This window comes from Scyliorhinus torazame, chromosome 21 (assembly GCF_047496885.1).
Source record: "Scyliorhinus torazame isolate Kashiwa2021f chromosome 21, sScyTor2.1, whole genome shotgun sequence".
Taxonomy (NCBI): Eukaryota; Metazoa; Chordata; class Chondrichthyes; order Carcharhiniformes; family Scyliorhinidae; genus Scyliorhinus; species Scyliorhinus torazame.
This window is the reverse complement of record NC_092727.1, coordinates 101737924-102026281: the sequence shown is the minus strand read 5'-3', so window position 1 is coordinate 102026281 and position 288358 is coordinate 101737924. Positions and strand designations below refer to the sequence as shown.

The 288358-nt window shown below is 47.1% G+C and overlaps 2 long non-coding RNA genes across 2 annotated transcripts; one reads left to right on the top strand and one right to left on the bottom strand.

Annotated features, from left to right (window-relative positions):
• Positions 1 to 80993: 80993 nt before the first annotated feature.
• On the top strand, positions 80994 to 277711 carry LOC140398022 (uncharacterized). Its single transcript, XR_011937386.1, has 4 exons — positions 80994 to 81052; positions 259458 to 259596; positions 266306 to 266520; positions 277195 to 277711. It is a non-coding gene; the product is annotated as an uncharacterized lncRNA (long non-coding RNA).
• On the bottom strand, positions 127596 to 200648 carry LOC140398021 (uncharacterized). The gene is made up of 5 exons (XR_011937385.1): positions 200589 to 200648; positions 154463 to 154603; positions 138025 to 138142; positions 131977 to 132229; positions 127596 to 127937 (listed from the first exon to the last, which is right to left on the bottom strand). It is a non-coding gene; the product is annotated as an uncharacterized lncRNA (long non-coding RNA).
• Positions 277712 to 288358: the final 10647 nt, after the last annotated feature.

Genomic DNA, 288358 nt, shown 5'->3' with positions numbered 1-288358 from the left:
TTCAGAGGGTTGAAAGGGCTGAATGGCCTCTTTTGCACTATCAGAATTCTATGGATTCTCCTCCTGCTGTCTACCTATTTACTTGTTGATTTGTGATAACTTCACTCTGTCACATTTGAGATATTGCTTCATCAATGATTTACTCAGCCTCTATCATCTACTTTTATCTTACAACACAATCACAGTGCACTTTGCCACTCAAAGTAACTTACCTACATTAGCATGAAAAATGGATAGCATGTGATATGCAAGATGTCACAATATTTTTTTTAATTCAGTTACGGGATGTGGGTGGCACTGGGTAGGCCGGAATTTATTGCCCATCCCTAGTTGCCCTTGAGAAGGTGGTGGTGAGCTGCCTTCTTGAACCACTGTAGCTCCTGAGATGTAGGTACACTCACAGTGTACCTACATCTCAGGATTTCCAGGATATCGAAAGGTGTCCAAAGATGTGCAGGTTAGGTGATTGGCCATGATCAATGCATGAGTTACGGGAATAGGGCAGGAGAGTGGGCCGAGGTAGACTGCTCTTTCAGAGGGTCAGTGCAGACGCGATGGCCCAAATGGCCTCCTTCTGCACTGTAGGGATTCTATCGATGCTATGTTCAACTGGGTGACCGGGCCTTTCATGGCACTGTGAACTCTTAACATATTTCAGGGAGTCTGTCGCTTTTGCACATGGTGACAACACCGATGTAGTTGAGTCGTAAATGGATCCAAGATTGTCAATTCCTTGTCTGCTGTTTTTGCCCTTTTGAAGGCCCCTAGCTGTATCTTTCTCCTGACAGGAGGGTGGGTGGATGGTCTGGACTACAGATGTCTCCAGAAACACTCCTAAAGCCACTACATGATAGAAGAGACAGATTTAAGCTGAAGGAGGTAGGTAGGTTTTCCAGTGTCCCCTTTTCATACATATCAAATTTAAGAAAGTATTTATGTGGGAACCTTTGAATTAACGTTCATGATGTAAAACCCAATTCAGTAAACAACATAAATTCTGCTGCTCATGTCCTTTTGATATACATTAAAAGTTTCAGCTTTTCAAGGTAGATTGCAAACTTACAGCTAGTCTCCTATCTTGGTTAGAAGTAGCTTTACCCCGGACTTCCGGGTGCGGCTATGCAGAGCTAGGTCGCATATTCGGCAGCTCCTGCTTGGAACGGACTTTTGGGCTCTTTTACAGGGCCCCCACGGCATTTGTTTGACATTTCCCGGTGTGGGAGGAAGGCTGCAATATTCCCTCGACAGTGTCCCCCAGGAAGGGTATGTCTCTGCGTTGCCAGACACGTCAGAAACAGTAAAAGATTTGGCTGCAACTGCAGGATAAACAGGGCCTCTTCCAGCATGCAGGCGGGGGAAGGGCAAGCTTAAAGCTGCAAGCTGACCTGAGGGCCTGTATCAAAGGTGAATTCTAGCAGCAGAGGGAACAACTGTGAAAAGACCTCATCAAGGCCACTGAAGGGACTTCCGGCTGCGGTGATGCCTAGCTAGCCGCACGCTTCGGCGGCTCCAGCTCCGACGGACCTTCGGGCTCTTTTAAGAGCCCCAACGGGGAATTTTTCGACGACGCAACCCGGTGTGGGGTGTGTGAGAAGGGAGTCCCCCCCAAACGAAGGAGGAAAAAACAGGCGGCGGCGGCTGCAGCGCGAGGAATCGTCGACCAAAGGGTCAGAAAGAGAGAAGTACAAGATGGCGGCGGAGAAAGCGCAGGCGACATGGGGGCCTGAGCAGGATGAAATTGTGAGAAGGTGCGTGGAGCTGCTGAAGAAGGAGGTGCTGACCCCGTTGCTACAGGCAATTGAGGGGCTCAAGGAGACATTAAAGACCCAGGAGACAGAGCTCCGCGTGGTGGAGCAGAAGGTGACAGATATTGAGGACGAGATCCTGGGCCTGGCGGTTAAGACACAGACGCACGAGGCACTTCATAAAAAGTGTACTGAAAGGATCGAAGCCCTAGAAAATGGAGCGCGAAGGAAGAACCTTCGGATACTGGGTCTCCCTGAGGGTGTGGAAGGAGTGGACTGTGGAGCATACGCAAGTACGATGCTGAGCTCACTGATGGGTGCTGAGGCCCCTACGGGCCCCTTGGAGGTGGAGTGGGCAAATCGGATTCCGGCGAGAAGACCAAAAGCGGGAGAACCACCCAGGGCGATAATCGTGCGATTTTACCGTCTTAAGGATAGAGAAGAGGTCCTGAGATGGGCTAAAAAGGTGCGGAGTAGCAGATGGGAGAATGCAGTGCTACGGGTATACCAGGATTGGAGTGCGGAGGTGGCGAGAAGGAGGGCGAGCTTCAACCGAGCCAAAGAGGTGCTGCATAAAAGGAAGGTGAAGTTCAGGATGCTGCAGCCGGCAAGACTATGGGTCACGTATCAGGAGAGACACCATTATTTCGAGACGGCGGAGGAAGCATGGACCTTCATCAAAGAAGAGAAATTGGATCGGAACTGAGGGACTGATGCTGCAGGAAATGTTATTGTTAATGTTATGGTTGAAGTTAATTGAGAAGTAAATTGGGAAGGGGGGAGACATTGGGGAAATGTGGGCGCTGGTGAGGGGGGAAAGACGGGACATAGTTGGAGAATGGGGAAGGGGAGGGGGAGGGGAAAGGGAACTGCGCCATAAGAGGCGGGTCAGGTAAAGGGATGTTCCCGCGCCAGAAAGAATAAGGCGGGAAGACAGGCGCAAGGCGGATGGGAGTTCCCCACACGGGGGGGGGGGGGGGGGGGGGGGGTCGAGGAGTGAGCAGGAGTAGCCGGGGTCAGTTGAAGTCAGCTGACTTACGGAAGTAATATGGGGGGAGCAATCATGCTAGAAAGAGATCTAGCGGGGAGGGGGGGAGGGAGGGGGAGGGGGTGGGGGGACAACTGGGTTGCTGCTGCGGAAATCCAAAAGGAAATGGCTAAAGACTGGGTGGGCGGGGATGGTGTGCGACGCTGGGAGAGCGAGCGGGAGCGCGGAGGCGGGATAATGGACTGGCCTAGAGAAGGTAATGGCTAGTCGACACGGGAGGGGGGCAGGTAGCCCCCTAGTGAGGCTGATCACGTGGAACGTGAGAGGCCTGAATGGACCGATAAAAAGGGCCCGAGTGCTCGCGCATTTGAAAGGACTAAGGGCAGACGTGGTTATGCTCCAAGAGATGCACCTAAAGGTGGCGGACCAAGTTAGGCTAAGGAAAGGATGGGTGGCACAGGTGTTCCACTCAGGACTGGACGCAAAGAATAGAGGGGTGGCCATTTTGGTGGGGAAACGGGTAGCATTTGAAGCAAAGAACATCGTAGCAGATAGCGGGGGTAGATATGTAATGGTGAGTGGCAGGCTGGAGGGAATGGAGGTCGTGTTGGTTAATGTGTATGCCCCAAACTGGGACGATGCGGGATTTATGAGACGGATGCTGGGGCGTATACCGGACCTGGAGGTAGGAAACTTGATTTTAGGAGGGGACTTTAATACGGTGCTGGACCCGGGGCTAGATAGATCCAGCTCAAGGACCGGAAGAAGGCCGGCAGCGGCCAAGGTACTTAAGGGGTTTATGGACCAAATGGGGGGAGTGGATCCATGGCGATTTCTTAGACCTAGGGCTAGGGAGTTTTCCTTCTTCTCCCATGTCCATAAAGTGTACTCCCGGATAGATTTTTTTGTTTTGGGAAGGTCGTTGATCTCTAGGGTGGAAGAAGCAGAGTACTCAGCCATAGCGGTTTCGGATCATGCCCCACATTGGGTGGACCTGGAATTAGGAGAGGAAAGGGAGCAGAGAACACTCTGGCGATTAGATGTGGGACTGATGGCGGATGAGGGAGTGTGTGCAAGAGTGCGGGGGTGTATTGAGAGATACCTGGAGGTCAATGACGACGGCGAGGTCCCTGTGGGAGTGGTATGGGAAGCACTAAAAGCGGTGGTCAGAGGAGAGCTGATCTCCATTGGGGCCCACAAAAGGAAAACAGAGGCCAAGGAAAGGGAAAGATTACTGGGGGAGATTTTAAGGGTGGATAGGGAATTTGCAGAGACCCCGGAGGAGGAATTGTACAGGGAGAGGAGGCAACTCCAGACGGAATTTGACCTTCTGACCACCAGAAAGGCGGCGGTACTGTGGAGGAAGGCACAGGGGAGGAGGTATGAATATGGGGAAAAGGCTAGTTGCCTGTTGGCTCATCAATTGCGAAAGAGGGCAGCAGCGAGGGAGATAGGAGGAATTAGAGACAAAATGGGAGACACGGTGCGAAGGGCAGGAAAGATAAATGAGGTGTTCAAGACCTTCTATGAGGAACTGTATAGGTCTCAACCCCCAGAGGGAGAGGAGGGGATGCGGCAGTTCCTGGACCAATTGAGGTTCCCGAAAGTGGAGGAGCGGGGGGTGGTAGGCCTGGGGGCACCGATTGGGGTGGACGAGGTTATTAAGGGACTGGGAAGCATGCAAGCAGGGAAGGCCCCAGGACCAGACGGGTTCCCGGTGGAGTATTACAGAAAATATGTGGACTTGTTGGCCCCGTTGATGGTGAGGACGTTCAATGAGGCCAGGAAAGGGGGGACTCTACCCCCGACGATGTCGGAGGCGACGATATCGTTAATTTTGAAGAGGGATAAAGATCCGTTGCAGTGCGGGTCCTATAGACCCATTTCATTATTGAACGTGGACGCCAAATTGTTGGCAAAGGTACTGGCATCGAGGATAGAGGACTGTGTCCCGGGGGTGGTGCACGAAGACCAGACAGGGTTCGTAAAAGGGAGACAACTGAATGTTAACGTGAGACGACTATTAGGGGTGATAATGATGCCCCCAGTGGAGGAGGAGGCAGAGATAGTGGCGGCAATGGACGCAGAGAAGGCATTTGATAGGGTGGAGTGGGAGTATTTATGGGAAGTGTTAAGGAGGTTTGGGTTTGGGAACAGGTTTATTAGCTGGGTTAGACTTCTTTATGGGGCTCCAACGGCAAGCGTAGTTACAGGTCGACATAGATCGGAGTATTTCCGACTATATAGGGGAACAAGACAGGGATGCCCGCTGTCTCCATTGTTGTTCGCGTTGGCAATTGAACCTCTGGCCATGGCGTTGAGAGACTCCAGGAAATGGAGAGGGGTGATTAGAGGGGGAGAAGAACACCGAGTCTCGTTATACGCGGATGACCTATTGTTATACGTGTCGGACCCAGCGGGGGGGATGATAGAGGTTATGCGAATTTTGAGGGGGTTCGGGGATTTCTCGGGGTATAGGCGAAACATGGGGAAGAGTGAATTATTTGTGATACATCCAGGGGACCAGAGTAGAGAGATAGAAGGCTTGCCTCTAAGGAAAGTGGAAAGAAACTTCCGATACCTGGGGATTCAGATCGCTAGGAGCTGGGGAACCTTGCACAGACTTAATCTGACACGGTTGGTAGAACAAATGGAGGAGGGCTTCAAGAGGTGGGACATGCAGCCTCTATCGCTGGCGGGCAGGGTGCAAGCAATTAAGATGATGGTCCTCCCGAGGTTCTTATTTGTATTTCAATGTCTCCCTATACTAATCACCAAGACCTTTTTTAATAAAATAGACAGGAGCATCACGAGCTTCGTGTGGGCAGGGAAAGTTCCGAGAGTAAGGAGGGGGTTCCTTCAGCGTAGTAGGGACAGAGGAGGATTGGCACTACCGAACTTGGGTGATTACTATTGGGCTGCCAATGTGGCAATGATACGTAAATGGATGATGGAGGGTGAGGGAGCGGCATGGAAAAGACTGGAGAGAAAGTCCTGTAAAGGGACGAGTTTAGAGGCGCTGGTGACGGCGCCGCTACCGATCTCACCTAAAAAGTTTACCACGAACCCGGTGGTGGCGGCAACATTGAATATCTGGGGACAGTGGAGGCGACAGAGAGGGGTGCGGGGAGCCCTGGTGGGGTCCCCAATCAGGAACAACCATAGGTTCGCCCCAGGAAGAATGGATGGAGGATTTCAGAGCTGGTACCAGTTGGGAATTAGGAGGGTGGGAGATGTATTTATAGATGGGACTTTTGCGAGCTTGGGAGCATTGGAGGAAAAGTATAAGTTGCCCCGGGGAAATTTCTTGAGATATATGCAGGTGAGGGCGTTTACTAGACAACAGGTGAGGGAATTTCCGCTGCTCCCGACACAGGGGATTCAGGACAGGGTGCTTTCAGGGGTGTGCGTCGGAGAGGGCAAGGTGTCAGAGATTTACCGAGAGATGAGGGAAGAGGGGGAGGAGTCGGTGGGCGAACTAAAAGGAAAGTGGGAAGAAGAACTAGGGGAGGAGATAGAGGAGGGTATGTGGGCTGATGCCCTAAGCAGGGTAAATTCCTCTTCCTCATGCGCCAGGCTTAGCCTGATTCAATTTAAGGTACTACATAGAGCACACATAACGGGAGCAAGATTGAGCAGGTTCTTTGGAGTGGAGGACAAATGTGGGAGGTGTGGCGGGAGCCCGGCAAACCACGCACATATGTTTTGGGCGTGTCCGGCACTGGAAGGGTATTGGAAGGGAGTGACGGGAGTGATTTCGCGGGTGGTGAAGGCCCGGGTCAAACCAGGCTGGGGGTTAGCTCTATTTGGAGTTGCGGAAGAGCCGGGAGTGCAGGAGGCGAAAGAGGCCGACGTTGTGGCCTTTGCGTCCCTAGTAGCCCGGCGCAGGATCCTACTCACGTGGAAGGAGGCGAAACCCCCCGGACTGGAGGCCTGGGTAAATGATATGGCGGGGTTCATTAAACTGGAGCAGATAAAGTTTGCCCTGAGAGGATCGGCTCAAGGGTTCACCAGGCGGTGGCAGCCATTTCTCGAATACCTAGGGGAATGTTAGAGGGAAGGCAGATGACCAGCAGCAGCAACCCAGGGGGAAGCGGGGGGGGGGGGGGGGGTGGTGGTTTAGTTTAGTTTAGGTCAAAGATAAAGGGGTTTTGTTACTTGTGTATTGTTAAAAATTTCTGTATTATTGTTGCGTTTGCTTTGTAAGAGGGGAAAAATTGTTGTTTGGGAAAAAAGTTTCAATAAAACATATTTAAAAAAAAAAAAAGAAGTAGCTTTACCCAAGTAAAAATGAACTGCATAATTGGATTTGTGGTGTTATATGGTGTGCTGCAATAAAAATGAAGTTTGATTGCAGTGGGAAGTAAGTATAGGTTACACTTACAGGTATTATATTTTACAAAGACAGTGGGCTAGTTCTCTGATTGTGAGGCTATGTCCTCACGCCGGCGTGGGAAAGGTGGCATTTTACGCCCGAACATTTGGAGCAAAACGGCCAACGATCTTCCATGTAGCTGGGGGCTAGCATGCCGGCAGTGTAGAGCATCCGGCTCAAGCTGCCGATATGGCAAGGAGAATTGCCTGGTCCGTGGCCGCGCATGGACATGGCGGTGGCCTGCAGCGGCCGCGCCGGACAACGTGGTGCCGGCTGCTCGCGGACCCGGCCTGCGAAATAGTGCCCCCCCCCCCTTTGGCCGGCTCACAATCCCCGGACCACCCCCCAACAGTGCCCCCAGTCCTTGATAAAGTTCCCCCTGCCCACGGATTGGCCCTCCCCCGACTGCGGCGGTGTTGGACTAAGTCCGCAGCTGCCACGCCGAGGTCCAGATGGGTGACACCATGAGAGACCCTCGCCATCGGGAATTCGACTGGTCAGCGGGAGGAGCTTCGGGGGGGTGGGCCTCAGGCAACGTCCTGAGACCGTCGGTACAGCGTGCGGCGTGCTCTCCGAGAACACTGCTTTGGAGGGGGTGGAGCATCTCGAAAGCGGCTGTCCCCGATTTGAGCGTGAACGGGGACTCTCCGGCCGATTGCCTAATGCGATTTTGGCGTTGGAGACCGGAGAACCCCACCCAGTATTCCTCATTTCTGAATGGGCTAATTTCTTTTAAAGTCTGAGAGTTGACTGGTAGCGGATTAACCTGAAGGTAACCACACCTCAGGCGAGGGGCAAGGTTGAGAAGGTGGGGCCTTCATTAATAACCTCAGATGGCACAGGAATTGAACCCATGCTGTTGCCGTTGCTTTGGATCACGCACCAGCCGTCCAACCAACTGAGCTAACCGACTCCGGTAAATTCAATGCGCACTCACTTAGCCTAAAATATTTTCAGCGTGTTTCATGAGTTTGAGAGGTTCAGTAATAATTCCTGTTTGGATCCATCCTCAGAAAAGTATTTCTGTTTTTTTGAGCAACTTAGTAAGGAAACCAAACGGCATGGACTTCTGCTGAATTCTGATTGGTTCGACAAAAGTAACAGATCAAGATAACTAAGTGGTGGAAATCTGCAACAATGCTGAAAATGTCCAAAAGGCCGATCAACAGAAAATGATATTTTGGAACTTGTTTACAACTTTGCTGGGAATATTACCATGACTAAAGCTTGATGAACGCATTTGTGATGTTGCTACATGTAGGAGCAGAATTAATTCTTCCTCCCACGTCAATACTCCCTTTATTCAGGGTTGGTATTGGACAATACAAAAGAGACAAATTATAGGAAGAAAACTTCACAGCAGAAGTGCAAGGTAAAAGCTTGTATGATAAAACGTAGCAGTGACATCAGAGGATATCAGTGAATGTAGCAGAAAATGGACAATTTTACATAGTTGGATACCTGAAAGTGATTATAAGGCTGTAATCTAATTGAGGGGTTCAAATGATATCATCAAACCATGAGAGAGAAGTTTGAGTAGTTTATAACTGTTATCTGAAACCCACCATTAGATGTCAGCCTTGAAATCTGTCCTGGGTATTTGTGTTTTTTAATAATATATATTGTTTGAATTGTACATGTGTGTGGGTGCCTGTGTGGGGGGTAGTATTCTGTCATTGTACAGCTGGCTGCACTGATGCTCACAGCGTGTTTCATTTTCTGGTATGATGATTTTTACCAAAGCCCTTTAACTATTTGTGAAGTCAGTCCAAAAGGTTTAGCAAAAGTTAATCTGCAGTTAACTAGCATTCATACATATAACTAACTAATTGTGTATTAGTATAGCAAACAAACTCAGCACTCTGTGAATCATTCAAGCAAGTTCTCTGTTTAAAACAATTACAAAATAATCAACTGTATTACAATTGTAGAGATATTTACATGTTTGTAAATATCTTCGGTCCCCCAGACACGTGTTTCTAAGCAGCGTGCGGTTCACTGGCGGCGAGATTCCCTCTTCCCACCGCTTGTCAATGGCATTTTCCATTGAAGCCCCCCCATGCCATTGAAAATAATAACGTTTACATTGAACAACCTGAACAAGGGGAAGTAGCTTAAGTAAGTGTTATTTAATACGCCAAATGATAAATTATGAATGTAGATGGGATTCCATGTTGGTCTTTGACTCGAATGATAATGAATAGCACATAAAGTTAACTCAGGAATACATACCCAAATGTAATTCAGCCATACCTCCATATGCAACATAATCCCAACAAATGAAAGATTTTTAAATACAGGTTGGAATGTATTTCAAAGGTTTTAAAAATAAATTTAGAGTACCCAATTCATTTTTTCCAATTAGGGGGCAATTTAGCGTGGCCAATCCACCTACCCTGCACATCTTTGTGTTGTGGGGGCGAAACCCACGCAAACACGGGGAGAATGTGCAAACTACACACGGACAGTGACCCAGAACCGGGATCGAAGCTGGGACCGAGGTGCCGTGAGACAGCAGTGCTAACCACTGCGCCACCGTGCTGCCCTATGTATTTCAAAGTTAAGATACATCTCAAGAACATAAATAAATCATTTGAATTTCTTGCAAAAGCTTCATGAAAACTTTACCTTTGAATTTTAATGCACTCTAACCTTGTTATTTTCTGTACATTTTCTTCTTTATAAATTCTCCCACCCACACATACACAGTACCCCTAACCAAGCCAACTCAAGTTGCCTCCCAATTGTCATAGACTCAATCACAGATAATGAGATCTAAATGCTTCTTTGCATGCATTACTCCATTCTCCCCTCCTTCTCAATCGTCTCTTTTTTTTTGTGTTCAACTGTGGAAAAAGCTCCCCTACCCAGTTAGCGAACAGCTGCCCTTTCAAATTCCCAACCTTTCTGCCTCTGCCCTTCCATTTGCTATATTTCTCTAGCTATTAATCTGCTCACCCACTCATTCACTGCTGCCTTTGATGACTTTAACCCCAGTAAAACCCTTACTCTCTCACCCTTGTTGTTCCCCCATCTTTTATACCTCAAGCTTGAATTTGAGTGATTATGACGCACAATTGGTTTAGCCATCTATCGCTAGGTTTGACTGGGCCACATCAAGCATGATCAGGCTTTGCTCATTTTCCCCCAAAAAATCTACCCACCACTCCAGGATCATTTTGGAAACTGGAGGTACTTCTGGCTTCTTCTCTACACCATGCCCATAAACGTCTGTCCCCAGCCTTCTCAATCTTCACCTCCAAACGGTTGTTTAACTTCGACATAACGAAGATGTGAGACCATCTGTTCAACAGTCTCTGCTGCATGCTCCATCTTCCCCATGCCCACCAAAATAAACCTAACCTGACCCTGAATCATCATGCCCTCTCTGAGTTATTCTGACCCATGAGGCACGCCTTCATGTGCTTCCTTGGCTGCATTTTTACTGACCTGCTGATCACCCAACTTTCCTCCATGTTACTCAAAAGAAAGGCAAATAAATATGAACTTTTTGGCCATTAATGTAAAACAAATCTACTTTACTGCATATGGGCGGGTGGCAGTGGTGCAGTGGCTTTGTCACTGGGCTAGACATCCCACCATGGAAAATGGTGACGTTTGAATTCAATACAAATCTGGAATTAAAAATCTAATGATGACCATGAAACCATTGCCGTTTGTCATAAAAACCCATCTGGGCCACTAATGTCCTTCAGGGAGGGATTATCCGGTATGGCCTAAATGTGACTCCAGGCCCACAGCAAAATGGTTGACTCTTAAATGCCCTCTGAGAAAGCCTAGAAAGCCACTCAGTTCAATGCTGGCCCTGCCAGTGACACCCACATCGCATAAATGAATTGAAAAAAACAGCAAGAGTACATCAAACAGCACAAAAAGGCAAGAGAAGGATCATTTGTTCCATTGAACTATTTTTCAACTAATTTATTCAATCTCCTGATGGAGGACAATAGCACTGGTATACTTGGTACAGAGTGGAAGCTCTCTCAGCTTTTCAATAACCCCAAAACTAACAAAGCAAAGGACAGAGACAGCATCCAAACATTGCAATTTATTCCTATTCTAACCTAAGCAGTTGCATTTGATACATTTCAGTACCCTCTGAAGACTAGATTGTTGCCACAACAGAAAGCCTCTCTGTCATGGCGAAAAGGGCAGAAATGGCCAAAACACATAAGTCCCGTTTCATACTCAAAACCTACCGCAATTCCATTTGACTGTATGCAGCTGATGGTTTAAATGGCCAGCTCCTCCATAAATCTTGCCTGGACAGATTGCACCTCACTGCCCAAAAAAGGGAATTGCTATGTTCAGGGTCCTGAAATGTGCAGATTAGATCTGGTAAAAGCATACCTGAACTTTGTGGATTTTCAGAATACCCCTTTGAAAAGGAAATATAGCCCATTTCAATCTTGCCCTGAGACGCCTTTGGGAGTGGTCAGGTGCTATTTGGTGGAGATCACAGGCGGGATTCTCTCAGTCCAGGCCGGGCCGCAGAATCGGCGGGTCGGGCGCGAATTGCGCGACGCCGGTCCACCGATTCTCCGGAGAGCGAAGAATCGGCAACAATGGCGCCGGCGTGGTCGGTGCGGCGCCGGTCGGGGGCTGCTCTACGCGGCCTTCCGGCGATTCTCTGCCCGGGATGGGTCAAGTGGCCATAAAAATAATCCGAGTCCCGCTGGCGCCATCCAAGTGTGGTCTTACCCGGCGGGACCTCGTCGTGCATCCATCTGGGGGTGGCCTGGTGCGGGAAGGAGGGGGGGCCCAACCCCGGGGGGGGCCCTCAGCTGTGGCCTGGCCCATGATCGGGGCCTACCGATCGGCGGGCTGGCCTCTCGGGCTGGGGGCCTCTTTTGTTCCGCGCCGGCCCCTGTAGCCCTACGCCATGTTGCATCGGGGCCGGGGTGGAGAAGGTAGCCAACGTGCATACGCGCAATCGCGCCGTCGCACTGAGCATACGTGCATTGCCGCCGGTCGCACTGCACTTGCGCAGACCCGCGCCGCCCATCTGATGCCAGTATCGGCAGCTGGAGTGGCCTGGGTCAGAATCGCTGCTCCTGAGGGCATGTTGACGCCGTCGAGAAACGCGACGTCATCTACGACAGCGTCAACACTTAGCCTCAGGATCAGAGAATTCCGCCCCAGGTGACTTTTAGGGGAGGTTAGATACCATTTGGAATTGTTAAAATTAGGTATGAATATTTCAAAATATGCACAAACTCATTAAATGTTAAGCTCATTGGAACTGTCAAAGGCCTGTCAAAATCAACTGTCAAAAGTGTCAATAGGAGCTGTCAAGAGGTCATGTCAACATGTGCTGTCAAAAATGTCAAGTGGTATCAAAAACAACTGCCAAAGGGAGCTGTCAAGCTGCAAAGGCATTTAAAAGTCCTGCCCTTTAAGTTTTTGCAAAAATATTTAAATTGTTCCCTCACTGGATTTATGCTGCATGGCGGATTTTACAACCATTCATTATCACAGTAATATGCCTGACATTTCACAGTTTGATTGAAAGCTACAAATGGTTATAGACTCTCTGATGTGGGACTATGAATTCCAATGCTTCTTATAAGGGATTGTGCACTTGCATGAAATGCTTGCTTTTTCAGGGCTCTAAGTCGTTGAAAGTATGTAAATGTAGTAAATGGGTTTGTATGAATTATATATTTTTTTCAATTTAGTGAAGTCTGCAACAGATGCTTAGGCCAAAATTTTTAGGGTGGGTAGGTTTTCCATCTCCTCTATCCAAAGGGTCTCTAGGGAATACATCCCTGCTCATAATTTTCCCGATGGTGATTTCACACTCCAACAAGCATTAATTGGCTGACGGTGGGAGTTACATCCCTTACTTAGGAGGAAGTCCCACCTCAGAGAACTGCCGGACAATCTGATTGTCTCGCAATTCTTTAGTCTCTGCAACAAAAAAGCTGCAGTGTACAGTGCAGGAGCTGTGTGCAGTCCCCAGGATTCCAGGAAGAAGTGAATTTTGAGGAATTCAGGGCAGTGAGGGTAGAGGAGGACCTGGTGGGATAGACAGTGGGGGATTGGTGTGCCGGCAGACAGGTTAGGTTGGGGGAGTGGAGGTGGGAACTCCTGTCATTACCGGACTAAGTGGGGAAGGCACCCCATGTTAAAAGATGTCTGCTGATGGAGACGCTCCCTCATCACTTCCTGTCTGAGGCCTGAACACAATTATTATTGGGCTACAGCCATTCCCTGGAACTCAGGCTAGCCACCTGACCCATGGATGAAGATCGGGATGACAGTGTTTTATGTCAATAATTGGCCACCTGAAGGTCTGAATTGGGGAAAGAGCAGGTAAATTGGCTCAGGTCTTTCCCATCCTGGCATGAAATTACAGAGAGGGCCAGCATGGGTGGGCACTCAGCAGAAAGCCCATCTGAGGAATTTCATGCTCACCCCCACCTACAAACTTGCCAGCAGGGAGCTTAAAATCCTACCTTTAGAATTTTCAATTGACAGAACTTTTATTTTATCTAATTTCTGTGTGGGTCCTGAGGCTTGCCCATTCCGGGTACTGGGTGAGTTGGCATGATGGGTGTAAAGGGAAAGGATGGTGGGTGGAGGTCATGGGCTGACATGAAGGTGCACTAAATTGACATAGAGACTATAAAGGGCTCTTGAGGTGGGTACAGGCCAGATGTTGGCATGGAGGGTACGAGAGGCCATGCGATTGGACATAGGAAATCGGTTGACTCAAGGACAAAAATCCAGACTTTTGTTCAATGTCATATTTTATCCTGTCTCCCAATATAGATCTTTGTAACCTCCAACTCCAGCTCTGCCATCAAACTCTTTGTGAAACAATCAATACAGCATTTATTACTTTTAATGGGATCCCACGCTCTACATTTGCGATCTTTCAGGAGAAAATTGGTTTTAATTCTGCTTGAGACTTTCCATTTATTTCTGATAAGAACATCTCTTCATCTTCGACTATTCAAAATATCCAAATCCATTCAATATAATTTCCTCCAAAAGTTCAACTCACTGAGCCTTTCTTAATTAGTTACCGCTTTGAGGACCGGAACAATATCGGTCAATTTTCTCTGAGCTCCCTCGAGCGTAAGCTATGATACTAACAGCTTCATATTATATTCACTACTTCCTCACCAAAAGTTAGAAAACCATCATATTCATCAAAATATCTAACTAACTTATTTTGCGAATGGGTTAATCAACATTCTAATCTATATTTCTCATGAATAAACAGTAGTGCTTATAAAATTGCAATGACAAAAATGTAAGAATCATGAAAGAAGAAAGAAGGTCATTAAAAGTTTTGAAGGGTTGTGGCATTTGAAAAAACAATCTTTCAATGTAATGTTGTTGCTACTTTGATAGGTGATGTTATGTAGGTGGATATAGGGGTTATTGTATTTTAAACATTATCCATCCCTGTGACCTGAATTTTTAGCTTGGTGTGTGAGCATGGTCGGCGGGCCTGTAAACGGATGTGGAAGCCGCTCCTGCCGATGATCGGTTGTCAAACACAGTTTCATGCTGGCTGGCCAATTAGCTGCTGGCCAGCATGAAATCCGTGCTGAGACAGGGGCGGGTGGTGGGGCAGGAAGAGGGCGGGAATCTGGAACCGGAAAGGTGCGGAGCCGGGGGTTGGCCATCTGCATTAAGGCCTCAGGGAACTTGTTTCCAGTGGCACGTTTTTGGGTCCCTGTTACCAAATTCAAATGCTGCTCCAAAATGTGCAAGGTGTCCAGATCCCATGCCAGATGGGAAGGGATTGCTCTGATCCAGCCTGCCTCCCTGTTTCACATTAATGTTGTAGATCTTGCTGGAGGCAATAAATGACCATCGTCACATCCTACAGTCAAAGGATGGCAAGAGGAGGCCACTGGAGGTCACCAAGAAGGCCTGGACAGAGGTGGTGGCACTGATTAGCGGCCATGACATTGTACACCAAACCTGAATCCATTGCCACTAAGATTCAATAGCCTTCTCTGCTCTGCCTAACCCTAACCCTAACCTTAATTGCTTCTAGTTGGAACCTTGGGTAGATGTCTTCATGGGTGGCAATATATATTGGTGTTCAGGATGTGAAGTGCAAAGCACAATGTGGACTATCATGTGCCTTGATAGACCATTGGTGGCATGTATGTCAGGGTGATGTTTGACATGACGGGCAAGTGATCCTGCGACTTCGAGGGTGTGGAGGTTCCAATGTGGTGGAATTTAAGGGGGCATTAATGGAAGCATTGTTCTCCTACAAGAGAAGCGGAGTCACAATTCATTGGAGCAAGGACAGACGGTGGCTGGGGAGGGGGTGGGGCGGAAACCTACTGAGCCTCCGTCATGGTTTAGCCAGGGGTTAGTTTAGCACACTAGGGGTTGGTTTAGCTCACTGGGCTAAATCGCTGGCTTTTAAAGCAGACCAAGGCAGGCCAGCAGCACGGTTCAATTCCCGTACCAGCCTCCCCGAACAGGCGCCAGAATTTGGCGACTAGGGGCTTTTCACAGTAACTTTGTTTGAAGCCTACTTGTGACAATAAGCGATTTTCATTTTCATTTCATTTTCATTTCATTTTCATGTGGAGGAGCAGACTTTGGAAATGATCTGCAGGCATGGAGCCAGGTCCATAGGTTGCAGAGAAGGAGGGATGTCAGATGAGGGTAAGAGCCCAATGGAAAGGGAAAAGATTGACATCGGGTCTCAGAGATGTGGATATGTCACTGTAAGAGTGACATCTGGGGCGTCATTCTCCGCCGGCGGGAGTCTCCGTTTTGCCCCACAATGGGAAACCCCATTGACCGGCCGGTGTAACGGAGCATCCCGCCGGCGGGTCGGGGCAGAAATGTTGCGGGGTGGGATGGAGAATTTCGCTCGTGAAATGCATTTATTCCCATTGCTCATACATTCAAAAGTATTTTCTCAACCAGATGTCATTTGTAATAAGAGAGCAGACTGTGTACACTCAGACTTATCATAGAATCATAGAATTTACAGTGTAGAAGGAGGCCATTCGGCCCATTGAGTCTGCACCGGCTCTTGGAAAGAGCACCCTACCCAAGCCCACACCTGCACCCGATCCCCGCAACCCAGTAACCCACCTAACCTTTTTTTTTGGACAGTAAGGACAATTTAGCATGGCTAATCCGCCTAACCTGCACATTTTTGGACTGCGGGAGGAAACCGGAGCACCCAGAGGAAACCCACGCACACACGGGGAGAAAGTGCAAACTCCGCACAGACAGTGACCCAAGCCGGGAATCGAACCTGGGACTTAGAGCTGTGAAGCAACAGTGCTAATCACTGTGCTACCGTGCTCCCCATAATGATTGTTGATGTTGATATTTTTGCTTGCTCCCTCAGATGCCTCATCAGGAGCTCAAAGGAACAATCAGGCCACCTCCCCTTTGCACCCCGAGGAGAAACCTCTGCCGGATACACTCACGTCACATCCTCCCTCTGCACCATGCACCGGCGCAAGTATCGGTGCATCAGTGGGCATAAGCATATCAGAGCAGATGGCAGTGCAGAGTGGTGAAGGTGCATGACACTCACTTGAGATGCTGCTGAAGGCAGAGAGGCCACAGGACGCTGGCAGATGGAGGCATGTTTGCACCAGGACTCCATCCTGAGTCCGAGGCAGATTACGAGCCTCTGGAATCATCTGAGGCAAATGCTCGATGTCCAGCGGGATGTGTGGGTGCACCTGGCAGAATTCCATGAGGGCCTGCTTTCCGTGGTGTCTGTCTTGGAGAGGTCCATGCGGAGCACTGCTTTGGCCCAGAGCTCAGAACACACAGCCTCCTCCATAGCGAAAGTGGCAACTCAGATAGAGAGGAGGCTCCAGCAACTCAATCAAGGGTTTCTTGACTTGTGTTCACACCTACAGCCCACAAACTAGATGGATGAGGCTTCTGTATGTCCATCTATGGTGAGCAGGGAGGTTCAATCCAATCTTGGTGGACAAACTGCAGGTCACATCTGCGGGTTCCTCTCAGGCTGCCTCCAGTCCAGCTGCCAGCGAGTGGGAAGGGGTGAGGGGTCGCACCAAAACATAGCATTTGTAAATGGAAGTTGAAGTTATTATGATCACATACGTTGTCACTGGTGACTTATGTTTCCTTAGGAGGTGGTCACTGGTTAGTTTGCATATTTGCCTTCATTGTAAAAATGACTCATTAAGTGACCTTTATGTGTGATTCATGCATTTGATAGAGAAGAGAGCTGGGAGTCGCCGGTGACACACAAGAAGGGCTGTAAAGTTTATTTCAGAGGTCAAATCTTTACTTTTAAGTGTGTCAGGGTTGCTCATCAGGAGAGATCAGCAACGTGGCTCACAATTTTCATCACCTTGATTCCTTGCTTTCAATCTCTAGCTGAAAGTCCTCTGAATCAAGGCCTCCCCGGTCTCCCTGGCACCCACTATGGATCCTCACATTGGGATCTTGCTCTTCATCCTGGGGATTCTCATCCTGGGGCTCCTCCGGCTCACCCTCAAACCCAGCACTTGATTCGACATCAGTGGCCTGTGGAGCAGGATCGCTGGCTTCATCCTCCATTGGGTTCAGCCATGAAAGAGCCAGGTTGTTCAGTATGCAACAAACAACAACAATTAGGGAAACCTGTTCAGGAGGACATAGAACTGTTCCCCCTGGACAGTCCAGGCTCGGAACGTCATCTTGAGGAGGCCTATGGTCCCCTCAGTTACTGCAATGGTGTAGGAATGAATGCGATTGTAGTTCTCCCCGGTTTCTGTCCTCGGTTGTCTCAGTGGTGTCATGAGCCATCTTTACAGTGGGTAACCTTTGTCCCCTAGGACCATCCAAGCGAGCTGGAGCCATGGAAAGCCTTGGCACCTGGGAGAGACGGAGGATGTAGGCATCATGACAGCTTCCTGGATACCTGGTGAAAACCTCCTGTATCTGGCTCTTGTGACAATCTGGAAGTTAAGGCAGTGGAAGTCCTTTTTATTGATGGAAGCACCGGCTTCCCCGCTGGTGCCTTTATATGCACAGGTGTGCTGTCAATGGCTCCCCAGATACAGAGAAATCTTGCAATTGCAGCAATGCCTCTAGCTTGCTCTGCCTGGCTGAACTCATCAGTCTGGAAGTGAATGAAGGAACTGACCCTTTGGAGCAGCGCATCAGTGACTAGCTTGACGAGGCTGTGGGCAGCCAATAGGGAGACACTACATAGATCTCCCACTTATACCTGGAATGAACCAGAGGTGTAAATGTTCAGGGCCACTGCCACCTTTAGGCCCACTGGTCTAGGGTAGCCACATACATAGTTGGAGGCAATTTCAGGACTGATCATTTCACATAGGAATTGACAGCCTCCCTGCAGCCGTGGAGCTTTCTTTGGCACTGAACCTCAGACATGTCCAGGTGGCAGGAGCAGTGCCTGTAAACTCTGCCTGCTGGATAATGGTGCCTTCTCCTCACCCCTCTGCCTTGCACTTCCTGCACCCTTCTGCCTGCATCTCTTGGTCCATGGGACCGACTCTGGGCCACTGCTCAGAAACAACTGGCCACCTCTCCCTCATAACGAGGTCCCTTTTGCAGAGTACACAATCCCCATTTCTATGCTGATGTTTCCATAGGTTTCCACACTGGGGGCCTCTGAAAATGCTCACAAAGCATAGAGTTCTCCAAAACAACCCATAAATATCGGAAGCTATCTAAAAACCAGGTCCAAACCACTCACAGCCAAATTCCTAACTATTCACATGGCCGGTGTGTTGAGCATAATAGCGCATGGGCCACTCCAAATCATACTCAATTACTATATAAATACCATTTTACTGTCCTTTTACTGTCGGCCCTTTTACTGTCGGCGGGCAGGTGCATTTCTGACTTTTGCGCACATGCACTGAACGAAATATCGCAATTCCATTCTTCAAACACACATTACTGGCATCATGTTGAATGCACCTACCCGCACAGAATCTGAATAGTTTTGTGCTGTGAACATAAATTTCCCCAGAAACAGTAGTGGAAATTTCAGACAATTGCAAAGGGAGAAAGTAAAGGCTTCTACCCACTGCCAAAGATAATAATGAAAGTTGTAATGAACCGGGCGGCATGGTAGCACAATGGTTAGCACAGTTGCTTCACAGCTCCAGGGTCCCTGGTTCGATTCCCGGCTTGGGTCACTGTCTGTGCGGAGTCTGCACGCTCATTTCGTGTCTGCGTGGGTCGGGTGCTCCGGTTTAGTCCCACAGTCCAAAGCTGTGCGGGTTAGGTGAATTGGCCATGGTAAATTGCCCTTAGGTTAGGTGGGGTTGCTCTTTGCAAGAACTAGTGCAGACTCAATAGGCTGAATGGTCTCCTTCTGCATTGTAAATTCCACGATTCTATGATTCTATAATAATTAGGTCCTCTATGAATGAAAAGAGCGAAAAAAATTTGAAGAACAAATTATTGAAGATTGCATTTCTGAGCATATCGATTATGTGTCCCTCTTTGAACAAGTGCAGCAGTTCATTTAAGGAGACAAGATCATATGATAAAACGCCATATTTGATTTTTAATATTTAGACTAATTATACCAATTGATCTTTAGGTTCGTCTTACCTACTCATGAAAATGGACCAAATGACCACTACAAAAATATAATTTCTATTCACATATGTTGGAACATATTGGTGCAAAATTGAAAAAGGAATCAAAGAAAATAGTAGGAAAACAAATTAAATATTTCCCTTTTAAATGGAATGGCACAAAATGGGTGTGTTCAAGAAAAAGCTCACGGTCCCTGGATTGTACCCAAAGATCTCTGGAGTAAGGGCGCCTAGGCTTGTCTCCTGGGTGGAACTGTAACCACACTGAGCCCAAGGCAGTCTTGTCTGCATTCCATCAACCTGACTGACAGCACAGTAGCCTGCAATTTAGATCTCAAACTTCAGCTAAGTAATAATAACCCTTCGTGGGCCAATGAAAAAAAAAATCAAAGGGATTGGGAGTTTTCCTGCCTTTATTGTACTGTCAGAAAGAGGTTAATGAATGGCCTGGCATCTGTGATCACTGAACATCATTACAAAACTCAGCAGCCGGACGGTGTTGTTAAGCCCACAGCCCCATTTCTATATCCACTGTTTGCAAGGAAAGGGATCCCTTTTTTACTAACAGAGCCGTACCAAATGAACACTCTGGGGGTTTTCTAAATTAATTTATCCAACCCACGTATCTAAACCTTTCTACCTGATAGAAGGTTACTGATTTACATTCATTTGAAATATCAGGAAAGAACAACTGTGAATAAAATAAATGCTGTATCAAATACATAATTTGAAAGAAAAATAATTCCTACATTCCTTGATTCTTTTTTTCAACAAGTGCAAGAGCAACTCATCGGTTAATAATGGTTTACAGACAAATTACCCGCTCGTGACATCAACAGTACTAACTTATTCTGTGGTGCTTGTGGGCTGAAGCATCTGTTGTTACTTTGAAGGATATTAGCAATGTCCTTTAAGATTATCAACTAAATTGTTGTTCCTTTGTTATCTGCAGTATATCCTGTTGATTTCATTTGCTGATATGTCACCAACTACAGTATGTAGCGAAAGCAAATGTATGATACCTTCCATTAGAATAAGACTCACTGGTGTAGATCTATATGCAATTGTGTAAAAAGGGTCATCGTGAGTCACCAGCCATTATACATCTCTCCTGACTTTGATTTGCACTGATCTACCCTCAATAAGACCTCAATAAATTTAATAACAATTTTTAAAAGTGTTTTTGAAAACTGACCATTGAAAAACATACATACGAGTGTGCTGTTATTTGTTATTGCTATAATTGTGCCCTTACTACAAAGACGGGGATTATTGCCAATCTTGCTGTATAGCTGCGAAAATTGTAAATACCTTGTCTTGAAAATCTTTCCAATTTTCAACTGCACTGTTTTTTTTGGTAAGTTTTTCCCTTTTATTTTTCCCTTAGTTCTTCCTAACATTTGGTTCTCCCACTAAATTGTCACACCACCATCTTGCCTCCTTCAGCGGGGAGGCTGGACCAGTCAGTTTCTGTATGGAGATCTCCACTGCCACCATTAGTGGCACTCTGTGGGTGTTCCATTAAGATGGGTGGCTGAGTGCCTGCCTTTCTCCCCAGGAGATGATTATAGGTTCCAGTCCTAGGATGTCTATCTCTTATGCTTGCTTACTACTATAATTCTTAACCAGTTTGTCTGATGAAACACCTCACTATGGCAGCAGATTAAGTTTAAAGAAAAACAGAAACGACACACAGAGACAACATGGCAGGAAACCAATAGCAAATGTGGCACCAAGATATGTATTATGAGGATAAGAATGAAGGGAAAAGCAAAAACAAAGATGAATGAACAACGCAGTACATTAATACAGAGATGAGTAAGCTGGCCAAAGACCCACAGGTGAGTGAGACAAAAATAAAGTAGGGAACAAACATCAAGAACAACCAATATATTTTTTTAACATTACATTGGAGCACGCCTCTGGGATGGTGATCTACCATACCATTCAACTATAATAATAGAATAGAATAGAATCCCTGCACTGCAGAAGGAGGCCATTCGGTCTACATCGACCCTTCGAAAGACCACCCAACCTAGGTCCAATCATAGAATCATAGAATTTACAGTGCAGGAGGCCATTCAGCCCATCGAGTCTGAACCGGCCCTTACAAAGAGCATCCTACTGAAGTCCACGTATCTACCCTATCCCCGTAACCCCGTAACCCCCACTTAATATTTTTTGGACACTAAGGGCAATTTAGCATGGCCAATCCACCTAACCCGCATGTCTTTGGACTGTGAGAAGAAACCAAAGCACCCAGAGGTAATCCATGCAGACACGTGGCGAATGTGCAGACTCCGTACAGACAGTGACCCAGCTGTGAATCGAACCTGGGACCCTGGAGCTGTGAAGCAACTCTGCTAACCACTATGCTGCCAACCCTATCCCTGTAATCCCACCCAATTTTGGGATACTTAGGGGCAATTTAGCATGGCCAATCCCACCTAGCCTGCACTACTTTGGACTGTGTGAGGAAACCGGAGCACCCGGAGGAAATCCACGCAGACAGTAACCTGAGGTCAGAGTCGAACCCTGGGATCTGGTGCTAACCACTGTGCCACCCTGCAGCCCATTGTAATATTCATATTACATTCATTAATAATGAGAAGAAAGTGGACAAAATGAAAACAACTGAAAATTCAACGTAAACTTGAAGAAAAATTGCACAACTTTAATTGGTAGCATGTACGAAGACAAGATCTAAACAGATAGCATTGTGTGGCAAGAGACAGGTTTAAAACAATTGAGGCAGCTGCATGGATAAGACAGCAGACACCCAAAACACAGACTAAGTATTATTTAGCTCCCAAGTGAAAGCCTTGAAAGATGAACAAAGCAATTGAACAACATATGCACAAAAGCCAACAATTCTTGGCATGCCTGCTGTAGCGCCTGAATCAGTAGCTTCAATGAGGTAGCCCACGAAATCAACCAGAATTTGAGTGGTTGAACATTGGATTCCAAAAAGTAGTTGGATTCAAAAGAAACAGAAATAAATTAAGTGGTATTCACATTTATTTGTTTAACAGAGACGGGAAATGAAAGGCTCTTGAGCAGAAGTACGAAGAGAAAGTGCACAAATTCAGAAGCAGCAACAATGTAACAAAAAAAGCAAACTTCCATTTGTGCAGCACAATGTCAGAACATTAAAGTGCTTTTGAAGTATTGTCACTGTTCAAATGTAGGCAACATGACTGCCAGTTTGAGCACAGCTAAGTCCCACAACCAGCAATGAAATGAATGACATATTTTAGGTATTGGGATGACATCAGTTCCACTTATTGTTCCTGCTATTGTCACTTTCTGTTTAATTGCTTCTACTCGCTAAATCTCAAATTCGCTCAATAGATTCTCATTGCAGTTGAATTTATTTTTAAACTCATAATGCAAATGTTTCAGAGAGGAGAATTTGCAGGTAATATCGTAGCTTTCAAGAAGGTAAATGCCCCAAAACACTTGAAAGTAAAGAGAAATTTGATCATTGCGATTTAGGGAAATGGGCCCTACAATTTGCAGCAAGATCCCATTAACAGGAATGAGATAAATGATCATATTATCGGTTTTAATGATGTTGCTCGAGGGATCAATGTTGGCCAGACCTGCAAGAGAACTAGGAATTTTTTCACATTTACTCAAGAGGATTGTTGGATCTTGGTTTACCATCTCATCTGAAAAGTACAACATTTCTCAGTATGTCATTGAAGCATCAGCCAAGATAGGAAGCGGGATTCTCTCAGCCCACGCCGGGCCGGAGAATTGCTGGGCCGGGCGCGAATCGCGCAATGCCGCCCCGACGCCGGTCCGCCGATTCTCCGGTGAGCGGAGAATTGGCGCCATTAGCGCCAGTTGGGGGTCGCTCTACACGGCCCCCCACCCCCGGCGATTCCCCGCCTGGGATGGGCCGAGTGGCCGCAAAGGAAATCCGAGTTCCGCCGGCGGCGTCCACGTGTGGTCTTACCCGGCGAGACCTTGGCGTGCTTCCTTTCGGGGGCAGCCTGGTGGGGGGGAGGGGGCTCCGAGCCCGGGGGGGGGCCTCCGCTGTGGCCTGGCCCGCGATCGGGGCTTACCGATCGGCGGGCCGGCCTCTCGGGCTGGGGGCCTCCTTTGCTCCGCGCCGGCCCCTGTTGCCCTACGCCATGTTGCATCAGGGCCAGCACGGAGAAGGAAGCCACCGCGCATGCGCACAATCCTGCCAGTCACAGCGCGCATGTGCAGACGCGCGGCGCCCATTTGATGCCGGCATTAGCAGCTGGAGCAGCGTGGGTCGCTCCAGTGCCGTGCTGGCCTCCTGAAGGGCTCAGAATCGCTGCTCCTGGGGGCCTGTTGACACCGTCGTAAAACACAACGGTGTTTACGATGGCGGGAACTCTTAGCCTCAAGATCAGCGAATCCTGCCCAGGGTACGTAGGATTCTGGAGCAGAACTTGAAATCAGAGCTGTTTGATTTTGAGGAAAGAATGCCTTCACTGAGCCAAGATTGACACAGTCCTGGTTGTTTTTCATTACACAATTTGTATTTTATACACAAGTATACCGACACAACATCTTGATATAAAACAAAAACAGAATATGCTGGAAAATCTCTGCAGGCCTGAGAACAGAGCTAACGTTTCAAGTCTGGCTGACTTTGGCGAAGAGTCATCCAGACTCAAAACGTTAGCTCTGTTCTCTCTCCACAGATGCTGTCAGACCTGTTGAGATTTTTCCGCATTTTCTGTTTGTGTTTCAGAATCTAGCATCCACAGTAATTTATTTTTATCCCAATGTTTTGATATGTTATGCATGACATTCCAATTCTCTTCCACACCTTGTGGTGCACTAAGGCAGACTTTTGTCTGTTTCCACAGCTCGTTATTACTGGATCAGGTCGCTAATCTGTCACCAGAGGCTTATAGCTTGAGGGGCCACCATTGCACATCAAGCGTTGCTGAGATTCCCCTGCTCTTACCGCCAGCCATTGGCATGACTGGAAGAATTTGCAGAACGATACACTAATCCTACTTGACCACGTTATGAGCACACCTTCTTTGGCCATGAGATCCTGGGGTGGGATTCAAAGTCGGAGCTTCTTGCTCAGAGGCAGGGATGCTACCCACTGGTGCCACAAGAGCTCCCAATGCAATACACAGACAGATTTTAGATCACTTATAACACACACTTTTCTATCATACCAGCTTAAGGCTTTTGTCATGTATACTTGTCACCAAATGAGCAGCATAAGCAAATCAGTATATAATTATCGTTTTCGACTCTTAAAAACAATACATTTATATATTAGGACTTTTTTCTGGAATAATTTTTATAAAACTTTGTGGATAACGATACCACAATTGCTGACCATCGCTATTGACTTACAAATGCATAGACTGGAAACTGAAATTGCTAACTGGAAGCTGATACAATGTTTACAGAATACAATGTACAGTTGAACAACAAGGTGCAAAATCTTTTCAAGGTGAATCATTATTTTGTATGAAGTCAGCACATGGTCTGCTAGAACAGTTCAGTCGGAAAGATTACATTGTATAGCTACATTTTAAAATTAGCATTTCCTGATGCCTCTTTGTTCAGTACATGTGAAAATCTAACACAAGAGTTTATTCAGTTGAAAATTATCATCATGTGAATATGTATAATGAACAAGAATCTTTATGACATTGCAAACCCGAGTTAATTATACTTGGCAAGTTGGGCCAACAGAAAGTATCACATGAAATGGCTAGTGTAGATGCATGTTGAAATAATTTTTCAACATTTGGTAGGTCTGCAGCCAAGTTGACAATAAAAATTGACAGAATAATGAACTGCATGTTGCAAATAAGATGATTTTTATTTATATGTCTTACACTTACAAACTAAGTGGTACAGTAATTTGTTTTTCATTTCCTGTGCACTTCAACAAATTAATGCAATAGGATGGATTCTCGGGTACCACAGCCATGTGATTCTAGGCCGCGCGTCGTTCGCTGGTGGTGGGATTCTATCTTCCTGCGGTTTGTCAATGGGATTTCTCATTGCAACCGCGTCACCCATTGGGAAACCCTCTGGCGGGGGTGCGCTGCTGGTTCGAAAAGTGAATCGCAACGAGGGGAGAATTCTGGCCAATATTAAACACATTGAAAAGGAAGACTTTTTATAGCAGCATTAACTGCTACAGAATTTCGTAAGTGTTTCATAGTACCATACAATTTACAGTGCAGAAGGAGACCATTCAGCCCATCGAGTCTCCCTTGGAAGGAGCACCCCCGCTTAAGCCCACACCTCTTCCCTATCCCCGTAACCCAGTAACTCATCTAACTTTTTTGGACACTAAGGGCAATTTAGGGTGGCCAATCCACCTAACCTGCACATCTTTGGACTGTGGGAGGAAACCGAAGCACCCGGAGGAAACCCACGCAGACACGGGGAGAACGTGCAGGCTCCGCACAGGCAGTGACTCAGCAGGGAATCGAAGCTGGGACCCTGGCGCTGTGAAGCCACAGTGTTATCCACTTGTGCTACCGTGCTGCCATAGAAATTAATATTCTGTCCGTCAATGTGTTACTTGTTCCACATATCAGGCACCTCCCACGCGGCTCAATCTCACCGGAACCAAATCCTGGCATCCACATATTCCACTGGTCCTCAAGGTGCTGTTCAATCTCCAGAGCACCGCCGCACCCGCCATCCCCCCACCCCTGCCGAGCATAGGGGCAGCATCTCCATTGCCCTTGAGCTGGATGAATCGAACCTGGGACCCTGGAGTTGTGAAGCAACAGTGCTAACCACTGTGCTACTGTGCCGCCCTTCATTGGTAGAAATACCATGAAATACTTGAAAACCCCTCTGAATAATTATTTTCTTGTGGCCTCTTTTGATTCCAAAGCATACATGCCCCGACGCACTGTAATTCTTAACTTATGATATGACCTTCCTTAAAAGTACAACTTGTCCTTTTGTGACATTGGGCTGTGTTTGTTGTAGCATAACAGTATAATCATGATCAATTTTGCTCTGTACTGATGTTTCTTATACCAGTCCCCCGCTATGGTTATGAAGGGAACCACATTCATTTAATAAGCCCAACTGGCTGGTTCAGCCAAATCCACAACCAGCGTAAAAATGCATTGCTCAATTGATTGCCTCAGCATAAAAATCTCATATGGCAATGGACGAAAGAGTGTTGGAGTCAGAGAAGTACGTGCAATAAATGAGAAGTGAATGGAACTTGCGCTAAAGTTTAGTTTACATTGCACTGCAACAATTCCAGCCCAATCAAATTAGCAAAAACATTAAGTCAGACTAGGAAATTAGTTAATGGGAGGTGGGAATGTTTTCAATTATCATTATTCAAATCAGCTAACTTGTAAAGAATTCCAAGTTGGCTCTAGTTTTCATGTTATGACAAAGGCGAACATGGGAATGTTACATTGTGTAACATTTCTGGTTAGTCTGTGGATCACATTCAAAACTGTGGCTGACCACATTTTTTTCCTTCCCCTTGTATATTTTGACTTAAAATGTCATTATTGTGAGTGGCTTATCCAGTTATCCTTCATTACATATTAATATCGTTACTTAAAAAAAAAATCACTCGATCACAGAATAAATTCTCGTAAGCTCATTACGACCAATGTCAAGATGCATCGATCTATGGCTTCACAAACGTTCTCAACTTCCAGCTTGACTTACTCCAAAATGAAACTGGCAAGAGCAAACAAAGTGACGACCAAGGGCGCGATTCTCCGTTATCCGACGCAAAGTCGGGAAGTATGATCGGGCGGAGAATAGCTTCCGACGGCAAAATCACAGCAGGCGCCGGCTTGAAGCCAAATCGCGATTCTCCATCACCTTGAGAACGGCGTCAATGCATTGCAATCTGCACGTACTTGAAACACCATTTGCATACCATTAGTGGGCCCACCTGCCATTCTCCGCCATCGATGAGACGACAGTCATGCCGCAGGCCGGAGGGGCTTCTTCCAGGGCCAGGGGGAGTAGTGGGGGGTGGCCAGGAGATGGACTGTGGGGTCGGGGTGGATGGGTACGCAACACCATTACCGCAGTTGGCAAGGCTGTCATGAAGCTGTGCATGCTGCTGACAACCTGCGTTAAACCCCTGGGTGCCCTCTGGCCCCAGCCGACCCATTAGCTGTATGGGCGCTCCATCACAACCTGTCTCATTTTTTTAGCTTCAATAAGTGTGTGTATTGGGAGTGTAATGTTTATGTGCGGCTGCAGCTTGTCAGCCCTGCGAGTGTAGATCACGGACCCGGCGAATCGTGCACCGTTTTTCATGGGAATCGATGGTGTTCCACATGGCAACAGTGCCTGACCCTCACTGGTAGGGGAACCGGTGCAGGTGCGGCGCTGATTTTTCTACCGTAAAAGTCCACAGATTCTCCGTTGGCGTCAACACATAGGGCGGGATTCTCCGATTGCCGACGTTGAAATCGCGTTTGGCGATTGGTCGGAGAATCCGTTTCCAGGCCGAAATCGTGGACGGCGCCGTTTTTCTGGATGCCCCGCCCCTCAAAAATGACATAATCGCTGAGTACACCACACGCCATGGGGACAGCCTCAGGATGTCACCTGAGGCCCTCCCATTATGCTCCGCCCCCGACAGGTCGACTTCCCAACGGCGTCGGTTGCGTACCCTCTCAGTTTTCGGGGACCTCGCGTGGTGGTTGCGGACTGTGTCCAGCGCCACCACAGACGTGGGTGGGGGGGGGGGGGGGGGGGGGAGGTCATTCCGCTGGCAGGGTGGCATCGACAGGGGCTGGGGGGACTGGTGGTGGGTAGTTCAGGGGTGGCGAGGAGGATGACAGAGGGCACTATCTGGCAGGCCGGGTCCGCATGTGGCCGGCGCCATGTTGTACGGTGCGGTCACCGCATGTCGCCGCCTTGCGCATGCGTGGACACGGACCCGCCCATTCTCCGTCCGTGTCAGCAGGTAATGCCTGGGGCTTTATGTGGTGTGGTTACTAGCCCCTCACTGGTCAGAGCATCGGTATGGGGGCGCCGCAAATGTTTTGGTCGTAAGACCAGGCACTTCCTCCGACATAGCTGCAAAATCGGAGAATGCAGCCCTTAGTGTCAGAAACGAAGAATCCAGCCCCATATTTAAAGGGTTACTCTCTTGTAAAAGTAGCATTCTCTCCAACCTGCAATTATTATCTTCTGATGTGTGGCATAGTGCCAGATGGCAAATGTGCAAATGAAGATTAGAGTTCTTCGTGGCTCACTGTCTCTGACTCTTTAATGCAAATTCCCACTGTATTGTGCTCAGGTTTATTGAGTTGCATGATTCTACCTATTTACCCAATCTTACATTGTGGTCGATGATGATAGAGAGAGCCTTGTCTTAGTTCATAGTAATAGAACATTGGGGCAGGGATGATTTGTGGAACAGGGTACATACAATCTATTTGTCGTGCACCATCATGTATATGTTAATCCAAGTCTAGATATGGGAAAAATAATTGTATGGACATCTTTTTATAGCTAACTACATAGGTAAAACTGATTATAAAGAAGAATCCTTTTAATGGGGACGATCAGGAGGATTTTATATACTTTGGGATGATTTGTTTGCTGGCTCATTGGAGTCAAGATCACCAAATGATACATGTATTAAGTGCATAATTATTAGGTACAGAACCTTTTAAGGCCAACAATGGGTCTGAACAGCATAAAATGGTCTTATGTCTGTGTCCGCAGATGAAAACATGGTGAGAAGGTGGTTGGTATGGTTAAGCTTGATCAAATAAGGACAAGCCTTTAGGGTCAATTGGCCTTTGGTATCAAGTGAATAGAAGTAACAATAACTTTATCCCTAAAATTTTTCATTGTTAGATGTTTGTGTTTTCAGTCCATGTACTACAAGATAACAGAATATCTGTATTATTAAACCTGTAAATATTAATTATTATTTTATTCATCTACCTACTTACATTTGATCTTTTCACAAATAAAAAATGAATTGAGCAATATATATAATTATCACAAAATGTTTGATTCATGGTAATGATTTCAAATGAGTTTATGTTAAATTCATAATTTGATAAACGCCCTATTGAGTGGGATACAGTTAGTGAGTAGTTCATTCATAAAATATCAAGTCTGGAAGTTCATTGTATAATAAATTTACTATATAAATATCCTACCGTATTAAGATTGTTAGAGCATGCATCAAGAAGTTATGACTGATCTATCAGGATCGCTGAAGTGCCTGATCCTATTCCCTGCACTTGGCTAAGTGCGACTACTTGCTGTCACATCCCCTCTGAAATGGCATCATCACATCGCGTGTCGCACGCCATTGGAACGGCTTTGGCACGTCATCGGAAGGCCCTCCCTTGATGGGCTGAGTTCCCGACTGCACGGTTGATGCATGGTCTGAGCGGTCGGGAGCCCGGCATGGTAGCCGCTGACTGTGTCGAGCGCAACCACAGTCAGTCGGGAACCGTGCTGCTGGCCAGGGGGATTGGTGGGCGTTGGCCAGGAGGTGGTCTGGGGTTGTCCTGTGGGACCGTATTTGGCAGGTCGGGTCCACGCATGGAAGGTGCGACCACTGCAGGTCCTCGTCGTGCGCATGCACGGCCACGGACCCGGACATTCTCTGGCTGTATTAGGCGTGGGAGACAGGGGTTTTACCCGGTGCCGCTGCTAGCCCCTCAGCGGTCTCAGAATCGGTGAGGGTTCGTTGCCGATTTTGGCGTTGTAAAATGCCACAGTTCTCACGCCGGCGTCGGCTCTTGGCCGCAAAATTGGAGAACCCAGCCCATTGTATTTTATAGACGATAAATTATTATTTGAATTGGAGGCAATTATGTTATCATATAGGCAAATAGACCAACCAATTTGCACTCTGGCTGGCCCAAAACGTGGTAGTGGTTGAGGAGTAAATATTCCCAACACACCACAATTATTCCCGACTCTTTTGCAACTAGGGCGGCAAGGTAACACAGTGGGTAGTACTGTTGCTTCACAGCTCCAGGATCCCAGGTTCGATTCCAGCCTCGGGTCACTGTCTGTGCGGAGTCTGCACATTCTCCTTGTGTCTGCGTGGGTTTCCTCCAGGTGCTCCGGTTTCCTCCCACAGTCCAAAGATGTGCAGGTTAGGTAGATTGGCCATGATAAATTGCCCCTAAGTGTCCAAAAGGTTAGGTGGGGTTACTGGGTTACGGGGATAGAGTGGAGGTGTGGGCTTGGGTGGGGTGCTCTTTCCAAGGGCCGGTGCGGACATGATGGACCAAATGGCCTCCTTCTGCACTGTAAATTCTATGACGTGTATTCTATGAACTAAGATGACAGAATCTTGCATGTCCACTTGGGCATTTTGGAAAGCTGCCTCATTTTAACATCTCATCCAAAATATAGCACACCCATCAGTGCCAAGCAACTTCACTACTTCACTGAAGAGGTGGCTGGATTATGGGGTAGAATTTAGAGTCACAACCCTCTGACTCACAACCCTCTGGCTCAGGGAGGGAGAATGCTATCATGCTGACAGTTAACTTACTACACAATATTTCTTGGGTTTTTTTTCTGCAAAGGAATTGAAACTTTGGAACGGCTCATACATCTCCGGAAGATTAGAAGCTATGTCCAAGCCAAATTTTCTTTGGGTTTTTAGTAGACTTATTTCCTTTTTTCTTTGGAAATTGTCGTTGTCCTTATGTAAATTTTGAGGTCACGAGAACTTTCCACTGAACACCAAGACTGCCTATAGGTTCTCCTTTCTTCCCATCGCAGCCAGATATGATAATTTGCCATAATCTTTGAGGAACTATTGGTGTCTTTCTCTGTGAGAAACAAGAGATTATATAGCTTGAGGGGAACCATTCTGCATTAAACATGGGGCAAGGCAAGGAGGTAGTCCTCCATGAACTATTACAGCCAATACAGGAACTGAACCCATGCCACTGACACCATTTTGCAAATATTATCACAATCAGGTCATGGTATAAGAAATTGAGGCAGAACTAGGCCTCCTGGCCCGATGTGCCTTATTTATTTATTTATTCATTCATTTACAGGATGTGGGCTTCACAGCTTAGGCCAGCATTTATTGACTATCCCTCGTTGCCCTTCAGAAGGTGGTGATGAATTGCCTTTTTTAACCCTGAGGGTACACCCACAGATTTGCTAGGGACAGATGTCCAGGATTTTGACCCAATGACAGTGAAGGAACAGTGATATATTTTCAAGTCAGGGTGGTGAGTGGCTTGGAAGGGAACCTCCAGGTGGTGGGGTTCTCAGGTATCTGCTGCTCTTGTTCTTCTAGATGGTAGTGGTCATGGGTTTGGTAGGTGCTGCGAAGGAACCTTGGTGAGTTACTGCAGTGCATCCTGTAGATGGTACACACGGCTTCCACTGTGCGTCAGTGATGGAGTGATTGAATATTTGAGAAAGGGGGAGCAATCAAGCGGGTTGCTTTGTCCTGGATTGTGTCAAGCCTCTTGATGTTGTTGGAGCTGCACTCATCCAGACAGATGGAGAGTATTCCATTACACTTCTGACTTGTGAACAGGCTTTGGAGAGTCAGGAGGTGAATTACTCGCTGTAGGATTCCTAGCCTTTGATCTGGTCTGGTAGCTACAGTATTAATATTGCTAGTCCAGTTCAGTTTCTGATCAATGATAACCCCCAGGATGTTGATTGTGGGGGATTCAGCGATGGTAATGGCATTGAATCATAGAATCCCTACAGTACAGAAGGAGGCCTTTCGGCCCATCAAGTCTGCTGCTCCGATAGAGCACCCCACCATCTACCAATCCCTTGTCTCATCCTCACAACCCCACCCAACCTTGGGACACTAAAGGGCAATTTAGCCTGGCCAATTCACTTACCCTGCACAGCTTTGGACTGTGGGAAGAAACCGGAGCACCCGGAGGAAAATCACGTAGACATGGGGAGAATGTACAAACTCTACATAGACAGTCACCCGAGGTCAGAATCAATTGCGGGTCCCCGAAGCTGTGAGGCAGCAGTGCTAACCACTGTGTCACTGCGCTGCCCTATGTCAAAGGGTGTTGGATAGATCTCCTCTTGTAGGAAATGGTCAGTGCCTGGCACATGTGTGGCATGAATGTAACTTGCCACTTGTCAGCCCAAGCCTGGATATTGTCCAGGAATTGCTGCATTTGGACATGGACTGCTTCATTATCTGAGGAGTCGTGAATGGTGCTGAACATTGTGCAGTCATCCGCAAACATCACCACTTCTGACCTTATGATGGAAAGGAGGTCATTGCTGAAGCAGCTTAAGATGGTTGGGCCTTTGGTACTACCATCAGGAACTCATGCAAGATGCCCTGGAGCTGAGATGATTGATGTCCAACCACTACTACCATCTTCCTTTGTGCCAGATATGACTCCAACCAGCGGAGAGTTTTCCTCCTGATTCCCATTGACTCCAGTTTAGCCAAGGCCATACTCGGTCAAAAGATGTCTTAATGTCAAGGATAGTCATTCTCACCTCACCTCTGGCACTCAACCTTTTTGTCCATGTTTGAAGCAAAGCTCTAATGATGTCAGGAGCTGAGTAATCCTGGCGGAACCCAAACTAAGCAATTGTGAGCAGGTTATTGCTGAGTAAGTGCCGCTTGATAGCACTGTTGATGACTCCTTCCATCTCTTTGCTGATGATGGAAACTAGATTGATAGGGCGGTAATTGGCTGGGTTGAATTTGTCCTGTTCCTTATGTACAGAACACACCTGGGCAATTTTCCACATTGTCGGGTAGATGCCAGTGTTGTAGCTGTACTGGAACTGCTTTGCTACGGGTGCGGCAAGTTCGGGAGCACAAGTCTTCAGTACTATTGCCGGAATATTGTCAGGCCGCAAAGCCTTTTCAGTATCCAATGCTTTCAGCCATTTCTTGATATCATGTGGAGTGAATCATATTGGCTGAAGACTGACATCTGCGAGGCTGGGACCTGCAGAGGAGGCCAAGATGGATCATCAACTCGGCACTTCTGACTGAAGATTTTTGTGAATGCTTCAGCCATGTCTTTTGCATAGATGTGCTGGGCTCCTCCATCATTGGGGATGGGGATACTTATGAAACCTCCTCCTCCAGTGAGTAGCTTAATAGTCCACCACCATTCATGACTGAATGAGGCAGGACTATGGAGTTTAGATCTGATGTGTTGGTTGTGGAATCGCTTAGCTCTGTGTATTATTTGCTGCCTCTGCTGTTTGGCACTCAAGCAGGCCTGTGTTGTAGCTTCACCAGGTTGACACTTCATTTTTAAGTGTGCCTGGTGTTGTTCCTGGCATGTTCTCCTGCACTCTTCATTGAACCAGGGTTGATCCCTTGGCTTGGTGGTAATAGTAGAGTGAGGGATATGCCGGGCCATGAGGTTGCCGATTGCGATTGAGTACAATTCTGCTGAGGGACCACTGAGTCTCATGGCCCAGTCATGAGTTTCTAGATTTATGCGAAGTCTATCCCATTTAACACGCTGTTGTGCCACACAACACAATGGAGCGTATCTTCAATATGAAGGGGAATTTTTCTCCACAACGACTGTGTGGTGATCACTTCTATTGATACTGTCATGGACAGATACATCTGCAGCAGGCAGGTTGGTGAGGATGCAGTCAAGTGTGTTTCTCCCTCTTGTTGGTTCCCTCACCATCGGCTGCAGTCCTAGTCTAGCAGTTATGTCCTTTAGGACCCGGCCAGCTCGGTCTGTGGTGGTACTACTGAGCCACTCTTGATGATGGTGTAGCCATCTGGGATGTGCCACCATCTCTGCTAGTGAGACTGGACATACCCAGGAATGGTAATAGTGGTATCTGGAAATTGTCTGTAATTTATGATTCTGTGAGTATGACTATGTCAGGCTGTTCCTTGACTAGTCTGTGAGACAGCTTTCCCAACTTTGGCACAAGCCCCAGATGTTAGTAAGGAGGACTATGCAGGGTTGGCAGGGCTGGGTTTGCCGTCGTTGTTTCTGGTGCCTGAGTCGACGCCGGGTAGTCCGTCCGGTTTTGTTTCTTTTTTGTGTTTCCGTAGCAGTTGAATACAACTGAGTGGCTCGCTAGACCATTTCAAAGGGCATTTAAGAGTTAACCACATTGCTGTGGGGCTGGAGACAGATGTAGGCCAGACTAGGTAACGATGGCAGATTTCCTTCTGCAAAGGACATTCGTGAACCAGATGGGTTTTTACGGCAGTCAACAATGGTTTCATAGTCATCATTTGACTTTTAATTCCAGATATTTTCATTGAGTTTAAATTCAAACACAGGTCCCCAGATCATTACCCTGGGTCTCTGGATTACTAGTCCACTGGCAATAACACTATGCCACCACCTCTCCCTGCTATGCCACCTCAGCTTCACTCTCCTACCCTACCCCTGAATGTCTTGATTGTCTTCGTGCCTGAAAAACTTACAATACCATTTTTAGCACCTTTCTCTGAAAGGTTACCAAGCACATTCTTTGCTGCTTGGCAGTGGCCTTTCACTGGGAATTGCATCATTGTAGTTTGTGCTACAAGAAAAACAGAAAATGCTGGATAGACTCAGCAAGTCTGGCAACATTTGCGGGGAGAGAGTAACATAGTTAACATTTTGAGTTCATATGCTTCACCTACAGAACTTTGTGCCTTTGGCAGGCAGTGAAATTCTCTTACAGGTATTGTAGGCTTGTGTTTCTCTAGAGTCTTTTTTCTTCATTTCTGTGGCTGAGGAGTTTATTCACAATCAAGCTTTGGGTCAACACTCTAAATGTTCCCTTCTCGGATTCATTTTTGACTTTCATCTGCAATGCAGCAACCAGGATATTTTTCTGAATTATGTATTAATGTATATATGCAAGTTTTTGCTGTTTTTGTTATGATTTCACTCCATATTCAATCTGATAATGTATTATGAAATGAAATGAAAATCGCTTATTGTCACCAGTAGGCTTCAAATGAAGTTACTGTGAAAAGCCCCTCGTCGTCAGCGCCTTTTCGGGGAGGCTGGTATGTGGGCAGCAGGGTGGCTCAGTGGTCAGCAATGCTGCCTCACAGCGCCAGGGACCCGGGCTCGGATCTGACCTTGGGTGACTGCCTATGGAGAATTTGCACGTTCTCCCCTTGGGGTTCCTCCAGGTGCTCCGGTTTCTATCCACAGCTCAATATGTACAGGTTAGGTGGAGGAGCCATGTTTTTTTAAAAATATATATTTTATTCAAGTTTTTTGGCCAAACATAACAATGCGTAGTGTTTCTTTTACACAACAATAAAGCAATATAAATAACCGTGGCCAGTTTTAAACAAATAAATAAGTAATATATAAACAAAAACAAAAAACAAAACTAAATGGCAACTGCTTTGTCCAAAATAAATACTCTCCAAAAATACAATCCAACAATCCAATATACAATTACATATACCAAATACCTATACATATACAATAACATCCCTGAGAGTCCGTCCGATTCCTCCCCCCTGCCCTCCCCCCCCCCCCCCCACCACCCCCTCCCCCCTGGGTTGCTGCTGTTGTCTACTTCTTTTCCATTCCCTCTATCTTTCTGTGAGGTAGTCGACGAACGGTTGTCACCGCCTGGTGAACCCCTGAGCCGAACCCCTTAACACGAACTTAATCCGTTCTAACTTTATAAACCCTGCCATATCGTTCATCCAGGCCTCCACACCCGGGGGTTTGGCTTCCTTCCACATTAACAATATCCTGTGCCAGGCTACAAGGGACGCAAAGGCCAAAACATCAGCCTCTCTCGCCTCCTGCACTCCCGGCTCTTCTGCAATCCCAAATATAGCCAACCCCCAGCTTGGTTCGACCCGGACCCCCACCACCTTCGAAAGCACCTTTGCCACCCCCACCCAGAACTCCTGTAGTGCCGGGCATGACCAGAACATGTGAGTGTGATTCGCTTGGCCTCTCGAGCATCTCGCACACCTATCCTCTACCCCCAAAAATTTACTAAGCCGTGCTCCAGTCATATGCGCCCTGTGTAGCACCTTAAATTGTATCAGGCTTAGCCTGGCACACGAGGACGATGAGTTTACCCTACGTAGGGCATCAGCCCACAGCCCCTCCTCAATCTCCTCCCCCAGTTCTTCTTCCCATTTCCCTTTCAGCTCATCTACCATGATCTCCCCCTCGTCCCTCATCTCCCTGTATATGTCCGCTACCTTACCGTCCCCCACCCATGTCTCTGAGATCACTCTATCCTGCACTTCCTGCATCGGGAACTGCGGGAATTCCCTCACCTGTTGCCTCGCAAAAGCCCTCAATTGCATATACCGAAATGCATTCCCTTGGGGCAACCCATATTTCTCCGTCAGCGCTCCCAGACTCGCAAACGTCCCATCTACAAATAGATCTCATGGTTGTACTACCCCAGCTCTTTGCCATGCTCCAAATCCCCCATCCATTCTCCCCGGAACAAACCTTTGATTGTTTCTTATTGGGGACCGCAACGAAGCTCCCGTCCCTCCTCTATGCCGTCTCCACTGCCCCCAAATTTTCAATGTAGCCACCACCACCGGGCTTGTGGTGTATTTCTTTGGTGAGAACGGCAACGGCGCCGTCACCATTGCTTGCAGGCTAGCCCCCCTGCAGGACGCCCTCTCCAATCTCTTCCACGCCGCTCCCTCCCCTTCTCCCATCCACTTACACACCATTGAAACATTGGCGGCCCAGTAGTACTCACTTAGGCTCGGTAGTGCCAGCCACCCCCCGGTCCCTACTACGCTGCAAGAATCCCCGCCTCACTCTCGGGGTCTTCCAAGCCCACACAAAACTCATAATGCTCTTCTCAATTCTTTTGAAAAAAGCCTTCGTGATCACCACCGGGAGGCACTGGAACACAAAAAGGAATCTCGGGAGGACCACCATTTTAACCGCCTGCACCCTACCTGCCAATGACAGGGACACAATGTCCCATCTCTTGAAATCCTCCTCCATCTGTTCCACCAACCGTGTTAAATTAAGCCTATGTAATGTACTCCAATTCTTGGCTGTGGTGGTATGTATTAGGGGTCATGAGGGACTGTGAAGCCGTGATGCTATTGGCTGACAGATCCCGGGTCCTGGTTGGCTGCTGACTCCTGGCTCCGCCCTGAAGGCGGAGTATAAGAACCCGAGCTTCTCCCCGCCGCTTCATTCTGTTGCTGAATTGCTGGGGACAAGTCTCGCTTAATAAAGCCTGAATCGACTTCATCGCTCCTCGTCTCTCTCGTAAGTCATTGTGCGCTACAATTTATTAAGCGAGCTTAAAAGACTATGGAGCTCCTGATCGCCCCGGAATGCCTGCGGATCAGCCCCCATGCAGCGAACTCGGCAGCAGTATTTAAACACTGGCAAGCATGTTTTGAAGGCTACCTCCGAACGGCCCCCGGCCGGATCACAGAAGACCAGAAAATGCAGGTCCTGCATTCGAGGGTAAGCCCGGAAATTTACCCTCTCATAGAAGACGCAGAGGATTTCCCGACGGCGCTCGCATTACTGAAGGGCATCTACGTTCGGCCCGTGAACCAGGTCTACGCGCGCCACCAACTCGCAACGAGACGGCAAAGTCCCGGAGAATCGCTAGAAGAATTCTACGCCGCGCTGCTAATTTTGGGACGGGGCTGCAGCTGCCTGCCGGTGAACGCGATGGAACACACGGACATGCTAATTCGCGATGCTTTTGTGGCAGGTATGAACTCTCCCCAAATCCGCCAAAGACTTTTAGAAAGAGAGTTGCTAGGACTCTCAGAGGCACGGGCCATTGCAGCTTCCCTAGATGTGGCCTCGCAAAACGCCCGCGCCTACGGCCCCGGCCGCGCGGCAGCCCCTTGGGCTCCGTGGACCCCTCGTCGCGACAAACCCCCACCCCCCCTTGCAAGCTTGCGCGGTTAGAGCGCGAGACCAGCCCGGGGGGGCCCGCTGCTATTTCTGCGGGCAAGCGAAAGACCCCTGGCAGCGCTGCCCGGCCCGCGCAGCTATTTGTAAAAGCTGCGGCAAGAAGGGCCATTATGCGGCAGTGTGCCGGTCCCGGGGGGGGTCGCCGCAATCCCCGGAGAAGAAAGAGCCCAGCATAGCCCAAACGCTCCCCAACCCCCCCAGCGCCCCATGTGCGACCCACGGGTGCCGCCATTTTGGGTCCCGGGCACCACGAGGGGAGGATGGGCGCCGCCATCTTGTGACCCCCCAGCCACGTGCGATTCATGGGGCGGCCATTTTGTCCACCCCGACCACATGCGATCCATGGGGGCGGTCATTTTATCCACCCCCGGCCGCGTGCGATTCATGGACGCCACCATCTTGGTTGACAACAAAGGACCCCAGCATCGACGGCTCCACGGGGTCCGAAGAAGATGCCGCGACACTACTACCACGACTGGCTTCGGGGACTCTGGATCAATCACTGCCCCGGACGCTCCAGACGACGACAACAACGGTGCTGATCAACGGACACGAGACATCATGCTTGATCGACTCCGGAAGCACTGAAAGTTTTATTCACCCAGACACGGTAAGACGCTGTTTTCTGACCATCCATCCAAGTACGCAAAAGATTTCCCTAGCTGCAGGATCCCACCATAGAGATCAAAGGGTTCTGCATCGAGAACCTAATGGTGCAAGGGAGGGAGTTTAAAAACTACAGGCTCTACGTCCTTCCCCAACTCTGCGCGCCCACATTACTGGGATTAGATTTCCAGTGTAACTTGCAGAGCCTAACATTTCAATTTGGCGGCCCAATACCCCACTCACTATCTGCGGCCTCGCAACTCTCAAGGTTGAACCGCCGTCCTTGTTTGCAAACCTCACCCCGGATTGCAAACCCGTCGCCACTAGGAGCAGACGGTACAGCGCCCAGGACCGGATATTTATTCGGTCTGAAGTCCAGCGGTTGCTGAAGGAAGGCATAATCCAGGCCAGCAATAGTCCCTGGAGAGCCCAGGTGGTAGTAGTAAAGACCGGGGAGAAGCAAAGGATGGTCATAGACTATAGCCAGACCATCAACAGGTACACACAGCTAGATGTGTACCCTCTCCCCCGCATATCCGACATGGTAAATCGGATTGCCCAGTATAAGGTTTTCTCCACCGTGGACCTCAAGTCTGCCTACCACCAGCTCCCCATCCGCCCAGGTGACCGCAAGTACACAGCCTTCGAGGCAGACGGGCGTCTATACCACTTCCTAAGGGTCCCATTTGGTGTCACAAACGGGGTCTCGGTCTTCCAACGGGAGATGGACCGAATGGTTGACCAGCACGGGTTGCAGGCCACGTTCCCGTATCTCGACAACGTAACCATCTGCGGCCACGATCAGCAGGATCACAACGCCAACCTCCAAAAATTCCTCCAGACCGCTAACGCCCTGAACCTCACATACAACGAGGAAAAGTGCGTTTTTAGCACAAACCGGTTGGCCATCCTGGGATACGTAGTGCGCAATGGGATAATAGGCCCTGACCCCAAACGCATGCGCCCCCTTATGGAATTCCCCCTCCCCCACTGCTCCAAAGCCCTGAAACGTTGCCTGGGTTTCTTTTCATAGTACGCCCAGTGGGTCCCCCAGTATGCAGACAAGGCCCGCCCGCTAATACAGACCACTACCCTCCCCCTGGCGACAGAGGCTCGCCAGGCCTTCAGCCGCATCAAAGCGGATATCGCAAAGGCCACGATGTGCGCCATCGACGAGTCCCTCCCCTTCCAGGTCGAGAGCGACGCAACCAACGCAGCTCTGGCGGCCACCCTTAACCAAGCGGGCAGACCCGTGGCCTTTTTCTCCCGGACCCTCCACGCCTCAGAAATCCGCCACTCCTCAGTGGAAAAGGAAGCCCAAGCCATAGTGGAAGCTGTGCGACATTGGAGGCATTACCTGGCCGGCAGGAGATTCACTCTCCTCACCGACCAACGGTCGGTAGCCTTCATGTTCGATAATGCACAGCGGGGCAAAATTAAAAATGACAAGATCTTAAGGTGGAGGATCGAGCTCTCCACCTTCAAGTATGAGATCTTGTACCGTCCCGGTAAGCTGAACGAGCCGTCCGATGCCCTATCCCGCAGCAAATGTGCCAACGCACAAATAGACCGTCTCCAAGCCCTCCACGAGGACCTCTGCCACCCGGGGGTCACTCGATTCTACCATTTCATAAAGTCCCGCAACCTCCCCTACTCTGTGGAGGAGGTCCGTACAGTCACCAGGAACTGCCACATCTGCGCAGAGTGCAAACCGCACTTTTTCAGGCCGGATAGAGCGCACCTGATCAAGGCTTCCCGCCCCTTTGAACGCCTCAGTTTGGATTTCAAAGGGCCCCTCCCCTCCACTGACCGCAACGCATACTTCCTGAATGTGGTGGACGAGTACTCTCGTTTCCCCTTCGCCATCCCCTGCCCGACATGACAGCGGCCACAGTCATTAAAGCCCTTGGCACCATATTCACACTGTTCGGTTGCCCCGCGTATATCCATAGCGACAGGGGGTCCTCCTTCATGAGTGACGAGCTGCGTCAGTTCCTGCTCAGTAAGGGCATAGCCTCGAGCAGGACGACCAGCTACAACCCCCGGGGGAACGGGCAAGTAGAGAGGGAGAACGGCACGGTCTGGAAGACCGTCCTGCTGGCCCTACGGTCCAGGGATCTCCCAGCTTCCAGGTGGCAGGAGGTACTCCCGGATGCTCTCCACTCCATCCGGTCGCTGCTGTGTACCACCACTAACCAAATGCCTCATGAGCGCCTCCTTGTCTTCCCCAGGAAGTCCTCCTCCGGAACGTCGCTGCCTACCTGGCTGGCGGACCCAGGACCCATCTTGCTCCGGAAACATGTGCGGGCGCACAAATCGGACCCGTTGGTTGAGAGGGTTCACCTTCTCCACGCGAACCCGTAGTACGCCTACGTGACGTACCCCGACGGCCGACAGGACACGGTCTCGCTGCGGGACCTGGCGCCCGCCGGCAACACACCCACCCCCCCGACACCGATCATCCCCTCCCTACCACCGGCGCACCCCGCGACCGCCCCCTTCCCGGGAGGATCGGTCCTCCTCCTGTGCCCGCCCAGGAGTGAAACAGGAACAAACACCGAAACGCTCCCGGAGACGACAACGCCTGAACAAGCACCTGCACCACCACCGGGGCTGAGGCGATCAACGAGGAAGACCAGACCGCCCGCTCGACTCGTGGCATCCGCGTGACACCAAGAATGTTGTTGTATTGTAACAAAGAACATTTCTTTTCTCTTGCTAATATTGTAAATAGTTTCGCAAACTTTGTACATAGCCCAGTGTAGGGCTAAAACTGCAGTAATATGTCCGAAATTTTCCTTCCAGGGCCAGCCTTGTAAACCCCGACCACCATGCGAACCACCACCCCGCCGGGTTCCTTTTTAACAAGGGGCGAATGTGGTGGTATGTATTAGGGGTCATGTGGGACTGTGAAGCCGTGATGCTATTGGCTGACAGATCCCGGGTCCTGGTTGGCTGCTGACGCCTGGCTCCGCCCTGAAGGCGGAGTATAAGAACCCGAGCTTCTCCCCGCCACTTCATTCTGTTGCTGAACTGCTGGGGACAAGTCTCGCTTAATAAAACCTGAATCGACTTCATCACTCCTCGTCTCTCTCGTAAGTCATTGTGCGCTACATTGGCTATCTGGATCCCCAGGTACCGGAAGTCCCTTGTTACCTTCCTCAACGGTAAATCCTCTATCTTTCTGCTCTGCTCCCCCGGATGCACCACAAATAACTCACTTTTCCCCATGTTCAGTTTATACCCTGAAAGTCCCCAAACTCCCCAAGTATCCGCATTATCTCTGGCATCCCCTCCGCCGGGTCCGCCACATATAGCAACAAATCATCCGCATACAGAGATACCCGGTGTTCTTCTCCCCCCCCCCTAAGTACTCCCCTCCACTTCCTGGAACCCCTCAGTGCTATGGCCAGGGTTTCAATCGCCAATGCAAACAACAACGGGGACAGAGGACATCCCTGCCTTGTCCCTCTATGGAGCCAAAAATAGTCAGACCCCCGTCCATTTGTGACCACGCTCGCCATCGGGGCCCTATACAGCAACTGTACCCACCTAATATACCCGTCCCAAAAGCCAAATCTCCTCAACACCTCCCACAAATAATCCCACTCCACTCTATCAAATGCTTTCTCGGCATCCATCGCCACCACTATCTCCGCTTCCCCCTCTGGTGGGGGCATCATCATTACCCCTAGCAGCCTCCGTATATTTGTATTTAGCTGTCTCCCCTTCACAAACCCAGTTTGGTACTCATGAACCACCCCCGGGACACAATCCTCTATCCTCGTTGCCATTACCTTGGCCAGAATCTTAGCATCCACATTCAGGAGGGAAATGGGCCTGTATGACCCGCATTGCAGGGGGTCTTTTTCCTTCTTTAGGAGGAGCGATATCGTTGCCTCTGACATAGTCGGGGGCAGCTGCCCCCTTTCCCTCGCCTCATTAAAGGTTCTCATCAGTAGCGGGGCCAGCAAGTCCAAATATTTCTTATAGAATTCAACTGGGAATCCGTCTGGTCCCAGGGCCTTCCCCGCCTGCATGCTCCCAATCCCTTTCACTACTTCCTCCGTCTCAATCTGTGCTCCCAGCCCCACTCTCTCCTGCTCCTCCATCTTAGGAAATTCCAGCTGATCCAGAAAGCACATCATTCTCTCCTTCCCGTCCGGGGGCTGCGCTTCATATAATCTTTCATAAAATGCCTTGAACACTCCATTCACTCTCTCCGCTCCCCGCTCCATCTCTCCCTCCTCATCTCTCACCCCCCTATCTCCCTCGCTGCTCCCCATTTCCTCAGTTGGTGGGCCAACAACCTACTCGCCTTCTCCCCATATTCATACTGTACACCCTGTGCCTTCCTCCATTGTGCCTCTGCATTACCCGTAGTCAACAAGTCAAATTCTACATGTAGCCTTTGCCGTTCCCTGTACAGTCCCTCCTCCGGTGCCTCCGCATATTGTCTGTCCACCCTCTGAAGTTCTTTCAACAACCGCTCTCTTTCCCTCCCCTCCTGCTTTCCTTTATGTGCCCTAATAGATATCAGCTCCCCTCTAACCACTGCCTTCAGTGCCTCCCAGACCACTCCCACCTGTACCTCCCCACTATCATTAAGTTCCAAGTACCTTTCAATACACCCCCTCACCCTTAAACACAACACCTCATCTGCCAATAATCCCAAGTCCATTCTCCAGGGTGGACGCTGTTGTTTTTCTTCCCCTATCTCCAGGTCCACCCAGTATGGAGCATGATCCGAGATAGCTATAGCCGTGTACTCCGTCCCCGTCACCTTTGGGATCAGTGCCCTTCCCAAAACAAAAAAATCTACTCGTGAAAATACTTTGTGTACATAGGAGAAAAACGAAAACTCCTTACTCCTAGGTCTACTAAATCTCCAGGGATCTACTCCTCCTATCTGCTCCATAAAATCCTTAGGCACCCGAGCTGCAGCCGGCCTCCTTCCGGTCCTGGACCTCGATCTGTCCAGCCCTGGGTCCAGCACCGTATTAAAGTCTCCACCCATTACCAACTTCCCCACTTCTAGGTCCGGGATTCGTCCTAACATACGCCTCATAAAATTGGCATCATCCCAGTTTGGGGCATACACATTCACTAATACCACCGCCTCCCCTTGCAGTTTGCCACTCACCATCACGTATCTGCCCCCACTATCCGCCACTATAGTCTTTGCCTCAAACATTACCCGCTTCCCCACTAGTATGGCCACCCCCCTGTTTTTTGCGTCTAGCCCCGAATGAAACAGCTGCCCCACCCATCCTTTGCGAAGTCTGACCTGGTCTATCAGCTTCAGATGCGTCTCCTGAAGCATAACCACATCTGCCTTAAGTTTCTTTAGGTGTGCGAGTACCCGTGCCCTCTTAATCGGCCCGTTCAGCCCTCTCACATTCCACGTGATCAACCGGGTTGGGGGGCTCTTTACCCCCCCCCCTTGATGACTAGCCATTTCCTTTTTCAATCCAGCTCCTCACCCGGTTCCCACGTAGCTGTATACCCCCCAGGCGGCGCCCCCCCGCCCCGACCCCCCCCCCCCCCATGCCAGCTCCCCCTTCTCCCCAGCAGCAGCAACCCAGTTAACCGCCCCCCCCCCCCGCTAGATCCCAAGCTAGCGTAATTGCACCCCCCATGTTGCTCCCAGAAGTCAGCAAACTCTGGCTGACCTCGGCTTCCCCCCGTGACCTCGGCTCACACTGTGCGAGGCCCCCTCCTTCCTGCTTCCCTGTTCCTGCCATGATTACCATAGCGCGGGAACAAAGCCCGCGCTTCCCTTTTGGCCCCGCCCCCAATGGCCGGCGCCCTCAGCTCCTCATCCTCCCTCACCCCCTCCCCCATGACATGGGGAAGAGAGAGAAGTTACAGGGTCGCAGGTTTAACAACTTGGGAAGTCCTCTCTTCCCCCTTTCCCCCCCTTCATCCCACAAATTCACCCCCTCACTTTTGTCCCAAACGTTCTTTTTCTGGCCCGCTCACTCCAGCTTCTCCTCGACAATAAATGTCCACGCCTCATCTGCCGTTTCGAAGTAGTGGTGTTTCCCTAGATGTGTGACCCACAGTCTTGCCGGTTGCAGCATTCCGAATTTGACCTTCCTTTTATGCAACACCGCCTTGGCCCGATTAAAGCTTGCCCTCCTTCTCGCCACCTCCGCACTCCAATCTTGATATACGCGTATCACCGCATTCTCCCACCTACTGCTCCGAGTTTTCTTTGCCCATCTGAGGACCATCTCTCTGTCCTTATATCGGAGAAATCTCACCACTATTGCTCGAGGAATTTCTCCAGCCCTCGTTCTTCGCGCTATAACCCGATAGGCTCCCTCCACCTCCAGCGGACCCGTCGGGGCCTCCGATCCCATTAACGAGTGCAGCATCGTGCTCACATATGCCCCGATGTCCGCCCCTTCTGCACCTTCGGGAAGACCAAGAATCCTTAGGTTCTTCCTCCTCGCATTATTCTCCAGCACCTCCAGCCTTTCCACACATCTTTTGTGTTGTGCCTCGTGGATCTCCGTTTTCACCACCAGGCCCTGTATGTCGTCCTCATTCCCAGCAGCCTTTGCCTTCACGACCCGAAGCTCCTGTTCCTGGGTCTTTTGCTCCTCCTTTAGCCCCTCAATCGCTTGTAATATCGGGGCCAACAGCTCCTTCTTCATCTCCTTTTTGAGTTCATCTACGCAACGCCGCAGGAACTCTTGTTGGTCAGGGCCCCATATTAAACTGCCTCCTTCCGACGCCATCTTGCTTTGTGCCTGCCTTCCTGGCCACTGCTCTAGAGGATCCACCACAATCCGGCTACTTTCCTCTCTTTTTTCCATCCGTGTCCAGGGGGGATTCCCTTCTGGATTACCGCACAGTGTTATTTGCCGTTAAAATTGCCGATGGGGCTCCTCTTAAGAGCCCAAAAGTCCGTTCCACCGGGAGCTGCCGAAACGTGCGACTCAGCTGGTCATCGCCGCACCCGGAAGTCTGGAGTAGCCATGTTAAGTTGCCCCTTAGAATACAAAGATGTGCAGGTTAGGTAGATTGGCCATGACCAATGTGCAGAGTTACGGGGATAGGGCAAAGGAGTGGGCTTAGGTAGTGTGCTCTTCGGAGGATCGGTGCAGACTCAGTGGGGCAAATGGGTTGAAGGATGAGTGCTGGGACAGAGTGTGGCAGCACTTCTAACCAGCCCACTTTTTGCATCAGGGGCTGATGGATTTTCCCAGGTCAGCTGACTAACTGCAGCCTTCACCCACCACCATGCCTCCCTAACAAATGAAAATCCCACCTTTCCAAAGGAAAATCCTGGCACTTCCTCCACAAATGGGCAGGTGTAGTTGGGAATTTTCTTGAACTCCTGCTACCTGCCTTGAAGATGGAAATCCAGCTCCATGTATGTCTGAAATCCTGTAAGTTCTCAGATGTTTTAAAGTGATGTAAGTAAACCTGTTTGGATTTCGAACTAGAGTCATCTCTGCATTGTTCTTAAAAAAATAAGATATGTAAGATACAGGAAGCTGATGAATATGGAACTATAATGAATGCAAAGGTTCATACACTTTCAAGCTGTTACTCTACTCTTTTGTAGTTCATACTACAGTACTCAGTCCTTTTATACCCTTCTGGCTGACAGAAAATTCAATTTCTTTTGTTTTTCTCTGATCAACAGGAACTCACCAAGGCTCCTTCAGACAGCTCCTTCCACACCCATGACCACTACCACCTAGGACAATGACAGAAAATAAATGGGAATACTACCACCTGGAAGCTCCTCCTCAAGCCACTCACCATCCTGACTTGGAAATATATCGCCCTTCCTTCATTGTCACTGGGTGTACATACACCATGTGGACGGCAGCGGTTCAAGAATGCCGCTCCCACCACCTTCTCAAGGGCAATTAGGGATGAGCAATAAATGCTGCCCTAGCCAGCGATGCCCACATCCCTTGGATGAATAAAGAAAAGCACATGCACATACTGAACGTCATTATCATTACTTTGTGTTGTATTAGGGCAGCACGGTAACATTGTGGATAGCAAAATTGCTTCACAGCTCCAGGGTCCAAGTTTCGATTCCGGCTTGGGTCACTGTCTGTGTGGATTCCGCACATCCTCCCCGTGTGTGCGTGGGTTTCCTCCGGGTGCTCCGGTTTCCTCCCACAGTCCAAAGATGTGCAGGTTAGGTGGATTGGCCGCAATAAATTGCCCTTAGTGTCCAAAATTGCGCTTAGTGTTGGGTGGGGTTACTGGGTTATGGGGACAGGGTGGAGGTGTTGACCTTGGGTAGGGTGCTCTTTCCAAGAGCCAGTGCAGACTCGATGGGCCGAATGGCCTCCTTCTGCACTGTAAATTCTATGATTAGCATTCCATTAGAATTGACTTAAACACAGATATTCATCGCCCCTTTACCTCTTAATTCCAAAATTCCTCTTTTACGGTTTTCAATTGTCACTCCTGCCAGGTATGTTCTTTCCTCTCAGTCAATCTGCACTTGCTCCGCGTCCAAGATCCCTCACTCCATATTTATCCCTCCCAAGTACACCCCATTTCCTCACCCTTACAGGGCACATTACTTTATATCAATACTAGGGAAACCTACAGCACCCTATGATCATATAATATAATAATTACAACAGTACATACAGAAAGTATACCTTAATGGAGGTTTGGGCGGTTATTGCAATCTTAAATATAGGTTTGAACTGTTGTAAAGGTTAATAGGCACCAGTTCACTAAATATTGGAGTCCTACAAACATAAGCATTACTCTGCACACATCATCTTTCCAGTCTTCAAAGTTTCCTGATCTGCGTTGCCATTGTAAATAATCATTCACCTGAGGAAGGAGCAGCGCTCCGAAAGCTAGTGACATCGAAACAAACCTGTTGGACTTTAACCTGGTGTTGTAAAACTTCTTACTGTGCTCACCCCAGTCCAACGCCGGCATCTCCACATCATGGCTACCAACGACACCGCAAACTGCCGGCTCAAAGTGGAGAGGATCTCCAAGAAGATCGCGCATATGGACACTGACATTAAGTTTCTACAAAGATGCAAGAATGCAGACAAGATCCCGAAAGGGCTACAGATCACAAACCCACTCAAGTCGATCTACAACACAGACTACGCTGAAAGACTCTGCCGTCGCACCTCTCTCACACTCCTCAACCACCTCGTACGCCAGCTCTACAGCAGACGACGCAACCTGGAAACCAAGATAGAGGCCATATTCTCAACTTGCACTCAGGACGCAGCAGACCAGCTGTGGAACACCGCCAAACAGATGAGACAACAATACTATGCCACCTATATGCATACTAAGAACAGGAAGCTTGAGAAACTCGGCATCACCACCAGCAGCAACCAAGCCACCCCCGGTACCACAGTAGAAAACAATACAGGGAAATCTATTGTCAACTTGTCAGACTACACCCTTCAACCAGATGAAATCGAAGTCCTCAGCAGAGGGCTCAATTTCTGCACCACCACCAAAATGGACCCCATCAGTCTCGCGGCAGACACGGAGAATTCATCAGGCGAATGAGGCTCCGGGAATTCTTCCACAGACCCCAAGAGGCCAACAGCGAACCCCAGCAGGCTATCAATGAACCAGAACAGCAGACCGAGAGATCTGCGGTGTGGCAACCAAAGAGGAAAGAGTAGAATTGGACCCCTCCGGAAGGCCGCTGCCCTAGACTCGGCATGTATGCTCAAGCCGTCAGGAGTCGCGTCAATGCCAGATTCATCAGTCGCATTCACAAGACAGCCCCGAACGTCACCCAAGCACAACGCAATGCCATCCACGCTCTCAAGACCAACCGCAGCATCGTCATCAAACCAGCAGACAAAGGAGGGGCCACTGTCATACTGAATAGAACGGACTACTGCAAAGAAGTATACCGACAACTGAACAACCAAGAACACTACAGACAGTTACCCGCAGATCCGACCAAGGAACACATACGCCAACTTAACAGACTGATCAAGACCTTGGATCCAGATCTTCAGAGCAACCTATGTGCTCTAATCCCACGTACTCCCCGCATTGGAGATCTCTACTGCCTACCGAAAATGCACAAGGCCAACACACCAGGCTGTCCTATCATTTCAGGCAATGGGACCCTGTGTGAGAACCTCTCTGGCTACATCGAGGGCATCTTGAAACCCATCGTACAAGGTACGCCCAGCTTCTGTCGCGACACAACGGACTTCCTACAGAAACTCAGCACCCATGGACCAATTGAACTAGGAACATTCCTCGTCACAATGGATGTATCGGCACTCTATACCAGCATCCCCCATGACGACGGCATTGCTGCAACAGCCTCAGTACTCAACACCGACAACTGCCAATCTCCAGACGCAATTCTGCAACTCATCCGCTTCATTCTGGATCACAACGTCTTCACCTTCGACAACAAGTTCTTTATCCAGACACACGGAACAGCCATGGGGACCAAATTCGCACCCCAATACGCCAACATCTTCATGCACAAGTTTGAACAAGACCTACTCACCGCACAGGACCTTCAACCAACGTTATACACCAGATATATCGATGACATTTTTTTCCTTTGGACCCACAGCGAAGAATCACTGAAACGACTACACGATGACATCAATAAGTTCCATCCAACCATCAGACTCACCATGGACTACTCTCCAAAATCAGTTGCATTCTTGGACACACTCGTCTCCATCAAGGATGGTCACCTCAGCACTTCGCTTTACCGCAAACCCACGGATACAAAACAAAGAACAAAGAAATGTACAGCACAGGAACAGGCCCTTGGGCCCTCCAAGCCCGTGCCGACCATGCTGCCCGACTAAACTACAATCTTCTACACTTCCTGGGTCCGTATCCTTCTATTCCCATCCTATTCATATATTTGTCAAGATGCCCCTTAAATGTCCCTATCGTCCCTGCTTCCACTATCTCCTCCGGTAGCGAGTTCCAGGAACCCACTACCCTCTGCGTAAAAAACTTGCCTCGTACATCTACTCTAAACCTTGCCCCTCTCACCTTAAACCTATGCCCCCTAGTAATTGACCCCTCTACCCTGGGGAAAAGCCTCTGACTATCCACTCTGTCTATGCCCCTCATAATTTTGTATACCTCTATCAGGTCTCCCCTCAACCTCCTTCGTTCCAGTGAGAACAAACCGAGTTTATTCAATCGCTCCTCATAGCTAATGCCCTCCATACCAGGCAACATTCTGGTAAATCTCTTCTGCACCCTCTCTAAAGCCTCCACATCCTTCTGGTAGTGTGGCGACCAGAATTGAACACTATACTCCAAGTGTGGCCTAACTAAGGTTCTATACAGCTGCAACATGACTTGCCAATTCTTATACTCAATGCCCCAGCCAATGAAGGCAAGCATGCCGTATGCCTTCTTGACTACCTTCTCCACCTGTGTTGCCCCTTTCAATGACCTGTGGACCTGTACTCCTAGATCTCTTTGACTTTCAATACTCTTGAGGGTTCTACCATTCACTGTATATTCCCTACCTGCATTAGACCTTCCAAAATGCATTACCTCACATTTGTCCGGATTAAACTCCATCTGCCATCTCTCCGCCCAAGTCTCCAGACAATCTAAATCCTGCTGTATCCTCTGACAGTCCTCATCGCTATCCGCAATTCCACCAACCTTTGTGTCGTCTGCAAACTTACTAATCAGACCAGTTACATTTTCCTCCAAATCATTTATATATACTACAAAGAGCAAAGGTCCCAGCACTGATCCCTGTGGAACACCACTGGTCACAGCCCTCCAATTAGAAAAGCATTCCTCCATTGCTACTCTCTGCCTTCTATGGCCTAGCCAGTTCTGTATCCACCTTGCCAGCTCACCCCTGATCCCGTGTGACTTCACCTTTTGTACTAGTCTACCATGAGGGACCTTGTCAAAGGCCTTACTGAAGTCCATATAGACAACATCTACTGCCCTACCTGCATCAATCATCTTAGTGACCTCCTCGAAAAACTCTATCAAGTTAGTGAGACACGACCTCCCCTTCACAAAACCGTGCTGCCTCTCACTAATACGTCCATTTGCTTCCAAATGGGAGTAGATCCTGTCTCGAAGAATTCTCTCCAGTAATTTCCTACCACTGAAGTAAGGCTCACCGGCCTGTAGTTCCCGGGATTATCCTTGCTACTCTTCTTAAACAGAGGAACAACATTGGCTATTCTCCAGTCCTCCGGGGCATCCCCTGAAGACAGCGAGGATCCAAAGATTTCTGTCAAGGCCTCAGCAATTTCCTCTCCAGCCTCCTTCAGTATTCTGGGGTAGATCCCATCAGGCCCTGGGGACTTATCTACCTTAATATTTTTTAAGACACCCAACACCTCGTCTTTTTGGATCACAATGTGACCCAGGCTATCTACACCCCCTTCTCCAGACTCAACATCTACCAATTCCTTCTCTTTGGTGAATACTGATGCAAAGTATTCATTTAGTACCTCCCCCATTTCCTCTGGCTCCACACATAGATTCCCTTGCCTATCCTTCAGTGGGTCAACCCTTTCCCTGGCTACCCTCTTGCTTTTTATGTACGTGTAAAAAGCCTTGGGATTTTCCTTAACCCTATTTGCCAATGACTTTTCGTGACCCCTTCTAGCCCTCCTGACTCCTTGCTTAAGTTCCTTCCTACTTTCCTTATATTCCACGCAGGCTTCGTCTGTTCCCAGCCTTTTAGCCCTGACAAATGCCTCCTTTTTCTTTTTGACGAGGCCTACAATATCACTCGTCATCCAAGGTTCCCGAAAATTGCCGTATTTATCTTTCTTCCTCACAGGAACATGCCGGTCCTGTATTCCTTTCAACTGCCACTTGAAAGCCTCCCACATGTCAGATGTTGATTTGCCCTCAAACATCCGCCCCCAATCTATGTTCTTCAGTCCCCGCCTAATATTGTTATAATTAGCCTTCCCCCAATTTAGCACATTCATCCTCGGACCACTCTTATCCTTGTCCACCAGTACTTTAAAACTTACTGAATTGTGGTCACTGTTACCGAAATGCTCCCCTACTGAAACATCTACCACCTGGCCGGGCTCATTCCCCAATACCAGGTCCAGTACCGCCCCTTCCCTAGTTGGACTGTCTACATCGAGATAACCTCACGATGCTCCACTTCTCCAGCTTCCACCCTAAACACATTAAAGAAGCCATCTCCTATGGACAAGCTCTCCGTATACACAGGATCTGCTCAGACGAGGAGGAGCGTAACAGATATCTACAGACATTGAAAGATCCCCTCGTACGAACGGGATATGGCGCTCGACTCATCGATCGACAGTTCCAATGCGCCACAGCAAAAAACCGCACCGACCTCCTCAGAAGACAAACATGGGACACAACCGACAGAATACCCTTCGTCGTCCAGTACTTTCCCGGAGCGGAGAAACTACGACATCTTCTTCACAGCCTTCAACACGTCATCGATGAAGATGACCATCTTGCCAAGGTCATCCCCACACCCCCACTACTTGCCTTCAAACAACCGCGCAACCTCAAACAAACAATTGTTTGCAGCAAACTACTCAGCCTTCAGAACAGTGACCACGACACCACACAACCCTGCCATGGCAATCTCTGCAAGACGTGCCAGATCATCGACATGGATACCACCATTACACGTGAGAACACCACCCACCAGGTACGCGGTACATACTCGTGCGACTCGGCCAATGTTGTCCCGAAGTGTGGTACATTGGCGAGACCATGCAGACGCTGCGACAACGAATGAACGGACATCGTGCGACAATCACCAGGCAGGAATGTTCCCTTCCAGTCGGGGAACACTTCAGCAGTCAAGGGCATTCAGCCTCTGATCTCCGGGTAAGCGTTCTCCAAGGCGGCCTTCAGGACACGCGACAACGCAGAATCGCCGAGCAGAAGCTTATAGCCAAGTTCCGCACACATGAGTGCGGCCTCAACCGGGACCTGGGATTCATGTCGCATTACATTCATCCCCCACCATCTGGCCTGCAAAATCCTACCAACTGTCCTGGCTTGACACAATTCACACCTCTTTAACCTGGGGTTACCCCATCTCTGGATCTGTAAAGATTTAATCACCCGCTAATGCTCACATTCCAAGCATTGTCTGGCGTCTTTGAATTTGTCTATATATATATTTCTGGAGCATACCTCTTCATTCACCTGAGGAAGGAGCAGCGCTCCGAAAGCTAGTGACATCGAAACAAACCTGTTGGACTTTAACCTGGTGTTGTAAAACTTCTTATTGTAAATAAACAACAGCTTTTAAATACATTTGCCCAAAGAATTTTGTTTACTGATTGAAACGAGGGATAATGAAACTGGAGAAAACTTAGGCTGATTCCTCAGCGATGATGTTATGTCTTTGAGCGCTGTGGTCTAATCCTACCGCATGGTTTACACAGACTCCTGGTAATTGCCTACTCTGCATAACTGTACAAAAGAAAATTGTGCCCTATTGTAAGTTAAAGAATTACACAGACTGAACCCATCACACAGCACTGTTTATATTTGAACCACTAGGGGTGACTTTAAACTCTCTACTTCAGGTTCAAAGGAGGCGCAAATCCAGAAATGGTTTGCGCTATCTGACGAGAGCTTAAGGCAACTATGGTGCAGTCAATCCTCTATCTTCAGTCCATAATCAGATGAAAGTCGAAAATTGCCCACATTGTTTCAGCAGTAGCCTGGTGTCTGCACCTGAAGTGTAGTCATTTGTAAAATTGGCTTTGTGTTGGCACCGGATTTAAAGGACCAGCTACTCAATAAAAATTAGCCCAAAGTATCTAATTTAGTAACAATGCTGGTAATCTGAACCTAACTCACTGGGAGGGAAATCCATGAGATCAGTGGGACATTAGTTTTATACCCTTCCAATATCACTCTCTCCGACATCACTGCAGAATAAAATTGGCCAGGGTGTAAAACCAATGTTGCACTTGATCCAGCCAGTTGTCTAGTGGGCAGGGTGGGTTCAAATTTTCTCTAATACCTTGGTGAACAGTTATTTGATTATTAGCACCATATGAGCGAGATTTAACATTTTCAACCTCAATAATTAAAAAGCAATCCATTCACCAATCAAAGAAAATGTGACAACTTTAAATGAAAAGTCTGCAAGAAACATTACTTTTATTGTGGCCAATTTTACTGGGATGTGAGTGTCACTGGCAGAACCAGCATTTGTTGTCCATCTCTAATTGCCCTTGAACTGAGTGGCTTGCAAGGCCACTTCAGGGGGCAGTTCAGATTCAACCACATTGCTTTGGGTCTGGAGTCATATACAGGCCAAACCGGGTAAAGATGGTAGATTTCCTTCCCTAAACGGCATTAGTGAACCAGATAGTGAGTTATCACAATGCCGCTGGTGGCGGGATCGGGGTTGGTGCCCACGTGCCAGTTGAAGGTGCTAATGGATGCAAATTGGTCCTAATGACCCATCTGCATCCACTTAATGGGCCCGGCACCAGATTCTCGAGGCCTTCATGTTTCTCCGGTCCTCTGTGCCGGGAATCATGTGGGCGGGGATTACAACAGATATCATCAAACATAAACCTGACATGGTGGCCCTTACGGTGGACCAAGGGGGGTAACTCCTGAAGGGAGTTGCCCCAAACATCCATCTTCAGGCCACCACAATGCATGACCTGCCCACCACCCTCCCACCAGAGCCCCCAACCCTCACCATCCCCCCCACACAAGGCCCCCAAAATGGGAGACCCCCTCACTCGGGAACCCCCCATCCCCCTGGGACCCTCTAGCAAGGAGCACTCCACAGAGACTCCCTAACTAGCGGAAGCACCCACAGGGACCCCCTAACTAAAGTGATGTCTCACAGAGACCCCTAACTAGGGGGACCCCCCACTGGAACGCCCTAACTAAAGGGACCCCCCCCACAGAGACTTCCTAATTAAACGGACACCCCACGGAGACCCCCTAACAAGAGAGAGAGACCCCCTAACTAGAGGGAGCCCCCCTCAGACCCCACAAAAAAGATGGCAGCCTGATAACAGGACTCTCTTGAGGAACGCTCGTATTCCTCCCGGTGCATTAATCTGCCTGGCGAGGGTCACTGAATTGCTCCGTGATTTGCGTCACCTCTCATGCAATTCACCTCCAGTGGGCAAATAGTCTCCCACATGGAGAATATCACGCTGCACCCATGGCTGATCTAGATTGCAAAGCGCTCCAATCCCCAAGTAAGCACTGCTTCAAGATCCAATTATTTGCTCAACGGTTGTGCGTCATCTCTTTGTCTTGTTCTGGTGTCTGCGCATTAACCAATGAGGTCGTGAACCACATTTTTAGGCTGTAGTCCAAAGTCCCTGATAATCAACCTTGCAACCTATCATTATGGTGAAATGCTGCAACAAGAGATGATTGACTCGGGATGAAGGAGTAATGTGTTGATTCCTGAAGATATGCATTGACATGTTGGATCTTTGTTTTGTGGAATGAGAGCTTTTGCGGTGGGTATAAACCATGGGATTGACTACAGGCACCCTAATCACTATGTTTGTGCAGTGAATAACACCCAAGGCTTAAAGAAGAATAGTGTTCAATTGTTTCAGTTTCTACTGCTGTTGCCATGCACCTCTGTAGAAATGGGCCTACTTCTGCTGCGAATCAGTGTAACACACATTTTTTACAGAGAGGCGGACTTGGCTGCTAATGAAACGATCAAATAGCAAAAGTGTTGAGGGCAATTGCAAACTTTCTCGCCACTGGTTGAACAGTTGCCGGTGCAGACCCGATGGGCCGAATGGCCTCCTCCTGCACTGTAAATTCTATGATTCTATTCAGAACAGATCCACAGGTTCATCAGCTAATATTTGAAACAATTCAGCAACTACACCTGCAGAAAACCTCAGCCTCAACCTCTCAAGCACTATTCCCTATCTGTTCATGTGGACCATTTGGCCAAGTTGATCCATTCCGTTTGATACAATGATCAAGGGCCTCTCTTGAGAGCCTTGCAACCGTGCACATTATTGACCTGCCATTTATCCTGCCCATTTGAAAAGATGATTACCGGTATTGCAGACAAAGCTATGTTGCTGGACTTTCAGGAGATTTTTTTACTCTCCTTTTAATTTCAATTACATTTGTAAGTGACTGGTCCACAGACTCTTTAAGTATGCATCAATTGTAATATGGTTAATTAAATTGGATTAAACGTCAGCCCAGCTCCCGTCACGTTAACCAGTTTAATTGCTGTTTATCTGATAGCTCCAGTAACCCTATCCTGATGCTGGAAATGCGAGTTGGAAATGTTGCTCCCGAGAAATAAAGTTTTGACCCATACAGTGCAGTAGTGTGTCTTAGCAAAATTCCGAACATGTAACTTTATCCTATATTCACTTTAGTCAATGCTCACAAATATGCAGAATCATGGAGGCCCATTGTTACATTGGGAGACAAGAGTAGAAATAATCACCTCTGGAAGAAGGCTAGAATAGTTTTGCAGTTAACTAATGATCCGTGTGTGAGCACAGTAGGCAAAGTAAAAAGATCTGAAAATTGCAAAATAAATGGTGAAATTTGAAATAGGAATTTTTATCATGGGATGCGATTTAGCGGGCTTGAGTTAATGTCCGCTGAGTGCCTGCAGCACCAAGAAACATCCCGCTATTCAACGGCAATTTGCTGGGGGGTTTTTAGCCTTGGGGAATTTCTTCCCGTCGAGGCCACACTTAGAGGGATTTCCTGCAGGAAATTTCTTCCAGACCTAATCTCACCAGCAAGAAAGGCCCCTCGCAGTTAGGGGTGCCATTTTGTCTGGCAGCCCCGATCCTCTTCCCACCTTTCAAGCCCCTCTGTTTTTGATCCCCCTTTCCTCTCCCCAACCTTGGGGAGGCCCCTGGGAACCCCCCCCCCCCCTGGGAACCCCCCCCCCCACACCCCGAAGCCCCTCTACCTGGCAAGGTCCCCCATGCCCGACCCTTTGGCAGTGCCAACCTGGCAACAGGGACCCTGGTATTGCCAGCTTAGCACCCTGGCAATACCCCTGGTACATCGGAAGCACCACCTGGCAACTGGCCATTCCAAGATGGCACTGGCAGGGTGCCCCATTGGTACTGCCAGTGTGCCAGGTTGGCAGTGCCAATGTGCCCGGGTGCCGGAAAGTGCCAGGGAGTCACCCTGCCTTGCCACCAGGGTTTACAATGACCTGGGGGACACCGTCATGTGCTGTTTTGCGTGGACCACATTTGTGTAAACTAGTACTCAACGGTGCCCTGGCGAGATCTCCCATGGCCTGTGGCATGGGGCACTCCTTCCGCGCCGGCCCCTGTAGGTCTCCGCCATGGCCGGCGCGGAAACGAGAACCCCCACCGCATGCAGCAAAACACGGCGGCGGCTCCGCGCATATGCGAGATCACGCCGACCCTTTGGCGCATGCGCAAACTCACGCAGTCCCTTCGCCGCCGGCTGGAGCGGCGCCAACCCCTCTGGCATCCACCTAGCCCCCGAGACAGGTGCCAATTCCTCACCTTGGGGGCCCATTGATGCCGGAGTCTTTGGCGCTGGTTTCCCGCCGGCATGGGGACTTAGTCCCCGGAAAAGAGAATCCCGGCCCTGATCTGTCGGCTTTCATCCTTGGTAACCGTGTAGCAAATCTCTTCTGTACTATCCAGCTGACTACGAATGTTTTGGGCAGCACGCTAGCATTGTGGATAGCACAATTGCTTCACAGCTCCAGGGACCCAGGTTCGATTCCGGCTTGGATCTCTGTCTGTGCGGAGTCTGCACATCCTCCCCGTGTGTGCGTGGGTTTCCTCCGGGTGCTCCGGTTTCCTCCCACAGTCCAAAGATGTGCAGGTTAGGTGGATTGGCCATGATAAATTGCCCTCAGTGTCCAAAATTGCCCTTAGTGTTGGGTGGCGTTGCTGGGTTATGGGGATAGGGTGGAGGTGTGGACCTTGGGTACGGCGCTCTTTCCAAGAGCCGGTGCAGACTTGACGGACCAAATGGCCTCCTTCTGCGCTGTAAATTCTATGATCTCCCAGCTCTTTACAACCTTGCCAAAGTCCAGTGCCCAAAAATAAACACAACACTCCAGCTGAGGTCTGGGCTCTGTTCTCTAAAGGTTAACCATAACTTCCTTGTTTTTGTGCTCTATCTCTCTATGAATAAAGTCAAGGATCCCAGATGCCATTCAGCTTCGACTCACTACAAGTTGAACGGTTTGAAAGCCGTAAGTTTCAACAGTCGAGCAAATTGAGTTAATATTGTACCCACTGAAAACAAGGGGCGGCAAGGTGGCACAGTGGTGGGCAGTGCTGCCTTACATCACCAGGGGCTCGGGTTCAATTACGGCCTTAGGTGACTGCCTGTGTGGAGTTTAAACTTTCTAAGTGTGTTTGCGTGGGTTTCCTCCGGGTGCTGTGGTTTTGCCCCACAGTCCAATGGTGTGCAGGTTTGCAGAATTGCCCTTCAGTATCCAAGGATTTGTAGGTTAGGTGGGGTTACGGGGATAGGGCGGGGAATGGGCCGAGGCAGGGTGTTCTTTCAGAGGGTCAGTGCAGACTCGACGGGTGAAATGGCCCCGTTGAGCGCTGTAGGAATTCAATGGTTCTAAGTGTGGTTGGGGAAGGGGGGGATCTTATTGGAAAATTAAATATAGGAGACATTATTGAAACCAGGCAATGGGAAATGTGGGGGGGTGTTTAATTGGAAGCAGGGAGGTGGTGAAGCACATTCCCAAGTCATTTTGTAATTCGTTCACCCCCAGGTTGACTGAAAACATTCTACAAACATTACAAACTGTTAATGTGCTTCAACTTTGAGCAACCTGACAGAAAATTGGTTCGACCATTGTCTTGCTATGCTCTTCCCCACACGCACACCTCAGTGATGTTGCAAGCAAGGGGACGGCTGACAGAAAGCAGCTTGAAATTAAGAAGCAAGCTCAGGCTGGAGTCCCTCACAACTCTGATGCAACAGAGCACGTGCTCCAAATTCTAACCTCTACCCACGACTCCACACCAAGCAGGCATCAGCATGAGAAACAAGACAGGAAAGTAATGTGCCTGATAACATGAGGGAAAATAATAAACGATTTATTGTGCTGTAAATATAATTCAGTGTTTAAAGTTACTTTTACATCACTCTAGATCGGCTTAATTTTCTTTTCAGTTTCTGTGTACAACACATGGGGTAAATTATAGTGGACTTCAGCTTTTTACAGATTAAAAGCTGTGGGATGTTACATGGTCACCGGTCATTACCATTTGGCTTTAAAAGGTGTGCACTTGTGTACTTTTTCAGTTATTGCTTCATGTCTTCATCTCAGCTAAGTGGTATTCTATGTCACAAATACAAATCCCCTTTTATAAAAAGCACAGCTCCATCTACATGCTTTGAGAAAGTAAGGAGGAGGTTAGTCAAAGGAGTACCAGTGGACATGATCTTTTGGGATTTCCAGGAGGCTTTTGACAAGGTGCCATACATGAGACTGCGAAGTAAGATAAGAGCCCATGGTGTTAGTGGCAAGGTATTGACATGGATCGAGGATTGGCTGACTGCCAGAAGGCAGAGAATGGGGATAAAGGGGTCCTATTCAGGATGGCAGCCAGGCATTAGTAGTGTTTCACAGGGGTCAGTGTTGAGACCACACCTATTCATGATATCTATTAATTATCTGGAAGTTAGAACTGAAGGCATTGTTGCTAAGTTTGCAGATGATACAAAAATATGTAGAGCAGCAGGCTGTGTTGAGGAAGCAGAGAGGCTGCAGAAGGGCCCATTCTGGCTAGGAGAGTGGGCAAAGAAGTGGCAGATGGAATATAATGAAGAAAAGTGTGAGGTTATGCATTTTGGTAGGAAGAATAGAGGCATAGACTATTTTCTAAATGGGAAATGGCTTCAGAAATCACAAAGGGGCTCAGGACTCCTAGTTGAGGATTCTCTTAGGGTTAACATGCATGTCAGTTGGCAGTTAGGAAGGCAAAGGCAACGTTAGCATTCATGCCGAGAGGGCTAGAATACAAGAGCAGGGATGTATTGTTGAGGAGGTATAAGGCTCTGGTCAGACCCCATTTGGAATATTGTGAGCAGTTTTGGGCCCTGTATCTAAGGAAGGTTGTGCTGGCCTTGGAGAGGGTCCAGAGGAGGTTCACACGAATAGTCCCGGAATGAAGGACAGTTGAGGACTCTGGGTCTGTACTCGATGAAGTTTAGAAGGATGAGCGGGATTTCATTGAAACTTACAGAATACCGAGGCCTAGTGTCATGTAAGAGTACCTTTAAGAAATGGGTGTTTATAAATTGGTGTGTATATAAATATCTGTAGTGAGAGTACCTTTAAGAAATGGGTGTTTACTACTGCAGTGATGTCAGAGAGTGGGTGGAGCTGGGCTGTCTGTCAGATTTTTACTTTCGTTTTTGAGCAGGCTGCAGGGTGTGTTTTAGTATTGTTTTCAGTGTTGGAGCTGAAGCCAGACCAAGCAGGTGTACTGCTGTTCTCTCTGCCATCAAAAGACTATCTCTTGATCATTTGGTGAATTCAGAATTATAAATATTCTCAGTAGTGAATGTGAACTTAATGTGCTTCTGGTCGGAGGCGTTTTAAGTCTTATGGATGTTAAAAGGAAAGCTTAAAGCATTATAGAATTTCATAGAATTTACAGTGCAGAAGGAGGCCATTCGGCCCATCGAGTCTGCACTGGCTCTTGGAAAGAGCACCCTACCCAAGGTTAACACCTCCACCCTATCTCCATAACCCAGTAACCCTACCCAACACTAAGGGCAATTTTGGACACTAAGGGCAATTTATCATGGCCAATCCACCTAACCTGCACATCTTTGGACTGTGGGAGGAAACCCACGCACACACGGGGAGGATATGCAGACTCCGCACAGACAGTGACCCAAGCCGGAATCGAACCTGGGACCCTGGAGCTGTGAAGCAATTGTGCTATCCACAATTCTACCGTCCTGCTGGTTGAGAGGGTTGTTAAGAAGGCGGACGGTGTGTTAGCTTTTATTGATAGAGGGATTGAGTATCGGAGCCATGAGGCCATGTTGCAGCTGTACAAAACTCTGGTGCGGCTGCATTTGGAGTATTGCGTGCAATTCTGGTCGCCGCATTATAGGAAGGATGTGGACGCATTGGAAAGGGTGCAGAGGAGATTTACCAGAATGTTGCCTGGTATGGAGGGAAGATCTTATGAGGAAATGCTGAGGGACATGAGGCTGTTTTCGTTAGAGAGAAGAAGGTTAAGAGGTGACTTAATTGAGGCATACAAGATGATCAGAGGATTGGATAGGGTGGACAGTGAGAGCCTTATTCCTCGGCTGGTGATGGCTAGCACGAGGGGACATAGCTTTAAATTGAGGGGAGATAGATATAAGACAGATGTCAGAGGTAGGTTCTTTACTCAGAGAGTAGTAATGGTGTGGAATGCCTGCCAGCAGCAGTTGTGGACTCGCCAACACTAAGGGCATTGAAATGGTCATTGGATAGACATATGGACGATAAGGGAATAGTGTAGATGGGCTTTAGAGTGTTTTCACAGGTTGGCGCAACAGCGAGAGCCGAAGGGCCTGTACTGCGCTGTAATGTTCTATGTTCTATATTCTATGAGGAGTTATGTAGTTTGGGAAGAATGTTGCCAGAAAAGGTGGTAATATGTGGAATTCAGGGTGAGAGGAGTTGCGTTCCATTATATAAGGTAAGGTTGGAAAGTCCAGTGAAGAGTGGTGAAGTGGTAGTAGGAGTAATAGGGAAACTATCTTGTCCAGGAATACAGTTTATCTTGAGTAATGATATCACTGGATTGCAGGTGGGAGCGATGCCTACTGTGGTTGATAAGCCAGTGGAAAATAAGACAACTGAAGTGTTGAAGGACAAATATCCTGGGATTTTTCTGGATTGTGTAGTAACAAGGTCGCAAAGTCACAGGTTAAGACAAGAGGAGAAATCAAAGAGTGAAGATGAAGTTGAAGTGCAATTATCAGAAACGAATTTTGATCAGATGGTTGAAAAAGAACAAGAACAGGTGGAGGATGAGGCGGATATTTTTAGTTCAAGAAAATTAGTGGAGTTACAACAGAAAGATATAGAAATATAATGGATATATCAGAAAGCATACACGGAAGAGGAATCTGATGTATACCAGAGTGTTATTACCGTAAAAGTTATGTCTTGATGAGAAAATGGAGACCGTTACATATGGAGGCGAATGAAATGTGGGCAGAAGTTCATCAAGTAGTATTGCCAGTAGGGTATAAAAAGGAGGTGCTGCGAGTTGCACATGAGGTACCAGTGGGAGGTCATTTGGGAATAAGGAAAACTCAAGCTAAAATCCAGAAACATTTTTATTGGGCTGGACTACATAAAGATGTAGTTCAATTTTGTCAATCATGTCACACATGTCAAGTGATAGAGAAACCTCAAGCAGTGATAAAACCAGCACCCTTAATACCCATTCCAGCATTTGAGGAACCTTTTACAAGGGTCCTAATTGATTGCGTAGGACCGCATCCTAAAACAAAAAGTGGGAATCAATATCTTTTGACTATAATGGATGTGTCTACTAGGTTTCCAGAGGCCATTCCAGTATGTAATATCACAGCTAAAAAGATTGTAGAGGAGTTACTTAAATGTTTTACTAGATATGGACTACCTATAGAAACACAATCGGATCAGAGATCAAATTTTACCTCAAGGTTATTCAAAGAAGTTGTGGATAGCTTAGGAATGAAACAATTTAAATCAACTGCGTACCATCCAGAATCGCAGGAGTGTTAGAAAGGTGGCATCAGACATTAAAGACAATGTTGAGGGCTTATTGTCAAGATTATCCAGAGGATTGGGATAAAGGGATTCCATTCGGACTGTTTGCAATTAGAGATGCACCTAAATTTAGGTCAACCGAATTTAGTCCTTTTGACCTAATTTTTGGTCATGAGGTAGGAGGATCACTTAAATTGATGAAGGAAAAATTGGCGAGTGAGAAATCAGAAATAACAGTATTGGATTACGTGTCAAATTTTAGGGAACAATTAAATAGAGCAGGTGAATTGGCTAGACAACATTTAAAAGTTGCACAAAATGTGATGAAACGTGTAGCGGCAAGAACTCCAAAGTTGGTAGTTTTGCCAGTGGAAATAAAGGTTTAGTGTTGTTACCAGTGGTAGGTGAACCTTTAAAAACAAGGTTTTGTGGACCCTATCAGATTGAAAGGAAATTAAGTGAGGTGAATTATGTGGTAAAAACACCAGATAGGAGGAAGACTCACTGAGTGTGTCATGTGAATATGCTTAAAAGGTACTTTGAAAGGGAAGGAGAGAAAAAGGAGGAGGTTTTAATGATTCTAACTCAAAGTGACGATCCAAATCCAGATGGCTGTGAATTTGACATACCTCAAATTAAATTGGAAAACGAGGATGTTCTTAAAAATTGGGATAAATTCTTGACTTAACTTCGAGAGGAAAAACGGACTGACCTGAAAGCGTTATTGATATCACATGGGCATATTTGTGGAGGTCAATTGGGAAGTACTAAAATGGCTATACATGATGTAGTTGTGGGAAATGCTGTTCCAATCAAACAACATCCATATAGACTTAATCCTTTAAAATTGGCACAGGTTAACAAAGAGATTGAGAGTATGCTTAAAAATGGCATAATGTAAGTGGGTTTCAGCCAATGGAGCTCACCCATAGTGATGGTACCGAAACCAGACGGTACCCAGCGGTTGTGTGTGGACTATAGAAAGGTTAATGCAGTTACAAGAACGGACTCTTATCCTATCCCACGTTTGGAGGATTGCATTGAGAAAGTGGGACATTCAGCTTTTATTTCCAAACTGGTTGACTTAAAGGTTACTGGCAGGTACCCTTATCCGAAAGTGCGAAGGAGATTTCAGCTTTTGTGACTCCAGATGGTATAACCAATTCAAAATAATGCCATTTGGCATGAAAAACGCCCCAGCCACATTTCAAGGGTTAACTAACAAAGTTGTTTCAGGATTACCCAATTGTGCCGTCTACATCGACGATCTGGTAATTTTCAGCCAGACATGAAAAGAACATTTAAAACATCTGATGAACTTATTCGATCGACTTCAGGAGGCGGGTTTGGTGATAAAACTAGCCAAAAGTGAATTTGGAAAAGCCCAAGTCACTTTCCTTGGCCATACAATTGGACCAGGGTCGAATGGTCACACGGGATGTGAAACCAACAGTTATTGAGGAGTTTTCAATACCCTCGAGACAAAGGGAAATAATGCGATTTCTTGGCATGAGTGGATTTGATCGAACATTTGTGCAAAAGTTTGTAGCGTGATTGCTCCACTGATGGACTTGCTGATGAAACGTCGAAAATTTCAATGGACAGTGGACTTTCAGCAGGCATTCAACTGCCTGAAAACTGTGATAACCAATGCTCCTGTGTTGGAGAATTACAAGGGACTCTGTGATCAGATTGAACTAAAGTATCTGACTTTAAAGAGAAATGCCGAGGCGTAGAGAAATGGACGGATCATGCAGAGACCTTCTTGTTCAAAGAGACTATCAATCGAGAAGGATTTCAGTTGGAGGAAGAAAGAAAAATGGACTATATTATTATACATGTTTGTGTTATTTTTTGAAACGAAAAAGTATATTTACTGTGTGCATTTGTTAAAGGATAGTGGAATGGTTCACGCCACTCCTTGGGGCCGGTACGGCCCGCCCCGCTGGGTAGAGGAGAATCCCGCCCCGGTCTTGTGCAAATGTTCACAAAGATGCAATTTATATACATACCAAGTTTTGCTGTTGGTTGGTTACTCAATCTTGCTCTTTTCAGGTTTACCACCTTAATATTGTGTGACATTACCATGGCATGACAAGAAGGGACACAGTTACTTCCTCCCCACCAGAAGTCAAATACAACACCACTATTATGGATCAATTGCTAAACTCAATATCACACGAGCATATACCTCCCCAAAGGCCAGAGGCAGCCGTCGTCACTCCAGCAGCTTAACTGAGGCAATAACAAAAGGGATCGGACAGCAGCCATCAATACCTCTCAGATATTTGCACTGAAATCACACTAAGAACTATTAATAATTAATAATAATCTTTATTGTCACAAGTAGGCTTACATTAACACTGCAATGAAGTTACTGTGAAAAGCCACTAGTCGCCACATTCCGGCGTAAGGGCAGGCCCGCTAATGATATGCAAATGTCGTTACTGCACGTGCGCTCCAGATCGCATTGACGCCGCCTGTCGAGGTGACGGAGAATTGTGATTTAGTGTCAAATCGGAGCGAAATGCGATTTTGGCATCAGAACCTATTCACTGTCCAATCGCATTTCCCGATTTCAGCGTCATCCAACAGAGAATCCCGCCCAATGTTGGCTCCATAACACAGTATGTTAGATTCATTTTGGACATATTCGAACCATCCTAAGGGGGACCCATAATTGTCTACCGGTCATGGAATTCTTTCCCAAACCAAACCAGCCAGTGCTGACCCATCACAAGAGTCATTGTGTACAAACCTCAATGGTGTGGACATCCTTCCTCAGGGATTGCATTGCGAGACTTTTAAAAAATCCACTCTTTGTGTTGTCTGATCTTCATGAACAGAACAAATCCATTTCCATAAAGGAGCATGGTACAACTGGAAAGGATTTGCAGGGAAGCATTCTTAATGTCTTAACGGTCTGTCAGAACTGTCGACAATTGGTCCAGATGCTGCATTAAAACCTTTTCTGCAGGAATTAAAGTGAGACAAGACAAAGAGGTTTTGTTTTCAAAAAGAGTGACATGTTACAAGGTCTGAAGGGGAAACTTTAGTCTTTTGAATGTTTTCCATCACCGATTATTTTCTTTGATGCTTCTTAATTATGTTAATTGTCACAAGCCAATTTTCTCGGAACAAAAGCGAGTGCTTGATAATTTTCAGTTTCGGATTCAAAAACCCTCCATTTTGGTTAATTGCAAACCAAAAAGCTGAAGATTGGCATTTACCTGCCACATTGTGTGATACTTGTGATGCTACATTGATTTGAGATCGGCCTGGAAAGCTTTTAAAATGCCTATGCCAATGTGCTAATTTCCATTTTTTCTGGCTCCATTTATGAAGAGACCTTACAATGGATAATTCTCCAATAATGTGAACAAAGCCAATGAAATTATCCTAACACCTAATTTCGCAAAAGTGTGCGCTTCACCCAGAGATACAAATTAATTATGTTCAACGCCAATGTGCTCAAACTTTAGCTGAGAACACTTTGTACGTGATGTTTATTATTTTACTCCACCTCACCTTTCCACAATTATCTCTCCCACATACCACACCCAGTGCACCCACCCCACTCATCCATTCCAACTAAGTGACCTGTGCACATTTGGAGAACAGGACTACTTTTCCTGCGGACTGCAGATGTTGGTGGATCGAGTGAGGATAAATGCTGAGTCAAAGGATGAAGAATGATCTTACAGTTCTATATTTCCTTATCACATCGTCAGGATGTCCCAAAGTGCTCCGCAGGTATCAAAGAATCACACAATGTGGCAGGAAAAGCCAATGTTCAGCTTTTTGGCTCGCAATTAACCAAAATGGAGGGTTTTTGAATCCGAGATTGAAAGTTATCAAGCAATCGCACCTATTCAGAGAAAATTGGCTTGGGACAATTAATAGAATTAAGAAGCATCAAAGAAAATAATTGGTGATGGAAAACATTCAAAAGACGAAAGTTTCAGGGCAGCACGGAGGTGCAGTGGTTAGTACTGCTGCCTCACGGTGCCGAGATCCCGGCTCTGGGTCACTGCCTGTGTGCAGTTTGCACATTCTCCCCCTGTTTGTGTGGTTTCGGCCCAAACCCCCAAAATTGGCCACGCTAAATTGCCCCTTAATTGGAAAAAATGAATTGGGTACTCTAAATTATTTTTTTAAAAGACTGAAGTTTCCCCTTCAGACCTGGTAAGTGTCACTCCTTCTGAAAATACAGGGAAGTGAATTTTAATGAAGGCAAATGCAGCCGCTAATTTAGAGCCCGACAAACAGTCTAATAAGTTAAATTTAATGAGTTAAATGACCAGCTAATCCCTTTTTAATGTTGTTGGTTGAGGGAGGAATGTTGGTTTGGACACTCTGATTAATGCCTGATGGATTTTTGCATGCACCTGAATAAAAGGACATCAGGAGCTGTGCATTACTCCCTGAGCACGAATAGTGGCTGATCAGAAAACCTGAATAACCAGTTTTTCTTCAAAGACACCTACTGCCAGACTTTCCTTTTAGGGTCACCTTGAATGAAAAATGTGCACCCTAACATTTGCAATGAGAGTTCACTCCAATATTTTAATGATGTAGCTACTTATATGGAATAACTCTATGTTCATTGTTGAATAATTTTCTGGAAATTATGAGGAATTAATTGTGTCAGTCAGCTTTCTGATGTAATATAAGAAATAAAAACTGAAATGCTGGCACGTCAGGAAGTATCTGTGGACAGGGAAACAGGGTTAAGTTTTCAGGTCTGTGAATTTTCATCAGAACGGTGCTGTCCAGTTGTATTTGTTTACTTAAGTTGAGTTAACATCAAGTGCCAAATTACTCATGGACTTGGCCCTTGGTTCTTATAAACCAGTGCCACATCTCAATCCTCATTTGACTTTCTAAATGTTAGAACATGTTTTTGCTATGTTCTTTGTCATAGCCACAAAGAGAAAGAATCAGAGGTGGCACACGGCACGTTTGTCTCTCTTTGCTCTCCTGGGCAGGCCCTGAGCATCGAGGATGACTTGCGTCCACTCCGGGGTGGTGGGTTTTGTGGTGGCTGAATAGTCCAGTCTTCGTGTTTGATGATGTAGGTGAGTGGGATGCTCTGGATTCTGCGCTCTCCTTCCGCTGTTTATGCTTGGCCTCTGCATGCTCCACCCGATGATGCTCGAGGTGATTGGAGCCTTCATGGATGCTTCTTCTCCAGTTTGTGCGTTCTAAGGCAAGCGATTGCCACATGTTGATGGGGATGTTGCATTTATTTCGGGAGGTTTTCAGAGTGTCCTTGTAGCATTTCCGCTGCCCCCCTCGTGATCGCTTGCCTTTGCAGAGCTCGAAGAGAAGCACTTGTTCTGGGAGTCTTGTGTCGGGCATGGGGGCAATGCATCCCACCCATAGCAGCTGGTTGAGTGTGACCAGTGCCTCGATACTGGGAATATTGGCCCAGGATTGGACACTTATGTTGGTACGCCTAGCTTGCCAGTGGATTTGCAGGCTTGTGCAGAGGTGACAGATGCCGCATTTGTATAAAATAGTGCAAGGGTTTATTATTTTAAATAAATTTGGAACACTCAATTAATTGTTTCCAATAAAGGAGCAATTTAGTGTGGCCAATCCACCTAGCCTGCACATCTTTGGGTTGTGAGGCCGAAACCCACGCAAACACGGGGAGAATGTGCAAACTCCACACCGACAGTGACCCAGAGCCGGGATCGAACCTGGGACCTCAGGCTGTGAGGCAGCAGTGCTAACCACTGTGCCACCGTGCTGCCCTTGTGCAGGGGTTTTATTTACAATATGCTGCTTAAACAGGGCACAATGGTGAACTAACATCTAAAGCCTGCAAAATGCTCCAATGGTGACATTGGGCAACGTGTGACATTACACCAGCCAATGGTGTTATTCTGATACATAACACACCTCCCTCTTTACTCCTTTAGTTTCCATGGCATTTTTGCTCAATCAAACACTTTAACACAATTCCAACGCATTATGCCATAACTAATACTGTTATGTTACGGATACATATGTACATTAGTAAGACAGTCTCTTGGGTGGTCGTCTGTCTCGTTTTGGCAAAAAACATGCCATTCAGGAACTTGGCTCTTGGAGGTACTAGGAGGTTTACCAGGCTGATTCCAGGGATGGTGGGGCTGACGTATGAGGAGAGATTGACTAGGTTAGGATTGTTTTCGCTGGAGTTCAGACGAATGAAGGGGGATCTCATAGAGACTTATGAAATTCGAACAGGACTAGAGAGGGTGGATTCAGGGAGGATGTTCCTGATGGTGGGTGTGTCCAGAACCAGGGTCCACAGTCTGAGGATTCGGGGTAGACCATTTCGGACAGAGATGAGGAGACATTTCTTCACCCAAAGAGTGGTGAGCCTGTGGAATTCATTACCACAGGAAGCAGTTGGGGATAAGACATTAAATACATTCAAGAGGCGGCTAGATATGGCCTCCTCCTGCTTATATCTTCTATGTTTCTATGTTTCTGTGCCTTCCTGTACACTGGTCGGTGTTACATCTGGCGGAGCAAACTCAGGAACTGTCTCTGTCAGTGTGGATCACTCTTTCGTAACAGGTTCCATAATCTTGGTAGTTGTAGTCCTCAAGTCGGGTAGATCACTGTCCATACTCTCTGTGGTGTAAACATCTGGTACAGATTCTGTACTCTCACTATGTACAGGCAATAATTGGTGAGAGTGCTGATGCCAAATTCAGTCATCATCAGTTGGCTTAGTATAGGGGCTGATTTAACACAGTGGGCTAAACAGCTGGCTTGTAAAGCAGAACAAGGCCAGCAGCGCGGGTTCAATTCCCATATCAGCCTCCACGAACAGGCGCCGGAATGAGGCGACTGGGGGCTTTTCACAGTAACTTCATTTGAAGCCTACTTGTGACAATAAGCGATTTTCATTTCATTTTGTTTCATATGAAATCGTACCTATTTTGGCTAGTACAATTGCTTCAGTCCATTTTTAACCTGAGGTGTAGTTTCTCACAAGAACATATTGCCCACGGTCAAAGACTCTGTTTTTGGAATGTCGTTCCCTTCTAGTCACTGATGTTGTTGCCTGACTATTTCTGAAATTGAAGGGGGAGTTAAAAGATTGATCTGTGTTTGTAGTTTATTTTTTATCGTCAGTATAGCCGGTGAGCTTTGTGTTGTAGAATGCAGTGTTTCTGTATGTCATTAGAAAGCCATTATCACATTAGGCAGAGAGCCTTTATGAAAAATGAAAATCTGAAAATCGCTTATTGTCACGAGTAGGCTTCAATGAAGTTACTGTGAAAAGCTCCTAGTCGCCACATTCTGGCGCCTGTTCGGGGAGGCTGGTACGGGAATTGAACCGTGCTGCTGGCCTGCCTTGGTCTGCTTTAAAAGCCAGCGATTTAGCCCAGTGAGCTAAACCACGACACCATCACTGCAGGCTTGCGTGATTATATGAAATGTTCAGCTAAGCTGTTAGTAGCGGAATGGTAGGTAACAGATATGATATGGCACATGCCACACCCTTTCAGGTAACCCTCGAATTCAACAGGTGTGAACTGCATACCATTATCACTCATGAATTGTTCAGTTTGCCTGGACTAGGTCGTGATTAAATCCAGCCCCCCTTGACTTGGAGTTGTGATGCAGCTGAATTGACAATAATTCTTCAAAAAATACACAAAGTCTTTGGCCCTTGGCTACCCAATAATTGCAATCACAAGGTTTGTAATTTTAAACGCAATTACTTTTTATTAATAACAAGAATTATAATGAAATATGCAGCAAATACAATTGGTTAACTAACATCTAATTCCTAATCCTCCATGTTAACTTGCCCCCACCACCCTCTACACACAAACATACACAAGACAAATAAGCACAGAGGGGAAGAGAGGGTTAAAAATAATAAGTAAAAGAAAAAAGAGATTTTGTTTCATATGGTTGCCTTTAAGCAAACCTTTCTTCAATGTAAGCTTTCAGATCCAGGGGCGGGATTCTCCAACACCCCGCCGGGTCGGAGAATTGGCGGGGGTCAGCGTGAATCCTGCCCCCGCCAGCTGCCGAATTCTCCGGCGCCGGGGCTTTGACGGGGGCGGGAATCGCGGCATGCTGGTCGGCGGCTGCTGGCAGTGGCCCCCCCCCGGCGATTCTCCAGCCCGTGATGGGCCAAGTGGCCGCCCGTTTTCGGCGGGTCCCGCCGACGTAAATCACAACAGGTCCATACCGGCAGGACCTGGCTCCACAGGCAGCCTGCAGAGTCCTTAGGGGGGGCGCATGGGGATCTGGCCCCGAGGGGTGCCCCACGCTGGCCTGGCCCACGATCAGGGCCCACCGATCCGCAGGCGGGCCTGTGCCGTGGGGGCACTCTTTCCCTCCGCACCGGCCGCTGTCAACCTCCGCCATGGCCGGTGCGGAGAAGAACCCCCCTGCGCATGTGCTGGGATGACGGCAGCACACGCTGGTGCTCACGCGCATGCACCAACTCGTGCCGGGCGGCGGAGGCCCTTCGGCGCCGGTTGGCATGGCGCCAAACACTCCGGCACCGGCCTAGCCCCTGAAGGTGCGGAGGATTCTGCCCCTTCGGGGCGGCCCGACGCCGGAGTGGCCCGCCGCGCCGGTTCGCGGAGATTCCCGCCCCAGGTCTCTGTTTGCAGTCTGTAATGGTTTCACTGTTGATTCATTCATTCAGATTCTCTGTAGGTTCAGCAGGACAGCAGCTCACCACATTTCTGGAGAGAGAGAGATATATATCAAGAGCAAACATTCACAGCTCCCTCTTCTTCAGCATCCCGGACCCAACTCTGCTTTCTTTAGGTCTCTGAAAATCATTCCACTCAGGCAGGGTCCAATCATAACTTGTTACCAGGCAGTTCCATTGTTCCTCTGAGAAAGGCCCTTCAGTCATTCCAGTCAATGGCTAGCAATACATTCTCAGTCTTCTTCAAGGCCTGCGTCCTTTTAAAAAATATAAAACTCAGGCCTATTTATAGTCAAATATTTCCATGTATAATTCCAGGGTTTATTCACCATCTTGGTGCTTTTTCAAAGGGTCGGTGCAGACTCAATGGGCCGGTGACCTCCTTTTGCACTGTAGGGATTCTATGATCATCATAACAAGTAGTGCTGGCACCAGAAAGTGGAAATTAAAAGATAGGGAGTGCACTTTCATTGTTATCCCCAGCCCAGTATTGTAGCCCCACTGAAATTATACCAATAAAAATCAAAAGATGAATAGGACGTAATTTTTATTTTGATCAGTTACGGAACAGGGATTGATTCTATAGGGAATCCATGGGCATCAAGGCATCCAACTTATTGGGAAATAAATGGACTGAGAGAGAATTTGGGAGAGAAGGATAATAAGTCTGAAGACTTTTTATTTAGTTCAGAAGGCGCTCATTGACACCTTTTGTCATGAAGACTAACTCCACCCAACTTCTTCTGCTGCTTCTTCATCTTCCCCTCGCTCTCAAGACAAACCGCTCCTACTCCTCCACTGTCCATGCTCCCCTCCATGCAAGCCCTGATCCCATCTTTCTCACTGGATGCTCCTCCAACTCCCTTTATCTTCTCCAAGCTTATTCTGTCCATGAGGCCCACTCTTTATTCCCTGTACCTCATTCCCACTAAACTACTGACTGCCAGCCTTTCATGGAAACCATGTTTGACAAATTTATTAGAGTTATTTGAGGATATAACAGACAAGGTTGATATAGGGGAATTAGTAGATGTAATGTAGTTTGATTGCCAAATGGCATTCAAAGAGGTAGCACATAAAAAAGATAACTGCACAGTATACGAGTGCATGGTTTTGGGGGTGTGATATTAGCATAGGTAGAGGATTTATTAATGAATAGAAAATAGAGTGCTATCCACGGGTGCAAATCCTGTAATGGGCACTAAATATCGCAAGGGGCTTAAAATGGGATATCTGTCAACGAGAACCCCCACTCTCTGCTGATGATGTAATGAGGTTCACATCCATGAAGGCCACAAACCTGATTATCATAGATTATAATAAATGTAACTATGATTAGTAGGCCTAATGCAACTACTTCCGCCATCTCTGTATGTTCCCACCTACCTGGCGTGACTTCCCGACGGTGTGAATCATTACCGGTTTTCAAAAACGTAAACCAGCCATGATGACTATGCCAGGAGCGCACAGTGAGGTACAGACTCTGGGTGGTGTGAGACTGGAGCGGTTTTCCTTATGTATGGGGGAGGCGGTTCCTTTGAAAGTGGGTGGGTGTTGAGTGCATTGAGGTGGGGGGGGTGCCTATGAAGAGGGGGCGGCGCTCGGAACTGGAGAGGGGTGGGTGGGTGGGCTCACCCTGATATTTGTGGGGGCGGGGACATGTTGGGGCAGAACCCGTGAGGTGGGGTGGAATTGGTACCAGTGATGAGGAGGGCGGCTGAAGCCTGTGGTGTGGAGAGGTCCCGCCTCGATGCCTATGAAGGGGTAGAAGTGCCACGATGCCTGAGTGGTGGAGATCAGATGGATCACCCCAATGTTTGTGTGTGGTAGGGGGAGGGGGTTGGGTGAGGTGGAGGGGTGCCCCGATGCTTGGGGATGGAAGGCCTTTAATTTAACTTTGAGATTGGGGCACCGATCAGGTGAGAAAAGGTGTCTGTGAGGCTGGAAAGTGTCACATAGCTTTTCCCGCCCGATCCAACACTCTGGGTGCAATCGGGAAGATTGCATCGGAGAATCTCGATTAATGGAACATTGGAAAACTGTAACCAATGGTATGGACTCACACTTAAGACAGAAATGAGGGAGAATTTCTTCTCTCAGAGGGCCTTAGTTTTTGTAACTCTCTTCCACAGAGAGCAGAGCAGGCTGTGTCACTGAACATATTTAAGGCTGGTTGAGACAGATTTTTGACCTGTGAAGGAGTCAAGGGTCAGAGGCAGGAAAGTGGACTTAAGACCACAATTAGATCAGACATCAGTTATTGAATGGTGGAGCAGGATCAATGGGCCAAATGGCCTTCATCTGCTCTGATGTCTTGTGATCTTATCACCCAGTTTTGCTTCCTGTCTCCTATACCAGCTAATATTGTCACTAGTTCTGCTTCTCTTCCTTTGGGGACAGTTCTCTTCTTTTTCAAAACTGGTGTCAGCAGCCCAAGTTTCATAGCCTTGACCTTTGGTTCTTGCAAACTAGTGCCACATCTCCAATTTCATTTGACTTTCCAAAGTCCTTGGACATGTTTGCATTTCCAAATCCACACCAACCACTCTGGAAATTCCTTGTTTATATCTCACCGCCCAGGATTCTGTCCCTGACGAGCACCAATACAGGCCCAACCAAATCATAATGTTGCATTCTATGTGACTGTGACATTACTCTTTCTTCTCCTCCTTGATCTCTCTATAGCCTTTGATATGGTTAACCGCACCTTCCTCGTCTAATACGTCTCCTCCCTTGGTCAGCTTTGTGGGTCTGCCCACACCTGATTCCACTCTTACCAATCTGACCGTAGCCATCAATCCACCAAGGATTAATCCTTGGCCTCCTCCTCTTGCCAATTACATATTGCCCCTTGGTTACATCATCCACAGATATGTTCTCAGCTTCCGCATATACTCCAATGGCACCTTCCCTCACTCAGTCTCTTCATTTTTGACCTTCCCTACAAAATCCACATTCTTGCCCTTGATCCCATTGTTGTTCTATGCTGAACCAGACATTTTGAAAACTGTGTCTGCCTCGTGTGTGGATTCCGCAGTGATTCAAAAATCAAAAATGGATCCTGGATGCAAAAGACGTTAACTGAAATAATTCTGCATTTTAAGCGCTTCCGCCATGCATCCGGTTGCCAACAAAGCTGCTTTATCCAAAGTGACCGGCAGGGTGCCCATTCTTGTGGAAATGTGTCATTCCTGCCTTCCATATTGGGAGCGTTGTAGACCTGTTAGCACCCAGGAAATGTGTACTGCAGAGCTGATTTTCTAGGCCAGATTGTCTGTCTGTACAAGTGTTGAGGTGCTGTAGTTTGATTAAGTATCATTTTATGCTTCATCCTGAGATGCTATTCTGCTCCTGCACCCCCATGCACTCAGAAATAAACACATCTGAATTCCAAAGCCTCTGTGTCACATAGCAACTTAAATTTTGGTTAAAAATTCAGAAGTGCGGGCAGCACGGCGGCGCAGTGGGTTAGCCCTGCTGCCTCACGGCACCGAGATCCCAGGTTCGATCCCGGCTCTGGGTCACTGTCCGTGTGGAGTTTGCACATTCTCCCTGTGTTTGCGCCCCCACAACCCAAAATGATGTGCAGGGTAGGTGGCTTGGCCACACTAAATTGCCCCTTAATTGGAAAAAATTAATTGGGTACTCTAAATTTAAAAAAAAATTCAGAAGTGCTTACCAAACGAACTATCAAATAAAAAAGTCTTCGACTTCCTCTAATTACTGAGATCGAGTACATTTTCATCATACACTGTATTTATTTAACTTTAGAACTACCAGTCAACAACATGGCCATTGCTAAGACCACAGACTGCTATCAACTGGGAGCCTGTGGTTCAAGTCTAAGCCACAGGTTAGTACTGTGGAATAAAACTGACTGCCTGTTTCATCAAAAGCTTACGATCTTAAAGCAATTTCCTGTTGCTGAGCTGGAATTAAATGCCTTTAAATGTGTAATTAAGAGATTCATCCAATGTACAGTCAGAGATTTAATGTACTATAAATAACAAACCAGTTTCTCTCAATCTTTGAGATCGATGCTCTGCCACTTTATTGGCTAAACAATTAAAATTATTACTCATTTACTCTAATCAGGCAATCATTTCATTATAACAGAAGTATTATTTACTAATGTGACAACTGAGCTGCAACATGGAATTCTTGGGTTCAAACTGAGCATTCCGAGAATGTGTTACAACACATATCTGCAGGGTTGTTAGTGCAATACCAGGTATTAGGCTAGTAAAAGTGGATAAGTAGGCATTTGGACATATTGCTAGAAAGCAGACATTTCTGCAAATGTGGGATAACTCCAATAATGGAACACTTTCACATGAGCAAGGTGCTGTGGCCTTGGAAAACAATGCGAGTTGTTGTTATGGATTATGGCCCTAAGTCCTGGCTAGATTGCATGGATAATTAGCAGAATCTGGCTAAAACGAATGCAAAGGATCGTGGAATTGTAACCGCAAGTGATGTTATTTGTAACTCAAGCTTCCGCAATCTTTAACGCTAGTTTAAAAAACTGCATTGCAAACCAGCCCAGCCTACAAAACTGGCCATGCCCCCTACTTGAATAATGAGCATGTTGAATTTCTGCTCATTTGTGATCATTGGGAGGAGGATCTTCAAATTAAAATGGATTTTTCACGCGCACAGGCCTTAAAAGGTCCATTTTAAAAGCTTTTTAAGTATTAAAAGATCTTTAATTTAAGAAACTGACTACAGCATATTAATAAAACCAGTAAATGGTACAGTACATTTTACTTCCTGTCATTTCCATTTATTCAAAGGCAGGCAGCGAATCCTTATTAAAAAAAATCGATCGTTTTTGTAACAAACATATTTGAGCTGAATCAGGTTTATTTGCATAATCCTTCTGCACTGTAAAATTCTATGATATTCTATGATAATCACGCAAAATCTTCCCTGAATTAGCAACTCAGGCAACATTATAGAGCGTAACAATAACTTTGAGGTTTTTTTTATAATGCAAGGAATAAAAGATAAACAATTATGCTCTATAATGTTGCCTGAGTTGCTAATTCAGGGAAGATTTTACGTGATTATGCAAATAAACCTGATCCACCATTTCATTCTGGCAAACCAACACAATTTCAACCACAACTTGTACCCCATTTTCCCAATGCCCCCAAAGTGAAAAGTTTACCACAACAAACTTTGAGGTTCTGATACTATTAGGGACAATTATATGCTCAAGAATGTTTCCATAGTGGACCTGAATTCAGCATGTTGGCACAGCAGAATGAAGTTTCACTGTATTGCACAAAAAGGTGGTTGGGCATGGATCTATAAACAGAGGTAGATAGAGAATTCTGATCTTAAAATGGTTGAGTGGAGAAAGCAATGACAAAAACCAGATGCTGCTGATCTTGATGGAAGACAAATAACAGGGCAAGCCCTTCCAGTTTTCCACATCTTGCACATCTACCCTTGACCATGTTAACATACAGGATTGCTTGAAATGATCTTAATCATACTCTGAACAGGAAATGGTATTTATGTCAAGGGGATCTTAAGAAATGGGAACACAGCCGTGTTGGATCATTTGTGCCTCGGAACACCCAACACGACAGGGAGGTGGTGGCGTAGTGTTATTGTCACTGGACTTGTAAATCCAGAATAATGCTCTGGGGATCCAGATACGAATCTCACAACTGCAGATGGTGAAATTTGAATTCATTAACAATCTGGAATTAAAAGTCTAATGAAAACCATGAAACCATTGTCGATTGTCGTAAAAACCCATCTGGTTCACTAATGTCCTGTAGGGAAGGAAATCTGCTATCCTTACCTGGTCTGGCCTACATTTGACTCCAGACCAACAGCAATGTGGCTGACTCTTAACTGTCCCTGCAAGGACAATTAAGGATAGACAATAAATGCTGGCACAGCCTGCGACGCCCACGTCTCAGGAACAAATTAAAGACATTTTGATTAGACTACAATCAGTAAAGTCTGCTCAGTCTGTAGAAGACCAATGTTCAATTTCCAGAAGCTCTATTTTAGTTCATCTTCACAGAAAGGAAACCTTAAAATGAAATGATACTTTCACTGTTACATCAATGTGAAGTACTTTTGGATGGTCAGCATTAAGCAGCTGAGTGTGATTGGACTCTCAAGGCCTGTTAGAACCCAATTGAACATCAGTATGGTCCAGTGGCAGCACTCTCTTCTCTTAATCAAAGGTCCATGAGTTTATCCCCATTCCAGGATTTGGGCATATAATCTACAGTGACATTCCAATGCAGTATTGAAAGAATGCTGTCTGGACTTAAGGGCAATCATTTAGATGAGACATTAAACCAAAGGGCGACTGTCTTTTTTAATCAGATGAGCGTGATAGATGCCATGATACAAGCTAAAGAGAAACATGTAATCCAGTATTATATCATTAATTCTTCAATCAATATTACCGATTTAGCTGCTGTGTATGCCTACAAAACAACAATGACTTGTTATGACCAGCCCCAGGTGAGGTTCCCCAATCGTTGCTGATCCAGGCAACACCCCACAATCTGTCACCATCAGGCTGGGACACCCCCATATTGTACAAACCCGGGTGTGGAGGGCTGACTGACTCCATACCTTTATTCAATTCACCCTCTGTTGGTTTAATCTAACAATATCTGCCTTTCCTTGGATACCTTTTCCAGACCCAATAATTAAGTTTAAATAGGAACCAATTTAACTAGGCTTTCTTCAGTTAAGATGGATTGACTGGCTGATCGACTTTCACAGTCAGAGAGAGAGAGTTTAGATGTTCCTGCAAAAGCTGGCTATTTTTGCAGGGGCCCTGCCTCGGTTACTGTATGACTTTCAGTGTGGCAAACTTCCAGTTGCTTTTCTCCCAGCGCATACGCATGAACCAACAGACAGACAATGGGCAGCTCTCTCAACGAGAACCAGGGGCTTTGAATGAAATCACCATTATGTTCCTTTGTCTTCCCAGAGTTGGTAATCAGTCTTTAAGATCAGATTATTTGAGAATTACCTGAGCTGGAACCACAGGAAGGGGTTCCATTGTTCCTTGGAGAAAGACCTTGCAACCATTCCTTTCAGTGTCTAACTGTACATTCTCAGTCTCCTTCGGGACCAGTGTCCATTTTAAAGAATAAAATTCAAGTCTTTTGAAGTCTAATATTTGTATAATTCCAAGGTTATATTCTCCATCATCACAACTGACTATTCTGTAACAGTGAATCATTGGTTATGAAGCACTTTGGGATAAACTGAGTTATTATGAAAGTTCTCTGGAGTTCCTATTCTTCACATAGTGTTTATCTCATTGCTTGAAATTTTATTTTTCTCTGATTTTAACATTAGTGAAGAATAGCTCACCCTTTCCTAACATTTTAAAAAAACATTTGGAGTACCCAATTATTTTTTCCAATTAAGGGGCAATTTAGCATGGCCAATCCACCTACCCTGCACATCTTTTGGGTTGTGGGGGCGAAACCCACGCAAACACGGGGAGAATGTGCAAACTCCACACAGACAGTGACCCAGAGCCGGGATCGAACCTTGGACCTCGGTGCCGTGAGGCAGCAATGCTAACCACTGTGCCACCGTGCTTCCCTTGCCTAACATTAAAGATCTTAGAACGTTATATGCAGTCATGTGTGCGCTTTGTGGCTGATCTTTGTACAACTTGCAGCGATGAACACTTGAGGGTAACTCCAATGTGTCAGCTACATATTGCACTCCAGCATCTGAGATTTTTAACTGCAGTTTTACAGACACTGGATTTTACTTCTCTATTCACTGGGTGGTATTTAATGGAGGCAATGGAGGTTTCCCCTTTGGTTGGAGGGTCAACGAGATCCCCACATTGTCTCCTTTTGGGAAACTTTGCCAAATTAAGAGCCATTCAGGAAATCCACACATCCTGAGAGCTGCCAGCCAATTGGAGGCTGGCAACTATTCTTTTTGATCTGTAACACCAGTGGGAGCAGTGGCTGCTGCTGGTAATGCCCAGGCCCAGGATCGCTGAGGACCGAGGCTAATAGTGGGATGGGGAGCATGGGGGAAGGGAAGGGTTTACAGGGGGAGTGGGGTGGTGGTGGGGGATCAGCAGCATGAGCAGGGGGTGTCTCTTGGCGCGTCCCCCCTCACCCCCTTTCCTGAGGCCAGATACCACGATCATGCATTGAGTGCCTTTCAACAACTCATCACCTTCGCAAGGGCAATTCGGGATGACAATAAATGGCTGCATGTTATGAATGAAGAAATAAAACACCGCTAGAAGTCTACCAGCAACTCAAGCAGAGTTTGCTTTTCAGGCTTCCCACATAGCAAGTCCTATCGGCGGAGGGAAGAGGACTTTAAGTGGTCATTAACTGCCCACTTAAGAGCCTTAATTGGCAGCAGAGTGGGAAGGCAGTTGTCATAATATACACCAGTATATCATGGTGCAGACACACACTGATGGACACACAGTGGGACCAATCAACACACACAACACTGCAGCCAATCACCAGTTAGAGCACACGCACTATAAAGACAGGGGGCATCAGAGTTCCCGCTCATTTGAGCTGCAGCTAGCTAGGAGGACAGAGCTCACAGCCTGCAGCACAGACATTCACCATGTGCTGAGTGCATCGACTGGTTAGGACAAGGCAAAGGTCTTTAGTTAAAGCTAGTATCGTGTTAACTATGGCAGCATGGGCAGCACGGTAGCATTGTGGATAGCGCAATTGCTTCACAGCTCCAAGGTCCCAGGTTCGATTCCGGCTTGGGTCACTGTCTGTGCGGAGTCTGCACATCCTCCCCGTGTGTGCGTGGGTTTCCTCCGGGTGCTCCGGTTTCCTCCCACAGTCCAAAGATGTGCAGGTTAGGTGGATTCGTCATGATAAATTGCCCTTAGTGTCCAAAATTGCCCTTAGTGTTGGGTGGGGTTACTGGGTTATGGGGATAGGGTGGATGTGTTGACCTTGGGTAGGGTGCTCTTTCCAAGAGCTGGTGCAGACTCGATGGGCCGAATAGCCTCCTTCTGCACTGTAAATTCTATGATTAACCCACAGTCAGAGTATGTTAAACAGTTAATGATTCAATAAAATAGTGTTGCACTATTTCAAGTGTTGGTGACCTGTATGTGTTCCACGGATCCAGAACACCCAACACAACAGCAGTCACAAGCATTTTCACCTTGGGCTTAATTGGGGCGGGAGCAGGAAGATGTGGGGTCTCAACCCACCACCCCCCTGCCTATTTGAATGCTCCCCTGCCACCAAAGGCACCTCGGGAGAGCATTAAGATCCGCTCACTGAGAACAGCTATTTTCAGATAGGTGCTTGGCAACCTTTTATAATCAAATAGTGATATAGCCCTTGTAAATAATACTCATGGATCACATCAAGAAGCTAGCATGAAGTTGATTTAAAATTTGTTTTTATTTGAAAAATAGATTTTACCAGTACTAAAAAGAGAGTTCCTCTGTGTCGGTGACTATCCTGCATCTTGGGATGAAGACATTTGGTAAGTATAAATGCAAGACTACAGCTAATTAAGTTAAAGACATACCGAGCGGACACCTTCATTTCATGTTTGCTTTTACTGTGTAGATCATATCTTAATGTATTACTGGGACGAGATGTGCTCAGTGTGTTAAAGCAATCTCATTTGAAGCTGAGCGATTTCCTTTAGCTCAATTCCCTGAAGGTTGTAATTTTTGAAGGGACTGCTTGTCACAAATACACCACACAAGGTCAGTGCAACCAAAGTGGGTTAGATCGTAAGAGATATATAATCTGGCTCACAGTTTGAGTATCTAGAGAAATTATCTGATATCTTTCAATTTTGCAGCTAAAAACTGTGATTTTGCCCAGGGATTCTGTTGATATGGTGACGAACAGAAGCAATGCAACCTCTAAGGTACTTAGAGAATTGAAGTTCCTCAAGTATAAAAAACATTCAGAGATATATTGTGCAATTTTCATTTTGCTACAGCAGCCCATCTGTTGGTTCGTCCTCCTTCAGCAAAGTATTAAGTGATTGGCTTGAGTCCCAGAATTGTCAATGTAAACCCAACATCTTCCAAATCACTTCCCCTTCGAAGAACAACTAGGGCAGTAAACACATGGGAACACCACCATCAGCAAGTTTCCCTCCAAACCATACACCATCCTGACCTGGAACTATATCACCGTTCATTTACTGTCGCTGGGTCAAAGTCCTGGAACTCCATCCCTAACAGCACTGTGGGTGTACCTGCACCACATGGACTGCAGCAGTTCAAGATGGCGGCGCACCACCAACTCAAAGGGCAACTAGGCGTGAGCAATAAATGCTGGCCTAGTCAGTGACTCCCACATCCCAAGAATGAATAGAGAATTAAAAAAACAATGCATTCACGTGATATTACTGCAAGTGCTATTTTAAAATAAGCAAATCTGTTTAGTTCAGTTCAATAAAATAGCAGGAGGAAAATATCAAGTGGCATCGACAATAACCACTAAGCTTATGCTTGGAGTTTTATAGCCAAATTCACGTCAGCATGAAGAGACACCAAAAATATTTTTTCAATCACAGCCTCATGTTGTCCCAAAATGTTTCACATCAAATGAAGAAAAGAACTTCTAAAATGCGTATGATGTCATGTAACTGGAGCAGCCAATTTGCAAGTGACAATGAGGTAAGTGACCCGATAAGCCTTTTGGTGATGTGTGAGGGAATAAAATCCTTTCTGCAGAACTCACTGAACTCATGCAGTCTGGAAACCCCATGGAAAGATCAGCTCACAATCCTTGGAGCTTTGATATTGTACGCAATATCAGCCCAACGCAATGGGCAACCAGGTTTAAGAGTGCTCACATGGTACGTTGGACCCTCGAGCATTTCAGGCGCTTACCGCAGAATCTAACTAATGTTTGGAGAGAGAGCGCAGACTCTTCTGATAATTCTTTTAAAGAATTACAGATCTCCTGGTCAGGATTGTAGCAGGTAAGCAGGCGTATACTTTCCAGGTATCAGGGTATGATTCCTACTCAGACAACATAATGTCAGGCAACAGGGCAGCATGGTAGCAGTGGGTAGCACTGTTGCTTCACAGCTCCAGGGTCCCAGTTTCGATTCCCGACTTGGGTCACTGTCTGTGTAGAGTCTGCACGTTCTCCCTGTGCCTGTGCGGGTTTCCTCTTGGTGCTCCGGTTTCCTTCCACAAGTCCAGAAAGGCGTGCTGTTAGGTGAATTGGACATTCTGAATTCTCCTTCAGTGTATCCAAACAGGCACCGGAATGCGGCGACTAGGGGCGTTTCACAGTAATTTCATTGTATTGTTAATGTAAGTCTACTTGTGACAATAAAGATTATTATTATTGTTATTATTAACAGTGAGGCAGCTGGCTGCATCTTTTGCAGGCTACTCTGATGTATAATGGCCCTGTCGAAATCCTTACTAAAAGTTCCAGGTATATTGTATCGACTTATGAATTGGGAGAGTGGGGAATGAATCTCACACAATGTATGCGGTTGGTGAATGAAATGTTGTGAAAATGAATCGGCTCTCTATCATTTTGTGCAAAAAATTAAACTTTGCAACTTTCTATCGGCATTACAGTGTAGTACAATATGCAAGTGAACGTTCTTCGTTTACAGCTACAGCGTATGATTTAATCAGACATCTGGGGTACCTCATGCAAGCTTTCTAATTCAAAGCTTCCACTGACCTGCCATGGGTTCCTCAGCAGAAAACAACCTGCGTTACCTCATGAAAATTATTCACCCCACCAAACTCCCCCAACCAGTCGATCTGACATCAATGACTTGCCTCCTTTTACTTACTGCTCACAGTCACTCTCACAGTCAATCAAACACACCATTGAAAGCAATTGATGAAGTCAAAATATTCCGGACACTAAAAGTACAGCAGGAATGCCCTGCAGTGCTAATTACATCATCTACATTAACTATGCTGGTTTGTAAAGTTGCACAAATTCAAAGGAGTGAGAATAATTCATAATGATAGTAAATTGTTGTATCAAAGTAACTGATGGCAAATTGGCATGAATTTTGACCATGTTTTGTATAATTATGGAAACATAGAAGAGCAACAGGGACAGGATTTTACTGAGGTAGAAAATGTGTAGCATTAGGTTATGCAGGACAGTTTTTGTTGTAAAACAAAGGGCGCATGATTCGGCATGAAGTGCAGAGGTGTAATAGTGCAATTAAAATCGTACATTAAAACGATGTTGAAATTTAGGACAAAAACTTTCAATGTTTATACCTGAAATACTGCAGTTAGACAAATTTAAACCAAAAAACAATACATTAAAGGAAGTTTATGCCATTTTGCCTGAGAAAAATAGCTGCAGATGCTGCATTCTGCTCGGTTGGGGGTTATGGCGATGTATCTGCATTGTTCTGTAGGAACACAATTCTATGGAGGTGATGGAGGTCTTGGCCATTGGCTGGAGAGGTGGAAAAGAGACTCACTGTGCTTCCTTTGAGGAAAGCCTGTCAAATTAGGAATGAATCAGGCAATTACAGGCCATCGGTGGGCCTTGCATGAAATCAGGACCCTGGGTGGGCGGGAGGTCCCGCCTGCCGAAATTGGCTGGGCGCTCTTTTGCTCAGCAGTGTCACCGGGAGGCAGTGGTTGCTGCTGGAATGACACCCACTGGAGGCCCAGGATCGCAGAGCAACCCAGGCCAGAGATAGTTGATGGCAGACAGAGTTTCACAGTGTGGGGATCGTGGGAGACATTGATTTAGTGGGAGTTCGGCAGAAAGGGAAGAGAGTGGTTCTCAACATGCCCCTCCTTTGCCCTTCATGATGCTGGGTCCCTCGATCAGGCACTGAGAACCTTTAAACGATGCCCCGCATCACACTGGGAAACTAAAAGCAACTTGCACTAGTTTGCTTATCACACTCCCCTCAGGGCAACAGATCTGCCCACAACTGGGTTAATAACAGTGGCGACAGGATGAGGCCCTTAAATGGACATTAATTGCCCCTCAAGGCCCTCAAGCGGCTGCCCATGAGCCTTCCCACCACGGATTTAATTGGGGTGGAGCTGGAAGGGTAGTGGGGTCCCCACCACCACCAAGCCCACCAGATTAAATGTCTTCACCATCTCCAAAATCTCAGCATGATCAGCGCAGGCTTGGAGGGCTGAAGGGCCTGTTCCTGTGCTGTACCTTTTTTAATTCTTTGTTATTTGCACCACCAGGGAGAGCACCAAATATATTCCCTAATACACCAGAGGTGATATTTCATGCTCTTCTCAGAGGAAGTTACTAGCTAGATGACAACTGTAAGCTTGCGGGCCTCAGTGGGAAGGGGGTTTGTATAACTTGCAACATATTGCAGTTTGAAAGAGGGAAAGAAATGACATTTATTTGGCACTTAGCTCAGACCAGCCGAATCAGATTATATCTTCGGTGCTGTAGGCTGGGATTACCCATTTAAGTTTACCTTTTACTAAGCACATGTTGATTTAATTGCTTTACCATCATCTAGCCAAGTACATAAGAACATAAGAAATAGGAACAGGAATAGTCCATTTGTCCCCACGAGCCTGATCTGCTATTTAAGAAGATCATTGTTGACTGTGGTCAACTCTACTTTCCTGCCCGTCACCCATAACTCTTTAAAAAAAATTTAGATTGTCCAATTCTTTTTTCCAATTAAGAGGCAATTTTTGCATGGCCAATTCACTTACCCTGCACATCTTTTTGAGTTGTGGGGTGAGACATGATGAGAATGGGCAAACTCCGCAGGGACAATGATCCGGGGCCGTGATCGAACCGGGATCCTCGGTGCCGTGAGGCCGCAGTGCTAACCACTGTACCGCTGTGCTGCCTCTTCTATAAGTCTTGACTCCCTTGGCGATCAAAAAACTATCTAACTCAGTCTTGAATATATTCAGGGAACCAGCCTCCACTACTCCCCGTGGAAGAGAATTCCAAAGACTAACAACTTCCTGAGAGAAGAAATTTCTCCTCATCTCCCTCTTAAATGGGAGAACCCCATTGTTAAACGGTGCCTCCTAACTCAAGAGTACCCCACAAGGGGAAACATCCTCTCAGCATCGACCCATTCAAGCTCCCTCAGATCTTCCATGTTTCAATAAGATCACCTCTCCTCCTTCTAGACTTCAATTTGTATAGTCCCAAACTACTCAACCTTTCTCTTTAAAACAATCCTTTCAACTTAGGAATCAGCCGAGTGAATCAATCCACCTCCACGTTAATATATTACCCCCACCACCATGAGCTTTTGTGTTCTTTTATGAAGTAAACTTTTATGTGGTGCCTCACTGCTTGCCTTTGGGAAGTTCAAATACATTACGGGCAGGATTCTCCATTCCTCGCTGTTAAGATCAGGAATCCTGATCTGTCAGAGAATCCTGCATTGGGCCAAAAACGGGATCAACGCTGGGCAGCAGACCCATCCCCAGTCCTACTCCCTCTGGCCGACGGTACCAAGTGGAAACTTGCAAACTGCTGATTTGCATTGAATTGAATGCAATTAACGGGTTGGAGGCTCAACCCCCCTTGATCCTCTGGCATGCTCAATCCCCCACAGTGGGAACTCTATTTGGTGGGATTTGGGACTGGCAAGCGCAGTCCTGGTGTGATGGACTACCGCAATACCAGGGCCTACTTTTCAGGCATGACTAAAATTGGGCATTTTAAATTAAAGAATTAGCACTTTAAAACAAACCACAGTCACTCAAGCACACAGTCCAATAGGGATTTGAGCTGGATACGTTTGAATACACAGCCAATAGACTAACTGTCAGAACATGTCTGGACCTGCTCTGTCAACCACACATCACACGCTATTGATATGCACCAGTCTATTGTCAGTAGCCCAGATCAAACCTGACACCCGGGCACCCAGAGTTTCTGCTGTTACCTTATATGGGAACAGATTATGTGCAGCCCACACCACCAGAGATGGGACACCTGGGGCGGGGTCAGGTGGATGGTCAAACGGTCATCAACCGGGCCATTAGGCGCTGAGACCCCACTCCTGAGGCATCATTGGCAGAAAACCAGAGGAAATGGCAAAAGGGCACGAAGGCAGGGGGGATAAAAACAGGCATCCAAGCACATTGGGAGTGAAGACTAGACATGGGAGGTGACCTTGACCAGACATGACCAGACCAGAGAAAGAAGGAAGGAAGGAAGAGACTGCCAGCGAGAACCACCATCGTGTGATTGTGATTTGTTCTCCTCATTATTAAAGACACCTAGGTAAAACCTTTGAGAAACTGAACTGGTCGAATGTATCTGAGATTTCACAGATACTACAGGATGCTCCCCATTTCAGAGGGGGGAAGTCAACATTTGCTTTGTGGGGGGGAAGGAGGGCATGTCCCTGGACACTGAGATCGGAGCACCCGTTCAAAATGGCGACACGATCCCAGTAACTGTAGGGAAACCAGTGTGTATTTTTGCATAGTCAAGCCGTGAGAATCTTACCCCGGCAATGCTCCTCATGACAGCAGGACACAGTCTCTGCAAGCGGGAGCACTTAGGGCTGGATTCTCGGATTTTGCGGCTATGTCCGGAGGAGGCGTCTGGTCTTACAACCAAAAAGTCGGCGCCAGCACCAATGCTCCGCCCGATGGGGGGGCTAGCACCCCCCCCCCCAGCTTTACCTGCAGATACGGCCAGAGAATGGGCGGGTCCGTGGTCGCGCATGCGCACCGCGGCGACTTGCGGCGGCCGCGCCGTAAAACATGGCGCCGGCCATGCACGGACCCATCCTGCCAGATAGTGCCCTCCTGTAACTCCCATCGCCACCACTGGACCACTTCCTCCCAGTCCCCCCAGCCCCCACAGAAGCCCCCCTGCCATCGGGACAGATCCCCCCCTTCCCCGACTGTGGCGGTGCTTGATACTGTCCAGCCTTGAGATGTCGTCTGTACATAGTCCATGTTTCTGAGCAGTATAGAAGAGTTGGGAGGACAATTGCCTTGTACACAAGGCCCTTGCTGCCAGCTCAGATATCACGATCATCAAACACTCTCATTCTTCGGCATCCGAAGGAGGCTCTCACGGATTGGATATGATGTTGGATCTCCGCATCAATGCCAGCCTTAGATGAGAAGTGGCTCCTCAGGTAGAGGAAATGTGCCACGATTGGGAGGGTTTCTCCATTGATCTTGATGGAGGGAGAGACCAGATCTAATATAGATCAGCTGTCATGTGAGAGTACCTTTAAGAAATGGGTGTTTATAAAGAGGTGTGAATATAAATATCTGTAGTGAGAGTACCTTTAAGAAATGGATGTTTATTACTGCAGTGATGTCAGAGGGTGGGTGGAGCTGGGCTGTATGTCAGCTTTTTACTTTCGTTTTAGGCTGTTTACTGCAGGAAGTGTTTTAGTTTAGTTTTCAGAGCTGGATAGCTGCAGTCACAACCAGAAGGTGTATTAGAGTCTCCCTCTATAGTCTAAAGAATGTAAATCGATCCTTTGGTGATTTAAAACTAATAACTGCTCGCAGTAGTGACTTTAACCTGATGTGCTTCTGTTTTAAAGGTTTTTTAAAAAGTCTTCTGATGTTAAAAGGACAGCTTACGGATAACTTAGTGTTGTATTCTTTGGGGGTTGTATTTGAATTAATGGTTGCTACGATGTTCACTGATTGTTTCAAAAAGGTTAACTTTAATTCATAGAATAAACATTGTTTTGCTTAAAAAAAATACTTTTCCATTTCAGCTGTACTACACCTGTAGAGTGGGCCGTGTGCTCCCCATACCACAATCTATTAAAAGTTGTGTGTCAGGTGAACTCCATGATACACTTTGGGGTTCTCTAAACCCCGGCCCATAATACATCTAAAATTACATTTATCAATATGGTACCGAAGCTGTGAACATATTGAATGATATTAAACAGTGGAGTAAGAATTCAGTCGCCATATTTGACGAGATAGCAAGCAGCTTTGTGAAAATTGCCTCTGATAACTTGAGTGGAACTGTGAACATGATTTTAATGAAATACAATTATGATTTTTCAGAAAATGTTGAGTAGAAACCCTTTACGGACACACGGTCCCAGTTGTTCCTTTACTCTCATTCCATGCATTCTGTCAGCTAAGGTTCACTATATTCAGTACGCTTCAGAAATTAAGAGATAGAAATTCAACTTGGGTGATTGAGTTTGTGAAATGGCCTGCATGATATTCAGTTCCATTGAAGTAGTCCGCTTTGCGTGACCACCCAAGAGCAGTTTCTACTTCTTCATTTTCAATTGCAGTTCTTTACTAAATAACCATTAAACCAAACTTCTGACCACATCATGAAGACAGTTCAGTTCCTTACAAAGAAATGCATATTCCCTATGATACGAGCAGATGTAAGCACTTAAGGGTAAAAATAATGGCTTCATCCGTGGTTAGTTAAAGCGCAAGTATCACTGTTTTGAGTGCCTGGGGGAACTGAATTAACATGTATTCAAATTAAGCTGAATGATGTTGGGTCAGTAACTATACCTTTGGTTTATTTTTATTCACACTGCCAAGTTCAGTGTTCTCCAAGTTCATTGCCAGAAAAATGTTTTGAAATATTTTATAAAATTAAGCAGAGGAATGCTGTACTTGATTCTCATTTTTTGATATAGAATGGTGAATTCTGTGTTGAAGCACCTAAAGGACAGAGGGTGAGATTGTCCCAGAAATTAGCAAAGGCCAATGTCAGGCGGGAAAAACGGCATTGAAGCCGCCAACAAGTTTCCTCCGCCGAATAGTCCCAGTGGCGGGATTCTCCATTCCTGCGACTAAGCGTTGACGATGGGGCAGGATTTGTGGACTTCCACGACAGCAAAAGTGGCGCTGCACCTGGGCCGATTCAGCGACTGGTAAGTGGCTAGCACCAGCTTCACGTGGGACACAATAGATTCAAATGAGAAATGGTGCCGGATTCGTTGGGTCCTGATTGACACGCAGGAGCCTAACAAGCTGCAGCTGCACATACACATTACACTCCCCACACACACTCATCCCAGCCAACAAGATGGCACTGGTTGCACTGGAGCGCACCCATACAGCTGATGGGTCAGCTGGGACCAGAGGGCACCTGGGAGGGGGGTCTGGGGGGACATCCATACAACCTGTGGCCCTACGACTGCAGCAATGATGTTCTGTGCCCATACACCCCGTTCCCACAGCCCACCTCCTGGCTATCCACCGCTACTCCCCATGGCCCTGGCAGAAGCCCCCCGGCCAGCGGCAGGATTGTCAGCAAATTATGGCGGTGTTGGACTCTTTCCGTACCCCGCTGACCAGCCACGGCGCCTGTTTCACGCTTTTTAAAACCACAAGTGAACCTCGCCGTCGGGAATTCGTCCCGGGGGTGGCAGAGAATCACAGAGGCTCCGGAGAATACGGGGTCAAGCCCGTTCATGATATGCTGAGGGTGTTTACTGTCATGCAGCGTCGAATGCATTGACGTCGCTGTCGAGGCACCGGAGAATTGCGATTTGGTGTGAAACTGGCGGCCACCACGATTTTGTGTCAAAACCGATTCTCCTCCCAATCGCGTTTCCCAATTCAGCCAACAGAGAATCCCACCCCAGTACTTTGAAAATAAATTCAAGGGGTGGGTCCCACAACGTAGCACTGGTGGGGCAACTCAGTCAGCCGAGAATTGGGGTGCCGTTTTAAAAGGTTGTCCAGCACAGGGAGAGCAAAGGAGTTCACCGTGATACCACCTTGAACGTCCTGGAACTGTCTCTGACACTACCTCTGCCTGGGCACTACCCAGGCACTGCCCCTGGCACCACCAAGGCGCTGCTCTGTCTGGGGAAGTGCACAGTGCTGGAGGGCAGTGCCTGGATAGTTCCAGGGGATAGTACCCACGTCATGCCGGGGGCAGTTCCTAGGGATGACTCTCTTCACCTCTGGACGCTGCACTCAGCTGAGCTCCCCTGGGAGGTCTGCTCCGCAGGTGCATGCCTTGGGAGATCTGTTGGGATTCACCCTGTTCTGCCGTCACGCCGATGTGGATGGATTGTCTGAGCAGTGGGATGATTTAGGCATAGGGTATGATAATGATATGTTAAAATATTCAAGTGGTGTTCCCAGCACTGAATGTCAGGAGATTGGCTCTGTCAATGATGGGAGAGGGAACAACCGATGTAAAATGCGACTTTACAATTCTCACAATATTTTCCACTCCTGTCGCAAACCCGTCCAACGTGACCACCAGTGGAAAATACCAATCAGAGTGCACATGCCAAGGAGAACATCTTGTGGCACAATGGCTGAATCATTAGCTATGTAAATCCCCGCTACCTTCCATTGAAGGTTTTAACTCGTCCTCGGCTAAATCCAGTACTGAATCTAAATGTCCATTCCTTATGCAGTGAGTATTTGTTGGCCTTTTGGGAGTAGTACTGTTGACCTCATGCACTTGAAGCTGCCAACCTCACTCTGTGCCTTTATTGTGTACATAATACTAAGCAGTGAGAAGACTGAGGTGTAGCCCCAAAGCCAATGCCCTCGCAAATAAAATGTTTACATTTGGAAATTTAAGCCATGGCTTCTCCCCCTTCTATAAAATAAGGTATAAAATCCACAATTGATTTTAAAAAGGGAGTACTCATGGTGGCATTCATTGCGTAACCAAATATCAGCGTCTCTCACGATGAGTACAATGTTTATCATGAAATACAGCGAGCGGGATTACACAGTTGTACACAGTCTCCTGCTTAGTTATATAATACGCCACATCCTGAGGTGATTCATGGCCCAGATTTATATCATAGTATCGTGTACAGCAATGGAAATATTTTTAGAGATAGGATTAATGGAAGTGGGCATTTAACAGAAAACATTTCTGCAGAGACTGGAATTGGTAAACACAACTGGAATGTTCACTGAATTGGAATGTTTGGGCAGTGAGAGCACTTTATTTCCCACAAGGCATTTCTGTCATGATTTCAACCATACCTCTGAATGCTGAACCAGGCTCGATCATCAGTCTCTGCAGAGTTCACTGTGCTTTGCCTGGGTTACCCCACAGATGCTACTAGTATAACCTCAGTGTTTCCCCTTTTAGGGAGGGAAAAATATACGTACATCACTGGTGGTCAGGAGTCCATTCAGGAAGTCAGTAGATTGCTGTTATAACCTCCACAAGATCCATGGGGACCACACAATTAATCCCCCGTGAGCCTCATGGAGTACAAGTTTCCCTGTTATGGGGCGGAGTCCCATCAGCGGGATAGTTGACTGAGGACATTAAAAGCTGGCCCAGGTAGATGCCGAGCTGCAGGGTGGTCCCGGATGGGACTGTTACTTGTATATACTTTACTTTGGTAATGAACCATTCGTTTTGGATCTCCTTTCAAGACTCCTCTGTGAATACTAAATTGGCGACAAGAATAAAGCGGACCTACAGTCGGCGCTGCCAATCATTTGGAGCACAGCCACCTCTTTTCATGAAGGAAAAAGATTTGCACCATTTTGAAAATGCTGCTCTTTGGCTGACTCGACGCATTTGATGCGGGTGTGGAGGACTGGACTGGCTACATTGTCTCCGGTTGGATTGGCAACAGATCTTCCGGATTGGCACCGGAGGACTCTATGAAGTAATGGGAAATTATTCTGAAGTCTTCCAGGAAGACTTGGACAATATTAAGGAAGCTGGGCCAAAATATATGTAGACCCTGAGGCCCAGCCTAAGTAGTTCTGGGCCAGCCCGGCCCCCTACGCGCATTACATAATTATCAACACCCACAGGGGCCTCTACGAATACATGAGACTGCCGTTTTCAGTGCCATCGACTTGTGTAATTTTTCAGCATGTTATGAAGAACATTCTGGAGAGGGCTACCATGTGTGGCGGACGACTTGGACAACGTCCTGGACCTGGTCACATGAGCAACCTGGAGGCGCTCATTGAGGAAGTGTTACCTTACTCGCTATACTCCCCTGCACCCCCCCTTCCCCCTTCCCCCCCCCCCCCCCCCCCCCCCCCGCCCCCGCCCCCCGACTCAGCCCTGCAGCCACTGGAAGTGCCGTTGTGGGTGGAGAAGAGCAGGCATCCTCCTGCTCTACCTTCTTCAGAGACACTTACAGCTTCGGGCCGGGATGGATGTTATAACCCCCAGGAGACACATTGGGACAACCGGATAAACCTCCCTGTGAGCTTCATGGAGGCAGAGCTCCCCCACTGAGGGGCAGAGGCCCATCAGCAGGATAGTTTGCTCAGGATATTAAAAGCCAGCCCAGCCAAGCTGCAGAGTAGTCCGACTGGGACTAGGCCTGTACTTCGGTAATAAACCATTTGTTTTGACTCTATTTTGCCAGATTCCTCTCTGACTGCTAAAATTGTCGACTCACACCCCTGTTTTAGAAAGACATCCAATAAGCTTTGGGCAATGGTGGGTAGTGCACCTGTGACATTATGTGAAATGTTCAGAATACAAAGGGTTAATGTCATATCATAATTAACCACCAGATGCAGGACTATATAAAGCACTGACTCACAGGCTTCTGGGAGAGAAGGCTGGAGAGGAGCAGTGAGAGAGTGTACAGTACAGTTATAGATAGGGCGTAGAGACTAGTGTTAGGAGAGTGTAGATTGTAGATGACTAGATTATTGTTTACTATAGAAGTAAGTGGTCGAGCTTTAATAAGTAGTGTAAATAAATGTTAGCTTTTTTAATGAACTTAACTTCTGTGGTCTTTGTGAAAAGTACAACATCCATCCTGAAACCAGCATCACAAAGAACACACCAGCACCCAATTGGCAAATATAAACGGGGCATCCAGGCAGAGAGGTACGGGGCAGACCGTGACCTGGAAGGAGTTTATGATGATATCAGGTGCACCAGAAAACATAAAAGTTGGAATTTTCTGGTCCCGTCAAGTGACCTTTGACCACTCTCCAAACCTTCCTGTCCCCCACAACGATGATGCTGGTCACTAATGGGACGAGAAAATCCTGCACATAGCTTGGGCATATCAGAACATTGTGTTGATGAGCTCAAATTTATTAAAACCATTCCAGAAGACAAGTGATTATTTATGAATGTCTATGACTTCTCTTACAACTGGGAAACATTTATACCCTTGGCAGGGAAGGAATAACATTGGGATATAGCCGACACATCACCCTGATGAATTTCAGGTCTTCAGGGCGATATTGAACAGCAGGTTGTTAACTCTCTGTGTCTCTCCACACATGGCCGAGAGAAGTGAGCCCGGTGATGGGGAAGGCTCCAAGGTTTGATGATGCCCTCGTGTGAGGTCTCCTCCAGGCTGCAAGTGGTAGGAAAGAGGTCCTCAGGTTTGCTGTTAAGAAGAGGAAACCTTCCAGTCTGGCCAAAGCAGGCTGGATGGATGCCACATCAGAGCTGAGCTGCATTCAGTGCTGCAAACACCTCAATGGCCTTCTGAGATTCGCAAAGATGAGTGTATCAACATTTGAGGGGTTGGGCATTCATGGAAAGCTATATGCCGGCTCCATTATGGGATTGTCTTTTGTGATACCCTAGTGTAAAGGCAACTTGATGCATACCTGCCACTCTGCATGGCAACGAGCATTATGTAGGGGTAGAGGGGGCAGCGGGGAATGGGGGTGTGGGGTGTGGATGTCACTTCTGTTAGCTGGCAGTGAACATTGAGAAAAGTGTGCTGCTGCTAATGTTCATATTAGCCACATTATGCAGCACAAAATCACCATCATTGCAATGCTTCTCTTTAATTGCTGGAGAAGAGGGCACCCAATGCCAGGGAGAGAAACAGAACCGGAGGTGGAGTGCCAAACTTGGTGCTGCAGTTGGCTGCAAATGACTGGAGCTGGCCTATTGGTCAAGGTGAGATTGGAAAAAGGCCTGGTGGTGGTGATATTGTAAGGGAGCATTTTTATAATTCCAACAAGTGTGTTTTATGTGGGCTGGGGAAGGGAGGGTGCATGAAGTTTGCAAAAGCTGTCAGCAATGAGTCATTGGTGATTAGTGACTTGGAAGCCTCTTCAGCTTCAGGAAGGAACCTGCCAATGCATGTTGAAAGATGGACGGTTCAAACACTGAGTTTCATCTCACAATGATTCCAGTGGTTTAAATGAGGCAGTGTGACTCGCTGCACTCACCTGGAAGGATGAAGATGCCCTTGACTCTCCTTACTTGTGTTTCCATTCCAGATGCAACATTAGCAGCTGGTGGTGCTAGCCCTGAGGGTCCCATAAACCTCTGAGGAGAAAGAGGAATCCTTGGAGGGTGCATGCCCTTGCTCCCCACTCAGTAGCAGCATGGATACAGGAACCTCAGGCCACATGGGCAGCTCGGAAGAAAGAGAATCACAAACTGGTGACAGCACATTACAGTCACACATATTCCTGCCAGAGTTTGAAAAGGAAAAGGCCTTTGGCAGCTGGAGGAGTGCTGGAGGTGACCAAGATGCTGAGCCTCAGTCGGATGATGAGCCTCTTGAGTCATTCAGAAGATGCAGGACGAGCAATACAAGGTGCGTGGAGATGTGACAAGGTACCAGATGGGTTAAAAGTTCAGGCGTGGACTTTGGAGGAGTTCATCCAGACAAGGAGAACTGTATGGAATGACAGACTGGTGACTGTCATGGAGGGCCAAACCCAGCAGATAACTGATGAGATTGTGAATTTGTGTTTTGACCTGCATTTCATCACCTTCAAAAGCGCGATTCTCCACTCCCGCGTCGGCCTGGGCCGCCAAAATTTCCCGGGACGCCGGTCCGACGCCCTCCAGGGAAGAAATAACATTGGGATATAGCCGACACATCACCCTGATGAATTTCAGGTCTTCAGGGCGATATTGAACAGCAGGTTGTTAACTCACTGTGTCTCTCCACACATGGCCGAGAGAAGTGAGCCCGGTGATGGGGAAGGCTCCAAGGTTTGATGATGCCCTCGTGTGAGGTCTCCTCCAGGCTGCAAGTGGTAGGAAAGAGGTCCTCAGGTTTGCTGTTAAGAAGAGGAAACCTTCCAGTCTGGCCAAAGCAGGCTGGATGGATGCCACATCAGAGCTGAGCTGCATTCAGTGCTGCAAACACTTCAATGGCCTTCTGAGATTCTCCCAGGTGGCGGGAACGGCCCGGTCGAGTTTCGCGGGCCGCAGGCCGAAGAATCGCCGGAGACACCGAGGATGGCGATTCTCCGGCACCCCCGCTATTCTCAGGCCCGGATGGGCCGAGCGGCCAGGCCAAAACGGCGGGTTCCACCCGGCGCCATCCACACCTGGTCGCTGCCGTCGTGAGCGGTGCGTGAATGCTGGGGGGGCGGCCTGTGGGGGGGGGGGGGGGACCCTGCACTGGGGGGTACCTGAAATGTGGGTTGGCCCACGATCGGTGCCCACCGATCGTCGGGCCGCCCTCTCTGAAGGAGGACCTCCTTCCTTCCGCGGCCCCGCAAGATCCGTCCGCCATCTTCTTGCGGGGCGGACTTAGAGAGGACGGCAACCACGCATGCGTGGGTTGGCGCCGGCCAACCCGCGCATGCGTGGATGACGCCCGTTATGCGGCGCCAGCTGCGTCATCTATGCGGCGCCACCTTTACGCGGGCGACAAGGCCTGGCGCGTGTAGATGACGCGGCCCCGATCCTGGCCCATTGTCAGGGCCTGAATCGGTAGGGACCGGGGCTGTTCCGCGCAGTCGTGAACCTCGACGGCGTTCACGACGGTGCGGCCACTTTGGCGCGGGAGTGGAGAATCCCGCCTTGTCTTTGACCTGTGGGATCCAGAGTCAGGGCGAGAGGGGGCAAGAAGCCTGGAGTCACATACAACTCCTGGTCCCTCTCAATTTCAAAATGGTGTGCCGATTTCAGAGCCCACATACCCACAATAATATTGCAGACTGGCATGGTGATGCTTCCTTGGGACTATGACAGTCCCGCTTTAGCAATGTAAAATTAATACCAGAGTTTCTGATCCTGGCCACAAATTGGTCTCGTAGAGATAGATAGGTTCTTGATCAAGAACAAAGAACAATACAGCACAGGAACAGGCCCTTCAGCCCTCCAAGCCTGTACCGGTCATTATTCCAATCTGCCAAAACGCTCAGCACTTCTTTGTGCCATATCCCTCTATACCCATCCTATCCATGTGTTTGTCAAGATGCCTTTTGAACGCCAGTAATGTATCTGCTTCCACAACCTCTCCTGGAAACGCGTTCCAGGCACTCACCACCCTCTGCGTAAAAAACCTGCCTCACACATCTCCTCTAAACTTTGCCCCACGGACCTTAAACCTATGCCCCCTGTTGACTGACCCTTCCATTCTGGGAAAGAGTGCCCGCCCATCGACTCTATCCATGCCCCTCATAATCTTAGAGACAATAAAGAGATCATGGGTTTCAGGGAGAAGGCAGGAGAATGGGGATGAGAAACATATCAGCCATGATCAAATGGCGGAGCAGACTCGATGGGTCGAATTGCCTAATTCTGCTCCTGCATCCTATGCTTGTATGGTCTAATGGAATATAAATGTGATCACGGTCAATTCTGTTCTCCCATGGTCACATAGTTTGCTGGCAATAACTAAATAAAGAATAAATATTTCCCAAGTTAGGGCCTTCAGCAGGGGTGGTAAGGAGCTTATTTTAATGTTAAGCTTGAAATGCACATTTCTCAAACAAGAATACTAAAAACTGAATTAACACGAGCTCTCGGTTGAGACCCATATGACCAGTAGCTTCAGAATAGAAAGTCAACCCAATGTGACATTATCTTTTGAGCTTATAACAGTTCTCTGATCGCTCTAAAGTTGAATAAAGCCTTATGAAACTTAAGTTGCATGTAGTACGGATTTTAAGAATTGCACGACCTACGTTGGTCAGGAATGCCTGAGAAAGTAATGGACACACAGGCACAAAAGAGGAGGGATATGTGAAACAGAGCTTCCATACATCTGGAATGAAGTAGTCAGAAATAAAGAGGGACAAGCAGCAGATAGGAGAAATGGGCCTTGTTCGCATGTGGCTGCAATTGCCAAGGAAAAGCTTTCCAGGGCTGTTGTAATTATCATTCTATTTGCTGTTTCTTTAAATAGTTTTGATTGCCCTGACTAAAATAAATTGCCGAACAGAATTAACTCTACAATATGCACTGTGATTCCAAGTTTGAACTTTGACCTGACCAGAACCCAGTATACAAAAAAAGTTGAAGTAAAGTTTCCATCCACACGGACCAGAGAAACTGATATGCAAATATGTAAGAACTGCAATACAAAACTGTATCACATTGTAGATGCAGGCATATCAATAATTACAGCACAGTTATAGGCCTAACTGATGGAATTAAAATGCTCTAAATGAAATACGGTAATTTTTCAGTTTAATCAGATAATAATGGTGTAGGCTTTCAGCTAGTGGAATTGCTTTTGTCAGGTTGCCCACTAATCAGTATATTGAATGAAGCGATACAGCATGTAATTGGGATCTAATAAATAATTGTCTGTAAATTAATTAACACATCTCAGCTAATATTTGGGTGTGACAAACAGATTTTGATATTCAAGGTGTATTCTAACAGCAGCTGGCATACGTGCAACTTCAATTCTGCAAACAAATTTTGGTATGGAAAGAGTTAAAATGTGGTCAGATTTCACTTAAACATACACTTACTAAGTGTATAATTGTGGCAACTATGTACAATGTTAAAGAATTAATAGTTTCGTATTGGTGTACCGTATCCGTGGCATTTTTGATATGTTTCAAATAGAAAATTTGCCTGATTACAGAAACTATTACAAATGCACACAATTGCCATGTGTTTTGGGCAAGCACGTTACCATCCATTTTTTTCATTGAAATATTTATTCTTTCGTCCAGTTTCATTCTTCCCATGGGTGATGGGAATGTCCAATCAGCCTTCTTAGTTCGGGGGTGACAAGAAAGATCGCTTACCCATGAGTCCCGGTGACAGCCAGATTCATGTCTATGTCCCATTTGAGTTCCTGAGAAGGGAGAACCTTCTATATCCGAAAGTTGTATCCAGACTTCTCGGTGTCCAGAAATCGTAAGAACAAATAAACTGATCAAAACAGAGGTTATTCATTATAGGTCTTCATAGAGAATCATAGAATCATAGAATTTACAGTGCAGAAGGAGGCCATTCGGCCCATCGAGTCTGCAGTGGCTCTTGGAAAGAGCACCCTACCCAAGGTCAACACCTCCACCCTATCCCCATAACCCAGTAACCCCACACAACACTAAGGGCAATTGTGGACACTAAGGGCAATTTATCATGGCCAATCCACCTAACCTGCACATCTTTGGACTGTGGGAGGAAACCGTAGCACCCGGAGGAAACCCACGCACACACGGAGAGGATGTGCAGACTCCGCACAGACAGTGACCCAAGCCGGAATCGAACCTGGGACCCTGGAGCTGTGAAGCAATTGTGCCATCCACAATGCTACCGTGCTACTCTTGGTTTGGACTCAGTCCTTGTTTAGTGTCACGCACCCATAAATAAGTGATGTAAGGAGCACTGCCAGGTAGGCTTTGTACTGAGACAAACTCATGCCCTTTTCAAAGTCTGCGAGCCCACCTGCCAAATGCTGAGGTTGCTTTTGCCAGATGATCGTTGATTTTGTCAACCAGCGGAGTGGTATTAGAACATAGAACATAGAACATAGAACATTACAGCGCAGTACAGGCCCTTCGGCCCTCGATGTTGCTCCGATCTGTGAAAACAATCTAAAGCCCATCTGCACTATTTCCTTATTGTCCATATGTCTATCCAATGACCATTTGAATGTCCTTAGTGTTGGCGAGTCCACTACTGTTGCTGACAGGGCATTCCACGCCCTTACTACTCTCTGAGTAAAGAACCTACCTCTGACAGCTGTCTTATATCTATCTCCCCTCAATTTAAAGGTATGTCCCCTCGTGCTAGACATCACCATCCGAGGAAAAAGGCTATCACTGTCCACCCTATCCAATCCTCTGATCATCTTGTATGCCTCAATTAAGTCACCTCTTAACCTTCTTCTCTCTAACGAAAACAGCCTCAAGTCCCTCAGCCTTTCCTCAAAAGATCTTCCCTCCATACCAGGCAACATTCTGGTAAATCTCCTCTGCACCCTTTCCAATGCTTCCACATCCTTCCTATAATGCGGCGACCAGAATTGCACGCAATACTCCAAATGCGGCCGCACCAGAGTGTTGTACAGCTGCAACATGACCTCATGGCTCCTAAACTCAATCCCTCTACCAATAAAAGCTAACACACCGTACGCCTTCTTAACAACCCTCTCAACCTAGGTGGCAACTTTCAGGGATCTATGTACATGGACACCGAGATCTCTCTGCTCATCCACACTGCCAAGAATCTTACCATTAGCCCAGTTCTCAGTCTTCCTGTTATTCCCTCCAAAATGAATCACCTCACACTTTTCTGCATTAAACTCCATTTGCCACCTCTCAGCCCAGCGCTGCAGCTTATCTATGTCCCTCTGTAACTTGTCACATCCTTCCGCACTGTCCACAACTCCACCGACTTTCGTGTCATCTGCAAATTTACTCACCCATCCTTCTACACCCTCCTCCAGGTCATTTATAAAAATGACAAACAGCAGTGGCCCCAAAACAGATCCTTGTAGTACACCACTAGTAACTGGACTCCAGTCTGAACATTTCCCATCAACCACCACCCATTGTCTTCTTCCAGCTAGCCAATTTCTGATCCAAACTGCTAAATCACCCTGAATCCCATGCCTCCGTATTTTGTGCAGTAGCCTACCATGGGGAACCTTATCAAACGCTTTACTGAAATCCATATACACCACATCAACTGCTTTACCCTCATCCACCTGTTTGGTCACCTTCTCAAAGAACTCAATAAGGTTTGTGAGGCACGACCTACCCTTCACAAAATCGTGTTGACTATCTCAAATCAAATTATTCCTTTCCAGATGATTATACATCCTATCTCTTATAAACCTTTCCAAGATTTTTCCCACAACAGAAGTAAGGCTCACTGGTCTATAGTTACCGGGGTTATCTCTACTCTCCTTCTTGAACAAGGGGACAACATTTGCTATCCTCCAGTCTTCTGGCACTATTTCTGTAGACAAAGATGACTTAAAGATCAAGGCCAAAGGCTCAGCAATCTCCTCTCTAGCTTCCCAGAGAATCCTAGGATAAATCCCATCCGGCCCAGGTGACTTATCTATTTTCACACTTTCCAGAATTGCTAACACCTCCTCCTTATGAACCTCAAGCCCTTCTAGTCTAGTCGCCTGAATCTCAGTATTCTCCTCGACAACATTGTATTTTTCCTGTGTGAATACTGACGAAAAATATTCATTTAGCACCTCTCCTATCTCCTCGGACTCCAAGCACAACTTCCCACTACTGTCCTTGACTGGCCCTACTCTTACCCTAGTCATTCTTTTATTCCTGACATATCTATAGAAAGCTTTAGGGTTATCCTTGATCCTACCTGCCAAAGACTTATCATGTCTCCTTCTGGCTCTTCTTAGCTCTCTCTTTAGGTCCTTACTAGCTAACTTGTAACTCTCGAGCGCCCTAACTGAACCTTCATGTCTCCTCTTTACATAAGTCTCCTTCTTCCTCTTGACAAGTGTTTCGACTGCTTTAGTAAACCACGGTTCCCTCACTCGACCACTTCCTCCCTGCCTGACAGGTACATATTTATCAAGGACACGCAGTAGCTGTTCCTTGAACAAGCTCCACATTTCCATTGTGCCCATCCCCTGCAGTTTTCCTCTCCACCCGATGTAGCCTAAGTCTTGCCTCATCGCATCATAATTGCCTTTCCCCCAGATATAACTCTTGCCCTGCGGTATAAACCTATCCCTTTCCATCACTAAAGTAAACGTAATCGAATTGTGGTCACTATCACCAAAGTGCTCATCTACCTCCAAATCTAACACCTGTCCTGGTTCATTACCCAGTACCAAATCCAATATGGCCTCGCCTCTCGTTGGCCTATCTCCATACTGTGTCAGGAAACCCTCCTGCACACATTGGACAAAAACGGACACATCTAATGTACTTGAACTATAGCGTTTCCAGTCAATATTTGGAAAGTTAAAGTCCCCCATAACAACTACCCTGTTGCTTTCGCTCCTTTCCAGAATCATCTTTGCAATCCTCTCCTCTACATCTCTGGAACTTTTCGGAGGCCTATAAAAAACCCCTAACAGGTTGACCTCTCCTTTCCTGTTTCTAACCTCAGCCCATACTACCTCAGTAGACGAGTCCTCATCAAATGTCCTTTCTGCCACCGTAATACTGTCCTTGACTAACAATGCCACCCCTCCCCCTCTTTTACCACCTTCCCTGAGCTTACTGAAATATCTAAATCCCGGCACCTGCAACAACCATTCCTGTCCCTGCTCTATCCATGTCTCCGAAATGGCCACAACATCGAAGTCCCAGGTACCAACCCACCTTATTCCGGATGCTCCTGGCATTGAAGAAGACACACTTTAAACCACCTTCCTGCCTGCCGGTACACTCCTGCAACTTTGAAACCTTACTCATGACCTCACTACTCTCAACCTCCTGTATACTGGAGCTACAATTCAGGTTCCCAAGCCCCTGCTGAACTAGTTTAAACCCTCCCGAAGAGCATTAGCAAATTTCCCTTCCAGAATATTGGTACCCCTCTGGTCCAGGTGCAGACCATCCCGTTTGTAGAGGTCCCACCGACCCCAGAATGAGCCCCAATTATCCAGAAATCTGAAATCCTCCCTCCTGCACCATCCCTGTAGCCACGTGTTCAACTCCTCTCTCTCCCTATTCCGCGTCTCGTTATCATATGGCACGGGTAACAACCCAGAGATAATAACTCTGTTTGTCCTAGATCTAAGTTTCCACCCTAGCTTCCTGAATTCCTGCCTTACATCCCCATCCCTTTTCCTACCTATGTCGTTGGTACCTATGTGGACCACGACTTGGGGCTGCTCCCCCTCCCCCTTAAGGATCCCGAAAACACGATCCGAGACATCACGCACCCTGGCACCTGGGAGGCAACACACCAACCGTGTGTCTCTTTCGTTCCCACAGAATCTCCTATCTATCCCCCTAACTATGGAGTCTCCAATGACTAATGCTCTACTCCTCTCCCCCCTTCCCTTCTGAGCAACAGGGACAGACTCTGTGCCAGAGACCTGTACCCCTTGGCTTAACCCTGGTAAGTCCCCCCCCCAACAGTATCCAAAGCAGTATACTTGTTACTAAGGGGAACGGCCACAGGGAATCCCTGTACTGACTGCTTCCTCCCAGCCCCTCTCACCGTCACCCATCTATCTTTATTCTTCGGAGTAACTACATCCCTGAAGCTTCTATCTATGACCAACTCTGCCTCCTGAATGATCCGAAGTTCATCCAACTCCAGCTCCAGTTCCCTAACGCGGTTTCTGAGGAGCTGGAGATGGGTGCACTTCCCACAGATGAAATCAGCAGGGACACTGACGGCGTCCCTCACCTCAAACATTCTGCAGGAGGAACATTGCACTACCTTCCGTCATCCCCTCTAGATAAAAAAAATGAAAGAAAGAGCTTACCTGTTATTCACTCCCCTTCTCAGCAAGCACTCACTCAGCAACCTCTGCGCCCTGCACGATAACACCTGAGGGAAAATAAATAAAAACTACTTACCACTCACCAGCCAATCCCTTACCTGCAGGCTGTGACATCACGGTTCACCTTTCCACTTCTACCTGCCCTCGAGCCTTCCTCTTGATCCTTACAGCGGTTAGGGAGGGAAACACTGAAGAAGTGTTTCGGGTTTAAGTGTCACTTGAGAAGAGCTCCTCCACAAACCACCTCCAAGTTAGAGTGAGCACACGGACCTATGCAAATTTCCACTGCAACGGCCAATCAGCAGTTCCGCTCTATTGGAAAGGTATCCCAAATTCGCAAAACCTCTGTACTGAATGGGGATTGGGGGAGGGGGGTGGTTGATAGCGGCTGTGGAGTCTTGAAGTAGGTGACCAGGGATGGACTGCTATATGATCTCTGTCTTCTTCAGACTTATTGTCAGGCCAAATTGCTCTGAGGTTTGGGAAAAGTGATGAAGAAGCAGCCGTGAGGGGGCCAGCGCTGAACGGCGCTCACCCAATGTCCCAAGACGAAGGGGATAGATCCCAACGCCTCTGGTACCTCAGGAATCTGCACATTAAAGTGAGACTAGCTATCTCGTTTTAATATGCAGATTTGCTAAAAGGTGATCCCGCCCATTTACATCAGAACATCTCGCGAGATCGCGTTAGATCTCACGAGGCATTGCAAGCCGGGTAGATCCCGGGAGCTGGGTCTCCCAGCTTTTATCGGCCATGGGTGCAGTGAGGCTGTTGGATCACACCCATTATGTAATTGTTGAATTTAAACACTTTGCATGTTTAATGTCAGGAACTGTGGAGAATTTAAAATAACAGTTCAATATGTAACTACTGAGGTTCTGAATCTGTTTGATTTGTATTGTACAGAGTTCAATGGCACCATATTGATATGAGTTCTTGCTTACGAGGGGAACATATGCGGCATCTTGTCCAGTTTTATTTATAAATGAAAACATTTTCACTAAAATTAAAAAACTCATTTGGATAATATTGGCCAAAGCCTACAAGCCTATGGACCAAGTTCTGGAAAATGGGTTGAGAATAGACAAGTGTTTGATGGTCGGCACCAGCACAATGGGCTGAAGGGCCTCTTTCTGAGCTGTAAAACTCTATGAGTCTATGCCTAGGACTGAAAATCCTGGACTCTTCCCACAGGTATGTGATATATCAGAGTCGACATGTAATGGGAGTTTCCATGGGTTCTTAAAAGGAATGGTTGGTGACTCCCCATACCTTTAGAAGGACAGTGACACACAGGGAGAGATGCCTTCTTACATTCACTCACTTACCTTCAGAAAGTGGGCCAATATATCCAGAAATATGAGGGGTTCCAGTCTCCTTTTTCTTGTCTGTGGGGCACACCTTTAGGATCCAGATGGTCCCTATGGTCTGGCTATCAAAATGTTATGGTCAAGTGATTTTCTTTTATTTAACCTGGCTCCCTTACACAGGGGACTGAGTCGGGATTCTCCGCTTCGCCGGCAGCACACACTCACGCCCGTGGGATTCCCGGCGGCGTGAGATGGCCAAAATGAGAAGCCCCATTGGTCGGCAGCCGGAACGGCAGCGGGATCCCACTGCGCCTGAAAACGGAGCTGACGGGACGGAGAATCCCGCCTCAGGGTGTTTCTAAATGGAAAGGGGGAGGGGGATAGCTGCCAAAATCCCTTATGAAAGCCACGTTTTGCAAAGTCTCGGGGAGGTGGTGGTCCAGGATTTGCAAGTATCACTTGCCACTCGTTGCCAGAATTTAAATAAAGTGATATCCCACTCACCATACAGACTCCGGCAGGACCAACTGTGGTGGTCATTGGCAGGTGTATTCCTAGATTAATTGCTGGGATCGCTGTTCAGTAAATTTCAGGACCCCTTTGTTCTTTCCTGCCTCAATTAAGGAATTACTTTAAACGTATTAAATAAGTTGTTGTTCCTTCTAGTTTACAAAACGAAACGTCTGTCAGAGATTGCCTGTTAGTGAAGGAAAATGACAATATTCAAGCCCTAGTTAATCTGTAAATTGAAGAATCTGAGGTCCGTTTTTGCTTCTTAATTTGATAGCAGGGAGTACCAGAATGTTAAGGTAGAGCCTCATTTCTGGCCACTGAGAAGTATGAATCGCAACAGATCCAGTATCGCGTTGTTTGAAAGATGATTGTTAGAGTGGAATAGTTTCTCATTGCTGTGGAGCCACACAAGCCTCAATACTCTTACTGTGCACCTCCCTGGAGACTGTGGCTAATACAATGTCTGGTATTTATTTATGTGTGATAATTGTCTATAATTTATGATTGACATGATATTAATACTTCAATCACATTTTGTGTGTCATGATCAATCTACCTCTATGACACATGGCAGTTTGTTGGGTAACAATAGATGTTTCACACACAGCTTAAGGTGTGTCTTGTATCTTTTTTTTAATGGTGTATAAAATTATTTAACATGCACTTGTCTGAATTTTCACATTTTGAAGTATGCAAGCTACAAGGGGAGGAATGTTTATGTCTGCGGCTGCAGACAAGCCAGTGGCTGAGGGTGTTGGACCCAGGAACTAGTACTTAAAGGTGACGCCAAGTGTTTTAGGGTGGAGGAACCTCTCCTCCGTCTGATTCACCATCTTTCGCAGGTCGAACAGCCAAATAGATGCATATCTTTCATGTGCAATAGGGCAAGTTGTTAGCACTGCTAAATATCTCAGTACCCACAGTAATGTGAGCAGGTATGTTGGCATCACTGTTCTGTTTGCTTGTATAGAAGCAAATTGACAGGCAATTTAGAAAGATGTCTGAATGCCACTTTTCTTTTTAAATTTAAAAACAAAGTTTCCAATTAAGGGACAATTTTGCATGGCCAATCCACCTACCCTGCACATCTTTTGGGTTGTGGGGTGAGACCCACGCAGACACGTGGAAAATGTGCAAACTCCACACGACCAGTGACCTGGGGCCGGGATCGAACCCAAGTACTCAGTGGCATGAAGATGCAGTGCTAACCACTGCATCACCATGCTGCCTTTGAATGCCACTGTTCTGGTGATTGACAAGATATAGTGAGTCGGAGCAGCCACATTTTGCATTGTAGCACCAGCTGGGCTGATTATTTGTGGGATAGAAAGTTCGGTCAAGATTCCTAATAGTTTCATTATTTAAGAAGGAAACTATAGCATAGTATTGTTGCAGCTCTACATCAGCACATCATTATCAACACGGTTCATATAAAACAACCCTGAAACTCTTGCCACAGTACATTCAAAGAAACTAACTGGAAAAAACTTTATCCATAATGATACAGTGCAGAACCCCGGTTAATTACATTAATGTGATGTACAGAAGAATTTCATAACAAGTAGATTAATGTAATTGAAACTCATCTTGTTCAGGAAGCTTTCACTTTCTTCCTGCCCTGATTTAAATACAATAGTAATTCACTATAATAAGAATGCGCAACATACATAGGGTGGGATACTCTGCCCGATGACATTGGAATCGGGAAACACAATCTGGCGGAAAATCGCACGCCTGCTGAAAACCGTGGCCGTGCTGGGCGACAAATGGAATGCCATGTTCCAGTCCCTTGACAGTGGCGTGAATGCATTCTACACCGCATGTCGGAGCGAGCATGCAAATGGTACAGTAAACGCCATTGGCATATCATTAACAGGCCCGCCCCGGTATTTTCCGGGCCTACCAATGATGCTCCGCCTCTGCCAGGAGGCAAGGGTCACTTGTGGTATTTAAAGTCGGGAAACATGCGCCGTGACTGCTGAGGGTGCGGGAAGGGGGATAAACAATGTCCAACAGTGCTAGAGTCTGCTAACAGTTGTGCTGCTGGCTGCAGGCATCTGCCAGGGCCAGGGATGGCAACGAGGTGGGCCGTGGGATTGGGGGATGAGAGGGTTGGGGTAACTGGACACGGACCACCATTGCCACAGCCATGCTGCTGACTGTCCAATGTGAGCCTTGGTTCATATGGGTGCCCCGCCAGGCCACCCCCCTAGGTACCTTCTGGCCTCAGCTTACCCATCAATGGGGTGGGTGTGCTCCAGTGCAGCCAGTGCCATCTTCTTGGCTGGCTCGAGGGTGTGCGCGGATCAGAGTGCTTATATGCAGCTCCTGCTTGTCCAGCTCTCCAGTGCCGATCCCGGTCCTGTCGTATCATACGCCGGCATGCTTCGGAATTGCACCAGTGCTAGCCCCTTAATGGTTCCTGATTCGCCCTGGGACCGGTACCGATTTCGTCAATGTATACCTCCCGCGATTCTGTTCCGGCGTCAGCACTTAGTCTCTCAGACTAGAAATTTCTACTTGCCCCTCCAATCCGGGAGGCCCACGAGTGCTGTTCCACCTGGTCACCGTTTGTCGAGACCAGCACTGAACAGCGCTCGCCACAGGTCTCCCAGGCGAAGGGGTTAGATCCCAACGCCTTGGTTATCTCAGGGAACTGCATATTAAAGTGAGACTAGCTGCCTCATTGTAATATGCAGATTTGCCAAAAACGATCCCGCCATGATGGGCAGGCTTCATATCGTGACATCTCACAAAATCACATTAGTACTCGCAAGGCGTGGTAAGTCGTGTAGATCGTGGAAGCGGGGTTTCCCGTCATTTACCAGCCACGTTGTGTCGCGCACGAGCTGCTTTTTGGGCGCAGTGTGGCTGGTAGATCGCGGCCATACCCTCAGAATGCAGAACTTGTAATTTTGCATGCTTCTGTGTATCTGTTTTGTGGTTTGGGACATGGGTTTACTTTGCAAATATCTTTATATCTATACCCGGGATGGGTTTTTAGCTCAATAAAAACTAACCCCTTTGTGTTTGAAAGTCAAGAGAGTCCATCAGATTGGTTCCTTTGCAATCTGCTATGGTCAGACCTGGTGTGGTAAAATAGGGAATCATTTCACCCCACCTCACATGATGGCAGCCTAGTTCTAGAGTCATATGACTACCTACATAACAAGCAAACAAGAGTGTTAAAAATCAACAACAGCTGCATCTAAAAGGAAACTAGTGCATCATGAAAATGGCGAGATTTAGGGTTATATATTATAATCAGCACAATTATTGCATGAGTATTTATACCACGTTCATATTTGCAAAGTTCGAGTACAGTAGTCACCCATGATATCATAGAACCTAGAATCGTACCAATTGTGCTTACTATCGTCTTATCTCAATCTGATTCTGGCAGTGTCTAATGTACTCCATTGCAGCCATTCCCTTCAGTGAAGCCACTACCTCTACAAGTTTATTGCTCTCCCCACTCTTCTCGCCTATCTTTTCTCCTTTAAGATGCTCCTTAAAATCTCTCTCTTTGGTCAAGCTTTCAGTCATCTGCCCTAATGTTCCTTCAGTGGTTCTGTGTCACATTTTGTTTGGTAATGCTTCTGTGAAACATCTTAGGAACGGTTTGCAACTTTCAAGTACGATCAAATAAAAACTTGTTGTTGCTCTTGTTATTAAATACTATTAAATATTCAGAACTATTGATAATTTTTCATATCCTTAAATCATTGATTGGTAAATTACTAATCTTACTGGGCTTGCACGCCACATTATGAATGTCATTGTGGGTTTTAATGGACTTTAGAGCAACAACTATCATTGGCTAAAGAAGAGTATGTGAACTACTGCTTAATGTATTTATATGGGGTGGAAGTTAATGGAAAAATTTCGAAGTTCATTCATGGCGGGTTTTTCAGGGAGTTTCCTGCCAGCTCTCCCGTGGAGTTCCTCACCGCTATCAAACGGCACTTCGGGCTCGATTCAACTAATTGGGAACAAAGTCCCAGAGCGAGCATGTTTAGCCGTGTGTTTTCCGTACTTACAGTGCCAAGAAACACATGGCTATTCAACGTGGCTCGTGTTGTATAAATAGCCTAAGTGGGGAATGCGGGGCCCCGTTTTGCACACTGAAGGGCTCTGCTCCCCGCAACTCCCCAGTGTAGCGAGAGATCGGGGACACCATTTTTAAATGGCGTCCCGATCTCTGAGGCTCCCAAAACAATCCCTGACCTCCCCCCCGCCCCTGGCAGACAAGAAAGCAGTGCTATGCTTCCTAGGCATGGTCAACTTCCTGGGGAAGTTCATTCCCAACCGCACGACGGCTCTGCGCCACCTAGTCAAGAAGTCCACGGAGTTCCAGTGGCTGCCCACACACCAGAAGGAATGGGAGGAGCTCAAAATTAAGCTCAACACAGCCCCGGTATTGGCGTTTTTCGACACATCTCGTGACACTAAAATTTCATCTGATGCCAGCCAGTCCGGCATTGGGGCGGTACTCCTACAGCGGGATGGCACTGCGTCATGGGCCCCAGTCGCCTATGCCTAGGAAGCGTAGCACTGCTTTCTTGTCTGCCGGCTGCTGCATGGCTGTAATGGCGTTCACCTTGTCTGCATCTGGACGGACCCCTGACCGGGATATGTGGTCCCTCAGAAACATCAGCTCGGTTTGGCCGAAAGAACACTTGGCTCGGTTGAGGCGCAGGCCGTTTTCCCGTCTGCGCGCAAAGACGCGCTGGAGACGATTGATGTGCTCCTGTGGTGTGGTGGACCAGATGATGACGTTGTCCACGTAGACGCGCACCCCTTCGATGCCCTCCATCATCTGCTCCATGATCCTGTGAAAGACCTCGGATGCCGAGATGATGCAAAATGGCATTCTGTTATAGCAGAACCTGCCGAAAGGGGTGTTGAAGGTGCACAGCTTTCGGCTGGACTGATCCAGTTGGATCTGCCAAAAACCCTTTGAGGCATCCAGTTTTGTGAAGATTTTAGCCCGGGCCATTTTGCTTGTGATCTCTTCCCGTTTGGGTATGGGGTAGTGTTCCCTCATTATGTTGTTGTTGAGGTCTTTTGGATCAATGAAGATCCGGAGCTCGCCGGAGGGCTTCTTAACACACACCATGGAACTGACCCATGGCGTGGGCTCCGTGACCCGGGATAGCACCCGTCAGTCGTGGAGATCCTGCAGCTGCTGCTTGAGGCGGTCTTTGAGTGGCGCTGGGACCCTGCGAGGTGCGTGAGTGACTGGGATGGCGTCCGGTTTGAGCCGAATTCTGTAGGTGTAGGGCAGTGTTCCCATGCCCTCGAATGCCTCCTGGTTGTGGGCGAGGAGTGATTGTAGCTGTGCCCTGAATTCTGCATCCGGGAAGTCAGATGTGCCTTCTGGAGAAGAACTTGGACTCGTTGCACGAGGTGGAGAACCTTGCATGCCTGTGCACCTAGCAGGGAGTCCTTTGATGATCCGACTATTTCGAATGAGAGTGTGGCCGTGTGTGTGTTGTGTGTCACCTGGAGCTGGCAGGATCCCATAGCCGGGATAACGTTCCCATTGTAGTCGACTATCTTGCAACGGGATGGCCGAATTGGTGGTCTGACCTTCATGGCGTAGAAGGCTGACCATGCTATGAGGTTGGCGGAGGCGCCAGTGTCCAGATGGAATGTTATCGGTGATCGGTTGACCGTTAGGGTGGCACACCATTCATCACCCGGATTGACAGTGTTCACTTGCAACGGCTGGCGGGTCCTGGCTTGAGACATCCGGTTCCCATCTATGACCACAACACGGAAGGCGTCCTGGTCGTCTGTGTCACTGGTCTGGATATCGTCTGGGCACGACTCGTAGTAAGGAGGCTGAATGGTCCACACGTCCCTGCGAGGTTGTCGGAATTGGGGAACATTGGCAGGTTGAGCTGCTCGACAGCAGGCAGCGTAGTGGCCCACCTTGCCACAGCGGAGGCATTGTCGGTTTCTTGCCGGTTATTGCCGCTTTAAATGTGCGGCTTCGCAGTTGCAGCACGGCGTGACATCATGGCGTTCGTTGCACCACCGCGCATGTGCAGTTCGGTCTTGCATCGAGCGCGCCTGCGCATCACGTCCCACTGTGTCGATGTCTTTTTTGGCGTGCACAAACGCGGGAGGCCCCGGAAAGCGTGCAAACTGGCCACCCTCGTCCGGGCCGCGGGCCTGGAGGAACTTGATCGCTTGGACCCGTTCGGCCTCGTAGGACGCCTGCCTCGCCGATCCGGCCGCGTAGGACCCCTGCCGCGCCTATTCGGCCGCTTGAAATTGGGAGTTGTGGCTAGTCGTGTTTTCATGCAGGACACAGGCTTCAATTGCGGAGGCTAGGGTGAGGTCTTTAATTTTTAACAGCTGCTGGCGTAGGGTGCCCGAGGTGACCCCAAAAATAATCTGGTCCCGAATCATTGAATCGGAGGTGGTGTCGTAACCGCAGGACTGCACGAGGATACGGATGTGCGTAAGGAAGGATTGAAAGGGCTCATCCTTACCTTGCAGGCGCTGCTGGAAGAGATAACTCTCGAAACTCTCGTTGACCTCGACGCTGAAGTGTTAGTCGAGTTTGAGAAGGACCGTATTGTACTTGGCCTTGTCCTTACCTTCCGCGAACACCAAGGAGTTGTAGACATGGATGGCGTGTTGACCTGCCGTGGAGAGGAGGATGGCGATCTTTCTGGTGTCTGAAGCGCTCTCCTTTTCGTTGGCTTCCAGGAAGAGCTGGAAGCGCTGTTTGAATAGCTTCCAATTGACGCCGAGGTTTCCAGCGGCTGCGGCGTGCTGACGGTGTCCATAGCGCAGGATGGCAGATTCCGTAGGATTTGTCGATTGGTCCCACAGTTACTCCTGGTACCATGATGTGTTGGGTACTCTGCCACACAGACAAACCAACACGGTTGCAAATGGTACAACTCAGTTTTATTACTAACATTTATTTACAGTGGTAAACTGGTTACTGAGGTTCGATCATAACCCTAGAATCTGTGGACCTATTCCTAATACTATCTTGGAGTGACACTCAGCACTGGTGGATGTCTGAGTGGCTTGCTGTGAGCTCTGTACCCTGAGCGGTCTCCTGCTGGAATGCCCGAGTGTGTCTGCTCTTGCCTGTGATTGGCTGCGGCGTTGTGTGTGTGTTGATTGGTCCGTTGATCTGTCCATCAGTATGTATGTATGTTTGTACCATGATGTTTACCTGAATATCATGACAACCTCCACCACTACACACGTCTAGTGTCTCATGCCCATTGGTAGAAAATGTCCGCTTGCCTCTACATCACTGGAGCTTCCTAATCAAAAGGAATGGAAAGATAGCGAAGAGAAGCAGACAATAAAGAATGAAAAGAGAAACAGGAGATGAGAAAGGGAGTTAGAAAATAGGTGAATAAGTTGAAACGATGGCAGGAAGAAAGAAGAAGAGAAAACAGTGAAGCAGCAAACAAACTAGACAGAGATTAAAAAAAAGAATGAGAGGTGGCAAGGTAGCACAGTGGATAGCACTGTTGCTTCATAGCGTCAGGGTCCCAGGTTCGATTCCCGGCTTGGGTCACTGTCTGTGCGGAGTCTGCACTTTCTCCCTGTGTCTGCATGGGTTTCCTCTGGGTGTTCCGGTTTCCCCCCACAAAGAAGTGCTTTTAGGTAACTTGGACATTATGAATTCTCCCTCTGTGTACCCGAACACGCACCGGAATGTGGCGACGAGGGGCTTTTCACAGGAACTTCATTGCAGCATTAATGTAAGCCTACTTGTGACAATAAAGATTATTATTATTATTATGAATGGGACTGGGTTTGATTTTATGATCACTGGCATAACACTGGCTGTTGACTTAAAAGAAAGCTACCCATAAAAATCTAAGAGATCTCTGCGGTGCCCTTTCCAAATGGCAGTTTAAATCTGGCATCTAATCAAGGGGATCTCTTGGTATCCAGCAGCAGTGATGTCAGCAAGCAGGGGAAGTAGCCAATCACATTAAAGCATCCTCCAACAGCAAACAAGGACGTTGAAAGCATTGAATCTCTTCACACTTCTCACTTAAATTTTCAGGTGGCAAAACAAATGATTACGATTGGACGAAGATAGAAGCAAAACAAAGATAAACAAACTTGAAAATATATGGATTTATTATCATAATGGAAAAATTTGACATACTACAAAATAATATAACATTTTCAGGGCTAGAGATGGTGTTTTATGAATTTTGCTACCTAAAATTCGGTCTTATCTCATTCAACAAGGGGTAATTCTTTTTCAAGGAATTTTATGTGAGACTTTTTGTCAATTCATTGATTATTTAGTGTTTGCAGTCTGGGGTAGTGGAGGCAGGGAACCATCAACAGCCTTTCCTCACAAGCAGCGGAGAACCACTGACAACAATGACTGGGTTTCCGCCTTATTCACCACAGGTGCAGATTCCTGAAGTTGCTGTCAGTTTCAGTGGAGTAATGACAGCCAAAGTTGATCATTTCACCATCATTACCACCGCAAGATCTGGGCCACTGTGTCCCACAACTCACCGTGAGCAATATCACGGGGGCTCCAATCATGTTAAAATTTAACAAAAAATAAAATTGTGCTTCAACATGCCTATCTAGACATGGACAGTAAGCAGAAGGTGGCAGTTGGTCGTATCTTCCGCTCACTGTCAAGACATCAAGAGCATTGTTACCTTGGAACCTTGCTCATGAACGATGCCGTACAACCACTTATCCAGCCCATAACCAAAAGAACAACCCTTGGCTTTCCCAGTACGAACAATGAATGACAAATGATGCTATCAAAATAAATGGTTTGCTATGGCATGCTGAGGAGGAAAATTGTGTAACTAGCTGTGCACCATATGTGGCCAGTTCACTTAATAACTCTAAATTGTTGCAATTTGTTATAAAGTTGTGAATAAAACATCAGTTTTTGACAGTAATTCTGTCTGGTTAATAAATTACCACTGCAAAGAGGTTGCTTTGTGCATAGTAATTTGTCTAAAGTTTGTTTACCAATAATAATTTATGAATTGCAAGTGCATCAACCTCCTTTGCTTTCTCCAGGTGAACTGGCTCTGCCATATCTTGTAGAATGTGGCAAACTTAAAAGATCCACATTGCACCAAATAGTCCCACTCGCTCAAAATCTTCTACTGCGCCTGCACGATATTTCATCCTGATCTTTCTTTCTTGTTTTTTTGTCTTCCTTTATTCCCCATCCAAACTGTGCAAAGATGCAACTTCACAAGTGTTATCTGACTCCCAGTATCTCATATAGGGGGCCATCCACTAGGTCTAAGTGACGGTGAATGAAAAGGAAAGAACTTTAATTTGTATAGAACCTTACACAACCCCAGGATATCCCAAAGTACTTACATCCAAGGAAGTATAGACACCGTTGTAATGCCAGCCAATTTGTACACAGTAAGATCCCACAAACCACAATGTGATAACAACCAGAAATAAAACTAACGGCTGCAAAAACTCAGCCGGTCTGGCAGCATCTGTGGAGGAACAGAGTTAATGGGCATGATTGAAGGACATCATTGTGCCCAACTCAGTGACGCGCTGAGGCCATTAAATCTCGTGAGAGGTCCACATAAACATGGACCAGGTGTAAAGGCACCTAGAGGAGGATCTCCCAAGCCACTGCCAAGGTGCTCGGGTGGCAATGCTAGGCTGGCAACAGCACTGCCAGGGTGCTAGGGTGGCAGTACCAGGGTGCCCAGGTGCCAGGGTGGCCGACAGGCGGGCCATACCCATGAAAGAGGAGATAAGGAGGGTATGAAGGGGCCTCCAAAAGGTTTGGGAAGTGAAGGGTGGAGGCCCTGAGAAGGCAGGCCGAAAGTGGGGTAGAGAGGCCTGCAAAAGGGGGCCCTCAGTCATCCTATAGAGGGGTGTCCTCACTTGGGGGGGGGGGTATTGCACATGTGTTCAGGGAGTGACATTGCCCATGGGTGGGGGTGTGGGGTCCCTCAAGCTCACTTAGAGTCAGCTGATGAAGGAGCTGCGCTCCGAAAGCTAGTGATTCCAAACAAACATGTTGGACTTTAACCTGGTGTTGTAAGACTTCTTACTGTGCCCACCCCAGTCCAATGCCGGCATCTCCATACCATGGGCGAGATTCTCCGACCCCCCGCCGGGTCGGAGAATCGGCGGGGGCTGGCGTGAATCCCGCCCCCGCCGGTTGCCGAATTCTCTGGCACCGGATATTCGGCGGGGGCGGGAATCGCGCCGCGCCGATTGGCGCCCACCCCCGCGCGATTCTCTGGCCCGGATGGGCCGAAGTCCCGCTGCTAGAATGCCTGTCCCACCGGCGTAGATTAAACCACCTACCTTACTGGCATGGCAAGGCGGCGCGGGCGGGCTCCGGGGTCCTGGGGGGGGGGCGCGGGGCGATCTGGCCCCGGGGGGTAACCTCACGGTGGCCTGGCCCGCGATCAGGGCCCACCGATCCGCGGGCGGGCCTGTGCCATGGGGGCACTCTTTTCCGTCCGCCTTCGCCACGGTCTTCACCATGGCGGAGGCGGAAGAGACTCCCTCCACAGCGCATGTGCGGGGATGATGTGAGCGGCCGCTAACGCTCCCGCGCATGCGCCGCCCGTAGATGTCATTTCCGCGCCAGCTGGTGGGGTACCAAAGACCTTTTCCGCCAGCTGGCGGGGTGGAAATTACTCCGGCGCGGGCCTAGCCCCTTAAGCTTGGGGCTCGGCCCCCCAAGATGCGGAGGATTCCTCATCTTTGGGGCGGCGCGATGCCCGACTGATTTGCGCCGTTTTGGGTGCCGGTCGGCGGACATCGCGCCGATACCGGAGAATTTCGCCCCATATTTCAAAGGCCAGTGGCAGGCTGGAAGGTCGCAAAACTTTGAAAGATCAACAAAAGGTTACTAAAAAAGTAATAAAAAGAGCAAAGGTGAATTACAAAAACTAGCACAAAATATAAAATAGGATAGCAAGGGGCTGCATGGTGGTGCAGTGGTTAGCACCGCTGCCTCATGGTGTCGAGTACCCGGGTTCGATCCCAGCGCCGGGTCACTGTCTGTGTGGAGTTTGCACATTCTCCCCGTGTATGCGTGGCTCTCTTCCCCACAATTCAAAGATGTGTAGGGAACGTGGATTGGCCACGCTAAATTGCCCTTTAATTGGAAAAGAATTGGACACTTTAAATTTAAAAAAAATAGCAAAAGCTTCTGTAAGTATATAAAAGGGAACCAGGGAGTTAATAGTGGGGAGCACATAAATGGAGCAGATGCTAAATCAATATTTTGTCTCAGTTTTCATGGTTTTCACTGGTACCATTCCAATGGTAACAGGTAATGCAGAGGTAATAGAAAGGGAGGAATCCAGAACAATCATCATCAATAGGGAGAAAGTATTAAACAAACTATTGAGATTGAAGGGAGATTGATGGCCTACATCCTAGTGTCTTAAAGGAAGTGGCAGTGGAGATAGTGGATCCGTTGGTTATAATATTCCACAATTTCTTCGATGCGGGAAAGGTTTCAGTGTGTTGGAAAAATACTAATGTATTCAAAAAGGGAGGGAGGCAGAAAGTAGGAAAGGATAGACCAGTTAGTTTAACATCTGTCACTGGGAAATTGTTAGAAACCATTATTAAGGAAATATGAATGACACATGCACATTGTTTTGTAATAACAACAACAACTTAAATTAAGCGGCACAAAATTGCAAATGTCCGAAAGGAAGATTTTGTAACATGAAAAAAACGCTTGTGTATGAAATTTCTCTGGCCGATAAATGTTTGGAAAAAATCTCCATGGACATAAAACAAAAAATTGCTGTTTAAAAGCTTTGCATTTTGATCACCAGTGAATCAACAGATGTGATTGACTATAATTCAAAAGAAGACAATATAATTAAAAATGAGGAAGGCCACTCAACTTATCTTTGTTTATCTGCCTGTCCGTCGTACATGATTGTAGCATCCAACTATTGCTGGGACTTTACCTCCATTACACTATCCAAGAGGCTATTCCATGCGTTGCCAATCCTTTGTGTGAAGAATAACTTCCTGGTACCAGTTCAAAATTTGTCTTTCGTTACCAATTTTTGTCCCACTCTTACATCTGAAGTAATTTTCTGGATATACCTTCCCCCATACCATTTCCTTGTATCTCCCAGAATTGTATAAAATCAACTCTCAGCTCTCAGGTGCACCCATTCAATGCTGAAAAGCTAAAGCCACACCAGCCTTTCTGCCTTACCTTGACCTCTCACATTAAAACCAGAATTTTCACAATGACAGAGAACCACTCCATTATTGTGATAATGGCAGAAGAGGCTGAAACACGAAAGTTCCGCATGTACACGACAGCTCCTATTTTTGCACGGGCGGGAATGGGGTTGTGTCGGGATTTTCGCATGCGTCTTTTGCAGATGCAGCCGTCCATATAAAACAGCTGCTGCCTCCAGTCACGTCTGATTTTTGTTCACCAAAAGTGGGAAATACAATGTGGTACAAGCAGGTCGAAACTTGGCGGAGTCCTTTTAAGAGCTCTGAAGAAGAATCATGTGGACTTGTTAACTCTGTTTTAGATGTTGCCAAACCTGTTGAATTTTTACAGCATTTTCAGTTTGATTGATAGCTCCAAGTGGTTATAGACTCTTTGAAGTGGGACTATGAATTCTAATGCTTTTTTTTATAAGGGATTAAACATTTGAATTAAATCTTTGTATTTATAATGGATTATGCTGCTGAAGGAATGCAAATGTACTGAATGGGTTTTTATGAATGCATGGATTTTAAAAGTCTGCAACATATACCTTGAACTTTATTTAATTTTACCATGAATCCTGAAGTCTGCCCATGGGGGGTACTGGATGAGTTGGCATAGTCGGTCTAAGTGAAAAGGGTGGGAATTGGGGAGCCTGGGGTTGGCATGAGTTGACATTTAGATGGCATAGTGTCTATAAAGCGCCATGGTTGGCATGAAGGGTGTGAGGCATCATGGGGTGGGTAGAGGGGCAGAGGTTGGCATGGAGAGTATGACGCTGAACAGAAATCCCAGCTACATGGACACTTTCTCCCGCGTCGGATTTTCAGAGTGGGGAAATGTCCCGATCTGAGGGCGAAAATACCTGCTTAAATATCAGTCTTGTAACTCTTTTCTGTTCCACTTTCAACATGTGACTGTCTTCTTTTTGGTGCAATGATCAGGACCAGACACAGTACACACACATGACCAGAACAATTCGATTCTGATTCCCTCTGACTTATATCCTATTAATTTGGCTGCTTCAACCAACACTGTATTGACATTATGGATTGCTGTTTTGCATTCATTGGATGTGTTGAAGTCCCCAATGCACAGACTCAGTATTGATCTCCATGTGGCTGCACTATTGATAAGCCTATCACTACAATGTTTAACTGTGATGCAGCTTTGCACTGATTTTATTCCAAAACAGTAATTAATTTTTCCAAACATAAGTCAATGGAACAAACTTGATGACATCAACTACTAATAATGATATAGGTATATAAGGGAATTTTATCATGCTGATCGATTTACAGCAAAAAAGACTTACTGTTATATTAGGCCTTTAACTTGGTAAAACTGGCCAAGGCACTTCGCAAGAGCATAATGAGTAAAACATTGACAAAGAGTCACATATGGGGATATTAGGAGAGGTGACCAAAAGCTTGGTCAGAGAGGTAGGTTTTAAGGAGCATCTTAAAGGAAAAGAGAAAGATAAAGAGACAGACAGTTTTAGGGAATGAATTCCATAACCTAGCCACCAGGGTTGCAGGAATGAAGAGATATTGGAAGGTTCTAGGGTTATCAAAGTTTACAGAGATAAGGAAGGGTGAGGCCAGAGAGGAATCTGGCAAAAGGTTGAGGATTTTAAATTTGGAGCATTTCTGGACTAGGAAACTATGTAGGTCAGCAGAGGGGTGATGGGTGAATGAGACAGCGCGAGTTAGAATGGAAGCTTTGAATGAGCTGACGTTTATAGAACATGGAAGGCGTGAAGTAGCCAAAGGGTTATGGAATTAATGGAGTCTGAAGGTAATAACAACATGGATGAGGATTTCAGAAGCTCATGGGCTAAGGCAGGAAGAAAAATGGGCAGGATTGTGGTTGGAGGGAGGAAGGGAGGGAGGAAGAGAGGTTGTAATTTTGGAAGCTTAGCTCAGGCTCAAAGAGGATGCAAATGTTTTGAGCAGTCTAAACCAGGGTTTCCCATACTTTTCCAGCCACAGAATCCTTTTGACCTCCCAAGACTACTGACGGAACCACTGAGAAACATTCTAATTATGTTGAACCACAGAAAATTGGTTGTTTTGGGGCAATGGGTGCAAACATACCAAATCAATTTTATAAAAGTTTGTTCTATTTTGTATATATACATTTCTTATAATTTAAAAGTTCTCTTATTGAATAAAGTACTTAAGTGTTACCTTTTTAAATATTTAACGGGAATAGTGATGGTGCTTCTTTTGCATACAAATCTGTTTAAAATTAGGAGTGCTGCTGTAGTGTTGGATTCTCATATCAGACACACACACACACTTTCACCTCACCCTCCTTCACACACCCACTCTCTCTCACCTATCTTTCACACCCACTCTCTCTCACCTATCTTTCACACACCCACTTTCTCTCACCTATCTTTCACACCCACTCTCTCTCACCTATCTTTCACACACCCACTCTCTCTCACCTATCTTTCACACCCACTCTCTCTCACCTATCTTTCACACACCCACTCTCTCTCACCTATCTTTCACACACACACACACACTCTCTCTCACCTCTCTTTCTCACACACACACTTTCACCTCACTCTCCTTCACACACCCACTCTCTCTCACCTCTCTTTCACACACACACACACTCTCTCTCACCTCTCTTTCTCACACACACACTTTCACCTCACTCTCCTTCACACACTCACTCTCTCTCACCTGTCTTTCACACACACACTCTCTCACCTCTCTTTCTCACACACACTTTCACCTCACTCTCCTTCACACACCCACTCTCTCTCACCTCTCTTTCACACACGCACACACTCTCACCTCTTTCTCACTCACACACTTTCACCTCTCTCTCTTTCACACACAAAGTCTCTCACCTCTCTTTCACAAACACGCACACACACTCTCTCCCACCTCTTTCTCACATGCACACACTCTCACCTCTCTTTCACACACACACACTCTCACCTCTTTTTCACATGCACACACTCTCTCACCTCTTTCTCACACACACTCTCACTTCTCTTTCTCACACACACTCTCACTTCTCTTTCTCACACACTCTTCTCTCCTCTCTTTCACACACACTCTCTGACCTCTCTTTCACACACACACTCTCACCTCTCTTTTACACACACACTCTCACCTCTCTTTCACACACATACTCTCTCACCTCTCTTTCATACACACCCACTCACCTCTCTTTCTCATATACACACTCTCTCACCTCTCTTTCTCACACACACACTCTCACCTGTCTCACACACACACTCTCTGACCTCCCTTTCTCACACACACTCTCTGACCTCTCTTTCACACACACTCTTGTCGTGTTAGGTATACTGGTATAACACTGGCTGCAACTGGATGCAGCATAGATCAAAAAGATACTCCAAACCTTGAAGTTAGTTCAATCAGGTTTATTAAACCAATAGCACAGTTAGCACAGTTCTCTATGAGTTTGACTCTCTGCTAACTTAAGTGTGGTTACTCTGTCTGACTGAACCAGACTAGCTCTCAGCCACGTGGTGGGGGGGGGGGGGGGGGGGTGAGATTGTAACAACACCCTTGACTGACTCTCTAGATGTTCATCAGTGGAAAGTGGCGGAGTGTGAGTGCCTCGTGTCTTTTAAAGTCAGATCCCACCCCTGAGTGTCCTGCCTGCTTATTGGTCATGTCCTGTTCTCTGTGTCCATTAGATGCTTGTCTGTATATCATTATGTGTGTGTGTGCATATCATGTCAACCATCACTTCTCTTTCTCACACACACACTCTCACCTCTCTTTCACATACACACTCTCACCTCTCTTGCTCACACACACACTCTCACCTCTCTTTTTCACACACACAATTTCACCTCTCTTTCTCATGTACACAATCTCTCACCTCTCTTTCTCACACACACACACTCTCACCTCTCTTTCACACACACACTCACCTCCCTTTCTCACACACACACTCTCACCTTTCTTTCACACACACACACACACTCACCTTTCTTTCCCACACACACACACACTTTCTCACCTCTTTCTCACACACACACACTCTCTCACCTCTCTTTCACACACACACACTCTCACCTTTCTTTCTCATTCTCACACTCTCACCTTTCTGTCTCGCACACACACCCACACTCTCCTCTCTTTCACACACACACACTCTCCTCTATTTCACACACACACATACTCTCGCCTTTCTTTCTCAGGCACACACACTCTCTCTCTAACTCCAAGGCTGCTGCTTCCCTTGCTCCATGGTTGCTTCCCCTTACACCTTATGGCCACTTCCCCTCCCACCCTCTGGCCACTTGCCCTCTCACCCTATGGTCACTTCCCCTCCCATCTATGGTCATTTCCCCTCCTACCCTATGGCCACTTCCCCTCCCACCCTATGGCCACTTCCCCTCCCACCCTATGGCCATCCCCCCCCCCCTCCGCCCCATGGCTGCTGCCTACCTTACTATGTCATCCACTCGCCTTCACTCCATTGCCCGCTCACCTTCACACCACCATTTTCTCCATTTCATTCTTCTGCTCGCTCTCCTTCACTCTCACCCTTGGCTGGGAATTTGAATATTCACTAATTACCGCTAATCCGAGGCTGGATTCTCAGTGCATTGGCTGCTGATAGGCTTACTATTGTGCCCACCAGTAGCCAATTCAGGGTGAAAACTGCCTTCAACTGGACAAACTAGAAGGACAGCCTTTTTCAAATTTACAATGGTCAGACCTACCATGGAACCCCTGGATGTCTCCAATGGAATCACAGGGTTCTGCCGAACCAGTTTCAGAAAACCTGGTCTTAAACAACCTCAAACAGTGGTCAGGGAGTAATTGGAGGCAACAGTAAGGGAAGAGAGTTTTTGACAGGGACTAAAAACAATAGCTTCAGTCAGCCTAATATTTAATTGAATTTACACTATTTGACTATAGCTTGCTTCATAATAATACCTGCCATAAGGCATTAAAAATGTTCCTCTTTGAGTGTATTAAATAATTACTCATCTAACATTTTTTCTATTTTAATTTACTTCACTTCCTGTTTCCAGGACATTTCTTTAAACCTGTACTTTTATTTTTTGCCCCTCCTGAATAACCTGTTCATGGCCTTTGTGTTGACAACATGAATCCAACATGTGACAGCACCATGGCACCAAGGAGCGGAAAGATAAATGAGTGCACAGATTAGAAATGAGAGGATTTTCAGAAAGGAATAGTTTTTTTTAACAAAGGAGGGAAACAAAATACACATAGTAGTACTGCAACATGTGCCAACATAGACCAATAAATGGGCATATCCACCCATAAGGGAACAAATGTAGCCACCTAAAATGGCTGATTCCCTATTAATTTGGCCAAAACCTGATTTAAAATGGCTAACCGAAAAGGCTGATGGGAAAAGCAGCCAACAGGACACAAACGGACAGCTGCAGACAGAATAGCGTATTCGGCTCTGGGGAAGTCGGCCCAGATCGATACTCAAGACAGCACATCAACCCAGACATCTGCAGTTTAATCGGCTATCCCCGGGAACAATTGCAACATATTAGCAATTGAATGCCGGGCCAGACCTGTCGGCGCCTGCAGTGGCCGAAACAAAGACAGGTGAACGACCACCCCCCGATCAAGGAATCACCCCGTTATTGGACGTATCGAACCCAGTGATCGGGAACAAGTCCAATCATTTGGGACTCAGGGTCAAGGGCCGCCCCGAGAGGCGGGAAGCCCCTGGGCCCTATAAAGTGAGGGGCCAAGTTCAGATCTCTCTCTCTCTCCCTTCTTCTCCTGCTCGAGACCTTTGCAAGAACATCGACCAGAAACAGTAAGTTTGACTCCAGCGATCGCTACCCGATAAAGACTCCTAACCATCGGCCTGTATCAGCCTTTTTGACTCCCGCGGGCCAGATCCGATTCGATAAGCCATTCGTTTCCCTGACCTGGTGGGCCCTTCCTAAAGTTAAGTATTGGCCAGTAGTGGTAGGTTTCGATATAGATAGTAGGATTATTGTGTAAGCATTAATTGTTGTATATAATAAATGACCGTTGATTTGAATCTTACTAAGCGGTGTGCTGAGTTATTAATCATAACTCGAGCTTGAACCACGTGGCGGTTTCAGGAAGATACCTGGCGACTCGTGAGCAAAGGTGACATAATCAGAGCTAATAAACTAAAGCTAAAAAGAGCAACACAAATAGGTGTAAGACCATTCACACTTACCAGTACACTCTTGTGTGAGAGAATCATAGAATCATAGAAGTTTACAGCATGGAAACAGGCCCTTCTGCCCAACCAGTCCATGCCGCCCAGTTTTTACCATTAAGCTAGTCCCAGTTGCCCGCACTTGGCCCATAACCCTCTATACCCATCTTACCCATGAAACTATCTAAATGCTTTTTAAAAGACACAATTGTACCCGCCTCTACTACTACCTCTGGCAGCACATTCCAGACACTCACTACCCTCTGAGTGAACAAATTGCCCCTCTGGGCCCTTCTGAATCTCTCCCCTCTCACCTTAAACCTATGCCCTCTAGTTTTAGACTCCCGTACCTTTGGGAAAAGATGTTGACTATCTACCTTATCTATGCCTCTCATTATTTTATAGACCTCTATAAGATCACCCCTAAGCCTCCTATTCTCCAGGGAAAAAAGTCCCAGTCTATCCAGCCTCTCCTTATAACTCGAACCATCAAGTCCCGGTAACATCCAAGTAAATCTTTTTTGCACTCTTTCTAGTTTAATAATATCCTTTCTATAATAGGGTGATCAGAACTGCACACAGTATTCCAAGTATGGCCGTACCAATGTCTTGTACAACTTCAACAAGACGTCCCAACTCCTGTATTCAATGTTCTGACCAATGAAACCAAGCATGCCGAATGCCTTCTTCACCACCCTGTCCACCTGTGACTCCACCTTCAAGGAGCTATGAACCTGTACTCCTAGATCTCTTTGTTCTATAACTCTCCCCAACGCCATACCATTAACTGAGTAGGTCCTGGCCTGATTCGATCTGCCAAAATGCATCACCTCACATTTATCTAAATTAAACTCCATCTGCCATTCGTCGGCCCACTGGCCTAATTGATCAAGATCCCGTTTCAATCCTAGATAACCTTCTTCACTATCCACTGTGCCACCAATCTTGGTGTCATCTGCAAACTTACTAACCATGCCTCCTAAATTCTCATCCAAATCATTAATATAAATCACAAATAACAGTGGACCCAGCACCGATCCCTGAGGCACACCACTGGTCACAGGCCTCCAGTTTGAAAAACAACCCTCTACAACCACCCTCTGTCTTCTGTCGTCCAGCCAATTTTGAATCCAATTGGCAACCTCACCCTGGATCCCGTGAGCTTTAACCTTCTGCAACAACCTACCATGCGGTACCTTGTCAAAGGCTTTGCTAAAGTCCATGTAGACAACATCTACTGCACTGCCCTCATCTACCTTCTTGGTCACCCCCTCAAAAAACTCAATCAAATTTGTGAGACATGATTTTCCACGCACAAAGCCATGCTGAATGCCCCGAATCAGTCCTTGCCTCTCTAAATGCTTGTAGATCCTGTCTCTCAGAATACCTTCCAGCAACTTACCTACTACAGACGTTAGGCTCACCGGCCTGTAGTTCCCAGGCTTTTCCCTGCTGCCCTTCTTAAACAAGGGCACAACATTCGCCACTCTCCAATCTTCAGGCACCTCACCTGTGGCTGCCGATGATTCAAATATCTCTGTTAGGGGACCCGTAATTTCCTCCCTAGCCTCCCTCAACATCCTGGGATACATTTCATCAGGTCCCGGGGATTTATCTACCTTGATGTGCTTTAAGACTTCCAGCACCTCCTCCTCTGTAATATGCACACTTCTCAAGACATCACTATTTATTTCCCATAGTTTCCTAACATCCATGCCTTTCTCCACCGTGAATACCAATGAGAAATATCATTCAGGATCTCACCCAACTCTTGTGGCTCTGCACATAGATGTCCTTGTTGATCCTTAAGAGGCCCTACTCTGTCCCTAGTTACTCTTTTTCCCTTTATGTATCTGTAGAAGCTCTTTGGATTCTCCTTTGCATTATTTGCCAAAGCAATTTCGTGTCCCCTTTTTGCCCTCCTGATTTCCCTCTTAACTCTATTTCGACAATCTCTATACTCTTGAAGGGATCCACTTGATCCCAGTTGTTTATGTACATCATATGCCTCCTTCTTTTTTTTGACCAGAGTCTCAATATCTCGAGTCATCCAGGGTTCCCTACTTCTACCAGCCTTGCCCTTCACTCTAAAGGGAATGTGCTTACCCTGAACCCTGGTTAACACATTTTTAAAAGCCTCCCATTTACCAGCCGTCCCTTTGCCTGCCAACAGTCTCCCCCAATCTACCTCTGAAAGTTCCTGTCTGATACCATCAAAATTGGCCTTGCCCCAATTAAGAATTTTAACTCTTGGGCCAGACCTATCATTCTCCATAGCTATCTTAAAACTAATGGAGTTATGGTCACTTGTCCCAAAGTGATCCCTCACTAACACTTCTGTCACTTGCCCTTCCTTATTTCCCAAGACGAGGTCAAGTTTTGCCCCCTCTCTTGTCGGTCCATCCACATACTGAATGAGAATGAAAAGGTACAAATATTCACCACAGGACATGTTACAAAAGACTAGTTTTAGATCTTCATGAATGTATGCTGGCATTACCTTTGCAATGGCAGTATGTTGTGAATGAGTTAAATGTGGCTTTGAAAAGAGATCAAGATAATAACTTTTCTGTACATAAACTGGAAGTACTCAACTTACCTCGAAAGCTAGACCTGATATTAAATCACTTAAATGGTGCTGGTCCTTTCATTTCAATTACATTTTATTAACATTGTTTCTTGATCACTATCTTCTAAAGATTTTTTAAACTTTCTTGAAGCCTTGTATTCTCCACCTGACATTTAATTAACATTTGGCTTCAAGCCCATTATATGATGCATTTGAGATGTCACTCTGTGATCAGTGATTCATATCTATATCAGCTTTCATATTATGTTTTTAAAAAACTGAGAGTGTTAACCCTCTAAGTGCCTATTTCTTTCCACTCACATTATTAATAAGATACTAATCTTATTGTATTCTAAAGCTGGGAGCTCTGGGGTTACAGTTGCAAAATTGGTAATGGCTTTTAATATCTTATTCTGCATCGACTGCTAATTCAGGTAACACAGTACATTAGTTTGGTAATAAGAATCATACAACTTCAAACTTTGATTTCTAAAGTCAAAGGTTTTTGATTGTGGCTGGATCAAGGGAGATGCCAGTTCAAGCTGAGAGTCACTGCTTTGTTTCATCTCCTGCGGGGCAACTCTCGGGTGACATTGCCGGATCCTTGGCAATGGGTTTACAGGCTGCTCGTTTGAGCAAGAGACAGGGAAGTCAAACAGAAACAGAAAAATGTGTTTTTGATAACAAAAACAGCGCAGAAGGATCACCAAAGTTCCCTGGGAGCTCAGCTCTGGAATTCCCTCCTGAGACCTCTCTGTCTCTCTGCCACACCATCCTCCCTTAACACACCCCTTAAAACCTACCTTTTTGGCTAAACATTTGGTCATCTGATCTAATATCTCCTTGTCTGGCTCAGTATCGTATTTTGTTTTCTCATGCTCCTGTGAAGGACCCTGCTCTGTTTTATGATGTTAACTATGCTATATAAATTGTTTCCAAATTACGCTCATTTTCCTAGGCTACAGGCACTAGTCAACAAATTTGGAGGTTTGTTCACATCCAGAAGTATTTTGTTTACCAAGAAGCTTGATTTGTGTACACCAGTGAAACTATTAAATATTTTAGTAGTTTTCTGAGTCAGATTCAGTGATTTTAAATCCGGTTAGTCCCAGGTGGGACTAGAGTCCCAGAGGGGACCTAGTAGCATGTTTAATTTTGGAATAACCCCATTTTCAGCTGTATTAAGGAAATTGGACCAAGTAACCACTCAACTACATATATTTCCCAATATTAACCAAAGTGGTCACTCTGCCACTTCATATTTAACAATCAGTGTAAATAACTGCCAAGACTGGCATAGGCTATACACATATCTTCTGTGCATTTTCATTGGATGATTCCAGATTCTTCTATTTTACTTGGTCTAAGGCTGCATTTATTTATGTCAGCAAGTTGCTACCCTCTCTACCCTCTTCTACCCTCTCCGCCATTAAAACCACCATGAAAAATGCAGCAAACAGCGTGTTACTAGATTTACAGATGTGGATTAGACACCTTCATAAAGCACTGGCTTAAATGCTACCAATATTTTTATTTAAAAATCCTTGGAAGATAACTTTTTTCTGGGTAGTGTTACACAATATTTTGAGAGGATATGCTATGTGGGCAATTTGTGTTCTGGTTAAACCAATAAAGCTCAAAAATGGTTTTTACGCACCACTTTCTTGCATGAAAATTTTTGAAGTTGATATTTATTCATGAATCATAAAAAACTAAAACACGTACTTTGTGATATTCCATTACTGGCATGTTCTTGCCATGTAAATTCTGGCAGAAATGTGAGCAAAAAGAAAGCTGACTTTTCATGGCAGAAACAAAATGTAAGTTGACATGCTGATCCTACTCATCTCAGGTTGTAAGTTTGAGACGACCAAAATGCTAGTTCTCTGGCAGCTTCTTTGCCCAGTTTCTTTTGTCTTCCCATGTGTCTCCCCTATCCTTAGTATCCTCTTTGTTGAACACATTCAGCTCCCGTTCGTGCCTCTCCATTTATTTCTCCTTTCCCCATGCTAGTGTCAACCGAAATTCTTCCCTCCTCATTAGAAAGTTGTCCGAGATGTTTTTCTGCACATGAGGAGTACAAAAAATACGCATCTAAGAGCATTATTCAAAGAAGACCAAGGGAATTCTCTCAGTTTTCTGGCCAACATCATCCTTTAAGCAACACTGAATACAGATTATCTGGTCACTCATTTCATTTCTGTTTTTAAAAAAATTCTTTGATGGGATGTGGTCGTCACTGCGCCATCATTTCTTGCCCATCCCTCAGCCATTTTAGTTAACTACATAGGACTGACCAGGTAAAGACAGCAGATTCCCTTCCCTGAAGAACATCAGTGAACCGGATGGGTTTCTAATGACAATCAACAGTGGTTTCACAGTCATCATTAGACTTTAAACTCCAGACTTTTAAAATTGAATTCAAATTCCACCGTGGTGGGATAGGAACCCGGGTCCTCACAGCATTACCCTGGGAGAATTCAGAATGTCCAAATTACCTAACAGCACGTCTTTCGGGACTTGTGGGAGGAAACCAGGGGAAACCCATGCAGACACGGGGAAACATGTAGACTCCGCACAGACAATGACCCAAGCCGGGAATCGAACCTGGGATCCTGGTGCTGTGAAGCAACAGTGCTAACCAATGTGCTACCGTGCCACCCATTAAAACTGTCTTCTGTATTGCTTACATTACAACAAAGATATCGGGCGAGATTCTCCGACCCCCCCCGCTGGGTCGGAGAATCGCCGGGGGCTGGCGTGAATCCCGCCCCCGCCGGTTGCCGAATTCTCCGGCACCGGATATTCGGCGGGGGCGGGAATTGCGCCGCACCGGTTGGCCCCCCCCCCGCGATTCTCCGGCCCGGGTGGGCCGAACTCCCGCCGTTAAAATGCCTGTCTCGCCGGCGTAGATTAAACCACCTACCTTACCGGCGGGACAAGGCGGCACGGGCGGGCTCCGGGGTCCTGGGGGGGGCGCGGGGCGATCTGGCCCCGGGGGGTGCCCCCACGGTGGCCTGGCCTGCGAGTGGGGCCCACCGATCCGCGGGCGGGCCTGTGCCGCAGGGGCACTCTTTCCCTTCCGCCTTCGCCACGGTCTCCACCATGGCGGACGCAGAAGAGACTCCCTCCAATGCGCATGCGCGGGAATGCCGTCAGCAGCTGCTAACGCTCCCGCGCATGCACCACCCGGAGATGTCATTTCCACGCCAGCTGCCGGGGCACCAAAGGCCTTTTCCGCCAGCTGGCGGGGCGGAAATTCGTCCGGAGCCGGCCTAGCCCCTTAATGTTGGGGCTCGGCCCCCAAAGATGCGGAGCATTCCGCACCTTTGGGGCGGTGTGATGCCCGACTGATTTGCGCCGTTTTGGGCGCCAGTCGGCGGACATTGCGCTGGTACCGGAGAATTTCGCCCATCATCTCAAAGTAATTTAGCTATATAGTGGGCGGGATTTTCTGATCCTGAGGCTAAGTGTTGACGCTGTCATAAACACCGTCACGTTTCTCGACGGCATCAACATGTTGACCCCTACAGGGGGCCAGCGTGGCACTGGAGCGATCCACGCCGCTCCAGCTGCCGATTCCCGGCGTCAGATGGACGCCGCAGGTCTGTGCATGCGCAGTGGGGCCGGCGCCAACGCGCACGTGTGCAGTGGCTCCCTTCTCCGCGGCGGCCCCAACACAACATGGCGTAGGGCTACAGGGGCCAGAGCGGAACAAAAGAGGCCTCCAGCCCGAGAGGCCAACCCGCCGATCAGTAGGCCCCGATTGCGGGCCAGGCCACAGCGAAGCCCCCCCCCCCCCCCCCCGGGGTCGAACCCCCCTCCCCCCCACCAGGCCACCCTCAGATGTACCACGCCGAGGTCCCGCCGGGTAAGAGCAGGTGTGGAACGCGCCGGCGGGACTCGGCTTTTTTAGCGTGGCCGCTTGGCCCATCCCGGGCCGAGAATCGCCGGGGGGGGGGGGGCCCGCAGATATTCCCATCGCCAGTTAATGGCGCATAATCCCAGTGCCAGTGAAAAGGGCGCCATCGAGGAACACACGGTTGGGGGACCGGAAAATCCAGCCCAAAACATCAATTTTGGCAAAAATGAAATTCTCAGCTGAAATTCAATACATGGCATCAGAAGTGAATGGGAACGTCACTTGTAGCTTGTGAGCGTTGATATCGGCACAACAAGCTATCATTTGTGTTCTATTATGATTGAGCTGCACCTGGGGTTGTTGAGATAAAGGCCCAACTAAGATGGAAGACAAAGGCTCCACAGATGTGTTGAACAGCATTCAATAAAGGCAAACAATGAAATACTGTTTTTCTCCCCCAAGAGATCAGATACACAACATCTATACCTGGTCCAGAAATCGCAGTCTTCACAAACGATTATTATTATTATTATGCAGCAAACCGACTGATCTTTGCAACTTTTAAGCAGCACATTCTTCTTTCGGCACATTGGATGTAGAACATAGCTGCAGAGCCAACTTCGTAAAACGTAAGAGATTTTTTTTACACTGCAGGAGATATATGGCAAACAAAATGGACCATTCAGCCCAACAAGTCCATGCTGTTGTTTGTACTCCGCATGAACATCCTCCCCCCCCATCTTTCCTCATCTAGAAAGCTCAATGAATTTGCTGGTGAATAAAATAAACATATAAACAAATACCCTGAAGAGATCCCATTCTTATTTGTAACATTCCAAAGTATTCACCATCAATTAAATATTGGACTTCAATAATTGGAGAAGCAGTGCCCAGTGCCTACCCAAATTATTTTGCTTTCTGTATTATCCCCAATACTGGCATTAATCAATGCAATGTTAAAGAAGAATTTCTTGAAGTCAGTCATCTCTGAGAAAACCTCTTACCTGCTTTTTATGCATAACTGCATGCCTTATTTGCTATTGCCAATGCTTGTTTGCAGAAACTGCAGACATTATTAGCTGGTAAGTATTGCTTGGAACAAAGTAGGTTTGAGATACAAGATCATTAAATCTCAGGAAACCGGCCCACCTCTGTGGCTGTATAAGAAATGCTGAGACGCGCATTAAACTTCAAAACAATGTGAAGGGTCTTCATGGAGGTGAACCTTCTTGTCACCCAGTTTGGCAAAGTCTCCTTATGATCCACTCAAAAGTGCCAACAAATAATGAAAGATTAAGGCAGGTGTGATGAGTTTCTCAGCAGAATGGGAAGATGGTGTTAGATGCAGCCACAGGGAGACAGTGCTGTAACGGTATTGTCACAGGACCAGTAATCCAGAGACACAGCGTAATGCTTCGGGGACCTCGGTTGTAATCCCACCAGGGCAGTTGGTGGAATTTGAATTCAATAAAACGCTGGATTAAAAGTCTAACGACGACTTGAAACCAGAGTCAATTATCGTAAAACCCACCTGTTTCACTAATGTCCTTTAGGGAAGGAAACCTGCCACCCTTATCTGGTCTGGCCTAAATCTGACTCCAACTCCACAGCAATGCGATTGACTGTTAAGTGCCCTCAGGAATGGGCAATAAATGTTGCCTCAGCCAGCGACGCCCACAAGAAAAACGATATACTATCAAAGTACAGAATTAAAAATCTTCATTGCAAGAAATTAAAGACACAATTGAAACAACAGCAACACTAGAAACAGACTGGAAACTCATTGGGTGGAATCTTGTGCCCTCACCCGTGGCAGGTTTGGTGGTGGGGACATTTAAACAGGCAGGAGGGTAGTAGGTCGAGACCCTGCCATTTATCTGCCTCCGTCCACCCATGTCTCTGGCGGAAAAACCTATGGATGGCCTTCCTGCACTGCATTGAGGCCCTGAAGTGGACAATTGATGCTCACTTAAGGGCCTCATCCTGCCGCCATTGGTGTTATCCCAGTGGCAGACAGTGGCTCGCCATGCAGGCAGCATGACAAGCCAATCCTGGCTTGTTTGCTTGCGGGCTCCCTGAGTGTTCCCTTTGTCAAAGGCACTCGGTGCCTGATCGGGGGACCTAACTATTAGAAGGGTGAAGGAAGGGGTCCACTGAAAGTCATCCCCTGTCCTTACTGCTGAACCGCCTCATTCCTCCCTTGCTACCCGGTCCTAAAATCCCCTTCATGCCATCACTCACCTGTGCCTGGGTCCCTCCTCGATCTGAGACCTTGGGTGGATGTCTTACTGGCAGCAGCCACCACCTCCCCAGTGGCGCTACTGAATACAGAAGAGCTGCTTGCCTCTGATTTAACAACTCACAGTGGGGGGGATGTCTTCTCCAGGCTCTTTAACCCAGGGAAAGCTTTGGCACTGGCATGCGGCTCTTCCCTAAAATAGAAAATGTGGGTGTCTTGCCAGGTCTCCAAAAACTCTTAAACTCTTGCTGGAACCTGAAACAAAAACAGGGACACTTTCAGCAGGTCTGACAGCATCTGTGGAGAGAGGAGGGAGCTAATGTTTTGAGTCTGCTGAGCTTTGACAAAGTGTCATCCAGACTCGAAATGTTAGCTCCCTTCTCTCTCTAGACTGTCCACTATTTTTTGTTTTGTCTCTTTCTAGATTAGCTTAATGGGAAGCTTGAGTGGCTTAGGTCAACGTAAACCCCATATAAATCCAAGATTATCCTGGCTGATTAGTATTGCTTGTATGACTTTTGAATTGTGCTCTGCTTTTCAATTACATGGTCAGACTTAGTAAACCTGCTACTCAGCCATGTCAAGACTCCTGCAACGTCCCATAGCGAGTGCACTCGCAGTACTGACAAACACAATACTATTAAACATCACTCAGGTTAAGATAGGGACTTAGCGGGTAAATATGCGTGGCCTAGGCCACACATAGCCCCATTTTCTGTACTGAAGACACCCCCGCTCAACAGACCTGCTCAACGTAGTGGGAGATCGGGGCGGCATTTAAAAATGACGTCCCGATCTCTGGAGCCCCCTATGCAACCCCTGCCCTTCCCCAAACCCTAATGCACTATGAGGGTCCCAAGGCCCTCCTGCAGCCCCCAACACCCACACAGGGCACTCACGTCCCGATCACTGCCGTGTGAAAAATGCCAACTTGGCAGTGCCCCCACTAGCTTGCAGTGTCACCTGAGCACCTTGGCAGCACCAGGCTGTCACCTAAGTGGCACTACCAGGATGGCACCAGCAATGCCAGAGTACCACCCTGTCCAAAGGACATGAACCTGGGGCCTCCAATCCCCTCAGAGACTCCACAAGTGCAGTTCCTTCTGGTCCAGTACTGAACAGAGCTCATTCAAGGTCTCCGAGGCAAAGGGGAAAGATCCCAACTCCTCGGATGCCTTGGGAAACTACATATTAAAGTGAGACTAGCTGTCTCGCTCTAATATGCAGATTTGCCAAAACGTGATCCCACCCAAAATGGGCGGGATTTACATCGCAACGTTAGATCTTTCGGGCGCAGCGGCTGTTCGATTGCGCTATGACTCATGTGAAGGAGAAGAAATTCAGTTGGAAGGTGAAATTCTTGCTGGCACCTTTCACAAATGCAGGTGAAAGGGGAAATAAATGTGTGCAAGAGAGAAAGGCAAATGGATAAATTCTTGGAGACTCTCACTGTGTGTTAGATCCTGCTCCACCAATATCACTTCATATCTAGTTGGCGGGACCCTATCAGCTATAAAGACTCCACACCATGACTGGCACCTTGTATCCAGTTGATGGCAAACTCAACCGTGCTCGAGGGCTAAGCCAGAGACATGGAACCATCACAAAATATGAAACAGAAATTCCATCCCTCAAGCCTTTTTTTACCCTTCTGCAGTAGGAAGTAGTTTGTTTCAGGCCTCCATTAGTGTAAGAACTGAAAATCATTTTGAAATTCCAACAGTGTTTGTTTTGTTACCACTGGTTCCTTGAATTCTCTAGCCTGGCAAGCGACAGTCATAATCATGCCCAGCTCTAACCAAATGGGTCTCCCAGGTATTGCTCTGTACATTGGGCACCTATACTTTCCCCTCCTCCTCCCTTTATCGCCGGAAACTACAAAAGGTCGTAAATGTAGCCCAGTCCATCATGCAAACCGGCTGTTGTGTTATGCTGCTTCGGATAACACAGGCTGCTACTTGATGCAGTCTTAACTGCTCCAGATTCTGAAATGAGTTCAACGTGTTTATTGAACTATTAACACAGTTCTCAAATGAGTTCGACTCTCTGCTAATCTAACTGTAGTAACTCGGTCCAACTGTACCAGCTTGCTCTAAGCCACGTGCTGGGGTGTGATGCTGCTGATCAACCCTGTCTATCTCTCTAGAGGTCTGTCTGTGGAAAGAGGCAGGGTGTGAGTGCCTCATCCCTTTTATAGTGTTTATGTCATGCCCCCTTGTGGTGATGCCACCTCTGAGTGTCCTGACTGCCCATTGGTTGTGTCCTATTCTGAGTGTTCATTGGTTGCATGTTTGTATACCATGACACCAGCCTCCCATCCATTGACTCTGTCTATAATTCCCGCTGCCTCGTAAAGGCAACCAGCATAATTAAGGACCCCAGGCACCCCGGACATACTCTCTTCCACCTTCTTCCGTTCGGAAAAAGATACAAACGTTTGCGGTCACGTACCAACCGACCCAAGAACAGCTTCTTCCCTGGCTGCCATCAGACTTTTGAATGGACCTACCTTGTATTAAATAGATTTTTCCTCTACACCCTAGCTATGACATTACATTCTGTACTCTCTCCTTCCCTATGTACGGTACGCATTGCCTGTATAGCAAGCAAGAAACAACACTTTCACTGTATACTAATACATGTGACAATAATAAATCAAATAAAGTAGTCACAATTGTCCCAGGTGACTCCAGGCTGCTTTTCCCTTTGAGGGAGAGAGTGGACTGGTAGTGATTTACCTGAGGATCACCACTCTTGACAGGGGTGGGGGGGGAGCTAGGTTGAGAAGGCGGGGCCATCACAGTAACCTCAGCCGATACGGGAATTGAACCCACACTGGGGGCCTTGCTCTGCATCACGAACCAGCTGCCCAGCCAATTGAGTTAAACCAGCCCCTTTTGAGAAAGCAGGACCTTCATGGCAACCTCACCCGGTATGGGAATTGAACCCATGCTGTTGGCATTGATCCGCACCACAAGCCAGCCACCCAGCCAACTGAGCTAACCGGAACCCCCCCCCCCCCCAATCAAATATATGCATAAAGAAGTAACAGATGTTTCATAAAAGCTTGAAAGTTTTCTGCAGACATTTCAGAAATTGATATAAGAAATATATAGTAAGTGGACACACCCGACATTATACTTTGCTTGACAGCAAGTAAATCATCGTAACTTTCAAACTGGATGGTTTAATGTTGCAGTCTATTAAGAAGGGAACTAACTGGGGGCACTCTGATTATAAAAATTTGCAGCAGACTTATTGTGAACTCTAATCAGTTTTCTGAGGAAAATAATATGCGGCTCATTTTCCGATTCCAGTTCCCCTTTCCCTTTAAAGCTGCAGAATCCCGTTTAGGCCACTTACATAAACATTATCCAATCAATCAAGCCTAACCCACAGCTTCATTAACATGCCCTGGCCTCACCACAATGATTTGCAATGGTTTTCAACAACAAAAAATCAGTTTTATTCCTTTGTGTTTGATTTCAAAGCCTTTCACTGCTCGAAATCCCTATTTCCATTTTCAAATGCAAACTTATGTCGATTTGTGACTAAAATAATAGTGTTTCCTTCGTGAGCCTGAGAAACCGCTTGAATGCTCATTAAACTTTCTCTTTCTCCTGCTTGCTTGAACACTTCAACAATTTCTTCCCGTGTCCCAGCCTCCCCACCCTGCCCCCCCCCCCCCCCAAACCCTCCCACCAAATGAGAAACAAAAGCATTTGTTGGAGTTCCAGAATTATTAAAAACAAAATAGCATTAATTGTGCACGGAAATTTGGTTGCCAGCACATTGCTGTGGATCACGGGATAAACACAGCCGCTGCAGCCAAATGTTAGTTAGGGAGCTTTCAGAGGCACGATCCATGGCCTCAATTCTGTCAGAAGTAGAAGGCATTTTAAAAGAGGGTTGTGTTACAGAAAGGATGAATCAGTAATACAACTTGTAGATTTGATTTGAGTCAGCAAAATTAATTAGCCTTAAGAATGGGAGAGCCAATGGTTTCAGAAAGTGAGGCAAGGGGTTAGAAGCTGTGGAGGAAAAACAAATAGTCCAGGGGCTTTGGAGTAATTGATTTTCTTTGAACATAGGCTACTTTCAGGAAGAACTGGTTGAGAGGGCTTACTGCTCATCTGAAAGTATGATGGGGTGAAATTCCTTCTGTCAATAATTTCAGTGAAAATGTTGGTATCAGTACAAAAAGGAAATCCTGTTTAGTACTCAGATGTCTTCTTCAGTGAGATTATCTGACAGGAGGAATTTCACCCCCAAGATGTCTACACATTAGATTATCCTCGTTGCTTTGAAGTTATAGGAAACTTTTTTTTTTAACCATTCTATTCTATTCACGAAACTATGGTGAGTTCTATTTAAAATATTCAAATTTTGCTCTTTCCAAGATGGAAATGCAACGTGGTGGGATTTGCCAGCTGTTCACACCAGCGGGAAATTTTGGTCCCACACTGGCGCACAGGTTTCCTGGCGACGAAGGGTGCTTTCACCAGGAAATCCCGTTTACAATGGCGGGGTTGGTAGATTCTGCTGGCGGGCAGCCTCCGCTGCTGAAAAACACACGGTGGGGTGGTCGGTAAATCCGCCCCATGTCTTCCCACCTATCTTCGCCTTCACTGTGTGGAGATCAAGACCAATAATAACTTCTACCAGAACTAATTCTTTGCTGGGACTTAAAGACATATGGAGCTCTTCACCCCACCTCAGCCCAAGAGCTATGGACCACCGAACACTCTCCTCCGTTTCAAAATCACAATGGCCTCCGATTGCAAATGATAAAGATACTTTGTTGTCACAAGTAGGCTTACATTAACACTGCAATGAAGTTACTGTGAAAAGCCCCTAGTCGCCATATTCCGGCGTCTGTTCAGGTACACAGAGAGAGAATTCAGAATTCTCAGCTGGTACAGGAATTGAACCTGCACTGCTGGCCTTGTTGTGCATCACAAACCAGCTGTCTAGCCCACTGAGCTGAACCAGCTAAACTAAATGGAGTAGTAAAGTGAAACCTGTTGTACAAATAAACCAATACCCCGCTGTCAGAGGCAGCAGAATTGTCCTGAATTCGGAGAGGCTGAAAAGATTTAATACACAGTAGCTCCACTGGTCCTAATTGATGGGGTAAAGGAATATGAAAGTCAATCTAAAAATGCTCTGATCATTTTTAGCATTTCCTGAAGAGATCTAAAAGCAGTACCACTTTAATTCCAGCGAATATAATCCTAACCAATTCAATCTCTCCTCATACGTACATCAGTCCCGCCATCCCAGGAATCAGCCTGCTAAACCTTTGCTGCACTCCGTCTACAGCAAGAACATCCTTCCTCAGATAAGGAGACCACAACTGCACACCATATTCCAGGTGTGGCCTCATCAAAGCCCTGTGAAATTGCAGCAAGACATCCCAGCTTCTATGCTTGAATCCTCTCGCTATGAAGGCCAGCATACCATTAGCTTTCTTTACCGCCTGCTGCACCTGCATGCTTACCTTCAGCAACTGGTGTACGAGGACATGCAGGTCTCGTTGCACCTTCCCCTCTCCTAATTTATAGCCATTCAGACAATAATGTGCCTTCCTGTTTTTGTGACAAAGTGGATAACCTCACATTTATCCAAATTATACTGCTTCTGCCCCCATCGGGTTTCCTGATCCACAATGGCGGGCATCAGCAGAAGCTATTAGGAAATTCACACTGGCATGAAACCCATTTTTGCACTGCTATTAATTCCTCCCTGACCCCTGCCCGCCATTGAACATGCCGGCGGGGAAATGGGAAAATTCCGCCCAAATCTTTCACAATCTCTTTCCTTCCCATAAACTGAATGACAACTAGAATCAGTTCATACGAGGAAGGAGGAAGGAAAACTTCACATGAGTCACCTTTATCCCTGAGCGCCTCCCAAAAATGTATCAGGAGGTGTACAGGGCGAGGCCAGGAAGTGGCTTTCTGGCTGCTCAGCTGAGCGATGGCGCCTGACTTGGCGGGTAATTTCAATGCTGTCATCTAGATAGCAACCTGGCAGAATAGGTCACTCACCCCGTGACAGGATGCAACTCAGGCAGGTTTCATAACACACAATCCATTCCAGCAGGGTGCTGTCCAGGTGGTTAGGAAGGAAATTATACTTCATATGTTTGAAGCTGTGAGAATGAACCTAAAGAATGGGGATGAGGGGGAAACAATTAATTTAAGAAGGCAAAACCAGCCCATCAAACGTTAAACTTGCAATGCCCAATATGTGGCTGTTTGCTTCATATATACTTCAAAATATTCAGTGTTAGAGACATCTTTAACACTGGCAGATTTTAAGAAACGTTTGCTCCAAAATGAAGCACCATACACCCAAAACTGCACACCAGTTTAATGCATCTTTGACTTTGCATTATAACATGCACAGAAGGTTAGCCTAACAATTCATACTTAACAGGCTACTGTGTAACCGATTTAGAAACAGGACAATGAGAAGTCATGGCACAACAGCCCAAAAGATAGTACAGGTAGAGTATGCTTTATCCGTAATTCCGAAAATTGAACACATCCAAAATCCACACTTGTTTTTGAAGGCCGGCGAATTTAGCTGGAAAGTCTATGACCCGAGCGGACATGACCTGAGCAGGCACAAGCCTCGCTGACGACACACTGTATTTATTATTCACTGGTACATTACTTTTCTAACTATTTTATTGACTTTAGACTATGGTTAGGCTTGGCCTCGACCATTGTAATGTAAGTAGGCCTAAGCCTATAGTCATTATCCGAAAACCAAAATTGTTTGAAATGCAAAAGGCAATTGACCCCAAAGGTTTCAGATAAAGGATAGTTCATCTGTACAGTAAATGCAAAAATGTTGATATGTGCGCACGTTTCAGAACTTTGTGCATAGTTTTAGTATGACTGTCAGATTTTATTTGGTGTTTACTGGATTTATTAATCATGCCTTTAGAAAATAAATACTTCAAAGTTTGTGTAAAAAAAAAATCGGTGCAACTGTACCACCTCAGAACAGAAACAGCTAATACGCTCAAATAGATATGAATGGAAAGGTAACCTGGAGGCAGATGGTTCTGCTGCAACATGTTGTGACATAGGGATGTGAGCTAGAGCTCGTGATTCCACCCACGCAAATAGTTTTTCATCTCAATGGAGCCATATGGGGGAGGCACCAAATGGAAGTTAGATATTTCCCCAGCAGAGGATCATTAAGTGAGTTGATGAGTCAGTGTTGGAGCATTGCAGGACTGGGAGTTGAGAGCTTCTCATCTGGCCACGTTCCTCAGCCAGAGAAGTCAATCCCACACAGAGATTGGAGAATGAAGCAAACAAGTATTGCTCAAAATACCACATGCACCTAGAGAACCCATGAACTGGTTAACGATACAAAAGTTGTGGCCAAGATCTTCCGCCCCCTCCACGGTGGAGTCAGTCAAAAGTCCATTGACTTTGGCGTGACCAGAAGATCTGGTCAAAAGAGTGTAAAATGCCTGTGGTACCACCTCTGCTAGCCAGCGATGAAAATGCAAATTCATGCCAATTTAACTTTGAAAGTGCAATAAACTTTGTGATATCCGGCACGCTACCACCTGGAATTCCCTGTTAAACAGAATTTCCGACGTTGCCTATTTAGCATGGCCAATCCACCTACCCTGCACATCTTTGGGTTGTGGGGGTGAGACCCACGCAGACACGGGGAGAACGTAAAAACTCCACACGGACAGTGACCTGGGGCCAGGGTCGAACCCAGGTCTCGGTGCCTTGAGGCAACAGTGTTAATCACTGCGCCACTCCGCAGTTACAAAGTTATCTGGAACTCGTATTATATATTGTATTATGTTACATTTTGTTTTAGTGTACTGTTGATAATTAGAAGTAAAAAGAATACTTTTCCTTACTTCCTGAGTGCTTGCATATCCATCCATTCATACTACAAGTTTTGCGTTGTATTCCATTGTTACAACAGAACTCTCCGTTAGCCGGCAGTTTTGATTCCTGGCGCCACCCGTTCCCCGTGCATTCCAGATTATAAAGATTTTACTGCACTACAAAGCTCCGTAATAAAAAGGAGCTTTTTTTGACACTCTTCGCACTTGTAAAGTTGCAATATGGAGGAACTTTTTAGTACAGAAGAACTGGAAACTTGTCAGGATGGTTACCTACTTCACCACTGTGGCAACTCTATTAGCTCGAAATGATGTAATTTATCAATACACCACATAAATTCTTGTAAGAAATAATTTGTTATTTATAGAATCATAGAATTTACAGTGCATAAGGAGGCCATTCGGTCCATTGAGTCTGCACCACCCTTGAAAAGAGGCCCTCCACTCTATCCCCGTAACCCAGTAATCCCACCCAACATTTTTGGACACTAAGGGCAATTTATCATGGCCAATCCTGCATATCTTTGGCATGTGGGAGGAAACCGGAGCACCCGGAGGAAACCCACGCAGACACGGGGAGAATGTGCAGACTCCGCACAGACAGTGACCCAAGCCTGGAATCGAACTTGGGACCTTGAAGCTGTGAAACAATTGTGCTAACCACTGTGCTACCTTCCAGCTTGGGTTAATTCAGAAGCTACCATTCACCCTGTTTCTGGGTCTTTTTAAGCATAACTATGGTACTTGGACAGGACAGTATGTTGCATTTGGTAAGAGTATAAGTTTCTAGAATTTGTTGCAGAACATTGTGCTGCAACTGATCACATGGCCTAATCACCAAATGATTCCCTTAGTGTCACGTGATCTTTGAATCATTCTTTCCGAAGGTTTAACTGTTCTGTGCAAAAACAAAGGTTCATGTTTAATGCTGTTGGATTTGACCAATTTCTGGAATTTTATGGAAACATCTGTAATAAATCTTCCATCATCGCACAAGAATTAAAAATTAATAGAGAAAATCAAAAGTCAGAAGTGATAGAGCTCCACTCCATTTAACAAAAAACAGTTACCGCTTATAATGATGGAACTTTTACCTCATGCTGCACAGCATATTTTTGTCCATGTTTGGAGGCCATTTTACTGCCAAATCTACAGTAAGTAGCTCTTTGGATCATTTTCAATACATTTGAAAATATTTTGGTCCAACCACAAGACATCTTATAAAGCAGTACACCGCAGTCACTCCGTGAATATTGCAAATTCAAAAGTTCAGAGTAGTTCAGTTTTAAATTTAGAGAATATAAGTCTTCAATAATAAATGAAACTTTGTGATCTTAGTGTTTCCTTAAATATATAGGAACATAGGAGCAGGAATATGTCAGTAAGACAGGCTGCCTGTACATCCGTCAGTTGGCTGACCTACAACGTAACTCAATATAGCCATCTTCGTCGACCATCCATTCCAAAATTAACAATCCAGCAACAATTTCCATTTCAGAAAAGAGATCCAAAATTCTGCCGCCCATTGTATGTGAAAAATGTTTCCTACTTTCACTGCTCAAAGACCTGACTCTAAGTTTTAGACTATGGCCCCCAAGTCCTTGACTCCTCAAACAATGGAAATAGTTTCTCTCCCTCAATCCCATTTGCTCCCCTTAATATCATGAAAACTTTGACCAAATCATTCTTCCTCTTCTAAATTCCAGAGAATCCAATCTTAGTTTGTGTACTATTTCCTGGTAATTCAACCATTGAGCTCCAGGGGCTGGATTTCCTTCTGGGGTCGGGAACCTGACTCGAGAGATCTTCCAGGGTCCTGATCCTGCATCCCTTCAGAAGCAGATTTTTCAGTGTGAGGCTGATTAATGGCCAGAGGGGCATGCTTGCCATCTGGTTAAAGAGAGGCAAGGCAGGCTCCGGAGGCTGGAGAGTCAAAAGTAGGCCTTCGAGCAAGGCTGCTATTGTATGTAGGTGAGAGCGAGGCTGTTTCCATCTTGAGGTGGCCTCTGAAGACCGTTCAAATATATAAAATAGAAAGAGAGCACAACTGAAATGGTTGTCTTCTGGCTGTGTTTTGACCAAGGTAGATCTGCCTGCTAACTTAAACATTTCCAGAGAGATGCCTTACTCAACCACTTAATTATCTTTGTTGGCTACTTGCTGCTTATGTGCTGGTAGTCATTCAGTCCCCAACTCGACCATTTTGGAAAATGGTTCCAAGGCACAATTTATGTTGACACACTCGCAAGCTAGGCAGTGGTGGGAAATTCTGGGCCTGTCCGTTTGACCCCTGTCCCACTATACCAGGCTTTGAAAATCTGATATAATTCTGGTAGTTCTGCAGTGCACGCCTTCCAAGGCTGATATATCCTTCCTAAGGTGTGGTGCCCAGTGGTGCACTCGTGGTCTAACCAAGGCTACGCACATGACTTCTACACACTTCATCAGGAAGCAGGAGTGAGGGTGTGAGTGTCTGCTGAGAGCCACCATCCTATCCTTGCTGCTGATCCATCTCCTCCCTCCCTTGTGATCCCCATCTCCCCATCTGCCATCACTCACCTGCCACCTGGGCCTCAGGTGCGTGTCGTACCAATAGCAACCATTGCCACCCTGGTGGCACTGCAAAAACAGTTCAGACCTGTATTCTTATTTCCCTGTTTTTACTGTTTTTTCCCTCTGCGTAACTCTGATTGGCTGGTCGCTCTCATTGGGTGGCACTTCTGCCCCCAAGGTCTTTGAATCTGGAGTACGCACGTCACTGTCAGGTTAAGTGTCCAAATGGCCTCTCTAGCCAGCAGGCTAAACCCATATTGCCTCAATTAAATACTGCCCCTTGTGTGTCACCATTAGTCATATCCTGCCAATTAGAGAATCTGCCCATTATTGCTGCTGTGTGTCTCCTTCCCCTCAGCCAATTTTCTACCAGTTCAATAATTTGCCTTCAATTCCATGAGTTTCAATTTCCGCTAATGGTCTCTATGAGGGATTCCATCAAATGCCTCCTTGAAGACTACACAAATAACATCAATAGGCAATGACTACTTTAGTCACCTCTTCAAAAAATTAAATTATGCTTGTCAGACATGAACTACACTTTATAAATCTTCGCTCTCTGACTAGGTGTTCAGTCTTCTTCTCCTTAATTACAGTAATAATTTCCGAACAACCAATGTTGGGCTGGTGGATCTAGAATTCTTTAATTACCCTCCTTTACATTTCTTAAATATCAGAGTCACATGCACAAGTTACAAATCTAAAGAAATGGTTCCTGGACAGAGAGAGCTTTAGAAGATTATAGTCAGAGCACCTGTAAAGTTCATCTGTGGGATTCTCCGTCAGCGAGATCGTCCGCATTGCCGGCAGCACCCCTACGGGTTTCCCGACGGCGTAGGGTGGCCACAATGGGAAACCCCATTGGCCGGCTGCGGAAAAGGAGAATCCTGCTACCGGTGGGCAGCGCAAGGCCGGAAAACGGGGCTGGCAGGATGGAGAACCCATCCCATATCTACTTCCTTCAAAACCCATCTGGTCCTGGGGATTTGTCACAATTTAGTGTCATTATTCCTTCATTACTGTTATCTTGCTATGTTAATTCTGTAGAGTTCATGTCTCCGATTAAATGTTAGTTTCTTTGGGGTGTTCATCATGTTCACTGCCTCTTCTGTTGTAAACATTGACACAAAGTAATTATTCAACATGTCTGCCATTTCCTGTTTACATTGACAAAATCACTGTCACCAACTTTCAAACGACCAGCATTGTTTCTGACCCCAGCTGTTTTTTTCTGGCTATAACTGGAAAGTTTTTTAGTATAATCTTTGGAGTCATATGATTACTGATTTTGATATCTGTTATGTTTTAAGGGAATTTGCTTTTACTTCACAGTAGAAGATAAAGGATGACCAGATTGCCACACTCTTGGTTACTTAACCAGTTGTCAGAGTTTGTTGCAGCGGTGTTGCTTGCTCACAGGCTAAGATGGAAGAGAGGGAAATCTCCCAAGTGCCTCTGCTGTTGTCACTGCATATCACATGACATACAATACAGAAGAACATTGGTTACAGTATATAATATCCCTCCTCCTTTATTCCTATAATGCAACAACAAACTTTCAACAAATATTAACTTAAACTTTTGTTAACTTCAACTCATGATGAATAGTAATTATTTAGCAAAGTATTATTATTATACAAGTATATGCATAAATACATCAGTATGAGAGTCTTTTAGGTTGGTGTTGTTTCTATTAGGTAGAATCTGTCGTTCAGGAGTCTTTGTTTTAACACTCTCAGTAGTCTGTTCCACACTGGGCTCAGGCACTTCATCTAATAAATTTGGTACTTCTTCAGCTTCAACATCCATGGTTGGTTCGATTATTGTGGAATCCGCCTAGAGCTCAGTTGTATTTGTAGGTCCAGGAATTTCCCGACATTCAATGTCTGATGTTGGCCTTTCAGCTACCGACTCTGCAAATTCTCTTTTTGACCTGAGAGTGTGATCGGTGTGTCTTCTCCAAACTCTCTCACCATCAGTTTGCATCTTCTCAGAATCTTTGTGAGTATTGTGGCAGGTACCCACTTCTCACCTGAAGAGTAGTTTCTTGTTAAAACTCTTTCTCTTTGCTCAAAACCTCTTGGTTTCGAAGTCTGTTCACAGTGAGTAACTTGATTTTCTTGTTGTCGCTCTACAATGGGAGGAGTGTTAGGTGGTAAGAGCAAATCAAACTTTGTTCTCAGCTTCCATTTTAGGGATGATATTGTCTGTGTGGAGTTTGCACATTCTCACCATGTCTGCGTGGGATTCACCCCCACATCCCAAATATGTGCTGGCTAGGTGGATTGGCCGCACAAAATTGCCCCTTAATTGGAAGAGAAAAATAATTGGTTACTCTAAATTTTTTTAAAAAGGAATATTATCGACAAGTTTTGGGTTGTCGCAACGGCAGCATTTCTATAGGAAATGAGAACTTATTCACTCTTAAACAACGGTCCTTCGTCCAGACGTTCGATTGTCTTTTCAGAAGTCGTCGACTTCCTGATCATGATTTCAGGCCATTTGAAATGTGCATCCACTCGGACAAGAAACATGTATCCTTCAATTGGTCCCACAAAATCAATATGTACTCTTTGCCATGGTTGCTTTGGCCATTCCCAAAGGTTAAATGGTTGAAGAGGTGGAGTATTTCATATCCTAGCACAAGGCTGACATTTACCTGCTCTTTATTCGATCTGAGAGTCTAGTCCCAGCCACCAGAAGTAACTCCTTGCGAGCTTTTTCATACATAAAACTCCCACATGTTTTTCGTGGAGTTGATCCAGTACATGACTCCACAAGCATGGAGGAATGATGACTCAAATCCCTATATAAGTTCTCCATTTTTGAACCATTAATTCAAGTTCCTTTGTTTGGTTCAACTTGCATTCTGGATTCTTTATCTGTTTATCCAGTGATATACTTTTCAAGATCATATCCATCACCAGACCGGTTCTGACCTTGTGTTTCTTTGCACTTGAGATGCATTAATAGGTACACTATTCACCTGGAAAAAATACACATAGTTTATGTAGTTCTCCTGTGATTCAGCTTTGTCCCGCATTGCTAAATGTGATAGAGCATCAGCATTTAAGTCCGTAATTATGGGCTGATAAGATGAGGGGCCATCTCTGCAAACTACTCACAGCTAGGGACAGCTATTCCTTTGTATGGACCAAAAATCATTGTCAAAGGCTTGTGGTGTGTTAACAAGGTAAAATGTCTTCCATACAGGTAGTAATGAAATAGTATGACTCCAAAGATTATACTTAAGGCTTCTTTTTCCAATTAAGCATAATTCTGTTCAGCACTTGTCAACGTTCTTGAAGTGAAAGCTATTGTCTCCATTTGGAATTATATGAACGGCAACTGCATCTACCCATAAGGCGATGCATCACCTGCAAGTTGTATTTTCAACTTTGGGTCGAACTGAACTAAGACTTCTGGTTTCTTCAACACATTATTAACTTTAGTAAATTCCTCTTTGCAGTCTTTTGTCCAAGACCATTGTTGGTTCGCAGATAATAATGCACAGAGTGATTTTAATATGGTCACAAGATTTAGAATAAACTTTCCATAGTAATTGATGCGTTCCAAAAAAGATCTTAGTAGCAATACATTCTGTGGCCTTGGCACATTTAAAATCGCAGTCACCTTCTTAGGTTCCTTGTGGAGCTCGTCGTTATCAATTACATGGCCAACCTTATTTATGGTTGGAAAAATTTGCACTTCTCTCCCTTGATGGGATTTGTGGGCAGGATACGCCATTGCCTGACGCCGATATTGTAATCAGCGATCGGGCGAAGAATCCCTTCCGATGCCCAAATCGGGGGCAGCGCCGGTTTCGAGTCCCCACCCCCTCCAAAATGGCTACATTGTGTCGCATGTCGCACGCCGCACGCCGTTGCAACGGCGTTGATGCATCATCGGCAAACCCTCCGCGATGCTCCACCCCTGATGGGCTGAGCTTCCGACCGTGTGGTTGACCTGTGGTCTGAGCGGTCGAGAACCCGGCGTGGCGGCTGCAGACTGTGTCCAGCGGCGCCATACTCGTCCAGGATCCATGCCGCTGGCTGGGGAGGCTTCCGCACGGGATAGGGGGACTGGTGGGAGGTGGCCAGGGGGTGGCCCAAGGGGTTGTCAGGGGGTTGTCAGGGGGTGACCTGTGGGGTCGCATTTGGCAGATCGGGTCTGCGCACAGCCGGCGCCATTTTGTACGGCGCGATCGCTGCAGTTCCTCGCCATGCGCATGCATGGCCAGGGACCCGGCCATTCTCCGGCTGTTTTCGGCACTGGAGCCGGGAGTTGTACCCGGCGCCACTGCTAGCCCCTCACTGGTCCCGGATTTGGTGAGGGTTCGGCACTGATTTTGGAGTCGTAAAACGCCCTCGAATTTCCCGTTTCAGCCGGCACTTCGCCGCTGAAACGGAGAATCCAGCCCCGTGTCTTTCAAGATGCTCCAATGTGCTTTCTAAATTCTTTAGATGCTCCTGTTCAGTCCTGCTGACAATTAAAATTCATCCAATTAGCAGTTGAGGCAACTAAGTATTTGGTCCATGGACGTTTGGAATAGGCCAATGCAGACATTATTTTGAACCGGAGGCACTTGTATGCTACCTGAACAGTCCTTTGTGTGTTTACAATAGGTGGAGGATGTTGCACCTCAGCTGCCACCTGCATGTGGAAGTACACTTGGGACAAATCTATTTTATTGAACTGTTGTCAACTCGACAAAACAGCAAATAGGTCCTCTATTAATGGTAAAGGATACTGGTCAGCACACAACACTGGGTTTATCGTAATTTTAAAGTCACCACAGATTCTGACTGAGCCATCTGGCTTGATAACTGGAACAATTGGAGTTTCCCAATCATTCGTAATCACAGACTCAATCACTCCATCATTGATCAATTTGCCATGTTCCTCTTTGACCTTTGGTTTGATTGCATATGGCATAGTTCTTGCCTTTAAGCATTTAAGGGTGCTTCCTGGTTTTATCTTAAGCTGTATCTCAACTCAAATAATTTCCTCCAAAGTGTTTTTAAATATCTTCTTGTAATTTTCTAAGAGTTTCTGTAATTCTTTCCATCAACCGATTCGTTCACAGCTTGCCAATTTAGTTTGATTTTGTTCAAACAAGCTCTTCCAAAAAGTGCAGGAAAATTTCATTCTACGACCCAGAAGCATAGAGGGCGGGATTCTCTGATCCTGAGACTAAGTGTTGACGCCGTTGTAAACGCCGTCGCGTTTCACGAAGGCATCAACATGCCCTCAGGAGCAGCGATTCTGACCCCTACAGTGGCCAGCACAGCACTGGACTGGACCACGCCGCTCCAGCTGCCGATGCCGGCATCAAAATGGCACCATGCGTCTGCGCATGTGCAGTGCTACCGGCGCCAATGTGCGCATGCGCAGTGTCTTCCTTCTCTACGCCAGCCCGGACGCAACATGGCGTAGGGCTACAGGGGCCAGTGCGGAGCAAAAGAGGCCCCCAGCTGAGAGGCTGGCCCACCAATCGGTAGGCCCCGATTGTGGGCCAGGCCACAGCGGAGGCCCCCCGTGGGGTCGGAACCCCCTCCCCCTCACCAGGCCACCCCTGGATGCATGCACACCAAGGTCCCACCAGGTAAGACCACACGTGGATGGCGCCGGCGAGACTCGGATATTTTGCGCGACCCCTCGGCCCATCCCGGGTGGAGAATCGCCGGGGGTGAGGGCCGCATAGAGCGACCCCTGACCGGCGGCGCGCCGACTGCGCCGGCGCCAATTCTCCGCTCTCCAGAGAATCGGCGGACAGGCACGGGGCGGCGGCGCGCTATTCGCGCCCGTCCTGGCCTGGGCTGAGAGATTAATGTTTTAACTGAGAAGTGTTCTTCAAGGGTCTTCGCTATTTCCTCGCAAGTTATTGTACAAGGAGTTGCAGGAAGGACAAAACTTTGTAATACGGTGAAGGTTTTTGTTGTATTATACTTAAGAAGGTTGCTACTTAAATTCCATCTGCAAATCTATTTGCTGCGGGGTAGTACTGGAATCTCTTTTTACAGGAACTGCATGATTCCGCATTCTCATCGAATGGTTCCACAGCGTTACATATTTCCGCCATCGCAGTTACCAGTTCTTAATCTGTAGTACTTTTTTATAACATTTCCTCCCCTCTAATGACTTCCGTTTCCATTTTAATTTGTATTTTTTTTTAATGTTTCTTTAAAAATGTTTTCTTAGTTGAACTGTGGGTTTAAGAAATGATTTTTTTCTTTTTGCAAATACCTTTTTGCAAATACCAATCTGTTTTTTAATCAGACTACAACATTAATTTTGCTTAATCTTGGTTACTATCATGTTAATTTTCCTTTTGAGCCCTTTTCCCAAAAGCAGGCCCTTCTCTCCCTCATTGAGTTCGAGGATCCTATCGTGCGAAGGTACGCAGCTGGAAATGACTTCCCAGTTTTGATAAGCGAATTATTTTTTTGTTACATCCTACCTCTTTATTTCTTTATTTTGCTCATTTTCTCTGAGGATTTGTTTTAATCGACTTGTATTACCGTCAACAGGTTGGCTAAAAATACTTTTTTCATTTTCCACCTCTGAGCCCCCCCTGGCCATGGTCAATTTAAAGAATGGTCCTGAGTGCTTTCCATTAATTTTCAAATTAATGTACACCCTTAGCAAAGGCTGGAAAACACATTTCTAAAGGTCAGATTTACTGCACTTTAATCGATGGCAGAATGGTCTCCTAAAAATTGACCCTTGAATCGAGGTACAAGTCTGAGTTGTTTCTTTCAACTATTTTACTGGAAAAACATCCTCGTCGCCAGCTTTGTATTTTTACTGTGATATTTTAGGGGGTTTTGTTTTACTTCACAGTAGAAGATAAAGGATAACCAGGTTGCCACACCGTTAACCAGCCATCAGAGTTTATTGCAGAGGTGTTGCTTGCTCACAGTCTAAAATGGAAGAAAGGAAAATCTCCCAAATACCTCTGTCACCACATATCACATAACGTAGTGTATAGAAGGACATTGTTACAAAACCTAACAATGTTCCTTGAAAGTTCCTTTTTATATACCTTTTACTTAGTTCTTACTATTTGTTTTGTCACCATTTGTGCCCATTGCATCTTTCCTATTTGCCAGTATCTGTGCTGTTTTGCATTTGTCTGTGTTTTTGTCATTTTCGTTTTACGTTGTCACTTATCTTTTTAGTCAACCATGTGTGTTATTTTTGACAAGTAGTTCTTCACCTTATAGGGGTATAAACTGGGTCTGTTTCATGTTAAATTTATTTTTGAACACATCCCAATAATTTTCTGCTGTTTTGCCCATTAACGGAGTTGCCTAGATTACTCTGGGGAGTTTCCACATCATCATATGGAAGTTAGACGTACCTAAATCTAGAATCTAGAACAGAACTTTTGCCCTTATGGAGGCTCTATGTTCGAGGGTAGAAGCTAAAATTCACACTGTCACCCAGTTAACACCATCCTGCCTGTGGGACAGTTTCCCAGAGTCTTTGGTGGAAGGACCACCTGTCTGCAATTGGCAGGTATCTAATTAAGGAGAGTGAATGGCCCATTAAGGTCTGTTGTAGGAGACTGACTGGAACTTTACAATCTGGCCCACAAAGCATCGGTGATGAAATCATCTGCCTCAAGGTGGCCTCCCAGCAACCAGTGCTCCAGGCAGACTTTGAGACCCCCTTCTTGCCTGCTTGGTCCTGGATGCGGCTGAAGGCTGCCCTGTGGAAGTTCCCCCTCTACAATGGTGGCCTAGCTGCTGAGGTCATTTTTAAATTTAAAACTCTTAATGTCACAGAGAGGGCTCCTCAAGAGTCTCTCTCTCTCTCTCATGCAAGCTGCTGCTCCCTCTGAGCTGGTGGACATCCTATTGACCCTTCAGCCAAAGAGCCCACCGCCATCCTTAATTGGATGATGAACCTGCCCACAAGACCCTAGTTAACCTGCCCACAAGACCCTAGTTGGCCAATTTTGGGACTAATGGGTGACAGTATGAAACTGAGAAGCCCATTTACGAACAAGAGAATTAGCAACACGGGTGAGCCACCCTGCTCCTTGAGCCTGCTCCGCTACTCAATAAGATCATGACTGATCTAACTTCAACTTCAAATCCCATTCCTGCCGACTACCCAAATCCCATCACCCCTTTTCTTATCAAGAATCTATCCACCTCTGCCTTATATGTAAGAATCTATCCACCTCTGCCTCAACCACCTTTCGAGCAAAAGAATTCCAAAGACTCACAACCCTCTGAGGGTACATTTTTCCTCATCTCCCTCTTAAATAAGCGGCCCCAACATTGAGGTCTCCGCCCAAAACCTCAAATCCGGCCTATAATAACTGTTTCAGGTTTCACCATTTTAAACATATTATGGCCACGATTTTGCACCTGTGGTGGACGGCAATTTGGGCGGAAAATACCTCATGAGTCAGAAAACGATAACCTCACCGGCGTGATGTTGCTTTCTGATTTTCCCCACCCCTCGCCAGTGATGTAATGAAGTTCCCACCCAGAAAGTTCGGAAACCTCATTTCAGAAAGCTAACATCTCATTAAAAGGCTTCCCCACCGTGTCATTCCCCCCACGTTAGGATTTTCCACCATGCTGGTAAGGTTTACAACAGGTTTTGCAAAATGTGAACCAGGTGAAGGTATCCCACGTGGGGTGCGTAATTAAGTAAATTCCCCTGGGGGAGAGGGATATTCCCAGGCTGTACCATGGCACTGCCCATGGCACTGCCCCTGAGGGAGCAGTACCAAGATGCCAGGGGGCAGTGCCAAGGGGAGCCCTCTAAGAAGCTCCATTGGGTGGGGGTACCTTATATCCGTGTCAGGGAATTCCCCTTGTGCATGTGTGGGGGATTCCCTTGTGTATGTGTGGGGGGTTGCCTTGTGCATGTGTGGGGGTTTCCCTTGTGTATGTGTGCAGGTGGTTCCCCGTCAGAGGCAGTCAAAAAAAATTCACTACTTTAAAACTCGTGTGCAATATACCTGCCGTCTCAGGCAGAGGATGCAGCACCTGTCAATTCCGAGAAAGAGAAAACCAGTCATCTTTGATCTGAAAGGCACTCATTCATTTCTCTTTAATATTGATTTTACTAGGGGCAGCATGGTAGCGCAGTGGTTAGCATTGCCTCCTCACAGCACTGAGGACCCGGGTTCGATCCCGGTCCCGGGTCACTGTCCGTGTAAAATTTGCACATTCTCCCCTGTCTGTGTGTGTATCACCCTCACAACCCAAAGATGTGCAGGGTAGGTGATTTGGCCATTCTAAATTGCCCCTCAATTGGAAAAAAAAAGAATTGGATACTCTAAATTAAAGAAAAACCAAAAATATTGATTTTACTAGGTTGTGATTGACAGCTTCCACACACACCCAGGCGTCAGCATTGTTCCAGTCATCTCCCTTCACGCTTGAGTGACTTTGAAGTAGATAGCTGTGAAAGTGACCGCACTTGCTGTGAGTGCTGAATTGTTTTATCTCACTGAGACGAGGAAGTAATGGTAAGGTGAAAGAGCCTTGGAATACAAGAGAAGTGAAGCTTCTAGTCAAGAGGAAGAAGGAAACTTAGGTAAGGTTGAGGAAGCAAGAATCTGACTCGGCTCTAGAGGGTTACAAGGTAGCCAGGAAGGAATTCAAAAATGGACTGAGGAGAGCTAGAAGGAGGCATGAAAAAGCCCTGGCGGGAAGGATTAGGGGAAACCCCAAGGCGTTCTACACTTATGTGAGAAATAAGAGGATGATCAGAGTGAAAGTCGGGCCGATCAGGGATAGTGGAGGGAACTTGTGCCGAGAGTCTGAGGAGATGGGGGAGACCCTAGATGAATACTTTGCTTCAGTATTCACTAGAGAGAGGGACATTGTTGCTCATGAGAACAGTGTGAACCAGATTAATAGACTCAAACAGGTTGATATTAAGAAGGAGGATGTGCTGGAAATTTTGAAAAGCATCAGGATAGATAAGTCGCCTGGGCCTGACGGGATATACCCAAGGTTACTACGGGAAGTGAGGGAGGAGATTGCTGCGCCATTGACGATAATCTTTGCATCCTCACTCTCCACTGGAGTAGTACTGGATGATTGGAGGGAGGCGAATGTTGTTCCCCTGTTCAAGAAAGGGAATAGGGAAATCCCTGGGAATTACAGACCCATAAGTCTTACATCTGTGGTGAGCAAAATATTGGAAAGGATTCTGAGAGATAGGGTTTATGATTATTTAGAAAATCATAGTTTGATTAAATATAGTCAGCATGGCTTTGTGAGGGGCAGGTCATGCCTCACAAGTCTCAATGAATTCTTTGAGGATGTGACGAGACATATTGATGAAGGTCGGGCAGTGGATGTGGTGTATATGGATTTCAGTAAGGCATTTGACAAGGTTCCCCATGGTAGCTTCATTCAGAAGGTTAGGGGGCATGGGATACAGGAAAATTTGGCTGTCTGGATACAGAATTGGCTAGACGAAAGAAGACAGCGAGTGGTAGTGGATAGAAAGTATTCTACCTGGAGGTCGGTGACCAGTTGTGTCCCGCAAGGATCTGTTCTGGGACCTTTGCTCTTTGTGGTTTTTATAAATGACTTGGATGAGGAAATGGAAGGGTGGGTTAGTAAGTTTGCCGATGACACAAAAGTTAGGGGAGTTGTAGATAGTGTTGAGGGTTGTTGCAGGTTACAGCAGGATATTGACAGGATGCAGAGCTGGGCTGAGAAGTGGCAGATGGAGTTCAACCTTGATAAATGTGAAGTGATTCATTTTGGAAGGCCGAATTTGAATGCTGAATACAGGGTTAAAGGCAGGATTCTGGAAGTGTGGAGGAACAGAGGGATCTTGGGGTTCATGTATATAGATCCCTCAAAGTTGCCACCCAGTTGATTGGGGTGTTAAGAAGGCGTATGGTGTGTTGGCTTTCATTAACAGGGGGATTGAGTTTAAGAGCCACGAGGTTTTGCTGCAGCTTTATATAACTCTAGTCAGACCACACTTGGAATATTGTGTCCAGTTCTGGTTGCCTCATTGTAGGAAGGATGTGGATGCTTTGGAGAGGGTACAGAGGAGATTTACCAGGATGCTGCCTGGACTGGAGGGCATATCGTCTGAAGAAAGGTTGAGGGAGCTAGGGCTTTTCTCACTGGAGCGAAGAAGGCAGAGAGGTGACTTGATAGAGGTGTACAAGGTGATGAGAGGCATGGATAGAGTCACATATAGCCAGAGATTTTTCCCCAGGGTGGAAACGGCTGTTACGAGGGGTTTTAAGAGTTAACCTCATTGCTGTGGACCTGGCGTCACATATAGACCAGACAAGTAGATATCCTTCCCTAAAGGACATTGGTGAACCAGGTTTTTACAACAAACGACAATGGTTTCATGGTTATTATTCAACATTTATTTCCAGAATTATTTTTATTGAATTCAAATTCTACCATCAGCAGTGGTGGGATTCGAACCAGGGTCCCCAGAGCATTACTTTGGAGTCTCTGGATTAACACCCCAGTGACCACAGCCAGTCAGCCCATCGAATCTGCACTGGCCCTTGGAAAGAGCACCCCACTTAAGCCCATGCTTCCACCCTATCCCTGTAACCCAGTAACCCCACCTAACCTTTATGGACGTGAAGGGGCAATTTAGCATGGCCAATCCACCGAACCTGCATATCTTTGGATTGTGGGAAGAAACCGGAGCACCCGGAAGAAACCCACGCAGCCATGAGGAGAAAGTGCAAACTCTACACAGACAATCACCCGAGCCTGGAATTGAACCCGGGTCCCTCGTGCTGTGAGGCAGCAGTGCTAGCCACTGTGCCACCCTGCTCCCCATGGCCTCCTCCTGCTCCTATTTTCTATATTTCTATCCAATGCAAGTTATTTTTTTTATTTTTTCAGTTCCCCTCCCTTAATATTTACACAGGCAACTCATAATGACTAAACCTTATCTGGTCCAACTCTACATCAATTCAGCTATGAGCAGATTCTTTTTCCTGATGTTGCTCTCATTCCTTTTAGGTCAGTCAGCCAGCCATTTGGTAACAATTTTGGGAATCATTACTGACTCACCGTGTGAAATAATCGAATGCTGAAAATCAAATGTCGGCTTGCTGGTGTGCACTTTCTGCACTGTGACGCTTTAATATAATTTCAGGTGTGATCCAACATTGCCAGCTGATAATTTGTAGTTGTCTATTTGGGCCTTCATTACTAAGAGGATCAAGCACAATTGAAATAAGAACAGAAAAGAACATTGTAATGATGTTTTCTCAGAAATTATAGTCATCATACATATATATGAAGAAGTAAATTTGAAGATATTTAATCAGCGTGTCGCAATGAAATTGCACATTTAATTATCTTGAAAAGAGGAAACAGAATATGCATGGGAAATGGGAGTAGGAGGGGACCAATCAAGCCTGTTTTGCCATTGAATCAGATTATGGCTGAACATCTATTTCAATCCCACTTTTCTGTTCTACCCCTATTTTCCTTGATTCCCTATTGATCTCAATATTACTCATTGTCTGTGCATCATCAGCTCTCATCACAACCCTGGAAGTGAAGAAGGTCCTCCTCATCCCATCCGAAATATGCAGATTCCTTTTCCTGACACTATCATCTCTAATTAGAGGGCTTCAGCAGGAGAAAGAGCTTCTCAGCATCTACCCTGTCATAAGAACATAAGAACTAGGAGCAGGAGTAGGCCATCTGGCCCCTCGAGCCTGCTCCGCCATTCAATGAGATCATGACTGATCTTTTGTGGACTCAGCTCCAGCTTCCAGCCCGAACACCATAACCCTTAATCCCTTTATTCTTCAAAAAACTATCTATCTTTATCTTAAAAGCATTCAATGAAGGAGCCTCAACTGCTTCACTGGGCAGGGAATTCCACAGATTCACAACCCTTTGGGTGAAGAAGTTCCTCCTAAACTCAGTCCTAAATCTACTTCCCCTTATTTTGAGGCTATGCCCCCTAGTTCTGCTTTCACCCGCCAGTGGAAACAACCTGCCCGCATCTATCCTATCTATTCCCTTCATAATTTTATATGTTTCTATAAGATCCCCCCTCATCCTTCTAAGTTCCAACGAGTACAGTCCCAGTCTACTCAACCTCTCCTCGTAATCCAACCCCTTCTGCTCTAGGATTAACCTAGTGAATCTTCTCTGCACACCCTCCAGCGCCAGTATGTCCTTTCTCAGGTAAGGGGACCAAAACTGAACACAATACTCCCGGTGTGGCCTCACTAACACCTTATACAATTGCAGCATAACCTCCATAGTCTTAAACTCCATCCCTCTAGCAATGAAGGACAAAATTCCATTTGCCTTCTTAATCACCTGTTGCACCTGTAAACCAACTTTTTGCGACTCATGCACTAGCACACCCAGGTATCTCTGCACAGTAGCATGTTTTAATATTTTATCATTTAAATAATAATCCCTTTTGCTGTTATTCCTACCAAAATGGATATCCTACATTTGTCAACATTGTATTCCATCTGCCAGACCCTAGCCCATTCACTTAACCTATCCAAATCCCTCGGCAGAATTCCAGTATCCTCTGCACTTTTTGCTTTACCACTCATCTTAGTGTCGTCTGCAAACTTGGACACATTGCCCTTGGTCCCCAACTCCAAATCATTGATGTAAATTGTGAACAATTGTGGGCCCAACACTGATCCCTGAGGGACACCACTAGCTACTGATTGCCAACCTGAGAAACACCCATTAATCCCCACTCTTTGCTTTCTATTAATTAACCAATCCTCTATCCATGCTACTACTTTCCCCTTAATGCCATGCATCTTTATCTTATGCAGCAAACTTTTGTGTGGCACCTTGTCAAAGGCTTTCTGGAAATCCAGATATACCACATCCATTGTGGTATATCTGTCAAACCCACCAAGAGTTTTAAACATTTCAGCGACATTACCTCTTATTTTTCTGAACACCAGAAATTCTAGAATTGGCACAAAGGGCGGGACCTTCCGATCCGGCTCATGGCACAGCCACGTTAAGGCTTCCTGGCAGCGTAGAGTGGATTCAATGGGAAATCCCATTGACAGCGGCAGGAGCAAAAGGTCCCACCCCTGGCCACAGTGTGCCGCCTCCCACGGCCAATATCTCACTCAAAGCATTTAGGCTAAGAAATTATTTTCCAGGTTAAACACTCCTATTTGTTTCCATGGAATTGTCATTATTCCTTCTGATAAACAGATTAATTTGTGCAAATTAAATTAATTAGATAATCAATTTATTGATTTTCAAGAATCAAAAACCAAACCGATGGCATTTTGGCCTGAAAGAAATTAGACTCCCGACTACCCGTGCTATTTTCACAGAGCATCTGGTCAACCAATGCATGAATTCAAAGACATGAACAGAAGTGGTTTTAATATTTCCAAAGAAAAACAGTGGCTGTGATTTTGCGGCCGCATTCATGGGCGCTTGGGAACAAAATATTGCAAGACTGAGAAATCGAGAATCACGCCAGTGAGATCTCATTTTCTCATTCTCCCAGTCTCTCTCAGTGACGCAATGAGATTACCACCCAGGAAGGTTGAGAACCTCATTTTAATACATTTCCATATAATCAGCAGGCTTCCCCGCCGTATTGCCGCCCCAAACAATTGTAATCTCACGTCGGCAAGGTTTACAACTATTTTTTTAAAACGTGAACAACGCGAAGGGAACTCACGGGGGCGCACAGGTAAGTATAACCACCTGGAGGAGAGGAACATGCCCAGGGAGTACCCTGGCACTGACCTCTGGTACCATTACACTACCACTTGGCATGACATCCTGGCACTGCCAGGGGGCAGTGCTAGAGGGAAGTGCCTGGGGTACTGCCTATGGGCCCTCTGGGAAGATCCATTGGGAGAGTTCCCTTAGCAGTTTGGGGATGGTTTCCCTTGTGCGTGTGTGGGGGGTGGGTTCCTAGTGTCCAGCTGAGGGGCAGGGTGCCCCTGAGCCCAAGGGGGTCTTCATATGCATGTGGGAAGGGGGGATATCTGTTTTTTAAAATCGGAGATCGGGTTGCCTCCGGATTCTCAACTGCCGGCTTTTTCTGGCTCTGCCGTACTCCGACAGCATGAGTTCTACCTCCAGATTTCTTTTGGATAGCATTCTGGATTATCTGGAAATAAAAGTCCGTTTGCAGCCTGCCAGCTGCCCTTCGGTTTTCTTGCATCAGCCTGCACTTGTGCAGAGAATGGAATATTCCACCCAATGATTTGAATACCAGATCCAAAATTCACTAGCATATATTTGAAAGTGCTGATGCTCACACACAAAGTACAGTTAAATTAGAAGCACAGTTAAAGCATGAACATAAAAAAAAACAATTTAATAGTCAATGGATTTATAGGATTAATCTACAACTGGAATTCTCCCATCTGGAACTAGGTCCTGTGATGGTGGCAGGAACAGGGCATGTTCCCTACTGCAGAGGCTGGCAGAAAACCATACCATATCTTCCAGCCCGGGGGTTTAGCGTCATATTCCGTGGTGGAGTGGATATGATTGCATGTGCTCCACCATCATAGCTGGCTGTCATATTGAAAAGGTGCCCATGATCACTTACTGACTCCCTGTTGCAGACAAAAGATGGACCTCCTGAAGAAGAAGATGAAGCTCCTGGAATACTCTTGAGGTTGGAAGATGCACCTCTTTGATGAACTGAATCTAAAAGATCCATCTGTAGATACCACTTCCACCCAGTACTGGTTATGTTCTGGTGTCAAGGGTTGCTGGCGGCCTCCATCCCGAACTCCGGAGGCAGCCCCAGCCGTTGCTCAGGGGAGCCCTGACTTCTGCTTGCCATGTTGTTCCAGACGTGTCCTGGACCAGCGTGTTTTCCCGCCTGCGTCGCGGAGAATCTGACATGGGTGGAAGCTTCCAGTTGGGCCTTCACTGGCATCCAATTAGCGGGATGCCAAATTGATTTCACATCAGCCCCCAGTGGGTTTCTCAATCCGCCATAGCAGGCACCGGCGATAGATCCCACGGGAATTTGACACCAGTGTAAAACCAATTTCTGCACTCCTGCCATCTGCTGTTGAACCCACTGAGGGGGCTGTGAGAGAATTCCACCCTCTGTTTCGTAACTATTAAAAAATTCTCCATTCAAATTGTATAATAATTGCAAATATTTGAAAATAAAACTGATGTCCCACCACATTCATATCAATGCATGTGCTGTGTAGTAAATAGTTAAATGCTGCACCGATTAGATTCAGTCAAATCAAATAATGTTTACATTTCTGAGGTGTCTAATGACTTGGCGTCATCAAAATAATTACCTGATCTTTCCAATATATTTTATTTTCAACTATGCAACAAGTTAAAATAAGATACAAAAATATATCTGTCATCATCCACCCACCGAGCCAATTCAACTGAGCCCCGAGGCACTGCAAAAGCTTACAGCCAGCTCTTTATTTAATTAAATCCTTTGCTAATGATAAAATCAGAAAAGTAGTCCAACCATCCGCAACTTGACTCCCAGCTGACTGCTCAAAAACAGAAATCTTTCTGTGTTTCAGAACAACCCAAGAAGCCTAATTGAAATGTCTCTCCCTTAGAGGTCTTTGGCAGCGACTACACTGACTATTGACTGCAAACTCTGCACGTACACAGTCATTTGTCAGAGACCCAAGAGAATGTGCATGATCAGAAAAAGCTAATACCCCAGGCTAGCAGATCTATGATTGCAAGTCGATGTCTGTATCTGTTATTATGTTGTCGTTAGAATATGTTTTGTAATTATTTGTTCATAGGACGTGGGCGTCGCTGATTATGCCAGCATTTATTGCCCATCCCTAATTGCCCTTGAGGGGACGTTAAGAGTCAAACACATTGCTGTGGGTCTGGAGTCACATGTAGGCCAGACCAGGTAAGGATGACAGATTTCCTTCCCTAAAGGACATTAGTGAACCAGATGGGTTTTTTTGAAAAAAAGGACTGTTTTCCCAACCTCCAACTAAATACGTGTGCACAGAGGTTGAGATGCTACATTGGGTGCCAGTGCTTTCAAGAAGTATCGTTCAGAGTGGCTTTGGGGCAGGCCAGGAATCATACAGGTGTTAAGAACTCCGCTAATGTTAAATGCAAGGGCATTCCAAAATCCAGAAGGGTAATTTGGAACACCCGTTGTTCCGAGTGTATTTTTCACTTGGTATATTGTGAGGAATGATATGCAAATCAGTGAGGAAAGGTCTAGTCCAGTGGTTCCCAACAGGTGGTACTTCAGGTGGTCTGTGTGTCCATTGAAGAAAAAAATAGGTCAATGAAAAAGAGGGCTGTGGAGAAAAAAAATGTCTGTGAGGAAAACTAACGAGTACCTCGCATGTAGCATACTAATCCTTGCTAAACACGTTTCACAATTATTTTCAATATTATATTAATCCTTGCAATTAAATAGTGTGGCCAGAGGCATACTCTCAATGAAACGCAGACCGCTGCAGCGTGAGACCCCGACCAATGGGGGCACCCAATAGGGAGGGCTGACTGTTGTGGTGGGAATGTAGTCAGAGCCTTGGTAGCTCTAAATTTGCTGATAGGCACAATGATTAAATTTTGCGAGATATTGCAACCTGGATCTCGTCCTCACTGGCGTGACTCTGGTCAGCATATTTAAGTGAGCCACTAGGCTTATTTAAATATGTATTCATGGGATTCTCCTGGCATCCGGGACGTAACGGCTGTGCCTGGGCGACCTTGCCAGGGTGCTGTTTAATACACAAACTTAGACCAGTCGCAAGTGCATGGGGGGGGGGGGGGGGGGATGTCTCTCAGGCCCCTGGGTGGTCAGGATACGGTTGCACCCTGGCACTCCCTCTGACATACAGGCACCTTGGCACTGCCAGCCTAGCACCCTGGCAGTATCACCCAGGCACTCTGCCATGGTGACAGGCTGGCAGTGCCAGAGTGCCCAGGTGCCAGGTTGGCACTGCCAGGTATCAGGCCAAGTTTATTTTTAACCAGGGGTGGGGGTGTTCCCAAGGGCCTCTGCAAGGTTGGGGGGCTGCAGCATCTGAGAAACATCCTGCTAAATGCACACAAACCAGGACATCAATGTTTTCCGGTTGAATCACACCATGGTCTCACTAATGCACAGAACAACTGTAGTAAAATATTGCTTCTTTTATCTTCCATTCCTCTTGCAATCACCAACAACTTTCCATTTGCCTTCTTGATCACTTGCTGCACTCTATGGTAACTTTTCATGATTCATATACCAGAACACCCAGATCCCTCTGTACCTCAGCATTCTGCAATCTCTATCCATTTAAATAATATGCTGCTTTTCCATTCTTCCTGCCAAAGTGGATGAGCTCATATTTTCCCACGTAGTGCTTCATCTGCCAATTTTATGCCCACTCAATTAATCTATCCATGCCATTTGCAAACACCTGGTAAATGCAGAAAAACTGAGGCCTGCACTTTCGTAAACATAGAACATACATACAGTGCAGAAGGAGGCCATTCAGTCCATTGAGTCTGCACCGACCCACTTATGCCCTCACTTCCACCCTATCCCCGTAACCCAATAACCCCGCCTAACCTTTTTGGTCACGAAGGGCAATTTATCATGACCAATCCACCTAACCTGCACGTCTTTGGACTGTGGGAGGAAACCGGAGCACCCGGAGGAATCCCACGCAGACACGGGAGAATGTGTAGACTCCACACAGACAGTGGCCCAGCAGGGAATCGAACGTGGGACCCTGGCGCTGTGAAGCCATAGTGCTATCCACTTGTGCTACTGTGCTGCCCCACAAAGACAGAGAGGGTTCCTGGCTCAGCCAAAATGGTGCCGGAGCCCCAATTCCAGAAATCCTGCCCCCAATCCAGGCACCTACGATTTCATGGTGAAATGGGGGTGCTGGTGGAGATGAGGCCGGGCTGCAGTCTGCATGCCCACGGTTCACCGAGGCAGCTGTACACGTTAAAGTGCAGCTGATTTCAAACCAATCCAATTTTTGCTTGTGGGATGTCCAAAATGGGTTGCTTTTCGGAGGAGATCTGAAGCTTCCAGTGTTATTGGGAGAGGTACGGATATCTTTCAGATAGTCCATGGACACGTGTGGGAGAAGTCAGTTACCCTTCGAGAAAGGTCAGGTGCACTTTGGGAGAGGGTAAGCACCATTTGGAATTGTTTAAAGCAGACACGAATGTGTACAAAGAATGGATAAAGCCATTGGAACTGTCAAATTGTCAGGGGAACTGTCAATACAGGATCTGCCAAGCTGTCAAGACATTTACACCTCTGGGCCTTTCATTTCTTAAAAAGTTGGCAGTTGAAAAAAAACAATGTTTGTAATGCACTCTGTTTGTTGACATAAGCTTGAGGTTATCATTATGGGATGTGTGCTGCATGATTGATTCCACAATCTATTATTATTACAATGCAGTGCATATAAATTCACAATTTAACTGACACCTCCAAGTGGTTATAAGAACTTTGATGTGGGTCTATGAATATAAATTCTTATTTTGAGATGGGATTAAGCACTTGAAGGGATGTAAATGTAATGGGGGTTTTTTTATGAGTTGTTGTTTACATCATGAAATAATTGATAGGCACTTCAAACATTTATTTAATTTAATGTCATCATTCATCCTGAGGTCTGCCCATGATGGTTACTGGGCGAGTTGTCATGGAGGGTGTAAGGGCAAAGGTGGGGGACAGGCATTGGTTGGCAAAAGCTAGCTTTAAATTGACATATGAGCTACAAAGAGCCTTGGAAAATGAGTGAAGAGGCACAGTTTGTCATGGTGGATGTGGGGGTCCTAGGCTGGGTTGGGGGTCATGAGGTGGCATTGATTTGGCATGAACGGGGGAAATGTGGGGGTGTGAGGGGGTGTGAGGAGGTGGGTTGCTGGGTTGATTTTTCTTTCGTTTTAAAACAGCTGTGACAAAGTCAAAGGGCACCAGGGCGGACTTTTCACATAGTCCACCTCCACACCTAGTAGCCCCTCTGGCTGCCTCCGAACTCTCGGCAGGAGCAACAGGCCCGACTCCTGTTAATATCCAGAGCCCGGAAAGAAAACTGAACTCGACAAGGCACTTTCTCACGAGTTGGATTTGCCAAGCCAGAAATGTTCCCGACACTGCGGTCCTGATTTCATCGCAAACATTCAGGTCTTTGTCCTCTGATGAGAGCATTAAGAACAACGGGAGCATAAGATCGGTCATTTAGGAATGAAATTAGAAACACTTTATCATACAAATGGTGCTAATAATTTGGAATTCTCTCTCCTAAAAGACTGTGAATGCTGGCTTCTTGTAGTTGAAATACCAGGATGTCAGTTCTCAGGTAAACTTGAAGATAGAACAGTTGAAGGGGATGGGGAGGTGGGGCGGGGATCATTCTCCAACTTTCAGGGTTTAGTTGCTTTACCTTACGTAGCGCACAATGACTTACGAGAGAGACGAGTAGTGATGAAGTCGATGAGACTTTATTAAGCGAGACTTGTCCCCAGCAGTTCAGCAACAGAATGAAGCGGCGGGGAGAAGTTTGGGTTCTTATACTCTGCCTTCAGGGCGGAGCCAGGAGTCAACAGCCAACCAGGACCCGGGATCGGTCAGCCAATAGCATCACGGCTTCACAGTCCCACATGACCCCTAATACATACCACCACATTCACCCCTTGTTAAAAAGGAACCCGGCGGGGTGGTGGTTCGCATGGTGGTAGGGGTTTACAAGGCTGGTCCTGGGAGGAATATTTCGGGCATGTTACTACAGTTTTAGCCCTACACTGGGCTATGTACAAAGTTTGTGAAACTATTTACAATATTAGTAAGAGAAAAACATTTTTTTTTTTGTTACAATCCAACAACATTCTTGGTGTCACGCGGATGCCACGAGTCGAGCGGGCGGTCTGGTCTTCCTCGTCGATCGCCTCAGCCCCGGTGGTGGTGCAGGTGCTTGTTCAGGCGTTGTCGTCTCCGGGAGCGTTTTGGTGTTTGTTCCTGTTTCACTCCTGGGCGGGCACGGGAGGAGGACCGATCCTCCCGGGAAGGGGGCGGTCGCGGGGTGCGCCGGTGGTAGGGAGGGGTTGATCGGTGTCGGGGGTGTGTGTGTTGCCGGCGGGCGCCAGGTCCCGCAGGGAGACCGTGTCCTGTCGGCCATCGGGGTACGCCATGTAGGCGTACTGCGGGTTCGTGTGGAGAAGGTGAATCTTCTCGACCAACGGGTCCGATTTGTGTGCCCGCACATGTTTCCGGAGCAAGTTGGGTCCTGGGGCCGCCAGCCAGGTCGGCAGTGACGTTCCGGAGGAGGACTTCCTGAGGAAGACAAGGAGGCGCTCATGAGGCGTTTGGTTAGTGGTGGTACACAGCAGCGACCGGATGGAGTGGAGAGCATCAGGGAGTACCTCCTGCCACCGGGAAACTGGGAGATCCCTGGACCGTAGGGCCAGCAGGACGGTCTTCCAGACCGTGCCGTTCTCCCTCTCTACTTGCCCGTTCCCCCGGGGGTTGTAGCTGGTCGTCCTGCTCGAGGCTATGCCCTTGCTGAGCAGGAACTGGCGCAGCTCGTCACTCATGAAGGAGGACCCCCTGTCGCTATGGATATATGCGGGGCAACCGAACAGTGTGAATATGGTGCCAAGGGCTTTAATGACTGTGGCCACTGTCATGTCGGGGCAGGGGATGGCGAAGGGGAAACGAGAGTACTCGTCCACCACGTTCAGGAAGTATGCGTTGCGGTCGGTGGAGGGGAGGGGCCCTTTGAAATCCAGACTGAGGCGTTCAAAGGGGCGGGAAGCCTTGATCAGGTGGGCTCTATCCGGCCTGAAAAAGTGCGGTTTGCACTCCGCGCCGATGTGGCAGTTCCTGGTGACTGTACGGACCTCCTCCACAGAGTAGGGGAAGTTGCAGGACTTTATGAAATGGTAGAACCGAGTGACCCCCGGGTGGCAGAGGTCCTCGTGGAGGGCTTGGAGATGGTCTATTTGTGCGTTGGCACATGTGCCGCGGGATAGGGCATCGGACGGCTCGTTCAGCTTTCCGGGACGGTACAAGATCTCGTAGTTGAAGGTGGAGAGCTCGATCCTCCACCTTAAGATCTTGTCATTTTTAATTTTGCCCCACTGTGCATTATCGAACATGAAGGCTACCGACCGTTGGTCGGTGAGGAGAGTGAATCTCCTGCCGGCCAGGTAATGCCTCCAATGTCGCACAGCTTCCACTATGGCTTGGGCTTCCTTTTCCACTGAGGAGTGGCGGATTTCTGAGGCGTGGAGGGTTCGGGAGAAAAAGGCCACAGGTCTGCCCGCTTCGTTAAGGGTGGCCGCCAGAGCTACGTCGGATGCGTCGCTCGCGACCTGGAAGGGGAGGGACTCGTCGATGGCGCGCATCGTGGCCTTTGCGATACCGCTTTGATGCGGCTGAGGGCCTGGCGAGCCTCTGTCGACAGGGGGAAGGTAGTGGTCTGTATTAGCGGGCGGGCCTTGTCTGCATACTGGGGGACCCACTGGGCGTAATATGAAAAGAACCCCAGGCAACGCTTCAGGGCTTTGGAGCAGTGGGGGAGGGGAAATTCCATAAGGGGGCGCATGCGTTCGGGGTCGGGGCCTATTATCCCATTGCGCACTACGTATCCCAGGATGGCCAACCGGTTTGTGCTAAAAACGCACTTTTCCTCGTTGTATGTGAAGTTCAGGGCGTTAGCGGTCTGGAGGAATTTTTGGAGGTTGGCGTCGTGGTCCTGCTGATCGTGGCCACAGATGGTTACGTTGTCGAGATACGGGAACATGGCCTGCAACCCGTGCTGGTCAACCATTCGGTCCATCTCCCGTTGGAAGACCGAGACCCCGTTCGTGACACCAAATGGGACCCTTAGGAAGTGGTATAGACGCCTGTCTGCCTCGAAGGCTGTGTACTTGCGGTCACCTGGGCGGATGGGGAGCTGGTGGTAGGCGGACTTGAGGTCCACGGTGGAGAAAACCTTATACTGGGCAATCCGATTTACCATGTCGGATATGCGGGGGAGAGGGTACGCATCTAGCTGTGTGTACCTGTTGATGGTCTGGCTATAGTCTATGACCATCCTTTGCTTCTCCCCGGTCTTTACTACTACCACCTGGGCTCTCCAGGGACTATTGCTGGCCTGGATTATGCCTTCCTTCAGCAACCGCTGGACTTCAGACCGAATAAATATCTGGCCCTGGGCGCTGTTCCGTCTGCTCCTAGTGGCGACGGGTTTGCAATCCGGGGTGAGGTTTGCAAACAAGGACGGCGGTTCAATCTTGAGAGTTGCGAGGCCGCAGATAGTGAGTGGGGGTATAGGGCCGCCGAATTGAAATGTTAGGCTCTGCAGGTTACACTGGAAATCTAATCCCAGTAATGTGGGCGCGCAGAGTTGGGGAAGGACATAGAGCCTGTAGTTTTTAAACTCCCTCCCTTGCACCGTTAGGTTCGCGATGCAGAACCCTTTGATCTCTACGGAGTGGGATCCTGCAGCTAGGGAAATCTTTTGCGTACTTGGATAGGTGGTCAGAAAACAGCGTCTTACCGTGTCTGGGTGAATGAAACTTTCGGTGCTCCCGGAGTCGATCAAGCATGATGTCTCGTGTCCTTTGATCAGCACCGTAGTTGTCATCGTCTGGAGCGTCCAGGGCCATGATTGATCCAGAGTCACCGAAGCCAGTCGTGGTCGTAGTGTCGCAGCGTCTACTTCGGACCCCGTGGAGCCGTCGATGCTGGGGTCCTTTGTTGTCATCCAAGATGACGGCGTCCATGAATCGCACGCGGCCGGGGGTGGACAAAATGGCTGCCCCCATGGATTGCACGTGGTCGGGGGTGGACAAAATGGCCACCCCCATGAATCGCATGTGGCTGGGGGGTCACAAGATGGCGGCGCCCATCCTCCCCTCGTGGTGCCCGGGACACAAAATGGCGGCGCCCGCAGGTCGCACATGGGCGCTGTGGGGGTTGGGGAGCGTTTGGGCTATGCTGGGCTCGTTCTTCTCCGGGGATTGCGGCGACCCCCCGGGACCAGCACACAGCCGCGTAATGGCCCTTCTTGCCGCAGCTTTTACAAATAGCTGCGCGGGCCGGGCAGCGCTGCCGGGGGTGTTTCGCTTGCTCGCAGAAATAGCAGCGGGCCCCCCCGGGATGGTCTGGCGCTTTAGCCGCGCAAGCCTGTGGAGGGGGGGGGGGGTTGTCACAACGGGTGTCCACGGAGCCCAAGGGGCTGCCGCGCAGTCGGGGCCTTAGGCGCGGGCGTTTTGCGAGGCCACATCTAGGGAAGCTGCAATGACCCGTGCCTCTGAGAGTCCTAGCGACTCTCTTTCTAAAAGTCTTTGGCGGATTTGGGGAGAGTTCATACCTGCCACAAAAGCATTGCGAATTAGCATGTCCGTGTGTTCGATCGCGTTCACTGGCGGGCAGCTGCAGCCCCGTCCCAAAATTAGCAGCGCGGCGTAGAATTCTTCTAGCGATTCTCCGGGACTTTGCCGTCTCGTTGCGAGTTGGTAGCGCGCGTAGATCTGGTTCACGGGGCGGACGTAGATGCTCTTCAGTAATGCGAGCGCCGTCGGGAAATCCTCTGCGTCTTCTATGAGAGGGGAAATTTCCGGGCTTACCCTCGAATGCAGGACCTGCATTTTCTGGTCTTCTGTGATCCGGCCGGGGGCCATTCGGAGGTAGCCTTCAAAACATGCTTGCCAGTGTTTAAATACTGCTGCCGAGTTCGCTGCGTGGGGGCTGATCCGCAGGCATTCCGGAGCGATCCGGAGCTCCATAGTCCTTTAAGCTCGCTTAATAAATTGTAGCGCACAATGACTTACAAGAGTGACGAGTAGTGATGAAGTCGATGAGGCTTTATTAAGCGAGACTTGTCTCTAGCAGTTCAGCAACAGAATGAAGCGGCGGGGTGAAGCTCGGGTTCTTATACTCCGCCCTCAGGGCGGAGCCAGGAGTCAACAGCCAACCAGGACCCGGGTTCTGTCAGCCATCACGGCTTCACAGTCCCACATGACCCCTAATACATACCACCACACCTTGGCTGTATGGTTGTTCGGTTTGATGGTGTTTCAGATGGTTTCTGACATGGTGTTTCTGTTATTAATAAAAAAAAGAACAGGTAACAAACATGGCTGCCTTAACCATGTGGCCTGTGACGAGCCCAAAGCCCTCCTTCCAAGAGAGGTGGTGGGTTGGGTTGACACACATCCTGCGTCAGAGCCTTTCACACTTTGAGAGTTTGAAACATTCAGGTCCTTTGTTTTTGTCTGTAGAGCCATTAAAATATAATGAATAATAAATGGGACCCTTTCCATATTAATTATCTCCGTTGCCCCTGATGAAAACATGGAGGCAAGTTGTCTGCAAACACTTTACATTTTGCACCACTCTTAGACAATGAGAGGTGCGACTCTCACAAGTAGCCGTATGATTCCTTAATTCATCCCCAGGTATTGGCCACAGAATCTATTGTCTAATAGTTCAAATGTCAACAAAGTCACATGGTATGCTTTAAATAGCTTTTGGTGTCCATTTTTAAAACAAAATACAGCTTTAAAATGCAAAATTTCCTGCCTACACTGGGAGTGACATTTCAGTTTGCTATTGTGGAATTGTCTTTCTAAACTCCTCCCATGCTCCATTGCCCTCCTCTCCTGTGAGATCCTCCTAATAGCCCTTTTTGCATTAATGGTCAATGTTCCAAATGTTTCCTTTTTTCACTCCATTTTCCCTTATATCTCAATGAAGCACTCTGATTTTTTTTCTACACAACAGTCATTATGTGAGAGAAAGTTGTTGGCGTGGGCATATATTTCTTCCCTTCATGGTTTCTGGCTCAAAATCTTGAATTAAAAATTAAATCACCGCAAGGATTGCAATGGTTTCAATAGACAGCTCATACCCTCATGCTCATTTTTTCAGAAAAATTGGGGATAGGCCATAAATTTGACCTTGCCAGCATCACTCACACGGCAAAAATCAATCAAATCTGTTCTATATCCATGCTCTGCTATTTTCACATTCCAGGCTGTTTGTATTCCATGCTGCAACCAATGGGCTCTCAAAGACAGAGGAAAAAAACCTCATAAAATAAATAAACATGTTTCTCAACAGTCAAGCCTTTATTGAAACACTTGTGTTTCATTTTAAAAGCACTTAAACAGTCAACTTGAGTGACTGGACAGGTGAAGACTTCGTAAATTGCACAGAAGATACAGGGAAATCCTGTCATTTCTGAAATACTTGATCTACCCATCTGTTTATGTGACATCCTTAAATGTTCTAAATGTCAATGCATTTTGCAATTTGGCATTCCGACCCTATTTAAAATATTTTGTAAAAGATTTACTTGAGACTGTTTATAGGTGGGTTTTGTGGAGGATGTCAAATTTTCCCCCAGAAATAATAATAGACTTAAGCTCAGGTTGGCATTTGTCACAGACACAAAAATATAGTTCTTGCTGCTGTCTATCAAATACCATGTAAGATTTAAAGCTATCCAGCCATTGGTTTCTGCAGAAGTCCATTAGTCATTACGCAAGCTTATCGAAGCCTGACAGACTACTGTATTTAGTTATTTATGTTAAATTATGAGTGAATAATGTAGTTCTTACTCAGGAAGCTTTAGACATCAACACCAACAGAAAGGAAAATTGCAGCACAAACCGTGATAAGCAGTCAATCCAATTCCTGAGATGATGGGACAATCTGACGAACCATTACACAAGTTTCACGTTTGCAATTATACTATTTGAGCAGAACACAAAAGTCAACGGGCAGAAAAACTGGATTCCCCTGTTTTTTGGACACAGGTGTCACACGGCACGACCTGTCTGCACCATGGAGTTCGATTGGAAATGAGCAGCATTCAAGTTTGATGCTGCCATCTCATTATGCTTTTCGTACTGTTTTTTTTACCACGCTTTTAGTATTGGGCTCAGGGTCTGCCATAATGCTGGTACTTTTGTGCTCCAGTTGAGGTGGGGAATAGCTGCATTAATGGCACATGGCGTAGGCAAACTTCAGTTTTTAAAGGAAGTCTGTCCCTTTTAAAAGGTAATAGCACTGAATAATACCGCTCTGATTTAAATCATGAAAAAATGGCACATCAAGGCAGAGAGATCATTCCCCGTTGATAGATATGGCACTTGAGGCATTAATAATGGAGGTGGGCAGGAATAGAGATGCCCTCCTTCTGCGGTGAACTAGAATGCTCAGAAGAGTGTGAGAACAGATAGCTAGGGAGGTCAATTCCCAGTATCTGGCCCAGAGGACTGGGAGTGGTGCCACAAGATGTCTAATAGCACAGTAACTTGATTGCAGTGTTAATGTAAGCCTACTTGTGACACTAATAAAGGTTATGATTATCATGACCTCATTCCAAAGATTAAGGTCACCGAATACACCTTCATGTGATATTTCCTGCTCACCCCACAACCAACCAACCTCTCAAGCAGCACAATGCAGCACACTGCCATCACTCACCCTTCGGCAACTGCTAGCAGTCAGGGCTCACACATAACATCCAGATACTCCACCTCACCCTCCACACTTATCGGTGCTGCTGGCCTCACATCCACCACTAGCTGATATCACATGCTTCCAGCTCTTCAGTTTTGTCAGGAATATAAACCAAACACAACAGCACTCAGTCACTGACATCCTGCTGCAGGCCAGGGTGACACACCATGAAAGGGAACAAGTAGAATTGACGAGGGAAGAATGTTTCCATCTCCGACTCAATACATAGGAGATAGCTCTCAGCATTATGGGACCAGCTGCAACAGAACCTGTGTCTTCAGGCATTTCTGAGAACATTGTGGGCAATGGTATATTTCTACCTTATGCCCTTTTCAACTCCCAATTCACCTTTATCCTACGAGTAACAAGCCACCAATGGTGTGACCAGTGACGTTTTGCTTTCCACCCCATTCGCCTTCCCTAACACCAACCTTCCTTTTCTGATTCCCTGCTCTCTGCCACCTGCCCAGCCACAGTAACCCAAGAAAGAAGAGTGAGAGAGAGAGAGAGCAACAGCACAGAACTGATGAAGAGGCCCCAATACGTGATCTGCCGATCACAGCCATCAACTTAGATACTGACACTGTATTTTTGATGATTTATTGTTTATGGATGGTGGAATTAGAAAGGACATTCGAAAGAGCATTACAGAAGCCCAGCTAGAAGATGACAAAGGAATGGATTAGGTACAAAGAGAGATGAAGGGGAAGTCTCAGAGATGTCATAAAGCTGGTCATGGTGGTGACTCTGTCACGGGGAAGAAGCTGAACTAAGTTCAAGTTGTACACTAACACATCGAGACATGAGCTTAACCTCAGGAGGTAAATAGGGAGGGAAATGGAAGCAAGCTAGAGCTAAATAGGCATTGAAAAAAAAAGAAAAATGAAATGAAATGAAAATTGCTTATTGTCACAGGTAGGCTTCAAATGAAGTTACTGTGAGAAGCCCCTAGTCGCCACATTCCGCAGCCTGTGCGGGGAGGCTGGTACGGGAATTGAACCGTGCTGCTGGCCTGCCTTAGTCTGCTTTAAAAGCCAGCTATTTAGCCCTGTGCTAAACCAGCCCCTGTCAACAATGATGGTGCCTGCCAAAGTCATGAAAAAGACATGGGGCGAAATTCTCCGATATCGGCGCAATGTCCGCCGACCGGCGCCAAAAACGGCGCAAATCAGTCCGACATCACGCCGCCCCAAAGGTGCGGAATCCTCCGCATCTTGACCGGCCGAGCCCTAACCTTGAGGGGCCAGGCCCACGCCGGACTGATTTCCGCCCCGCCAGCTGGCACGGAAATGACATTGCCGGGCGGCGCATGCGCCGGAGCGTCAGCGGCCGCTCACGGCATCCTCGCGCATGCGCTGTGGAGGAAGTCTCTTCCGCCTCCGCCATGGTGGAGACTGTGGCGAAGGCGGAAGGAAAAGAGTGCCCCCACGGCACAGGCCCCAATCGTTGGGCCCCAATCGTGTGCCAGGCCACCGTGGGGGCACCCCCCAGGGCCAGATTGCCCCACGCCCCCCCCCCCCAGGACCCCGGAGCCCGCCCGCGCCGCCTTGTCCCGCCAGTAAGAGAGGTGGTTTAATCCACGCCGGCGGGACAGGCATTCTAGCAGCGGGACTTCAGCCCATCCGGGCCGGAGAATCGCGGGAGGGGGGGGGGGCCGCCAACCGGCGCGGCGCGATTCCCGCCCCCGCCGAATCTCCGGTGCCGGAGAATTCGGCAACCGACGGGGGCGGGATTCACGCCAGCCCCCGGCGATTCTCCGTCCCAGCGGGGGGTCGGAAAATCTCGCCCAAGGTTGAAAAAAAAAATGTTTAGAGTACCCAATTCATTTTTTCCAATTAAGGGGCAATTTACCGTGGCCAATCCACCTAGCCTGCACATCTTTGTGTTGTGGGGGTGAAACCCATGCAAGCACGGGGAGAATGTTCAGACTCCACACAGACAGTGACCCAGAGCCGGGATCGAACCTGGGACTTCAGCACCAGTGCTAACCCACTGTGCCACCATGCTGCCTGAAAAAGACATGGTTGACAGGAAAGTAACTATGGCATCTGATAATATCATGCAAATGGCAGATTCTCAACAAATTGGTTTTACAAATGAAGTTATGGATTGAATTGCGCATTTTGTTTTTGCTTTGTGCCTTGACAAGTGTCATGATATTCATATAAACATATCATGGTGCAATCACACACACACACTGATGGACAGATCAACGGACCAATCAACACACAAGCAACATCACAGCCAATCACCAGTGAGAGCACACGCACTATAAAACAGGGAACACCACAGTTCCCGCTCATTCCAGCAGGAGACAGCTCAGGGCACAGAGCTTACAGCGTGCCACTCAGACATATACCATGTGCTGAGTGCCTCTCTAAGATAGTGTTAGGGCTGGATCCACAGGTTAACGGGTAAAGTACGAACCACAGCCATGATTTAACAGATGTTGTTATCAAGAGTAATAAAACAGAGTTGTACCATCTACAACCATGTTGGTTCGTTTGTATAGCGGAACACTCAACACGACAACAAGCATTTGAATTGCAGAGCTAGCTGATCCTGCAGTCCTCATGTTTCCTGAGTTCGCCATTTCTCAAATATGTTCTTCACATGATCTGTCAGCAGCTTTTTTTGACCTGTTCACCAAATGTTTTTGAGGATAAAGTGCCAAGCTTCGTAAAATTCTGCTCATTACCATGTTCATAAAATGGCTTACATAATCTCAAAAGATCCCAAACATGTCCACTGACAATAATTGTATCAGGTCCTGGATACAAATGAGACCGAGTTCATCACCAGTAAGCAATGGACTCAAGATGTAAAAAAAAAATTAAAATATTAATGCTGGAGATCTAAAGTAATATCAGAAAATGCTGGAAAAGCACAGCAGATATGTATGTATATGTGAAAGTGAAGAAGAACTTACCAATATTTCAGGTGGAATCCATGATCAGAGCTGAGGAAATGATGTTCCAGCATCTAACAGTAATGTGATGACTTGCAATATTTTGAATCTGGTATTTGAGGAGACATTTTTAAAACTGAAGCTGTTTGGAAGCGAAGATGTACTTTTCAATCGGACTTTCACTGCTCTCACGAGCAACTCTAACTTCGAATCATGTTTCGCCCGTTTCACGAGAGAATATTTCAGAGCAGTAAACGACAGGAAAGGGGTAGAAATGGAAGATTTTAAGGAGGGGATTTTAAAGAAGTTTTTTAAGCCGGAGCAAGAACAAAGAACAAAGAAGAACAAAGAACAAAAAAAAGTACAGCACAGGAACAGGCCCTTCGGCCCTCCAAACCTGCGCTGGCCATGCTGCCCTTCTAAACTAAAATCTTCTACACTTCCAGGGTCCGCATCCCTCTATTCCCATCCTATTCATGTATTTGTCAAGATGCCCCTTAAACATCACTATTGTCCCTGCTCCCAACACCACCTCCGGCATCAGGTTCCAGGCACCCACTACCCTCTGTGTAAAGAACTTGCCTCGTACATCTCCTCGAAACCTTGCCCCTCGCACCTTAAACCTATGCCCCCTAGTAATTGACCCCTCTACCCTGGGAAAACGTCTCTGACTATCCACTCTGTTTATGCCCCTCATAATTTTGTAGACCTCTATCAGGTCGCCCCTCAACCTCCTTTGTTCCAGTGAGAACAAACCAAGTTTATTCAACCTCTCCCCATAGCTAATGCCCTCCATACCAGTCAACATCCAGGTAAATCTCTTCTGCACTCTCTCTAAAGCCTCCACATCCTTCTGGTAGTGTGACAACCAGAATTGAACACTATACTCCAAGTGTGGCCTAACTAAGGTTCTATACGGCTGCAACGTGATTTGGCAATTTTTATACTCAATGCCCGGCCAATGAAGGAAAGCATGCCGTATGCCTTCTTGGCTCCCGTCTCCACCTGTGTTGCCCCTTTCATTGACCTGTGGACCTGTACGTCTAGATCTCTCTGACTGTCAAAACTCTTGAGGGTTCCACCATTCACTGTATATTCCCTACCTGTATTAGACCTTCTAAAATGCATTACCAAACATTTGTCCGGATTAAATTCCATCTGCCATCTCTCCGCCCAAGTCTCCAAATGATCTAAATCCTGCTGTATCCTCTGACAGTCCTCATCGCTATCTGCAATTCCACCAACCTTTGTGTTGTCCGCAGATTTACCAATCAGATCAGTTACATTTTCCTCCAAATCATTTATATATACTACGAACAGCAAAGGTCCCAGCACTGATTCCTGCGGAACACCACCAGTCACAGCCCTCCAATTAGAAAAGCACTCTTCCATTACTACTCTCTGCCTTCCATTGCTACTCTCTGCATTAAATGTTAACGGGCGCACACAATCTGAGCTTGAATTGCCCCACTAGCCATGTTGGCAGAGGTATCAAAAAGGCATCCCGAGCCAGTGCCCAAAAGAGGCGGTCATTCCTTTGGTATATGCAAATATACCTTGGGCGGGATTCTCCGCCGGGGGGATTCTCCGTTTTGACGGCACCTGGGGGTTTCCCGACGGCATGGGGCTGCCCCCAATGACCGTCTGGCATTACAGAGAATCCCATCGGCGGGTCGGGGCAGAAATGTGGCACGGCAGGGCGGAAAATCCAGCCCTTTACGTGTGCCAGTTTGCTGGCTGCTCTATTAAATTAGTTTTTCCTGAACAACCAACAGTAAAACCATATTGGCATGTATCCTCGCCAACGATTCTTAAAGGGACCGTTTCAAACTGCCAACAAAAAGGTACGCTTTAAAACAAATTCTCACCTTAATATGGAATTGGGATGTACAGGAGTGATGGTCCTCGTTAAATATGCATATCCGGATCCAATTAAGTCATGGGGCTCAGATCTCAACCCACAGACTCAGTGGGTTGGAGGAGGCACCAATGGTAGTTCCTCCGGGCACACAAAGGAACCTTGAGTCTCTCCTACCTCAGGCTTCCTCCTTCTTTCCAAATCATGATTATCACTGGATGCTGCCCATCCTCCTTCCCCACCTCCACTGCCACTCACCACCCAACTGACCGCTGGGCACGATTGCCACTGAAATATTTCTCGCCGAGCAAAGAAAAAACTGGTTAAAAGAAATATGGCAAAGCTTTTTGGATTAACTAATGAAAGTAACTGTCAAATATTTACAAGTGGAAATTTTGTGTGAAATTAGTACAGGGATTTTAAGCGCCACAAGAAAAACTTAAGGAATATCTCCTCCTTACATCTTTACACATCGGACCCTACATTGCACAGTATATACTGCCTCAGTTAAAGAATTCAACAAAGACTTGGTTAGAATCCTGATTCAACAATGAGTAAAGGGATGTGGTTTGGAATAAGAACCAGTATGAATGGGATGAATATCCCCTTGATAATTTAAGAAACTACCTGCAGTTGTAAAGTGTCTCTCATGACTTTGGGATGTCCTAAAGTTCATCACATCTCATTACTTATTTTTGAAATGCAGGCATGTTGTAATATAGCCAATAGAAACATGGAAATGAATAGAATGTCTAAGTGCATTCCAAGTTGGATTTTAAAAGGGATCCAGGAGTATCCAGTTCATTTGAGCAAATCTAATCGACGATACTTCAAGTAGGACTTCCACTCACGCTTCCCCAGATAATGTAATACAGCATTACGAGGCCCGCCAGCAAAATCGTGCTTTGGCTAGCACTGACGATCTAGAAGTCCTTCAGGTAACACAGAAGGCTCGCGAAATGCATCAGGGAAAGATTTATCAGCTAGCAAACGTACACTGCTGTCGAGGTGACTGCGGTGCGGGAAGAAACCATCACCCATCTGAAATGTGCCTTTGAAAATGTGGGGGAGGTGGTTTCCAACACCAACCCTCACCTCCACCCCGTCCTCCCGCAGTGTGTTCCTTGGTGGCAGCAGGTGGCCTTCTAGTTCCGTTGCCAATAGGATTTCTCATTGAATTCACCTTCTGCCACAGGGAAATCTGCAAGGGGGTTCGCCGTCAGCAGGACCAGAAGATTCTGCTGGCAAGAATTGATGGAAAATCCCCCCCAATGATCTGGAAAGAGTCTTTTGGTCGTGATTCATCCTGTGCAGATCTGCAATGCAGGACTCTGTGCCCGACTAAGTGACTCCATGGATGCACTTGTGGACGGTTGGTTGGGAAATGCCACACAAGTCCCCACTTCAGCCCTGGAATGATCCTGAGGGGTAGACGTTCAGGCTGTGGTGACCTTTATGGCCACCGGGAATGGGGCTCCTCCTCTTCCGTGTGGTGCCAAGTCCGCAGGGTGCCGCTCCGTCCCCTTGTTGAGGCGGAGCCTCCTGTGGCACATACTGTCTGACGTACCTTTAAATGACCAGCGATGCCTGTACACCTTGGGCCGTCGCTGGCCTCCCCCTCTGGGTCCCTCACTGGTCTGATGGGTGGACTCTGGACATGGGCTGCCGTTTCAAGCCTCTGTCGACGCTACTGCTGCCGCCTTCTCTGGCGTCTAGCCGGATGGGGCCCGGCCGGCTGGGTCGGCCACCATCGGTGGGGGTTCACCCCTGGGCTGGCCTCCCCCACACTTATGCTTCCCCCTTTCACTCATGGTGCCATCCAACAAGGTGGTTGTGCTCGGGGACCAACCCTGCACATGCACTCCCAGCCCACAGCAGGGACCCATGGGCACCAGACCACACACCCCGGACTCCAGACCCACGCCTGGAACATTACTTGGACCGGGTGCAGATTCCCTCCCCGATTCAAACACACACCCTCTGGTCGCATTGATGTCTCCAGTGTTGAAGCCCAACTCTTGGGTGTTTGATTGTTGACCGCTGTCTCTGTGGTGTTGATTCCTCCAGTGTTCAGGCAAAGTGTCCAGGCCCCACAGTCTGATTGGGGTGCTAGGCAGTAACACTCACCTACGACATGGCACATCTACCCACGGATATCCACTTGGGACCTGTGGCATGCTCACCAAACGAACATTGCCAATTCCCTTTTAGTGTTAGCCTTCAGCTGTGTGACCAGAGGCTGCCATGGTCAGTGGGGGTTAAAGTAACATTCACCATATTACCAAGGACAGTGCTGAGCCCCCCCCCTCGCCCAGCCCAGGGGTGACCCCCCCCCCAACCGAAGACAGCCGACCCAGCCGGCTGGGCCCATCCACCCTGGAGGCTCCCCCACTCATCCCAAGCACTGAGGCAGAAGCCCAGGGCTCCCAGGCTGATAGCCCGATTTCCAAGTTGGCTACTCACCTCCTCCGATCCCCACAGCAGCTACCTTCAGGTTTATAAATAGGTGTGTTGAAGGACCACTCGCTGCGGAGTTGGTTAGATCATGGGAGGCTGTTCGATAGGGGATCCTTCCCGTTAATGGGATGTATTTACTGGTTTCTAATCGCGGTGGGATCCGGATCTCATCAACGGGAACGGGGCGGTTAGATTGGAAACCGATCGGTACCCGGCGCGGTTTCCGATTTCGGACTCTGCTATGATCTAACCGGCTCGCTCTGGTTCACACCCAGCACAATGAGGCTGTTAGATCGAGCCCATAGATCTGCTCCTACAAAATGTCTGACTGGTGCCAAGGCTGTGTGACATATTTATTTTTTTGGTTATCACCCTTACACTATAAATCTCTTTTTAAATACATTTAGAGCACCCAATTCTTTTTTTTTCTAATTAAAGGGCAATTTAACATGGCCAATTCATCTACCCTGCACATCTTTTTGGGTTGTGGGGGTGAGACCCACACAGACACGGGGAGAATGTGCAAACTTCACACGGACAGTGACCCGGGACGGGGATCGAATCCGGGTCCTCGGCGCCGTGAGGTAACAGCGCTAACCACTGCCCCACCGTGCTGCCCTCAATATTAATCTCATAAGCAACATTATACTGGCTGCAGTTGCAATTTAGCTAACTGATGGCAGAAATCTCCGCTTCTTATTCCATGTTTTCTTACCTATCCTGTAAAGGTCACTATTAGTTTCCCACACCAGCATGCTGATAAAGTGCTCCAATAACTATTTGTTTAAAGCTGTTAATGCTCGTGAATACATTTTCCTTCTTCAAAGCTATTAATGTCATTTCAATTACCCCACTTCAATTTGCTGAAGTCGAGAGGGATTGGCACGGCTCAGCGTAAAGACTTTGGTTCTAACGTGAGGGCTCAGGCCATTAGCTGCCAGCCATGGCTGCAGTCATTTCCACCACTCCTTGATCTGTAGCACAGTGAGAATGTATAGAGGTAAAAAGAGGAAGACAAGCTGCTTGAAGAGGAATGAGGAGAAGAAAGCCATATTCAACTCTCCTACCTTAATCTCAATGAGGAACAGTGTGAGCAATGTCTCTGCTACCTGCTGCAGAAGTACAACCTCTGTGTAGGGTTAACACAGTATTGTAATGACTGAGAAGGTGACTGCGGCCATGAAATGTTTTTTAACATCTTTTCTTCCAGACTGGAGCAGGTGATATTTCCAACATCTTGAATTTCCACATTTACTGCTGTTCAGGGAAGTTGACCGAATCTCTGTATGCAAGAAGTGCTGAAGACATTTCATTTATTTAAAAAGTTCATTCAAGGGATGTGGACGTCGCTGCCTCGGCCAGCATTTATTACCCGGCCCTAATTGCCCTTGAGAAGGTGGTGGTGAGCTGCCGTGTTGAACTGGTACAAGCTTATGTGGTGTAGGTACACCCACAGTGCCAATAGGGAGGGGGTGGCAGAATTATGACCGGGCCAGAGAAGGAACGGTGATAAACGTCGCTCTACGGATGCTGCACATGAATTTGGAAATGTACCTCAACTGGAAGGGGTTCTGCTCCCTCAATGTCTAGCTGACGTGTGACCATACACAGTGCATCGTGCAGGTCAATACGTGGTGTTCTGATGTCTTTATTCTGTGGCAGTCCCTTTGTACCATTGTTATTTGAACCATCCGGGAAAAAATCAGAAGGTGATTACTGGGTGACAAGAGCTATCCACTGACTACATAGCTCATAACTCCAGTGTGTAACCTATGCACACCACATTGAATATGGCACTGCAGTTCTTTAGCAATATTTAGCAGTTTAGCCTGGCCAATCCACCTAACCCGCGCATCGTTAGAGTGTGGGAGGAAATTGGAGTACCAGGAGGAAACCCAAGCAGGCATGGGAAGAACTTGCAGACTCCGCACAGACCGTCACCCAAACCGAGAATCGAACACAGCTCCCTGGCGCTGTGAAGCAACAGTGCTAACCATTGTGCTACCGTGCCATATCATTGTGTTAATCCAGTAGTTGCAGCATGGCTGGGGGAAGGCTACTGAATTCCTGTGGACAGAATGCAGTTGGCCTTGCAGGTGACCTCAAGCAGCTCTGGTTTAAGAAGGCAGTGTATGTATCTGAGCTGGTGGCTGCGAATGTGGGTGTTTCATAGAATCGTAGAATCCCTACTGTGCAGCAAGAGGCCATTCAGCCCATCGACCCTCTGAAAGAGCATCCTCCCTAAGTCCACTCCCAAGCCCCATCCCTGTGACCACACCCAGCCTTTGGACCCTAAGGGGCAATTTATCATGGCCAATCCACCGAACCTGCCTTCTTCGGACAGTGAGAGGAAACGGGAGTGCCCGAAGGAAACCCACGCAGACACAGGGAGAACTTGTAAACTCCACACAGTCGCCCAAGGTGGGAAATGAACCCAGATCCCTGGCGCTGTGAGACAGCAGTGCTAACCACTGTGCCACCGTACCGCCATCATCACCAGTCTTTTCTTCCTTTTCCAGCTCTTACCCATGCCCTCTGCCTGGTTCAGTTGCAGTTTTGGGGTATTGGAAAGGAGAAAAGCACAGGATCAGTTCAAGGGACGGGGTGAGGGTCGGCGGGGTGGGGGTTGGGAAATGAAGAGCTGCATGCTTAGACCATCTGTAGATTGTAAATCAGAAGAGATTGCAAGATGAAGGGGAAACAGGATGATAGCAGTAGGATTAGGTATGAGCATACGATCCTGGGGCAGCACGGTAGCCTTGTGGATAGCACAATTGCTTCACAGCTCCAAGGTCCCAGGTTCGATTCCGGCTTGGGTCACTGTCTGTGCGGAGTCTGCACATCCTCCTCGTGTGTGCGTGGGTTTCCTCCGGGTGCTCCGGTTTCCTCCCACAGTCCAAAGATGTGCAGGTTAGGTGGATTGGCCATGCTAAATTACCCTTAGTGTCCAAAATTGCCCTTAGTGTTGGGGGGGGGGGGGTTACTGGGTTATGGGGATAGGGTGGCGGTGTTGACCTTGGGTAGGGTGCTCTTTCCAAGAGCCAGTGCAGACTCGATGGGCCGAATGGCCTCCTTCTGCACTGTAAATTCTATGATAATCCTCTTGCCTATCCTGAGAATTTTGCTTTAGGGCTAAGGAAATGCTTTCCAGCTATCTCTGAAGAGAAGATGATAAATCTTGCAGAAAACAGAGTCTGAATTGTTTGTTTGTTGCATTGCTTCTCATTTTAAATCGCATCTTTGGAGGTGAAATTCCTTGGATTAATAATCCTACCAAAAGAACTGACGCGAGCTAAAAGAGAAACACTCACACTGACTCACCCAAATTATAAACAGCAACAATTTCCATTCAGGTTTCGCTGTTAATTTGGTAAGTATAAATAGAGCACTGCTATAAGACTTCCTAAGCTAAACAACGCTTTCAGTTCCCTCACCATTCCGCTCTGTCATAATGTCAGCAGTGAGGCTGTTTAATGATGATTCTGCAGTCTTCAGCTTAATTCCACAATAATGAAGCATCAGGCGACAACCCCAGCAGAGGTTCGGTTACAACTCTTGGAACCATAGAACCACAGAATTCCTACAGTGCAGAAGGAGGTCATTTGGCCCATTGAGTCTGCACCATCCCCCTGAAAGAGCACACCACCCAGGCACACTCTCCCGCCGCATCCCCGCAACCTAACCTCTACATCCTTAGACACGAAAGGGCAATTTAGCTTGGCCAAGCCACCTAACCTGCACGTCTTTGGACTGTGGGAGGAAACAGAAGGAAACCCACGCAGACACAGGGAGAACGTGCAATTGCCACACAGTCACCGAAGGCTGGAAATGAATCCAGGTTCCTGGCGCTATGAGGCAGCAGTGGTAACCACTGTGCCACCGTGCTGTCCCTTGGGCTGATAAGTGACAGATAAAATTAACACCACATTAAGGATGGTCCCTCCCACCAGTGGGAGCTTCCAGTCTCACTGAAAACAAACCCCCGCAGTGGGATCCTCAGTGGCGGGACGGGCGAGCCATGTGAAACACTGTAGACATCAGGGGATGAGAAGATCCCTTTAGCAGCCAATGGCGAGCTGCCCCCACGGTGGGGGGGGGGGGGGGGGAGGAAATTCCATCGCAGGTGTTAGGCAATGCCCATTTCCAAAAACAAGAAGGAACAATCATCTCCCTTGACCTTTAATGGCACCATCAGTAGCAAGCTTCCAATCATTGAAGAATTAAGCTGACTTTTGACCATATGTTGAACTGGACCAGTCACTGCGGCTGCAAGATCAAAGACAAAAAACTTGCAAGCTTGGCACAGAAAAGTCTTCCTCTGTAACAGCCCTGCAAATGAGCAACTCTATTTTGTGAAGTTGACGTCCTACAATTAATTGTTTGACTTGTTGCAACTTGACTTCTTGATGCGTTTGTTCATCAAAGAACTGTGCACGATATTTTTAAAACTGATCTGAGATCGAGGTGGTCTGAAACCTCCTTCGAAACTATTATTTCAAACCAGAAGCTTGGGAAAACGGAGAGAGAAACCTTTTTAAAAAAATAAATATTCTGATCATTAAATGCAGTTCAATGGAAAAATTGAATTGCGTGAAGGAACAAAAAGATTATTTCCCTACGTAACGAACTTGGAAAAATTGACAGATTTATCCAAATTAAACCATTTACAATATAGTAAGAATAGCTGATCTATACTGTCAATCTCACACATGATATTTAAGGCTTTTGTCTAAAGATATCTGGTTATATCACTACTTTAAGTTAGTGGAAAGAACATCTTAAATACAGTAATCAGATTACTACAAGCAAGGTCATTGTCAGGCTTCTGAACATAATACTTGTAAGCATGTAGTATAAATGCAGGAATAAGTTCTCAAAGATATATTTACATATGTAGCACCTAGAAAGGAAAAGAGAAAGAAAGCGTATGTATAAATCATCTTTCATTCCCTCGAGGCATCCAAAGGCCTCTCTTGCAGAAGTGATTGGAGTCTCGGCTGCCAGCTAGAGAGCCTGTTTTACGGAGGACCCGCCACATCTTGTGACACTCAGGGACTTTAGAGGCCATTAGCAGGTCATTGGGAAGGTAGTGGTTGCTGCTAGCGTGGCACCCGCCCACTCAGATTGTCGCTGGATCCATGCCAGAGGAATCACAGGGGCAGGATCACAGGGAGAGGGGTGGATTTGACTGTCTGGGCAGAGGGAGGGCTAACAGCGGGCCCACCCTTGTGCTGTTGATGTCGGGTCGCTTGATCAAGCACATTGCCTTTAAACAAGAAACATTCCAGGCTCTGCTGGCCGTGCTCCTCGCTGCTGGGTCTCATGCTGGCCACTGAGTCAACACAATGGGAAGGGGCCCTTATAATAATAATAATAATAATCACTCATTGTCACAAGTAGGCTTCAATGAAGTTCCTGTGAAAAGCCCCTAGTCGCCACATTCCGGCACCTGTTCAGGGAGGATGGAACGGGAATTGAACCCGCGCTGCTGGCCTGGTTCTGCATTACAAGCCAGCTGTCTTAGCCCACTGTGCTAAACCAACCCCAATTATGTAGCCTTTAATTGGGGTGAAGGGGGAAAGTGGCAAAGTTCCTTTCCATCCCACGTGATTAAATGCCCTCTGCCATCAAACTTGCCACAGGGGAGGGCACAAAATTCTGCCCGTAACCACAGTCAGTTCATAGGTATATGTGCAGTCAATGTGCAAACACTGGTCCGACAAATCATGAGATAAATGACAAGTTAATCTGTTTCTGTTTTGCTAGTGGGGGAATGGATGGAAGCCTTGACACAAAGGGAATACTCCACTCCTCTTCCAACAAGTGTTACGGAATCTTTTAATTGAGAGTTTAGCCATGGCTCTGTTGCAGTACAATCAACTCTGAGTTACAAGGTTTTGAATGCAAGCATCTCTCGGCTGACACCTCAACCCCATCTGCCCTCTCAGGTGGATGTAAAAGATCCCAATGACAATCTTTCAAAGAAATGCAGGACTGTACTCCAAGGTGCTGTCGACAATATTTACCCCATAACCAACACCTAAAAACAGCGGAATTTTTTGTCGACAGGATCCTCCGCCTTGCTGGCAGTGCACCTAATCCCACAGCTTTCCCGATGTAGTGGGGTAGCCAAAATAGGAAACGCCATTGGCGGGCTGTGGCAATGGAGAGTCCCGCTGTCGGCTGTGGAACGCCGTGCAGGAAAACACGACTGAATCCCGCCTATAATCTGACCATTATCAGACTGCTGTGTGTCAGACTTCACAGTTTACAATTAGTTGTCATGGCTCGCACATGACAATTGTGACTATACTTTAAACAAAGTACTTAATTGACTGTAAAGTATTTTGGGACATCCTTAGGTTATGAAATGTGTGACATAAATACAAATCTTCCATTCTTTCATTCCTCTCAGCAACTAGGTCAAGATTCCAGCGAGTAGAAAGCATACACTCAGGGTTGCTTTGCCTTAATATGTCTTTATTCTCAATGTTATATCACAACTCGGAGGCCACGGGGTCTGTAACCTCAGATTCCTTGTGGCCTCACCTGAATACGATCTTCCTAGATGAGGTGGCGGAGCTACCGCTTTAAGCCAGATGCCTCTGGGACATAAATACCCAGGGACGAGTGCGGGCGACCCTTGGGGGAGTAGGAGGTGTAATATAATAGGTCAAATAAATTTGGGTTTTTCTTACAGTCATCAATTTTGTGTGGTTGCCGCCTGGAACTTTACACTGGCGACGAAGGTAAAGTGGAGCTGCAAGGAGACGCCACTTCCTCCAGACCTGGTCCACCTCAACTAGGCCTCAGGTAGTCTCCATCCAGGCTGTGAGTATGTCACTACGGTGGCCAGGTAAAGTTATGGTACAGACAGACCCATTGTTGGCCAGGGGTCCGCCACATAATGCTGAAAGGGGCGTTATTGAACTGCGGGAACTCCACCCCACCTATCGCAATCCCCAGTCCCTGGCGACATCATCACATAATATAAACACACAGACTTGTAGAACATTCTACTAGTTAATAATAATTGCAAAATACTCAACATCTCCCCCTACCACAATTGGTGATATCACCTCCTCCTGGTGGGTTTCCTGAGTTAATTGGATAATCCTGAGACTTACCATGAACCAGAAACTGAATTGGCCAGGTTGATATAAATACCGTGGCCGGGATTCTCCGCCGGCGTGATTCTCCGTTCTGCCGGCGCCCGGGGGTTTCCCGACGGCGTGGGGCTGCCCCACAATGGGAAACCCCATTGACCGGCCGGTGTAACGGAGCATCCCGCCGGCTGGTCGGGGCAGAAATGTGGTGTGGCGGGGCGGAGAATCCTGCCCCATAGCTACAAGTGGGGGTCCAAGGATGGGAATTCTCTGGGGAGCTCGCCTCCTGACTCCCGTCAGGAGTGTGATGGAATACACTATCCACATTCTTGAATAGATGTAGTGCTACTCATACTCTTTTTTTTATTAAATGTTTTTTTATTGGGTTTTTGAACAGAGGTGCTACTCATACTCAAAGGAACTTGACAACATCCAGGACAAACAATCCGTTTGATCGTCACCCCATCCAGAAAATTAAAGTTTTAATTCCCCCCACCACCGTGCACAGTAGCAGCAGTGTCTACCATCGACAAGATGCACTGCATCAACTCCCCAAACTTAATTGGGCAGCACTTTCCAATCTCTACAACCAAGAAGGACAAGGGCAAAAGATGTATAAGAACATAAGAACTAGGAGCAGGAGTAGGCCACCTGGCCCCTCGAGCCTGCTCTGCCATTCAATGAGATCATGGCTGATCTTTTGTGGACTCAGCTCCACTTTCCGGCCCGAACACCATAACCCTTAATCCCCTTATTCTTCAAAAAACTATCTATCTTTATCTTAAAAACATTTAATGAAAGAGCCTCTACTGCTTCACTGGGCAAGGAATTCCATAGATTCACAACCCTTTGGGTGAAGAAGTTCCTCCTAAACTCAGTCCTAAATCTACTTCCCCTTATTTTGAGGCTATGCCCCCTAGTTCTGCTTTCACCCACCAGTGGAAACAATCTATCCTATCTATTCCCTTCATAATTTTATATGTTTCTATAAGAACTCCCCGCATCCTTCTAAATTCCAACAAGTACAGTCCCAGTCTACTCAACCTTTTCTCGTAATCCAACCCCTTCAGCTCTGGGATTAACCTAGTGAATCTCCTCTGCACACCCTCCAGTGCCAGTACGTCCTTTCTCAGGTGAGGAGACCAAAACTGAACACAATACTCCAGGTGTGGCCTCATTAACATATACAATTGCAGCATAACCTCCCTCGTCTTAAACTCCATCCATAAGGGCGGTGCTACCCCTTCAAGCCACACACTATCCTGACTTGGAAATATATTGCAATTCCTTCACTGTCGCCGAGTTTCTTTCCCGACCAACGCTGTGGGTGCTACACTACAAAGACGACTCACCCCTACTTTCTCAAGGGTAACTGGGGAAGGGAAACAAATGCTGGTCTTGCCAGCTATGCTTATATCCCATGAAAGAATTAAAAAAGAGGCAAAAATAGTGACTCTACAAATCCCAATAACGGGTGCCAATTTAAGTGTGCGAGCCAACAGATGTTTCTGAGGTAATCAAATTCTTTCATGTGCCAGTTAGTCAGTAATAAAGATAAAGAACATGGCATTTGCAAATTCATTCCCCCACCCAAACACTGATACCTGGCGGAATTCTCCGACCCCCCGCCGGGTCGGAGAATCGCCGGGGGCTGGCGTGAATCCTGCCACGCCGGTTGCCGAATTCTCCGGCACCGGATATTCGGCAGGGGTGGGAATCGCGCCGTGCCGGTTGGCGGGCCCCCCCCCGGCGATTCTCCGGACCGCGATGGGCCGAAGTCCCGCTGCTGGAATGCCTGTCCCGCCGGCGAGAATCAAACCACCTCTCTTACCGGCGGGACAAGGCGGCGCGGACGGGCTCCGGGGTCCTGGGGGGGGCACGGGGCGATCTGGCCCCGGGGGCTGCCCCCACGGTGGCCTGGCCCACGATCGGGGCCCACAGATCCGCGGGCGGGCCTGTGCCGTGGGGGCACTCTTTTCCTTCCGCCTTCGCCATGGTCTCCACTATGGCGGTGGCGGAAGAGACCCCCTCCACTGCGCATGCGCGGGGATGCCGTGAGCGGCCGCTGACACTCCCGCGCATATGCCACACGGCAAAGTCATTTCCGTGCCAGCTGGCGGGGCACCAAAGGCCTTTCCCGCCAGCTGGCGGGGTGGAAATCAGTCCGGCGCGGGCCTAGCCCCTCACGGTGAGGGCTCGGCCCCTCAAGATGCGGAGGATTCCGCACCTTTGGGGCGGCGCGATGCCGGACTGATTAGCGCCGTTTTTGGCGCCGGTCGGCGGACATCGCGCCGATTGCAGAGAATCCCACCTCTGATTACTCAATGGCCTTCTGGACGGCGCAAAAGAAATACTCTCCAGCAGCAGCGTATATTACGTGAAATGCAGCTCTCTCTCTCTCTTGGAGCATGACAGAATAAATCTTTCTGCAAGCAAAACACTTGTACGGGAAATTTACAAAATCTATCCAAACAATTCACTTGAATGAACCACTAACAAAATTGAACACAGGACCAACGGGAGGAAATAAGACGGCAAAGACAGTGACAACTTGGTGGAGCGTGAAAACACATGGAACTGAAATCCTCCGAGGGCCACACTTCAATAAACCACAATTGAGTCTATAACAGAGAATTTAAGAGGAAAAAACACCTAAACATTGCACAGGAAGCATACAATTATCTATACTGATAAATGTGGGTTGAGAGGGGGGGTGGGATTCACAGGAGGATTGGGAGAGAGACTACCTCACAGGGCTCACATATTTTTCTGCTTGGCTTAACCTGCAACCTGCGTGGGAGGTGGATTCTCCTTTGATTGTCAGGCTTGGGGTTTCATCTCCCATCATGTGGAGTGAGAGAATGCTATTAATTCACTCCAATAGAATGGAAACAAGCACAAATAGTCCCCATATTGATCGAAGGTAATAGCTATAGGGCGGGGTTCTCTGACCCCTCACCGGGTCGGAGAATCTCTGGGGGCGGTGTGAATCCCGCCCCGCCGCCGACTGGCGTATTCCCCGGCGCCGATTTGTCGCGGGGGTGGGGTTCACGCCGCACAGGTCGGGGGCCGTTGGTAGCGGCCCCTCCGGCAATTCTCCGGGCCCTGATGGGCCGAGCGGCCGTCCGTTTATGGACAGTCACGCCGGCGTGGTTACGCACATGGTCCGACACGACGGGACCTGGCAGGTAAGTCGGCGGGGATGGTCCTCGGAGCGGGGTGCGGGGGGATCCGGGGGGGGAGGCCCCCACGGTGGCCTGGCCCGCGATCGGGGCCCACAGATCTGCAGGCGGGCCTGTGCCATGGGAGCACTCCTTCCTTCTGCGCCGGCCCCTGTAAGGCTCTGCCATGGCCGGTGCAGAGAAGAGAACCCCTCGCGCATGCCCCAAAATATGCCGGTTGGTCTGCACATGCGCAGAACCACGCCGGTGGTTCTGTGGATACGTGAGATCACGCTGGCCCTTCGTCGCATGCGCGAACTCGCGCAGTCCCTTCTGCGCCGGCTGGAGCGGTGCCAACCCCTCCACCGTCCACCTAGCCCAGCAAGTGCGGAGAATTTCGCACTTTCAGGGGCTGTTGACGCAGGAGTGGTTGGCGCCGGGTCTCCCGCCGACGTGGGGACTTAGTCCCCAGAAGGGAGAATACCGTTGATTTTTTCCCAATCGGAACAAGTGGAGCGGGATTCTCCGTGAACCGGGCAGGCCACTCCGGCGCCGAGGAGTGGCGTGAACCACTCCGGCGTCGATCCGCCCCGAAGATGCGGAATCCTCCGCACCTTCAGGGGCTAGGCCGGCGACAGAGTGTTTGGCGCCACGCCGGCCGGCGTGGAAGGGCCTCCGCTGGCCGGCGAGAGTTGGCCGTGTGCTGGCGTCATCCCAGCGCATGCGCAGGGGCGTTCTTCTCCCCCCCCGGCCAGGGCCTTCCACGCCAGCCGGTGGAGCGGAAACCACACCGGCGCGGGCCTGGCCCCTAAAGGTGCGGAGTTCCCGCCACTCCATCACGCCGGGACCCCCCGCCCCGCCGGGTAGGGGAGAATCCCAGCCCAGGTTTTAAAATAATCTTGTTTTGCAAGACCAGGGGCGAAATTCTCCCGAAACGGCGCGATGTCCGCCGACTAGCGCCCAAAACGGCGCAATTCAGATGGGGATTGCGCCGCCCCAAAGGTGCGGAATGCTCCGCATCTTTGGGGGCCGAGCCCCAACCTTGAGGGGCTAGGTCGGCGCCGGACGAATTTCCGCCCCGCCAGCTGGCGGAAAAGGCCTTCGGTGCCCCGCCAGTTGGCGCGGAAATGACATCTCCGGGCGGCACATGCGCGGGAGTGTCAGGGGCTGCTGACAGTTTCCCACGCATGCACAGTGGAGGGAGTCTCTTCTGCCTCCGCCATAGTGGAGACCGTGGCAGAGGCAGAAGGGAAAGAGTGCCCCCACGGCACAGGCCCGCCCGCGGATCAGTGGGCCCCGATCGCGGGCCAGGCCACCGTGGGGGCACCCCCCAGGGCCAGATCGCCCCGTGCCCCCCCCAGGACCCCGGAGCCCGCCCGCGCCGCCTTGTCCCGCCGGTAAGGTAGGTGGTTTAATTTACGCAAGCGGGACAGGCATTTTAGCGGCGGGACTTCGGCCCATCCGGGCCGGAGAATCGAGCGGGGGGGGCCCGCCAACCGGCGCGGCCCGATTCCCGCCCCCGCCGAATATCCGGTGCCGGAGACTTCGGCAACCGGCGGGGGCGGGATTCACGCCAGCCCCCGGCGATTCTCCGACCCGGCGGGGCGTCGGAGAATTTCGCCCCAGGTCTGAGAAAATAAACCCTTTCTCGAAAAACTTTAGTTCAGCACAATCATGACTCCCGACATTGTGCCCAGCAGCTAACTGCACCAGACTGCTTGGGTTTGCCAACCTGCGATTTGAAAATGATCTTCCCAAGCCCCTCAAGGAACTTTACAGAATTGCAGAATTTTTGGGTGCAGAAAGAGGCCTCTTGTCCCATCGTATCTGCACCAGCTCTCCAATTGAGCATTTTGATTTAGTGCCAGTCCCATACATTTTCTCTGTACCGTTGCATGCTGTCTATTCAAATAATCATTTAATGCCCTCTTGAGCGCCTCAATTTATACTCCCTCCATCAAACTTCCAGTCAGGGCATTCCAGCCCCAAACCACTCGCTGGGTGAAAGTTTTTTTTCTCTCATCATGATTGCTTTTGTTGCAAATCACTTTCTGTGCCATCTCATTCTTGATCCATTTACGAGAGGGAGAAATTTCTCCTTACCTACTCGCAACTGAAGTTTCTCATCCCTGGAAACATTCCTGTAAATCTCTACTGCACTCTTTCCAATGCATTCACAGCTTTCCTATAGTGTGGTGCCAAGATTTGTACACAATATTCCAGCTGAGGCCTAACTAGTGTCTTGAATAAGTTCAGCATACCATTCTTGCTCTTGTACTCCATGTCCTGATTAATGAAGCCCAGGATACTGGAGACTTTATTAACTGGTCTCTCCATCTGGCCTGTCACCTTCAATGATCTATGCACATATACACCCAGGTGCCACTGCACCCCCTTAAGAATTGACCCCTAATTTTATATTGTCTCTCCATGTTCTTGCTCCCAAAATGCATCAACTCACACTTCTCCGCATTGAACTTAATCGGCCACCTATCTGCCCAATCCACCAACTTGTCTATGTCCTTTTGAGGTTCTACACTGCCTTCCTCACAGTTTACAATACTTCCAAGTTTTGTTAAATCTGCAAAATTTGAAATTGCCACCTGCACACCAAGATCCAGGGGCGTCATTCTCCGACCCCCCGCCGGGTCGGAGAATGGCCGTTGGCTGCCGTGAATCCCGCCCCCGCCCCCGCCGAAGTCTCCAGTACCGGAGATTGGACGGGGGCGGGAATCAGGCCGGGCTGGTTGGCGGGACCCCCCGCTCAATTCTCCGGCCCGGATGGGCCAAAGTCCCGCCCAGAAATTGCCTGTCCCGCCGGCGTAAATCAAAGCTGGTATTTACCGGCGGGACCAGGCGGCGTGGGCGGGCTCTGGGGTCCTGGGGGGGGCGCGGGGCGATCTGACCCCGGGGGGGTGCCCCCACGGTGGCCTGGCCCGCGATCGGGGCCCACCGATCCGCGGGCGGGCCTGTGCCATGGGGGCACTCTTTCCCTTCCACCTCCGCCACGGCCTCCACCATGGCGGAGGTGGAAGTGACTCTCCCCACTGCGCATGCGCGGGAAACTGTCGGCGGCCACTGACGCTCCCGCGCATGCGCCGCATTTCCGCGCCAGCTGGCGGGGCACCAAACGCCATTTCCGCCAGCTGGTGGGGCAACAAACGCCACTTCCGCCAGCTGGCGGGGCGGAAATCCCTCCAGCGCCGCCGGCCTAGCCCCTCAATGTTGGGGCTCGGCCCCCAAAGATGCAGAGCATTCCGCACCTTTGGGCCAGCTCGATGCCTGTCTGATTGGCGCCGTTTTTGGCGCCAGTCGGCGGACATCGCGCCATTGGGGGAGAATTTCGCCCCAGATCATTAAAATATACCATGAACAGCAATGGTCCCAATATGGACCGTTGGGTAACTCGACTACAAACCTTCCTCCATTCCAAAAAATATCCATTGACCATTCCTCTTTGCTTCCTATTATTCAGCCAATCCTGTATCCATGTTGCCACTGTACCTTTTCTTCCATGAGTTGTAACAAGTCTCACAAGTCTGTTGTGTTTCACTATATCAAATGCCTTTTGAAAGTCCATGTACACCACATAAACAGTATTACTCTCACTGACCCTTTCGGTTATCCCTTCAAAAAAGACCAGCCAGTCAGTTAGCATGGTTTCTCCTTTAGAAATCCATGCCGTCGCTTTCTAATCAAATCACATTTTTCCAGGTAGCTCCTATTTTTATCCTGGATAATTGTTTCTCGAAGCTTGTCCACCACTGAAATTAAACGGACTGGTTTGTAGCTGCTGGGTTTATCCTTGCAAACTTTTTTCAACAAGGGCATGATGTTTGCAATTCTCCAGTCCTCTGGCACCTCCCCTGAGCCGAGGGAGAATTGTAAGATTATGGCCAGCACCCCTGCAATTTCCATTCTCATTTCTTTGACTATCCTTGCATGCATCTCATTTGGTGCTTTGTCAGCTTTCAGTACCAACAGTGTATTCAACAATTCCTCCTTATCAATTCTTAACCCTTTTCGGGGCAGATTACCCTTGACTGTCACCATGTCCTGGGTGGCACTTACCACCTTGGTAAAGACGGATGCAATGTATTCATTTTATACCTCAGCCATGCCCCCTGCTTCATATGCAATTCCTTTTTAGCTCCATACTCCTTCCTTTTGCCAGCCTTTTACTATTTATATGCCTGGAGAAGACTTTGGAATGCCCCTTTATTTTGGCTCCCATTCTTTTCTCACAATCCCGTTTTGCTTCTCCAGTGTGTTTTTTCACTTGCCCTACCTTTCCCTTTTGAGAGAATAAACCTTGACTGTGCAGATTTGTTCTTCTACCTCTTTCTCACTAGTGAGCAGACTATAGGCTACATAGAGCAATGTCATTGCACCCTTTTTGACCCTTATCTCTAGCTAAATTGATTCTGTCCATGACCCCTCTGGGCCATTCTTTTTATCCATCACTTCAATGGTTCCTTTAACCAATACCACCACCCCATCTCCTTTCCTTTCTTTTCTGTCTTTTCTGAACACCGTGGGCGGCATTCGCCGTGAATCGCGCGATGGCCCGAACCCAGTGCCAAAAACGGCGCGAATCACTCCAGCGTCGGGCCCCCCGAAACGTCGCGAATTCTCCGGCCCAGAATGGGCTAGCTGTGGCGTGACGCCATTCGCGACGGCGTCACCTATCATGAACGCAAGTGCCACGTGGCGTCAGAGCACAAAAGATGCCCACCCCCGCGCCGCAGCACAAAAGACGGCCCCCCCCTCCAGAAACCCGTCAAAATGGCCGCCCGGCACACAGCACCGCGGTTCCAGGAGCTGGACTTCGAGGGGCTCCTGGACGCAGTGGAGCAGAGGAGGGAGGCCCTGTATCCCGGACACGGCCGCAGGGTCGCGCCACGCCTCAGCCGCCGCCTGTGGAGGGAGGTGGCAGAGGCCGTCAGCGCCGTGGCAATGACAGCAAGGACAGGCATCCAGTGTCACAAGAAGATCAATGACCTTGTCGGGGCAGCCAGGGTGAGTACCCCCACCCCCTCAACCTCCGATGGACGGCGCAGCCCTACGTGCAACCGACATGGCTGCACCCACACATTCAGGCTGCAGTGGCAGGATGGGTTGTGAACCTCTGCCAACATACACACAACCGCTGGTCTGCATGTATATGTCTGCCGAACACCGTTGCCCTTTATCCCTGCCACCCTCCCGGCCCCCACAGGAGAAGCGCGCTTACAACAACGGGAGCGTGACAGGACCGGAGGGGGTCCACCCGAACTGCAACCACTCACCATCCACGAGGAGAGGGCCCTGGAACTTGCAGGTGGACCCGAGGACTGGGAGGTTGTGGATGCAGATGTCGGGGGCACACGACCAAGTGAGACCCCCCACTGCCTGCCCCCTTTCCCCTTCCCCCATATCCCCTTATCCCCTTCCCCCATATCCCCTTCCCCCATATTCCCCATGTCACCCTTCCCCCATACCCCCTTCCCCCATATCCCCCTTCCCCATATCCCCCTTCCCCCATATCCCCCTTCCCCCATACCCCATATCCCCCTTCCTCCATATCCCCCATAGCCCCCTTCCCCCATATCTCCCTTCCCCATATCCTCCATAGCCCCCTTCCCCCATATCCCACATATCCCCCTTCCCCCATATCCCCCTTCCCCCAAATCCCCCGTAGCCCCCTTCCCCCATATCCTTCATATCCCCCTTCCCCTATATTCCCCTTCCTCCATATCCCCTATAGCCCACTTTCCCCATATCTCCCAGGGCCCGTTGCATTGCGCCGGTCCTCGACATTCTCCGAAGTGCGCGGCGCGATTCACGACAATGGGATTTTTGAGGGGCCAGGGAATATCGCGGGGCAGCGGGACGGGGTTTACGCCGACCCTCGGCGGGTCGGAGAATCCCGCCCCTTGTATTTACGAATATTTCACACCCAGTCTTGCCCTTCCTGAAGCCAGATCGCTGTTACTGCCAAAACCCCATGGGCGGGATTCTCCCAGCCCCCTTGCCAGGCCGGAGAATCCCTGCAACCGCGCCACACTGCCCCGACGCTGGCACGCAATTCTCTGAGGAGTGGAGAATCGGCGCCATATGGTGCGGCACCAGTCACGGGCCGCCCTACGCGGCCGGGCCGCTGATTCTCCAGCCCGGATGGGCCGAGCAGCCGCTCTAAAAAGGCAGAGACCCACCGGCGCCGTCCACACCTGGGCCGAAATTCTCCCGAAATGGCGCGATGTCCGCCGACTGGCGCCCAAAACAACGCCAATCAGACGGGCATCGCGCCGCCCCAAAGGTGCGGAATGCTCCGCATCTTTGGGGGCCGAGCCCCAACATTGAGGGGCTAGGCCAGCGCCGGAGGGATTTCCGCCCCGCCAGCTGGCGGAAACGGCCTTTGTTGCCCCGCCAGCTGGCGCGGAAATGACATCCCCGGGCGGCGCATGCGCGGGAGCGTCAGCGGCTGCTGACAGTTTCCCACGCATGCGCAGTAGGAGGGAGTCTCTTCCACCTCCGCCATGGTGGAGACCGTGGCGGAGGCAGAAGGGAAAGAGTGCCCCCACGGCACAGGCCCGCCCGCAGATCGGTGGGCCCCAATCGCGGGCCAGGCCACTGTGGGGGCATCCCCCCGGGGCCAGATCGCCCTGCGCCCCCCCCGGACCCTGGAGCCCGCCCACGCCGCCTTGTCCCGCCGTTCAAAAGGTGGTTTAATCCACGCTGGCGGGACAGGCAATTTATTGGCGGGACTTTGGCCCATGCGGGCCGGAGAATCGAGCGGGGGGGCCCGCCAACCGGTGCGGCGCGATTCCCGCCCCCGCTGAATCTCCGGTGCCGGAGACTTCGGCAACCGGCGGGGGCGGGATTCACGCCAGCCCCCGGCGATTCTCCGACCCGGCGGGGGGTCGGAGAATGACGCCCCTGGTCTCAGCCGGCGGGAATTCTGCACGTTGGGTCGGGGGGGCGGCCTGGGGTGGGGGGGGGGGGCGCTCCAACCCGAGGTGGGGCCTCCGATGGGTGCTGGCCCGCGATCGGTGCCCACTGATCGGCAGGTCGGCCTCTCGCGCTACCCGGGCCTATTTTCTTACGCGCCGGTCTCTGAACTCCAACGACATATTGCGCCAGGGCTGGCGCATTGAGGGAGGCCACCGCGCATGCGCGGATCCTGCGGCGTACAGTTCGCGCTGGAATGGGCGGCTGGAGCGGCGTGAACTGATCCAGCGCCATGCTGGCCCCCTGTAGGGGCCAGAATCGGTACTTCCAGCGGCCCGTTCAGGCCGGGTGAAGCGTGACGGCGTTTCCAAAGGCGTGGACACTCTGCCGCCGAATGGCAGAATCCTGCCCCATATACTTAGTGGGCAGTTTACCAGAGGGAAGTGGATTTCCAGCTTCCCTCCCTACACTCAATAGTTTCAGTGCACATTCTATGATTGGGACAAGAAAGAGCAGTTTACGAGGAGCCTGAGGTTCAAAGACCTTGAGGTCATTTGTCCACACCCAGTACCATCCTGGAAGCAGCACCTGGATGCATTCACCCCTGTCCACGACATAGACTGTTACAGAGTTGTATCATATGCCACACAATGATGAGCACGGAACATCTGGATCAGAGTTGGGTCTTTCCTTAAAAGTGACTGTTACCACAACATGAAGCTTTCATGCAACCGCATCCTTCCAAGCCACCCAAGTGATGTCAGACAGTCTGCTTTGCACACATGTCAGGGAGACGACAGCCACTTTGTTTGCAAGCTTCAACACCTTCATAACTTCTTCTGTGGTCAGGGGATATCAGCTGGACAGGATACACAGTTTTCACGAATTGGCAGCGTTCCTCAAGTGCAATGAATCACATATGGTGCCCACGTGGACATCGTCAATGCACCAATCATGCACCAATGTCAACCCTGTTCAAGATGAGAAAGGGTTTGCATTTGATTAATTTTCGGGTGTTCTCTAACCACAGAAACATCCTCAAACTGGCCAGTGTTTGATATGCAGGAAGTAACCATGATAATTTCATTCTGCATACACATAGTGCGTGATTTAACAGAAATCAAACAGAGTGCCATTTTGAGTGCGTTTAGCAGGGTGCTTCCGGCACTTACAGTGCCAACAACGACTCTGCTATCAAAAGGGCCTCTGCTTCATTTCTGGGCCTCGGCGATGAACACCCCCCTACCAAGGCCTCAATCCCATTTCCTGCACTAACGAGCTCCACTCACCAATAGAGGAAGAGATCGAGGCGCCAGATCCTGACCACACAGGGTCCCCCGATTACCTGGGAGAACCCCCCCACCCCAAATGCCGATATGCCTGGTACACATTGGTGGAGACCAGTGTTAACCAGCGCTCGCTCGGGGACTCGAGATACGGGGGTTAGATACCGCACTTTGTGTACCTCCGGTGAGTGTATATTGATGTGTGCCCCGCCCATTGTGGGCAGGATCCCGATCGCCATGTCTTGTGAGATCCTATTAAATCTCGTGAGGTGGAGCGAGCCTGGTAAATCTTGCGAGAGGCCTCTCGCGAAATTCATCGACCGCGCCACGTCCCGAGTTGGGTGTGGCGCGGCCATTAGATCGTGCCCGTAATGCATGTTGCCTGTTTTATTTGAAGGAGATTTGGTAGATGGGTCATGGGAGAGCTGGATTATGCTCTGTACCCATAGTTGCTAACTCCATTGGGAAATCCTTCATCATTGTTTTATTGCTGTTCAGCTGCTATCTCCACCTTCAAGAAAAACATGGCATGAACCCATGTTGAAAGAATGTATGCGAAATGTGCAATGCTCAAAATGATAATTCTCAGAAATGTGCAGTTTTCAACCAAGGTGTGACAGACCAAGTTTTTCCTGTGCTGTGGTATATTCGGAATTAGATTTGTATCAGTCTTGTCAGGCCCAATAAGATGTGACCAAAAGTGATCAGAACACGGGGCCTTGCCCAATACCAGCAAATGTCTTTCTTAGTTGCAGCTAGATATGGTATCTGAGTGACTCTGCTGACTCAGTTGGTCATCACTCTTCGTGCAGCAGATATTACCGCTTCAACTGGATGATGGCTACGACCTTTGAGTGCTCCTCCCACAGCAGCGCCATCAAGCCTTCAGAAATTAAAAGTGACAGTGCTGTCCTCTTGAGCCACTGACTAATTTCTGAACAATTAGATACCTTTTTCTCGGACCGCCCCCCCCCCCCCCCCCCCCCCCGCCCCCGCCGGGTCGGAGAATCTCCGGGGGGGTTGCGTGAATCCCGTCCCCGCCGGCCGCCGAATTCTTCGGCACCGGAGATTCGGCAGGGTCGGGAATCGTGCTGCGCCGGTCGGCGGGCCCCCCCGGCGATTCTCCGGCCCGCGATGGGCCGAAGTTCCGCTGCTGTAATGCCGGTCCCGCCGGCGTGAATTAAACCACCTCCCTTACTGGTGGGACCAGGCGGCGCGAGCGGGGCGATATGGCCCTGGGGGGTGCCCCCGCGGTGGCCTGGCCCGCGATCGGGGCCAACCGATCCACGGGCGGGCCTGTGCCGTGGGGGCACTTTTTCCCCTCCGCGTCGGCCATAGCCTCCGCGGTACACAAGGCGCGGGATCTAACCCCCGTATCTTGAGACCCCGAGCAAGCGCCGGTTAGCACTGGCGGCAAAGGCCTTCCACGCCAGCCGGCGGGACGGCAACCACTCCGGCGCAGGCCTAGCCCCTAAAGGTGAGGCCTTGGCCCCTAAAGGTGCGGCGCCAGAGTGATTCACGTCACTCCATCCCGCCGGGACCCCCCGCCCCGCCGGGTAGGGGAGAATCCCGCCCCTTTTCTGTACTCCAGTTTTCCCTTTGTTTATGACTGCATGACTGACTGACTGTTAGAACAAAGAACAAATAACAATACAGCACAGGAACAGCCCCTTCGACCCTCCAAGCCTGCGCCGATCATGTGTCCTATCTAGACCAACCACCTGTATCCTTCTATACCCCATCTGTTCATGTGCCTATCCAGATAAGTCTTAAAGGTCGCTAACATATCTGCCTCAACCACCTCACTTGGCAGTGCATTCCAGGCCACCACCATCCTCTATGTAAAAAATTTCCCCCGCACATCTCCACTGAACCTTTCCCCCCTCACCTTGAACTTGTGCCCCCTTGTAATTGTCATTTCCACCTTGGGAAAAAGCCTCCAACTGTTCACCCTATCTATACCCCTAATAATTTTTTTAACTTCTATCAGGTCGCTCCTCAGCCTCCATCTCTCTAGGGAGAACAATCCCAGTTTTTTCAATCTCTCCTCATAGCTAATACCCTCCATACCAGGCAACATCCTGGTAAACCTTTTCTGTACTCCCTCTAAAGCCTCCACGTCCTTCTGGTAGTGCGGTGACCAGAATTGGACACAGTGTTCCAAATGTGGCCTTACCAACGTTCTATATAATTGTAACAAAATTTTCGAGCTTTTATACTCAATGCCTCGTCCTATGAAGGCAAGCGTGCGATATGCCTTCTTGACCACCATTTCCACCTGTGCTGCCACTTTTAAGGGTCTGTGGATCTTTCCTGAAAAAAGTGCAGAGTGACTCTCCTACGTGGGGCCCCGGAGTAGTCCTTACAGCTCTGGCTGCCGGTACGGGGCCCTGTACTTCCGGTCGGGGTCCGCGCATGCACACGGCGGAGGCATGCGGAGGCCGCCCCGTGCGACTGCCGGACTCAGACCGCGGACCAGCACCAAAAAGATAGAACCCCCCCCCCCCCGAGATTGCGCGTGTCTGCGGATCGGTGGCCCCCAATCGATAGCCTGGCCATCTGTGAGGACCCCCCGGTGAAGGACCCCTCCACCAAGGCGGCCGCGGACTGAGTCCACAGCCGCCACACCGAGTTCCCGATGGCTGGGACCATGAGAGAACCACGCCGTCGGGAACTCGGCCAGTTACACTCGGAGAATCGCCACAGGGGCCACTGTCAATGACCCCCTACCCGCGCCGCATAGACTGCGTTGGCGCGATTCGCAGCGATTCTCCTGGGCCCGGAGAATCGCGGGAGCAGTGTCGCGCTGGATTTCGATGTCGACGCCCATTCTCCGCCCCCATGCCGATCGCGAATTTGGGGCGGAGGCTCGGAGAATCCCGCCCTTGATGAGGCCAATTACGGAGGGTCTGCTGTACAACAGGTCATTCTTGCCGGCTCTCCAGCCTGTAACCAAGACCCCCATTGCCTTTTCACCATATAGATTCTCTTCAAATTTATACTTTATACTTTCTTCTCAATTTAATTTTTTATGTAACAAAAACTACTACCCGCGATTGTAAATGTTGATCGATCATTTTGCTTATCCATTTATTGATGTCTGTGTGCGTGGATCATACCAGAAATTTCTTCACAAAATTCACTGGAGCCCCAATATTGCAAACATCAAATAGAATGTTTTAATAATAAAGCACTTTAGTATGACAGCAGGTGTTATGATATCTGTCACTTCCAAGCGCATGTAACACCTGATAAATATCTCAAAACTGTTGACGTTCAGTTATACATTTCATAACACTGCATGGATTATACGGGCAATGATCATTATCACGCTTTTCCATACTGTGTTTTCACAGGGATATCTAATTTTTCAATCTGACCAATCTGAAGCTCACTCATCCTGCTTAACCACAGTGCTGTGTGTCTGTGCAACGCAGTTTGTGGCATGCCGCCTCAACGATAGCATGCTCCTTTCTCGGGATGGTAGCTTTATCCTCAGGATTAGCAGCAGAAAATCTCTGACGGTGCAATCCCTCCGAGGGGGAAAGGCTGAAAGTTAATGCGGGGGTAATGGACATGGTGGATTTATGCATTCTGGAGCACATTTGGCTTGGCTGCTTCACATCTGCAGTGGGATTCTAGTTAGATAGCGGAACAGAGATTTCTAGCCCTTCATGCCGGCGGCGAGATGTTTCAATCCTGCCGACCTGAACGGAGATTTCAATGGCTCACCGGCGCCCCTGCAGACGGGGAATGGGGGGGACGTGGCTGGAAAATTCTGGCCCGAATTATTGACTATATAGCCTGTGTTCCGCTGAGGAGATAATTAGGCAGGTGCCGTATTGAACCGGGGAATTCAAGGTCTAACAAGTTACTAACAGTGACTCGATTTTGACTGGATTTAATTAGTGGGATAGAATCCAATTACTGGTCAAGCTGAATCAAAAGATTCAATAATGATCCTAAATGCAAGCAACAATCATTCATTTGAATGAATTGATGATTAGGTAAGTAACAATGGATCCATAACAACAACTTGCATTCATGTAACACACCTTCAGCATAGTAAAATGTCCCAAGGTGCTTCACAAGGAACAAAATTTGACAACAAGCCACATAAGGAAATAATGGGACAGGTGACCGGAAGCTTCATTTCAAACTAGCACTGACAAGGAAGTCATGGGCAGAATTTTAAGCTCCCCCCAGGCAGGCTCTGAGGCGTGAGGGTAGTGGAGGGGGAGGGGGAGGAGGGGGAGGGGGGGGGGGGGGGTTAAAATTCCACGGATAGGATTCCCTCCAGGATTATGCCCACTCCGGCCCAGATGTAATTTCACGGTGGGGCAGGCAGGGCCTCAGGCGGGAAACCCACTCTTTCCCCTATTAAGATCCAAACGTAGCCATTTGATTGCTATTTAAAAAAAATTTTAGAGTGCACAATTCATTTTTTCCAATTAAGGGCCAATTTTAGCGTGGCCAATCCACCTAGCCTGCACATCTTTGGGTTGTGGGGGCGAAACTCACGCAAACACGGGAAGAATGTGCAAACTCCATATGGACAGTGACCCAGAGTCGGGATCGAACTTGGAACCTCGGCACCGTGAGGGCTAACGCACTGCGCCACCGTTTGATTGCCTGATTTGATTGCTATTTAAGGGCATTTTCCCGCCCAGCCTCAATTATTAGCTGGGTACAGGTTTGTCAGCAACTCTCAAGGAATCTCGCCATCCTGGAACTTCTGCCCATCTATGTTTCCTCTATGTACATGTATGTAGTTCATTCTTTATAAATACAGTTACGATTTTCAAAACTTCCTCTCAATGTGTAACAAAAACATCCAGAGCAATTAGTTAACATAACCACATGTCATAAAAGAATACAAATATCAGAACTCACTGAATGTATTGAAAAAAGTGCACCCAAAGCTGTGTTGAATTTTTATCAATTGGCAAATTAAAAAATCTAAATGTAGTTTGTTCACAAAAGTTATTACCATCTAAAGCTCATCAAAGTACCGTCTGTACCTTACAAGGTAAGATTTCTCCAGGGGCACTATCACCTTTTCACGTATAATATGACACTCCTACCACCACAATGCACTAACTAGGTCTAACCGAACAATTGAAGTCAAGGTTCATCAATTATATCATAATCAACAGTGAGTCACAATGATAGCCACGTATATATCTTACTGTAAGATTACCAGCACTCATGGAACTCAAAATGAGTCAACACTTCATGGGCAGAATTTTACGGCCCCTCCTGCTGGTGGGATTTCACCGTCCTGCCGAAGTCAATGGGCTTATGAACGGCCCACCACGTCTTACAGCAGCCCCTCCCCCACCATGCTCCCCCCTCCCCTCCAACCAAAACAGGGCTATAACATTTCACCCCACGTGAGGAGGGGGGAAACAGTCGCCTTGTCAAGAAATCCTGAGGGATGACACTGTCCAATATTATGGATTTGGCAAAACACCTCAAAGACAGCAGTAGAAAATAGAAAGATATAATCTGCTCCATCATTAATCAAGGGGTCAACAAACTAAACAAATCCAAGAAATAACAGTGATGTAAAATTTCCTCTCCATTACTTCCTCACAGGTTTCACAAGTATAACCCATTGTTCGAAACAATAATGGCATTTGATGTAGCCTGATCTGCATGTTGGAGATCAGCCAAAACGGTTTCTGGCCAACCCTTTTTGATAATTTATAGAGAGAAACAGACATCCACATTTCCTCCAAACAAACAAAGCCTGAATGCCAAGTTTATCTCATTAAATCCTGAAAAGACTCCAGCAGATTAGTTCATGCAGTTTATTAGGAATTCAGAATGTATTTCCATTGAAGACATTTGATCTGTTGCTAGGATAGGAAGCCAATAATACAATAAATGAGAAAAGCATCAGTGGTGTCATTTGATCCAAAGTTCCAATTTCAAATACCAACGCTTATTCAATCACTTTTTGACCTTGCATGTGAGGTATATTAAAATAATTTAAATATTTCTTTAACTGTTAACCCACAAAATGTGAGACTCACTGAACTGATGTATCAATATAAAATGCATGAGTTACAAGCCATTTGTTTACTGATTTTATGTTGCTAAGTAGGAAGATCTAATCAAACTGATTGATATTCATTGGGAAATTGGATATAATGAGACTAAAATTTGTCAGGAAGGCAAAAGTCCTGCCTCCAGGGCCAAGAACAGGCAGGGGAGCATTTTGCCAGGAGCAGCCAACTAAGTGGCCATTATTGAGACTGCATCTGTAGGAGAAGCCATCCCAGTAGCAGGCGCCCTTGAACAGAAAAGTGGAGTTGGAGGAGAGGGGGTGGGGGTGGGGGGGATGGACAGACAGTCAAGCCCTAACGATTGGGGACATGGGAACTGCTGAGCACTGGCAGCATCATTGCAACGAGAGTGGTCATTGATACCAGGGGTCCCATTGTGGGCTATGGAATTCCCATAAAAGACCACCCTCATCAGAACCTGCTGGGAGGTCACCAGGTTTCACGCAAAAGTCTCCTCATGTCATGGCAAGTCTTCCCAATCTGGACAAAATGCCGATGAGGGCAGGAACCGACCCGTACTTAGGTAGCTCATTTGGCAGCCGATTTGCCAATTTCCCTGTTGATGGCATAATGGCACGCTGGCAGGAAGATGTCAGGTACCTCCTCCTGACATCATCCTCCGTTACTTTACCAGCCGTCTCGTATCCCAACTTGTTGTCAATGGGCCCTGAAAATACTGCCAATTGTGTTTGAAGTGATTTATGAGCACTTGCAAATCATTGAGGGCGGCGTGGTGGCACACTGGTTAGCACTGCTGCCTCACAGCGCCAGGGACCCCTGTTCAATTCCGGCCTTGAATCACTGTCAGTGCTGCTCTCTACAAACGGGGACCAGACGGAACGGCACTCGTGGGGATCGGAGGCCCCAGATTCTTCCCCTCCAGGCAGGGTGGCACCTGGATGCCCTGGCACTTCCAGCACCGTGGAAGGACCACCTGTGTGCCAGCCTGGCACTAAGGTTCTCAGGTAGTACTGGGAGAGGCACTGCCAGGGTCCCGGCTGGCATTTTTCCAACGCCGAGGATCGAGGCCAGGGGTGCTCTGTGCTGTGGGGTGTGGGGCGGTGCGGAGATCCCCTCATGGGCAAATTCAAGCTTTGGGGGGGTTTGGTGGTTGCATCAGGTGGAGGGAGGGAGGATGTCGATAGTTCTTTCCCTGCACTGAGGAGCTTAGGCAAGCGGAGCTCCTCAGTGCAGGAAACGGGACTAAGTGCAGCCTCATCAGGGAGTTCCTCACTGAGGCCCCGAATCAAACTAGAGTCCCGGTAAATAGCATGGTGTTTCTTGGCGCGGCGGGCGTTGGGAATCACCCGGCTAAACACGCTCATCCCAGAAATCTGTTCCAATTTGGTTAAATCGCACCCAAAATGTTGGGCTTCTGGGGATTTGAGCTCCCCTCATCCAAGGCACCAACAGCGGCTGTTGGGAGGAGGCTCCCATGGGATATCTCTCATCACTGGCTGCTTGTTTACAACCAACAGAAGGGCAGATAGTGAGCCCAAAATGCCCTTTAACCGCACAAAGCATTTCCAACGTGACTTCTGAGAGGGTTTGGGATGTAGGTGCATGGGTGAGGCAGAGGCAGACAAGTGTAACTCAGTCACCCACTGAGAGAAGGAAAACATGACCGATTTTTGGCTGAGCTGGGAGGGGAGTGTCTGCTTCAAACTAGACCGTGTTCCTGCTCCAGTCTGCCTGTTGTACGGAGAAGGCTGATTAGAATATAAAATGTATTACCGCAAGAAGATATTTCAGAAGAACTTGGATGAAGACTTGAAAATACTGCAGGGAATGAGAACTGAGTAGGGAGGCTGTGAGGAAAATTGGATTAGATCCAATATACCAAGAGAGGCATGGTATACTGAATAGCCTTAGTTAATGTAATTATGATACTCATGATGCTGTTCTGTCTCTCAAGCAGTATCAATGGCCAATTAACTTTCTTCATTCTAACTTGTGAAGTTGATACTATATTGGGGAATCAAGTGAAATCTGTGTACATATGGGCGAATGTGAAGGGGCGACCTGCATTGATAAACTTGATGCAATTCAGTGACCATAATTTCAATTGAGTTTGATCGATCGTGTGAGATAACCAATCTAACTCCATTACTCCAATCTATCAGGAACAAAATAAAAACGTTTTGAAAAAAGCATTCACGATGAGAACGGAGATTAAATGTACGGTACGATGCTTTTATATTTTCATGTGAATGCACACCAGACTATTCTGGGACATGAAAAAAAAAAATGTAGCCGTCGGCAGATACTTTTGTATTTGTTGCTTTCCAGTCTCGGGCTTGTACTTGGAGTTGTGTTTCATCGTGTGTTTGGCGTCTAGATGGGGTTCTTCAGGATTTGTCTACTTCCCTGAAATAAGCTACTCAAGACAGCCGTTTGTTCAAACCATTATCATTTATTTACAGTTCTGTGTACATCTTAGCAACTCTGCAGGAGGTGGGACGTATTCCTCAGATCTCGGTTACTTAGCCATGTGTCATTACATCATAGTTACATTAGCATCAGGTCCTTCTGATGTTCTTACTTTACATCTTGCTCCAGGTCTTAATGACAACTATATGCATCCTCCTACATCTCCCCCACTGAAGTCTCAGACTTCACAGTTAGCCTCTGAAATGCCTTCACCAATCTCCCTGATCTTGTTCTGATCTCTTTCTGAGGTCAAGGACATTACTCTCTTCATTCAATATGATTGTCCTTCTCCTGGATGGCTGCAGAGCTTCTTGTTTCTTATTCCTTATTTCCAGTTGGTTTTGAATAGTAAGTCAAAGTGTCTATTGACTTTCTTTCCAAGGATATTAAGGTGCGGCAGTTTCTCTTTATATTTCCCTGGTCTGCCTTAATCCTGTAAAGTCTCGACTATAGAGCTCTTTCTGTTACTCTGCCTTCTTTCTGTTGGTCTCCTATCCATACTCTCTCCCTGGATTGTAGCAGTGATAAGTCTTGTGCTCTGTACCTGAAGTTAAAGCTTACGATCTTGTTCGTGGCTCTGTTCCGCCTCACGCTTTTAACTTACTTTTTAAAAAAATAATCTTTTTTGTCACAAATAGGCTTACACTTATGGTCATTCCAGGTGATATTTGGTTCTAGTTTCTGTTGCAGAGCATGGAGTTCTGTTCCCAGTCATTTTCTCATGAACAACTCTGATGGTGAGAACCCACTTTGTAGTGGTAAGTTTCGGGAACCAAGAAGGGCTAAGTTGAGATCTTTATTATTCTTTGTCAAGTCTTTAATGGTTTGAACACCTCTCTGACAATCTCCATTTGCTTGATGATATTGAGGTCAACTAGTCATGAAAATGAATCCATATTAATTCGTAAAGTTAAGGAATAGCTCATCAGCAAATTGTGGGCCATTGTCTGACACTGCAATATCCACGATGCCACGTGTTGCATTGATTGTCTTCAGTGAGTGAATGACTGGTTCTGCCATGATGGGGGGCAACCTGCTCACTTCAATCCATCTGTTGTAGTAATTAATGACAATAAGAAATATCTTGCATTTAAAATCAAATAAATCCTTTCCCAGGCACTTCCACATTCGTCATCTTGCTGTGCTTGTTTTATCTCCTGCAGTTTATTTACAGTCGCCGGTTGGTGTTTGTAATGAGTGATGAACACACTTCCACATTCTTGATAAAATTCAAATTCTCTGCTCGGTTCCTTTAAATGGTATTCTTGACAGTGATCTGCTGTTGCCTTTCTCTTCCCTTGAACATACTCAGTTACTGAATCATACCTTATTAGTCTCAGTCTGAAGCATGTAATCCTAGTCAGCATCTGCGCAATTTGCTTCGTGTTCAGAAGAGTGACGAATGGCGTAGCGTCAGTTTCAATATTACAATACAATCCCATCAAATAGTCTGAGAACATCTCACATATCCATGATGATGCCAATGCTTCCTTCGCAATTGTAGCATATCCTTTCTCAGTGCCTTTGAGTGATCTTAAGGTGCAATAAACAGGTGTACATTTACCATCCCTTTGAACTTGGAATATAACTGCACCCAGACCTGTAGATGATGAATCTGCAGGTTCTATGGTCGGCAGCTCTGGATCATAGTGTGCTAAGATTTTGTGATAAATTGGAAGATTTTTGATCTTCTCAAAAGCATTTTGCTGGTTCACATTCCAGGATAACTGTGACCTTTTCTCAACAGCCGTCTCATTGGCTCCTGCCAAATTTGGTGGGAACTTGCTTATTTGATAAACCATTCATAAAATTCTCTGTAGTCCTGTATATGTTTCAGGGTTGTGGGAACTCTCTAATCACCTTTGTTTTCTGTTGGTCAGCTGTAGTTCCTGAGGCTTGCACAATGTGTCCTAAAATGTAATCATCGGTTTTGCAAATTAATATTTCTCATTCAATGTCAAACTTGCAACCTGTAGAACCTTCAGGACTGCTTTCACTCGAGTCATGCTGTTCCCCTGTGGAGCCATGTATGAGTATGTCGTCCATATGGCATATTACTTCTTCCATGCCTTCTCGGGTCTGAGACTTTGTTCTTTGGAATATTTCTGGAACAGATGCAATTCCAAGTGAAAATCTATTCAAACAGTAATGACTGAATGGCATTATAAATGTAATAAGCCATCTGGATTTTTAGTTCGGGTAACTGTCAAAATCCGTTGTTTGCATCTAATTTGATGAATAGGGTACGTTTAAGTGGTTTGGAAAGACTCTCATCCACTGATGCCATTGTGTGGATCTCACATTTAATTGATTTGGTTAGTTGAGTCAAGCCCACAGAGGTTCTAATTGTGCCATTTGGCAATTAGACAATTGGCACCATTCAAGATCACCACGTTTTGTGTATGGTTACCCAGAAGGTAACCCCCCACTGCAGCATGTGCTCAATTTTACTCTTGACTTTGTCCAAGGGTGGTTGAGGGACTTTTCTCAGTGTGAACAGACAAATTGGTTTCGCATCACCGCGCAAGGTAACATGGTATTCTGTCTTAAAGCTGTCCTAAGCCTGTAAATAATCTTGTCAATTCCTTCCTTCGCAACTTCATCAACTTTATAGATCAACTTCAATTTTAACAATGCCTTCCTGTTTAATATGATTGATTCTTGGTTCTATGTGGCATACAAAGGTTCAATAGCCTCGCTAGCCTTTATTTTAATTTTGCCAGATGTTGACCTGTGACAACTTTGTAACTGGATAGATGCTGGCTATAGTGCAATGTGCTTAAGCCATTTTACTTGGTCAGATAAGACTGAAACACCTGCACCTGGGTCTAATTTTAAATTCTGTGGGGTGTCCATCCACTTCAAGTTTAATACTGTAGTATTTATTTTCTGTTTTATATACTTCTCCTAGGAATGATAGTTAATTTTATTGTGGTTCTTCCACTTTCGGTATGTGGTCTGGCCTTAATATTTTTTTTCTCTTTGCAGTCTATTGATAGTTTACATTGGCAGACAATTTTAAAATGACCTAACTTCCCACAGTTGCGTCATTCTGCTCCATCTGCTATGCATTCTTCCCACTTGTTCAAGTTTTTCCTACCACACCGAGCGAATTTTGAAATAGTGATTGGCCTACTTTCCCCCATTTTCCTGGCCTTCTCTCTTGGTGGACTTCCATTCTTTTGACCTACGTATTGAACGGCCTCACCCGTTTGCTACCAAGGGACTTCACTTGCCCCACGAAAATACACTTTGGGCGGAATTCTCCCCCCCCCAAGTCGGGTAGAAGAATCACCGGGGCGCGCGTGAGTCCCACCACGATGCCCCAACGCCCGCACGCAATTCTCTCCCCCTCCCAAACTGGCGCGGCGAGAATCATGGCTGGCCGCTGGGAGAATCGTCACTCGCCATTTGCAACGGGCGAGCGGCGATTCTCCGGCCCGGATGGGCCGAGTGGCCTGCCCAATACGACGGGCCCCGTCGGCGCCGTCCACACCTGGGGCGTCATTCTCCGACCCCCCGCCGGGTCGGAGAATGGCCGTTGGCCGCCGTGAATCCCGCCCCCGCCCATGCCGAAGTCTCCGGTACCGGAGATTGGGCGGGGGCGGGAATCGGGCCGCGCCGGTTGGTGGGACCCCCCGCTCAATTCTCCGGCCCGGATGGGCCAAAGGCCCGCCCAGAAATTGCCTGTCCCGCCGGCGTAAATCAAAGCTGGCATTTACCGGCGGGACCAGGCGGCGTGGGCGGGCTCCGGGGTCCTGGGGGGGGCGCGGGGCGATCTGGCCCCGGGGGGTGCCCCCACGGTGGCCTGGCCCGCGATCGGGGCCCACCGATCCGCGGGCGGGCCTGTGCCGTGGGGGCACTCTCTCCCTTCCGCCTCCGCCACAGCCTCCACCATGGCGGAGGCGGAAGAGACTCTCCCCACTGCGCATGCGTGGGAAACTGTCGGTGGCCGCTGACGCTCCCGCGCATGCGCCACATTTCCGCGCCAGCTGGCGGGGCACCAAACGCCATTTCCGTCAGCTGGCGAGGCAACAAACGCCATTTCCGCCAGCTGGCGGGGCGGAAATCCCTCCGGCGCCGGCCTAGCCCTTCAATGTTGGGGCTCGGCCCCCAAAGATGCGGAGCATTCCGCACCTTTGGGTCGGCGCGATGCCCGTCTGATTGGCGCCGTTTTTGGCGCCAGTCGGTGGACATTGCGCCATTGGGGGAGAATTTCGACCCTGGTCGCTGCCGGTGGGAACAGCGCAGGAACGCTGGGGGGGGGGGGGGCGGCCTGTGGGGGGAGAGGGGGTTCCTGTACCGGGGGGGTCCTCAAATGGGGTCTGGCCCGCGATCGGTGCCCACCGGCCTCCTTTCCTCCGCCGCCCTGCAAGAACAATCTGACACCTTCTTGCGGGGCGACCTCGGGGAGGACGGCAACCGCTCATGCGCGGGTGACGTCATTTACGCGGTGCCGGGTGACGTCACTTACGCGGCGGCTGCGTCATTTATGCGGCGCCGCTTTTACGTGGCGCCAAGGCCCGGCACGTGTAAATGACGTGACGCCGCTCCTAGCCCCCCGGGGGCGGGAGAATAGGGGGCTGGGAGCGGGCTCCGACGCTGGAGTGAAACACTCCGGTTTTCACTCCGGCGTCGGCACTTAGACGCCCAATGGGAGAATTGCGCCCTTCGCCTTCTGAGTTCAGTTTGCCTCGTGATTTGCCCTGCTTTAATTAGAATTAGAACTTCTCTTGTTTGCAAGAGATCTGATGAGACCCCAACTCTATGCGATGACAAATCAAATTTGCCCCTCAATATTCCATAGTTGCAATTTTCTGCCAGCCTGAAGAACGAATCCATGCTCTCGCTTGATCTTTATAAAATTTTTAACATTTTGCCAGTTTTATAATTTTATTTTTGCAATGTTGAAATATAAATCAAATGCCTGGGGACCTCCTCATAAGAGCTTGAAGACTTATTCACTCCCTGTCTCGCGATTATGTGATCGGCAATGGCTCCAAATGCATAAAGTACTGACCAGTATCCTTTGTTCCTTTTTGTACAAACCAGAAGTGGTTCTATACCGAGAAAACCTATTTCTCCAGGTGTCCCAGTTCAGAGCTTGCTGCAAGTCTTCAACACTTTGGAAAGATTCGAGGGGAGAAAGTATGGATTCCAGGCTTGTACCAAGCTCTGGGAAGACTGGAAAATCCAACCACTGGACTCACATGTTTGCTACCGAGCAATCCCTATTGGACATTCATGGACATGGCATATGAGGTCAGGGTCAAGATGACCTGCAATTCTATCTCACACTCACTGCTCAGTTTCACAGATGAATAATGTCCACTTGCAAAAGGTGCAGGGTGGTCCCTTGCTAATACTCCGGCAAAGGGTCAACTTCATAAAAGGAAAACATATGGGATAAAGGATTTTGCATTTAACATACAACTGTGAAGCAGCACAAATGTCCCCACAGTGCTACAGAATGGAAACAACAGCCCAGGTTTCCTACTCTTACTCAATAACTATGTTCTGCCTCAAGACAGTATTTATGTGAATATCAAATAAGGCCAGGACTGGCCTACAGCTTTGATGCCACAACTCCGGTAGTCAATGTTCATCAGCCGAGCTTAGACAAAAAAGAATTGTTGCCTCAACATGATGGGATGTGGAAGGATGGGATGAATGGCAGCCAACACCTTCCTTCTTGTGCCTTGAAAAGACGAGAGGCATTGAGAATATTTGGGCAAAATATGATCACGTCTCAGAAAAAAGGATGATTGTAACGTGACATTGGGCTGGATTTATTCCAAAAGTAAATCAGATCTTTCTGGTAGTCAAGCTGCTTTCAATAGAAAATTCCATCCATGTAGTAACTGGTTTCACATTTTAAAATGTCTGACTTCTTTTAAAATGGTTCTGTCGCTTTACACTGGACACACGTTGGTTCAAGTAATTTACAATTAATGTATTTTGCCAGACCCCACTATTACTTCTCTTGATTTTGGCAACTATATTACTAATGTCATCTTTACCTCTATGTATAACTGTTGCGGGGAGAAAGATAACAAATTATGTGTGTACATGTGTTACAGGAGATACATTGTAGAATAACTGGAGAATCCAGCCAATATTCAGGCAGAAGGACTGAGCTTAGATTGTTTAAAACAGCTTGAAATTGTTTATTGGAACATGAACTCCAACATGGCAAACAAGAACCAAATGGTCATATAATGCAATGTTTTTCCAGAAAACTTTTTATGAGCAGAATATGTTGTAACAGATATACAAATGTATTACTCACAATCCCAATAGAACTTAATTGAGATTCTATACTTGAAATAGTACATGATGTGCACTGGGTGCTCTTCGTAGAATTATTGCTTTAGGTATGTATTAAGAATGCTGACGGGAGCCATAATGAAGTAATATTCATTATTGAAGTGGATTAAACAAAACTGTCTGATAAATACCACCCCAACAATGAACATAAAAGGTCACAACATGGTTCCTTTGAAAACTGCAATTTTATTGGAAAGTGCAAATGTAGACTGATTGAGGACCAGAGCATTATCAAAGGTCAGATTGTCCAAACTGCAGCATTGTCAGTCAATGGTGAAGCCATGGTGCTCGGTGCTGACCCCTAAGAACTTGCTGAAATTCACTATTAAAGATGTTGCATGTTAGTACAGAACTTGAGTATTGCTGAAAAAAGAGACCGCTGTTAAATATGTTCACTGTCATGTGAGAATACCTTTAAGAAATGGGTGGTTATAATTGGGTGTGTATATAAATATCTGTAGTGAGAGTACCTTTAAGAAATGGGTGTTTACTACTGCAGTGATGTCAGAGAGTGGGTGGAGCTGGGCTGTCTGTCAGCTTTTTACTTTCATTTTAGGCTGTTTGCTGCAAGGTGTGTTTTAGTTTCGTTTTCAGAGCTCGATAGCTGCAGTCACAGCCAGAAGGTGTATGAATCTCTCTCTGTAATCTAAAAACTGAAAATCGATCCTGGTGATTTAAAACTAAGAACAGACTTTAACCTGATGTGCTTCTGGTAAAAGGTGTTTCAAGTCGTATGAATGTCAAAAAGGAAAGCTTAAAGGTTTCCTTAGTGTTGTAGTCTTTGGAGGTTGTATTTGAATTAATGGTTGCCAAAATGTTCACTGTATGTTTTAAAACGGTTAACTTGAGTTCATAGAATAAACAATGTTCTGCTTTAAAAAATACTTTTCCATTTCTGCTGTACCACACCTGTAGAGTGGGCCGTGTATTCCTCATACCACAATCCATTAAAAGTTGTGTGTCAGATGAACTCCATGCTACACTTTGGGGTTCTCTAAACCCTGGTCCATAACAAATTGGGGACTCGAGGGGGATAAAAGTCTATCTATTGGATTGGCTTAGTGAACTTAAAGACAGTGAGGGGTGAGCATATAGTGTGTGCTTTTCAAATTTATTATATTTCAAATTTATGGTATTTTAGTTTAGGTAGGGAGTGTGTTGTGGACAATCACTCTTTCAGAGGCTCAGAGGATTTTGGGGTGGAGACGGTTACACGCAGTACCTTATGGACAGAGACTAAAAGCAGACTGGTAGATTTGGCAAAAACATTGCAGTTAACATTACCTGACAAAATGCAATAAGATGAGGTAATTATGGCGGTGGCTAATCATTTAAAGTTGCCTGAGATAAATTTGACTCATTGGAAATGGCAAAAATTCAGTTACAAATTAAGCAAATGGAACATGAGAAATAATTAAAGCAGCTTGAATACGGAAGAGATAGGGGAGGAAAAAGAAACAGAAAGGGAGATACAGATCAGGGAAAAAGATAAAGGGAGAAAGTTTGAACTTCAGAAAATGGCCATGAAACATGACAGTCAGTTAAAATTGGCAGGCATAAAGGGAAACATACAGTTGGATGATAGTGATGAGGATAGTGAGAAAGAGGGTCATGGTCGAAGGCTTGGTGGGGATCTATTTAAATATGTCCAAGCATTGTCAAGGTTTGACGAGATGGAAGTGGAAACCTTTTTCATTTCATTTCAGAAGGTAGCTAAACAAATGAAATGGCCACAGGACATGTGGGTATTACTGATTCAAACAAAGCTGGTAGGTAGGGCTAGTGAAGTGTTTTCATCACTATCAGAGGAGGTACCTGAGTCATATGAGGAGGTGAAAAAATCCATCTTAGGTGCATTTGAACTAGTGCCTGAAGCTTACAGACAAAGATTTAGAAATTTAAGGACAGAATTTGGTCAAACATACATGGATTTTGAAAGGACCAGACAGAGTAATTTTGATAGGTGGATAAGGGCTTTGAAAATAGACCAAACGTATGAAGCTCTCAGAGAAATTCTACTTTTGGAGGAGTTTAAAAATTCAATTCCTGATGAAGTGAGAACTCATGTGGAAGAGCAGAGGGTTAAAACGGTGAGATTAGCAGCAGACATGGCAGATGATTATGAATTAGTTCATAAATCAAAGTTTGGTTTCTGACATCAGTTTCAGCCTGTGAGGGATAGAAACTGGGGACATGGGAAATACTCAAGTGGTAAAGGTAAAGGTGATCTGATGGGAGATAATAGGGAAAGTGTACCTCAGATTAAAAAAGAAATCCAGGAGGGTGGAAGAGACATGAAAAGTTTCAAATGTTTTCACTGTAATTAACTAGGCCATGTAAAGTCACAGTGTTGGTGGTTGAAGAAAAGCACTGGGAAGGCTGATGTGGTAAAACAGGATAAGACAGTGTTTTTTTTAAAAGTGGCAATGGAAAGCCCAATTGAAATGAAGGAGGTGCAAAAGATTGTACAGCCTGATCAAGAGGTGATTGCTAAGAAGGTGCCGGATCTCTTTAAAGAATTTACTTGTGTGGGTAAAGTTTACTCATGTGTATCAGGAGGAGCAGGTAAAGAAGTCACAATTTCAAGAGATACGGGAGCTAGTCAACCTTTAATGGTAAGAGATGAGGAGTTATGTAGTTTGGGAAGAATATTGCCAGAAAAGGTGGTAATATGTGGAATTCAGGGTGAGAGAAGTAGTGTTCAATTATATAAGGTAAGGTTGGAAAGTCCAGTGAAGAGTGGTGAAGTGGTAGTAGGAGTAGTAGAGAAACTATCTTGTCCAGGAATACAGTTTATCTTGGGTAATGATAAAGCTGAATCACACGTGGGAGTGATGCCTACGGTGGTTGATAAGCCAGTGGAAAATCAGACAACTTAAGTGTTGAAGGACGAATATCCTGGGATTTTTCCGGATTGTGGAGTAACAAGATCGCAAAGTCACAGGTTAAGACAAGAGGAGAAATCAAAGAGTGAAGATGAAGTTGAAGTGCAATTATCAGAAACCATTTTTGATCAGATGGTTGAAAAAGAACAAGAACAGGTAGAGGATGAGGCGGATATTTTTAGTTCAGGAAAATTGGCGGAGTTACAACAGAAAGATGTAGAAATAAAACAGATGTATCAGAAAGCATACACGGAAGAGGAATCTGCGTGAATACCAGAGTGTTATTATTGTAAAAGCAATGTCTTGATGCGAAAATGGAGACCTGTACATATGCAGGCGGATGAAAAGTGGGCAGAAGTTCATCAAATAGTATTGACGGTAGGGTATAGAAAGGAGGTGTTGCAAGTTGCACATGAGGTACCAGTGGGAGGTCATTTGGGAATAAGGAAAACTCAACCTAAAATACAAAAACATTTTTATTGGCCTGGACAACATAAAGATGTAGTTAAATGTTGTCAATCATGTCACACATGTCAAGTGATAGGGAAACTTCAAGCAGTGATAAAACCATCACCCTCAATACCCATTCCAGCATTTGAGGACCCTTTTACAAGGGTCCTAATTGGTTGCGTAGGACCGCTTCTTAAAACAAAAAGTGGGAATGAATATCATTTGACTATAATGGATGTGTCTACTAGGTTTTCAGAGGCCATTCCAGTACATAATATTGCAGCTAAAATGATTGTGGAGGAATTACTTAAATTCTTTCCTAGATATGGACGACCCACAAAAATATAATCGGATCAAGGATCAAATTTTACCTCAAGGTTATTCAAAGAAGTTATGGATAGCTTAGGAATAAAACAATTTAAATCAACTGTGTACCATCCAGAATCGCAGGGAGCATTAGAAAGGTGGCATCAGACATGAAAGGCAATGTTGAGGGCGTATTGTCACGATTATCCAGAGGATTGGGATAAAAGAATTCCATTCGTACTGTTTGCAATTAGGGATGCACCTAATGAGTCTACCAAATTTAGTCCTTTTGAACTAATTTTTGGTCATGAGGTAAGAGGACCACTTAAATTGATTAAGAACAAATTGGTGAGTGAGAAATCTGAACATACATTATTGGATTACATGTCAAATTTTAGGGGACGATTAAATAAAGCAGGTGAATTGGCTAGACAACATTTGAAAGTTGCACAAAATGTGATGAAACGGGTCGCAGGCAAGAAATCCAAAGTTCGTAGTTTTGCCAGTGGAGATAACGTTTTAGTGTTGTTACCAGTGGTAGGTGATCCTTTAAAAGCTAGGTTTTGTGGACCTTATCAGATTGAAAGGAAATTAAGTGACGTGAATTATCTGGTAAAAACACCAGATAGAAGGAAGACTCACCGAGTGTGTCATGTGAATATGCTTAAAAGGTACTTTGAAAGTGAAGGAGAGAAAAAGGAGGAGGTTTTAATGATTCTAACTCAAAGTGACGAACCAAATCCAGATGACTGTGAATTTGACAGACCTCAAATTAAATTGGAAAATGAGGATGTTCTTAAAAATTGGAATAAATTGTTGAGTTACCTTCCAGAAGAAAAACGGACTGACCTGAAGGTGTTATTGATATCACATGGGCAAGTTTGTAGAGATAAATTGGGAAGTACTAAAATGGCTATACATGATGTAGATGTGGGAAATGCTGTTCCAATCAAACAACATCCATACAGACTTAACCCTTTAAAATTGGCACAGGTTAACAAAGAGATTGAGAGTATGCTTAAAAATGGCATAATTGAAGTGGGTTGCAGCCAATGGAGCTCACCCATAGTGATGGTACCAAAACCAGACAGTACCTAACGGTTGTGTGTGGACTATAGAAAGGTTAATGCAGTTACAAGAACGGACTCTTATCCTATCCTACGTTTGGAGGATTGCATTGAGAAAGTGGGACAATCAGCTTTTAGTTCCAAACTAGATTTACTTAAAGGTTACTGGCAGGTACCTTTATCCAAAAGGGCAAAGGAAATTTCAGCTTTTGTGACTCCAGATGGTATATACCAATTCAAAGTTATGCCATTTGGCATGAAAAATGCCCCAGCCACATTTCAACGGTGAACTAACAAAGTTGTTTCAGGATTACCCAATTGTGCGGTATACATCGACAATCTGGTAATTTTCAGCCAGACATGGAAAGAACATTTAAAACATCTGATAGAGTTATTCGATCGACTTCAGGAGGCAGGTTTGGTGATAAACCTAGCCAAAAGTGTATTTGGAAAAGCCCAAGTCACTTTCCTTGGCCATACAATCGGACAGGGTCAAATGGTCACACGGGATGTGAAACCAACAGTTATTGAGGAGTTTCCGATACCCTCAAGACGAAGGGAAATAATGCAATTTCTTGGCATGAGTGGATTTGATCTAACATTTGTGCAAAGGTTTTGACGCGTGGTTGTTCCACTGATGGACTTGCTGAAGAAACGTAACAAATTCCAGTTGACAGCGGAGTGTCAACAGGCATTTGACTGCCTGAAAGCTGTGATAACCAATGCTCCTGTGTTGGAGAATTACAAGGGACTCTGTCATCAGATTGAACTAAAGTATCTGACTTTAAAGAGAAATGCCGAGGCGTAGAGAAATGGATGGATCGTGCAGAGATCTTCTTGTTCAATGAGACTGTCAATAGAGAAAGATTTCAGTTGGAAGAAGAACGGGAAAAAAATGGACTATATTATTATACCTGTTTGCGTGTGTTGTTTTTTGAAACAAAAAAGTATATTTACTGTGTGCATTTCTTAAAGAATGGTGAAAAGGTGAAAAATGAAACCATCTGGAAGTTGATGGTTTATTTTTTTTTTCTTGGGGGGAGGTGTAATGTGAGAGTACCTTTAAGAAATGTGTGTTTATAAATGGTATGTATATAAATATCTGTAGTGAGAGTACCTTTAAGAAATGGGTGTTTACTACTGCAGTGATGTCAGAGAGTGGGTGGAGCAGGGCCGTCTGTCAGCTTTTTACTTTCGTTTTAGACTGTTTGCTACAGGGTGTGTTTTAGTCTTGTTTTCAAAGCTCAATGGCTGCAGTTACAGCCAGAAAGTGTATGAATCTCTCTCTGTAATCTAAAGACTGTAAATCGATCCTGGTGATTCAAAACTAATAACAGTAATGACTTTCACCTGACGTGCTTCTGGTAAAAAGTGTTTTAAGTCGTATGGATGTTAAAAAGGAAAGCTTAAAGGTTTACTTAGTGTTGTAGTCTTTGGGGGTTGTATTTGAATTAATGGTTGCTAAGATGTTCACTGTATGATTTTAAAAGGTTAACTTGGGTTCATAGAATAAACATTGTTTTGCTTTAAAAAATACTTTTCCATTTCTGCTATACCACACCTGTAGAGTGGGCCGTATGCTCCCCATACCACAATCTATTAAAATTTGTTGGTCAGGTGAACTCCATGATACACTTTGGGGTTCTCTAAACCCTGGCCCATAACATCATCTTATTAATAATAATAATAATAAAAATAATCTTTATTGTCACAGGTAGGCTTACATTAACACAGCAATGAAGCTACTGCGAAAAGCCCCTGATCACGACATTCCGGCGCCTGTTCGGGCACACAGAGGAAGAATTCAGAATGTCCAAATTACCGAATAGCACGTCTTTCGGGACTTGTGGGAGGAAACCGGAGCACTCATCAAGGCAGAAGCAAGAATGCCAAATTTCAAATGGAGCAACAATTTATATGGCATCAGAAAAGGGGTGCTGTTTGGTTGACAAGTCATTCTGATTGGTTGAGGTTTTGCCATGGTGAGTGTGAGTTATCGGGCCGGATCTACGGGCTGTGTTCTGCTGGAACCGGGTCACGGCACAGCCGGTAGATCTCAGGAGAGGGCTCCCCAGGATTCCCGATGGCCATTACGCATCGCGAGAACTAACTAGATCTTGCGAGACATCGCGATCTGCATGGCGCCCATAATTGGCGGGACACATCTCGCACGGCTAAGTGACTTTAAGAACCCACTTTAGTCATGCTCTCACCAGATCTAACGGCCACACAGCATCTAATGGCCTCGTTGTGGAGACCTAGCCGGATGCCATTCAGTACTGGTCCCCACAAAAGGGGACTCATCAAAATGGTACATGGAGGCAGTCACCGATATGAACGAAGGCCTCCGGGTGGTCGGCCTCCAGACAGAGTGACACTCTGGCACTGCTGGTATCACCCAGGCACTTTGGCAATGCCAACCTACACCCTGTCAGTGTCACCCTGGCAGTGCCAACTGGGTGCCTGCCTGGCACTGCCAGGTGGTCTGGGTGGCGCTGCCAGGCTGTCATGGGCACTAACCCACCCTCTGGCCATGGGGATGGCCCCGTGTCCCATCCCCTGGGTGTTCGGATGTTGCGTGTGTGGTGTTGCCTTCCGCATTGTTCAAGCACAGTGTCCAGGCATCAAGATATGGTTGGGATGCTAGGAAATGACATGCTACATGGCCTGCCCACCCATGGGAATCTACTTGGGTTGTGTCGTGCTTACTTACCCATGATTGCCAAGTCCCGATCAACAACAGCCTCCAGAATGCAGCCAGAGGCCTAAGCAGTCAGTGGGGGGTATGGGGATCGATGGGGCAGATGGGCAGGGACAAGGGCTGCCTCCAGAACAGGTACACATGATCCAGGAGTTGGGATGATGGTGCCACGGGTGGTTGCCCCCTGGTTTCCTCCCCCAGCGCCTACCCCCCATGGCGGCCCACCACTCGGAGGGTCCTCTACCCACAGCCGAGCTTCCCCGCCAAGCACTAGAGTGGTAATCCCAGCGCCCCCGGGCTCTTTGCCTGTGAGCAAAGCTAGCTACTCACATCCTTGGTTCCTCACAGAAGCCCTTTCACCAGGTTCACATTTTTCAAAACGAGTAGTAATCAGCGCCAGCGTGACCACTTGCTGGGGAGGCCGCTGAATAATGGAAGGCCGTTGGATATGGGGTCGCTCTCATTGATTGTATGGAAATGGAGCTTATGTGGTGATAATTGGTTACTCGCCAGGCTATGGCGAGATCCCGATTTCGCCTACGGGAGCGGGCCGGTTGCATCGCAAACTGTTTGGCGTGGATCTTGTTTTAGGCTTCTCCCGCTATTCAGCAGCCTTGTTCTGCTTGAGCGAGAGCGTAACAAGGCCGTAGAATCACCCCAATGGTGTCTAATGTTTGATTTGTTTCTTCAATTGGACAGCACTTGCTAAATAATCACAAGCTTGCTAACAATGACACCAACAACTAATTTAAGATCATAAGTTGGGATTGCGATGTAACTCACTTATGCTAGGGACCTATCCTTTGTGGGCAAAATTAATATTTCCAACATTACATCGTTTTAAAATAAGCAAATGCATAGGCTCTGTGTTGCATTCGCAATGGCAATGCATTGGCCGATCAGAGCAGACTTGTCAACCTTACAGCATTCCCTTTGTCATACAGTATCTATTGTTGCTCCCTTTGAAATTTGGAATTTTTTTTCTGTCCTGATGAGTGCAAAATGAAAAGCTTCAACAGCTTTTTTTTTACCACTATAAAGAAAGTGTTTGCCGCATATTTAGAAAATCATAGTATAGTCAACATGGGTTTATGAATTTGCTTGACAAATTGACAAAATAATTCATAGAGGATGTAGAATGCAGGGATGATAAAGGGGAACCATTTGATGTTGTATATTTGGATTTACAAAACACATTCAATGACGGCCCACATAAAAGATTCCTACAGAAGGTAAGAACTCATGGTGTGTATTTATTTAAATTCATTTTGCCGGATGCGAGCATCACTGGTTAGGCCAGCATTTATTGCCCGTCCATAGTTGTCCTTCTGAAGGTGGTGGTGAGCTGCCTTCTTGAATGGCTGCAGACCATGTGGTGTAGGTACACCTACAATGCTATTAGGGAGATAGTTCCAGGATTTTGCCCCAGGAGCAGCACTATATTTCCAAGTCAGGGTGGTGAGTTACTTGGTGGGGAACCTCCAGGTGGTGGGGTTCCCAGGTACCTGCTGCTCATGTTCTTCCAGATAGTAGCAGTCGAGGGTTTGAAAGGTGCTTGATGTGTTGGGTGTTCTGAATCACATACAGGTCACCAACACTTGAAATAGTGCAACACTATTTTATTGAATCATTAACTGTTTAGACATACTCAGACTGTGGGTTAATACAATACTAGCTTGAACTAAAGACCTTTGCCTTGTCCTAACCAGTCGATGCACTCAGCACATGGTGAATGTCTGTGTTGCAGGCTGTGAGCTCTGTCCTCCTAGCTAGCTGCTGCTCGAATGAGCGGGAACTCTGATGCCCCCTCTCTTTATAGTGCATGTGCTCTCACTGGTGATTGCCTGCGGTGTTGTGTGTGTTGATTGGTCCCACTGTGTGTCCATCAGTGTGTGTCTGCACCATGATATACTGGTGTATATTATGACAGTGCTGTCTAAGGAACCTTGGGGAGTTACTGCAGTACATCTTGTAGATCGTACACATGGCTGCCACTGTGGTGGTTGTGTGTTTGAATGTTTGTGGAACGGGGAGCAATGAGGCGGGCTGCTTTGTCCTGGACTGTGTTGAGCTTCTTGAGTGTTTTTGAAGCTGCACTCATCCAGGCAAGTGGAGAGTATTCCATCATTCTTATAACTTGTGTTCTGTAGATAATGGACAAGTTTTGGGAGGGGGGGGGGGGGGGGTGGTTAGGAGGTGAGTGACTCGCTTTCGGATTCCTTACCTTTGACCTGCCCTGGTAGCCACAGTATTAATGTGGATAGTCCAGTTCAGTTCTGATCAACGGTAATCCCCAGGATGTTAATTGTGGGGAATTCAGCGATTATAATGCCATTGAATGTCAAGGGGCGATGGTTAGATCCTCTCTTGTAGGAGATGGTCATTGCCTGGCACCTTTGTGCACAAATGTAACTTGTCACTTGTCAGCCCAAACCTGGATATTGTCCAGGTCTTGCTGCATTCGGACATGGACTGCTTCATTATCTGAGGAGTTGTGACTGGTGCTGAACATTGTGAAGTCATCCGCAAACATCCCCACTCTGACCTTATGATGGAAGGGATGTCATTGATGAAGCAGCTGAAGATGGTTGGGCCTAGGACACTACCCTGAGTTACTCCTGCAGTGATGTCCTGGAGCTGAGATGATTGACCTTCAACCACCACAAACATCTTTCTTTGTCCCAGGTATGGCTCCAACCAGCAGAGAGGTTTTCCCCAATTCCCATTGACTCCTTGATGCCATACTTAATCAAACGCTGCCTTGATGGTAACGGCATCACTCTCATCTCATCCCTTGGGAGTAATATGCTGGTACAGACAGACGATTGGCTAACTAAAGGAAAGAGGGAGTCTGGGTAAAAGGGTATTTTTCAAGTAGGCAAACTGTGACTAGTGGGGTGCCACAGGGATCAGTGCAAGGGTCTCAACTATTAACAATCTATATTAATGACTTGAATGAAGGGACCAAGCTTTTGTACCCACGTTTGCTCACGATACAAGCATAAGTGAGAAAGCAAGTTGTGAGAAGGACACAAAGGCTGGGATTTTCTGACCCCACCCAAGCTGGGGTCTTCCAGTCCTGTTGAAAGCCAATGGACCTTCGGCTGACCTGCTGCCTCCCCCACAGCGGGTCCCAGAAAGGCGGGGCTGGAAAATCCCACCCCAAGGGTCTGCAAAAATATATAGATAGGTTACTTGAGTGAGGAAACATTCGGCAGGTGGACAATTATGTGGATAGGTGAAGTTGTCCACGTTGGTGGGAAAAATAGAAAATCAGAATATTATTTAACTGGAAAAATGTTTCAGAATCTGGGTGCAGAGGGATCTGGGTGTCCTTGTATGTGAATCACAAGATGTTAGCCTGCTGGTGCAGAATGTCATTAGGCAGGCAAATATAACATTGGCCTAAATTGCCAGGGTATTGGAGCATAAAAGTAGAAAAGTTTTGCTACAGCTCTGAAAGGCATTGGTGACTACACCTAAAGCATTGTGCACATTCTTGTCTCCTTATTTAAAGAGAGTTATACTTATGTTGGGTACAGCTCATAGAATATTTACTAGTTTGATTTCTGGAATGAAGAATTGCCTTACGAGGAAAGGGGGTTCTCTTAGCAGGAAGATTGAACATGTTGGGTACATGCTGACTGAGATTTAGGTGGGAGGTGATCTTATTGAAACATATACGATTCAGAGAGGGGTGAGGGGTAGACATGTAGCTGCTGAAAGGTTGTTTCCCTTAATGGGAGTTAGAAGGCACCATTTCAAAATAATGGATCTACTTTATTAAGTTGGAAATCTGGGCAAATTTATATTCTTGGAAGATACAAATCTTTTGAATTCTCTTCCACAGAGATCAATGGAGGCTGAGTCATTGAATGTATTCAAGGGGAGTTGGCAGATTTATGACTACAAAGGAGCCAAGGGTTATGGGGCAAAGGCAGAAATCAGAGCAACCATGATCTTATGGAATGGTGGAGCAGGCTTGAGGGTCAGAATTACCTTTTTCAGCCTTGCATTTCTTATGTTCAGATATTTTAAAGCTGTCCACAAAGATTTAGCAATACTTGAAGCATTATTTTCTTCTTCCCAGTACTAGCATATGTGTGGCACTGAGTCAAGGACATATTCTGGCATTCAACATCAGTGTTGCCATCAAGCAGAGTAAGCAACCAATCACATTAAAGTATTCTCACAGATAGCAAACCAGAAAATAATATGCACTATTTATCCTTCATATTTTAAATATCATTTTATGGGAAAAAATAAATGATAAGTACATGGGATTTAAGTGGAAGTTGAAATATTATAACTAAGAAAACTTGGATTTTTAAAAATCATACTGGAGAAATTTGATATTCCTCTTCAAATATAGAATTACTTTTTTAGGGCCAGAGAGGCTTTTCAGCAGTAATTATGATTTTACTTTGCGGCTAAAAATCCAGTTACACCTTATTCAACAAGGCATGGGTATGATTCTTTGAGGGGTGTTACAGCAAGACCAATATTATAAAAGGACAAATTTTTGTCAGTTCAGTGATTTCTAATTGATTGCAATCCACAGGGACTTTTAATCACCAGTACTAACTTGCGAACAAGTTATTGTTTTTGTTGTTGAAGTGTACCCCAATTAATTGCAACATTGATTTAAAATTCATCAATTTCCATTGTTGACACAAAGACAAATCGTACAGGTACTCCTCAGAACATGCCTGCAAAATGGTAACTTGAAGTAAACGTAAGTTATGATGGTGGCGATACTTATGCAGTCATGCCCAGGCGAGTCAGACCTTCAGCAGAAATAATGGAAGGGAAAGGAAGATTGAGTATTTTGTTAATCATGCTCATTATATTATCTTCTCCTCAGATGCCTCTGAGATTCAACGCAGCACAAAACACAGAACAAACAACTAAATAGCTTGGAGCATTATTAATGCAAATCAATCAAAATGTGATTCATGGGTTTTCCATTTCAGGCTTGTTTTGAGACAGTCTAGATTTTCTGAAGGTATTTGCAACTTTTGTGAGATTGTACACAAAACTGGTTTTCACCAATGAAATCTCTGATTCATCCACATTGGGCGTGATCTACAGGCAGCGTCCCGCCGGAATCAAGGCAAGACCCGGCTCGTAAATGCCAGGAGATGCATCGCCCAGGATTCAGGCAGCCGTTATGCCTCATGAGATCTACCCAGATCTGGACCTAGCCGGCTCCCAGCATCTATCGGCCTCCCCAAGGAAACCCAGACGGGCGTTGATTAGTACTGGTCCACATAGGGCAGCATGGTGTCGCAGTGGTTAGCATTGCTGCCTACGGCTCCGAGGACCCGGATTCGATCCCAGCCCCGGTTCACTGTCCTTGTGGAGTTTGCACATTTTCCCTGTGTCTGCATGGCTCTCACCCCCACAGCCCCTTAAATTTCACCTTAATTGGAAAAATAAACAGGCAAAATAAACTGTAAATACCAAAAATACGAAGTTCATCAATGGCCAAAGCCAGTCTCTGTTCTAGCAGTGAGCAGTGACAGTGCGCAAGGACAGAAGGGTCTGGCAACTGTCCACAATTCATTCTTCAACTTCATCATCATATTTGAAGCAGGTTGCAGACATAAGGTGCCTTGACGTAGCTTGCTTGTAAGAACCTAATGAGTTCGGCTGGTGCTGAAGCCAAGCTGATAAGCCTGAGCTGGGTGGAAGTGGAGTTGGCAAAGGTATTTTGTGCAGTCAGCACGAGCAGTCCTGCTTATTCCGCCTTGCCAAGAATGTAATTTCAGGATGTTCTGGGGACTTTTGTTTTTGAGTGATCCCTTTAAGGACTGCTCAGTTTAAGAAGAAGTTTCACCATCTCCATTTGAGGGCAACAGGAGATGAGCCATAAATCCCACCAGAGACAGCCACTTCCACGGCCTGAACAATGAAAAGATTAAGATTCAAGGAAACTGCTTTAATTTACATAATTCAATATTCTCAAATCTGTTTCGAACAGTACTTGAAGTCATTGACCAGCAACTTGACTGGAGTAAGATTTCGATAGGGTGAAATTGTGCTATGTGGTAAACAAAAGCTTTCAAATGATCACATGGAATTAATTTGACTGTTATTATAATAATGTCTTTCCTATGATCACTAAAACCTTTTTGAGTCGTTGTTAACTCCTGCAACAACTTGAATATTTCTTGCAGTTGGTCACACTGCTCACCGAAATTGTGAAGGTTTTGCCAACAGAAATCAGTGCTCATCATTCATCATATAAAAAAGTGCAAGTCACGTCAACTAAATGGTGACCATCAACTGAGTAAGTGCATGGCGAGTGTCCATCACATGATTACAGGAGAACATAGACCTCATTGTCTGTTGCTTAATTGAATATTTTATGTAACGCAGAATTCTGTCAGTTCCTTTTGAAGTAGTCACTTGAAAGTGTTGCACAACGATACCAATGCAATAAAGTATTTCCTTATGAACATAACAGAGGCTCAAATGGAAAAAAATCCAAAAATTCCAAAGGATTTGCATGCATTTCAAGAATGATATGCCTTGCTGAAGAACATATTTTTTAGTTGTTGAGTACAATTCTTGTAACTTCAGGCACTTGGCTTTTAACATTACCATCTATCTAAACAAGATCCTAATAGCTTTCTTGGCAATGATCCTTCACTGTCTTGTTAAGACTCATTGTACGTACCCTAAAGTCTCCATAGCTCATTTCCATAAGGTATACCATCTCTCTTCGAAGCCATGAACGTGAACTCTTGACATCTGTGGCAATAGATTCAAACTATTAATTGCCAAAACACAGATCTTTGCTTCGGAATTCCTTTTCAGAAGACATCCATTGGGAGAGGCAGTGACCAATGCATTTTTTCTTCTCTCTGAATGTTCTAATACCATTTTTCTGCAGTTCAAAAGAACACAAGGAAAGCTCAATAAATCTCTTAGGATTAAAGAGTTAGCAGGAGCCTGCAGGCGGAGATGGAAATCAGTTGAGGTTGAGTCAAACTACTGCAATGCCATTTGGTTCAGCCATTGTAAAATAAATTGCAACAAGAATAAGATCAAGGGGGCTTTTTCATAACAGTACTAGTGTCTCATAATATTTTCAGTGCTCACGTATAGGGCCCTAGACTTGCAATGACTTTGGTTTATGTCTACAATGTGCCATGTGGACTGATACCAGGCTGTTATTAGTCAGTACAAACTGTGACGGTTTTTTGAGGTCTTCATAAAGTATAGGAAGTGGTTTTAGAAAGCAGTTAAATGCATTGGATACACTGTTCTCATGAGGAATCGAAATATCATAAACTTTAACAAATAAACATTTTTTTTCCTCAGGACCCTGTCATAATATACACCAGTATATCATGGTGCAGACACACACTGATGGACACACAGTGGGACCAATCACCATACACAACACCACAGCCAATCACCAGTGAGAGCACATGCACTATAAAGACAGGGGACATCACAGTTCTCGCTCATTCGAGTAGCAGCTAGCTAGGAGCACAGAGCTCACAGCCTGCAACACAGATATTCACCATGTGCTGAGTGCATCAACTGGTTAGGACAAGGCAAAGGTCTTTAGTTAAAGCTGGTATCGTATTTACCCACAGTTCAAGTATGTTTAAATAGTTAACCTTTTAATAAAATAGTGTTGCACTACTTCAAGTGCTGGTGACCTGTATGTGATCCAGAACACCCAACATATCAGACCCGCAAAGAATTGGGTTTCTCTGTACAATTGACTTTTAATAAACAACTATTTTCCTTTCAACGTTTCCTGTATCAAGGCTTCAAATGCTTGAACTTTTCGACTGGATTGCCTCATCACAGTGGGACATTGCTCTTGAATGTAGGAAATGTTAAAAGGTCTGCTAAATTTGTTTTCGATTATTTGAATAGAAGTGCAGACAGGAAAATATTCTGACTTGGTGGGATTTACAATGGCGTCTACAGAGGTAATCGCAAGACGTCAGGATTACAACCAGACACACTTGACTTTACAGGTAATGCCATTTGGTGTTCAAGTGATCAAGAGCAAGCATCCAGAATTAGACACCATCATTGATCAGATCTCTGGTACTCAACAAGTCAAGTGTATAATCCTTTGGGATGGCAGCATCTAAAATAATGCCCTGATCTTCCAGTCACTTCCAGTAAAATCACACAAATCCATCCTTTGCAATTCAGTGTAACATTGGCAGGCTAGTGGTAAGGGCAGTAGTACTAACACAATCAGTATGGTGTCCTCTGTAAAGATGTCTGATGATAGATCAGGGGCGAAATTCTCCCCCAACGGCGGGATGCCCGCCGACTGGCGCCAAAGCCGGCGCCAATCAGACGGGCATCGCGCCGGCAAAAAGGTGCGGAAGTCTCCGCATCTTTGGCGGCCTAGCCCCAACATTGAGGGGCTAGGCCGACGCCGGAGGGATTTCCGCCCCGCCAGCTGGCGGAAATGGCGTTTGTTGCCCCGCCAGCTTGCGCGGAAATGCGGCGCACGCGCGGGAGCGTCAGCGGCCGCTGTCAGTTTCCCAGTGCATGCGCGGGAGCGTCAGCGGCCACTGTCAGTTTCCCGCGCATGCGCAGTGGGGAGAGTCTCTTCCGCCTCCGCCATGGTGGAGGCCGTAGCGGAGGCGGAAGGGAAAGAGTGCCCCCACGGCACAGGCCCGCCCGCGGATCGGTGGGCCCCGATCGCGGGTCAGGCCACCGTGGGGGCACCCCCCGGGGTCAGATCGCCGGTAAATACCAGGTTTGATTTACGTCGGCGGGACAGGCAATTCCTGGGCGGGACTTCGGCCCATCCGGGCCGGAGAATCCAGCGGGGGGTCCCGCCAACCGGCGCGGCCGGATTCCCGCCCCCGCCCAATCTCCGGGAGCGGAGACTTCGGCGGGGGCGGGATTCACGGCGGCCAACGGCCATTCTCCGACCCGGCGGGGGGTCGGAGAATGACGCCCCAGGTTGCAATGTGGAACAAGTCATATATTTGATGAAGTTAACTAGTGTCACCACTGTTGAAGCTGTTGATTCAGATCAGTTAAGACCTCCAGAGACTTGTGGCATTCCTGGTGTTGCAGTAAATTGATGTTGTGTCAGCACGACATACAGGACATGCTAATAGCTAGCCAGTGATTATACATACTGAGCTAACTCCAGCAAAACAATGTAGGAAGAAACAAAGTGTGACAGCATGAACGTTGAGAGTACCTACTATGGAATGCAACATTTTTTGGCCATTGTTATTATGTTATTACTTGCAAAACAATGCAAAGTAATAATTTCCAGAACTAATTAACAGGAACATTTTTAAACATATTGAATTTTTAAATGAAGTTAAGCACACAAATTACTGTAAAGCTGCCAAGTGCTTTATGCGGGCAAACATGGCAAAGGGGGGGCGGGGGGGGAGATTAGCTACCTTGACAAGACAATCACAAGTACTTCTCCAAAATGAACACGTGATTTGCATATTCCTGATGAGGTAATATTGACTTCTACAAATCACTTACTTGAATTATAATAGGCTTGCAGTCACCGAAATAGCATAATATGCTGTCCACTTTTATGGCATAGTAAAGAGTGGAGTTCAAATTAATCACATTCATACATTCTTCAGCATTTTGGGGATGAAAAACTAATAACCTTCTTTTGGAATGACATATTAGGCTTCAGGAATTTTCTTTGCATCACCTGTCTTTATGCTGTGGTGTAGCCTGCAAAGTGTGCAGACAGTTGAAATGTAATTGGAAGCTAAAAATCATGCATGACGGCACGGTGGCACAGTGGTTAGCACTGCTGCTTAAAAGCGGCAGGGACCCGGGTTTGGTTCGCGGTTCAGGTGACTGTGTGGAGGTTGTGTGTTCTCCCTGTTTCTGCCGATTTCCTCCCATAGTTCAAAGATGTGCTGGTTAGGTGGATTGGCCAGGCTAAAATTGCCCCTTAGTGTCCAAAGATGTGTAGGCGAGATGGGGTTACGGGGATAGGGCAGGGGAGTCAGCCTAGCTAGGTAGGGTGCTCTTTCAGAGGATCAGTGCACCGATGGGCCGAATGACCTCTTACTGCACTGCAGGAATTCAATTCTATTCTATGGTGTGAAAAAAATACAATGAGTTGGCGATCTTATTGTTGAAAGAACAACCAACAGACTAATACAAACTAATATGGACAAGATTCTCCAGTCCCTCAGCCATGTGTTTCCCAGTGGCAGCGGGATTCTCGACTCCCGCTGCTTGTCAATGGGATTTCCTATTGCAGCCACCCCATGCCTCCGGCAGACCCATGGGCGGGGGTGTTCTTCATTCAGGAAAAGAGAATCCCAATGGCCGGAGAATTCCGGCCTCTATGTTTAATTTCTTCTGTTTAAAATTCAAGTAAGTTACCTTAGAAATAAATTAAACTTGTGATCTTATGTTATCACATTTGTCGCTTTGTCATGAGAAGTACCTTGATGAGTTTGGACAACATTTCGTCACTGCCTTGGCAATACTTGGTTGCTGCCAGAACCTGTTTGTCAAAAGGAAGCACAGAGCCTCAGAGACTGACTGTGGTTTCAAATACTGAATATCAATATTGTGCAAAGGAGGAATTTTTGAGCGCTTGTGGGGCTGCACTTCCTGCATGTGATTAACAGGGCTGTGCAGTGGGAAAATAATCTGTCAGCCTAATTTGTTTACTAATGGTGAGCTGCAGGTGCCAACCATAGCTCCCAGCTTACCTGAGGCAAGGGAAGTGACAAGGAGAATGTGAGAAAGTGGGAGGAAATCGGGTGGGATAGGAGGCTGATGTGTTGGGTAAGCTGGGTCTGCGAGGACTGCGTTTACTGTCATGTGGAGATGCCGGCGTTGGACTGGGGTGAGCACAGTACGAAGTCTTACAACACCAGGTTAAAGTCCAACAGGTTTGTTTCGATGTCACTAGCTTTCGGAGCGCTGCTCCTTCCTCAGGTGAATGAAGAGGTCTGTTCCAGAAACACATATATAGGCAAATTCAAAGATGCCAAACAATGCTAGGAATGCGACCATTAGCAGGTGATTAAATCTTTACAGATCCAGAGATGGGGTAACCCCAGGTTAAAGAGGTGTGAATTGTATCAAGCCAGGACAGTTGGTAGGATTTCGCAGGCCAGATGGTGGGGGATGAATGTAATGCGACATGAATCCCAGGTCCCGGTTGAGGCCGCACTCATGTGTGCGGAACTTGGCTATAAGTTTCTGCTCGGCGATTCTGCGTTGTCGCGGGTCCTGAAGGCCGCCTTGGAGGACGCTTACCCGGAGATCAGAGGCTGAATGCCCTTGACTGCTGAAGTGTTCCCCGACTGGAAGGGAACATTCCTGCCTGGTGATTGTTGCACGATGTCCGTTCATTCGTTGTCGTAGCGCCTGCATGGTCTCGCCAATGTACCACGCTTTGGGACATCCTTTCCTGCAGCGTATGAAGTAGACAACGTTGGCCGAGTCGCACGAGTATGTACCGCGTACCTGGTGGGTGGTGTTCTCACGTGTAATAGTGGTATCCATGTCGATGATCTGGCACGTCTTGCAGAGATTGCCATGACAGGGTTGTGTGGTGTCGTGGTCACTGTTCTGAAGACTGGGTAGTTTGCTGCAAACAATGGTTCGTTTGAGGTTGCGCGGTTGTTTGAAGGCAAGTAGTGGGGGTGTGGGGATGACCTTGGCAAGATGTTCATCGTCATCAATGACGTGTTGAAGGCTGTGAAGAAGATGACGTAGTTTCTCCGCTCCGGGGAAGTACTGGACGATGAAGGGTATTCTGTCGGTTGTGTCCCATGTTTGTCTTCTGAGGAGGTCGGTGCGGTTTTTCGCTGTGGCGCGTTGGAACTGTCGATCGATTCATGTCGCATTACATTCATCCCCCACCATCTGGCCTGCGAAATCCTACCAACTGTCCTGGCTTGATACAATTCACACCTCTTTAACCTGGGGTTACCCCATCTCTGGATCTGTAAAGATTTAATCACCTGCTAATGGTCGCATTTCTAGCATTGTTTGGCATCTTTGAATTTGTCTATATATGTGTTTCTGGAACAGACCTCTTCATTCACCTGAGGAAGGAGCAGCGCTCTGAAAGCTAGTGACATCGAAACAAACCTGTTGGATTTAACCTGGTGTTGTAAGACTTCGTACTGCGTTTATTGTAGCAGCGAGAGAGACAGGCTTCCAACACTTGAAGAAATGCAACTCGATTTTATTGAACTCTTAACTATTAAACATACTTTAACTGTGGGTTGACACTAGGCTGAGTTGACTGGAGACCTGAGGCTAACCTGACCAGACTACCTTACTACCACATGGTGGATGGTCTAGTTGTTGCTCACAGGCTCTGACTGTCTCAGAGGCTGCATCCCAAAGAGCGGGAAAACTAGTGCCCTCTGGTTTTATAGTGGCCGTGTCCTGTCTGGTGATTGGCTGCTGTGTTCTGTATGTTCATTGGTCATCCTTTGTGTCAATTAATGTCTGTCTGTGCACCATCATTCTCTTGTGTGTATATTATGACAGAGGCGAGGGCGGGGGGCTGGGGAAGGTGGTGAGTAGAAGCTGGCCGTCATCTACAAATATCATGTGGCACCTGGAGAACCAGTCCTCCTCCTAATGGCTTCACAGAAACAGAACTAAAAAAAATTAAAGCATTCCTGTCCAACACCAGCCTCTACGGTCCATTTAAGGACAGCTGATTTGGCTTCAAATAGCTCAGGAAAGCAATCGCAATATGCTTCCCTCATCCCCAAAATAATTTGCAAAGGAGACCTCAGAAATACATGAGGCCCCCCCCCCCCCCACTCAGATTTGCACAGAACCAAATTCCTGTTCCGCATAGGTGCCCAGGATGCCTGTGGAGGAGTTTTTACTAGTTTGGCAGATGTCACACTTCCAACACTGAATGAACAGGTGCAAACTAACCTCCATATTGAAGACATGGGCACAATTTTAATGCTGGTGGTACGGCATGATTCAATTTCCAGACTGTAGTATATACGCATTCTGATAGTGATGGTGGAGTGAACAGTTGCTGGGGCAGAATAACTGCAGGAACCTGTCTGAACCAATAAGTGGATTGGAAATTATCTGCAAATCTGAAGAAGCTTGAGTCAATGAAAGGAGAAGAGAAAAAAGAAACCACTGGTGCAGATTGAAGGAGATGTCTTGGAAAGGATCTACTCCCATTTGGAAGCAAATGGACGTAAAAGTGAGAGGCAGCATGGTTTTGTGAAGGGGAGGTCATGTCTCACTAACTTGATAGAGTTTTTCGAAGAGGTCACAAAGATGATTGATGCAGGTAGGGCAGTGGATGTTGTCTATATGGACTTCAGTAAGGCCTTTGACAAGGTCCCTCATGGTAAACTGGTACAAAAGGTGAAGTCACACGGGATCAGGGGTGAGCTGGCAAGGTGGATACAGAACTGGCTAGGTCATAGAAGGCAGAGAGTAGCAATGGAAGGGTGATATTCTAATTGGAGGGCTGTAACTAGTGGTGTTCCGCAGGGATCAGTGCTGGGACCTTTGCTGTTCGTAATATATATAAATGATTTGGAGGAAAATGTAACTGGCCTGATTAGTAAGTTTGCAGACGACACAAAGGTTGGTGGAATTGCAGATAGCGATGAGGACTGTCAGAGGATACAGCAGGATTTAGATCGTTTGGAAACTTGGGCGGAGAGATGGCAGATGGAATTTAATCCGGACAAATGTGAGGTCATGCATTTTGGAAGGTCTAATGCAGGTAGGGAATATACAGTGAATGGTAGAACCTGTAGCCATCTGGGATGGCCACTTCCCAATTACAAAATGGACACTTTGCAAAGATTGCAGGGAAAATGGACAGTGCTGAGAAAACAAGCAGGTTCAGAGCTTGTCTGTATATTGGAGCCGCAGCTCCCAGACAAGACCAAAACTGTGGGCCCATTCGCATACTAATTGCCCATCTCCGGGAACAAAAGAGTAACATTTGAGTAACCGATACTAAGCCAGACACCCCGGCGCCAGAGGAGACCGAAACAAATCAGGCCAACGGCCACCTCGGACACGCCCAGCCATCAGGGCACCCACCCCTTTATTGGATGAAATCAAAACGAATGATCGAGAAACGGCCCAATTGGTTGGGGCTAAGTTCAAGGCTCGCCCAAAAGAGCGCGAAGCCCCTTTGGGTATAAGAAGGAGCCCCCAAGAGAGAATTACTCTCTTGGACTTGGCTCTCACAGCAGAGCGTCCCGTCCACCAGCTGCACCAGAAGCAAGTAAGTCCAAGGTCAACGCTCGCCAACAGACGGGCGACCCTACCAGTTCCCCTTCACCACTTCGACCCCAGCAGCCTCAGATCCGAACAACGGCCATTGTTCCTCTGACTGAGTGGGCGCCCGAAGATAAGCATAGGCTTTAGCTGTAGTGATAGTTTAGTCTGTAGCGTTTCGTGCATGAGTAGATTTAACTGTGTGTGTAAATAAATAAGCATTGATTTTGAACTAACTAACTGGTGAACCGAGTCTTTGATCAGTATTCGGTTTTGAACCTTGTGGTGGTACCTGGCGACTCTAGAGCAAACGTAATTAGAATTAAGGAAGGCGACCATACTGACCACCATATTCAGAGCCAACTAAAGAGAGCAACATTTACTGGTGACTCTGGTGGGACTCGACCTAGAAGTGGCCTAGTCACTCCGAGAGAACCCAAATTTGAATTGGAATCCAATTGGAAACAGAAAAACCACAAATGTGAGAATGATACTGATCAAACCTCCGAGATTCAGAAGTGTGTTAATGCATTCTTACTAACAGGAACATAAGGTAAACTGTCAGGAGTTTTGTCGGCCAGAAAATAGCGTCAGCCGTACCCATGTTTACATCACCACTTTATCACCCCTGTTCCAAATTCAGTAGAGAACCCAGAGATAGAGAGAAAATGGCAATGAAGGCAATGGAACGCCTTATGAACCCCCAAGAATTCGGGGTCGCAGCGACCAGTAGAGTAGGACAGTGTCCCGTATGGGAAGAAGAGATCAGAAAATATCTCAAAGGGAAAGGATGGCCCCTTTGGAGTGAATTCTGCGCCAATGACGAAACAGGTGCCGGGAGTATAGGACATACTTGGTGGGAGAACCTGTCAGAGATTCATAAGAAGAGCTTGGGGAAAGCTCGCAAGCTGATGGCAATCGTGTCCTGCTTGGCACAATTGCGAGGCACAGAGGAGGTCGTTAGGAAGCTCCGTAGAGGGATTGAGGAGAAAGACAAAAAAATGAGGGAGTCACAGATAGTGACCAATTATAATGGGTAATTGGCAACAAAGGACAGACAGACAGACATATGAGATCTTAAGCAAGATAATAACAGATATTATGCTTGTGTCCACAGAACTCCGGAACCTCAGGAACCCCAGAGGAAGAAAAAGAAGAAGACAGAAAGAAGGAAAGATGAAGACAACCTTCATGTTCTACACCTGAATCTCAGTGGGATCCCTCCAGTTGCGCGCGGACGCTACCCCCCTGACCCCTACCACGCAGGCTGTGAATGATTCCCACCCCTGCCATACACTGTACCCCGAGATAGTTAGCCCCGAGACAGTTACCGACACCCCGACCTGGTGTGACAAGTTTATCACCTGGTATTCACTATCTTACATCATAGAAGCATTCTAAGTACTGGCGATACTCTGCAGTGTCGTGCAGACACTTGGACGCAGAAAAAGGCGGATGAGAGCCTCCCGCAACCGCACTCCGGTATACACATTTAGATCCCCTACGTTCAGACTCCAACAAACCCCTTTAAGAGAATTAAAGCGCATCTGTTTTTTGTGTGTGTTTTGTTCATTTAATAAAGAAATGTAAACCTCTGTGCTTGACTGCCAAGCCAGAGAGACTTGAGTTGCTGCTATTTGTACAGTTTAAAATGTTGTAGATTATTTTTGATTGTTCAAGTGAGGATGGTTTATTCAGGATAGTTAGTGGTTCCAGGTTTTTATTTTGTAATGCATGCCTGAATGTCAAAGCGCCCTGTAGAATTTTATAATGATGTATGTACATAAATAATTTAAGTAAAGTTGCAATTCATAGGACAGACCAGTGTAGAGCCTAAGAAGTGCTTACGGGTGCCCAACTTGGGAGGAAAATGAACACGACGCGGTTATTTGATCCTTCACGCTTCACGTTGAAGATCACAATGAGGGAGTGTAGCCATCTGGGATGGCCACTTCCCGATTACAAAATGGATACTTTGCAAAGATTGCAGGTAAAATGGACAGTGCTGAGAAAACAAGCAGGTTCAGAGCTTGTCTGTATATTGGAGCCGCAGCTCCCAGACAAGACCATAACTGTAGGCTTATTAGCATACTAATTGCCCATCTCCGGGAACAAAAGAGTAACATGTGAGTAACCGATACTAAGGCAGACACCCCGGCGCCAGAGGAGACCGAAACAAAGCAGGCCAACGGCCACCTAGGACACGCCCAGCCATCAGGGCACCCACCCCTTTATTGGATGAAATCAATAGGACTGATCGAGAAACGCCCCAATTGATTGGGGCCATGTTCAAGGCCCACCCAAAAGAGTGCGAAGCCCCTTTGGGTATAAGAAGGAGCCCCCAAGAGAGAATCACTCTCTTGGACCTGGCTCTCACAGCGGAGAGACCCGTCCACGAGCTGCACCAGAAGCAAGTAAGTCCAAGGTCAACGCTCGCCACCAGACGGACGACCTTAGCTGTTCCCCTCTACCAGTTCGACCCCAGCAGCCTCAGATCCGAACAATGGCCACTGTTCCTCTGACTGAGTGGGTGCCCGAAGTTAAGTATAGGCTTTAGCAGTAGTGAAAGTTTAATCTGTCGCGTTTCGTGCATGAGTAGATTTAACTGTGTGTGTAAATAAATAAGCATTGACTTTGAACTAACTAACTTGTGTACCGAGTCTTTGACCAGTATTCGGTTTTAAAGCTTGTGACGGTATCAAAAGATACCTGGCGACTCTAGAGCAAACGTAATTAGAATTAAGGAAGGCGACCATATTGACCGCCATATTCAGAGCCAACTAAAGAGAGCAACAAACCCTCAAGAGCATTGAAAGTCAGAGAGATCTAGGTGTACAGGTCCACAGGTCATTGAAAGGGGCAACACAGGTGGAGAAGGTAGTCAAGAAGGCATACGGCATGCTTGCCTTCATTGGCCGGGGCATTGAGTATAAGAATTGGAAAGTCATGTTGCAGCTGTATAGAATCTTAGTTAGGCCACACTTGGAGTATAGTGTTCAATTCTGGTCACCACACTACCAGAAGGATGTGGAGGCTTCAGAGAGGGTGCAGAAGAGATTTACCAGAATGTTGCCTGGTATGGAAGGCATTAGCTATGAGGAGCGGTTGAATAAACTCGGTTTGTTCTCACTGGAACGACGGAGATGAGGGGTGACCTGATAGAGGTCTACAAAATTATGTGGGGCATAGACAGAGCGGATAGTCAGAGGCTTTTCCCCAGGGTAGAGGGGTCAATTACTAGGGGGCATAGATTTAAGGTGCGAGGGACAAGGTTTGGAGTAGATGTACGAGGCAAGTTTTTTACACAGAGAGTAGTGGGTGCCTGGAACTCGCTGCCGGAGAGGTGGTGGAAGCAGGGACGATAATGACATTTAAGGGGCATCTTGACAAATACATGAATAGGATGGGAATAGAGGGATACGGACCCAGGAAGTGTAGAAGATTGTAGTTTAGTCAGGCAGCATGGTCAGCACGGGCTTGGAGGGCCGAAGGGCCTGTTCCTGTGCTGTACGTTTCTTTGTTCTTTGTTCAGGAACAAATAATTGAGAAACTATACATCATCCAGCGATCATTTCAATGTCTGGCAGAAAATTAATTGCTTACTCTTGAAGGCAATCACAGAAAGTCTCAGTTTGAAGCGTACCACCTCAGGCTCAATTCTTAGTTAATGTGTTTTCCATAATAATGGTGAGCGATCACACATTAATTGTAATCGAGAGTGAGATGATCAAAAGAATAATAATGTGGAATGTTGACAATATTTGTCAGGGTGTCAGACTGAAAACTGCCGTGTATCTGCCCAGATGCACAGCCGAGTTTTCAGATCAGGTTTTCTGGCACTTAGTGCACAGAAATTCTGCGGGTGTAGTTTGTGGTGATGTGCATCTATGTAAATGCATGTAGGCTAGCTAGACACTAGAGGGAGCACCAGAAACATCACACACACACACTCAACCAATAGATCAGTTAGATAGGACGCGACCAATGGACATTCACGATGCACACGGAGGTGACACGATCACAGGGGGGCATTACACCAACCCATATATAAAGGACACCACACACATGATCTGCCTTTTTCCAGTGGAGACAGTCAGTGAGTACAGACACAGGGTTGATTCAATATTACACCCACCACGTGGATTGCAGCAACTGGTTAGTCAGTCTGGGTAGCTATAATAGGATTAGCAATAGTGTTGAACCTGAGTAATAGAAGTGTAAATAGTTTAATAAACGTGTTGAAGTTATCTCCACGTCTGAACCTTCCTTTGTCAAATGCACCACAAGGAAGCCGCTTATGTTACACCTACAACATAACAAATCATAGTTTATGCTGTCACTCTGGTAGAGCGGGGGCTGATAGAGCCGCCTTACCAGCATCACAGAGATGGGGTGCCACCTTTATAGGGCGACTCGATCTGCACTGAAAACAAACTCCCCCCAACTCTCCGATGGACACGGCCCTGCAATGGAGGTATCAGGGGCCCTCACCTCCACCCATCACCACCAAACATGGAAGTATCGGGGGCTCTCCATCCCCCCGCCCACCACACACAAGTATTAAGGGCACCCCCCCTATAGACATATACCCCCCACAACATGCATAAGGGGACACACTTCCATGGAGCTCCCCAAAGGGCCTACCCTGGCACAGTGTCCATTTGTGTCAGAGGGCAGTGCCCATTTGTGCCAGGGGAAGTGCCAATCTGTGCAAGGGGGCAGTGCCAGAGGGAAGTGGCAGGGAATTTCCCGAGCATGTCCCTCTACCCCAGGGGCTATGCTTACCTTGGCGTCCCCAGCGGTTTTTACTCAACTGATTCCTGTTTTTATATACCTGTTATAAAGCTTTCACCTACTGAGGACCTTAATGGACAGGAGTGAACTTGTAAACAAGGAGAACCAAATAGAATAAGTGTTACTCGGTCTTTTCTGATAGTTGTGGATTGTTTGGAAGAAAACCATTTAATTCATTTTAACATTACTGCTTAATCTCAGAGTTTTGACTCCTATTGAAATGTGTTGTGCTTTGAAGGACATGATTTTGGCGTGCTCATTCCTGTCAATCAGAATCCTCAGTACTCAATTCTACTGTTTTGTCTGATTCACTGGTGCTGTGGGAAACTGAAGTCTACTGCCCTGTCTTTATTTTTGTTATGTCTGTACATGATACAGTGATAGTTAGCTCATTGTTGTGTGAACTCCAGCAGTAAGCCTCTTTCCTCCCTGGCTCTGCTGTCTGTGGAGTAAAATAAATTAAGGTTATATTTCTCCATTTAAATTGCCTGTTCTGATGTTTTGCGAATGGTAATCTCACACAACTGTCTACTCCCCAGAGCTCCAGATTAAAAATGAGTATCCTGATAAACATGAGTGAAGGTCACGAAGAAACAGATCAAATAAATTTCAAAAGGGAATTAAATGAATGATTGGGAGTGGTGAGCATTGCAGGACCATATAGAAGGAGCAGGGAGGGACTAATTGGATAGTTGTTTAGCCAGCAGAGGTGTGATGGGCCAAATGGCCTCCTGTGATGTGGATTCTCAGATTTTCGGTCACTTATGAATTCAGCAATAATTAACTGCCATTTATACGGACATCAAATGCAAGTTGGGGAGTTGGGTGGTCACAGGTGTAACTTAGTCAGCAGCTTTGGTGAATTACCAGAATCCACATTAGTTTATGTTTAAGGAGGGGTTTGAGGTAGGAGTTGCAGACAGTACACTTGAATCGGCTAAAAACCCTGTCATCTATGAAGGAAAGAATGAAAGGAGGGTGCATGTTGAGGAGGTCATAAATTGAGAAGCCAAGGGTTTAGTATGGAATATAGGAGTGGAGGATATCGCAGACATAGGATGGAGGCTGACTAGGAAGGGATTAGAGATGACGGAATAATTTTGAAATGGATGATTGGTAGACAATGTAAATTAATGAGGGTTCTAGTGGTCCAATTTGAGGAGAACGAGGATATGGGTGGCAGAATTTTCAAAGTTGGATGATGCATTGAAACCTGTCGAGGGGGTGGGCGGGGGGGGGGGGGGGGTCTCCAGAAATGCAGGTCGGGAGACAACAAATAGATTAGAATTTTGGCTGTGGTGAGAGAGAAAAAGAAGGAGATCATTAACAATCTGATAGGTACGGAAATGTAAGGCTTCATTAAGAAAACCTTCGGTAAATGTGTATTATTAACTTGTGGAAAATCCAAAATATTCAGAGCTGGAATCAGGAAACTAAACATCAAGGATCAAATTCCTTTGACAGCAGGTGAGATGGCATTAAAGACATTTAGAAATGATTGGCAGAGGAGAAACTGAGCAATGATTATATACAGAATTAATATAACAAGATCTGTAGGAGAAATCCACATGCGCTTTTACTTGACTGGGACTCAGCCTTGTGACAAAATGGAGATTACTTTGTGAACTGTGGAGCTTTTGACAATATCGCTGACATACAATCTGTTAAGAATTTGGGTGGGAAATTAAACTGGGATCAAATAAAATAAAAAGGGGAATTGATAACGGCATCTGTCTGGAGGTGTTTTGATTTGATTTGATTTATTATTGTCACATGTATTAGTATACAGTGAAAAGTATTGTTTCTTGCATGCTGTACGAACAATGCGTACCATACATAGGGAAGGAAGGAGAGACTGCAGAATATAATGTTACAGTTATAGCAAGGTGTAAAGCAAAGATCAACTTAATACGAGGTAAGTCCATTCAAAAGTCTGATGGCAGCAGGGAAGAAGCTGTTGGTACGTGACCTCAAACTTTGGTATCTTTTTCCTGACGGAAGAAGGTGGAAGAGAGTATGTCCGGGGTGCGTGGGGTCCTTAATTATGCTGGCTGCCTTTCTGAGGCAGCGGGAATTATAGATAGAGTCAATGGATGGGAGACTGGTTTGAGTGATGGACGGGGCTCCATTTATGACCTTTTGTTGTTTCCTGCGGTCTTGGGCAGAGCAGGCTCCATACCAAGCTGTGCTACAACCAGAAAGAATGCTTTCCATTTTGCATCTGTAGAAGTTGGTGAGGGTCATAGCTGACATGCCAAACATGGTGTGTTTTGATATGCAAATTCATTTGCAAGTGAGAAAAGCAAATGTTTACCTATGTAACTAGTGTAAAACTATGGGGTGCAGAAGAGGTAGCTTCAAAGTCGAGAGATAAGGGAATAGGCACTTATGGGCTGAAAGCCAGGTCCACAGGATGGGTAACATCAAAGGGAAAACATTATATATAGAAGCTATATAGAGTGATTATGAGTTAGTACCAGAGACTTGCAGACAAAATTCTTAAAATGTAAGAAAACAGTCTGGACAGACCTATATTGAATTTGAAAGGTTAAGTAATTTTGATAGGTGGGTGAGAGCATTAAAAATAGAAGGAACTTATGATGCTCTTAGAGAAGTGATTCTGTTGGAAGAATTCAAAGATTTGTTTACTGTAGTGATAAGAACTCATGTGGAGGAACAAAGAGTTGAAACTACTAGGCAAGTCACAGAGCTTGCTGATCACTATGAATCAGTTCATAGGTCTAATTCTTTTTTCCAAACACACTTTTACACCTGAGAAAGATAGAAAATGGGAATGTGCAAGAAAAGTCATTCAAGCAAGAAAGGGTGTGGTTGAAAATTCCAAGGAGTCTTCACTTCAAAGCAAAAGAGATGTCGCTGAGAAAATGAGGGATACGAGGAATGTTAGATGCTTTCATTGTAATAAACTTGGCCATTCAAAATCATTATGCTGGTTAAAATTGGAAAGCCAGTTGGAGCTATAAGTCTTAAAAAAGGAAACATTAATTCAGAGACTGGAGATCAAGGGAAGCTGGTAAGGTTTGTGCACAGAGACGAAGAAACAATAGCAGTGAACGAAGGGGTGAAAATATGTGCACAACATGTACAGGGGCAGAGTGAATAACAGGTGGCTGATGTGTTTAAGGATTTTGTATGTCAAGGGAAAGTTTTTCATGTTTACAAAATGGAATGGGGAAAGATATTAAAATGTTAAGAAATACAGGAGGGAGTCAACCCCATATGGCGTGGGACAAAGATACTTGTTGCGGAAAAGTGATATTGAATGAAGTGGTTTTGGTTAGCAGTATTCATGGAGAGACAAAAAAAAATATCTGGTGAAAGTGAACTTAAAGAGTAGCTTGATGGTGGGAGAAACAATTGTAGGAATGGCATAAACATTGCCTATTGCAGGGATACAATTAATTCTAGAGAATTATATAGGTGGATAACAGAGAAAAGATATCCACTGTGGTTGAACAGCCGGTGGAAAATCAAGCTGCAGAAAAATTGCAATTGGACCATCGTGGGGTGTTTCTTGATTGTGTAATAACAAGATCATGAGTACATATGATGAGACAAGTGAAAGAGGAGTTAAGTACAGAGGTTCAATTTCAGGCTTGGGTGGCTTTCTGCGTGTTTGCACGTTCTCCCGATGTTTGCGTAGGTTTTCACCAGGTCGTTCAGTTTCCTCCCACAGTTCAAAGGTGTGCAGGTCAAGGGGATTGGCCATGCCAAATTGCCCCTTAGTGTCCAAAGATGTGCAGGTTAGGTGCATGACCTACCTGGGAGGGTGCTCTTTCAGAGGATTGGTGCAGACTCAATGGACCAAATGGTCTCCTTCTGCACTGTCGGGACTCTATGGGTAACTCCTATGGATGAGAAAAGTGAGATAAAGCTATCTGATACTGGGCTATGTCCTCCTGCCAGAGATGAATCACCTCTCTATCCCTTGCCATGCACATTTATGCATGACAGGAGTTGCAAGGGATTCCCTCATGAATTCTGCGATCAGGCCACCATTTTGAGTGGTCAGCTTGACAGTAAGGTCCAGCAGCTAGACTCCCTCCCCTCACAGCACATATCCTGCTCCCTTCACCATGGGAATTGCTGGGTCACCCTCCACAATACACATGAGGGTGACCTGATCCCCACCCAACGGACTTCCATCATAGAACCCCATTACAGAGACCTGCTATAATAGAGACTGCTATCTAACCGGGACCCCTCTCTAACAGGGACCCCTCTCTAACAGGGAATCCTGCCTGGAGGGAAAAGAGCAGTTCAGACAGAACAGTGAAAAAAAAATCACTGCTTTAAAACACACTTGCCCCTGATAGCTGCTGCCTCAGGCAGAGAATGCAGCAGCTGTAAATTCCTAGAAAGTAAAAACCACATCACCAGGGTTTAATCCCCTTCATATTCTTTGATCTGCAAGGCTTTTGTTCACATCAATGAGAAATAGTTTTTACTAGGCTGTAATTGACAGCTTCCAGATAGCCAGGTGTCCGGATTGTTTAATTTGAATTCCCTTCACGCTTGAATGAATCGTAAGTATCCTGCTGTGAAACTAACCACAATGTTTATAAACATCTAGCCATGATTGACATCACATGATCACATCAAAAGCAGTAACATGCTTTTGGCTGAGAAAAAGAGCACAGCCGGGAATGGAAGCAATGACTGTTTTGTAGCAGGAGAGAAAGTGCTAGTGTTATTACCTGTATCGGGTGAACCACTGAAAGCTAGATTTAGTGGACCATATCCAATTGAAAGAAAACGGAGTGAAGTAAATTATCTGATACACTCAACAGACAGACGTAAATCCCACAGAGTATGTCATATTAACACGCTTAATGGGTATTGGGATAGATGAGATGAGGACAAGCAGTTCTCGGTAGTAATGAAGCAGGAGAAGAGGAGGTGTCATATTCTGAGTGACTTTCCTTTAATTCATTTGGGTAATGAGGAAGTACTGGGAAGGTATCTTGCAGATAAGAGCTGAGGTGAATTAGAAGAGTTACTACAGTCCCATAAATGTATTTGTGGGAATAAATTAGGTGGAACCGAGACAGTGATGCATGATGTAGATGTGGAGGAAACAGTTCAAATAAAGCAACATCCAAATAGGTTAAATCCAGTAATGTTTTCAAAAGAACAAAGGAAAATTGAATATACATTGAATTGAGTTCTTGTGATTGGAGTTCACCCATCATAATGGTGCCAAAGCTAAATGGAACACAAAGACTTTGTGTGGACTACAGGAAAGTGAATGTTGTCACCAAGAGGGATTTGCTTCCAATGCCATGGTTGGAGGATTGCATTGAAAGTGTTGGACAATCTAAATTCATCACTAAATTAAACCTGCTAAAGTGATATTGGCAAATACCTTTATCTGGGAGGGCAAAGGATCTCAGCATTCATGACATCAAATGGACTTTATGAATTTAAAGTTATGCCATTCAGGATGAAAAATGCACCCGCAACATTTCAGAGACTAACGAATAAAGCTGTTCAAGGGCTGAGTCACTGTCCATGTACATTAACAACTTAGAGTTGTTTAGTGACAGTTGGTAAGAACATCTGCAACACCTAAAGAACTGTTTGAGCTCTTAAAAGAAGCAATCTAGGCATGAATTTGGCAAAAAGCAAATTTGCTAAAGGTCAGATTTCATATTTAACACACATCGTAGGACATGGTGAGATGGCTCCAAAGGATGTGAAAATACAGACCATTGTGGATATTCCACAACTTACAAGAAAAGAGGTTTCAAGATTTACGGGGATGAGTGGATTTTATTGTAAGTTTATGTTGAACATTAGCATTGTGGTAGCACCACTAACAGAACTCTTGAGAAGAAGAACAAGAAATTTATCTGGATGGATGTCTGCCAAACTGCGTTCATACATTTGGGGTGGCACAGTGGTTAGCACTGCTGCCTCACAATGCCAGGGACTGGGGTTCAATTCCGGCCTTGGGTGACTGTGTGACGTTTGCACATTCTCAACGTGGCTGCATGGGTTTCCTCCGGGTGCTTCGGTTTCCTCCCACAGTCCAAAAATGTGCAGGTTAGGTGGGTTGGTCATGCTAAATTGGCCGTTGGTGTCCCGGGATGTGTAGGTGAGGTTATAAGGGGTTATTGGGATAAGGTGGGGTTGTGGGCTTGGGTGGAATGCTCTTTCAAAGGGTTTGTGCAGTCACAATGGGCCAAATGGCCTCCTTCTGCACTGTAGTGTTTCTATCATTCTATTAAAAATAATGTATTGTCAACAGCACCAGTGTTAGCCACACTGAATTATGACAAATAGTTTAAACTGTCTGTGGATGTGAGTAACATTGGTGTGGGGGCTGTGTTGTTGCAGGAAAATGTACTTGGAATTGAGAAGTCTTTGGGGTATTTCTCAACTAAATTAAATCTTCATCAGTAGAAGTATTCTACAATTGAAAAAGAGATTCTGTGCGTGATTTTACCAAATGGAACTATGTCCAATAGCGAGCACGTTTAGCCATGTGTTTGCCGGCGCTCATAGTGCCGAGAAACACAACGCGCTCTAACGTGACTTTGGTTAGATTATGAACATAGAACATAGAATTTACGAAGAACAAACAAAGAAGAAAGAAAAGTACAGCACAGGAAGTGGCCCTTTGGCCCTCCAAGCCTGTGCCGACCATGCTGCCCGTCTAAACTAAAATCTTCTACACTTCTGGGGTCCATATCCCTCTATTCCCATTCTGTTCATGTATTTGTCAAGATGCCCCTTAAACGTCACTACTGTCCCTGCTTCCACCACCTCCTCTGGCAGCGGGTTCCAGGCACCCACTACCATCTGTGTAAAAAACATGCCTCGTACATCTCCTCTAAACCTTGCCCCTCGCACCTTAAATCTATGCCCCCTAGTAATTGACCTTCTACCCTGGGAAAAAGTCTCTGACTATCCACTCTGTCTATGCCCCTCATAATTTTGTAGACCTCTATCAGGTTGCCCCTCAACCTCCGTCGTTCCAGTGAGAACAAACCAAGTTTATTCAACCTCTACTCAGCTATTGCCATCCATACCTGGCAACATCTTGGTAAATCTCTTCTGCACCCTCTCTAAAGTCTCCACATTGTTCTGGTACTGTAGCGAGCAGAATTGAACACTATACTCCAAGTGTGGCCTAACTAAGGTTCTATACAGCTGCAACATGACTTGCCAATTTTTATACTCAATGCCCCAGCCAATGAAGGCAAGCATGCCGTATGCCTTCTTGACTACCTTCTCCACCTGTGTTGCCCCTTTCAGTGACCTGTGTGCCTGTACATCTAGATCTCTCTGACTGTCAATAGTTCTACCATTCACTGTATTTTCCCTACCTGCATTAGACCTTCCAAAATGAATTACCTCACATTTGTCCGGTTTAAACTCCACCTGCCATCTCTCCGCCCAGGTCTCCAAACGAACTAAATCCTGCTGTATCCTCTGACAGTCCTCATCGCTATCCACAATTCCACCAACCTTTGTGTCGTCTGCAAACTTACTAATCAGAGCAGTTACATTTTCCTCCAATCATTTATATATACTATAAACAGCAAAGGTCCCAGCACCGATCCCTGCGGAACACCTCTAGTCATAGCCCTCCAATCAGAAAAGCACCCTTCCATTGCTACTCTCTGCCTTCTATGACCTTGCCAGTTCTGTATCCATCTTGCCAGCTCACCTCTGATCCCGTGTGACTTCACCTTTTGTACCAGTCTGCATGAGGGACCTTGTCAAAGGCCTTACTGAAGTCCATATAGACAACATCCACTGCCCTACCTGCATCAATCATCTTTGTGACCTCCTCGAAAAACTCTTTCAAGTTAGTGAGACACGACCTCCCCTTCACAAAACCGTCTTGCCACTGTTCTATAATGCAGAAGGAAGCTATTCGGCCCATCGAGTCTCCACCGACCCACTTAAGCCCACACTTCCACCATATCCCCGTAACCCAATAACCTCTCCTAACCTTTTTGGTCACTAAGGGCAATTTATCATGGCCAATCCACCTAACCTGCACATCTTTGGACTGTGGGAGGAAACCAGTGGACCCGGAGGAAACCCACGCAGACACGAGGAGAACGTGCAGACTCCGCACAGACAGTGACCCAGCGGGGAATCGAACCTGGGACCCTCGAGCTCTGAGGCCACAGTGCTATCCACTTGAGCTACCGTGCTGCCCATAGATATGGGCCTCAGTGGGCAATGTGCAGCCAAAGCCGCACGTAGTCACATTTCCTGCACTGAGGAGCCCCACTCTCCAAATCTCCCCAGCGCAAAGAGAGATTGGGGCACTACATTTAGCCCTCACTCGACTCCCCCTCTCCCAAGCCCTGACCCACTGTAATCGGATCCCCAGGGCTCCCCTCATGCCCCCACACCCACACAAGGCATCTCCTGCCTGATTTCTGTCATGCAAAAATTGCCCCGCCAGCTGTCAGTTCCACCTGGGTACCTTGGCAGTGCCTGGCTGCTATACAGGTGGCACTGCCAGTGTGTCAGGTGGGCACTGCCAGCTGGCACTGTCAGAGTGCCAAGCTGGCAGTGCCAATATGCCCAGGTGGCAATAGCACTGCCAGGACACTGCCATGTTCAGATGGCATGCACCTGCAGGCCTCCAATCCCCTGGGAGACCCTTATGAGTGCTGTTCCGTCTTGTCCCCATTTGTGGAGGCCAACACTGAACAGCGCTCGCTTGAGGTCTCCAAGGTGAAGGCGATAGATTCTAACATCTTGGTTATCTCAGGGAACTGCATATTAGAGTGAGACTAGCAATGTGGCCAGTACATCGTGCCCTTTATGTTTGATATTGGCTTGACAAAATTTTGAGATTAATGTTGCCAGTAATTCAGCACAAACAATTGTATATCCAGACCATAATCTCCAGAAATTCTGGAGAGGTTTCAAAATCCAAGCATTAGGTTATTTAGATCGAGTTTGTTACCACGACTGTTTAATTTGAAAATCATTCATATGGCTGAGAAAGGAAACACCATTGCTGATGCATTGTTACGAGTGTAAAAGAGACTATTGGGAACCTTGGGTGCGATCTACCCAGATGAGGTCAGAGTCCATTGCGTGCAAGATTAGCCAGGTGTTTCCCAGAGAAACACCCCGCTATCTAAGGCCCATCCTTAGGTTTGTAAATGGTGTCCCAGTTTCTTGAGCCCCTGACGTGACCCCGGAACACTCCCCCAAGCCCCAACTCACAAGAAGGGGGTCCCTGAGCCCCTCACACCCATCCACACCTATGCAGGACACCTCCCAGCTGGATTACCATCACACAGAATATGGTAGCCTCGTACGTTGGCAGTGCTAGGCTGGCACACAGGTGACATTGCCATGGTGCCAGGCTGACACTGCCAGGGAGCCAAGCTGGCACTTGCAGGCAGGCACCAACTGTGCCAGGGTACCACCTTGCCCAGAGGATGTGCACCATGGGGCCTCCAATCTCCTGGGAGACCCCCTGGAGTGTTGTTCCGTCTGGTCCCTGTAGAGATCAGCACTGAATGGCATTCGCCCAAGGCTTCACGAGGGGGTTAGATCCCATTCCTTGGTTAGATCTTGGGAATGCATATGAGAGTGAGATCAGCTGTCTCACTCTAGTATGTAGATTTTCCAGAAAGTGATCCCGCCACAATGGTCGAGATTCACATTGCAACATCTCACAAGATCACATTAGATCTCACGAGGCGTGGCGAGTCGGGTAGATGCTGGAAGTGGGATCTCCTGGCATCTACCAGTCATGTTGTGCCATGGCGTGCTGCCGTGTCGGGACCGATAAATCCCACCCCTTGAATGGTAATACTTTGGCGTATATTTTATGTTAATGCATGTCTTTAAATCTTGATAATGTTGGATAATGTTGATAAATAGTTGCTAAATTTAATTGTCTTTCAAATTATGACATTGCATTTGGAAAAATATGGAAGGTATTAAGAATTAGTATTAAGAATAAGAAGTAGAATTAAAAAATGAAATTGGGATGAAATTAAGTAAAAAGGGGAAATGATAAGGGCAGCTGTCTGAAGGAGTGTTTTGCTATTTAGCATAAAGTGAGAAAAGTATTTACCTATGTGGCTAGGGGAAAATAATAGGGTATAGAAGAGGTAACTTCAAAGGGGAGAGATAAGGAGAACTGGCACCTATATGCGAAAAGCCGGGCCACAGGGTGGGTAACATCAAAGGGAAAGAATGATATATCCATAGCACCATAACTGGAGAAAGCAGTAGCAGCAGCTACCATCACAGTCACACCCAGCTGCAGAAAACAGTCTCCCCTGAAAACAAGTTATTGCTAAAGGAGCAGCCAGTTAAAATCCAAAACTCAAACCAGGAAGATTACGCCTTCACTGAAACCGAAGACGGTTTTCCCAAATGTGGGCAAACAACTTGTGCATGGTAATTATCTGCTGGATTTAGTTCATAAGAGTTGTACAATATTGGATGTCATTTGGAAACAAGGGATATCTCAGAGTTCAGGAAAAATAGGTAGTTGGGAACAAAGGGGTGACTTCATGAGATACTGCGCATGAATAGCCATCATGTAGTTAAGTATACTTTTGTAGAGTATTATAGTCCTTTGTGTCATGTGTCTTTCTTCTACATTAATAAATATTCTTTATTAATTGATAACGCATCAAATTGAAAATATAGATCACTAAGAACCTTCTGGGCTTTGGGATAACCGCGCATTTAACATCAGCGGGGTTCTTAACGCAATCAAGTATCAATCAGCTTTAAGAAGGTTTCTCCTTTAACCACATGACAGGTAACACTGAGGAAGAACACTGTCTGGAGGTGAAATTAAACATACCGAACCACTGGGTTGAAATGACAAGTCAGTCATAGCTTGTGGGGCTTCTATAACTGACATATACTCTGATCATCAGGATATATTCTGTTTAGAATGGAAAACTTCTACAAATGAGAGCAAATAACTGACCAAAAAAGTTTTGGAACATGTGCTTCCAGTGAGGACTTTGCTTCTATCAATTCCTTTTGGTGAATTTTAAGAGAATTGCAGACTTTGTGTTTAATCATTTAGTGTTTAACCTAATCTAAGATTTTTGTTTGATTTCTCCGCCTTTCTGAAAGATGCATTTTCAAGCCTAATAAGACACAGCAGTCGAGCTGTAATCCAGGGTTTATGTTTAGAGCCACATCTAACAGTTTCGGAAGGGATACAGTTTTTCATTACCAAATGAAATAGACTGAAAAGTGACTCCAGGCAATACTGACAGAACCAGACACCCAGGCGATGGAGACATCATGAGATAGGATTTCACAGATCTTACCCCATTGAGTTTCAATATTCTAACAAACTAATGTGGAAAGAGGGGAAGGTAAAACAGAAAAGTTGGAAAAGAATCAAAGTTAAGTTGTAGGGAGATACAGGGTTAAAGGACAAAGTTGCAAAAGCCATCAGTCACTGTTTTCTGACTTGAACACAGAAGCAGATTTGTTTGCAATCGGGCTCTAAATGTGCTTGTTATCAGATGGAGATCATCAGCATAGGGGCCAGAGGCTATCAGACTGATGTTAAAATCTCCTATTAACATCATGGCTCAATTTCCTCAGAATAGAATCCCTTCTTTTGTGTACATGCAATGAAACTCGCATGTGCGCTCATGGCAGTGAGCAAGCTAATGCAATATTTTCTTATTTTGTTGGCCACAATTCCATAGGTAAACACATGCAGAGAAGCATATCTTTGTCACTTTTGTCAAATCGCGGAGGGTTCATTTGGGACCAAATTGGGCAAACTCCTATCCCAAGGAGGATCGAGAAACTGAACACAAGTTTTCACTCAAAGATAATCTTTCAGGTGGGAGGAATGACAAAGCTGATGATATTGGACAACCTTTCCTATCCACATTTACCATTCCTTGGAGTATTCATGCTGGGCAAAAAATGTTTTTAAAAGATGCGTGATAGTGTCCTTATGAATTTTCTAAAGTGGCCCTGGCTATAATCAACTTGCAATGCTCTCAGCCCATCCAGTTTAATTTCCACCATCAATTCTCATAATGCCACAACAATCACAATATCAGTGTTTGTGGTTTGATTAATGCTAATGAAATGATTACAGACACAATCTGCCCATCGGGATCGCAGACCGATGTCCCATATATATTTTTCAAATCAAATGTGTTCTATATTTAGATCTGGGGATATTTAGGGGAAAAAAGCACACCCATGTCAGTTATACACTGGACATGTTATGGGCCTGTGACTCAGAGATTCAATGCTTGCCATCACATTTCTGACGTATATTAGTGGGGCTGAATTTTACCTTACATGTTAGTGTAATATGCATATTATTCGCTTAGCCAACCAGCTGAACATTCTTCTGATTTGCATTACAATAGAAGGCAACAGAAGCAAAAATAAGGAGAGTTTAAAAAGAGAATTAATTGCAGATACCAGTTTGATCAACTTCAACATTTATTTGAACTTAACCATCTCGCCATTTGGGTTGGGTCATGCAGATACTTTCAGTCCATCATTGAGTTTTTGAATTATTTGTGTTCTGTTTATTTTTTGTTGTCCTCTATTTATCACTCTGTATTCCATTTCTAAAACATGTTTCTTGAGCTGCATACAATTCATTCACAAAATACTGTATAATTATCATGGGTTAAGCTGACAACCTAGATGAGAATTTATTTGGATACATTCCAGAGGGGCATTATAGTAAAGTTTTAAGATTGGTTTCTGCCACCAAGTGAAGTAAGGTTTGTGCTGGTTCTGCAATAAATTGGTGTTGATTAACAAAATACATTTGTTAAATTTACAGTTTTCAAATCGCAGTTTTATTATTTTCCGCAGTGTCTTTCTGCTTTCTGCTAATCTTTGATATGGATGCCTATCCCAAATGCACAGTAAGAAGTCTTACAACACCAGGTTAAAGTCCAACAGGTTTGTTTCAAATCACTAGCTTTCGGAGCACTGCTCCTTCCTCAGGTGAATGAAGAGGTATGTTCCAGAAACATATATACAAAGTCAAAAATGCAAGACAATGATTTGAATGCGAGCATTTGCAGGTAATTAAGTCTTTACAGATCCAGAGATAGGGGTAACCCCAGGTTAAAGAGGTGTGAATTGTCTCAAGCCAGGACAGTTGGTAGGATTTTGCAAGCCCAGGCCAGATGGTGGGGGATGAATGTAATGCGACATGAATCCAAGGTCTCAGTTGAGGCCATGCTCATGTGTGCGGAACTTGGCTATAAGTTTCTGCTCGGCGATTTTGCTTTGTCGCGCGTCCTGAAGGCCGCCTTGGAGAACACTTACCCGGAGATCAGAGGCTGAATGCCGTGGACTACTGAAGTGTTCCCCGACTGGAAGGGAACATTCCTGCCTGGCGATTGTCGCGGGATGTCCGTTCATCCGTTGTCGCAGCGTCTGCATGGTCTCGCCAATGTACCACGCTTCGGGAAATCCTTTCCTGCAGCGTATGAGGTAGACAACGTTGGCCGAGTCGCACGAGTATGTACTGCATACCTGGTGGGTGGTATTTTCACGTGTAATGGTGGTACCCATGTCAATGATCTGGCACGTCTTGCAGAGATTGCCATAGCAGGGTTATGTGGTGTTGTGGTCGCTGTTCTGAAGGCTGGGTAGTTTGCTGCAAACAACGGTTTGTTTGAGGTTGCACGGTTGTTTGAAGGCAAGTAGTGGGGCTGTGGATGTTTACCTTCATCGATGACGTGTTGAAGGCTGCGAAGAAGATGTCGTAGCTTTTCCGCTCCGGGGAAGTACTGGACGACGAAGGGTACTCTGTCAGTTGTGTCCCGTATTTGTCTTCTGAGGAGGTCGGTGTGGTTTTTTACTGTGGCGCGTTAGAACTGTTGATTGATGTGTCGAGCGCCATATCCCTTTCGTACGAGGGCATCTTTCAGCATCCACAGATGTCTGTTATGCTCCTCCTCGTCTGAGCAGATCCTGTGAATACAGAGGGCTTGTCCACAGAGGACGGCTTCTATAATATGTTTAGGGTGGAAGCTGGAGAAGTGGAGCATCGTGAGGTTATCCGTGGGCTTGTGGTAAAGCGAAGTGCTGAGGTGACCGTTCTTGATGGAGATGAGTGTGTCCAAGAATGCAACCGATTTTGGAGAGTAGTCCATGGTGACTCTGATGGTGGGATGGAACTTATTGATGTCATCATGTAGTCGTTTTAGTGATGCTAAGTTTGCAAGAGTTTAGAACTATTTGGTTGAGATAATATATTTTTCCTCAGGTTTAGCAAGAAACACGTCCCTGCTGTTTAATTTAAAGTATTCAGCACTTTTGCAGCTGAAACATCACAAGCAGAAATTTCTTTGGAGTTGCTCAGATTTGGACCATCTCTGAGGATATACCTATGTTTTTGGTAACAGCAGGTAGACAGTAGGTAGACAGCAGGCCTGTTCAGCAGGGCAACACTACAGAAACTTAGAGATAGCTTGAAAAACAATGAATGAAGATTATTGTTTTGCATTAATGTTTGAACAGTGGCTTATTGTGGATCTTACTTTTGGGCCAACCCTTCAACACAGCATCAAGACAATTGGCTGTTTCTACAATTAATTTCTTTCAGCTTAATGTGTTATAGAAAGAAAGGGTTTAGGAGATGTACTCCTTTTTTAATTTTAGTTTTATTTATTCATAGGCTGTGGACATTGCTGGCAAGGCCAGCATTTAGCCAACATTTATTGTTCATCTCCAATTGTCCTTGAGAAGGTAGTGGCAACTCACCTCTTGAACTCTTGCATCCGTGTGGGTGTAGATACTCCTTGCGCCCAGATTAGCTCACTTGGCTAGACAGCTGGAGACCAACAACTAGGGTTCGATTCCCATACTGGCTGAGGTTATTCTTGAGGGCCCACCTCCTCAACCTTGCCTAATGCCTGGGGTATGGTGATCTTGAGGTTAAATCATCACCACTCAAAGGGGGTTGGAGAGCCGCAGCCTATGGTCATCTGGGACTATGGTGACTTTACCTCACCGAGATACTCCCACAGTGCTGTTAGGAAGTGAGTTCCAGGATGTTGACTCAGTGACAGTGAAGGAGTAGTAATATATTTCCAAATCAGGATGGTGTGTGACATGGAGGGGAACTTGGAGGAGATGGTGATCTTCTGTGTTTGCCTTGTCCATGTGGTGGAGGCCACAGCTTTGAGGGCATGTCAAAGAAGCCTTGTTATTGTTGTTGCTGGTTTATTAAGAAAATGGATCATGTGTTTGAAAACATCTGAGCTACTCCACCCATCAAATTACCCAGGAGACAGTGTGGATTGATTCTGTTATTCCAATGTGATTTGAGGTGCTCGCTTATGCTTCTCAGCTAACTTCTTCCAAATACGTTCATCGACACAGCAATGCGATTGACTCTTAACTGCCCTACGAAATGGCCTACCAACACATTCAGTGCAAAGGTAATTGGGGATGGACATTACTGGCCTTGCCAGCAACGCTGACATCTCATGAAAGAATAAAGAAAGAAACCCCCCAAATTACTTCGCCCCGATTCCTTCTCACTGCTGCTCTATGCTGTGTAGAAATTACTATTATGGAATCAAGACATGCCTTTCCCAGCTCGGATGTCGATAAAGCTTTTCAGAGTTTGATGTGGGCAGACACTCTGCTTCTGGCTGATTTCACTTACGGTTGCTGTTTTTAAGTCTATAGCTGGCACAGACGTTCAATCAGTATCTGATGGGACTAAGTGCAGGAAAGAACCATCACATCTGAGCCATTGTGGATCATCTGGTGACCTTGGTGTAATTTGGGAAGACTGATTTTTAGTTGCAAACATAGAAAACAATTCACGTAGTGGTTTTAACATTAAAAAACATGCAAACACGTTTGGAACGACGATTGGGAGTAACCGACTCTGCCGTGGCGAGACTTGCCGTGGGTGATTCGGCTGTCCGGCCAGGAGTTCATTGACTTTCGGTAGGACTGGATAACCCCAGTGGCAAGTCCTGTCCAATACCAGAGAAATTGATAGGATTGGGAGACAGATTGATTTCTTCGGAACAATGGCATTCACTGGGAAGACACAGGCAAAGGTGACAGCATTAGTGGACTGGAAAACCTTAGCGGGACAGGCAGCATCGATGGAGACCGAAACAGAATTAGCACTTCAGATTTACGACTTTCCATCAGAGCTGGAAGATTTGGAAATTTGTAGATTTTAAGCCGACACAGAAACAGGGAAAGGGTGGGAGAGTAAGCGAGGGAGGAAAAATGATCAGAGAAAGTCTACTTTGACACGTGGATAATCAATTCAAAAAATCTTTGCAAAAGGCAAGCTGTTGGCAAATTTGCTAATGCTACATTCTGTCACTCTGAGAGCAAAGACGCCTGAAGACAGTTTAAACATAAGGTTAATCTCTCTATGTGGATTTAACTTCTCAAAGTTGAAAAACAGCAAAATCAGTAAGACGCTAGATAATCCTGACAATTTATTACACATTATCCCTGTTCTTGGTGGTTAAATCATTATTTTCAGCTTTAGTGCAAAGTAGAAAATTATTTTAACTGCATAGAATCATTACCACTTACTTTTTCTGAATAGGATAAGCTACTAACTTCAGGACAGCAATCTGGGCCATGAGCATTCATCAGTAACTGAATAGAAAGAAAACCAAATTACAATTCCAAAACGTTCAGTATAAAATGAAACTAGATGGTCTCATTAGAACTGAAACCTAAATAAGGTAAATTTTAAACGTATTAAATTTATCATTTTCAAACATGCCCAAGCTTACTACTTAATTGTGAATGAATGTTTTACCCGAGGACAGACTCCTTGGCGGGAACAATTCCACAGCTTCTGGAACGCTCTGGTATTTTAGCCAGATGACTATTTGTGTAGAAGTCCAGATCTGGGGGTCTGAATTTTACCAGCCCCCAGGTGGTGGCAATGGACCAACCTGTCTCAGCAGTGCCCACCTGACCAAGTAGACCTACTGAGGCTTCAGACCTGTCAACACCAGGAGCCCGCCTGACATCCCTAATTGAAAAATTGCCGAACTGGTCTTGCTGCTGGCAAGTGCGGGTTCTTGCCCAATGTCCAATGTCATCTTGCAACTTGCCCAATGTCAACAAACACATACTGAATGATGATCTTTCCACTCCCTAGCTTAGGGATTGCGAGGCCAATTGGGTCACCTCAAAGTAATTGGCTAATTCAGCATTGACCAGGAGTCGACGTTGAGACCTACTTGATCTGAATGGTTCAACTTCACCCTGCACCTACCAACTGAGCCAACAGGTATTTACATAGAATATTTACCAACATAGTTTGAGATTACTATTACATACAATGAATGTTCCAATAACTAACCGGGGAAACAATCCTGCTCACATTGCTTACACTGAAATATTGCTGTTCATCAGATCTGGTGATACTGTTGCTATTGATAATGTTCTGAAACACTGATTAACACTTTTCCTAATTGAAATCAAATAATCGATATTTGGGAATGAGGGTGCTTTTGCCTTTTATCTCTCGCCTGGTCACCAGATCTGGCTTGACAGTACCAACGTTTGTTAGGAAAGCAAAAGTAGTTTTAAGGGATTTTTATTTGTATTGGTAAACATTAGAAATAAAGTATAGTTTAAAGTGTGCTTAATTTAATGTTTCTGTGCTGGGAATGGTTAAACCTGTAGTTAGGTTCACATTGGACAAAGGTGTTTGCGTGTGGGGATTGGTTAAGTTTCAACTGTGTTTCTATTGTGCGTAGAGAATGGCATGAAGAATAAATAAACCAGCAGTAGTTGTTCAGTAACTGCGGCTTTGTAAGGTAGAGAAGCTTTCACATTTTAGCTTAGCTAATTTGTGTTTACAACTCCGCTAGAAGCAGTTGGTTTACAAGACTAACGAGCGAACATTTCTCCGCTTTTCTAGAAGAAAATCCATACCTTGGAGTAAAAGTTAAGAAAACAAGTGCAGAGATCTGGGGCTGTATTCTCTGTTTTTGGGACAATGTCCTCACGCTGTCGTGAAAACTGTGGTCTTTTACCCCAGGAAAACTGGCGTCAAAAGGCCACAGATTCACCGTCTTGCAAGGGGCTGGCAGGCAGCTGTCGTAGAGCTCGTAGCTCTAGCTGCCGATATGGCCCCCCACACTTCCGGGTCAGAAGCTGTGCATACACATGGCAGCGGCCTCCAGCGGCCGTGCCGTGCTCCATGGCAGACTCAGCCCGCGGACCTGGACCGCCGAAATAGTGCCCCGCGTCGGCTGCTCGCCCGACCCAGGCTGCCCGCACACATGGCCCCCAGTCCCGAATGAAGCCTCCCCCGCCCTCCAATCGCCTGTCCCCCGACTGTGGCGGCCCTGGACTGAGTCCACAGCCACCATGCGAGGTTCCCGAAAAACAGGACCATATTAGAACCATGCTGTCGGGAATTTGGCTGGTCGGGAACGGTGAATAGCGGGCGGGCCTCAGGCAATGACCTGAGGCGGTGGATACTCGGCACGGCATACTCCCTGAGAATGCCACTTTTCAGGGGGCAGAGTATAGCGGAACCTGGCGCTGGTCCCGATTTCGTGCGGGAAAATGGATTCTCCACCCTATCGACGAACGCTGAGAATGCAGCCTCTGAAGAGCAGCTTGTTAAGGAAAGATGAGAAATTAAGAGTAGGTTCCAAGAGGTCTGAGGTTAAAGGCACTAGAACAGAGCACTGTTTAGTAAAGACAGGCCAAGTTAGGGTTAGGGTTAGGGTCCCAAGGTCCCAGGTTCGATCCCCGCTGGGTCACTGTCTGTGCGGAGTTTGCACGTTCTCCCGTGTCTGCGTGGGTTTCCTACGGGTGGTCCGGTTTCCTCCCACAGTCCAAAGACGCGCAGGTTAGGGGGATTGGCCATGCGAAATTGCCCTTAGTGTCCAAAATGGTTAGGAGGGGTTATTGGGTTACGGGGATAGGGTGGAAGTGAGGGCTTAATGTGGGTCGGTGCAGACTCGATAGGCCGAATGGCCTCCTTCTGCACTGTATGTTCTATGTTTAAGCTGAGAAGAAGACTAAGACAACAGAAGATATCTGAAGTGAATTTCAGCTTTGTGAGATTTTACTACAGCTCTGAAATGTGAGTTGAAGTAACTGAAAATTGGTGGCTGGATCTTGGGGTGTTTGCAAAAAGCGGTTGAGACACAGGGGGCGGGATCGCCCGCAATCGGCGGGATGGCCCGACACTGGCGTCAAGAATGGCGCGAACCACTCCGGCGTCGGGCCACCCGGAAGTTGCGGAATCCTCAGCACTTCCGGGGGCTAGGCGCCGCGCCAACCAGCTTTGAAGGGACGCCGTGGTCCCGCGCATGCGCAGAACGTCCGGCGTGTTCTGGCGCATGTGCAGAACCGCCGGTGTGTCCCTGCGTATGCGCAGGGGTGTTCTTCTCCGCGCCGGCCATGGCGGAGCCCGACAGAGGCCGGCGGGGTGGGAAAGAGTGCCACCTCGGCACAGGCCCGCCCACGAATCGGTGGGCCCCGATCGCAGGCCAGGCCACTGTGGGGGACCCCCTGGGGCCGGATCCCCTGCGCCCCCTCCCTCCCCGAGGACCCCGCTAGATGGCCGACAAGCCAGGTCCCGCAGTGATGGGCCATGTCCATTTTAAGCCGGCGGGACTGGCCGAAAACGGGCTGCCGCTCGGCCCATCGGGGCCCGGAGAATTGCCGGGGGGCACTGCCAATGGCCCCGATCGGTGCGGCGTAAACTCCACCCCCACCCGCAAACCAGCACCGGAGAATACGGCAGCCGGCGTCAGCGCGGCAGGGCGGGATTCACGCCGTCCCCCAGGGATTCTCCGACCCAGTGGGGGGTCGGAGAATCCCGCCGAGGAATCCGAAAAGAGGGTGGTGTAAAATCCTGGATTGGATTCACTGATTTAAAGTGTCATTTGGAAAACTTGGTCTGGATTTCAGAATGTAAAATATGAAGGGAAAGCATAATTATGAGAGAAGATTTTAAAGTGTGTTTTGGGAGTTGAGTTTGGAAACACTCACTCATCTTGAGGGATTCTGAAGAGAAATCCACAGACACTAACTTGGGTTCAGAGCACACGGGTGGGGTGTATTTGACCACATTCATCTTGTGTGCTTAAAAGGGACATCTGGTGTTAATAAGATCATTGTAGCTTAAGATGTACATTGTAACCCATGTTAATCTTTAAACCTGTGTAAACTTGTTAAGCTAAGGGGGAATAAAGTATTGTATAATAATTCAACTTTTCATGTTCAATAAATGTGTTTTCTTGTTTTTAAAACTTATTAGCGGTCCTGTGACTGTTTTATAAAACAAAAGTAAAAGTTGCAATCTTATGAGCCAACGTTTCATTCTGGAATCTTCTCACTGAGTTATTACATCAACTGGGATCGTAACGTGTTGAATGGAGCAACATTTTGACTCCAGTGTGTACACACAGTTGATCCTGATCTTCTGCCCATCTGATTTCCACACCTCCAGCAACAACCGCTAGATTAGGACTATGGGCAGATATCCTCAGTAATTCTACTCTATCTACCTGAGGGGCACTGCAATCAATCTACCTTGGCTTGGATCATCGGGTTCAACAGAGAACCTTGAAATTGGGAACCTCCCCAGCTTGTACTACTCAACTATTGGAAGGAATACTTCCATGAAGAACATGCCCCTGTCTACATCAATGGGAACGAAGTAGAAAGGGTCGAGAGCTTCAAGTTTTTAGGCGTACAGATCACCAACAACCTGTCCTGGTCCCCCCATGCTGACACTATAGTTAAGAAAGCCCACCAACGACTCTACTTTCTCAGAACGCTATGGAATTTGGCATGTCAGCTACGATTCTCACCAACTTCTACAGAAGCACCATAGAAAGCATTCTTTCTGGTTGTATCACAACTTGGTATGGAGCCTGCTCTGCCCAAGACCGCAGGAAACTACAAAAGGTTGTGAATGTAGCCCAGTCCATCACGCAAACCAGCCTCCCATCCATTGACTCTATCTATAATTCCCACTGCCTTGGAAAGGCAGCCAGCATAATTAAGGACCCCATGCACCCAGGACATACTCTCCTCCACCTTCTTTCGTCAGGAAAAAGATACCAAAGTTTGAGATCACGTACCAACCGACTCAAGAACAGCTTCTCCCCTACTGCCATCAGACTTTTGAATGGACCTACCTCGTATTAAGTTGATCTTTTCTCTACACCTTGCTATAACTGTAACATTATATTCTGCAGTCTCTCCTTCTTTCCCTATGTATGGTACGCATTGTTTGTACAGCATGCAAGAAACAATACTTTTCACTGTACACTAATACATGTGACAATAATAAATCAAATCAAATTCACTGAGCCAACAAGGGAGGTCCAAGAAAGGAGGGAGCTGAAGAAGATTATTGTCGTCCTCTCGGTTTTAGAGTTTTAAACAATTCGAGCAATCTCACAATTATAACATGTTTCCACTTCTTTCCCTTTGCCAGTGGTTTAAAATTGTTTTTGAAGAGCCTTTGTCAACAAAAACTTTCCATTTGAAGTCCTAACAGTCAACTTGATTGGTATTGTAAAAGGATGACTGGTAACTCTTTGAAATGCTGAAAGGCATAGGTAAAATAGATTTAAGCAGGTCATTAACCTTAAACTGTGCTCACAGGACTCAAAGACATAAGTACTAAATTGGGCAGCCTCAAGCAAAGGAAGATTAGAAAATGATTTATTTACCCGTACCGAGTTGTGATGATGTGGAATATTTGCTACTAAAATCAGCTAATGCTGTCAGATGAATACCTGCTGAAAACTGTGAAGTGACTACCTGATTAAGAACAGGACTGATGGTTATAGGAATAACCACAGAAATCGGTGGAGTAAGTGATCGCTTGCCTAAAAAGCAATTCTAAAAATAACAGTTCACAGTTGCTCACGGTGTTAGTGACACCTTCACTTTCACAAAACCATTACCTCCCCTACCATTCTTTCCATATCAGCTTCTCTATCTTGGATAGTTGCACTGATAAACTGACAGAGGTTTCCCATGCCACTCTGACACAGTGGTTAGCACTGCTGCCTCACAGCACTAAGTACCCAGCTTCAATTCGGGCCTTGGGTAACGAACTGTGTGGAGTTTGCACTTTCCACCCCGTACCTGCATGGGTTTCTTCCAGGTGCTCAGGTTTCATCCCACAGTCCAAAACTGTGCAGATTAGCTGGATTGGCCATGATAAATTGCCCCTTAATGACTAAAAAGGTTACCATGATTGTGAGATGCCGGGTTGGACTGGGGTGGGCATAGTGTCTTTCAACACCAGTGTCTTAAAATCCAACAGGTTTGTTTCAAATCACTAGCTTTTGGAGTGCAGCTCCTTCATCAGGTGAGTTTAGTAAGACTTCTTACTAAAAAGGTTGGGTGGGGTTGACGGATTAGGCTGGGGTGTGGGCCTAGCTAGGATGGACAGAAATGTAATATAAATAGTATTCATTATTATTCCTTTGTCTTGCCAATTTGTATTTAACTTGTTGATAAACAGTCAGTCTTCCAGTTGATGACAAATTATTTATTGAGTAACAAAATAATATACTTGTGAGTTCTTTCACTTTAATTTGTTGTTGATTGTAGGTCCACGGGCTGGATTCTCCGATCGGCACGGTAGCGGAGAATGGGCATCAATGACTACATCCGGTCCGACGCCGCTCCCGCAATTGTCCGGGCCCCGGAAAATCGCCGCGAATCATGATGTGCAATCTACACAGCACAGGTAGGGGGCCATTGACAGAGGCCCCCCCGTCATTCACCGAGGGTAACTGGCCGAGTTCCCGACGGCGTGGTTCTAACCACGTTTTGCCTGTCGGGAACGGCCAGTGGTGGCTGCGGACTCAGTACCCGGCCGCCCTGGTGGGGGGGTCGGGGGGATCCTTCACCAGGGGGTGGGGGGGGGCCTCATGGACGGCCAGGGGGGCACCGATCCGTGGGCACGTGCGATCTCGGGGGTCCTACATTTTTGGTGCCACTCCACGGTCCGAGTCCGCCATCGCGCTCGGCGCGGCCGCCGCAAGCCGCCGCCGCCGTGCGCAAGTGCGTGGGGACATAGCCCCATTATTGGAGAATCCCGCCCACTGTGTTGTTTTAATGATGCCAACGAAAAATGTATTTTCCAGAGAATAATTTTCATAATTTTCTGAGAAATTCCTTTGCGAAATTTTATTTTCTGTTTTCCCGATGGATCTAACATTGAAATGCTTTTCCTGTGTAATATTGAGACAAATTGCTGTTGATTTACACTGAGAAGCGAAGTGGTTTAGATTTAAGCACTTCAAACACCGTTTTCCCTGAGCAGGACAATTCCCCTTTAAGCTGTGCCTTTTTACACCAGAAACAATACATTGTGGTCACTGTTATACATCTGGATCAAAGATTGTTAATTGTTAAGGGGAAGAATGGCAACAGTGGCACTTGCATTTTCAACAGACCAACCCGATCTCATAATTACCCCAGTTATTCCTCTCGCAAATCCAACTCTCAGTACCTCAGTTAACGAAGCCACTCTATTCCTGCACAGTTCACAAAGACACTGACATTTTCCTTCAGTGTTAAATGATAACACTGAAGTTCTTGACCCGAAGTGACTGAATAGAGGCCTGGACGGCACCCAGACCTTGGAGCCCATGAGGAAATGTCAGGGATGGTAACTTCCTGTCCACGCCTCCCCCCATGAGATTTGCTTTGCTCCACACAAATGCATAATGAGCAGAACAGCTCGAGAGTGTACATCGTCAGCCTGTCCACTCCCTAGTCTGCAACCCATACCCCCATCCCAGCCCCAAGTGGCAATGACCCCCACCTCATTGCTTGGGACTAAGCTTGGACCCTAGAATAAAAGATTCTGCCCACAGGGGAAAGTGTACAGACTGGAGTATTAACAAAAAACGAATTCAACGAGTCAAAGTGATTAAGCAAATGGGCACGACTCCGAGGTGACTCAAAATCAAGGAGCTGGATGGACGATTTGGAGGCTAAGTGCCGACACTGGCATAGGAGCTGTCGCGTTTTACAATGACAAACTCAGCGCTGAACCCTCACTGTTCCTGCAACCGGTGAGGGACGAGCAGCTGCGCCGGGCAAAGCCCCCGGCTCCCACGACAAAAACGGCTGGAGATTGACGGGTCCGTGTCCGCACATGCGCACGGCGATGACCTGCAGCGGTCGCGCCGTAAAACATGGCATCGGTCATGCGCGGACCCGGCCTGCCAAATTCTGCCCCCTGGCCACTCCCTGGCCACCCCCCCACCAGTCCTCCCAGCTCTGGCGGAAGCCCCCACCCCAGCCAGCAGCATGGCTCCCGGCCGACTGTGGTGGACTGTGTCCAGCACCCGCCACAGTATTTGGCAGGCCGGGTCCGCGCATGACCGATGCCATGTTTTACGGCGCGACCGCTGCAGGTCATCGCCGTGCGCATGTTCGGACACGGACCCGTCAATCAGGAACTCAGCCCATCGGGGGAAGGCCTTCAAGTGGCGCGCTAACTCCGTTCCAACGGCATGCGATGCAATGACATCATTTCGGAGGGGACAAGGTTAGAAAACCAACGTCAAACTAGCCCCATCCCGATTTGGGCGTCGGAACTGATTCTCCACCTGATCACTGATTGCAATATCGGCATCGGGCAACGGTGAATCCCGCCCAAGATATCTGCAGGTGGGATACCTTGAAGTAGGCATAATTTGAGCAAAAATGGAAACCCAAAGATCTTCTGTCAGCAAATAAATCATAAGCAGGTAGTAAGAGGTACAGTGGGTCCATTTAGGGACAAAGAGGGTCGTCTATTCTTGGCACAGGGTGAGGCTAGAATATTTAATGAATTATTTATATCAGTGGTTACTAAGGAAGGGAGATTGGACTTAGCAAAGCTGAAAGTCTTGCACCCACATCTTACAGCATTAACACAGTGCCAGCTATTCAAGCATGACAGCTCCATCAACCAGGCACATTATACCACAATCACTGACATAGTTCCACTCTCAGACCAAGCTGGTGCACAACCAGATTCAACAGAGACTATCTGGAGTTCAGGCACACCAGCCTGTCCTAACCTTCATGGACGAGATGGCGCTGGCTGTTATTCGAATGGTCATTGCTGAAGCCAAAGGCAATGGAGGGGCTGAAATCATTGAAGGTGGTGAGGAGAGTGAGATGATGAGGAGAGTGAGGTGTGGAAGTGAAGAGGTTTAGGAAAGGCATTACGGAGATTAGGGCATGGCATCTGACAGCACAACCGCCAATGGTCGAGAGACCAGAATTAGATCAGTACAGTTAGCTTAGAAGGAGGAGATAACAAAGATAAAACCATAAGACATAGGAGCACAATTAGGCCATTCGGTTCATCGCATCTGCTCCGCCTTTCAATCATAGCTGATATGCTTCTTATCCCCATTCTCCTGCCTTTTCCTCATAACCCCTGATCCCCTTATGGTGGGCAGCACGGTATCACAGTGGGTAGCATTGTTGCTTCACAGCTCCAGGGTCCCAGGTTCGATTCCCGGCTTGGGTTACTGTCCGTGTGGAGCCTGCACGTACTCCCCGTGTCTGCGTGGGTTTCCTCCAGGTGCTCCGGTTTCCTCCCACAAATCCCAAAAGACAAGCTGTTAGGTAATTTGGATATTCTGATTTCTCCCTCTGTGTACCTGAACAGGCGCTGGAATGTGGCAACTCGGGGCTTTTCACCGTAACTTCATTGCAGCGTTAATGTCAGCCTACTTATGACAATAAAGATTATTATTATTAGAATAGGAAGGGGCAAGGTATAGATTGGAAAACAAGGATGAGAATCTTAAAATTAAGACATTTCTTGACTGGGAACCAATGTAAGTCATCATGCACTGGAGTAATAGGGGAATGCGATTTGGTGCAAATTTAATCTGGGTGGAATGTAGGAGACAAGCGTAGACTACAGTAGATTAGTCAAGTCTACAGTTAAAATAGACATGAAAGTGAGGGTTTCAGCAGATGCGAGACAGAGGCAAACCTGGGCAATGATTTGGAGATGGAAATAGGTTGTATCAGGGATGTGCAAATATGTACTTGGAAACTCAACGATGTCACCAGGATTGTGAGCTGTCTTGTTTAAGCTCAGACAGTAGCTACTGAGAGGGATGGAGGCAATTGTTAGGGAACGTGGTTTGGTGCGAAGAACAAAAGCAATGGTTTCAGTTTTCTGTATATTCAATTGAAGTAAATTTCTGTTCATCCAGCACTTACCTGACAAAAAGATAAGCAGCCTGATAATATGGCAAGAGTGGAGGAGGCAAGAGATGTGATGATGGGGCAGAACTGGGTATCATTAGTGTACTTATAAAAATGAACACTGAGCTTCCAGATGATGTTGCCGAGGGGCAGCGTGTAGATGAGAAATAGATGGGGGCCAAGGATAGATCCGTGGGGTCACAGGGGTGACGGTGAAGTCACGGGATAGAAAATATTACAAGTGACATTCTGGTTCCAATTAGATGGATAAGAACAGGACCAGGCAAGTGCAATCTTAGCCAGCTGGACTATAGTGAAGAGGGGTTGGCAGGCGAATGGTACAGTCAACTGTGTTAACAGTGGCAGACTGGTCGAGAATGAAATGGGAGGGAACGTTTACCATTACCAGAATCACAGGGGATGTCATTTATGACTTAAATACGAGACATTTCAGTACTGTGACAGGGGCAGAAATAATCGCAGGAATTCAAACATTGGGTTCCGGGAAAGATGGTTATGGGTTTGGGAGGCAGCAGCATGTTCGAGGACGATGAGAGGAAAGGGAGGTTGGAGATGGGGGTGATAGTTTACACATATGGTGGGGTTGCGGCTTGACTTTGTTGAAGAGAGAGATGAAAGTAGAAAGGAACCACCCCTGAAGCGAGAGAATCAGTAACAATATTAGCTATCGGCTCGAGAGAGCATCAAACAATTTTAGAGTCACAGAAACAGTCAGAAGCAATCAACCTGTAACTAACCTGTAAGTGGTAGATGGTCCCTTTAAGTAGCACTAATGGGGGTACTTGATTCTGCTGAGCACATGTTCGGCTATGCAAGGTTATGAATAACCTTGGTTGGAGCGCTGAGCTTTAATGTGGTACCTTTGGCATCAAATCATCATTGCATTGAGTGATGTCATGACCTGCCTTCCCAGCATGCTTTCAGCCATTGTTCACTGTATGCATGCGCACCTGCACCAATATGGCATCCAGCATGATGGACTCTATTCCATCTCAAAGCTCTCAGGGCACAAGTAACACCCAAAATAGTGAGCATGAACAAAATCTATTACTTGCCTGTTCTTTTTCTTTTATATCAACCATCAATAAACATTAATATTGTTTCAATGCCTGGCTGGACATTGAAGACAGTCGACAGAACCTTCTTGATGTAGAAGCAAGCATAACACTAAACCGTTTTCATTTCTGCTATTGTGTGAGAAAGATGATAAGGTGAGATAGGAATTCCCTTGCCCAATTCTGGATCATCCTACACTCCAGTTTCAGTGTTCATTAAATAATACAGCGAGAGAAAAACTTTACCTGGGCATTTTTACAATCAAGTAAGTCTTACAAAAATAGACAGGAAACGCAATTCATTGGCATCTGTCACAACTTCCTCTCTTTATATTTTTTTTCAGTTCCCAGTACAGTCAGACACATTAACTCTTCCAAGGCTGTCCACTGATGTCATCAGAACTTGCTAATTAAATCTTCACAAAGATCAAGCTTTTCAAAATAACTGTGAGCTAATCAAAACAGGTTTCCCTTAGATTCTTACAAAACCATTAATACCATAAATGCGGCACAAACGAAGGAACATGCCACTTTACTTATTAAATACTGAAAAGGAAATTTAAAACAGATACTAGAAAGATGTTTTCTTTTATACTCATAGGTTGATCATGTTTTGAGTGGTCTGTCCAACACAGCACCTGAGGGAAAAACATTGGGGCCAATGAAAATATAACTGGGCACGGTCATTGTAGACTTAGTATTCAAAAAGATTTGAGCATTAATAGAGTGAATGTTCTTTCCTCATCCTTGCCTTCTCTTCCATATTCAGATTATATGGAAATTGGAGATTGTCTGTGGAATTGTCTTCCCCAGGGAATAGTGACAGCTGGGTCATGGAATATATTCAAGGCTGAGTTAGATCATAGAATCTTAGAATCCCTACAGTGCAGAAGGAGGCCATTCGGCCCATTGAGTCTGCACTGTCTCTTCGAATGAGCATTCTACCCATGTCCACTGCCCTGTCCCTGTAACTCCATAACCTAACCTGCACATCCCTGGACACTATTGGGCAATCTATCATGGCCAATCCACCTAACGCGCACATCTTCAGACTGTGGGAGGAAACCGGAGCACCCGGAGGAAAGCTACGCAGACACGGGGAGAATGTACAAACTCCAGTGACCGAAGGATGGAATTGAACCGGGTCCCTAGTGTTGTGATGCAGCCGTGCTAACCACTGTGCCACCGTGTCACCCTCCAAGATAGATTTTTGATCAGCAAGGAGGGTCAAGGGTTATGGGAGGCCAGACAGGAGAGTAAAGTTGAGCCCACAACCAAATCAGCCAAGATCTTATCGAATAGCAGAGCAGGCTTAAGGGGCCAAAAGACCTCCTCCTGTTGCTAATTCTTATGTGAATGGAATTAAATAATGGGAATGTAGGCTAGCATTAAATTCTAGGACCCTTTATGACACAGTTCATGAAGTCGCTGCGCAAGAGACATATAGATCAGAAACCCGCAATTCTGGTCTGTGTTGAGTTAGATGATCTCAGCTCTGGAAATTGAACACAGTTGGCTGCAATGCCAACTGTTGGGGGAGATGGAAAAAATAAAATAATTTTTCTTGCTCCTGATCACAAGTCATTGTGACTGGAACACTATTTGTGCAGAACATTGTTGAGGGTTGGCCCATTCCCCACAATCAAATTGCAAGTCAACACAGACTAAGCTCATGCCTGAAGGATGATCCCTTGACAAGGGATACCAAAATGGTGGATGTAAATCCCACAACAGGGGAGCAGTGAGCAACAGTACCTAATGCTGCTGCTACCAATATTAATTCCAAAATCATGAAGATACTATTTTTACAAATGCACAACCATCACCCACCCTCTCCTCTCCTCTCTCTCTCCCCCCACCCCTCCCTCCGATATAAAAGCTCATGGACACTGTGGCTATGTTGTGCTCTGAAAAGTGTTTGTTCAAACCAGCAAAACATGTTTGGTACTCCAGAGCAACACTCAGCTTTGCAATGCCTTTCTTAATCAAAGCCAGCTTCATGATTTGTTAAGTTTAAAAGAACCAAATGTGTCTTCTTTTTTTTCCCCTCCTGACTCCCATCTGTATTAAATGTTCTGTGGTTAGCCCAGACTGAAAACAATCATTTATTTCAGAATGAAGCTAATGGGCATTTCCATTATATTCCCACAGCTTTTGCAATGCACGATTTGAATAAAAGCACCAGAGCATTAGAACATGGAATACCGTCCACATATTTAATCATTGGGAAGAAGATATTATTAATGCAAAACGCAAAATTCAGTGGTTTGAAAATCCATTCATGCCAGTTGGACCTACGTTTTAATTTTCAAAAGTATTCTCGAATGTGAATTATACGAGCTGATCTCCCATGATGTTGCTCAGAGGTAATTTGGGTTCTCGAGCATTTTTGTGTTATCTTGCTGTAAGTTGGAGCTGTGTGAACAGTGCCTGTCCTTTAGGCCATTCCAAGGATACTCCCTGTGGGGAATTGGCTTTAATAGACACATCCTGTGAATAATTAGAAAGCAAATTGTAGCCTCTTATAAGTCTCTAGTTCCTGCCCTCAAAAAAAGGACGTGCTATCAAAGTCAGTAGAAATAGCAGGAAATTCATCCCTTTACATATTTTAAATGTGTTGTCTGAAACATGACAGGCCTGTTTGGATGAAACATACATATGCACACAAGTAAACACAGGCCAGAACTTTCGCATTGGAAGGGCTCGGCGACAGGAGCGGAAAATCTCACGAGAAGTCCCGATTCACATTTCACGTCGACATAGCCACGTGACGCAATTGTTGCACCCCCCCCTCTCCATGATGGGGTGGCCTCCCCGATGTTCAGCATTGAGAATATTATTTAAATGCATGAGCGTCTCACCATCAGGCCCATTCGCTTGAGCCATCCCCACTCGTCAGCCCTCCCCCCCCGCTTCCCAGCCCCCCACAAATCCGATCAGAAAATCAATCCATGTCAACAGGATGTGCTCCTGGAGCGAAGCCCTCCCTTGGGTGCTCAGGTAAATACCTCGGGAGGGATGGAGAGGGTCATTCTGGGCACTCCTCCAGGCAATGCCAAGCAGCAGTGTTGGTGGGGGTCAGGTGGGGGTTCCAGGTGAAATCCTTGGCACTGGTACGGCCTTTAGCAATGGCTCCCCGATCCCCAAGGGGCTAAGTGGCTGGCGACGTGGCTATATCAGAGGTCAGTATTAGGTCGTGGGACACACCCATTTAAGTTTTTTATTCTAGGTCCTGCCCGACAGAGAAGAGAAAGACACCATTGATGTCAATGGCTTCAACACCGCTTTTCCTGCCGGCTATTGGCCTTTGCCGATTTGCGGGAAAATTCAGCCACAATGTCTGATCAATGGAGTTTGCACCCCCACCCCCAGTCTTTTGTAAAAAAAAGTGACCATGGATCCTAATTATCTGACAGAATATTGACCTACCTTTGGGTAACTGTGGGTTTTCCTGATGTGGCACTGAGTGGAGATGTTTTCAGGATTTATTTATCTATTAGAATGGTTGTGGAGACATTTGGCCATAAGAACTCAAAAGATCCAGGTGAGTATTCAATGAATTCAGTTATTCCACCATAGACCCCCATAGAGAGAGTATTACTGAAATTAACGATCACACCATAGAATCATAGAATCCCTACAGTACAGAAGGAGGCCATTTGGCCCATCGAGTCTGCACTGACCCACTGAAAGAGCACCCTGCCTAGGCTCACTCCCGCGCCCTATCCTCAGAACCCCACCTAACCTATACACCTTTGGACACTAAGGGGCAATTTATCATGCCCAGTCCACCTAACTTGCACATCTATGGACCATGAGAACAAACCGGAACAGCCAGAGGAAACCCACGTAGACATGGGAGAAAGTGCAAGCTCCACACAGTCACCCAAGGCCGGAATTGAACACAGTTCCCTGACTCTGTGAGGTGGCAGTGCTAACCACTGTGCCACCAATCCAGCTAAATGTTAAAATATTGATTAACATTTTTGATTTCCTGGCTATTGAGAAGAACTCACTTGAAGATAAATTCAGTGTCATTGTCCTCTAGAGAGGGTTGACCCCTTAAAACAGTGAACGGCTGAAAAATACAGACTAAAATGTGATAGCCCATACTCTCTTATCTAATTTAACAACAGGGGCTGGATTCTCCGTCCCGCCAAGCCACATTTCTGCCCCGACCCGCCGGCGGGATTCTCCGTTACGCCGGCCGGCCAATGGGGTTTCCCATTGTGGGGCAGCCCCACGCCGTCAGGAAAGCCCCGGATGCCGGCAAAACGGAGAATCACGCCGCCGGAGTGTCCCGCCCATGTCTTTACATAGCACCTTGAACATAAGGAAACATCTCAAAACACTTTACAGGAAACAAAATATGACACAAAGGCACATAGGGAGATATTCAGTCAGTTGACCCAAAGCTTGGTCAAAAAGGGAGAGTAAAGGACGAAAGTGAGGTAGAGAGGTCAAGGAGGGATTTCGAGAGTTTGCGGCCTCAGCAACAGAAGGCATGGCTACCAGTGGAGCAACAACAGCTGGGAATACCCAATTCACCAGAATTAGAGCACAGATATCTTGGAGGATTGTGGGGCTGGTGGAGATTATAGAGATAGAGTGAAGTGTGGAGAGATTTGAAAAGAAGGTTGAGAATTTTAAGATGGTGCTTGACTGGGAGCCAATGTAAGTCAGCAAGCACAGGCTGATAAGGGGACAGAACTTGCTGTGAGTTAAGACAGGGGCAGCAAAGTTTTGGATGGCCTCAAGCTTACAGAGGGTAGACTCTGGGAGACCAGATAGGATGCAGAGGAATAGTCAAATCTAGTGGTAACAAAGGCATGAATGAGGGTTTCAGCAGCAGGTGAGTTGAGACAGGGGCAAAGTTGAACAATGTTATGGAGATGGAAAAAGTGGTTCCTATAATGAGCAGCACAAGTGACTAGCACTGTGGCTTCACAGCGCCAGGGTCCCAGGTTTGATTCCCCGCTGGGTCACTGTCTGTGCAGAGTCTGCACGTTCTCCCCGTGTCTGCGTGGGTTTCCTCCGGATGCTCCGGTTTCCTCCCACAGTCCAAAAACGTGTAGATTATGTGGATTAGCCATGCTAAATTGCCCTTAGTGTCCAAAAAGGTTAGGAGGGGTTATTGGGTTACGGGGATAGGGTGGAAGTGAGGACTTAAGTGGGTCGGTGCAGACTCGATGGGCCGAATGGCCTCCTTCTGCATTGTATGTTCTATATTCTAGTGATGGCACGAACATGTGACCGGAAGCTCAGCTCTGGATCAAATGCGACACCAAAGTTAATCTCAGACTATTGCCAGCCAGATGGAATTGGTAGCTAGGAAATGACATTTGAAGTGGGGGGCTGAAAACAGCAGCTACAGTCTTTCCAATTATTTGGATCTATTTTCTTCGGCCTAATGCCACTATTTGGGTCAGTAGAATGAGCAAATGAGTAAAGACCTTGCTCAGTTCCTGGGGCTGACCAGAGTTTGGGTGATGGACAGTGGCCTTCATTGATCAGAGAGTGATGCTGTAGTGCCTCTCGCGTCATTCAATGCTTGATTCCACTGGGTGACTACCTGTAAAGCGACCCACTCAGATTGAAAGGTTTTATAGACAAATCTTCCCTGTATATTCTTCTGATTCAGCATTGCAGCACTCCATTATGGGGATTGGAGGTCATCATTGACTTTTAATTCTGACAACAGGGCAGCATTGTGGATAGCACAAATGCTTCACAGCAGGTCCCAGGTTCGATTCCCGGCTTGGGTCACTGTCTGTGCGGAGTCTGCATGTTCTCCCCGTGTGTGCGTGGGTTTCCTCCAGGTGCTCCGGTTTCCTCCCACAGTCCAAAGATGTGCAGGTTAGGTGGATTGGCCATGCTAAATTGCCCTTAGTGTCCAAATTGCCCTTAGTGTTAGGTGGGGTTACTGGGTTATGGGGATAGGGTGGCGGTGTGGGCTTGGGTAGGGTGCTCTTTCCAAGCGCCGGTGCAGACTCGATGGGCCGAATGGCCTCTTTCTGCACTGTAAATTCTATGAACAGCTACCAGTCCTAAACTTCAATCAGACTGTACTGCTACAGCTCTTTCCAGCTTCCAACAGTGCCCAACTTATCTTCCTGTTATGGAGCGAATGCTGATTTCAAGGTAATAATTACATCCAGCACTTGTCTAACCATTACTAATTAGCTGTCTGCACAAACCAAAGTCAATTCAGTCATCTAAGGCACGCTGTTGGGAAGTTGTCCTTAGATTGCCTGAAATGTCATCTCAAAAAGGAGTTTCTGCTTAAAGTGGCCAAACAAACTGGATTCATTAATTAAACTGAATGCTGGAAAATGGCAAAAATTGGTGCCACCTAAAAGAAGGAAGCTTTATGTACACCAGACATTCCTTACTGGTGATACAGAGGTCAGTATTTAGTACTGCGCTCAAGTGTAGTTCATTAGCAGAACATCAATGAGTCATGATTTATCTAGTTCTGTGCAAGAACCTTGGTTAAAGATTGAGATATTAGGAGAGTAGAGGTATGGACTGGCATGGCTATCCATGCCAATAATTTGGGATCTTCCAGGAATCGTACTTGACCGTTACAAGTGTTTGGCACCAAGTGTACACCCTTTACATGCATCATTCAGATTGGTCAATCTAAGATATAGAAAGGGACGCTTGGCACACCCATCAACAGATTTTCTCAGAGTCTTCAGTCCTCTTACATTCTTTTTGTTGAGTTAGAAGAAGACTATTTTGATCATCTTCTCTTTAATCTTCACCCAGCACATTGCAAGAAATTGCAGTGTGGAGAACTCAGCACAACATATCACACAAGCTTGCCACCCTCCCATTGATTCTGTCTACACCTCCCGCTGCCTCAGGAAGGCAGACAGCATTGTCAGAGACTCCTCCCACCAAGGCTTTGCCCTCTCCCAGACCTTTCCATCAGGCAGAAGATACAGAAGTCTGAAGACACGCACATCCAGCGATAGGAACAGCTTCTTCCCCACAGCTACTGGACTCCTCAACGACTCTCCCTCGGATTGATCTGTTCCCTGTAAGAACACTATTTACGGTACCCTATGCTGCTCTTGCTTGTGTATTTGCTTTGTTTGACCCTTGTTCCACACTGTAACCAATCACTGTTTGTCGATGTACTATTTATCAATGTACTCTGTCGATTCTTCGTTTTGTTTACTATGTACGTACCGTGTACGTTCCCTTGGCCACTGAAAAATTCTTTTCACTGTACTTCAGTACATGTGACAATAAATCAATCAACTAATCAATCAATCAGATGTAAGAGGACCCAAGTGCAAAGCATAAATTGAGGACAGGCAGTAAGAGGTTACATAAGTCAGATGACACAGTTGTACTGATTGTTCGAGGCAAAGATAATCATGGCATTCCGCTATGCAATTTGTCGCCAATCAAGGAAGGTAAGAGTTAAACCAACCAGCTCAGACAAAGTTACTAGTACACAAAGTAGAATCAGTTGCTGCCAACAAACCAAGTAGAAAAGATATGGAACGAATGAAGGGGCTCATTAAGTCATTGTTCCAGAAGCTAATGCCACCTTCCCAGATGGCAAAGAAGATCAATATGTAAGGATAAGGTTGTACAAGCTCTGGAAACATTGTTAACCACCAGCATATATATTTTTACCTATCCAATATACTGACTATCCAATGCAGTTAACATGATAGCTATCTAAGGAGATTAATACTAATTTAGCATCACCAATTCAACTCCGTGTCTGACATGATCTCAGTTATAATTTGATGAATTGGAATACAGTTAATGTAGGACTACAGTGATGCTACTGAATTGCCTTTACAAACTCTAATGTTCTTTTTGTGATGTAATTTTGTCTATTAGTTAATCACACTAATATGTGCACTTGTTTATAATATTAATAATTTGTATAATTAATTTTTAAATACTAACAGTTAGGATCTTTTAGTCAATCAACAATTGTTAGCGTATTATTTGCTGTCTGAATTCTACTTTGACGATTTGGCTAGAAAGGATTCAGCAATTCATTCAGATTGGTAAATTGGCCCAACATTAATCAAATACCTTGGGATAGTTTGGCGAATCGGACTTTGGCATTGTTCACTTCAGACGGGCAGTAAAGCCCAAATAGTTTCAGAGTGGACAATTTAGCCAAGTGATTAAGGATTGGGCTGGTTCCTTGACATGCATTTATTGGAATATCTAAACCAAATGTTCTTATAGAACCACCTAGTTTTGCTGCAGTAAAGCGGGGGGGGGGGGGGGGGGGGGGGGAATGGCCCCTATTAGTGTCAGAATAAGGCGGAATTTGGAGTGTAAACATACAAATATATCCCTTAAAGTGTAATGATGAAATCACGCTTGTTGCTATTCATTTGAGTATATTAATGTGAAACAATTCCATCTCAAACAATTATTACATTTCCATCTTTAGCATTAACTCTCTCCAGTGCCTTGCTCCGCTCTCAATGTGCATCCCAGAGCAGACCTTCCACTTTTCTCCCTCTGGCACATTGTGCATCCTCCCCTCTCTTCATAAGAACATAACATACGAACTAGGAGCAGGAGTAGGCCATCGAGCCTGCTCCACCATTCAATGAGATCATGGCTGATCTTTTGTGGACTCAGCTCCACCTTCCGGCCTGAACACCATAACCCTTAATCCCTTTATTCTTCAAATAACTATCTATCTTTATCTTAAAAACATTTAATGAAGGAGTCTCGACTGCTTCACTGGGCAAGGAATTCCATAGATTCACAACCCTTTGGGAGAAGAAGTTCCTCCTAAACTCTGCCCTAAATCTACTTCCCCTTATTTTGAGGCTATGCCCCCGAGTCTGCTTTCACCCGCCAGTGGAAACAACCTGCCCACAACTATCCTATCTATTCCCTTCATAATCTTATATGTTTCTATAAGATCCCCCCTCATCCTTCTAAGTTCCAACGAGTACAGTTCCAGTCGACTCAACCTCTCCTCGTAATCCAACCCCTTCAGCTCTGGGATTAACCTAGTGAATCTCCTCTGCACACCCTCCAGTGCCAGTACATCCTTTCTCAATTAAGGAGATCAGAACGGGACACAATACTCCAGGTGTGGCCTCACTAACACCTTATAAAATTGCAGCATAACCTCCCTAGTCTTAAACTCCATCCCTCTAGCAATGAAGGACAAAACTCCATTTGCCTTCTTAATCACCTGTTGCACCTGTAAACCAACTTTTTGCGACTCATGCACTAGCACACCCAGGTCTCTCTGCACAGCAGCATGTTTTAATATTTTATCATTTAAATAATAATCCCTTTTGCTGTTATTCCTACCAAAATGGATAACCTCACATTTGTCAACATTGTATTCCATCTGCCAGACCCTAGCCCATTCACTTAGCCTATCCAAATCCCTCTGCAGACTTCCAGTATCCTCTGCACGTTTTGCTTTACCACTTATCTTAGTGTCGTCTGCAAACTTGGGACACATTGCCCTTGGTCCCCAACTCCAAATCATCTATGTAAATTGTGAACAGTTGTGGGCCCAACACTGATCCCTGAGGGACACCACTAGCTACTGATTGTCAACCAGAGAAACACCCATTAATCCCCACTCTTTGCTTTCTATTAATTAACCAATCCTCTATCCATGCTACTACTTTCCCCTTAATGCCATGCATCTTTATCTTATGCAGCAACCTTTTGTGTGGCACCTTGTCAAAGGCTTTCTGGAAATCCAGATATACCACATCCATTGGCTCCCCGTTATCTACCGCACTGTTAATGTCCTCAAAAAATTCCACTAAATTAGTTAGGCACGACCTGCCCTTTATGAACCCATGCTGCGTCTGCCCAATGGGACAATTTCCATCCAGATGCCTCGCTATTTCTTCCTTGATGATAGATTCCAGCATCTTCCCTACTACCGAAGTTAAGCTCACTGACCTATAATTACCCGCTTTCTGCCTACCTCCTTTTTTAAACAGTGGTGTCATGTTTGCTAATTTCCAATCCGCCGGGACCACCCCAGAGTCTAGTGAATTTTGGTAAATTATCCCTCGTGCATTTGCAATTTCCCTAGCCATCTCTTTTAGCACTCTGGGATGCATTCCATCAGGTCCAGGAGACTGGTCTACCTTTAGCCCCATTAGCTTGCCCATCAGTACCTCATTGGTGATAACAATCCTCTCAAGGTCCTCACCTATCATAGCCTAATTTCCATCAGTCACTGGCATGTTATTTGTGTCTTCCACTGTGAAGACCGACCCAAAAAACCTGTTCAGTTCCTCAGCCATTTCCTCATCTCCCATTATTAAATCTCCCTTCTCATCCTCTAAAGGACCAATATTTACCTTAGCCACTCTTTTTTGTTTTATATATTTGTAGAAACTTTTACTATCTGTTTTTATATTCTGAGCAAGTTTACTCTCATAATCTATCTTACTCTTCTTTATAGCTTTTTTAGTAGCTTTCTGTTGCCCCCTAAAGATTTCCCAGTCCTCTAGTCTCCCATTGATCTTTGCTACTTTGTATGTTTTTTCCTTCAATTCGATACTCTCCCTTATTTCCTTAGATATCCACGGTCGATTTTCCCTCTTTTTACCATCCTTCCTTTTTGTTGGTCTAAACGTTTGTGGGCAGCACGGTAGCACAAGTGATTAGCACTGTGGCTTCACAGCGCCAGGGTCCCAGGTTCGATTCCCCGCTGGGTCACTGTCTGTGCGGAGTTTGCACGTTCTCCCCGTGTGTGCGTGGGTTTCCTCCGGGTGCTCCGGTTTCCTCCCACAGTCCAAAGACGTGCAGGTTAGGTGGATTGGCCATGCTAAATTACCCGTAGTGTCCATAAGGGTTGGGAGGGGTTATTGGGTTGCGGGGATAAGGTGGAAGTGAGGGATTAATGTGGGTCGGTGCAGACTCGATGGGCCGAATGGCCTCCTTCTGCACTGTATGTATGTTCTATGTAAACCTTTGCTGAGCACTGTGAAAAATCACTTGGAAGGTTCTCCACTGGTCCTCAACTGTTTCACCATGAAATCTTTGCTCCCAGTCTACCTTAGCTAGTACTTCTCTCATCCCATTGTAATCTCCTTTGTTTAAGCACAAAACACTAGTGCTTGATTTTACCTTCTCACCCTCCATTTGTATTTTAAATTCCACCATATTGTGATCGCTCCTTCCGAGAGGATCCCTAACTATGAGATCCTGAATCAATCCTGTCTCATTACACAGGACCAGATCTAGGACCACTTGTCCCCTCGTAGGTTCCATTACATACTGTTCTAGGAAACTATCGCGGATACATTCTATAAACTCCTCCTCAAGGCTGCCTTGACCGACCTGGTTAAACCAATCGACATGTAAATTAAAATCCCCCATGGTAACTGCTGTACCATTTCTACATGCATCAGTTATTTCTTTGTTTATTGCCTGCCCCACCATAATGTTACTATTTGGTGGCCTATAGACTACTCCTATCATTCCACCATTCATGTCAGAGCCTTTAGTCATCAAATCCTAGGAACTCCAGGATTCTATTTTTAAAACTTCTCCTTACTTCTAAGAGCCTTTTCAAAACTCTGCCTTCTCAACCACACCCTCAGTCAACTCCCTTAACCTTCCTTTCAAAATATCATGTGTAAACCACTTGGAATGTTTCACAGCGTTGAGTGTGATTTATCGCCCTTGCAGTTCCTTATTAGAAAAAACATTGGAACAAGCAATAGTACTGAAATGTCACTCCGAGGTGTTACATTGTGAAGTTATTTTCTGCCATTATTTTTCTGAAATATTTTCCCAAGATTTTCGACTGTAAGGTTTTAAGTTCCTGCGATTATAATTTTGACATGATCTTCCAAAGGGAATTCCTCTAATTCTGTGCATTGTTCAGATGAAAACAAGATGAAAGAAAGGATTCAAGCTAGATCAGGTTGCACTGGAGGCAGACTAGCTGCACCCACCCTTGCCCATGCAAACCACATTCACAAGTAGAGGCACATCTGCCATGGAATGTGAGAGAAGAGTTACCTATACAAACTTTGTTTCACTATGGTTGTATTCCCAGATTTAGTAATATCCTTGAATCTTATTTTCAACCAAGCTCCAACACGGACAATTCTTCCAAGTTCACCACACAAACTCTGACTGTTTAAGCATCTAACTCATTGCTAAAGGAACATCAACAATCCAGCTGCAGATCACAAATGTATTATACAGGTCACTAATGCAGTGCTCACTCGGACACTATAGTTTAATCACCTTTCTCGTAGATAACTAGGCAGCACAGTGAAGGTACTGCATTATTTTCAGTTAGTAAAATTCTCCAAAGTTCATGACATTGCACTCATGTTGCTCTGTGGACTTCTGAACACAAATCTATGGCCGACATCGACTGTAATTTGATACATCAAAATATGAACTGCTTTGTTTCAGTAGAAGGAATATGGAGGTGAGCTATTCCATGGAAGGCAAGAAACTAGATGGGGTCTAAAAGGAGTAAATAAATAAATAAATCAATCAATCTGGAGATCAATCAATCACCAGAGTATCAATTCAAGTTGGCAAGGCCTGAAAGAGGGCAAATAAAGTACTGCATTCCATTTTTCCAATGGTTATTAAATTATCTTCAGCTGTCATAAGGTAATGCTCATCCCAGAAAATCACAGCTAACTATACAAGATTAAAAAAAATTAACATCATTGGAAGTACTTTAGACAAAAATAATAATTTCAGGTTAACTTAATGAGGACAAATCTAAGTTTATGGATGACGCCAAATTCCATGGTACACACTTCAGCACATCACAAAGACACGGGGTGGGATTCTCTGTCCCGTCGCACCAATTTTCTGGTGCGGCGCACCCCCGTCGGCAGCGGGATTCTTAAGCCAGCTAATGGTGTTTCCCATTGTGGGCACCCCTACGCTGTCGGGAAATCTGCGGGCGTGAGTGCGCTGCGGGGAAACAAAGGATCCCGCCGACGGAGAATCCACTCCACAAAGTTTGTGCATGAGAAGGATGGTTAAACTGTTTTTTAACCCTCCTTTTGTCCCTTCAGGTAGTTGCTGCAGAAAATGGGAATGTCGAGGAATCACTGAAAGAAATTCAAATCAAACTATCGTCTGGAACCGCGTACTGCTGCACATTTACATTGTGCCACACATCAGTATTGATGTTTTTAACTGGAGCATCGCTCCCTATAAATGTTAAACATTTTACATTGTGCACGTTGCCTGTCGGCCATTTTATTTTACGAATGTCTACTCTTCCATTTGTAATCGAAACGGCGGATGTAAACTTGCAATGCTGAAATTTTGGCGGGGTTTTTCAGCGGCGGAAGCAGCGCGTCATTGGCCGCCATCAGGATCTGCCAGTCCTGCCGGTGCCTGCGTGGCTCACCCGTCCCGCATGGGGGAATCCAACATGGGGGTGACATCCATGTGACTGGAAGATCCCGCTGGCAGGAAGGACCAGAAAATCCCGCTCCAAATCTTCACAGCAGCACAGTCACTCCAGTGCCACCACAGAACGAATACTGTAACTACAGCACGAGAAGTTTCCACTGGTAGTTTCCATTAATCATGTGAGCAAGGAATTTATAATCCAAATAAAATACGATGACAAAATGTAAGTGTTTGAATGAGGACTGGATTATGTCTGTGCACACTGGTCCAATTAGTCTCTGACACTTAACCTACATTTGGTCTTGGCCTTCTGTGTGGAATGCCACGGGGCATCCTATAAGATAGACCAGGCATTGTCAAACTCAGGGGCGCGACATGCGGGTGAGTCGTGGTGGGTGTCGGGAGGGTCGCGGAACCATCTGTCGCGGCGCTCCCGATCGCGCAAATCCATGCGCAACAGCCGCAGCAGCTGGCTTTTAATAATGCTGGCTGCGAGCGGCCTTCAAAATGGGCAGGAACAGATTTTTTAAAAGTCGGCTGCACTGCGCATGCGTGCCCGATCATCAGTGCGCATGTGCAGTTCGGCCGCATTTTCTTTTTATATGGTCGCAGCCTATTTTTTTCAAGTTCAGGGGGCCAAAGGGACCAAAGGGACAAAGGGTCCACTGGGGCCAAAGGGACCCAAAACCATTTCCTCCATTTTTGTCAGCAACAAACAAGGTAAGAGAAAATGGTGGGTCGCGCAGGTCTGCCGGCGTGGGTCGCGAAGGTCGGCCGGCGTGGGTCGCGAAGGTCGGCCGGCGTGGGTCGCGAAGGTCGGCCGGGTTGGGTCCCGAAGGTTGGCCGGTTGGTAAAAATGGGTCACCGGAAAAAAAGTTTGTAAAACACTGACATAGACTATCACATTATATGGCTTTAAATAGTGTCAATATTGGCAATTTGGGACATAGATGAAGGTGATAGGCTTCAATTATTGTTCAATGGAGCTTTCTTTCTAAATTAGTCAACAAAAACAAGTAGCTTGCCTTTTGGCTCAGATCAAGCGTCAGGGGAAGCCTAAGATGAGATGCAATGCTTTTTCTTGTCAGCTTGGATCTTGTATGTTTCTTCTCTTGTGGAGACCCTGGGTGGGTTTCGCTGTCCAGCACGCCGGAATCGCAAATTGCGATTGGACGGATAATCAGGCGTCAGCTGAAAACCAAGGTTGGTGCTGGGCGTTCAACGGAGCGCTATGCCCCAGTACCTCGACAGCGGCGTGAATGCATTCCACCCCTCGCCCCGACATGGGCATGCAAAACATACAGTAGCACTCATTAACATGTAATTAATGGACCAGACTCGGTAGACTCCGCTTCGCGATGTTCCGCCTCCGCCAGGTGGAAGTGACACTGGCGGGATTCACGTGGGGTGTGTAAAAACGGGGACCGAGTGCCGTGGCTGCTGAAGGAGAGAGAGGAAGTAAGATTTCCAAAGACGCTGTGGTGGGCTGACAGTTGAGCCCCTGGCTGGGGACCGTGTGTCAGGACCGGGGTGGGGGACTGGGGGAGTAGCGTGGAGCGACCAGGAGATGGGCCGTGGATTCGGGGTGTCTCCCCGGGGCCGAGGTTTACAGGCACGGACTGCCATTGCCGCGGCCTGCAAGGCAGCAATTAGATGCGCACTCCACTGACTGCCCACTTTGGCCCATAGATGTGCAGAGCACCAAAGGCCATTTAGGTGACACCCCTCCCTCGCGCCACAGGCCAACCTCCCTTGGAACCTGCAGACCCCAGCCGACCAATCAACAGGACTGGTGTGGCCATGTACAACCAGTGGCCCACTAGGTGCTGGCACCCCTCAGTACACCGATCCAAGGCGGTGCCCCACTGCAGGGGGAGCAGGGTCAGTGTAGAGTGCAGAATGCATACCGGACACATGCACCATGGCTTTTGGCATTTACCCTGGCACACTGCCCCTCTCATGGCAGGTACCCCACCAGTGGCACTATCAGCCCTCCCCGCAGGACCACTGGCCGTAACCAAGCCTCGTCTGCCCACTGGATACCTGCTACCATCACCTGGACAGGTAGGCACAACTCATGCGTCACACACAGGACCCACGACACACCACAGCTACAGTCCTAACAGGTGCCCTTACCCCTTGCCCAGCCTCATGCATGGGACCTGCCTGCATGCATGCCGCCAGGCATGGCATCGGTCAGAGGCACACCTCGGCTCCCCCCCACCCCACAACCAGGTGCCAACCTGCTGGCAGGATATCATACGGCCCACCTAAGGAGGACACCCACGGGAGACCGCACTGAAATGAGCAGGACAGGGGCCGCAGAGTGTATCGCTGGCATGGGTTGCACTAGCCTCCGGTACCCCTGCCAACAGGGAAGGGTGGTGGGGTGGGAGGCCCCCCTGGTGCAAGGCAATGATGGGGCTAGGGGTGTGGTGCAGAAGTCAGAGTTTCAGGTGAAATGGCCGGGGGAGGGGTTAAGAGGGAGGAGGGGGACACATGGGGGCAGGGGCACCGCGTAGCCCATTGGACCTGGCTGGGCACAGGAGTATCTACCACGCTAACAGGTCTGCCATTTACCGCCTGCAGATAATGGATTTCGGAGTCCAGCCAGGAATGGTCGTCATCTGCCTGGCTGTGGGGACCCTTGCGGATGCATTGAGGCTGAACGAGCAGGAGATGTTTGGGGAGGACCCTGCAGAACAGCAGCCTGCCCCAGAGGAGCAGTGGCCAACCTGTGAGGTTGGAGAGCCAGCCGTCCAACAGGCCGAAGAGGAGCTGGGAGGGGGGTGCCACATCAGGCCTCATGTATATCGTCATCGCCCGTCACTTGAGGATCTGCCGGACCAACCATGTAGCCGACCACTGGGGCTGAGCAGCGAGACACTTGCAACATCTCTGCTGGATGATGGCCCAAATGGCACTGTGGGGGTTTGGGGGAGCGTCAAGGTGATGGCAGCCCTGGACCTTTACGCCATAGGGTCCTTCCAGGCCCCAAATTCGAACCTGTCCATAATATCTCAGGCATCTCTGCACAGGTGCAACCACACCAACATGGATGCCCTATATGGGCGGCACAGTGATTAGCACTGCTGCCTCAGAACACCAGGGTTCTGGGTTTAATTCCTACCACAGGCCACTGTCTGTGTGGAGTTTGCACTTTCTCCCCGTGTCTGCGTAGGTTTCCTCCAGGTTCACCTCCGGGACTCAGCCACTGGCAGATCAACCATCCCGTCCAAACCCCACATCACCCGTCACCTCCCCCATGGCCACCCAACCCATCCCCTGTGTACCCCCTGCCTGCACTCCATGCCCCCCACCCCAGCACCTCCACTTTGCCTCTGAGCTTCATACCAGCTGTACCACAGGGTGTTGCCCTGTGTTGGCAGAACCAGCGGGTCTTGACCATAGGACGGAGGATGATGACGATCGTTCCGCGATGAGCTCTGATGCTCCATGTCGTTTGATAGAGCCTGACCACTGCCTTGGACACATTCCACTGTCCGCCCAGGTGATCCCTGCATGCATGCTTGTTAGTCCATCGCAGGGGCCCGCAGACCTTCAGGGGAGGCGGGATGGGGATGGGGCCCGGGAAGGTGTGTCTGTGTGTGTGTGTGTGTGTGTGTGTTGGGAGCGGGGAACTGGTCCTGGGGTTGGTGAGCAGTGATGGGTCACTACCGGGTATGCCATAACACATGGTGCCCCCACATCTCTGGCCCAGTCCCCTGTCACCTCCGGGGGCAGCCCCGATTGTTCTGGGGGCGACCCTGACACTTCTGAGAGCTCTGGCCTGTGCTCTCCTCCAACACCCATACTCCACATCACTGGCCTGCCCCTGCCACCCCATTTCGCCTCCCCCCACCCCTATCCCATTCCGCCCTCCGCTCCCCCCCACCCCCCGCCACCCTCGCACTCGGCCCTGCCCATCCCTCACACCTTTCAGATAGAGTGCCGAGGCACGTCAGAACGTCGATGATCAGGTGTTTATTTGTGGCAGTGCTATGTACAATAACTGTGCCCTCATCCCTAACACTATCCTATGTGTTGCACCCACTCCATCTTAATTGGTGCCTACCTTTCTCACCTTACATGTCCTAATGCGCCGTCTAGGTGGACCCTCAGGCGGTACATCAAAACTGGAGGCGGCTTGCTGCGATTCCCACCGTGACCTGTGCCCCGTTGGCAGCCGTCTTGTGCGGCAACGGGCCTGGATGGGCCCGGCAGTCTTACGGGTGCCACAGGTGGCATGGTGCAACCCTGGTCTGCCCGCTGCCCATCGGATCCGCCAGGGACTGGTGGGGGGAATTCAAAGGCGTAGCGGTGTTCCAGCACCTCCCCTGTGGAAGTCACCGGCACAGGCCCCATCACCTCCTCCTCCCTCGGGGTGCCCAATGGTTCCCAGATAGGTCCATGCCGGAGTGAGCTCTGGGGGATCCGCTGGCGATGCAGCACGGTAGCACAGTGGTTAGCACAGTTGCTTCACAGCTCCTGGGTCCCAGGTTCGATTCCGGGTTGGGTCACTGTATGTGTGGAGTCTGCACATTCTCCCCGTGGGGGCGTGGATTTCCTCCGAGTGCTTCGGTTTTCTCCCACAGTCCAAAGATGTGCAGGTTAGATGGATTGGCCATGATAAATTGCTCTTAGTGTACAAATGTTGTGTGGGGTTACTGGGTTATGGGGATATGGTGGAGTCATGGGCTTAAGTAGGATGCTCTTTCCAAGGGCCGGTGCTGACTTGATGGGCTGAATGGTCTCCATCTGCACTGTAGCTTCTATGATTCTATGGAGGCCCACTCTCATTCTTGACCCTCTGGGCCTGTGCCACCTCCCTCAGTGACCATGGCAGGTCCCTCTGTGCCTGGCTCAGGTCAACCAGTGCCAGGCCAATGCTCTCGACGCCCACAGCCATGGCCCCTTGTGACTGGGCCATGCTGTGGAGCACCGCAGCAATGTCGATGTGGCCCTGGTAGATGGCTACATATGACATATGACATACGTCACAGCTCCAGGGTCCCAGGTTCGATTCCGGCTTGGGTCACTGTCTGTGCGGAGTCTGCACATCCTCCCCGTGTGTGCGTGGGTTTCCTCCGGGTGCTCCGGTTTCGTCCCACAGTCCAAAGATGTGCAGGTTAGGTGGATTGGCCATGATAAATTTCCCTTAGTGTCCAAAATTGCCCTTAGTGTTGGGTGGGGTTGCTGGGTTATGGGGATAGAGTGGGGGTGTTGACCTTGGGTAGGGTGCTCTTTCCAAGAGCCAGTGCAGACTCGACGGGCCAAATGGTCTCCTTCTGCACTCTAAATTCTATGATAATCTATGACATGGCTACCCTGTCCTGCATATCAGCCATGCCCCAGGCCTTGGACATCCTGACTCATGGCCGTGACACTCGCACCCAAAGCTTCCACCGTGGATTGTTGGCCTGGGTAGCACGCATGGTCGGCACTGCCTCCTGCTCCTGCACCCCCTGATGTAGTCCCCGGCTCTGCACCTGCATATCCAACATTGATGGGACCACCTTTTCCAGCAGTGCTAGCCCTGTCTGGGTGGCAGCTAATCCCCAGGGTTCGGCCACCCTCCGACTGTCCACCCCGTTGGGTGTTACTTCCTCCACCTGATGTACCACAGCATGTGTGTGGTGCGCACCAGGTAGTGCCCCAGAATCCTCTTCACTAAAGTGCCCAACCAAGGTGAGCGTCTCGGATTGGACAAGGGTGTTGGGGATAGCAGTGACGAGAAGTCAGTGCCGTCCCCAGACTGGTGCTCCAGGGTGTTGCAGGTTTACGGCTGGGGTCGAGGGACCACAGACAGTCCCGCTTTGTCGGGGGTGACCCTGCAAAACACAAGACAAGAAACATGGTGAGATTGCAGTTAAGTATGGTGTGTGTGTTGGCGGGGGGAAGAGCTGACTCATATATGCCACAGGGACATCGCACCGCATAGGGAGATTGGATTGGATTGGATTTGTTTATTATCACGTGTACCGAGGTACAGTGAAAAGTATTTTTCTGCGAGCAGCTCAACAGATCATTAAGTACATGGGAAAAAAGGGACAAAAAGAAAATACATAATAGGGCAACACAACATATACAATGTAACTACATAAGCACCAGCATCGGATGAAGTATACAGGGTTTAGTGTTAATGAGGTCAGTCCATAAGAGGGTCATTTAGGAGTCTGGTAACAGTGGGGAAGAAGCTGTTTTTGAGTCTGTACGTGCGTGTTCTCAGACTTCTGTATCTCCTGCCCGATGGAAGAAGTTGGAAGAGTGAGTAAGCTGGGTGGGAGGGGTCTTTGATTATGCTGCCCGCTTTCCCCAGGCAGCGGGAGGTGTAGATGGAGTCAATGGATGGGAGGCAGGTTCGTGTGTCAATGACCAGCTCTTTAGTTTTGCTGGCAATGAGGGAGAGATTGTTGTCGTTACACCACTCCACTAGGTTCTCTATCTCCCTCCTGTATTCTGACTCGTCGTTATTCGAGATCCGGCCCACTATGGTCGTATCGTCAGCAAACCTGTAGGTGGAGTTGGAACCAAATTTTGCCATGCAGTCGTGTGTGTACAGGGAGTAGAGTAGGTGGCTAAGTACGCACCTTGCGGGGCCCCGGTATTGAGGACTATTGTGGAGGAGGTGTTGTTGTTCATTCTTACTGATTGTGGTCTGTTGGTCAGAAAATCGAGGATCCAGTTGTAGAGTGGGGAGCCAAGCCCTAGGTTTTTGAGCTTTGATATGAGCTTGGCTGGGATTATGGTGTTGAAGGCAGAGCTGTAGTCAATAAATAAGAGTCTGATGTAGGAGTCCTTGTTGTTGAGATGCTCTAGGGATGAGTGTAGGGCCAGGGAAATGGTAGGGAAATGGCGTCTGCTGTGGACTGGTTGCGATTGTATGCGAATTGCAGTGCATTGAGGTGTTCTGGGAGTATGGAGGTGATGCGCTTCATGATCAACCTCTCAAAGCACTTCATTATGACTGAAGTCAGGGCCACTGGACGGTAGTCATTGAGGCACGTTGCCTGGTTCTTCTTTGGTACCGGTATGACGGTGATCTTCTTGAAGCAGGTGGGGACCTCGGAGTGGAGTAGGGACAGGTTAAAGATGTCCGCGAACACCTCTGCCAGCTGGTTCGCGCAGGCTCTGAGTGCACGACCAGGGATCCTGTCCGGGGCCGTCGCCTTCTGAGGGTTCACTTGCAGGAAAGCCGATCTGACTTTGGAAATACAAGCGGCTGAAACGGCGCGGCGAGGTCCCCACGAGGCGGAACGGGTCCAAGTGATTGAGCACCTCCAGGGCCTCAGCCTGGATGAGGGCGGCCATTTTGCGCGGACACCCGCGCTTGTACGCACCAAACGAGGGGACGGCGATGTGGAGGAACGTAATGCGCAGGCGCGCACCACGCATGATCGCACCGCGCATGCGCGGTGGTGCAGCGAACGTGCTGACGTCACGACGTGCGGCAACTGTGGCTCCGTCCATTTAAAGCGGCAATGCCCCGCAAAATTTCGACAATGCCTACGATGTGGAAGACTTTGCCACTATGCTGCCTGCTGTCGAGCAGCTCAGCCTTCCAATTCATATCGCTTCAGCCAGCCTCGCAGGAATGTTTGGGCAATTCAACCCACGGTCACCGAGTCCGATTCCGACCTCCCACACAGCAGTGACACCGAGGACACGAAGACGCCTTTTCGAGTCGGTGTCGTAACGAAAAACAGGCTGTCCCCGAAGCAAAGACACCAGCCGCTGTCGGTATACAGCATCGATCCAGACGATGAGTGGTGTGCCACCCTGACGGTCAACCTCAGAGACTTAATTTGTGAACTTTGTGGACTAATGGACTCTCTGGTCTGTTCTGTTCTTCCATTTAATCGTTCAAGTGGTTTGTATATAGTGTTCATCTCATTATTCTTGTGACACAGTTTTTCTGCACCAGGCACCTTCCCATGTAAATAGCTTAGTTTTATGTACATAGTCCTGTAAATATTTCACACACACGTAGTCAGGAACATTCACCATACACCATTTATTGTCAATAAGGTACATTTTTTAATATAAAAGGGGGGATGTCATAATAGACACCAGTATATCATGGTGCAGACAAAACTGATGGACACACAGTGGGACCAATCAACATACACAACACCGCAGCCAATCACCAGTGAGAGCACACGCACTATAAAGACAGGGGGCATCAGAGTTCCCGCTCATTCGAGTAGCAGCTAGCTAGGAGCACAGAGCTCACAGCCTGCAACACAGACATTCATCATGTGCTGACTGCATCAACTGGTTAGGACAAGGCAAAGGTCTTCAGTTAAAGCTCGTATCATATTTACCCACAGTTCAAGTATGTTTAAAAAGTTAATCTTTTAATAAAATAGTGTTGCACTACTTCAAGTGTTGGTGACCTGTATGTGATCCAGAACACCCAACACATCAGCGCCTTCATCACTTCTGCCTGGGGTGGGATGTAGACCGTTGTGATAATGGCTGAAGTGAACTCACGCGGAAGATAGTATGGGTGGCACTTCACGGTCAGGTATTCCAGGTCTGGGGAGCAGTAGGTCGTCAGGGTCGCCACATCCAAGCACCAGGAGGAGTTGATAAGGAGGCACACCCCTCCACCATTTGCTTTGCCTGATGACGCCATGTGGTCCGCCCGGTGAATTGAGAAGCCTTCAGGTTGTATGGCACAGTCCGGTGAGACGGGGGTGAGCCATATCTCTGTGAAACAGAGCACACAGCAGTCTCTTACTTCCCTCTGAGAGGTAAGTCTGGCGTTAAGTTCATCCAGCTTTTTTTTGATCGCTTGGACGTTTGCCAGGAGTATGCTGGGGAGAGGGGTCTTGAAACCGCGTTGCTTCAGTCTAACCTGCAGACCGCCACATTTCCCTCGCTTCCTCGGTCGGCGGCTGCGGCTGGATGATCCTGGGATCCGATGGGAGTAGTCTGACCTTGTGGAGGGTAGGTGATTGCGCCTGGCAGGGTCCAGGGCGCTGGCGGGGACCAGGGCGCTGGTTACATTTCCGGGGTCGGGTCTGGCAGGGTCCCGGGTGCTGGTTGAGGTAGAGGGTTGCTAGGGGGGCATGTTTGCAATCTGGATGGGTCACTTGGTTGTCCCATGCTGACCTCTGCCTATTCGACTGCCCGCTCTCCCACCTCGCTAGCCAGGTCCACCACCCTCTGCTCCAGGATGGTGAGGGGCCACAGGTCTGGGTGGGGCCACCTCCGGACTTCTCCCGCTCCGGAGGGTTGTGGACCGCCTTCTGCTGGGTAACAGGGTCGCACCTCGGGCGATTGGGATGGCGCGGTGCTACCCTGTTCTGCCCGCTGTCCACCAGATGCACCAGGGACGGTAGGGGGGGGGAGTCCGAGGTGGCGCCGAGTTCCGGGACCTCCCCTGCAGGGGGACCCAGAACATAGAACATAGACCATACAGTGCAGAAGGAGGCCATTCGGCCCATCGAGTCTGCACTGACCCACTTAAGCCCTCACTTCCACCCTATCCCCGTAACCCAATAACCCCTCCTAACCTTTTTGGTCACTAAGGGCAATTTATCATGGCCAATCCACCTAACCTGCACGTCTTTGGACTGTGGGAGGAAACTGGAGCACCCGGAGGAAAGGCACGCAGACACGGGGAGAACGTGCAAACTCCGCACAGACAGTGATCCAGCAGGGAATCGAACCTGGGACCCTGGTGCTGTGAAGCCACAGTGATATCCACTTGTGCTACCGTGCCGCGTCACCTCCTCCTCCCTCGGGGTGCGAGCGGATCCAGCCCCGGGGTACCCAGTCACCTGGCGCTGCCAGTCCTGGAGGCCCGTGCTGGTATTGACCAGGGTCTGAACGTTTGCAGCAATGGAGCACAGGGAGTTGGCCATCCCTGTCTGGCTCTGTACAACTCTGGCCAGCACCAGTGCAATGGCACTGATGCTGTCAGCGATGGCCTGCTGGGACCGGGCCAGGTTGTTGAGTGCCTCTGCGATGTGCAGCTGGCTCTGGCTCACGGCTGCCTGTGAGAGGGCAGCCCTGGCCTGGGCTGCGGAGGCCTTGTGCACAGATAGCCCCTGGTCTTGTAAACTCAGACCCATGTCCGACACCGTCGCTACCATTGCCTCCACTGCGGACGCCATCCGTGGGGTGTTGGCCTGTGTGGCACTCATGACCGGCACCATTTCCTGCTTTTGGACGCGGATGCACTCCTCCATCTGCATCGGCAGATGCTGGAAACCGGCCGTCACCCCGTCGATCGTCCCTGGGTCCCTGACTGCATCGGGTCCATGGGTGGGTGAGGGAATTCCAGGACCTTGGGATCGGTCTGGGCGGCAGCTGTTTGCTGGGGCCGGGTGCCCTCCAACCGTCCGGCCCCTCGGCTGCTCCGTCCTCCACCTGCAGTCCCAGAAGCCTCATCACTAAAATGGCCAACCAAGGTGAGAGTCTCTGCGGTGGCGGAGGGTGTGGGAGACAGCTGTGATGCAACCTCGGTGTCTTCATCGGACCTGTGGTCGGGGGACCCTGGGCTGGGGTGTCCTGTCTGTCCGTCCCCTCCGTGTTGGTGTCGTGTTTTGTTCTTTCATGTCTGTCTGTCCCCTGTGTGCTGGTGTCCTGTGTCGTCGTGTTGTGTCTGTCTGTCCCCTGTGTGCTGGTGTCCTGTGTCGTCGTGTCTGTCTGTCCCCTGTGTGCTGGTGTCCGGTGTCGTTGTGTCTGTCTGTCCCCTGTGTGCTGGTGTCCTGTGTCGTCGTGTCGTGTCTGTCCCGTGTGCTGGTGTCCTGTGTCGTGTCTCACCCCTGTGTGCTGGTGTCCTGTGTCGTCGTGTCGTGTCTGTCC